General features: G+C 36.7%; 10 protein-coding genes and 2 long non-coding RNA genes across 29 annotated transcripts in view; 4 read left to right on the top strand and 8 right to left on the bottom strand.

Annotated features, from left to right (window-relative positions):
• Positions 1-279: 279 nt before the first annotated feature.
• LOC109061702 (AMP deaminase 3-like) lies at positions 280-1,213 on the bottom strand. The gene is made up of 3 exons (XM_042728611.1): positions 853-1,213; positions 607-736; positions 280-527 (listed from the first exon to the last, which is right to left on the bottom strand). Exons 1-3 carry the CDS (start codon positions 1,029-1,031, stop codon positions 390-392), a joined length of 447 nt encoding a protein of 148 aa, XP_042584545.1. The 5' UTR covers positions 1,032-1,213; the 3' UTR covers positions 280-389.
• Positions 1,214-11,006: 9,793 nt separating this feature from the next.
• Positions 11,007-13,435, bottom strand: LOC109061745 (pro-adrenomedullin-like). The gene is made up of 4 exons (XM_019078840.2): positions 13,279-13,435; positions 12,657-12,760; positions 12,444-12,557; positions 11,007-12,257 (listed from the first exon to the last, which is right to left on the bottom strand). The coding sequence occupies exons 2-4, from the start codon at positions 12,746-12,748 to the stop codon at positions 11,948-11,950; spliced, it is 516 nt and encodes a 171-aa protein (XP_018934385.2). The 5' UTR covers positions 12,749-12,760; positions 13,279-13,435; the 3' UTR covers positions 11,007-11,947.
• A 2,389-nt stretch (positions 13,436-15,824) lies between these two features.
• Positions 15,825-148,307, top strand: LOC109061746 (myotubularin-related protein 13-like). Of its 2 annotated transcripts, XM_042728612.1 has the most exons (42): positions 15,825-16,005; positions 32,195-32,280; positions 60,052-60,189; positions 71,331-71,477; positions 73,477-73,587; positions 76,295-76,400; positions 83,103-83,235; positions 83,583-83,691; positions 83,816-83,929; positions 84,895-84,972; positions 85,242-85,355; positions 86,684-86,812; positions 89,243-89,341; positions 89,854-90,058; positions 91,300-91,409; positions 92,155-92,304; positions 104,455-104,523; positions 117,358-117,528; positions 118,289-118,560; positions 121,150-121,322; positions 121,522-121,595; positions 123,926-124,121; positions 125,039-125,166; positions 126,138-126,313; positions 128,058-128,185; positions 128,264-128,465; positions 128,841-129,037; positions 130,014-130,151; positions 131,193-131,276; positions 134,935-135,009; positions 136,242-136,420; positions 137,162-137,338; positions 137,743-137,844; positions 140,687-140,872; positions 142,089-142,215; positions 142,568-142,695; positions 143,875-144,099; positions 144,550-144,657; positions 145,215-145,405; positions 145,492-145,579; positions 145,664-145,795; positions 147,037-148,307. In XM_042728612.1, the coding sequence occupies exons 1-42, from the start codon at positions 15,951-15,953 to the stop codon at positions 147,133-147,135; spliced, it is 5,709 nt and encodes a 1,902-aa protein (XP_042584546.1). In that variant the 5' UTR covers positions 15,825-15,950; the 3' UTR covers positions 147,136-148,307. The 2 variants fall into 2 exon arrangements, with proteins under 2 accessions (XP_042584546.1, XP_042584547.1); XM_042728613.1 differs by lacking the exon at positions 134,935-135,009.
• LOC109061750 lies at positions 143,446-160,263 on the bottom strand. Its single transcript, XR_002012966.2, has 4 exons — positions 160,145-160,263; positions 159,329-159,394; positions 144,289-144,404; positions 143,446-144,152 (listed from the first exon to the last, which is right to left on the bottom strand). It is a non-coding gene; the product is annotated as an uncharacterized LOC109061750 (long non-coding RNA).
• Positions 160,264-160,856: 593 nt separating this feature from the next.
• LOC109064271 (switch-associated protein 70-like) lies at positions 160,857-172,467 on the bottom strand. The gene is made up of 12 exons (XM_042728614.1): positions 171,921-172,467; positions 170,871-171,011; positions 168,319-168,492; positions 168,002-168,229; positions 167,750-167,896; positions 166,666-166,774; positions 166,390-166,571; positions 163,624-163,731; positions 162,950-163,116; positions 162,661-162,859; positions 161,628-161,724; positions 160,857-161,548 (listed from the first exon to the last, which is right to left on the bottom strand). The coding sequence occupies exons 1-12, from the start codon at positions 172,014-172,016 to the stop codon at positions 161,448-161,450; spliced, it is 1,749 nt and encodes a 582-aa protein (XP_042584548.1). The 5' UTR covers positions 172,017-172,467; the 3' UTR covers positions 160,857-161,447.
• Positions 172,468-173,738: 1,271 nt separating this feature from the next.
• LOC109083284 (zinc finger protein 143-like) lies at positions 173,739-185,795 on the bottom strand. 3 transcript variants are annotated; one of them, XM_042728616.1, is made up of 16 exons: positions 185,639-185,795; positions 183,940-184,042; positions 183,392-183,478; positions 181,296-181,379; positions 181,052-181,180; positions 180,760-180,956; positions 180,282-180,353; positions 180,082-180,195; positions 179,909-179,984; positions 179,270-179,395; positions 178,873-179,052; positions 178,034-178,261; positions 177,822-177,952; positions 176,887-177,018; positions 174,421-174,531; positions 173,739-174,023 (listed from the first exon to the last, which is right to left on the bottom strand). In XM_042728616.1, exons 2-16 carry the CDS (start codon positions 184,034-184,036, stop codon positions 173,940-173,942), a joined length of 1,848 nt encoding a protein of 615 aa, XP_042584550.1. In that variant the 5' UTR covers positions 184,037-184,042; positions 185,639-185,795; the 3' UTR covers positions 173,739-173,939. The 3 variants fall into 3 exon arrangements, with proteins under 3 accessions (XP_042584550.1, XP_042584551.1, XP_042584552.1); XM_042728617.1 differs by having other exon boundaries at positions 180,760-180,953; positions 185,639-185,794; XM_042728618.1 differs by lacking the exons at positions 173,739-174,023; positions 174,421-174,531 and adding an exon at positions 174,570-175,171 and having other exon boundaries at positions 176,764-177,018.
• Positions 185,796-186,544: 749 nt separating this feature from the next.
• Positions 186,545-188,530, bottom strand: LOC109088207 (serine/threonine-protein kinase pim-1-like). Its single transcript, XM_019102383.2, has 7 exons — positions 188,260-188,530; positions 188,077-188,171; positions 187,897-187,947; positions 187,419-187,797; positions 187,106-187,282; positions 186,812-186,900; positions 186,545-186,623 (listed from the first exon to the last, which is right to left on the bottom strand). Exons 1-7 carry the CDS (start codon positions 188,498-188,500, stop codon positions 186,594-186,596), a joined length of 1,062 nt encoding a protein of 353 aa, XP_018957928.2. The 5' UTR covers positions 188,501-188,530; the 3' UTR covers positions 186,545-186,593.
• A 170-nt stretch (positions 188,531-188,700) lies between these two features.
• On the bottom strand, positions 188,701-190,494 carry LOC122137833. The gene is made up of 4 exons (XM_042726850.1): positions 190,226-190,494; positions 189,550-189,742; positions 189,239-189,383; positions 188,701-189,026 (listed from the first exon to the last, which is right to left on the bottom strand). Exons 1-4 carry the CDS (start codon positions 190,492-190,494, stop codon positions 188,701-188,703), a joined length of 933 nt encoding a protein of 310 aa, XP_042582784.1.
• Positions 190,495-194,361: 3,867 nt separating this feature from the next.
• On the bottom strand, positions 194,362-198,128 carry LOC122138039 (26S proteasome non-ATPase regulatory subunit 7-like). The gene is made up of 7 exons (XM_042728619.1): positions 197,942-198,128; positions 196,841-196,932; positions 196,668-196,760; positions 196,440-196,537; positions 195,991-196,071; positions 195,815-195,906; positions 194,362-195,198 (listed from the first exon to the last, which is right to left on the bottom strand). Exons 1-7 carry the CDS (start codon positions 198,013-198,015, stop codon positions 194,742-194,744), a joined length of 987 nt encoding a protein of 328 aa, XP_042584553.1. The 5' UTR covers positions 198,016-198,128; the 3' UTR covers positions 194,362-194,741.
• Positions 198,129-200,083: 1,955 nt separating this feature from the next.
• On the top strand, positions 200,084-237,636 carry LOC109061710 (nuclear factor of activated T-cells 5-like). Of its 15 annotated transcripts, none has more exons than XM_042728626.1 (14): positions 200,085-200,396; positions 220,904-222,352; positions 226,161-226,223; positions 226,811-227,360; positions 228,659-228,845; positions 229,473-229,663; positions 229,788-229,960; positions 231,315-231,449; positions 231,534-231,589; positions 231,982-232,114; positions 232,381-232,467; positions 232,567-232,661; positions 232,762-234,523; positions 235,852-237,636. In XM_042728626.1, the coding sequence occupies exons 4-14, from the start codon at positions 226,834-226,836 to the stop codon at positions 236,088-236,090; spliced, it is 3,585 nt and encodes a 1,194-aa protein (XP_042584560.1). In that variant the 5' UTR covers positions 200,085-200,396; positions 220,904-222,352; positions 226,161-226,223; positions 226,811-226,833; the 3' UTR covers positions 236,091-237,636. The 15 variants fall into 15 exon arrangements, with proteins under 15 accessions (XP_042584554.1, XP_042584555.1, XP_042584557.1 ...); XM_042728628.1 differs by having other exon boundaries at positions 220,904-221,206; positions 222,231-226,223; XM_042728631.1 differs by lacking the exon at positions 226,161-226,223 and having other exon boundaries at positions 220,904-221,206; positions 222,231-222,352.
• A 15,172-nt stretch (positions 237,637-252,808) lies between these two features.
• LOC109102979 (lysine--tRNA ligase-like) lies at positions 252,809-271,491 on the top strand. The gene is given in 16 exon segments (XM_042728636.1): positions 252,809-252,985; positions 263,792-263,922; positions 264,069-264,195; positions 264,197-264,211; positions 264,891-265,056; positions 265,772-265,865; positions 265,954-266,140; positions 267,574-267,699; positions 267,817-267,936; positions 268,020-268,182; positions 268,508-268,681; positions 268,862-268,947; positions 269,398-269,483; positions 270,024-270,150; positions 270,756-270,899; positions 271,041-271,491. Coding segments are annotated over 16 exon segments (1,983 nt in total). The 5' UTR covers positions 252,809-252,823; the 3' UTR covers positions 271,116-271,491.
• A 15,771-nt stretch (positions 271,492-287,262) lies between these two features.
• Positions 287,263-288,358, top strand: part of LOC109088794 — a 2,451-nt gene continuing 1,355 nt past the window's right edge. Inside the window, exons 1-3 of the long non-coding RNA XR_006155112.1 lie at positions 287,263-287,639; positions 287,775-287,862; positions 288,304-288,358. The exon at positions 288,304-288,358 is cut by the window's right edge and continues 41 nt beyond it. This is a non-coding gene — a long non-coding RNA (uncharacterized LOC109088794). The remainder of the gene's footprint in view (positions 287,640-287,774; positions 287,863-288,303) is intronic.

Raw genomic sequence — 288,358 nt, forward strand, 5'->3', positions numbered from 1 at the left:
TTTATGAAATTAACACAAATAAACGCAAATAAAATTTATATTTGTACTAATATATTCTGTGTAGATGAAAACAAGGTGCATCTCTATAGACAAAATTACTGTACCTTGATCAAGCGGGCAAAATACTCCCCTTCAATGTAATTGTCAGTCTTCAAGTAGATTTCCCGTAGCTCACTTGCTCCTACTGGATTGTACTTGGAGTTGAATTTGTCAAAGCGATGAAAGGTTTGTCTGCCCTGTACATAGACTAAACCTGAAGCATACTGTACAAGCCACCAGCATATCATTGGGCTGTAACATATACAACATATACTGTAAATAAGATGCTACTTAGGGCATGAACATCTAAGGAGTCTACAGTAAGATCATAAGGGTCCATATTCAGGTTGTTAAACACCTGTTTGAGTTAGCTTAAGCCCCACCTTCTCAAGGACAACTCCCTCTGCATCAGTTTTATAGGTAGTTTGGATGAAATCAAGCAGGTGTTTTTGGTTCATACATGCTGCTGCATGGATATGTGTGTCTACCTGTAAGTTAGCATTTGTGTACATTTAGACAGCAGGGGAAATCACAATTGCATATACCAATGTGTGTGTAAAATTATACCTTTCTGACATTGTACAAATCTCTATGAGGAACACCCTTGAGTTCTTTTAGTTCCGCCATTTCGTTGAGCATTTCATGTAGGTAAAACTTTGACACAAGGAAATTTAGTCGTCTATGACAATAGGTCTTACTGTTGAAAGAAAAAAATACCGTTTTAGATCTCAAAATTCTCGGATATGCAGATAAGGAGAATTGATTGAGAATTGAATTGTTGACTATTAAGGATGAAATTGGGTGGAGACCTACATAGGCACATCAGCAATCATGGCGAGGACATGACTCATGTCAATGGCAAATGTTTCCAGGTCTGGATAAGGCAGACAACGTGGTTTGTTCATACTCAGAGCTTCAGTGTTTTCATATACATAAATAATGCCATCCTTCATTTTCATCCAATAAATGAGGTTGTCTGGAATGTTCTCCATGCTGTAAGGGTCCTCTCCCTCACCAGGGCAAGGACAGATAACTGTGAAGAAAAAAAAACTGTAAGCAAACCATAGTTCTGTTTAAGTTAGTAAGAAGACAGCAGTATACCATACACTATCCCTTGGTGGTGACCAGCATAAAAAAGTTTGGTTTTCCCATCAGAGGAGAGAGAATCATTCCTTTTTTACCACAGAATTTTCAAATGTTCTTAGTTGAGCCACACATAACAAGCTTTTATGTCTTCTAAAATTAGTTCAAAGTTGATGTCTTGGCAAGGGACTTTAGGCAAGAACTAAAGAGGAACATTGGGCAAACATAGTCTGATTTTTTTGTAAACAAAAATTTCTCTGAAATGTTTATAGAGCCTAAAATAAACCTAGAAAAATAATGTTTCCTTCATGTCGTGTCTGATTATGAACCCTTAAGCAAATACAGATGTACCTGGAAGGATTTCATCTTCTTCTGTCCACCTTTCATTTGCTGCATTACGTAGAAACTGTGCAGTTGTCCGTGGGAATCTATGATATGCCAGTTTTGAGTATTTTTTTATTTTATTTTTTTAAGAAAGAGAGCTTTTAGAAGACTTTTAGCTGCTTGCTCATAGTCCTCAACTGTAATCTGAAGTACATAGTTATTGTAAGACAAAAGACAATTGTTTAAACATGATCAGCTATTAAAAGCACCTTTGGTGGTTAAACGTTCAACAAATTATGGCAGAAAGTAGAGAAAGTTGTTTGTTTGTAAATTCTAATAATACACACCCCAGCACAGTAGTCTCCACTTATGATGACTCTTTGATACTCCGGGAAATTTTGTGAGATGGAAGAACATGTAGATGAAGGAGAAATGAGGGGTGTCACCACACCCCAGACACTATCTGTACTTAAGGGGATTTGTAGTGACATGGATTGGGATCGAATCATCTTAAAACTCTTCTTCCTATAAAGGATTAAAGCAAATAGCTAAAAAATAAATAATAAATGTATTAAAGGGATAGTTCACCCAAAAATGAAAATTATGTCATTAATGACTCACCCTCATGTCGTTCCAAACCCGTGAGACCTCCGTTCATCTTCGGAACACAGTATAAGATATTTTAGATTTAGTCCGAGAGCTTTCTGTCCCTCCATTGAGAATGTATGTACGGTATACTGTCCACGTCCAGAAAGGTAATAAAAACATCTTCAAAGTAGTCCATGTGACATCAGAGGGTCCGTTAGAATTTTTTGAAGCATCGAAAATACATTTTGGTCCAAAAATATCAAAAAACTACGACTTTATTCAGCATTGACTTCTCTCCCGGGTCTGTTATGAGAGCGCCGTTCACAGCACATGCGGTTCGCGAACGAATCACTCGATGTAACCGGATCTTCTTGAACCAGTTCACCAAATCGAACTGAATCGTTTGAAACGGTTCACGTCAACAATAAGCATTAATCCACAAATGACTTAAGCTGTTAACTTTTTTAACATGGCTGACACTCCCTTTGAGTTCAAATAAACCAATATCCCGGAGTAATTCATTTACTCAAACAGTACACTGACTGAACCGATCCAGATAACGAACGAAACATTGACTCGTTCTCGAGTCAAGAACCGTTTCTGTCGGACGCGTGCGATTCGAGAACCGAGGAGCTGATGAAACTGCGCATGCGTGATTCAGACTGACACACAGCGCGTCTGAACCGAACTGGTTCTTTTGGTGATTGATTCTGAACCGATTCTGTGCTAATGTTATGAGCGCGGGTAAACCGAAGGCTTGAATCAAGGGCAATCATCGCCAATGAAGTCATTACGTCGAGTGCAAAATAACTGGTGAACCGTTTTCGGCAACCGGTTTATTGAATCAAACTGTCCGAAAGAACCGGTTCGCGGAGAAGAACAGAACTTCCCATCACTACCGGTGATCCGAAAAACCGATGCAAACGGTTCTTGACTCGAGAACGAGTCAATGTTTCGTTCGTTATCTGGCTCGGTTCAGTCAGTGTACTGTTTGAGTAAATGAATTACTCCGGGATATTGGTTTATTTGAACTCAGAGGGAGTGTCAGCCATGTTAAAAAAAGTTAACAGCTTAAGTCATTTGTGGATTAATGCTTATTGTTGACGCGAACCGTTTCAAAGCGATTCAGTTCGATTTGGTGAACTGGTTCAAGAAGATCCGGTTACATCGAGTGATTCGTTCGCGAACCGGATGTGCTGTGAACGGCGCGCTCATAACAGACCCCGGGAGAGAAGTCAATGCTGAATAAAGTCGTAGTTTTTGATATTTTTGGACCAAAATGTATTTTCGATGCTTCAAAAAATTCTAACGGACCCTCTGATGTCACATGGACTACTTTGATGATGTTTTTATTACCTTTTTCTGGACGTGGACAGTATACCGTACATACATTCTCAATGGAGGGACAGAAAGCTCTCGGACTAAATCTAAAATATCTTATACTGTGTTCCGAAGATGAACGGAGGTCTCACGGGTTTGGAACGACATGAGGGTGAGTCATTAATGACATAATTTTAATTTTTGGGTGAACTATCCCTTTAAGCATGTGTGTCAAATCATTAATTGCCCTGCTGGAAAATCCAATAAAATCCAGCTCTTGATGGTAGCTGGTTTGACATATTTTCAAGATGGTCCAAAGTGGTCATTAAGGCTGCATGTCCACCAAAGCATTTTTAGCCAGCAGAAAACTTAAGGTGCTCTGCTGAAAACGCCTAGCTGTGAGCGCTTGAGAGTGCTTATGCAGTGCAGCATTTTTTTTTTCTTTTTTCAGGTGAGACTCTTTGGCTACTATATGGAATATCCGTGGAAGTGTAACTAGAATCTGATTTCGCAGATAGTTTATTTATAAATATAAAAATCTTGACAAAATATAAAGTACTTGATCTGGCTCTTGTTTAAAATGATTTTATCTTCCGTTGTTTGTCTTGTCATCTGTCGCTGTTGTACAAGTATGATGTGGCTGTTGGTCGGTGTGGAATTTGTCTTACCCATCCTCCACTGTGATTGGTTTGCTGACTAAAAAGTGACAGAGATGAACACTGGGTTTTACTCAAAGTCTTTAACTCTCGGCAGCAAGAAAAAAGTGCTCACTGCACGGTACGCTCCTGGCGTTTTAAAAAATTTGGCGATCCCATTGAAAACAATTGAAAACATATGTTAGCCTTGGGAAAAACGCTTTGGTGGACATATGGCCTGAGGCCATTAACAGTTCCAAGCTGGTCTAGAACAGGAATTTCCAGTCCTGTAGGGCCACTGTTCTACAAAGGTCAGCTTCAACCCTGATTAAACGTGCTTGAACCAGCTAATTAAGGTCTTCAGGATCACTACAAACTGGGGCAGGTTATAATAAATTTTGCATGATGTTGACTCTCCAAAAGCAAGATTGGAAACACTTGGTCTACATGGTTGATCAGTCGGTGGACCTGGTTTCAGTTGTGAAGACCATATTAATCAAGCTGGTGCAAAACCACTTTGGGCCAGCAGCTAACCAGCTATCATGTTCCAAAGACCAGTTTGTCCACCATAGTCTGGTACAGCCTGGTGTTTCAAGCAGGGCAAAGCTACTGATAGTAATCTAAACTGAAGACTGATGCTGACCATTTGGCACTTTCCTCTGACTGTTACTCAACCAGTTCTCTGAGTAGCTCCCTCTGTTTGGCTTCCTGCAAGCCTATGGGACAGTCCTCAGGGACAGTGTACATGGACAGGGCATCTTTTGTGTCCTCTTCCTTCAGTGCCGAGGCATACACCTTCTCCGCCAGCAGACGAACTTCCTCATCCACATCACATAGAAAAATCTTTGGGAACTGCCGTGGCATATCTGTATGGGGCACATTTAAACACACCTCAGTAACATTAAGCTGTGAAATTCATGAAGTCATCTCCCAAGGCCTATGTCCACCAATTCCATGAACATGATCTAATTTTTCAGTCATGATGAATCCAAACAAGCATTTATAGAAATGCTGTACTAGTTTGTAAGTTCCTGTCACTGCTCAAAACAACAGGGTTGATGTATGTTTCATGGCTCATATCAACACGCTTGCTGTAAATAATCCTGGGATGCCATGTGCATTCCCAGGCCATGATTCAGGCCTGCAAAGTCAGTCACTAGGCCAGGGGACAGCTGCAGACACACTGCCCTATAAAACAGTTATGTCTGTGTGAGGACAGATCAAGTGTCTGAGCCCTGGGTGTGAATTCTCCCTGAACAGTTAGGAACATGGTCCACAGTGGCCACATCAGATGCTATCCTTGGCAAGAACCAGATCCATTTGTCAGTGATTCCATTCTTCTAAGCCATTCTGAGAAACTTCCATATCAATTAGAGATTGTGCCCGTCATACTGATTGTTGCCAGCTGCGTAACCATAGGTACTGTAGACATCTGAGAACAAACCAAAGGATATCTGGCACAAAACTAGAGCATATTTCATCTAGCTTTGTTGATTGAGAAATAAAATTACCATAAATATTTAATCATAATCACTCTTCCCATAAGATCACAAGCTTCAGTATTTTCTACATAACACACAAATCAAAGTCTGTCCGAAAATGATGCTGACTCAAGGCCATGACCTTAGCTTCCCTAAACTGTTTTTGTTTTGATAGACTATTGCATCTGTTTCCGCCCAAAACTTTGCTTTGATCACTGCACTTAAAACATTTCAGGGACAACAAGGAAGTCCTCCTACACTGCCACTGTACCTACAAGACCTGTCAGAAAATAGTTAATGGTTCTGAAATGAGTATACTCTACTTCTGTCTGTTGTGACCTGACATGCACAGCTGTGTGACTGTTGCTATTCTTACCTTCATCCCCCGTCACCGCCATCTCGGCTTCGGCTGATTTTAGCGGCCACACTTCAAATGTTTTAATATAGCGTTCAGCGTCAGTTCAGGCAGGCCGCGTAGTCAAGCTCCGCTATCAGCTGATACCCAGACCTAACAGCTGATCCGATTGCTAAGCACTCAATTGGTCCCTTTCAAACAGGGTGCACTATTTAAATGCATTCTCAGTCTGCTGCTTGGCTGCTTCCACTGCACTGCTTGCAACCCACCTCCTCCCCTAACTCCTCCTTAACTTTCGTTTAACTTAATCAGTGACATTCTGTTTTCATTGATGCATGCTCTGTTCTCAATGGGGAATTTATTTGCTGATTTCCCAGTTAAATGGGAGATTGTCCCCAGAAGCTGCTGCTGTTCCCTGACTAGCTTTCATGGAGCTCATGAAAAGGATGGGTAACTCAGAACAGAGCCATACCGCCAAATGTAACTTAAACAATCATGCAAATAAAAATATGAATATTGACTAAAAGAATTGTCTATGGTATTTTTGGCTCAAGTGGTCCTGACTGAACTGGGTTTATGTTTGCGTGTGCATGTGTTTGTTGTGGGCCTTGTCCAGTCGCACTCTGAAAAACTGCTGTTGTCTGACTACCGTTTTGTTTTCTTGAGTCTCTCTCTCTCTCTCTCTCTCTCTCTCTCTCTCTCTTTCTCTATTTTAAGAAGTTGAAAGCTTCATGTCCACAGAGATACTAATCCTTTGAATATGTCACCACCGCCTGTCAACAAAAAGTGACCCTGAATCCTACTGATAACCGCTTACAAACAGGACCTTGGTCAATGCTCCCAGCCCATCTCATGCGTACATACAAACACGGGTTTCCCAACTCTTTGGGATTTACTCCCTCACTACCCCCTAAAATTCAGCCCATAAATACCCGAGCTGATCTCCAAAATTCAAATGTTCATGTGAACAGAATCTGTGGCCAAAAGAGCATCTCCTTTGACAAGTTCAGCTATCCCTCACCCCCCAAAACAGCCTCTAATCCAAGCTCTGACCTTGCTTTAGACACGTATCATTTCAGCCCCAGATAAACAGTCCTGCTGGCCATTATTATGGGTCTGCATGGGGCTTCATGTCACTAAAAGTCCAGCGGTAATCACCCCTGAAACTGACACCTCTTGGTTGCTTCAGAGCTTAAACTGGGTGTTGACAGAAAGGGTGCTGTTCATGTTGTTCCAGAGCATGGGAGCATGCCCAACATCTATTTGTATCACATCCATTTGAAACCATAGAATAAACAAACCATCTTACCCTTTGTCTTTTTAGACACAGTGATTGTTTGAAGCACACAGCATGATCCACTTATGCACAAACACACATACTGAGATATGGAAAACAGACTGTAAAATCTTAGTGTGAGGGCACAAAGGGTAAAGTAGGTTTACCTGGTCTGACTTTTGTCCTTTATGTTCCTGTAACAGCTGCTTTTATCTCATATCTTATCCAACTGGAGCTCCAACAGCAAAACCTACCCAACTTTCTCTGTCAGACCAAGTGCGCCTTTCAGCCTGACCTGAAACTTGGAGACAGGTCACGTAGACGCCTTACAATCCAAGTGATGTGCTGGGTATTATTACAGGCTGCTTGGACAGGGCTGGGGGAGGAACTGGAAGTGGATTTGTCAGGCTGGAATTAAGGTGCAGCTTAAAAATCTCCCCATCCCATTCTCTCTCCCTCTGATCGATCAGAGGGAGTTCAGGATCATGTGACTAAGGGATGATTTGAGGGTCTGTGTGGTGCAAAGGTTTATAAGAGATTAATGTAGTACTGGCAGGTCTTAACGGCTTCAGCTCAGAGTTGATGAGTATAGAAAGCTAAGCTAAAGCTACTGAGCCATGATCTGTAATATAAGCTTTTTTTACATTGAGGCTGTAAATGCTTGGGTAAATAATGAATGACTGCCACTCTGTTTTCTTGTACCTATGGGTCTATTTGATGGCTCTGAGGTGCTTTGCTATCAAGAGGCCCCGTGTACACTGTAACTGCAAACAATGTATTAGGTTATAGTCAGTAGTATAGTCAATGAAACATAATTGACTTAAACATTAAATAAAAAAGACACCATAACCATCAATAATAGCACTTCATAAAAAATAAATCTCTATTTTTGCTACTTTTCCACAGGTATATTTCTTCTCCATATTTTGTGCTACTCTTGTTTTACTCTTGAAATACTGCTGATAGTGTTGCCTCCCATTTGAGAAATTGCTTGGGTTATCCTCATTTTTAAGTCCCGTTAGCTTACAGTATATGCGAATGTAAATATGTATATGTAATTGTATATAAAATAGATGTATATATGTATATTTAATGACATTTTCTATTGCTTGATTGAGTTTGTAAGACCACTGTGAGAACATTGTGCAATACAAGCTTCTGTGCAAATCACACATTTTCTTAGGAAATGAGCACGAGATTATAAGTTTAAGGACAGGCTATGACAGAGATACAGATATGAATTGCAGGACCTATGTTTATACCCCTCTTTCTATTTACTGTATCATACATCTTCTGCTTTTACTAGAAATGGTATTTGTATTGCAGCACTTCTCATGTTACTGTCTCCTTAGGATGGATAGTTTTGTTCCCTAGCATTCATTTGGTTAAGGCATTTGCTAAATTAGTAAATATAAATGTTTCTGGAATGTCTCCTTTTAGAGCCCAGGATAACATTTCTGGTTGGAATCAGAATCCGTTCCTGCAGTAAATAATTCAATGATGGAATAAATAACTGCTGCAATAAAAAAAATATAAAATTTTTTAAAACGACTGTTGTTAAAAATACTAATGTTAGTTTGTTTCTTGCTGCAGGATAGGGAGAGACAGATCGTAAGCCCTGACCCTTTCCCAAACATTTGCTGAAAAGTTGCTTCACTATGGGCGTCTCCGCATCATTTCCTGTGTGCTCAGGCCTGGAGAGTGAGAAGACAGAGCAGCATGTGCAGTAGCAGGAAAAGACTAGAAATGAATCGGCGGGTTTCTTACATAACATTATTGCAACAGATTTGATGTCATGTTGAATAAGTGGCATCTATTTGTAACTGTTAATTATAATAGGGTAAAGGGTAATATTAAACAGACACAAAACTACTAAATGTATCATAATAAAAAAAAAAAAAAAAACTGTTAAGGTCTTTGAAAATCGCATATTAATGTGGTTATGTGCTGCATTAAGAGAAAGAAAAGTCAGTTCATTTATTGATAATGTTCTAAATGTAAAGTAATCTTATTGAAGCACTTACCCAGCGTTAGATCTTAAAGAACTCCACGTCTTCTCTGCAGCTGCACTGCAATTATAAACCCATGATGTTCTCCCAGAAAAGAAATGAAAGAAAAACCCACTCAGTTCTGCCCCCCAGTGATGTATGAGATATGGCACATGGAATTCACTTAGCAAAGAAAGAGCAGCAGAGTCAGTTTGCCACCTTATGCCTAAAATCAAAACACAGGGCTAAACTTACAAAGTCACTTGCCTTTCACAGATGTTTAGCATTATATAAGTTGACAGGTTTAGGAGGGTTTAAAAATATATTTTCTTTCTTTCTCTGTCATTATTCATTATTGCCCCCTTGTGGAGATGTGCATGTGTCCTTGAACAAGACGGTTCTGTGGCCACAAAAAGTATTTGGAAACACAAAAATGTATGGACGTCTTTATACCGGATAACATAATATCAAACTAAGGTATTTAAACAACACGTTTTCAAAAAAGAAAAAAAGAAAGGAAATGAAAATAAAGGGAAAAAATTCTTGGTAGAACTAACTAAATGCTGGCATTAGCATTTGTAGGAGGTAGGTGACTATTTCAATCATATGGATTTAATTTAATACAAGGTACACCAAAACTGACTTGAAACAGTTTTGGTTACCAAAATCGGTCAAAAAAAAAAATCGAATCTGAATATATGTAGGCCCCGAAGTATAAATGAGTCGTTGTGTTGATCCCTGGTCAATATTCACTGACAGGGGTGAATATTTATGAGGTGTCAGTGAGTGAGGCATATGGCATCAGTCCCAGAACACATTTGGAAATTCTTGGCAAAAGAATGATAACTCCAATAATTGTTACCACAAGATGGAGCCATAGCCTTAAAATACGATAAGAGGAGGGCGCTTGACTGAATGAATACATTATTTTTAGCTGCAAGGTGCAAATTTTGGTTGAGAGCATCTGACCACTCTGAAAAAAGCTTAATTCCTTATTCAAATGCACATTCAAAAAACATTATTTTATTTGCTTTGCTTGGGGTTTCTCCACCAAAATTAGTTTACAAGTTAGTCAAAGTGCCTATTTTGAACTGGTAGTAAACAGACTCTGCAAGCAGAAATTGTGTTTGTCTGGTAAGGTAACCATAGTAACAGTGCACTTTTCTTTCAAATAATCCAATGGAACATTGAGAAAACATAAAAACTGTCATACTGTCTGTAAGTTTCTGTTGCGGATATTGACTCTGTTTATTTAAACTTTCTGGAATTTTCAGAATGTGTTAAACTTTCCAGCCATATTGAGTGCTCTAGATAATTAAAATTATTTGCTTCTTGAACATAAAGAACAAAGCTGCTTTGGAGGAAATAGTTTACTAATGGAAGGCTACAGCAGAAACATCTACCTTTTCATCTTGTATTCAATGGACAATTCTTAAAGGAAGATTTTTGGTGTTTTTCTGACACTTGTATGTGTTTATTTGTGATTCGCTTCATGTGGTGTTTTTATATTAGGTTTATATGAGTGCAACAGTAAAAAGTGCATTTCCATCTCATTAAGACAGGAATGAAAATGATGTGTTTAAGTGGAATGTCCTATGGAGTGCCTCTCACCTCTGCTCTACATCCCGCAAACCCACCCCCTGCAGAGGTCCCATTAAACACAGTCCTGGCCCATTCCCCCTTCAAATACAGATAACCCACTTTGTATGATGTGAGTGGGTATGGAAAACAGAAAGAAGGAATGCACTTTGCACCCCATTTGCTAGGCACCCCAGGGTCTTTAACATGTAATAACCCAGACAAGGTGCTAATCATCTGTCCACTCGGCAATCCGGACGAGGAACAATGGCAAGACACTTTCCTTTTACTACCTTCACTTCCTGTGGAACAAACAGACGAGGTCTAGAAGATGTCAGCTTTAATTGTATGCAAGTTTTATTGAATGACAACATTAATCCATTTCACACACAAACACACAAATAAAATAGATCCCATTTACAAATATATAATTGCATAAAAAGTTATCCTTTACCACAGCTTGAGACATCCTTGACATAAATGAATAATAGATATGATGCTACCTTCAATGCCCTTATTTTTTCCCTGTACAAAAATAGCTCTATCTCTGTAAGTAGTATAAAGCAATATAAAACAATTAAATAGTAATATCTTTGACCATTTTTTTTCAAATATACATATACTTGCAATAAAAATGAAATAGATTGCACATATCTCTATAGCAATAATAACAACAACAATGTTCAAGTAAGTTAGAATACAATCCTTGTGGACTGGCACAGACAGTTCATATAATCAAAAGCATTCATCCTGCTTACAGTGTCCAAAAATGTGATTCCAAATTAGAAACACCTTCATTGGCATTTTAAAAGTCTCTCTGTGTATTCCTTTCCAGATTCATGAATCTATCCCTGTTGAATCGAATTGAAGTCCAAAGACTTTCTGACACAGTCACTGGACAGGAACAGCTAGGGGCTGTAATCCCACCGACTGGTTCACCAGGAGGGCAGTCCATTTGTCCCAGGAGAGGTGGTTCTGCTTTTCCCTGAGGCCAGTCCACTTCAGTGCAACAATATCTTGCTCATATCCAAGGCACACTAATTCAGTTTCTCCATCTGTGTCCCCACTCGTTTTCAACAGCTGCTGTTGTTTCTGCGCTTCACTTTGCTGATTTCTCTTCCGAGGACAGCCTTCAGAAAGCAAGATTGCTCTTCCAGCCCCTGTGCTTGGAAAAGAATGCGCTGGAGAACTCTTGGCAGGAGTCTGAGGCATTTCTAGAATTTCATAGTTGGCCGGCGAGCCTCTGTCGCCGCGTCCCCGAGCGCTCCCACCCCGTGCGCTCACGTCCGTCTGAGCAGCGCTTCCAGCTTGTGCAGCCGTGATTGAGAGCTTGAGCTGCTCCACACCGTCCGCAGCCTGCTGCCCTCCTGTCGCAGTGTCATTACTTTCTCTGGAACGGACCTTCGCCGCCGGCCGTACCCGAAGGGATTGATCTTGTCAGCGGGTGCATTCCCGATCTTCAGCTTGTTGTTGAGGTCATGGAGACGGTGTGCCAGCACATGCACCGTGCAGGTGCCAAGCGAGCAGCCTGCTCTCCTGGATTGGTTGATGGAGTTCTTGGAGCGTTTTGTCCTTATGCTGATGTCAGTGCTGGAAAGGCAGACAAGGGAAGAGGACATTAATGCCTGCCCGGAGTTCCTGAGCAATTGCTTTTGGCTTACAGCCTTAGTTTAATGTTCCTGGGCTGACAAGTTTGTACTTCATCATGTGAAACCACACTTAACTTAGAGAAAACAATGACATAATTTACAGCTGGTAATGCTTGCTAATTCTTACCTGGAATGTGGCCTTAAGTTGTCTTTGACATCGTCCGGTCTGACAATCTGGCTGTTGCCTAAAGTCCTCAGTGCAGCAAGGCTCAAATCCCTTTTCGATCTCTGCAGCCGGACACTAAGTATCAAGAAGAGAACAGAGAGTGTTCCTTAGAAACTTTCCAACCAATTCCAAACATGACTAAAAGTCTGAAATCAAATCAACACATCAGCTTACCTTCTTTTCAGGTCATGTTTTGCACTGTCCACACCGGGTGCAACGGTGGCCAGCAGGCAGCAGCAGAAGATTGACTGCAGTATCAGCTGCATCGTGACTGAAATCTTGAAGGAAAAAGCAAATGAATCATCTGTTAGATATCCGCTTTGAAAGAAAGCAGCTGAAACCTCCAATCACCTGCATGCAACTCCCCTACTCTGTGCCAACCATGCTTTGCTCACGCTTGCACAAGAGTCCAAAATCCAAGCTATTTACATTCATCATGCATTTATTTACAATGTCAGGCTGAGGTCGCACTTTCTTTGAATAAGTAAACTTGCAACTATGCTTCAGGTCCCTGATAAGCAGTAAAAGGGACAATGATGTATATGATACAGTGGATTTTTACAAAACAGGGTGTCCTTAACTCCATCAGTACCTAATTTAAAAAATCAATCAAATTCCTTTCAAATCAGATTATGTTTTTGCCTGACAGACAGAAGCAAGTTCCCTGGCTAATAGATGCTGATCTAGGGCTCAATTTATATAACTATAGACAACCTGTGCATATGAGCCTTGACCCTAAAAGAAAATACACTGAGCAGCTAACAGATACATATAAGCTTCCTTTAAAAATGCATACCTGTGTTGAAGTACTCTTGGGTTGGCTTCAGAAGTCTGTGTAGAAAGTAATCCAGAGGTGTTTCACTTGCTCTTAGTGCTGTGGCAGCGGTGATACTCTGCTAATAGTCTGAGTCTCCACAGCAGGCGTAAGTGCATTTATAGCCTACTGCAGGGAGATGGGAGGAGCATATCTAACACGCTCTCTCATCCCAGCTCTTCATTTCTGTAGTTCAGGGTGGCCACCTCAATTAGAGCATGAAAGAGAATAAGAAAATGAAACTGGGGATACTGATGGGTTATTGCTAAAATAACTTAATGGATTGTTAGAGTTCCTGGGAATAATAAGCAACCGCCAAACTGGGGAATTCTTTGACAAATCCCAACGTAACAATGAATTTAGTTTCTTCTATTACATTGTTCATGATTTTTCAATCTGGATGTTGGCTGGGGGTACAACTGTTATCTGTGTGTCAGACAAAGACAAAAAGACAAATCTTTAACTTATTTGAAATGAATATTCTGCATAAAAAATAATGGCCAATGCAATTAATTTGGATTTACACAAAAGTATATAATATAATATATAATTTTTAAAAGTCCAAAAAGATCAAATAAGACTGGTATGATAGATATTTTTTTTATCGATATTGAAAGAAAAAAATATAATGATTGTAACAGTATTAGAAAGGGCTGTTAAGCTTACATTGATTAAGCTAATTCTGATAGTGTTTATTTTCTAATTGACAGTTGATCTATGACTACTGAAGTACCTTTGAGTTACACCAGTCAGATTTTCTATGTAAGAGGTGAGACTATCTATTTCTGGATATGTAAACACAGATAACGGTACATTTAAATTTTTGGGAGAATGCCTACTGACCTTCACCTAGTTTTTGAATGTTTTTCCCCTCACTTCAGACTAAATCAAATTAAATTATTCTGATTAAATAATTACTAAAATTAATTTGTATAATTCTCCATAGAACAACCAACATGTATTTCCCAAAAATGTAATTAGCTCATGTCAATTGCTGTGTTTATCCTTATATGGGAAGTGAAAGATTGCACAACATTCACTCACGGACAACATCCAGTTGTTTGCCTCTCAGCCCATATATGGTAAATAATGTTTGCTAGATCGATATGTCATAGCCATCACAAGGGTTGTTGATATTTGATGAGGTATGATGAGGGAATCCACAGATGCAGGTAGGAAATAGGTCTACCTGTGTGTTATTTGCTCAGGAATTCTACAGTTAACAGTGAGTCACTGAACACCCTGATGTCATGATGAGTTTTCATCTCTATATTGGCAGCTTCATACTGTTGTTGGTTTGGAGTGATCATGTGTAAACAGACGAAAAATAGTCAGAAATTTGAAAACACATTCCTTGAGAATATCATTTAGTTCACTAACAAAAATTACCATTAAATTACCATGGTATTTTTGGTGGTGCCTTATTAAATACAATATTACATGAAAATGGTAATCATTCAGTAACACTGTATCAAAGTATCATTCATATAACAAAGTATCATCAGCATTATTTTGTTGTACAGATAAGCTAAAGACCTATATTAGAATAGTTTATTCTGCTTATCATTATTTTTTAATTATAAATGTAACTAACTTGCAACTTTGTATATTTTACCAAGATGAATTGGCTTTTGGGCACTATATATATATATATATATATATATATATATATATATATATATATATATATATATATATATATATATCTAGATATATATTTTTTTATTTTTTTTTTTTTATGAGAATAAAGAATATAAATAAACAATTTTATGTTTATTTAAACTTTTCAGTGACGAATGGATGATCAATTACAAAAACATACACTGAATTGAAATTTCATTAAATTATTTGTGAGGGTCTGTTGTAACAAATATTTAGTGTTTAAAAAATTTCTAGTGGATTATGGACTTTTTCCCCCTGTTATGAGCTAATATGAACAGTGCCATATTCAACAGTTAGTCTACATATTTCCTAATATACACTTTCCTGTTTTATTCTGCATAAATGAGATTACATATGGTCCATGTGTTACCCTTTTAATGATGGCTGGTATTACTTGTTTATTAACTGAGTGATGTATGGTCATTAGCTGGAATACATCTCTCCTACCTGAGAAAAAAAAAGTAGTGACCAGCTGTTTATCATTACCACATATTGTATGAAATATTTTAAAACTTTTATATTTACATTTGAAACACTGTGGCATCACAAAAACAAATTCAAATTCTGAAGGCATATTTTATATTTAAATTTGAAACACTGTGGACGCTTTTTATCCAAAGCGACTACAAATGAGATGCACAAAAACAAATTCAAATTCTGAAGGCACTATGCTTATCTGTGCTCCATCACGAATCTATTAACTATTCGTACTTTTGCATAGTCCACAGTAAGATTAACTAACTATATTAATGCACTAATACATTTTGCATTACTATAACATTACATGGCATTATTCACGCCAAGGAAAATCCTTTCACTGATCGTGTAGTATGTATTATAGCTGGTGTCAGTGAATGCAGGACCCACGCCCATGAACGGACAAGCGCCAGTCCACGCAGGCGCACTGGCTCCCTCTGTGTCAAACATGGCTGTGCTTTTGAAGAAAGAAAAATGCTGAATTGTGTTGCAGAATTTCGCCAAAAGAGGAAACCATGGCTAGACTGGCTGATTATTTCATAGTGGTGGGATACGACCAGGATAAAGCTGGTAAGCTGCTGTGTTTGTGAGTGGAGGAGCTGTATGATTTATTTAGGCCGTTAGCAACAACTGCAATACTGCTGCGCTTCAAAAGATTAATAGATGGATTTCACTTTCTTTGATGTGTTATTATCGGTACGTGTCGGTTTTTACCAGGGAACAACTCTGGTTGTTTCTGTTTGTGTTTTGAATTAAGTAGCTAGTACGTGTTTGTCTAAATTTTAAAAGAAAGCTGGCTAGGATGGTGTGGTCCTTTTGCTATTGTTTAATATGCATGCACAACACCGCTCAAGCGAATGTTTTCATAATAGCATGCATTAAATTGTGTTTTTGTTTGATATATGAGTGTTTTAGCACTATTCACGGAGTAAATCTCAGCACACACCTACTGTATTTGTCGCGTGTGCATGTAAACAGCGCGCGGTGACTCATGCGGTTGCTTGTTACTATGTTTCCAAGCCACACGCATTGATCTCTAAATGGAGATTTAAGCGCACTACGTTGCATTGATTTCCACATTTAGCCGCGAGGTTTGGGTCAGTAGAGAGCGATCCGGTGCTCTCTGTATGTGTGTGCGCGCTTTCATGAGGATATGGCGTAGTGTTCTTCCTGTGTTGTGGAAAGCGGATGCAGAGGAAACAGGACTTTACGTGTCTCGAGCTATGCGTAATCGTGTGGCGTCTACAGGTGCTCCACGCTGCTCTCATTTACAGCACATGATCGTGTTTACATACGCAAATGCCGAAGGAAGCAGCAGGTCATCTGGAAAGCGCACGTCTGCACACTCAAAGATGCTGTAAAGTGATGTTCAGTATCCCTTATTACACTCATTTAACTCTTTACCTGTCCAAAGAAAATTCATTTCTTCAAAATCTTGTAGTGAGGGAAATCAATTCTTGCACGTCTGCAATTCAACAAAGAAATGCCAAAGTGCTGAAAAACCCTAACCCTATAAAGCCTAGTGTATGATATTTGATACATCAATTTCTGTGGCATCTAAACTGTCAACATGATCAAAACTTTGCTGAAAAACCTGTTTGTACTTATTCCACTACATGCTTTCTGTCCTCTAATTGGTTCATACCTTTTAACAAGTAAAATTAATTTGATTCTAAAAATGTCTGCCTGCAGGTCATGGTACGCTTGTCTTTTTGCTGTGAAATATTTCATGATTTTTATAAAGTAAATTAACGACTAGTGGTCGACCGACATGTAACTTTTATATTGTAAGAGTGTCATGATGAACATGAAGCCTTCTGAACTGAAGTAACTAAAGTGATTGTGAATTTTAATATGGTCCACTAGGCTTTTGAGGAACAATAGTTTGTTCTTCTCTCTTTTCATTGAAAGATATATTTTGCCCTTCACATTCGAAACCACAAAGCTTTGATAATAAAACATCTACATAGCTTACTAATGCTGTGCAATTTGTGTTAGTTGTTAAAGAGATCTAATTAATTTACAGTATAAGCTATCAGAATTTTGTCTTACATTATGGACATATAAATAACAAAAGTCATGCACCAAACTCTATATTTTTCTCAAGTGAATTCCATATTCAGAGACCGAATGATCTTATATTTATCTCCATCAGTGGGCGGTGGAGGAGCTGACTAAATTCTGGTGCATATGGTTTTCCCCTTGCCTTTATGTGATTATTGTTTGTCAGATTGTAAGGTGTTACTTAAAAACAGAGGCAGACTTTGCAACATCAGCATTCTTTTGTGTCCGACCATAGTACACTGTCGCTGAGACTGTGGTCATGATTGACTGCATTTGTTTTTGGAGTTAAGTGGCTGTGCAAAATAGGTCATGAACCTGTTTCAGCAGGAGCAAACACTAATGAGGCATTTATTCTGTGTATACATAAGCCCCTTGAACACTGCATGTTGGACCCGGAAAATTGCCGGAACTGTGTGAATGCAAACACGTCCCGGGATTGATTTCGGGATTGATCCCGGGTCATGGACCTAGTAACATTGCCAGGTTCAGTCCCGGAACGAGCGCTGTGTGAACAAAAGCCAGAACTAATGCCGTAAAGGGTGTGTCGTAGTGATGACGCACGTTATCACGCGATTCTTTTACCGGGTGTTTTGAAGGCAGATCAACTTTCGCGTTGAAATAAATATGTGCAAACTGTAATGAAGCAGAGATCAGTTAGCTCCTCACTATCCGCACTGAAGCTGAGATCGTTCGCCAGCTTGAGTGAAAGTTAAGGTGCCTAGCGTTTTCGACTCGTACATTACACGTAACATCCTGATGTCACATGTCTTTACGGGACCTTTACGGGTTGTGTGTGAACGCAAGCAAATATTCCGGGTAATCACTGGCAGTGTGAAAGTGCAAAATCTAGCTACCCGGGAACAATTGCCGGGACACATTACCCGTGTATTTTCTGGAATTGCAGTGTGAAAGGGGCTATAGACAAGCATTTATCCATAATATTACCAGAACCCATCTCTCTCAGAGACTCAGAAACACTACAATAATTTAAAACTGAAAGTTGTCATATTGCTGATGCTTTCCATTCCATGCTTTTAAGGCCAGAGAAAACTAGTGATGTACCAACATTCTGGCAGACTAAAATATTTTGTAGAAACAGTTTTGGACAGCCAAAATCATTGATTGAAACTCTGATGTTTAGGCTAGTTAGCGTTTCTCCAATGGCACGTTTTGACTGTGTCAATGTTTGTTTTAGGCTGATATATCGGCTGATATTTGGCATTTTGCAAATATCGGCATTGGCCGATAAGTTTTTCTGCTTGGCCGATGTGTTCGAGACAGGACTTTTATTTTGACTCCGTGTTCTGCTTTTGACACAGTGCTCTTATTCTCCCTCTTGTTCGCTGTCGTTGTTAACAGTTTTGTCTAATATGGATAGAAATCTGTATTATAATCAGTTAGAACGGTTAAACAAAGGAAAATAATGTATACAAAAAGTATTATAACGATTGCTTTTATATTATTAATAATAGGCAAACATTATAATACTTTCTCGTTTGCCATCAGCATTAAGTAAATACACATTTATATCATTTAAACAAATCTCTGAATGACTAATGAACATTTAATATCACAAACCTTGCAAACTTAGTTGAATCCAGCTGTGAGATCTTGTGAAGTGTGCATCTTTATAAACTTTAAACTCGTGCTTTCAAATTATTTTAGTTAATGAGTGTTATCCTGGCTTTATTTGAAAAATATGATTCCCAATGCACACAAACTTCCCAGAATACTGAGTGCGCTGTTGGTTACAGTGTTTACTTCCTTTTTAATTATATTTGTATTAAATATTTATTTATTTGTGAAAAATACTTTGTCATCTAAAGTATAAGTATGTTTATTTGACAGATTTATTTTTTTAATCCTTTTTCAAATTATTTAAAATTTCTTAAATATTAATTGAAAATTAAAAAAATCATATTGGCTTTATATCTGCCATCGGCCCCCCTGCATTCCAAGATATCTGCATTGGCTGTCAAAAAACCAATATCGGTCAACCACTACACAACGTGGATAAACTACAACAGGTAAACATACCAATCTTTTAAAGCCTTCTTTTTATCATGTAGAATCATTTATAGTGATGATTCAATCAAGATTAATTCAGGGCCTGAATTTCATTTTTGAAAATCAATTCCCCTCTTAGGTGACTCTTGTGAGAGGGGATTTTTTTAATTTGAGGGGTGGAGGGGGGCATTTTTTAGGCATTTTTTTTTTTTCAAAAACATATATTTATATCACCTAAATGTTGGATCATGCCATGTGTGCACAATAGCTTACACACAGCACAAGCCTGATTTTGTGAGCTGTACGTGAGGCTGCCTTTTACACCAGGTTCACACATACTCTGTCTGCAGTGTGTATGCAGTCCATGTGCGGTATGTAAGTAGTGCAGAAGCAGCACTGACTGTGCGTCCACTAATGATCAGTGGCTGTTTACTACAAACATAACATTTATCCATTATCTGGATTTCAAATCCAAACATTGTTACTTAAAATGCTTTTTCAGCATTGTGATTTTTTTTTTTTGCACAGTACAGTAATGCAGTCTTTCATAGACATGTTTAAATGCAATAAATATAAGAAACACATTATTCAATGCTTTTTATTTTTTGATTTACTTCTAGATTTCTATATTAAGTTGCTCACATTTACATTATCACAATTTAACATTCTAAATTAAAACTTACCATTGACAGAATCCATCAGCTCTGCTGCCTTTTCTTTTGCATTTAAATCTTTATTACAAGCAATCCTGCATTTCATAAAGAACTTTGTTTTCCTACCTCCACAAGTGCAATCTATTTTTGCCTAGTTTATATAAAAATGCTCTTTTCCTTTAAACCTAGCCAAAAAGCCATAGCCTATGTTGACTGTGAAACACAGTAGACTTTAATTATATGCATTTATGGTGTAATTACTAGATTTTCATGTCAATCCATGTTCATATTTACTGCAAACAATGAGCTGTCACTTTAATTCAGCCTTTGCAGCGCAGCAAAAATAGACTTGTGTGAAAACGATCGCTGCACTGCTACAGATGCACCACTCCTGGAACGCACTGTCGGACTGCAACCATGTGCAGTGTGAACGCTTTAATCCATTAACATCAGCACGGGAAAAAATATGCACCACATACGCACTGCAAACAGAGTAATGTGAATCTGGCATTACGTGTGTGCGCTGCAAGTATGCATGAGTGCACGGTCTACAGGAGAACACGTGAGTGCTGAATGGTTTAAACACTGGCAAGAATTAAAAAGAAATGCAATTTCTAAACTTTAGTGATGATGTGACACTGCCTCGATTGTGCAAGTGACAATTCCTGTGTGCTTTGTGCAGTGTGAATATTTATTATGATGTGACCAATTTGATTTGAAGCCATTTGTGCATTTTAAGAGAGAAAGAGAGAGCGAGCACGCTCGGTGATTCACTCACACTGTTTTTGAAATTGTCACATAGAAAGTTTTCTAATTACTTTAGAAATTAAGTAATGACGAATTATGAATTGTACCTCACCTTCAGCATGATTATTTCACCCGCACCGGACAGAGACTAAGACGGTGCCGCTGCATGTCATGCCAAACCTCTAACGGCAGGTGCGTTAATGTCATGCCAAACCTCTAACGGCAGGTGCGTTAGGTTTATGAGATGCTGATCAGTCAATCCAAAGCGATTATCGGCCGATCAATCGGAGCATCCCATGTATCAATAATGGAAACATACTTATTAGTCCACTTAAATCTAAGTGTTTAAAAATAAATAAAAAAAAGACCATGACACAAGTACGAAAACACCCATAGCCATAAATTATTTAATTGTGTGCTGAACTCCAGCCTGTGTCTTCTCTGAATAGACAAATGTTTATGTTTATGCTGTGTCTTTCTCAGTAGTGATAAGCGTCCATAGAGTTCAAATGAGTGAGGCCTTTCTTTCACTAGCTCAAAGACACTGACTAGCCTTTAATGAGGGCATCAGATAAGCTGGCTTTCCTCCAGGCTTCAGTCTTTAAGGGCTGCTCTAGTTGAATCGTCTCTGTCACTTTTGGCATATGAATAGGTGAGCAGTTTCCTTTGTTTTGGCTCATACAGATATCCAGTGCATAAATGGCTGTGTTGTGCTGGGAAACTCAGTGATCCTGACGTCTGTGGAGGATTGTCGTGAATTCACGAATCATCCTCACTGGAACAGCTGGAATTTTTATCCCCTTTAGATAAAGATAATAAATGAGAAGGCATTGCACATTCCTAATTTAGAAGAACTGCTCAGAGATGCCTTTCTCATGTTATTGAAGTGAATGATGACATCAGCTGTCGCAAATCATTTGTATGTTTTTCTGACATATGCTAAAATGTATTAAAGTAAAATATGTTTTTGTTCTGTGTCCAGTGAAACTGGCAGTGGGACAACTAAAGATCTACCTGGCAGCAGAAAAAATTCTTGTTGAATCTTGATTTTTTAAAATACTTAATTTGGTTTTATAAAGATAATTCACCCCAAAATAAAAATTCTGTCACCGTTTACTCACCCTCATGTTGTTTTGAACCTGTATGACTTTCTGTATGCTCTAGGGAATGTGTCAGTGGAGTTCAGTGTTGTTTTGGACCACACTGACCATTGTTGTATGGACAAAAACATTGTTCAGAAGATATTCTTTAGTGTTCCACAGAAGAAGCCCAAATTCCAAGTTGTTTAGAGAGAGTTCTGAGGTATTTGTCTCATTGTTGAGTGTGTTTTTGGTTGAACGTGATTCAATCATGGACCGTGGCTCCACGTGATTTATTCAAGTTATTTGGACACGTCTAATTTTAATTAAGTTTAATTAGTTTGCTTTAGTTATTAAGTATTTTCCATGCAAGGTCATCCAAAGTGTTATAAAAACATACTAGCATAACTTTTCTTTATTAGATATTTTGTAAAGTCTAAAGATGGCACTGTTTATATACCTAGCACTCCCATTGGAGTTGCTTTTTTATTAAAGCAACTTGAATTCTTTATAATAGGTCCTTAATCCAAGCTAGAGCTGGGCGATTTTTTTCAGATTTTTTCGATTAATTCGAATTTATTGTTTTGCCATGATTTTATTTTTTAGAAATCGAGGAATCACGAACGATCCAACCGCATGTCGGCACACGTGATTAACCGCACGTAAGGACCATAAGTATAGCGCTAAGTCCCATTCACACAAAATGCGCTTTTGTGTTGACAAAGATGTGATGCGGGCAGTGGAATAAGTAAAATATGGAAGAAGATAGGAGTGAACTACTTTTAACTTGAGTGCCGTGTTTTTAGACTGTCGTTTCATGCATGAGACACTGCAAGAGACGCGAGCGCAACAGTCAAACACATCCATGTTTACACAGAAAAAAAAACAATGGAAAAGCAAAAAAAAACCTGTAAAGAACTACTACTGTATGTCTGATATTTCATGTTTGCATCATGGTGACAGGCTGAAAGCTGCTGTTGTTTTTAAAGAACATTTATAGTTAATAAAAGTCTACTGGTGTCATACCTTCAATCATTTTGAATTTGAATTACCTTGACTTTTGAGATTTTCTAAAATAATTCTCCTCATAATTTCTGAACACAATATGTATAAGACAAGTTTGTACAATATGTAGTTATAGGTTTTGCATCTTTTCTGCAAAGATATTTAACAAGTGATTTGTTTAACATTTACATCATGTGTTCTGCATTGGAATAGAACTTTCTTTATCTAAAGGGTTAATAAAGAAAACGTAACTTGAATCATGTTGTACTTACATTTTTAAGTTGACTAGTTAAAAATCGTTAAAAAAAAATAGAGAATCGGTTGAGCATTCTGGAAAAATCGAGATTAAACTTTTTTGCAAAATCGCCCAGCCCTAACCCAAGCACACGCTCCACTTCATCACCACAATGCAACTCACCCCAAAACACCAACATAACAGAAAGTCTTTTAAAATACAGTACCAACATAATTGAATATTAGACATGGACAAATACCCTATTTTCTCATCTTGTTTAAAAAATTTGAGCTACTTGATTGAAAAATGTTCTTTCAAACAAGTCAGTTTAACATGATGCAATCATGTTTAAATGAAAAACCTGATACAGTGGTGTTAAATCAAAATGAATTGTTTAAATAAAGTGGACAGCATCAAATAAGTAATTGTTTAAGTGTAATCTCATAATGGGTGACCATTTTGTTGGCTGTAAATAATGCTGCTGTATAAAGGACAGTAAATAGTCATTGGCAAAAAAAAATAAAAATATATATATAGTATATATATATATATATATATATATATATATATATATATATATATATATATATTATATATCATATATAAATTGAGTGGCCGCATCATCATAAATTGAGTGGTATCTTGCAGATTTTTTTTCTTTACAAGATCCTGTATTGATTGAACCTGCATGCTGAAAAATGGATTACATAATGTAAGTAAAGTCTGGTGTGGGACACTAAATATATCATGAACAAAACAGGGTGTTTTTAAGCATTTCCATGTGCAGATGTTTGTGTGATCTCTCTTTTTATACATGACAGATGTGAACCATTGGGAGTAGAGGCATGTGGTATGGACCTTCATTTTGGAGATTTCTTCAGTTTCTGATGAGCTGGTCCATGTATTGGAGTTTTGCAACAATTAGCTGTTGGTGTTAGTGGCAGAGGTGGTAACAAGTCACATTTACTTTGTTACATTTACTTGAGTGAATTTTTTGGGTTACTAATACTTTTAGAGTATATTTAAAGATGGGTACTTATACTCTTACTCAAGTACATTTTTAGTGAAAAAACTGTACTTTTACTTTGTTACCGTGGGCTACCCTCCTCTTGTTACTTTATCTTAATGCAGTACAAGTTTAAAATGTTTCAATTTATTCCAAACATGGTGTCTACTTTTCTCTGGGCAATGAGCAATGCCCATTTGCGAATGATTCATTCTTTTGAGTCAATTCTATTTGAAGGTGTGATCAAACCAGTTAGCAAACCAGTGAATTGGTTCGCAAATCAGTTTAAATGATTCGTTCAGTTTCCTGCCACACGCGCTGAGTCATCTGAAGTTGTAACAGAAAATGTAAGTAGGTAAGTTTTTGACTCTACTGAAGGATAAAAATGCCATAATATGTTTGCAGATATTTAAGAAACATGCTAAGTTAACATTAGCATTAAACACTTGTTGCAGTCAGTTATTCTCCTTTGAAAATGTGCGTTCCGGGCCGGAATGTCGATCTTTATTTTGGTTTGTGAAACCCGCCCACTGCCACTTTACCCAGTTGTATTTCGGCACCACGGTTGCCAGTTGGCAGGAAAACACAGTTCATTTCATTTCATTCATCATCAAGTGCGCTCTTTCCTGTTGGTGTCCTCAATCTGGCAACCTGTGTGTGCTACATGTCTGAGGAGGAGGGGCAGGCGAAATAAACCCTCTACAATATTTAGAATTTGGACTGCAATATCTAGTTCAGCCACTCGGTGTCAATCCTACATACAGCACCTTTAAGAACATCAGGAGCGTTTAAGACGTGGCTTTTGGATCAAGTCAATTGAAAGCAAATCTGCCAAGGCTGTTGTTTGCTAGCTATGAAGATCTTTACTAGATGAACACCGCGTGTGCTGTCTACGGTTCCAGAGGTATATATATATATATATATATAGTAACTAACTACTTGAGTAGTTTTTTTTATCCAATACTTTTTTACTCTTACTCAAGTAACTGTTCAGACTATTTTACTTTTACTTGAGTACAGTTTTTAGGTACTCTACCCACCTCTGGTTAGTGGATGAGTAGTGTTTTCTTGGCGTTTTCAGTCAGTTTATTTTAATGAATGTCTGTTATGTCTAAAGATTAGTCTTTATAAGAAGTAGGCTACTTTCCAAAATGGTCCACACAAATGTGATTATGCATTAGCAAGATTCTGACTCATGTTCAGTGTCAATTATGAAACATTCTAAGTGTTCAGTTTTTCAACACAATATGTCTTTTGTTTAAAAGGTTTCAGTTTGATATTGTGTAAATATACAAAATTAAGCATTGGCATAAATTCAGTAGGCATACAGTACAGTACAACAAAAAACCTGTTTAGACATGTTAGCTAAGAACATTTTTTTTTTCTCCAAACGTTTGTTTTACCGCTATTCACAATATGTTACAATGTTTTATGTATTTGCTCTTAAATGGCAAAAAAAGGAGAAAAAAAATAAATAAAAAAGGTTCTGTCATCATTTAGTGAGTAAATGACTGGATTTAATTTTTTTTTTGTAGAACTATCACTTTAAATCAGCTGTGTAAATACTTTACATTGTTTATATTTTTTACCAAAACTTAACAAATGACAAATGCTGCATGAGGACACTGAAGGTGCAAATGAATCATTAGCCCCTTTCACACATACAGACTTTACCGGTAAATTACCGTAAAGTGATCATGTGAATAGACCCTTTTTAAAAATAGTAAATTGCAGGAATTCTGTTGTATGTGAACGCAGAATGAAGATTACCGGTATGAGCATGTACGAGTTCAGAACGCGCTGATGTAAGACGTCTACTCAGTGCTGTTGAAATTCAAAATTCAATGGCTCACGGTCAATCATAACATTCTGTGCAGATGACGCATTTACTCCTTGCTGTGTAGTTCAGTTTGAAGTGAGTGAGTGAGTGACATGTGGCCAAGTATGGTGACCCATACTCGGAATAAGTGCTCTGCATTTATCCCTTCCTAGGTGCACACACACAGAGGTGAACACACACACACCGTGAACACACACCTGGAGCAGTGGGCAGCCATTTTTTGCTGCGGCGCCCGGGGAGCAGTTGGGGGTTCGGTGCCTTGCTCAAGGGCACCTCAGTCGTGGTATTGAAGGTGGGAGAAAGCACTGTACATTCACTCCCCCCACCTACAATCCCAGCCGGTACGAGACTCGAACCCGCACCCTTTGAGTCCGACTCTCTAACCATTATGCCACAACTTCTCCAGTTATGTAATGTGTAATGCGGAAGTTGTGTAATGTCAAAAAAACTGATTGTGTATACCCCTTCATGTTTACAAAAACAACACCGGGAGGCACAGCCGTTAACAGGTCATTTCTGATTAATGATGTCACACAATTTACCAGTATTTTGAAATGGATGTGTGAATGGTGCTTTACCTGAAAAATGGAACGTCGTTGCCTTTGTGAACAGTGCATCTTTGAAATAACCGGTAATGTCATTCCGATAATTTTACGGCAGTTTAGTGGTATTTCTGTGTGAAAGTTTTTGATATATAAAAAACATGCTTTCAGTGAACTTCATTTTTGTAAGTTACCTGTATTTTTAAAGTTATTTTTTTTTTCTGTTTAAATAAACAGTGATTTAGTCCTAAATGTTTTAGTGTTAAGTGTTAATTTAGTTTTAAAACATTTATGTTCTAAGATCTATATTGCATTTTCCATAAAAATTTGATTATGAATCATTTATATTTGTCATTACTCACCGAATCAGAATCTGTGTTTGAAGGATGATGGCTTCATGACTGGATATTTGTCATCAAAAGATGCTTCCTGCTTTGATATCCTTTTAAACGAAAAAGTCAGTTCCTGACAAAATCACAAATATGTGCGAAGTCTATGCTAACGTTACTAGCATAAATGAGTGCCTTGTGGTTAGAGATGACACTTCTGATGTAGAGAGGAAATGTTTTGCTGCCACTGGACAGTGGGAAACCCAATTGGCAGGCCATATAAATCTTTGAAGTTTATTACGACTGATCTCATTTTAACACCTCTATTAAGATTTTATGGATAATAGGATGTTGAGTTCAGGACTGATTGTTTCATGGAAAGATAAGGTGATGATATTGACTGGAATTGTGTCACGGAAGTGACACTTTGTTTTGGTCTCTTCAACTAGGCTGTTTTGCAATAGAAGATTGCAGTTTTGGCCTAGATCTTTCAGATTCTCCATTAAGATATTTATTATAGCAGACAAAATGTTCTTGACAGAAAAACATGAATGCAAGTATATTCAAAGCTCTTTGAAAATGGACAAACAAAGATGATTGAATTTGTCAAATGATTTGCCTGCTTTAAACGGCTCTTTGTTTCTCACTGAAGCTGGTGAAAGGTTACACTGATGAACTGTTGATGAACTTGGATTGATCACTTTCAGTTTCCTGATAAGTGATAATATGGAAATATCCAAAGCGGTTTGGATTGGATGACCTCTACCCCAGCTCTCTGACATTGTTAACCATTTCATTCTATGCAGTTTTGTTTAACCAATTGTAATAAGAAGTCACAATACGATCTTCAACAACAGCTTGAGGATCTTTGATGCTGAACTGCTTTGCACCTTTGTTCAGAGCACCCTGTGGTGTGGTTGACTTCAGACAGCCAGAATAAATTACACTTATGTCATTTTGCTATTTGTTGTATTCGGTTCTGGCGCGTCAACTCTTTGGAAAACCATATGAGTTACATTTTGCTCAGGACATTAATTTTTCAGTTACACAGCTGCTCTTGTCTACTGGCGTACTTCCTGGAATCTGGATGTTTTGACATCACAAATTTGCTAATCTTTCATACGCTTTACCATGCAAATGATAGCGTATTCCTTTGCATATCTTGTTTTTTGGACAGCATTGTGAAGGCCGATTGTGGGATGGCTCTGGGATTTCTGGAAAAAACTCACTTGTTTTATGAAGCAAAATATTTGCTTTACGTAACTGATATAGTGCAGAACTGGGGCATCAGAATTTTTCCAAAGCCCAGCACAGATGGGATGTGTTTTGTCTCCCCGCACACCTGTGTGATGAGCCAGTTCAGGTTAGATGTTAACGTGGTGGTGACGCAAAGAGAAGCCAGCTCCCTACTTTTCAGCCGTCTGTACTGTCTGATCTAGATCAGAATGCCTGAAGATGGATTAAAATTTTCCAGTGAATAAGAAACGTAGCAATAAATCAGGAGTTTTGATAATGCAAATGTTTGAATATGAAAATGATTTCTTTTTGGACAACGTCTTTGGATTTCTTTAATTTTCTCGAGTTGAACTTGAACAAACCCTTAACCCAAAGTGTGCCATATAACTCCACAAAAAAAGCAAGGTTTTGAGGTGAGGTGTGTCTTTTTTCAATTATCAAGCTTGTTTTTTCTCTGGGTGGATGAAAAAACAAGCCAAAATATCATAGAATTGCATTGTAGGAGGTACCCTGGTGGTTTGCATTTCTGGTATGCGAGTGCAACTGGGAAACTGGGTAACAAATGGCATATATAAGGGATAATGCATGGCTAGCTGTGCGGTGTATTAAATGATTTTAATGCACGACATGGAGGCCAAGAAGTGCCTCTGCTAAGTGCATTAAAATCGTTAAATGCACAGCTAGTCATGCATTATCCCACTTATACCATGGTCATTAGATAAAGCTGTTAATGATGTTTGTAGTGCAATTTTTGACTGGAAGGGTAAAAATTATGGTTATTTTCGTCAGTTATGGCTCGTTAGCGCTATCATTCTGTCCATTTCAAATCAGACACAGAGATGAAATAGTGCGGTAAGATCAAATTTATTTGAATGTACTATATAATTTTTTTCTATAATGTGTCTGCGTCTGCGCGTCTCTCTAAACAAGTTGTACTTCAAAAACAGCAATTTTACCACCTCGTTGCTGAGGAATATAATGTAGCGATCCAGTATTTAGGCTATTTTTTCAATAAAAGTCAAGGGGCATACTTATATATGTAAAATATATAAAATAAATTCTTAAATAATTTAATTATTATTTTATATTTTCTCAAATAACATGCAAGGCACTAGACAAAATAATACCACATCAGGTTTGTCTGCAATAATGATTGGCTGACTGTAATTTTTTCTTTTTTTTTCAACAAAACTGCTTACCTTCTATATTATTACAAGTCATATGCGAGCTGAAACTTGCACAATGTAGTAGGAGCTGCCAGAGGTCAAATATACAGTTTAGGCTAACTTCATTATACTCAAGTATTTGACAACATAATGACATAATTGACCAATCACAATGAAGTTTTCTGATAAGCAAAGAATTAATAATAATAATAATAAAAAAAAACGCTATTGCAAAGCCTTGTCTGCTTTCCCTCAGCAACAGCTAGCAGCAGCCATCTAGAACACCCTAGCAATAACATAACATTATGCTAAAAATTGCTACAAATGATGTTGAAATTACATAGCAATGGCCTTGAAGCCATCTACAGCACCTCGGCGTTGTGGCGGCATGTGCTGCATGTTCAAGCAACACTCAAGTTTTGTTCAGTATATTTTAGTTGTTTGTGTAAATGTCAGACTCCAGTTTTGGATACTGATTCATTGTTTTCTTTCCTCCAACGCGAAGTAGAACCACACCTCACGACAAGATTTGGATGTGTTGTTCTTTGCTGTATGATGTGTTTTCAGGTCATAGTGCAGATACGCACATGTCAGGACCAGATTTTACTCCGTTAGCTGAGTTTGATGTTTGTGTCATGACTGTTGCTTAAGACTTCAGTTGTTTGAAATGTTCTTTAAACAAGTTTTCAACATGAGATATGGAGTGGAAAATACCGTTTGACAGTGTTTCTCACAGGACATTTTTGAGAGTGGATACTTACTATCGTGTGTTGTGTTGTGGGGTTCAGGATCAGGACACGGCCGTTACGTTTAATGTTAAAGTCATGCAGTGATGAACGGTGAGGGAAATTTGAACTAATTAGAGTAAAATGTTGTGGAATGTGAGGATTTCTCAAGTGCTGATTGGCTGAAACCTGCCAGTTCAGAGATTGATAGCTTTTCTATGCCGGTAAACACAGCATCAAAGCTACTGTTCTGCCCTAGGGATCTCTGTGGATAGTGGACTTCACAGGGTATTCAGTACGATTCAAATTATATAGAGTGTGTACATGATAATACACAAAGCTTGGGTAACAAACATGAAAAGGAGTCGAGAAACCAGCATTTTATTCAGATTAATTCAACCTCAAGTGATTCCTAGGCTGTTGCGTGCAAATATAAAATACACAAGATGTACGCCCGATTGTCATTATCATGTCTATGGATTACAAACAGTTGAAGGGATAGTTCACCCAAAACTGAACATTATGTCATCATTTACTCACCCTCATGTTGTTTCAAATAAATTAGTTTTTTCTGTGTAAAACAAAAGTAGCTATTTCAAAACTAAATGGTGTCCGAACAACATTGGACCCCTTTGACTTTCATTGGATGAAAAAGATACTGATAAATAGATAAATATGCTAAGGTTTATTATAGTCGTGTTATATTCATAAATGTGTAGATTAAGGTATATCCCTAACCCATAATCTGAATAACCTTGATCTCTTTGGCAGATCAAGTGTTTGATGACATTGCGGAGTATTACACTGGGAATTAGAGACCCTGCGAATCAAAACAGCTTGTATCTTTCTGCACGGTCCACATAAACCCATGAGAGGTGCTTAGTGTGTTTAGTGTAGCTCAAGCCCATGTTTTGACTTTTAAAGTTGTGATTTTATCTAGATGCAGGTTGACTGTCAGCACTACTGTTTTCAAAGAAAAAAGCGAAACGTCTGTGTAAAATAAATATATGATTGTATCAATGAGAAGATTTTATTTTTATTTTTAAACAGTTTACGCAAAAGTGACGATTTACTCACCCTCATTGGACCACACTGACTATCGCTGTATAAACAAAAAACAGTGAGACGTTTTCCAAAATATCTTTTGCGTTTCACAGAATGAAATTCATACAGGAGTAAATGATGACTGAATTTTCATTTTTGGGTGAACTATCCATTAAATGTCATTTCACATTAGGATTCACTATTTCTACTATACACACATTTGCACACCTTGGCAAACATTTTCCCAAAAAGTCAAAATGTATTTTCTCAAATTTTAACAGCCCAATTCCAAGAGCAATATCTTTATGAAGTTGTCTGTCATCTGATCAGTCATTTACTCCAAAAATGTGACAGTCCAGCAATGCGTTCGTCCAGTACATATCTGGCCTGTTTTGTCTATCTGTAATAACATACTGTCAATGGTCTTTCCAAACTCACATTCTGATAAACTGTAAAGATCCCCAACGTCCCCTGACCCAGTATATATTCCAGGTTCCAATTCCCTGTACCAGATATTATCAAAAACACAGGCAGTAATGTATTACCCAGATAAGCAAATGAAAAATGATATCTAGTACTTACTTCATTTTTCTAACTGAGTATTTGATAATGTCTTAACTCCACATCTGTGTTAAGACATGAAGCCTTAAAATTTGCTGTTAAAGGCCCGGTCGCTTTGACCACTTAGAAACTATTCCATTAAAATGTGCTGCATTCTCTAGTTTTGGTTGTGTTCATGAGGACTGCTATTGTCACATTACAATGTTTACACTAGTAAACGCTAATTGACGAAACCCTCTTGGCCCTGTGCATACAATGCTTTCTTTGTCATCAAAAGAAAAAAAAACCAATGGGCCAGGAAAGATGGTTTTTGATGCCAAAAAGACCAAAAGGAATGCATGAGTAATTGTGCCAGTTAGGAAACCTGGAATTGTGATCACGTTTAACAATTTTTTTTTTTATGTTCAGGATTGTCCTGATATGCCCCATACTACCTACCGTTCATGCTGTTTTGAAAATGTAATAATAAAATTGAACATTTCAGTTAATGCTCTGTCATTTTTTTCTATATAAATTTTAGGATCTGGTGAAGGATGTGGCAAGATCATTCAACGCTTCCCCAAAAAGGACTGGGATGGCACGGCATTTCCCCAGGGTGTGGAGATGGTAAGGAGTCGTTTTTGTTCTGTTTTCTGAAAACAGAAACCCAAAAGTAGACTCAAGTCATTTATTCATAAACAGCTGCCTTCTGGAAGTAGCTGGATGGAAAAAAACTGTGTATATTCTACGTCTCTGTTTTTCCCAGTTGTTCTCTGTGATGGATTTTCAGTTTTTGCCATTGGTCAGCTGTGCCCACTTGATTTATACAATCATTCTAAATAGAATAAATGTGACATTGCTGGAGAATATGAATTTGTTTTTTTAACTTTTTTGTTTTCCTCAAAGTTCCTGAAATCTGTGAATACATCTGCCCACATCCTCGGAAACTCATGTGGTTCTGGTATCAGCCTTTCCATTTGTCAACAAATGCATAATCATTGTTTACTTAAAGGTTTATCCCAGTCGCCTCCATTTGCTCTAATTGGAGAATTCCAAGCCCATGTCCTGTCAATTTCTTAAATGGACAGAGGCTCATTGCTTTGCTGTGCCTCTGTCCGATCTAGCACTCTACACACTCTGGCCCAAATAACAGACACAAATCATCTTAACTCTGGACCAAATATTTGCTTATCTGAGCTGAAGAAGAACATGTTGTACATCTAAGTGGCAGTGGCTTTAAAGTTGTCCTGGTTCTTGAGTTAAGAAGCTACAAATGTCTAGCTTAAGCTGGTGGGTTGTGGCCTGGTTGATTGTTTGTTTACTTGTTTATCAAGACGTAATGCATAAATCTTGACCTTTGCATGAAATCTTAGGACTAAAGATTCAGTTGTAATATAAAATACACATCTTCTGATGAGCTTGCTTTTTTATTTCTGAATAAAGATTCATATTGATATTTTCAAATTTTGAGACACTGATGTCTCAAAAAGGTGATGTATCCATCCTCATAATGAAAAAGAGCAATTAGATTCTTGAAGATATATGAAAATATGTTATTACCCATAAATCGATGGTTGCACTACATGACATTTTTAGAGTCTTTAAAAAACCTTTTATGAACCAACATGAATACAAAGAGGACATTTCTGAGAACTTGGCACATGCGTTTTGGCACGTCGTAGACACTCTTATTTGTCTTTGAGCCAAACACAGGCTGTTCTCCCTCTGCTTTCTTGTTTTATTAGTCATTTAAGTGTACGTGAAGCAAAGAAATATGCTTGGTTACACAATATCCTTGGATAATGACTGTATTTATGATACGTGGCTTCGTATTTGCTTTTAGAAAAAGTCTGTATCAGATTAATGAATGACATTGGCTATTTTAATGTGAGAAGAGGCTCATTGTTCACAGCGAGGACTGATTTTGAGTCGGTCATTTACTCATTTTGGCTGTTTACACTCACCTGCTGCGATATGGCCGCGAGCACTGTCTCCCACTGATTCTGAATCTGCAGAGACTGTAATCTAGACAGTCATCTAGAAATCGGCTAATGAAATGCAGGTTCACTATCTTCCAGCAGGTGGTTGAGTCTCTGGTCAGCCAACAGGTTACACAATCTGGGTCAGTCCCGGGCTCAGATGTTGTTTTTATCATTATGAATTCTTACTGATTTATGTTTGTGATTCTAAGAGGACATGATCTTTTCCCCTCTCCAGGAATGGTGATTGTTTCGTCTGTCGGAGACAGTGGAATTGGATTTTACTCCATTTCCGTGGTTTGAGCAGTCACATTATTTGGTGTAATACAATGAAGGTCCTTTTCCTCAAGAACTGCTTGTATATCTGAAGGCTTGTATTGAGAAGCACTGGAAACATTCCATAGGGGTTTTATTCAATACAGACTCAATGACTTCATACAGTTCCTGCAAGTATACGGAATGTCCTTCAGCAGTTGTAAAGTGTTTATATTGAGTATCAGTGTTCTTTGTGTCAACTGGGGCAGCTTGTCATTCACTGGATTTTTCTGTTTATTTGATGCACCATTTTTTTGTAGTGATTGTTGTAGATGTTGGAACCACCAAGTCTGGCACCAATAATCATGGTCAAAGGGTCAGAGTTACATGTCATATTGAAATCACAAACCAAAGTTTGCTTTTAAAAGTCACATTGTCCCTCATTAGTTACATTTATGTTCCTGGTTTATCAGCTTATCTCATTGCTAGACACTAACAGGGATATTGGTTGGTTCTTTGGTCAACTACAGGATAGATTGTAGGGCTTGGTTGACAATATTGATTAAACATTTTGATGAACCCAAATCCCAAGATAGATCTTTCAGTCTGTGCTGTTGTTAGCTGATGTGTGTTTCAACTTATACAGTACTAAACTCCAGATTACATTTTGCCAGTGTTTTTTTTTTAGCTCATTAGCACATTATGTAGACAGAGCATGTGTGCATGGTTGCCAGGTTGGGAAGATTAAGTAAAACCACTTGGCAGAAAATTTAAGAGAAAAAAAAATAATCGATTTAAGAGAAAATCTCTGACAGGCAGGATTTAAACTGTGTTGACATTTGGTCACCACAACCATGAAAGCTTGTGGAGGCTTGTTACTAATGCAAACAAATAAAAATAAATAAAATTTAACAATCTTAGGATTTATAACCAGTGGGCAAATATTGTAGACGATTATGCTTAAATCGAGAAAAGCAGAAATCATGATCACAATTAAAATATTTATTGTGCATGATTTATTGTGCAGCCCTACCTTATAGTATTATAGTAATGTATCAGCTGACAGGTTAGCTTACTGTACCTGATATATATCCAAATGAACTGATATTAAATTAAACCGAATCAAGAGCTTGTGAATTGGAATCAAATTGAATCATAAAATATGTCAATACCTAGAACTATTAGAATGTATTCTCAGCAAAAGCATTCCAGAATCTGCTTGAACTCAAACTGTTTATTTTTGTGGGCATCTCTAAGTGAACTAGATGTGAATAACCAGGTTTGAGTACCAATTTCCATTAGTTAAGCAGTACTATAATTGCAATACATATTAAATATATTTTGAACATCTTTAGCACTTGCACATGTTGTTATTTTTATAGTTTGCACTGTAGTGAATTATTCACATTGAAAGGTTATTAGTGGTTTTATGTAAGATTAATTGCGATGCTGTTTTTCCATTTTCTCATCTCGTGTGTGTTTTTGAGTAAGCGCTCTAGAACAACATTCATCAAACACATTCACGTCTCTTTGAACACTGCAGGGACAGCACAGTACATAGGGTGGGCGATTTATCGTATAAAAATAGACCAGAGCTGTATGTATGTCATTTCTTGTTAGTCATTGGGTGTGCCAGTACTCCCAGCGGACTGCAGAATCGAACCAGAAGAGGGTTTTATTTGGTTTCAGGAAACATGGCTTGAGTTCGTCTACACCGCATCATCTCGGAAGCATTCATTACATTTACATTTATGCATTTAGCAGACGCTTTTATCCAAAGCGACTTACAGTGCATTCAGGTTGACATTTTTTTACTTAACATGTGTTCCCTGGGAATCGAACCCACAACCTTTTGCGCTGCTAACACAATGCTCTACCACTGAGCCACAGGAACACTCATTAAATAAAATAGTCACAGGAACAGTCTCAGGAACACTGAGCATTCAGCAACATATAGAGGACCCCCTCAGCATAGTTTCTGCTCCTTCAGTTTACTCAAACCTATCAGTATGTGCACATGTTTCTACTGATCTCCCTGCCCAATGTGTTTCTTATGCTCTGACCGGACCTTGTGTAATTTTTGGCTCATTCATGTGGTCTAAGATTCTTTCACGGTACTCACGTACACTTTTATCTAGTCTTTAGATGCATACATGCAGTCACCATTAAGCATCTGTAACTGTTAATAGCAGAGCACACAAATATGTTGACCGTAATCCTATATAGCGTTACAGATGTTCGTCTTATTTTGGATAAATTTGCATTTCCGTCAAATTGTATGGAGGATCCGTTTGGTCTGTTTGTGTGGGTTTTATACTCAGCCGTTTATTTTGGACTGATTGTTAAATAATGAAAATAACAAACTCATAAAAGCGCATTGCTGGGGTTAAGTGTCCCCAACATCCCCAGCACACGAAAATGAAATGGCTTCAGTCCCATCTTTGTAGTTTTATTGAATATTGTTTTTAATATACCAGCCGGGGAATTTGGATTTTCGTCTTGGTATGCAAATTGTTATTATTTGCAGATTTCTACAGATTTTCTGTTTTTAGTTTCGGAACAGCAGAAATTCTTTCTTTACCACAACAACCCCCAGCAAACTAAATAGCCACAGATGAGGAATGTTCCAAGTATAAAAGGATAGAAAAACACCCCATCGTGTTTACAGCTCTCGTTCCAAAGGTGTTTTCAATCTTGGAGGAAGTTCTCCAGCTATTCTCCTTGCGTGCTGTTTTTAACCCTGCCTCACATGAAGGTTCAGCTCGCTTTATGCAAATTCACTCGTTGCTTGCTGCTTAGATCACACTGGAAAGACCGTACAGAACAGTTTGAGGGGACTTTAAACAGCTTGTCTAAAGATGGTCCACAACTAGAGCAATGCTATCAACAAATAAGAGTCAGGCAACCCATAAATAACAATGACTGGTTGGGTTAGTTACAGGTCTCACACAGTTAAGACACAGATGTTCTCCGATTGCCTCAAAGAGATTAAGAAATTAATTAGGACCCACAAAGAGTGTAACTGGGTTGAAAACATGATGGATTAATCAGTAATATATGTACACTAAAAGGTAAAAGGAAAGGTCCTCGGGCCGGGATTTGAATTCGGGTCAGCATGCTGCCCACAAGGCTATCGGCGCCGACCCAATTGACACAATTTTGTCGAAATTTAGTGTCTTCATAAATCCACTTAAATTGACCTTTTGGTTAGTTGGCTAAGAGTCATACATTTGCAAAAGTGATGTTTATTGTTTTTTTTTTTTTTAGGTCTGCCATTTATTTTATTTTATTTTATTTACTGAAGTTTTTTTTTAACTGCCTTAAAATTCTCCTGCACTGGCCATTTGTTTGCAGATGCATCTTGCATTGATATTCTATTACTGTATACACCAGTTATAGCCCTTTATTCTGATCTGATTGGCTGGAGTGAGGAACATGGTTTTGAATGTCGGAGTGTCAGTGTTTTCTCACTCAGAGTGGGGTTTCTCTCTCTAGTGGACAGATAATGGAAACCCAGAGTGATTACAGAACGCTTTGAGCAGGAAAAACATTGTGATGTTTAACATGAAACAATTTTGCAAGTACACACTGTGCTTTGCTTGTACTGTAGTAGGAGTGTGATAACATGCACCTGAATCACAGCCAGGATGATATTCAGTATACAAGCACTCTTGCTAATGTAATATTTCTTACTGTCGCATTCATAACAAACATGGATTCCGTTACAGAAAAAGTGTCTGTTTTAATCCTCTTTTGTTCATGCTCTGTGATTTATGGAAAAAAAGGTGTTACACAATTATATTGTGTTTTGACTGTGATCATGGTAATTTTTTGTTTATAAGTTGGAATGTGATGGAACATGAATTTACTCTCAGAGCCTCAACCAGAGGAAAGATGAGGTGCTTCACAGATAGCGAAGGAATGACTGGCATTGTTTCATGGTTTTCTTCTTTGATCTCGGTAGGCTGCAGATTTTGTAGTAGCTGAATGCGTTTGGAGTTTCTAGATTATTTACTGTCATTCTTATCAAAATGTTGCAGTAATAAACCAGCCAAAATCATAATTTTAGTATGTCGATTCACAGATGTTCGTCTCACACACAACCATGCACTTACTCAGAGTCTGCAGCTATATTAGTCACATTATAAGAGCTGAAGAGTCCCGTACATTCCTCTGTGCTTCAGGTTCAATGCTGAATGTCAGGGTCATTCGAATGCAGTGTGTGCTCATGTAAAACGACTCATTTAACTCATTTTCGACTCATTTATCTTGAAAATAAAATGTTATCGGAAATGCATTGATAGAGAACATATAATGATGTTGCTTTTGTTTTGCTCTTTTATTTTTAGGCTTTTTACCCTTTCTAGGAAATAAGAATGTAAACTGAGCAGCTCGTACTTAGACCTGGGTCCTCATGGTCCAAACTTTCAAAGCGTAAGCTCTTATAAGTCCAGAGCGTGTGCAGAGTCCACTGCCGCAGCTGCATTTTCATATGGGCTCAAGAAAAAATGCATTTTGTCTGTAATAGGTCAATTTGATTGATTTCTGAAGGTGCTGTGAGTTTATTGTGTGTTTTAAAATGTCAAATCAGATTGGTCTTTCACGTGGCATGCTTTAGATGAGACCTCTCTGCTGCCAAACGAGCTCAGTTTATGATTGTATATGTGCCAATGCTGATGGCGTGTGGTCAGGTGCATCCCAGAAAGCTTCCATGTCGGAGATGACCTTTAATAGTCATTCAACTGGAATAAATTGTAGATGATGTATTGCGGTAGTCATATGGAGCCTTCTGTTCATTCATTTTCTTTTTTGCTTGAGGGCTTAAAATAAACAGTAGAAACATTTCCAGACCTTTGGTTCCAGATATTTATGATGAGATTTAAGGATGAGTACAGAAGTAGAGTTAGGGGATTATGTTAAATATTTAGGATTTATCCAGTATTAGTTTTGTTAACATCACACTGCTTTTATTATGCATTTTATTTAGCCATTAAGTTTCTAAAGACTGTGCCTGAGGATGGTTTCCTGCCTGTTCCTCATGTCACGACTTGCGAATATGAAAGCAGTAAGTAAGATATATTTAGCAGTGTCTCTGTTTTAAATTTCATTAGCAAAACAAAACAATTGAAAGAAGAAGGCTGATTCAGCAAAACAGTTTTTAAACTGTCCAATGAATTAGTTCAAAACAATAATTTGCTTCCATAAATAAAAAAATGTTCATGGAAATCCCCACATGGCAAAATATACTAAGCTGGGGGCAGCTGTGGCCTAATGGTTAGAGAGTTGCACTTGTAACCTGAAGGTCGCAGGTTCCAGTCTCGGTGCTGGCAGGAGTTGTAGGTGGAGTGAATGAACAGCGCTCTCTTCCACCCTCAATACCCATGGCTGAAGTGCCCTTGAGCAAGGCATTGAACCCCCAGTTGCTCCCCGGGTGCTGGATATAGCTGCCCACTGCTCCTGGTGTGTGTTCACGGTGTGTTCACTTCTCACTTCTGTGGGTGCACTTGGATGGGTTAAATGCAGAGCACCAATTCCAATTCGAGTATGGGTTACCATACTTGGCAAATGTCACGACTTTCACTAATATCATGATATTATTCTTGCTATTTTAATAAAAATACTGTGAAAAGTATACATGGATTTTCTCAGTGATACCTAGAATTTTGCTGTATTTTACTTATTTAAAAAAGTTTTAATCTACTTGACAAGCATAGTTTTTTTTTTCCTAGGGTGCTTTTCCCAACAATGTAACTTGATGCTTAAAGGAATATTTAAACCAAAAATGAAAATTTGCTGAAAATGTACTCACCCTCAGGCTATCCAAGATAAGTTCTTCATCAGAACAGATTTGGAGATATTTAGCATTCCATCACTTGCTCATCAATGGATCCTTTGCAGTGAATGGGTGCTGTCAGAATGAGATTCCAAACAGCTGATGAAAACATCACAACAATCTATCAGCCTGCAAGTCTTTGATTTGAAAAGCATTAAGATGCTTTTAACTTCAAACTGTTGCTTCCAATGAAAAAGGACAACAGCGAATGGACTTTTATTTCCTTTCTTTCTTTCTTTTTTTTTTTTTTTACTCTATAAATTGTTATTATGCATTATGGACATATCATGTTTTGGCCAGAAGGGATGGTTTAAAATTAAAATGCCTTAATGATATGAATTTGTTTCTTACAAACACGCAGTGTTTACTTCACAAGACATGAATTATTGGACTGTGGATTATTTGTGGATTATTGTGATGTTTTTATCAACGGTTTGGACTCTCATTCTGACGGCACCCATTCACTGCAGAGGATCCACTAGTGAGCAAGTGGAATATTTTTTGTCGTCGTCTTTAACGAAATTAACACTGCTTGGTAGTCATTACAGTTTCCTGAAACCATAGTAACTTTGTGACATATCTGTAGTTTGAACCACATGGTGCAACAATATAACACTGTGGTTAATGAAGTCGTGTAGGTGGTGAAATACTAAATTCTGGTAAGGAATCAATACAAGATCACCATTATTGTCAGATGTCAGATTATATAGTCAATATACACAAACAACAGCAAGCCATTCATTTAAAATCATATTTGCATGTAAAGTACTATTTAAATAGTGTATGCTTTACTCCTGTAAAGATCATTCAGTAAGCAGCTTTTTCCACAACAAAGTAACCAAAAATATATCAGTGTATGTAGTGAATAATGTCAAAAGGCTGAATCATATTGCGATATGTACTTTGAAAAAAATACAAACAAACAAAAAAATCTAAGTGAAAACCCCAAACCTTTAGCCTGTTTTCAGAGGATGTATTTTATCTAGACTCCTGAACTGGCTGAGGCTGAGCATTACTTTTTCAAGTGGCCGATAAACATTGACGTTAGTCAGAATGCTTGAACATCTCAAGGCTGTGCATGGGTTCCTTCTTCTGATAGCGTTACCCTTTTACCTGTTTGTCACTGTCACCATGATCACTTGCCATTAACCTCTGTCTCTGGAGATATTTGCTCTTCATTCTCTGGCACGCTTGGAGGCTTTTGCATTATGTCCAGAATGATGGACTAAAATGTTCTTGTTAAACTAACAACAAGGCCCATTCATCTAACCTCCCACAAAAGCACGAGCCACTTGGCAGTGCTGACTGCATGAGCATTGCCTTCCCCAGCATGCTGGGACTGAGGCGGACATAGACCCTTGGCACCTCCTGAAGCCAGTTGGCCCTATTGCTGCTGGCTGCAATGTGTGTTTTATGTCTCCAGCAAATAAACCCAGAATCCTCTGCTTTATTTCTACTGACTGCATCAAATGGATTATGTCTGTAATCTTGTAACCCTGAAGAAAAACATACTTCCTCTACTCCTCTATATAGTTGAGAGGGTGGGAGAAAATGTTTTTTTTTAACATGTTTGCATTTTAAAAAGGAAATCTGCTTATATACACCATAAGTCTTTAGATCATTTTAGTTAATAGCCTGATTTATTTAGCAGTGGTGACTTGATCAGAAATATTATATTTTAGTATACAGTATATGCACACACTACCTTTGAAATTATTTTGTGTTTTTGAAAGATGGCTTTTCTAGACTGCATTTATTTGATCCAGGAAGTAAAAACTGTAATATTTAGAATTATTATTTTTTATTTTTATTTTAAATATATCTGTCTGTTTTGTGTGTGTGTTTAAATACACCCCCCCCCCACACACACACATACATATATAGAGAGAAAGAGAGATAAATGAAAACCTTTTTCATAAAAACTATGGCCACTAACAGTCAGAGCATCTTAATGTTTGTGTGTTTGCTTTATTTTGAGAGAGCTGTGTACTGATGAAATAAAAAAATTCCTCATCGGAGCCTGACATCCTATAATGAAGGAATGTGGCCTCCCAAGATGGGGGCGGGGGGGGTGGGGGTCGTAACCATTCGTGTCATCTATCTCATCTGTTGCTCTGACTTTTTGAACTTATCTTCCCTTTCCTCCAAATCCCTGTTGTAATCTGGAATGTGCTTCGTACTTCCGGGAAGGACGCATAAAGTATTCAGAAAATGTGTAAATAGCTACAGTCTGGTCTGTTGTCTGTCTAGGCACTTTTGGAGCATGAATATTGTGTATTATGTATAACTGCATATCTTTGACTGTTTTATTAATAAAACAATAGATGTGACGTGGCATGTGGCTTTAAGGGTTAAGGGGTTAGTTCACCCAAAAAATAAAATTAAGTCATTATATAGGCCTACTCTTCCTCTTTTTTTCTTCTTTTTATTTTGTGATGACAAAGGGAGAATTTGAAAAAATGTTCTGCTCACACTTTTCCGTATAAATAGCAACCAGCATCAAGCTTTTAAAAAGGATGCAAAAGTATCACAGGTATATAGTAGGATTTTGCGAAGAACAAACTGAAATGTAATGCATTTAATATGTAGGCCTATTAATGAAAATCCTGACATGGCAGTTGGTTTTGTGGATAGTTGCGCATTCGTGACACTCTGTTGGCACCGCAGTTGAGTTCACTCCTACTTGACCAAGAAAAGCACATCAGTAGTGAGAAATCAAGATAAATAAAACACAACACAAAATATAGCCAAGTCCTTTCTTCTCTGAGGTGAATATATCTGTTGTTTTTGTTGCAACATTAAGTTGTCACATTCAAATCTGTCAACTGTTATTCTGTTTGACAACTGGAGTTCCGGTCCAGAGATATTCAACTCAGTGAAGAAGGCCTTTTATTTCATGTTGCATTTTTATTAATCTTCTTTTCTAACAACTTGTTTGTTTTTACTGAGTAAGTTGGATTGAATTGTGGTGCTAATAGTGTCTCATTAACATGCAGTCATGCACAGGAACCAACGGTCAAGGTCAGGATTTTTGTTAAATAATACTTTAAATGTTATTTTTATTATTTATGTATTTATTGTTACAAATTCTATCATATAGCCTACCTCCAGAACATTTGGAGTATACGACATGTTGCATGTTACCATTCTGTGATACTTTTGCATTTTTTAAAAAAGCTTATATGCACAAGTGCGAGCAGGACATTTTTTAAAAACCTCTTCTTTTGTGACCCGAAAAAGAAAGAATGGCATACAGCATTAGAACAACTCCAGGGTGAGTAAATGATGTTTTAAGTTTCATTTTTGGGTCACTATCCTTTAAGGATTTAAAGTGATTAATGATTTCACCTACTCAGTTTGCTTTGCTGGTTTCGGTTGTGTCACCAGGGGCAAATGCACGAATGGCTGAAGCTCACGTCTCACAGTATTTTTTTTTAGTCAGTGTTTGTAAAACAAAGAGAAAAAGAAAACAAATTGAAAACAAAACATTCCGAATCCCAGCATGCATCCAGATTTTGGAAAAAAAAAAATTATGTGTTTATCAGGACAATCTTTTCATGACTAATCATCTTGTGGACTGCTTGGGAGTCATAGGAAACGCATCACCAAGAGCTAGTCAGAGGTGAGCTTTGCCCTACAATGGGTCCAGCGCTATCCAGATCTTTCCTTTTGGGTCTTTGTTTAGAAGGAAACTGAGAGCCAGGAAGAAAATTTGTAGTATTTTTTTAAAGAAAATTTGTGAGATTGCCAGAATATTTGGGTGCTGATTTAATGGAAACATTTAGACTTGTTTTGACTAATAAATATGAAAAGGAAATGTATGACAGTGTACAGTGCACACAGGACCTCTGTGAGCTACGTGGCCCCTTGAATTGATTAGTATCTGTAGTTCCTGGCAGAAGGCAGGCAAAGCATAATGAAACAAAGGACCAGGGAGCTGAGCCATACTCCGAGAGCTTTGTTATTTCCTGCTGTCTCTGTTCATCTCGGCTACCAAAGGAAAACCTGTTAACAAAGGACCCATACCAGTCCCACAAATTCAAAACCAGCCAATGAGGTCCCAGGATTTAACAAGATAAAGATACACACAAACAAAAAAGTACTTTGGCTCTGCAGCTTGAGTGCTCCGGATTGTCTGGCGAGCCCGTAATGTCTCATTCTCACTGGGGGACCAACTTGGTTGACATCATTCAGACAGAACAGGAAAAATTGCTGACTTCTACCCAGACAATTCCTGGTTATTCAAGTTTCTGGCTGAGGGCAGGTAATTAAGGGTCTGAGCTAGATACAAAGGTTACAGATCCCAGGTATGGACCACATGTGGATTGGTGGGAAAACACAAGGGGTTGGAGGGTCTTACCCTGATAATTAAGTCCTCCAAATGAAGTCAAAACAAGAGGTTGGGGTTCCAAAAATCTTATACTAAACCTGTTTAATTATATGTATGCAAGGAATGTTTCAACAACATTTTTAAATGTTTTGGTAACCATAAATGTTTACATCAACTACTTAGTCAGACTTAGTCATTTTTGCCTGACACAGAATAGATGCTTGTCAACAGCATTCACCTAAGGAACTTTGACAAAACATTGCTGCAATTTATATCATGTTTTTATAGAAAGATATATTGCAAGTACACTAGAAACACATTAGTCCATCAATCCATCCATGATCCAAAATACTTGTCCTATGTAAGGTTGCCTATTCCAGCATCTTGGGTCATAGGCAAGGAAACACTGTGGATGACTGCCCTCTCCATTTGTGTTTTGAATAAAATGTCTTTAAGATAGTGGATGCTTTGGATAACTGGGGACGCCAGTTGGGTTGTGTGGCAATTGGTCTTTGTACCACAATGTGTGAACAGGATAACTACCATGATCTATATATATTTCATAAGCAAATGCTAAAGCTGCCCCAAGCTGCTCTAATGGGACTGTTTTTAGTGTGATTTGGGAACCTTGAGTGGCTTGAGATAAAAAGCATCCATAAAAACCAAGTAATCAGGTAACCATGACATACTTTTTTACTGTATATGTACACTTCTGATGAAGACTGTTTGCTCCCTTAACTCTGTAAATGTATTCCCCTTGAGAGTTGGTCTCTCCGCACACAGTACTGAAGTGCCTTAGTGAACATTATTGGCATGTGGTTAAGTGGCCACCAATTATGTTGGCCCACTCACTGCTGGGTGTGCCATATACTCCTCTCCATATGAGCAGACATGGGAAACAGTGTTGTAACCCCTGAATTAATTTGAAAGCAAATAAATTTGGCAAAATGCATTATGATGAATAAAACACAAACGAAAACAATTAGGTTAAAAAAAAAACAAATCAAAACAAAAAATAAGGAAACACACACACAAAAAAAAACTGCCAGCACAAAACAAAACTGAGATAGTAATCAGATGTCTGTCTATACCTGTACTGCATCACAAACAAAACATCACAGAATAAAACGAAATAAAAACAGCGAAACAGAACAAAACCAAACTCAAAACTAAACAAAACAACAAAATAAAACTTAGAAGTCAATCATATGTCTGCCTATACCTGCACTACAACACAAACAAAACACAACAGAAGAAAACAGAACAAAAGCAGCAAAACGGAACAAAACTAATCTCTGTACAAAACTAAAAACTAAACAGAAGTGAACAAAACAATGTGAAGTCAAACAACAAAACAAAACACCACAAAAAACAACAAACAGAACAAAATTTAAAAAACAAAACTGACCCAAACAAAATGAAAACCAAAAAAGCAATCAGAACACCACAGAACTAAACAAAACAGAAAACAATAAAACGGAACAAAAGAAAACAAAACAGAGATAGCAATCTGTGCCCATATTCACAAAAATAAGCAGGGTTTTTCCTGGCTCAAAATGAGGCGGAGGTGGTACCATCCTGATCTTTGCACAATGTACCCACCCTTCAACTGGCTGAATCAAACAGTTTTTACACGCAACATATTTTAGGTGCTATAATAATTATATGATTGATGAAAATGACAATTATAAAGTTACATTTTACAAAAACAAACCTGTTGAATATAAAATTAAATAAAACATACCAGCTAAAAGGGGCACTTTTGTAGTATAGGTGAACATATAACATTAGGTTTTTAAACATTTCATGAAATTGAAAATCTTTTTCCACTCCTTATAGTCTCCTGGTCCACATTGCATTGATCCAGTATGCATTTATCCACTTAAAGTGTCTTTCTAGAAAGTGAAATATTTTCTTACAACCATGAAATGCAATTGCAGCAGGTAACAGGTGCATTAGAGCTAACATTAGCACCAAGCTAAGACTTTTTATAAAATGAATAGTAAGCTTTTACTCATATCACACTTCAAACCAGTATTGAGTGTTTATAATAACTTATTTGTAGTTTTTTATACTAAGCTACCAGCTTGGCATTTCTCATGTAAACATTTTTTATTGTTCTGTTCAAATTCTTTTTTGTAGCATGTCTAATTATTTGAATGCATAAAAACAACTTAATTTATTCACATTTATTCTTAAAATAGCCTTATGAAATCTTTTCTTTTTCCTCAAAAATTCTGTGTTGTGTATCTGGTTATCAAATGAAGGTATAAAACATTAATTTAATTTATCTTTAAATTAAAAATTTAACTTTTTTGCAAACAAAGGGGATTTACTATTAAAATTAAAACATGGAAGAAATGTTGTGTGATCATTCCTTAAAAATTAGCAGTTTTTTTAGCAGTAGTAGTGTACATTCTGCTGAACAAAAGTAATATATTTCTGCTGCAATGTATTCAAGTTAAAGCAGACTTATTTTGACGGGTTGCCTTGAATACCTTTATATTTCTGTGTGTATATCTAAGTTAGTTTTAGACGCTAGTTTTACTCAAATGAAATGGTAAAATACTCATGAAGTGACTCTCAGAGCTGTTCTGGAGATGTTATTTGTGTATTTATGTCCTCGTTTCATGAGAAGACAGATGCTGAATTCACCGCGAGCATCGCGCACGCTTCAGTGTGTGTGTAGTTAACGAAGCGTCATTCATTCATTCAGACAATTGATCGCGTAAGATGAGTTAATGCTCATCAGATCATGTAAATCAGTGTTAAATTAATAGAAATTATGATTTTGTGTAAATAAATATCAAGTAAACTTGTATAAAAATATCAGTATTTTTCCAAATATGAACTAAAAGCTCTAATAGAAGCAGTTCAGTGACGCTTGCGACCGCCTCATAATTCTCTATGCAGGAAAAACCCTGATCTTAAGGCTAAAAGTAGCTCATAACTTTCACAGAGACTATCAGCCAATCACTGTGTGCACAGTTAGTAAGTATGCTGACATCATCCATAGCAACGTGGTCAACCCCGCCCTTACTCTTAGCCTAAGACTTCTCTCTACTCCTTAGAAAAAGTTTGTTTTAGCAGCTTTGTGAATAGGTTTTAAGAGAAAACTTTTATATCTATTTAATCAGCGGTAAATCTCTACATGTGCGTGCTTTCACGTGGAGCAGCATTTGCTACACAGAGCAATTGTTCACTGACAAGCTGCGCAAAACATGAGCAAAATATGATTGTGGTTTTGAGCAGCTTGTCAGTGAACAACGGCTCTGTGTAGTAAATGCTGCTCCGCGTGAAAGCACGCACGTGTAGAGATTTACCGCTGATTACAGGACCGGCTTTACTCATGAAATGCTCATTAATATCATGCCGATATTTATCGTGCATCCCTACTTAGTGGTAAGATAAAATGTTTTGTGAATACGGGCCCAGATGTCTGCCTATACTGTACAATGGAAATAAAACAAACAAAAACAATTAAGCTGAACAACAAAACAAAACATCACAGAAAAAAACAAAATCCAACAACAGAACAGAATCAAACAAAATTAAACTAAGATGGTAATCAGATGTCTGCCTATACCTGCACTACTAGTGTCACGTAACACAGCCTGGCACTGCAGTGCAACATCAAGGTATTCTTGTGCGGCCAGTTGCTTCTTGAAAAATCCTTGTCATCAGCATCAGTGCGACACCTATAGTAAGTGTAAGTCCATAAGTCCTGTGTTATGAACAACCATTGTGTTGAGAAAAAAGGAAACCCTCCCTTAATTGAAAAGCAGGGCCATTTTCTCCTTCCTGCTGAGAGAGAAGAGTGGCCAACTCACATGACTGTCCAAACCTGAAGCATGGAGCTGTTGTTTAGTCAGCTGAAAAACATAAACAGAAGATGGATAGCTGATTGGAAGGAGGAAAATGTGGGTGGTGATGGACTCTCTGAAAACCACAGGAAACACCTGTGCCCACTTCACTATCGCTGCGCTCACAGGCAGGGGTCTGCAGTGTGACGTAGACCTGTATTGTGCCTCAGTCCAGTCCTGGGACAAAGGTGTTTACACTCAGTTAGTCAAAGCACACGGCAATGGAACTGCTGTTTGTTGTTTAGCTTGTGAAGTTCAACAGTCATGATGTTATTGTTGATGGTTAGTTGTTTGCATGTGATATGGTAATTCATAAAGGGGTTTATTCGCAATGAATGGACTGCCAAGTCCATGGAGGAATCATTGCAATTTCCAGGAGACTCAGTGCCTTAAAAAGAGGTGTAATTTTTTTAAACTAGCTGAATGAGTGAGAGTGAGAGTGAGAGTGAGAGTGAAAGTGACTCAGAATTCGTGCTCTGCATTTGTTTGAAATGATTGGTTTCGATTTTGACTGTGTAACATCATTAAATGTGTGATCACCATTGCTCACGTGAGGGCAAAGAAGTTCTCCACAGAGATTTTACTCATGTTCAAGTTGGTCACGCAAATGTGCAGCGTTTTATAACATCATACAAACAATACCATACCAACCACATACCAACATGTTAAAAATCTCAGAACACCATATCAACTTACTAAAAAACGTTATAAACACACTTTTAGAACATCATAGTAATATACTTAAAACAAAAAAAAAAACACTTAAAACTCCATGGCAACCACATAGCACGAACGTGAAAAGAAGCTAGTAAACATCCCAACAGACCTCAGCTGACCTTTTGTATTTCTAAAGATCATGCTAACACCTGCCCTATCATTTTTTTTTACATGACTTAAATTCATTGCCATATTCTGAGCACTGCTGGGAAGTTCCGAGGGTGTCTAAATTGTTTCCCCCAATTCTGGTCTGGGAATACAAACTAAAGCAAAATGTTTAGAGTGAAACATCACTCAACTCTCTTAGGACAGCTGCATGTTTGTGTCATTAGGATCGAAATATTGCAGGCTAAAATTCACCCGTTAAAATGTCAGTGTGTTTTCAATTTATACTGTTTTAAAAAAGAAAGCAGAAAAATTCATCTCAAGTGAGGAAATCTCCCCAGAGAAGCACGCTAGCGAAGAGCACGACAGATCCAGCTGTATGAGCCATTCGCAGGAAATGTGCGGCTGAAGTAATTGACACGTTACAGATTGAGGACATGCCATTTGCCTTTTCCTCAGCGTTTCTGACATGCATGAATTGTCATCATCTCAATTAATTAGAGGTTATGAAATTACGATGCTGTCAATATGTTGCTCGTTTGGCATTTTTTAGCGACTCCACATTACTCACCCTCCACCCACTTTGCTAAATTATAAGCATCCCTGGTGACCAACTAAAAATATCTGTCCCTAAAGTGAACCATATGTGCGGTATTGCATAACTCACCATATGAAATATCCTGACCATCACTGATTTTAGAACAATGTCGTATTGGTAATGTGAACACTGCATGTGTTACCTCAGTTTTGTGGATCATTAAGATCTGTTAGTGTCCATAAAAACACTTTTTTTAAATTTCCTTTGACCCTGAAGATGTTCTCAGGAAGTGTTTTCATCACAGGTTATTCCATGTTTCCTTCTGTTTAACACATTCAGAAGAATGGGGTCTCCATCTTGACCCAGCTGAGCATTTCCTACCCTTGGTCTGTGGCTGACAGAAATAGACTGTCCCATATTTGGATTCTGCATTAGCTGCTGTCCGTTCTGATAAAACTGTATAGTTTTGATGGAGGACAACCAGTGCTGACACCTCTTTCCCCTGTGTTATTGTTCTTCTTCCTGAGAGATTTTCAGCTGTTGTCCATCAAGACCTAAAGGTTATGATGGCCAAGAAGTGTGTATTCCATTTACAGTGCCTTGCGAAAGTATTCATACCCCTTCATTTTTTCATTTTATTATGTTGCTGCCTTATGATAAACTTTTTTAAATTACTTCTTTCCCCACATCAATCTACCCTCCATACACCATACTGACAAAGCAAAAACAGAATTGTCACAACTTCAATAGTTTATTAAAAATAAAAAAACTGAAATAAGTACATTGCATAAGTATTCGTACCCTTAATTAAATATTTAGCTGAAGCACCTTTACAGTCTCAAGTATTTTTTGTTTGATGCAACAAGCTTTGCTCATCGGCATTTGGCAATTATCTGCCATTCTTCTCCTCATCTCTTCACCTCTTAAGCTCTGTCAGGTTGGATGGGGGCAGATGCACATTTTCAGGTTTCTCCAGAAATATTTGATTGGGTTCAAGCTCAGGCTGTGGCTGGGCCACTCAAGGACATTCACAGAGTTGTCTTGCTGTGTGCTTAGGGTCACTGTCCTTTTGGAAGATGAACCTTCTGCCCAGTCTGAGATTCTGAATGCTCTGGACTGGGTTTTCATCAAGGCTATCTCTATATCTCGGCGGAGTGTTGGAGTGATGCTTCAGATCCCTGTTCTGAAAGATAAATCTCAATAAAACTTTAGTATAGGGACCAATTATCTGTATTAGTGCTGTCAAACGAATAATCGCATCCAAAATAAGTTTTTGTTTACACAGTATATGTGTGTGTACTGTGTATATTATATAAATAGAAGTAGTAGTAGTAGTAGTAGTAGTAGTAGTAGTACTTTATTGTTCAGCCTAAGATGAAAATTGATCTTTGGTCTCACCATACAATCACAGAACAATTAACAATACACAACATCCAATAAATACATCTAACCATACACAACATCCACAATGACAAAATTAAAATATACATTTCCTACCTCTTATTCAAAAGACTTATTGCATTTGGTATGAAGGTTTATTTATATATTGCTTTCATTGCTTTTGGTGTTCTGTAATGACGACGTGATGGTAATAATTCAAAAACATGATTCAAGGGGGTTTGTTGTGTCTCTCGTTATAATCAAAGCTTTTCTCTGAACAGCAATTTGGTATAACTGAGCGACTGACTTTTGCTTTAATCCTATAATTTTTCCAGCTACTCTTATAATTCTGTCTAATTTAAATTTATTCGCAGAAGTAACTTGTCCGAACCACACAGTTATATTATACCCTAAAACACTCTCAATTAACCCTCTGGAGTCTAAGGGTATTTTTGGGGCCTGGAGAAGTTTGTCATGCCCTGACATTTGTGCTTTTTTGAGTTTCTTATAAATATCTAAATGGCTAAAGTCTAATCTCACTGTAATCAGCACAAACTGGGCTATAATAATATGTGAGCAGCATGTATGTACATGATTGTGTTTTGAGAAAAAAAAATGTATGCGTTGTTAGTGAAAAACTAAAAATGTTAAATCACTTGAATAAGGCAATAAAACACATACAGAACATTGGTTCCCGGGACTTTTGAGAACTGAATCTTGTAGCCTAGAATTTTTTTTTCTAAATGATGTGAAAATCATCTTGTTTACTCACTTACAGAAAACAATATATTGATTTAAATTTTCTAAGACACTTTTTGTTGGTAAAAGTCATATGCGAGTAGGCGTCAACTATCATGAATATCATTGTGATTCTCACCTGAGAAGACAAAGGCCTGCATAATGAGCTGCATAATGAGCCATTCAGTCAGCTGTGTCACTGAGAGGGATGAGTTACAAGAAAGAATGTGAGGACAAAATAAATGTATATAATTTTATGTTTGTAGTTTATTTAGAATATATTTAATTATCCCACAACCTGTATAAACTCTTTGCAACACAGCTTTGCTCACACAAAATTCTTTCAGTTTCCTTAGCAAGAATAGCCAAATTTGATTTGCTTTCTTACAAATAAGAGCCACATTATCAGAGAAGTTCAATTTACATTCAATCATGATTCCTAAATACTTAAAAGTCTTTACAATTTCAACAGTTTGATCACATAACATTATTTCTGTTAGAGGCTCTGAATGATTTAAAATCAACTCTTTTGTTTTACTTACATTTCTCAATAAAGAACTTTCTTCACACCTTTTTTCTAGTTTCAAAACCTGCTCCTTGTACTCAAAATGTACATAGTCTTTCCATAAAAGTACCATGTGCCATATCGTCTGCATATTTATATAGTTTGTAATTCTCATGCTGCACTCTTATACCACTTGTATAAACAGAAAATAAAAGAGGTGACAGGATGCATCCTTGGGGTGCCCCAGTGTTTAAAGATATAATATCTGATTTGAACCCCCGAGCACAAACTCGCTGTGGTCGATTTTTTTTAGAAAATACTTTATCCAGTGAACTATTCCCCCATTCACACCTAGAACCAGGAGACATTCCAAGAGTAAATGTATCTGCATAGTATTAAAGGCAGAGGTGTAATCAATAAAAAGAACACGCACATAAGCCTTTGCTTGTTGTAAATGGCTAGCAATTTTATCGACCATAGTGAGAGTTGCATCCTCTGTTCCTCTTTGCGATTTATATGCAAATTGCAGTACATCTAATTGTTCTGATATATATGGTTTTAGATGATAACTAACTACTCTTTCCATGCATTTAGCTAGTATTGAGGTTAACGCCACAGGACGAAAGTCCTCTAGATCTTTTGCTCTCACTTTTTTCAGAAGGGGTCGTATAAATGATAACTTCCACGTACTTGGTATCGTCTGTAAGTCTAATAAAACCTGAAATAATTTTGTTAGGGGGTCAGTTAGTTCATTTACACATATCTTTAAAACTCTGCCCTTAAGGCCATCTGGACCCGGCGCTTTATAGGGCTTAATGCATTTAAGGGACCTTCTAATTTGGTCCCCTGACAACCAACTGGTTGGTCCCACTGGAATCTTATCACTTATTTCTTCAATCTTATTCCAGTTGTCGACTGCATCATATCTTCCATAAAACAAATTCAAATCATTAACCCATTTAAAAACATCTGTCCCTATAGTGATATCATTATTTACATTTCTTGAGTCACGCCCCATCATCTTATTCAAGCCTTGCCAAGCACTTCTTACATCTTGATTCGCTAACTGATCCTCTACCTTATGTTTGAAATCAATTTTTGCTTTCTGTATCATAGCTCTCAGTTCCTTCCTTTTAATTTTAAACCCCTCATGATTATTTTCACGAAATGCCCAATTCTTTTCATTAAGGAGTTTCTTTAAATCTTTAGAGAGCCATGGCTTACTATTTGAGTAGATTTCAACCATTTTAGTGTCAGTAACTGTTTCTTCACAAATTGAATATAAGAGGTAATACAGTCAGTTAGTTTGTGAGGATCTCTGCATGAATCAAAAAAGACATCCCAGTTTATAGTGGAAAAACAGTCCTTTAACATGTCTTCTTTGTCCTTACTCCAAACCTGAATTCTCTTTTCCACTGGTTTATCCCTTCTAACAAGTTGTCTGTATTTTGGCAGTAGATGGATAACATTGTGATCAGATCTGCCAATCGGTGATCGACATACTGCCTTGTATGCCTCGTCAATGTTGCCATAACACAAATCCAGTGTGCGTGAGAAACGGGTTGGACAATCAATACATTGTTGCAAATGTGGAAGAGTCTCTGTTAATGAAAGTGTATTAAAATCCCCTAGTATGAAGACTGGTTGATCTGCCGACTTTGTTAGGATCCTAGTAAAGCACTCTGCAATATGCTCCGCTGCCTCATTATTATTAGGACCTGGTACATATACTAGGAATATGGTTATTCGACCAAATTCCCACGGCAGATAGAAGGGTCTAAAAAATACAACCAAAGTCTCATAGTCCGGGGTACAAGTCTGTTCAATTATAGTATACTGTGATGACCAGTTCATATCAACATACATGCAGAGTCCCCCGCCAACAGATTTCCGTGATTTTAGCTTGTCTCTGTCGGCTCGTATAGTGGTACATCCCTTGATGTCCACACTATGATCATCATTTAATCATGTTTCTGTAAAACAGATGAGATTACTGCTCCTAAATTCCTCCTCTTGTTTAACTCGAAGCACGACCTCATCCATCTTGTTATTAGGAGATCTCACGTTAGACAGCGTGATCACTGGAAGGGGGTGACGGCTTCCTCGCCTCCGCAATCTGTTGCGAATTCCTCCTCTCGACCCTCGCTTCTTAATTCTTGATCTCCTTCTTTTACGCAAACATTCACTTGTTGGAATCTGTAAATCGACGGCGTGGTTATCATATCGTAACGATAGCAAGAAGTCTCTTGAATAAGTCCGGCTCGACACCATAGAAGCCAGTTGATCGTCAGAGGCTTCGCCCGGCAGCACCAATCCAACCAGTGCCAAGGCCATGCTGATCATAAACACATTCATACTGCTCCCAATTTATGAAACCAAAATTAAAAAAGAAAAAAATAACAACTTAGATCCACAAACAAACAAATACCACAAGACAGCGAGACACAGGGTCAGCAGCAGGCCGCGCCCCCAGAAGTGTCTTATGTAATTTCCTTTTCCTGTGGCTCAGTGTTAGAGCATTGCGTTAACAGCGCAAAGGTTGTGGGTTCGATTCCCGGGGGAACACATGTTAGGTAAATAAATTGTTAGCCTGAATGCACTCTAAGTCACTTTGGATAAAAGCATCTGCTAAATGCATAAAATGTAAAATGAATATAAATATATACATGTAAATATTTTAAAATCATATGCTGTTTGTGTGTCTTTATATAGACGGTTTCATTGGGCGCATGCGCCTGGCCCGAAGTAAACTTCCATTCTGTGTTTGCTTTTCAGTCTGGCTAGTGGCACCGGCTACAAACGCAGTTAAAGTTAAAGTGATGAGTAATAAAGTTGGGCTCAGGTTGTTGTGCTGTGGGATGTGTTTCCCATACATTTATTTATTTGTGGCGACCCGCCACGATATCAAGACTGACTGAATTTTCAAAAGGCTTTGTTGAATAAACATGAGCACATACTGCACATTTTAAAACCAAAACACAAACACTTATTACTTAAAACTTATTATTTTGGATGTGATTAATCACGATTAATCATTTGACAGCACTACTCTGTATTAATAAGTTGCTTATTAGCATGCCTATTATTAATATATTGGCTGTTTATTAGTACTTATAAACCACATATTAATGCCTTGTTCTGCATGACCATATTCTACATCCCTAATCCTACCAATACCTAAACTTAACAGCTACCTTACTAATTATTAATAAGCAGCTAATTAGGAGTTTGAGGCAAAAGTCATAGTTAATAGCGAGAATTGAATCTTAAAATAAAGTGTGACCTAATTCTCTTATTTACAATATTTACCTTGTTGATTAGAATGGGAGGCTTCAACTGAGCCTAAATTAAACTGTGTAATTAACAGTTTTAAGGATTTAGTCCTAATTAAATTATGTTGTTCCAAACCTATTTGATTTTCTTCTGCATAACACAAAAGTAAATAATTTTGATTGATATCTGGTTTAGTGTCTGGTTTTGCTGCAGTCTATGCAGCTTGTTAATTGTTTCCTGAGTGCTCTGGCTGGGTTTGGTGAAATTCAACACAATATCTAAGCAGTTACAAAGTAAATTTGTGGCCGGCAAAAGGAGTGCTGCAGATTGATGGCCAAAACCTGAAAACAATTCAGCAATGTAGCACTTTAAGTTCCATCGTGAAATAAGGGTATGGTTAACACAAGTTCAAAATATTTTATTCTACAACATAAAAGAAAAAAATCACAAGGGGGTATTACTTTTTCAGTAATATCCACTTCTGATTACTTCTCTTAAAAAAGAAGCGGTTAAATCGGAATGCAGAGTTTTCTCCAAAAGCCAATGGGAAAATCCTGTTGCATTTTTATCAAGGAACCAGGGTGATGCAAACTTCCGGATTGGCCTAAAAAAACTAGCCATCACTGTAGTACTCGATTGCTGTCCTGTGCACCATCCGGTGCTTCACACTTCAGTCCAGAATGTTGATTGGCCAACTGCCATTAAAACACCAGAAGAGGAAGAAGAATCTGCCACCTACTGGAAAGGAGTATGAAGGAGAGCAGTGGCGGCCACCATGATTTTAAAATAGATTTGTCTTTTCTGGCTGAACTACTTCTTTAATTGAGGCAGCTCTAATCGTAATCTTCAATATTTGATTTATTGTATAGCCTTACTATGTAGCCCATAGAAATCAGGTCAGTTTGAATCTCAAGGAATACATTTCTGCTGTGACAGCTTATGCACTGTACTGTACCTTATGAACCAGCCTGGCACTGTTACGCAACCCAAAGCAATCAGAGTGGCGGCTCTTTCTTTGTCCTCTAACTGGGGCAGCGGTCCTCTGCCTTTTATGGCAGTCATTAAACAGAGATGCAAGTAACGGAACACAGCACAAGGCAGGCGAGGATCTAATATGGTTGTTCTGTCCTCCATGCTTTCAGCCACTGAACTGATTCTTAAGAGGTCAAGCTGCAGATCTTGTGTCTTGTTTGCAGAGTGGACGTGCCACTCATTTCTCACATGATGAGGAACTTTTGATGACAGGCCAGCAGTGTAACCGAAAGCCCTCTGACATCACGGCTGCTAGAACACTATGGAATGCCATGGTCACTTGACTGAGAGCTAATTTAAGGAAAAGGTTTGTCTTCTCTGATATGACTCAGCTGTTTCACAGTTGCAAGAGTGCACACACAGTTTTGAGAACATTTGAGACACTTTCACATGACTTGTGCCTCCATTGGAGCGAAGCGGCAAGCTAACTTGTTGTCAGCAGGTGAAGCACAGTAATGTGAAGCTCAAAGGTCAGATAGTTTCAACTCTGAGTCTGTTTTCACTGACGTTTCAAAGTACAGCCATGATTGTTTTCTACTGTATGTGTATCATTAATGCTGCATTTCAGACAGCTCCAAACTTGGAAATCTCCCAACTCCTACGTGAAAATATCCACTGGAACCACTGACTGGATCAACCTTGAATACAGTGAGAAGCATCAATTGAGGTCATTTCCAAAATGGCGGTAAATAAAGTGACATTACATTAGTTATCTTCAGGTTGATGTAGAAGATTTCCTTTGAGGTTGGAAGAGGAAAATTTCAATTTGTTGGTGCCAGTCCAAATGTGAAAAGATGGAAGAGGTAGATACATATAAGCTGTATTTTGAAAACTTATTGTGGCTTCAGAGAATTATCATAGAATAATCTGGATATTACATGTTGGATATTCTATGCAAATTATTAAATATTACAATAGTATTATCAGTATACTACATTTGAAATGCTCCGTATTTGCATTTTTGAGTTCAAAAGATGTAGAATACTTTTTTTTTTTCTTTTTCAGTAAATCAAAACCATACAGCGTGACCAGTGATGATTCCTGAACAAATTATTATTTATCTTTTTTTCTGAATCAAAAACAAACAGTACTTTGCAACCAATGTAGGTGATTCCCTAAAATATAACATATAACTATTGACATGCATACAACCAGTGGCTCAAGAGATTTAAATCTTGCACAATAGGAGTTTTGTGGGTAATATTAATGGAAAAAAAAAAAGAATAAAAATGTTACGTTTGTGTAGTGTTATTGTTTGTTATTTTAATTTCTGGTTTGCATTTAATGTCTTTTGCAAGAATTGATTACTTTTTTAATGATCAAAATCAAATTTGGCAGTTATTCACAATACTGTTTTAAAATATTTTTTCCTTGACAGTACAGAAAGTGTCAATGAAACCATTGCGAATGGCAAATATGAATCGGAATATTGTTAATTCTCAAAAGTTTGGCCTCTTGTACTTGCGGTCTGTTTGGAGCATACAGAAGCAAAGACATCTTATCACAGTCATGGTTAAAGAATTGATCCCTTGTTTGGGCTCCATAGTGTTTAATTTTTATTTTTGTCACCAGATAACAGAATCCAATAACTATTCAATGTAACACTTGCCACAGTTCTTGTATGTCTGGATGTTCTGTCTTGTGAACTTAACCAAGCACGTGCAGAACACTTCAGACTGAGGCTTGGTTTTTGTAGTATTTGACTGAATGCCAGACCTAAGAGCCTTTGGCCACTCAAATAATAACAGCCTCAGGAATGAAGAGTATTGATTCAGCTTAAGTGTAATAATACACAACCTATTTTCCACAATTATAGACCTAGTCACATTCAATTTAAGGGGAATAAAAATGAAAATTTGAGGGATGTTCACTGTGGGTTGCTCGTAGGTTGTCATTTGCATCAAATGTACCTCATCGTTTTGGGTGTGTGTGGCACTGCCGTCCCACATCATTAACCCCACGTACGCACTCTCATTATTTGTTTATCTGGATTTGGCTGGGAATTTATCGCATACTTTGAATATTTTCATATTTTTCTTTAATTTTCCTGGAACCTGTCCCAATCTCACAAGGGAAAGGAGCGTCCCACTCTTCCGTCTTCGCCTGCCAGTGCTTCAGATTTCCTGCCTTCTATTGTGGCTGCAGCGGGATGCTAACATCCTGGTTCAAGCCCTGAGGTCAATCCAACACACTCTGTATAGCTCTGTCTTTCATTTGCGCTGTCCCTCTGGCACTCATTCCTTCTCCCTTCACTCTTTATCATCTATTTCCACCCACTCACCTTATCGCTTTTGCCTAGCCGTGAGTCAAAAGCTGTCTAGTCTTTGTGCAGTAGTTTCCCAACTCTTTCTTTCATCTCTGTTCTTGACTTTCCTTTGTTGCTCTTCCTCGTCTATCTCCCACCAGGCCACCATTTGTGATCCCGCCTCACTGTGCCTGCCAAACCACTTTGAACTTGAGCACCAACACAGCAGATTTACTCACAGTCTGATGTCTCATTCTCTCCTATATTATTACCACTAGCCAGAAGAACAGCATCTTTAGCAGCGTCTATCCATTGCATGCACTTTCATTTTCATTTACATTTAGACATTTTTATTCATTGCATTCAAGGTGCACATTTACATTTTTTCAGTTCTTGCTTTCCCTGGGAATCGAACCCATGACCATGCATCGCTAGAACCTGGCTCTACCATTTCTTGCAAAGTGCAAAAGAGCTGCCACTTTCTGTTTTTCATTTGATATTTTCAATGCAATGTTTGCATACCTGAACAATATTTGAAGCCTACATTCTGTTTTATTCTATTATTTATTTAAAATTAATAACCAATATAACATTTTTTTAAGGTGTCCTTGGTACACATCTTACATGTACTTACTATTATAATAACAGTAAATTATGCACAATTACATGCAAGTAACCCTAAGCCAAACCCTAATCCTAACCCTAACCATATAGTAAGTGCATGTACTGTAGTTAATTAATATTACTCTGTACTTAAATGTATAATTACATTGTAACAAGGACACCGTACAATAAAGTGTAACCTTATTATATTATGTATAATTAACTGATTTAATTTATTTAATGCTTGTATTTTCAAACAGGTAAATGATAACTGTTAAAATAGTTTTATAATAATTTTTGGCACCAACTGCTGAAATTGGGTACTGTGGCAATAGTTTGAGCTACAGGAAAGCCACTGTGCTTCTGAAATCTTGGTTATTTTGCTGTGCAGGAGCACACATTTTCAAATTGATTTAATTCAAACACTTGATTCGATTCAAATGCTTTGGCTTTTTTTTTTTTTTTTGTTTTTTTTTGCATCACATTCAGTACAGATTCAAACTTACAACTGATTGTAAATCATTTCTTTGCTGTGGCACTTAATTTGTGGAAGCATGGATTCAGCAGCAGGACAGTTAGTCAGCTACAGGATGTTATCCAGGTTTATTTGTTAAGAAATTTTTTGTAACAGAATGGATGTGGAGGGGCTTTTGGAAGGGCACTGAGGCAGTCAGTGGCGTTTCCTGCCTTCTTATGAGAGGATGTACTCTCTGAAGTGGCACATCCTGCATATGATCACACTATCCCATTTGCACAATGACGAACCATGACAGCCTCGTATTGCATTCCAGTAAGCCCTGTCAAAACAATGAAAAGTGTTTGAAATGAATTTCAGCAACCCTAAATTCAATTCTTGTGATTTTCTCTGTGCATATGATGTCATCTCTTATGGTAACCAGAATTTACTGGTTGTTTTTGTGCTGACTGCATGTTCTGGTAATTTCAGGCTCTTGTAGAGTCAAGTCTGACAGCGTTTGTTTTTTTTTTTCTTTGCTTTTACAGTTCTGCCAGCCTGGTGGATGGAGACTGTCCCGTGAGAGGAAACTCCCAACATTCTTCACAGTGGTGCTGACAGACATAGACTCAGAACGACACTTCTGCTCCTGTCTGACCTTCTTTGAGGCAGAGGTCAACCTGCAGGTGAGATTAAGGCCATGTTTTTATTACAAGGTCTAGTTAAGGGTCCAAGCATCTCTGCTTTTGTATTTTATATTTTGTATTTAACTTAAAGGGGTCATATGATGCTGCTAAAAAGAACATTATTTTGTGTATTTGGTGTAATGAAATGTTTATGCAGTTTAAGGTAAAAAAAAAAAACATTTTCCACATACTGTACATTATTGTTTCTCCTCTATGCCCCGCCTTCTGAAACGCATCGATTTTTATAAGGCTCATCGCTCTGAAAAGCGAGGTTTGCTGTGATTGGCCAACTATCCTGCGCATTATGATTGGCCGAATGCCTCAAGCATGTGATGGAAATGTTACGCCTCTTAACATATTGTGATGCCATGTCCAGCTGGAGCGACGAGACATAAACATAAAACCCATTATAAACGTGATATAAACATGATTTCTAGTGGTGTCTTCTTTTGGAAGGCCAAACAAAGTAGTTTCACTTACTCAACGAAACAGCATCACACACTTGAGTGAGCCGCGGCCGGTTTGAATGAGCAGAGCCGGGCGGTTGAGGGGGATTCTACAGCAACCACATGTGACGACCCCAGGCTTGACTCCACTTCATCCACGGTGAATGCCGATTCGGCGATCCACAGTGCAAAGCTGATGTATTTCCTTAGTGACCAGCACGGATCAGCTCCAGGCATGACGAAGCGGATATTATCCTTTTTTGGAAGGCCAAACAAAGTAGTTTCGCTTTCACAGTGAAACACACAGTGTCTTTACGAGATGGCAGCGGCTGCAAAAACAATACTACAATGAGAATAAAAGGTACGCCTTCTTTCTTTGCGTGAACATCTGGGCGGCGTTATGCAAATCTTCCCACATAGTGATGTATAGATGTGGGGGCGTGTTTGAACGAGCCATTTCAGGGGGGTGTGGACGAGTCCTAACTTTTATAAAGAATATCTCTTTGGGTTTGAGACTTTAGCAACTTCACAGATCTTTTTTATTCACCAAGAGCTTGTAACACTCCAAAGAGAAAGGAAAATTTGAAATCGCATCATATGACCCCTTTAAAAAAAAGTCCAGGTGTCAGAGACCATAAACACAACATACCAACATTTATTTTTTCCAGAACCATTTTGCAATTATTATTATTTATTTTTTTGGTCTATCATTTGTCCATATCACACAGAATTTGAAATGCACCATCATTTAGCAGACATAGGCCAAAACATTTTTAGACTGTTCAGGCATTGTAACCAATCACAGATATTTCCACTGCACACTTGAAGGAAATAGTGAATCAGAGGAGCATTAAATTGTCAATAAAATGCTCACAGTTGCATGGCAAAGCAAAACTTTGCACAGGTCTTTATGGTCTCTGAAAGACCAGAGTACTTTTAACATAAAATAAGATATTTGGGACAAGAATGTACGTATCTCAATCAGTCAACCATATTGAGAACCTTTTAGTAATGGCTGCTGCCATCAGGATGGGGCAAAATTTACTGCTGCATCCTAAAGTTCACTATCCAGTGGAGAAGGAAAGAAGAGGAGCTGGGGTTGGAGGACAGCTATGTAAAGAATGCAGCTGTAATGTCTGACTATTGCCCAGCGCCCATCAGGGTTCCAGCCTTAGTCCCTTCCAGTGATAATGAGGCTAGAGGAACAGCTCCTGTAGAACATTTTCAGTTGTCCCACATTGTGGGAGGAAAAACATTGAGCATCCACATTTCTTCCCATGTTGAGTTGTTTCAGCACTAAGTGGAAGTCCTGGAGTGCAAGAAACCAGTGCACCAGTGCCTTTGACTGAGATAAGTTTTGACAGCCTCAGGCTGTTAAAGGCACGCTGATGCCTGTTTCTGATGAAGCCTATCCATTTTCTAAATAAATACCAAAATATAGTCTCAAGCGTAAATTAAGGTTATTCAAGTTCATTGATTGTTCTGCAGAAACAAGCCAATAAAGTTTTGCCAATAGGCCTATATTGACTAATGGACCTACATCTTCTGAATGTCCAAATAAGTTACACATGGACACCAGGTTGTTAGGAGAATGCATGCCAAGTTTCACCCATAGAGGGAGGCTGTAACAAGGGGAATCTCGTAAAAACCGTTGGAGTAAGGAAGTTAAAATTTGACACGCTTTTTCTTTGCTTCAAGTGCTAATATACTGCAATATCAGTTGGACAGATGAGCCTATTAAATTTTATCAGCCATGTGTATTTCTTGCAGACCTCACTACAGATCAGTAAAACCGGCTTCAAACTTCTCAGAATTTTTTGAGATTAACTGTTGGACAACAACTGGATCAACAGCATCTGTTCTGCCAGTTTGCCAGTTTGTAGTCTTATTCCAGCTGGATGGACTGTTTTTATTGTCATGTTTGGCTATATTTATATTTATAAGTCTTTGCAAGTCATTTACTTCTGCAGTCACAGAGTATGAAGTGTAACAGTCATTAATTACACTGCATCCTGCTTACCAGGTCTACAGGATGCTGCATTGTTATGAGTATATCATCATATCAACAATCATTCTGATAGCACACATAGATTTTAATGAGCACAGCTGTGCGACCCTACTGTTATCCAAAAGCACTTTTTTGGATTTTATTAGGAGTGTGTAGCCCCTGTTGTTTAAATTGGCGTATTGTTCTGCTTCCTCTGGCTGGGAGTCTATGCCAGCACCTAGATCTGTTTGGAGGAAAGTTATAATTTCAGCATATTAATATTGATCTTTTTTGCTGCTACTACTGTTACAATGTTTGTCTAATGTAGTGCAGTGATGTGGCACAGGTTTGGTCTAGTATCCCAAAGGTTGTAGGTTTAAATCCCACTTAAGGTCATTTCAGGGTTGTGTCTCTGTTGTCCTTTGGCTCTTGGCATCATACTTACGTTGCATATATTGCTGCCTCCATCTATATTTCTCCTCAATGCTTTGCACTTCATTAGTTTTTGTGTGTCATATCAATAAACTTTGCTACATTCATGCTTAATGTGCCTAAAAGGTTTTTCATTAGATGATGGTGAGATTCCGAGCACCTTCACGATGTGCATTAGTCAAGCTACTCAGTTCAAGTTCATTCCACTGTAGACAAATTCAATGCTGCTGTTGTTCTTAAGGAAAAAAATTCAGGGATGCTTTCAAAAGAGCGGTGAATGCTCAAGGAAATTGGCTCCACAGCTTTGAATCATTTAGAATGTCGCAACAGGCTCTTGTTCCCCAAAAAGCAGGTCAGATGGGAACCATCACTCTTGTAGAGACCACTGAATGACATTTGGCTTTTTTTGAGAGTTTAATTATCAGCCAGTTCCAAGTGTCACCAAAACACTCTAGAGAATTCAGGGCCTGAATGTCATTTTGGAAAATGGGGGGAATTCCTCCATATTAGTGATGTGACTCCTTTTAGTCCAGTATGTTAAGAAAAACACACATACTATTTGTGAAATTACAGTGTGGCAGAAAGATTTTAAATGACTGATTCATCTGTTCATCTGTGTTGATTAATTTACTCATTCAACCTTCATAGTGAATAAATGTTTGTGGGATTTCCCTGCATTATAAGCGGGAAAATTGTTTGCAATAATCGCAATCCTGTGCTGAAATTGAGGCCCTGGAATTTTTTTAACCTGTGGAAATTATGATGTAATCAGGATGAGAACCAGTTCATCACATCCCGACATTCCACATCTATTGAGAGCGGCATCCTAGTACCAGCAATGTGGCATTTTGTGTAAGTAACTTAATTCAGTTTTCAGGATGTGGTGGTCATCTTGACCCAAACGAAGCATTTCAATGCTGTGAGTCACATTAATTTGTTAAGCAGGCCACTTACCATTCAAATGCCTAGAAGGTTAATTCTGCAGATTCACTATGAATCAGTTCATTTACCACAAGAATCTACTCGGATGCCAGCATGCAGACTTACTGTCAACTTCCTGTTGCTTTCCTGGCTGAGTACAAATAAACCAAATCATGACAAGGATAAAGAATGTGTAATTAAATGGCCGATAAAAGCAGAAATTCTTTCCCTCTAGATGCTGGTGGTTCCAGAAGGTTACAAAACTGTTTGGCATGCCATGTCTTTGAGCTTTGATGACCCCCAGCTGTCAGCTGGCGCTGTTCTCCTCTATGGAGTCGACTGTACTGTATGTCCACTGTCTCTCTATTGCTTTCGGTCTCTCAATTTCACAGTGAGACTGTTAATCTTCTTTATTTATGTTGCGTCCTTTACTACTGAGCCTCGTGGGAGATTAAGAGAGAAGGCCACCCATGAAGAGTACTTCACAGTGTCATCAGGCACATTAAGACTGAAGCATCGTTCTTAATCACAGGCTCAGTGTCTTAAGGTCTCCAGAAAGGTCCTTTCAATTTGTCTGCTTTTCTCATCCTCACTGTTTTTCTTTGATATGCTTATCCAGAGGTTCTTAATGCAGGGTGGCTTCTTTCACGTAATGACCATGATAGCCCTACTGTTTGGAATTTTTTATATTATGTCCCTAAAATGTTATTTTTTTATTTAGTTATTTGTTACTATTTTTGATGTGAGTTGGTGTATACCTACTAGAAGTATTTTAAAGTGCTTAAAAAAATCTACACATAACTATACAACATTGTGCTTCATTGAAAATGCAATTATGACAAAAAGAGTACTATTGGTCTGTTTAGTACAGTTAAAGGGTTAGTTCACCCAAAAATGAAAGCCATTCAGGTTAATTAAAGATTAATTTTTGTCTGTTTGGTTATTTTTGGTGTTTTTTTTACTTTGGATAGTTTTAAACATATTTTAAAAGAAATCATTCAAAAATTGTCAAACGTTTTCATGAGTAAAAATTGGTACCTTTCACACAGTAATACCAGTAAATTACCATAAAATTACCAGAACAACTTTACTGGTAAATACAAAAATACGCTGTTCACACAAGCAATGGTGTTCCGTCTTTTTTCCGGTAAAGCACCATTCACACAGAAATGACCTCTAAATGGCTGTGCCTCCCAGTGTTGTGTTTGTAAACATGGAGGGGTGAATTCAGTCATTGTTTTTGTTAATGTTTTCATTTTTGCATGAAACGTTCACATCCAGGCTCTGGATTGGCCCAGAGTAGATGTCTAATGTCAGGTCTTCTGAACTCGTACATGCTCATACTGGTAATCTTCATTCTGCATTCACACACAGCGGAATTCCTGCAACTTAATTAACTTCACAAAACGGTAAATTGCCGGAATGAATTAACTGGTATTTTAAAAAAAGGGCCTGTTCACAAATGATCTCTTTACGGCAATTTACCGGTAATTTTACGGTAAAGTCTATATGTGTGAAAGGGGCTGTACACAAATGTAAATTGGCAAAAAAAATTCACCAGTATTTTTGAAAAGGTCCTTTTCACACATGATCTCTTAACAGTAATTTATCGGTAATTTACCAGTAAAGTAAATGGGGGTATGTCAAAACAATCCACATTTAAAAGTGAATCCAAAATATTTTGATCACCATCTGGTGGCTGGCTGTAATATAGGTCATAATCCCTGCCCTTGCCTTGTAAACAAATAGGAAACAAGCCAAATAATTTTTTTCCCAAAGATCATTTCCATCACTTCAGGTATTTTTTATCATGCTGATCAAATGTTTTTTGTTTTTAATAATTTTGCTTTTAATTAGTTATTTGATGCTATAAAACGGAGTGTGGCATATATGATTGTGAGTTTGTGATTGGGTCTCACGGAGTTTGGGTGGAGCTTTAATACCGTGGCTTCATGTCATGATAACTACTGCACAGACCTGGGCTCCAAATGACATCATTGGGATGTTTTGACTTCACTTTTCTATTGTAGATGGAAGTGGTGTTACATTGTCCATCTTTATTTCCTTTTTTTTTTTTTACAGTCTATGGTTATGCTATGTCAGAGGACATCACAAATCCATTGATGTCAATGGGAATTGTACCCCATAGGAAGAAAAATGCAAGCATTTGCATATAAGCACCCTGAACTGCATGTGCTAGTCTTGGAATAAAGTCATTGAAAGTACAAAATTCTCTCCATTCCATTTCACACTATTTAATAGGCTTGTTTTTATATGTTCATTGTTTTTAACGCATCTGCAGGGACCCAGCATTTCAGGTGTTGTGTACTTGCCTAAAGCTACGCCATTAACCCACTTAATGTAAAAATCGTGACACACTAAAAGATATTTTTCTTTTATCAGATTGGAAGAGGCAGCACTGGAATGTATTTTTCTTCGTAATTGAACCAAATCCTCCCAATAAGGTTGAAATGTGTTTCCCATCTGTGGGGGTATTTTAATCCTGTGCTCCCACTGATAAGATGTGGTGGATCTTGTGGCATGTTTTCACTGTCTGAGCAAATCAAATGGGCTCCAGCACAGGGGGTTAGACGGCAGAGTTTGAGAGGTGGGCATCGTTATAAGCTTGCATGTCTGACGCAGACTCAAACGAGACAATTAGAAGCAGATTGTGAGCAGTGGTACGTGACCTGAGCAAAACCTCTCCTTCTTATTTTTGTAAGATGATGAAGTCCCTATGTTGTTATGAATGGTTCACCCAAAAATTTAAATTTGCAGAAAATTTACTCTTCTTCTTGCTTTCTTCTTCAGAACAAATTAGCATTACATCAATTGCTCACCAATGAATCCTCTGCTGTGAATGGGTGCCGTCAGAATGAGAGTCCAAACAGCTGATTAAAAACATCTCTATGATCCACAAGTAATCTGCATGTCTAAAGTGTATCATTTAATGTGTTATGAAGTGTAAAACTGTGTGCTTTTATGAAACAAATTCATCATTAAAGCGTTTTATCTTTAAACTGTTGCTTCTGGCCAGAATGATGGTCCATAATCCATAATAATGCTTCTTCCAGTGAAAAAGTCCATCCCCTGTTGTCCTCTCACATCAAAGTCCACCTACATATTTGTATACAACTGTTTTCATCTGAATCAGGAGAGAAATATGCTCAGATCAAGCAAAGCTTTTACAAACAAAAACAGTCCAAAGCAATTCTTAACAAATATGTTAGATTTTGGTGTGAGAAGACAACAGGGGACAGACTTTTTCACTGTTGGAAGTGTTATTATGGACTATAATGGTGTTGGTTTAAAGTTAAAAAGGTCTTTGTATTTGTTTCTTACAAGCACACAGCTTTTCACTTCACATTTCACTTTCACAAGACATTAATTGATGGACTGGAGCTGTGTGAATTGTGGATTATTGCGTTATAAATTATGTTGTTATTGGTACAATCAACACAGGAAAAACCTGCAAACCCTTATGACTTTCAAAAGTAGCAGTAGCCTTCATAAAGTAACAGGTAATTTGATTTTTTTTAACCAAGCAAATTAGTTTATGTTGTAAATTTTTGTAATGTGACTCCCCAAAATCTTTTAATGCTTTTCTCTTTATTATAACACCACATAATATTATGTCATTTTATGTAATCTTGTTGAAAATGGTTCTTGTGGAAAATGAAGTCTAAACCAAATGAATCCCAAACAAATACAAAGAGTACATTTCTAATAACCCTTAAACTGATTTAATTTTGATATGTACTTTGTGACCTACTATGTTTCTGCCTAAATAGTTTATCATTGACTTAATCCTCCCATTGTCCCATAAACTCAGTTTGGGTTGTACATGTTGTAATTACTGTGATTTGTGTTTTTTTTTTGTTTTTTTTTTTGGCTGTTTGCATCATTTTAAGTGATTATTTAGGATATAGAATTTTTCCCAATACTCACATGGAGACAATTTACACACATTTAATTCATACACTAAAGCAGGGCTTGTAATGTAAGCCTAAAAGATTTCTAATAGCATCTCAGCAATTGGTACAAGACCCCTGCACAAAACAAACCCAAAACCCAGCCAGTTTCCAAAAGCAAAACCTATAAATAGACCAGCACCTCAGTTTTACTCCAGGTTCCCTTTGTGGTTTCGTAACAGCCAGCATGGGTCACTCCTTTATTCATCATGCGAGCCTATCTTAACTTTCTCCATCCTTTGCGACACTAACTCTGTCAACGCGCTGTCACGGTTTCATCTGATAGATATACAGGACCCCCTAACTTAATTTGCTCCTGTTATCATTTTCTCTTGCTTGTTGAAAAAAACGCAGCGCTGTTCGGCTGACCTCATGACATTATCACATTTGATGTATTGAAGTGCAGTGCTGTTTTTAGTTTCTTTGAGGAAACTGGATTGAGCCTGAATACTGATTATGTTTTGATGTGTAGTGCTGTTTTTGTTATTTGATGAGATTTGTTTGTGGTTGGGTGATGATGTAATCGTGTGATCTTGATGCATTATTTTCTAGTGCTCTCTCAACTCCTCAACTCAGATATTTATCAGTGGTGAATAACAAAGAATTAGGAAACCGAGCCCTGCAATCCCCCATCAGACACTCTGTCCATCTCCGCTGAGGACACAGAGGATTTTCGGTGTTAGCTCTTAGCTGTTCTTTTTCCACTGGTCAGGCAGTAAACAACTCATCTGCTCGGAGAGCACTACTTTTGGTCACAAATCTAAATAATCTTGAAATTATGCTCTGTGAGTGAAGCGTTTTAAAGTCTGCTAATGTTATAATAAGTTATAATCTTAATTAGAAATTCATTGTTGAGCAGTTGTTGGCATGATGTGCCGATTAGTTAACCGTATTAATCACAAATTAATCACACATCAATTTTAGCTGATAAATTACTCCCCAAAGATCATTTGAAGCCATTATTGTGCTAGATGAAAAAAGCATTGAATAGCTATTACAAAAAGATTCAACAATGATTGAGTGTTGCATGATAATAATAATAATAAATGGGTTAATTAATATTTAATATTTAAGTTTTTTAATGTTTTTTTTTAAAATGATATGAAGTAATTTAAATGAAATTATACTCTACATATAAAACTAAAACCACCTGTTGGTGGCAGCAAGTCACTTGCTGCGTCCGAAATTGAATGCTTCGCAAAGTTAATTCTAATTCAAATGTAGTACATATTTAGACAGTATGCGATTCGGATGCATCAACTACCTTCAATCAGTCAATCAGTCATTCATTCCACCGATTCTTTCAAACTACTGATGAATTAATGATCACTTCCATTTGGAATTTGCCCCGTGAACTGTACGTACACAATACGCATACCGCTACACCCCTAGTCTTTATGAATGTGTAATTGAATCATTGACTCACTAGATTTGTTTAAAAATGCAGTTTATTCATAAACGAAACAGCGCTGTGTTTGAATGGAGATGTGCAGTGGCTCAGCTTTTACTATTCAGGGGACAAACACACTCTTGCACATGTGATATTGCTAAACTGTATCATATGATATAAATATGTAAGACAGCTTTATAATATATAAGCAAAAACCCATTCAGTGTAGGGCTGCAACAACTAATCGATAAAATCGATTATTATCGATAATGAATATCATCGACAACGATTCTCATCATCGATTAGTCGGGTCTGCCCACAGTGTACATCCAACTTCAGCCAGTCGCATCAAATTACAGCACTAAATAATGCATTTCTATGGACAAAAATGCATCTAAAAATAGTGGAGCTCCTGCAGGAAAAGTACGTGATCCAGGCTGCCCAAAACATGAGAAATCTTTATTTTATGCTTCAAGCTGATGCATTAGTGTAATGGCTTGCCCTGTCAGTCACTTTGACAGATACTTTCAGTTAACAGTCATATCTTATCTGTAAATGTCACAAATTCACGTGAGCCTTTCCATTTTTGCATAAAGGCCCATCCTGACAGTCTGCGTTGTTGAAATCTTTACTGAAAGAGCACCGGTCTGCGGCAGGCACGCACGTTAAACAGACGGAACACAGTAGAGAGGGAGACACTGTTCAGTGCAAAAAACATTCACTGTGCTGAAATATCTGTTTTTGAACATTAAATTTATGTTTAAAGGTCAACATGTGGTGCAAGTAATTTATGAGAGTACTAGAAACTGAAGAGACAGCAGTGTGTAATTGTCTGAAAATAAATGTCAGACACTTTTACAGGATAAAGAAGTGACAGTAAGAGGAGACTGACTGTGATCAAAGTGCACGCGTCGCGTGTGATTTTATTCATCTTAATTATCTTTATTTTAATTTTTTATCTAGAGATTTAAATTATATTGCCTACAGTGAGTAACAAATTTATTAAAACAAAGTTATGTAAGGTTTTTAACCAATTTTGTAAGGTTTGTGCCACTGCTGCTCTTAACTAACTAAAGTGAATGCCTTTAAAGTGCTCCTATTATGGGTAATGAAAGGTCCATATTTTGGTTTTGGGAGTCTCCAACAACAGGTTGACATGCATGGAAGGTCAAAAATACTTTTATTGTCTTATAATATGCATTTATTTTTACCTTACTTGCTCAATGACTCCCAAACAATTCACTCAACCCCTAAAATCTGCGGTGATTGCTCCGATTGTTCTCATTTTCATTCCATCATGCCTGTAATGCCTGATAAAGCAGTTTGTGAGCACATTTTTACCACAGCTATTTTGCTCCAAAAGCAGCCCTTAGTGGCAAACAATGAATTTGCATTTTCATTCAGACTAAAGTGGAAAGACCAACAAGTGGGCGGGCACTATGCTAATGTTGACCTCAACATGAAACGGCTTGGGATTCGTTCTAAAAATGACTTGTTTCAATGAATCAGAGTCAACTCTTTCTTTTGAGAGACAATGACTTTATACTCGGTGCACTTTCAGATTTAAAACTTTGCAGGATGTTTTCATTCACTTAGAGCTGAGTTACACCGTGCATGAAAGGTAATTTTCAAAAATCTATAATTGGGGCACTTTAACCCAAAATCTGTGTAAATATAAACCTGATATAACATATTTAATATTTTACACTGTCCATGAAAAATCTCAAACTCCTAATGTCAGAAGCCCACCACACATCCCTGTTGTTAGGGGTTTGTTATAAAGACTGATTACAAACAAGCTGATTAGAGTCTGTTTTAATTCAAATACATCATGACTGAATCTGACCCAGATGCTGGTTCTTCCAGAATCACATCCAGGCTTTATCTCATATGATTGCGCTGTACTTGTCCACCAATTTGAAGAGTACCTCAGCCGCATGGAATTTGATTTATTCCAGACTTTTAAAATTATTTTTGATTGTTTTCTGTTTTAGGGCTCAAAGACGCTGGAGACAGATGGTGATGGAGCTGAGGATGTGGATGAGGAAGAGGAGGAGGATGGTTTGATTCAGCCAGCTCAAATCTTTGCACCCAAAAGTTTGATTCTCGTCTCAAGGCTGGATTACCCGGAAATATTTAGAGTAATCAAAAATCTGTCTCTCTGTCCATCTGTTTGTCCATTGCATTTTATGTAGTCTCTCTGTAAAACTCTCAAAAAAAAAAAAAAATGTTCCTAATATATTTTAGTGATGTAAGGAATGTGTAATTAAAACACATTAAAACTTAAGATACAGAAGAGAGCAGCCAGCTAGTGACTGAGCTGTTATTTAGCATATCATGCAGTATCATCCATTTTCTAAGTGACCAGTAGCTTTAGTTTTTAAGCAAAATCCAATTTTACTCACATTTTTGATGTGAATCACCTGTACGTAACTAGGAATTTTCATGCATGAGCTGTAGTTGGATTTAGGATAATTAAAACCATCACTGGGTTGAGAATGATATTGATCGTCAGCTTTTAAATAATTAAGGTCACAGATTTATGTCTGCTAATGGAATAAAAACAGGGATTACAGAGACAGAGAGGAATATCACAGGAGCTCAAAAGCAGGAAATCCTCTCATTTAAAGTTTTATGCAGACTCCCTGTCTCAGTGTTTTGTACTTTTGGCCTACATTCATGAATTTGGCATGAGCTATGCCTGGGAATAAGTTAGTTGAGCTGTATTGCTTGGTGAAAAAACAAATGTTTATGGTCACAGACCATATCCCTTAGTTTATCATTGTACCCATTTAAGAGGGCACATTTATGCCCTGCCAGATAGATAGATAGATCAAGCAACACCCTAGCAACCACCCTCAACACTAGCAGCACCATAGCAACCACACATAAAACTAGCAACACCCTAGAAACCACTTAAAAACCTTAAAAATCACATAGAACACTATAAAATCTTTAAAAATCACATAGAACACTATAGCAACACCCTAGCAACCATACAGAACACTGTAGCAACACCATAGAAACCACTCAGAAAAAAAAGCTAACACCATAGCCAACAACACACCACCCACCACAACTAACAACACCCTAGAAACCACTCATAACACTTGCAACACCCTAAAAAACACTTCAGAAATCCTTAGAAATCACATAGAATAAACTGTAAGCAACACATAGAACCTAGCAACCATACATATAGAACACTGTAGCAACACCCTAGAAATCACTCACAAAACCTTAAAAACATCACACTACAACACCTTAGAAACCACTCATAACACTTGCAACAACCTAAAAACACTCAGAAATCCCACATAGAACACTAGCAACACCATAGCAACATATAGAACACAGCAACACTAGCAACACTCCAAAACCAAACCATAGCCACAACATCACACTAACAAAGCCTTAGAAAAACTCATAACATTGAACACTATAAAATCTTTAAAAATCACATAGAACACTATAGCAACACCCTAGCAACCATATAGAACACTGTAGCAACACCCTAGAGATCACTCACAAAACCAGCAACACCATAGCCACAACACATCACACTAACAACACCTTAGAAACCACTCATAACACTTGCAACACCCTAAAAACACTCAGAAATCCTTAAAAATCACATAGAACACTGTAGCAACACCCTAGCAACCATACAGAACACTGTAGCAACACCCTAGAAACCACTCAGAAAACCTTAAAAATCACCTATGACACTATAGCAACAACCGAGCAACCACCCACAACACTAGCAGCACCATAGCAACCACACATACTGTAACATTTGCAACACCCTAGCAAGCACACATAACACTAGCAACACTCTAGGAAACACTCAGAAAACCTTAATATCACCCAGAACATTGTAGCAACACCCCAACAACACTAGCAACACCCTAGAAACCACCTAGAAAACCCTAAATCACCCAGAACAGTATAGCAACACCACAACATTCACCCAGAACATTCTAGCAACTACTGTATAGCAGTGGAAACAAGTTGTTAGGTCAACACCAGTATTGTTGCACCTCTCACATTGACTCTGATTTTGTGTCCAGAAGTGTTTTACATGTGTTTGTTTGTCATGGGCTAGCTTATTGTTTTTTTCTTTTTTTTCTTCTCTCTTAGGGCTGCTTGGGTCTGATCTACACCGTGTACATTGACAGTCTGAGCTTCCCTCTGGAAGGGCTGGTGGCAAACCTCTTCACATGCTTGGTCCCATTGGGTGGAGGTTCCCAGGTCAGACATTACTTAACCAAAGAATTCCTCATCTGTCTCGAACCCTGACCCCTGTGGATACTCGAGCACACAGAGGGTTAGCCAGGGTTCATATGTGTACCTGTGTACCTTGAGGAAAGCAGGGTGTCTCATATTGCGTTATGTTTTCTTCTGGAGACTCCCGAGAGGTAGAAAGGGCTTTAGGGGTCAGTGAGAGAAGCCCGTTGTTTTGTTTAGAGCCAAAATATTACTAAATGTAGCTCTCATGTTTTGGTTTGAGCACCGCAGTTCTTCACCTTTGTGTCTCGTTTTTCTTTTTGGTATCTGATTCTCCTAAAACAGCAGATTTATCCCTAAAATGTATGTTTACTCTTTAAACACAGTTTCTAAATCCACTCTTTATTGTACACTGCTCTCATATAAATCAAGCTAAATGAATAAATCAACAGATAGATGTTGTTAAACGATCTAGAAATTGGTTTCAAGGGAAATACATTAATGCAGACTGCAGAGTTTTGCAGGCTCTCGTGTTGAAATCATGTTGTTTTTGATGTAATTCACCAATACATTTAAACATTCCTCCAGAAACCATTATTTTTCCCAGCTGGATTGTGGCATCATGGTGATCAAACAGGGTGTGAGTTATAAACAGACCTCAGGAGAGGTATATATTCATCTTTCAGTGTGAGTCTAACTCCATCCGCTTGGAATGTGTCATGAGACTCCAGCGAGCAAATGTTCATGAAACAGTCCATGTGCATCTTATTGGCTCTGTTTAATGCACGTCTGCTGTTTCTTACAATACAAGAGCCAAGATCTAAAAAAAAAACTAAACCTGCTAAAATATAGAGAGCTGTCCACTTGTTCTATCACTTCCAGAGGGTGTATGTATATACTGTATAACATGAAAGCATATTATGTAAAATTCAAATGTACTGTTTATATAAAATATATAAAATTAGTCATTTAACTGATCATTTAACTTCTCAGTTCACCCAATTTTGGAGACTGAGCAGCAAGAACAGGTTATTTAAGAGCTCATTACAGTTACCAGCACATTAAGATTTGAGTGCCCATAATTCGCAAATCAAACTTTATTTAGTGCTCAGCCTCATTAAATTTTCCAGGTTAATGAGTTTTGAGTGTCATTTATTTGGAGTGTTTTTACAAATAAATTTTTTTTTAGTGTCACTCTTTTTTTAACGGTCACACTTTAGTTCAGGGATCAGTTTTCAATATTAGCTAACATTCAATCATGACTTTTGCCCCAATAAACTTCTAATTTGCTACTTATTAATAGTTAGTAAGATGGATGTTAGGTTAGGTTTAGGAATGGGGTATGTGCTTTATAAGTACTAATAAACAGCCAATATGCGAGGAATATGCATTCTAGTAAGCGACTAGTTAATAGTAAGAATTGGGCCTTAAAGGGGTCATGTGATGTGATTTCAGTTTTTCCTTTCTCTTTGGAGAGTTACAAGCTGTTGGTGCATAAAGAAGATCTGTTAAGACTAAAGTCTCAAATCCAAAGAGATATTCTTTATAAAAGTCAAGAGTCATACACTCCTACCTAAAATGGCTCATTCTAACACACCCCCACATGTCTACGTCACTATGTGGGAAGATTTGCATAACGCCGCCCAAATGTTCACGCAAAGAAAGAAGGCATAACTTTTATTCTCGCTGTTGCTGCCGCTGCCATGTCGTGGAGACGCTGTGTGTTTCGTTGTGAAAGCGAAGCTACTTTGTTTGGCCTTCCAAAAGACTACATGACTAGAAATCAGTGGTTAAGTTGTATTTACAACACTGTTCCAGAACAGCTCAACCCAAATATTCAGATGAGTGCAGCGCATTTTGCGGAGGACGAGGACTGTTTCCTGTAAGAATAGCCTACAATTTCGTTGTCTGTTTCTATAAAGTGGGGCACTTCCAACTTTGCAAGGACAGTCTGGCACTTCTGATTCACAGTCTGTAAGTACTGTACGTTTACATATTTAAAGAATTTGCCACTGATGATTCAAACGCGAGTTTTGAGCAGTGTAGAGTAGAGCTTGTTGTTTGTCGTTTCTCCAGACATGGTGTTATGTTTACGCGGCGCGATACGCAAAGAAACGCATAAAAAGACAGTTTAAGTCATTATAATCAGTAATTATGTCCCCGCTGGATACAACAAATGCCTCGTTTATAATGGGTTTCATTGGTTTTGTCTCATCACGCCGGGACACACGGCATCACAGTATGTTAAGGGGATGTAACATTTCCGTCACACGCTTGAGGTATTCGGCCAATCAAACGCACTGAATAGCTGGCCAATCAGCATACACCTCGCTACAATGAGCTTTGTAAAAATCGACGCATTTCAGAAAGCGGGGCATAAAGGAGCAACAATAATGTACAGTATGTGGAAAATAATGTTTTTGGGACCTTAAACCACAAACACATTTAATTGCACCAACTACACAAAATAATGTTCTTTTAGCAACATCATATGACCCCTTTAAAATAAAGTGTTAATGTAGAAACATAAAACCTTAATAACATTTTAAGTGATTGTCAGTGAAACATGATCAAATTAATTAAAAAAATTAAAATTTTTTTTAGAATGCTTCAGCCTCAGTTGTGAGTTGTGCTTTTTGTGTAGTTCCGAGCTATTATTTTGTATTCACTGTTAATGTATTGATCTTATGCACATTTGTCCAAACCTGAAAGTTTGTGTTGATGTTTTCAGAAGCTCTTTTCACTGGGAGCGGGGGACCGGCAGCTCATCCAGACCCCACTCAATGACACTCTGCCAGTCAGCGGTAAAAGTGTAGCGCTCCTCTTCCAGCAGTTAGGTGGGTGTCTTTGACTTTTATTAGGGCTCGGCCAGTAGTCAACTGTATACAGTGAATATTGTGCAGTATTCTTCTTCCATGCCAGCTCTTAACTAGACTTTTTTTTTTTTATCTTTTCCATATTTATGCAGACATCTCCTGTCCTTTATAGTTCAGTTTAATGTCATTTCCTGTAAACATGTTTTTGTAAAGAGGACTCGTATGAGAATAATAGATGAGAACAGGGGCAATTGTAACATTTTTCTGTAAAATTTCTAGACAACTCAATTACAACTACAAACCTGCCTGATGTTATATATATGCTGTTACATATATATTAACAGTGGACTGTTTGTATGTATGTGTGTGTGTGTGTGTGTGTGTGTGTGTGTGTATATATATATATATATATATATATATATATATATATATATATATATATATATATATATATATATATATATATATATATATGTGTGTGTGTATATATATATATATACACACACACACACACACTCTCACACACACACACAAAATGGGATAACAGGGTACAAAAAAGGTAATTGTGACTAGCGATTTTGAGAAGAAATGTCAGAATTGAGATAAAATGTTGCAATACCTTTTTTATTGTTGTTTATTTTGTGGGGGGGGGGAAACAGCATTGTGAGAAGTAAACACGTGAGAAATAATTGTAGAATTCTAAGTTTATATCTCAATTTTGAGAAAAAAAGCCTGAATTACAGAATAAAAGTGCCAATATATATATTTTTTATTCTTCATGTTCCATAAAACTACACCACAAAAACCTGATGTTGTTGTAAAATCAAGTAATTTTGTGAAGTTGTGAACTCTTTGTACAGACCGTCAGATATTTTTGCTTCCATTAAAAACAACCTGCATTTTAGATCATTCTCAAATCATGCTGGAGAACATGATCACCAGCATTACACAAACGTGTGCAGTTTATTTCAATCATAAAATCAAACATGAGACACGCCAAATACAAAAATAAAAAATAAATCTGACATTCGTGTTCCTTTTTCAGTTCAACTCTTTGACTTAAATTGATATGCTGATAATATAATCGCTAATTGAAACATTTGTATTCAGTTAAAAGTATGAAGTATGTGACGACATGTTAATAGATTTGTTTTTTGTTCTTGTATGAAAAATGTCAATTTTCCTGCATATTACTTGATGTAGCTGTGCTCTGATTGAGTCACATTGGCTGCACTTTTCGTTCTGTATGCAGAAGTACACCAAAACTACTCTTTCCACTCAGCAGGCTTTCACAACCTACAACGCACAGATGGTTTTGAAAGGGTAGAGTGATCAGTCAAATGTGTCAGATTTTGAAACACAAAGACAAAAAGTTTCAAGACATATACAGTTTTTATTTAGCGAGATGAAAATAATTTGCTTATTATGAATGGTGTTGCATGGCAACCTTAAGTAGTGACCTGCAGAGGAATGTGCTAATGGTGCGCGTGTTCAGCTGGAGCACAACACAAAGCATTTGGACAGATGTGCACGCACCATTTTGTAACAGATGCATTATGTCGTACTACCGTCCAGCTGCAAATCAGTCTTAGACTAATTAACACCACATTAATGTCCTTAAGGCCTTTTGTCAGAATGTAAGATTAGATTTTTCAAATTGAACAAACAGAGCACATGTTCTAAATCTGTCAAATCAAGTCAGAGTATTTGATTCGGCATTCAGTGTTTTCTTCACCTTGTATTGTGCAACTTGTGAAAGTAGTTTCACCTTTTTCCCCGTTTCACCCGTTTCATGTCATATAATATTATCTGTGTTGTAATTATACTGTGCACTATTTTTAAGACTGTTCATGATTTATTTTGGCCAGAATTTGACTTGAACTATTCAACTTAGATGTGGGCTAATGTGGAGTTTTTCATTACAGTTCACTGAGGTTTTTCTTTTTTTTACGGATTTATGTAGATCTCTGATTAATGACACTCTTGCTAAACAAAGCCTTCAGCGTCTCTTTATGAACCTGATGACCCTTAAAGCAGTGTGGGCTTTTTCCTTGATCACATGGCCGTCTCTCTGAGAGCTTTGATATGAGCAACGGTCGCCTTGTCATCTTAAAGGGTGAATCTTACTAAGCCTGTCAAGATCATATTTCACTACAAAATCTGCCCCAAACAGGAAAAAGGAATCAAGTGAAGAAAATTAAGAAAGATCCTTTTTTGGGCCATTAAGAATTTTTTTTGCATTTTGACATTTTTTTTTTTTTCATTTGCGATAATTAAGAAAAATTCCAATCTGTCAATTCTCATAGCCTTAATATACTGTATATATATATATATATATATATAGAGAGAGAGAGAGAGAGAGAGAGAGAGAGAGAGAGAGAGAGCTTATTAGCTATATATATATATATATATATATATATATATATATATATATATATATATATATATATATATATATATATATATATATATATATATATATTATATATATATATATTACATATTGTACATGCACCACCATTCAAACATTTGTGGTCATTAAGATTTTTATACCAAAATACTGTAAAATAGTAATATTGTGAAATATTATTACTGTTTAAAATAACTTTTTCTGTTTTAATATTTTTATTAAATTTATTCTTGTGATGCAAAGCTGAGGTTTCAGCATCATTACTTCAGTGCCACATGATCCTTCAGAAATCAGTCTAAAATGCTGATTTGCTGCTCAAAAATCATTTCTTATTATTATCAATGTTGATAACAGTTTTGCTGCTTAATTTTTTGTAGAAACAGTGATTTTCAGGATTCTTCTGTGAGTAGAAAGTTCACAAGAACACCATTTGTTTGAAATAAAAATTAGAAAAACAGATGTCTTTACTGTCACTTTTGATCAATTTAATGCATCTTTGCTGAATAAAAGTATTCATTTATTTAAAAAAACAAAAACTTAATGATCTCAAACTTTCAAATGACACTGTATGTTTAATATTTAAATATATACTTATGTATATAATAAACGATTATCAGTTTTACTGGAAATTCAGCTTTTTCTCAAATTACATTCAAGCAAAAAAAACTCTTGCTTTCCAAGATGTCTCAAGAGGTTCAGTGAGAAACAAACCAATCTTCCTGGATGCCTGTCAAGATCATTAGTACCTGCTCTTTGTCCTGCACTGGAAAGTTCACAAGTGGGTTTGTAAGGCAACCATAGTCTTTGACCCAACAGAGGAAAAAACCCCATCCCAAATACCACTCTGTGTGCATGGTCTCTGATAAGAGCATCATGTCAGTGTCTCATCCTCCCAGATACATGGTACTGCTGGGACTGATCTTAAGATTACCCAAGCCTGTAATATCCCAGCAACATGCCGACCTACATGAGCTAATAAAAATGTCCTCTTGAACTTCTTTGTATAATTTACGCTCTCCCTCCTCTCCATTGTTCTCCTCTGTGAATCAGCAACAGATTTATCAATCATCAGGCCTATCTGGCTCAGAGCTCATCCTTGGTTAGACTGTACTTTCAGATGGGTTACGTCAACATTAGTGACCTGTAAAAAGCTGTGTTCTCAAATGCTGTTCCTGAGTGCCATTCACTTGTTTCATCCATTATGTGGCAATAAGATCTTGAACATCACACTCAGCTTCAGGTGCTCTACAGAAGCATCAAAAGAAAACAGGAACACTTGTCTGTCAACATATAGTTGCTTGTTTCCTCTTGCAGCCTGTAAATGGACATCATCGTCACATTTCCTTTGTCTCAGAGTGAGGCCTGAAGATAGGGCCTGTCTCTATGACCATCTGTGTTGTTTTAATCTATTTATTTATTTTATTCATACCTTTGTATAAAGTACAAAATAGAAATTATAGGTAAACAAATGAGCTTCTGACTCAAGGCTGCAGCGGTTTCATGGACATGTTATTTAAAGGGAAAGTACACCCAAAAAATTCAAATTTTATCATCATTTATTCACCATTAAGTTCAAATTCAAAAAGAATGTTGGTAACTAAACGTTTGACGGTAACCATTGACTTCCATAGTATGGAGAGAAAAAAAAAGTGTAAGTCAATGGCTACCGTCAACTGTTTGGTTACCATCGTTCCTCAAAATATCAACAGCTGAAAGAAATTCATACAGATTTAGACGCTAAGTAAATGATAGTAGTAAATGGTGACCAAATGTTTATTTTTGGGTGAACTATCCCTTTAAATAACATTTCCATTAAGCCAGATGCTCATTTGTCTACATTTTAAGATCATATTTTATACTTTATCCACAGACATATAATTAAAAAAATTAATTGTTGATCTCTGATCAACACAGTGGTCTTTCGTTCTTGAATAATTCTGTATTTTTTAATGAATCAAGTCACTGATACAGTGTCAGCCATTTTGAACAAATTGGTTGAATGAATGAATGAATGAATCAATCAATCAATCAATCAATGATTCATTCAGTAGGACAGTGACTTGTTGCCACCTACTGGCGGTTTTAGTTTCCTGTTTTAAAATATAATTTCATTTCTTCCAACCTTTCATATTTTTGCACTGTAAAACTGTTACCCAGTGTATATTCAATATATATATATATATATATATATATATATTATAACATTATATATGCAGTTGTTTACAGTCTGTATAACTATATCTAAATGCCACTTCACATGCAGTTTTTGTGCCACCTCTGCAGTGCAAAGATGGATTTAGCTGATTTCATTTGATGGGTAACAGCCCTATATTAAATAAATAGAAAAAAAATCAATGAAAGGGAATAGAGGTTAGAAAGTTGCCTTTGTGAAGGTAAAAAAAAAAAAGATTGATTTAAATATCACCACTTGATGCAAACGTTCTGGAAAAGTTTCTGTCACAGCTTTTTCTGTCCCTTTCTGTGCATGGGTCAGAAATGTGTAGCCGTTCCAAAAGATAAGTGAATGTCACAAGGTCAGGAAGAGTTTTACTGGATGCCTCGCAAACAAGATTATGGAATGTGTTATTTTATTTTGGGGGCAGAAGACAACACTGAGGTTCCAAGGAACGTTTATGAGCACCTTGTCATTCCTGTAGGACCCTGGCAAATGCTAGAAACCACTCAGACCGTGATGATTCATGTCACACATTTACAATGACTTACTGCATTTCTATCATGGGTCGAATGGAATGACAAGTATGCAATTGACTTCAAGTTCCTAAACATTTCATCCTCTCTTTGCTCATTGTTTTCAGGTATTTGGTCAACAGGACAGTCAGTGTGAATTTTCATATCTTGTTCCTGTTTATTGGTACATATCAGAGTTTGACACGGACATAATGGAAACATTGACCCCAGCAGCGCTGCGGATACGTCTGTTAATAGCTGGCTGTCTCTGTTTCTGCCGAGCGCGTGATTAATAGCCTCAGTGGTATGTTGACGACAAACAAAAACAGGAACTGTAAACTTTTATCTCTCGCTCTCTTCTCTGACTCCCGTTGAGGAGTTTGCTGTATAATTTATGTCCCCATTACATATTTGCCATTCTTTAGGCTTTTTTGCATCATCGTGATAAAGACAGATATGCAAATGAATCACACCGGCTGATAGTGTTGTTTATTTGCATGCATTCTTGGTGTTGATTTAGCACCAGATGCACTGATGGAATTACGTAAAAGAGCAGAAACAAATCCGGATTGTTCCAGATCCCAGTTTGAGCATCGATAAGAACCAGCAGCTTCTAAACTATGTTGGTTATTTTACAGCTGTTTGCCAAATAAGAATATTGGTTTTATTATTTTACTTGTAGATTAGTTTAAAAATCCTCCTAAACACAGTCCATTATAGCAGAAGGCCATAAAACAAGATTAAGAGTGCAGCAATATAATAATAAGAAATGATTATTATTAACCTGCAACATTTTTAATGGACTAGTTAGCAAACATGTTTGGAAGGAACATCTATGCTATGGTGGAGCGACTATTTTATTCCAATTATTTGGAGGAAAAAAAGAGAGAGAGAAATATATATATATATATATATATATATATATATATATATATATATATATATATATATATATATATATATATATATATGTATGTATATGTTGAGAATTATTTGGCTTTTGGGTTTCAATATTGTTTCATTAAATTTGTTCATTTATTACATTTCAACAGTTAAAAAAAAAATCTTTATTTGTTTATTTAGTAAAGTGGTAACAATAAAGATCTGTTACTTTTCTCTTCTCCAGCTCTTTTTTTTTTACTCACTATAAAATTAATCTTTAATTTTGTTTAGTAAAAATTATTGCCTTTTGCTTGTCCTCAATATGTGTCATATTTTTTATTTCGTTAAATGTGTACGTTTATTAAATTTAAACAGTAAAAAATAAGTTTTTTAAACATTAACAGTCAAGATTTTTATATTAATTATAAAATGAATCAAAAATTTTATTTAGTAATTTTTATTTATTTATTTTTTTGTTTGAATGTATGATACAAAAAAATTAAGCAATGACAGTCGAAATCTAATAATGTAAATATGATGGTTTACGATATATCACAGTGTAAGAGTATTGTGATATGTGAATTGTGATAAATATCATATTGTGACGTTGTAGACAATAACTAAACCTAGTTATAACCTCTCATCTTTTTTCAGAAAAGGTGTTTGAATGTATTTGAACAAAATTTTGCAGAACAAAAATTTCATGAGTAATTGTGTGTTTGTGTCATTTTCATGTGTTCCAGGAATCCAGAATGTTCTTGGTCTCTTCTGTGCGGTTCTGACAGAGCACAAGGTTTTGTTCCACTCTTCCAGCTATCAGAGACTAGGAGAGGCCTGCCGTGCCTTAGAGTCCCTCATGTTTCCTCTTAAGTACAGGTGGGTCAACGTCGACTGTTACTGATATTCCCAGAATAACTGACCTTCAGTTGCCTTGATAACAGCATCTTATTTCATTAGCTACATTATTAGCAAATCTAGTTCAATCTAAGTGCATTGCATAAAAACTAGGACAACTCAAATGTACCAAAATAAACTTGAATTAATGTGTCCATTATAGAAATGATAAGTGTATAATTTTGCAAATCGTTCTATTTTTAGAGTCTTTTCAACAGTATGCACTATTTTTGTGCTTGGTATGTAATGAGAACAGTCTGATGTTAACATCTGCTGTTTGCTTGACATGATGATGGTTGGTGGTTTCCTAACTCTGATTTGGACCACAGCTACCCCTACATTCCCATCCTCCCATCTCGACTGCTGGAGGTGTTGAGCTCGCCTACGCCCTTTATCATCGGAGTGCACTCCATGTTCCAGAGCGAGATCCAAGAGCTGGTGAGCCCAAGGCTTTACAGAAAGACATTTTTCTATCTGCTGTAAAACAGGTGGTCAGATTCTGGTGACGTTGCTCCATGACTCATTCGGTAATTTCTGATTGGGTTTTGGTTTCTGTTTACAGCTCGATGTGATCATTGCTGACCTTGACGGAGGAACAATTAAAATACCGGAGTGTATACACCTCTCCCAGCTCCCTGAACCCCTGTTGCACAATACTCAAAAAGCACTGTCCATGGTAAAAAAAATAAAAAAATAAAAAATACACACACATTATAGTCATGTAATTTATTTAGTGTGCAACTTGGGTTGCATTTAAGTAGGCATTGCATGCATATGTTTATTTTAATTATTATTTTAAACATTTGAAAAAAAAAAAATTATATATATATATATATAGATATATATATATATATATATATATATATATATATGGTAAAATACTTCTTTATCATTTGAGGAAACTCCTAACCATAAATATATATTAAAAGCTCCTTAGCTGTCGGGCTGTCTAAACTATAGACTGTAGTTCATGCACTGCACCCAGAACCCATATCTCAAACTGATTTTGAGCTAAAATAGTAAGAGAAAGATCAGATTGTATTCAAAAATAAACTCTCAAACAATCATTAGTCGAATTAAAATGTCTAACAGATGTGCAATAATAGAATTGTATTATTCCAAAAGGGACTAATTATATTATTTTTATTCATTTGGTAAGGTTGTTTATGAGAAATATAAAACTTTTCCATGCTCTTGAGAATTTTTTTTTTTTCTGGAGATATGTGTTTTTCTCCTGACAGCAATGATATGAGTCAGATCATAGATACTTGAGACTGGGGTCTTTTGATTTGGGTCAATAAACAATCATGATCTCTAGTAAGCACATGTCAATGGCCTGCTAACAACCCACAACACCAGGTTTCCAGAGGAATTGGCATTTAAATTTTATTGAAAAATATAAGCTATTTCAATTTGCTTTCACTAGTGATGTAGAAATTCTTCACACTTCGCCTTTAATCGTAGCTAATCTGCACTTTCAACATATACATAACCTCTTGCACCGTGATAAAGTGATGTTTTTACATAGCATTGAAAGATGATTCTGACTGGAGACATTCCGTAAGCTATATATGCACCATTTGTCTCATTCCCTCAGATAGCAGGATATTTCCTCACTGTAAATACCTTCTTTGTCTGCAGGTTTTGCACCCAGATCTGGAAGGAGCAGATAATGCATTCCCACCCCCACGTTCTGCTCCATCCAACCTCAAACTGCTGGTAAGAGCCCGGTTTGTCCATTTTCGCTTTTACAATCTTGCAAGGTTACATGTGAATTTTGTGGAATGTGTGGCTGACACTCATGCGGTCGACATGGGAGTCTCTTACTGGGTCTTCAGGGGGCTGAAAAATCTGTTCATTTCGAACTCCCTTCACGAACACGGTTTATTTTGAGGCGAGAAAATTTTCACTCTGACTCATTCCATCCTCATACATTTATCTGGAATGTGTCTCAGTCGCTTCTATTCTGGCTTTCTTGTTTTTGACAGGATAAGGAGGTGAGGGCGGTCTTCCTGCGCTTGTTTGCACAACTCTTCCAGGGCTACAGGTCCTGTCTGCAACTCATTCGCATCCATTCCGAACCTGTGATTCACTTTCATAAGGTGAGAGCGGGGCGCTGATCTGCAGCTTTTTAATGTTAAACCTTATTTGCAAAGTAATCAGGCCCATCAGCCCACGAGCGATTAGGAGCAATTACTGTCATCATGCCAGATCAGTCCAGTAAACTCAAGTGCTTGCATAATGACTGTTCGAGAAGGATCTTCTTGCTAATTATGTCCAGGGTTTTCAGTGAGAGGCCTGTAACAGTTCAGCAGGGGTCTGTAGGCAGAAATACAGTATGATACTAATATTTTATGTATTTGAACATGTATTTCTAAATGTGGTAGATTAATGACCTTTTCTCTCAAAAATCATTACTTACCCTCATGTTATTTCAAGGCCTGTATGAATTTATTCAAAAAAGGAAATACACATTAGTCACTCAGTGAATAGGAACTAGCGCTTTCAAGCATAGGGATAGAAAAACCATGAAAATACCAAAATGTAAACATACAATGTATCTGCTATTTGTCTTATGAAGTTGTATACTATGGCCAAAATTAAAAAGCAAGACATTACAGGCAAATCCATATTTTATTTTTTTCCTTTTCCATTTCCTTCAGGCACTGTTAAATTTTAATTATTAAGAAATATTAATCTCATGTAATGTTATATAGACTGCCAGACGGTACAAACAACTCTGACTGGTTTGAAATACAGCATCTTTTATCTTACCTTAACCCAAGGCAGCTTGCACTTGTACAAACACCTGCCTTTTCATAAACACCTTGGGTTTGGGTCAGAGCCAGAGAATGAAAGAATAATCTCAATGAACTCGCTAGATAAGCACTGAGCTTTGCCTCATCCACGCTTCACTTTGAAGTGCCTCGGTGCAAACGTAAGTGCTCATGCCGATGGTATCACGGTTATTTTGTTTAAAACACTTTGGTCCGTCAGATTGTCCTCACACTGAGCCATATGAAAAGTATCAAACTTGTATTTGCAAGTGTTATTTCACCCCCCAACCTGTTTTTGTTTGTGTCGGCCGATGTCTCTGTGGCAACGTCTCAATACGACCCTCATAAAGCACCCCACATGGCTCAGATTATAGCACAAGAATGCTTAACATCTTGAAACTGAGCAACTTCTGCCAAATGCTCTTTTATTTACTGGCTGATCCTGCAGGGGATCTGTTTAAAATACACTTATGCCCATCTCATTTGATGTATCTGGTGATGCAGATAACAGACGTCTGACTTTGTTTCTTCTGGAAGTTGTTTTGTTCAGAAAAATCTCTCTGCAACATTTGAAACTTGGCTGCTGGTCTGAAGTGGAATTTTAGCAGATGCCGTGATTTTTCTTTGATCGTTGACCTTCTTTTCCCTGATAGGCTGCCTTCCTGGGCCAGCGGGGCCTGATAGAAAATGACTTCCTGACCAAGGTGTTGGATGGCATGGCCTTCGCGGGATTCGTTTCTGAACGGGGACCTCCATATAGAGCCTGTGATCTGTTTGATGAGGTGCGGTACTTCTTTATCAGACCCCACTAAGCAACACGGGGTGTAGAAAGGGATAATTCATGGGCGCACTCCAAATGCAAGGGCTGTTTGTGAACATAGGAAACATTTGGCTACTTGCAGTGAGGAAGGCAATCCCAGAATACAATGCAACAAACTTGTTAAAAAACAGTCTGTCCAAGATGGTGGAGAAAGCAGGAAAAAAAAACATCAAACCTGGAAAAATAATCCCAAACCTACAAGCAGTGACATAAATTAATTTTTCCATTACAGTAGAATATTTGGCCCCCTTTAAATTGATGTCCAAATTAAACATCAAATTAAACAAATTTTTATTACCTTTATAAGGGCACATTTTCCAGCCCTTTGAATGTATGATATTACACATTTAAATTTATAAGTTCATCTCACCTTTTCTGTGAGTGGCTGCATATCCACACTATCCAAAGTATAAGAATTTTTGTTGTTACAGTGACAAAAAAGGTAGCCATTTCAGGTTATGTCATCATTCTTTCAAAAAGATCTAGTCTTGGTCATAAATAAGGACAACACTTAAATAAAAAAAGAAATAGTATGCTACTGTATATAAGACTACTTATTACAGATACTATATACCTTAAAATAATATACTTATGTGCAAAAATTAATTTGTTTTAGTTTAAATGTATATTTAATTCAGTCTGTTGAACTTAAGAGTGTTTTTTGTAAAAAACAAAAAAACAAAAAAAAACTTATGATTAAAGTGTACTGCTGAATGTACTGAGATGAATTTCTGCAGTGCTACAAATTGTAGTCCGTTGTTGATACAAAATGACATCACAAATATTGTAGTTAGTAACATAATCCATTACTTTACACTTTTAAGGCAATATGATCATTGTTAAATGTTATGAGATTGTTTTAAATAGAATATAGAAGCATGAAATGTTGGAAAAAATGTTTTAAGTATGCAACTCAAAATGCCAGTAGGTGGAGGAAAGTCATTACCTTAAAGGGTTACCCCACCGCAAAATGAAAATTTTGTCATTAATCACTTACCCCCATGTTGTTCCAAACCTGTAAAAGCTTTGTTCATCTTTGGAACACAATTTAAGATATTTTGGATGAAAACAGGGAGGCTTGAGACTGTCCCATAGACTGACAAGTAAATAACAGTGTCAAGGTACCATTGAATCACTGATGGCAGATGGAGTATTCTGATGATGCGTTTCATACTTTCCTGGACCTTGACACTGTTATTTATTTGGCAGTCTATGGGAGAGTCTCAAGCCTCCTGGTTTTCATCCAAAATATCTTAAATTGTGTTCCGAAGACACAATTTTGTGTTCCATTTTGGGATGGAGTATCCCTTTAATTAATGCATCATTGATTCATTCATTCAGCCGTTTTGTTCAAAACAACTGATTCATTCAGGAATCAAACAAATGACTTTATAAACCGTTCTTTATAAACGGATCACTGAATCATGGAAGATGCAACAGTTCTGCTGTGACTCTTTTTGGAACTAATTTTGTTGGAGGAATAGAGAAAAATGGTCAAAATTTTATTTTTTATTATACACCATTGGATAAAGTATTAAATAGTGATGATCTCAAAAGGAGGACAAATGACTGTGCGGCTCAAGGCTGCGCTGGTAGGTTGACAGAGTGTTTCAAAACCAGGCTGTTCGACCTAAAACTGGACAAATGCCCATCCTAACTGAGTATTGCAGTGTTAGCATAGCAACATGCTAACACCATAAATAAGTTGTGTCGCAAATGACGCACTATATACTATGCACTATTTACTAATATGTAGGTTATTTTGGCATCTAACACTGGTGCCATTCCTCTAATATTACAAACTTCACTTCTTCTGGGTATTTGAGTCTATTTATCTACAAAATGGCATAGAGTAGTGCATGAGTAAGCGAAGTGAGATGCCTCTATAATCCTCAGTGATTCATGTCTCCTCTGCTCTTCATGTTGCTGCCTATAAAGGGCGTTCCAAATCAGTGTCTTATATGATTTATTTCAGTTAGGATGCAGCCCATGTAGACAGTAGACAGCAAGAAAATTGGCTAGTCGCTAAAACAGAGCCCTTTTTTTGTGTCTTCAGAATATTTGTAAAAATAATTATGAATTGTACCAAAACAATCTGATGGAATCAGAATGAAATGTGTGACTATTTCATCATGTACTGTATGGCACGATTCAGTAAACAACTGTAATCGGATCGAATCATTGTTAGAGCAAATATTTACTCTCCTACTAAGTAACATCATTCCACAAGAAGAAGATAATACATGCGTGACTCAGTGTAGCTGAGTGAAATTCCAGCTATTGTTCTGGGTAGTGTTAAATCAATTACAGGTGGAAAAGCTGATTTCGTGTGCACATTGTAACCACAGATTCATGGGTTCCTTCATTGAACTGATCTCTTTCTGTTCTGTAGCTGGTGGCCTTAGATGTAGACTGCTTTAAGGAGGAAGAGGAGAACCTGGTCAAATTCCAGAAGTGCTTGCGAGAGCTGTCCGAGCAACTTTACAAAAACGTAAGCACATGATGCCCTCCCTAATGTCAGTTCCTTCAGGTGCTTGAACTCTTGTGGCCGCCGCTTGATGCATGTTTTCTCTGTCCTCCTGGTTGACCTTCTGTTTTTGCCAAGAGTTCTCCCCTGTCACATTTGATGGATTTTATTAAGAACTTAGGCTTCTTGAAAGGTGAACTCTGTAATTTTCCCCTCATTATTAAAAGTTTTACACTTAAAGACTGAATAGTACTTTTGATGAATGTTTTGTAAGTGAGGTACACTCACGTGAAAGCAGGTCACCATTTTGGATCAAATACTGCTCAGTTTATCCCTGGTATTGGAAATTTTCACTCACAGTATACAAAAGCATGAATGACTGTGAAAAGCACATTTTCACAGCGGAGGTTGTAGTGCTCATAGAGTTATGCTCTTGATGACTGATGGTGAACTTTTTCCTGTTTTTACAAGGAAAACCATTAAGCTGTGGCTCTTAATGCTGAATTTAGACAGTTGTTTTGACATGCTTTCTGTAGGAGAACCCAAACCCCCACATGGCCTTCCAGAAAGTGCCTCGGCCCACCGAGGGATCACACCTGCGGGTGCATGTGGTGCCCTTTCCCTTGTTGGAGGAGGAGAGGGTGGAGGAGTTGATACGGGAAGGCCTGGCCAAGCAGCACGCCGCCCCTATTAGTACCCGTCCAGAGAGGAAGTGTGTGGTGCCTGCTGGACCACCTGTGGGTGAGTGCGAAAAATATTATTATATAGTGGTGCATATACTACTGATCAGAAGTTTGCAGTAATTAAGATTTTTTTGTTTTTGAATGAAACCTCTTATGCACACTAATGCTGCATTTATTTGATAAAATATAGTGTAAAACTGTAATTTTGTAAAATTGTTATTAATTAAACTGTTCTTTTTAAATATATTTTAAAATCTAATTTATTCCTGTGATGCAAAGCTAAATTTTCAGCATCATTACTCCAATCTTCAGTGTCACATAGTCTAATATGCTGATTTGGTGCTCAGTTATGATCAATTATTTGTGCTCAGTTACTAATAATGGTTCTTATTGTTTTTGTTTTTTTTTTGATTCTTTGATGAATCAAATGATCGGGAGAACAGCGTGTATTTGAAATAGAAATATTAAACAGTAGAAACATTATATATGTGTTTACTGTTACTTTAGTGTATTTTAATGCATTCCTGCTAAATAAAATTATTCATTTCTATTTTAAACTGTAATAATATTTCACAATATTACTATTTTTAACCAATAAAATGCAGACTTTCAAAAACATAGACAAAAAAAAAAATCTTAATATTTCAAACTTTTGACTAGCAGTGTGTGAGCAGTACTAAAATGATTTAAATTTATTACATTTAATTTTTTTTAAAACATATAAAAAGGTTATCATAATGCCATTTAACAAATTACTTTCATTTTATCAAAATGAATAAATGCGTTGTTCTAATTATTATCAGATAACATGTAAAGATATTTTAAAACTTCACTTACAGACAGGGTAACATTGGCTAAGGTCAGCATGATACAGAAGTTAAGTTTAATTTTGTTCAAGACAGATAATTATTAAAAAATATGTGATTGGCAGACAAAAAAGGTTGTAAACCTCAGATTTACTTATTTGTTAAGCTATTTAAAAAAATATAGAACTGTTGATGATTAATGCAGAATAAACCTTGACAAGGGTGATCAGGATCCTGGTGTGAAGCACAGGGGTCTTGTATTATCCTGAAGGGGGCTATTTGATTATTTTTTGAAAGGGGTTACTTATTGACACTGGTGTCTTGTCCTGTTATAATTGCAATAAGCCACTTGAGATTGTGTGTAATAGTGATTTTCATCACAGTTAAGAGGTTTACAGTATAAACACTTCTCTTTGTGTTGTGCATAACAATACTGCTTAACCACAGTTAAGTCACTGTAATGCATTGTTAACTGTTCTTGTCTTTTATGCAGTGTCTATCATGGGCAAGGCCAGCTCGGTTTTTAACAGCGCTCGTAGACTGGAGGTGGTCCGGACGTGCATCGGTTTCATCTTCGACAACAAGACTCTGGAGACAGAGAAGGTGATGCAATCATTTCTGTGATGACAGAAGGATTAAACTCACACATTCACTTGCACATCTGGAAAAAGAGAGCATGCAGATTAGCATGCGTTAGTGATGGCATTCACAGCACGATAAGCAAAGCTCTCCAGCTGCAAGTCGTACAAACGTAAGAGGAAAGGGGTGAACAAACAGTCACACATATTCTTCTAATTTCCCTGCCCTTATCACTAATACTAATATTATTCTAACATTAACCGTGACTGCTGTTTGTCTAAAACATTTTTTAGGCTAAATAACTCCGTGCAGATTACCTGTAGCAAAGGAAATCTGTTCACAGAGGATGATTGGAGCCTGCTATCACATGCGTGTGTTTGCATTGGAATGGTAGCCAGCTACCTGCACACATTTGAGTTTAAATTGTAGGTTATACAATGCAAGCTTGCATCCCTTTACAGTTGTAAAAATGTTGTGCTTGCAGCTTAATGGTTTCTCTGAGCCAGTAAAGACATCACCTCCACACAACCTCTACTCCATCAGCCCGAGTAAACCTGAGCGGAGGGTGCTGCCTCTGTCTAGACTTAAAATCTCATCAATAACAACCGTTCTGGAATTTTAACTATAGGTCAGAGGTCAACTGGCTGGATTTAGCTGGAGCGATTGCACCCTTTGCATGCTCGTATACAAGCGAAACACTTTAGGTGGATGGTGAGCACTTAAAAAGCGTATGTTTTAGTAATGTCTTTTTGGCTGCTGTTTCTTTCAGGCACTCCCTGCGGCTCTTCGGGCCCTGAAAGGCAAAGCAGCACGCCAGTGCCTGACCGAAGAGCTCAGCCACCACGTGCAGCAGAACCGCGCTATCCTGGACCACCAGCAGTTTGATCATATCGTTCGCATGATGAACTGCGCTCTACAGGTGGGCATCAGTATTACCAGAATTTATTACCACAGCGACCTAAAAGCATAAGCCCCAGAGCAGTTAGTCAAGATATACGATTACTCCTGCCAGAGTTCCAGATCACAAAATACAGGAATGCTGCAGCACTAAAAACACTTGATTTTACTTTTCCAGTGCAGAGTTTCCTACAGTGTTATTCAGTGGTTGCCATTGCGCAAAAAAACAAAAAAAAAAACAAAAAAAAGTTTTCTTTAATATTTAAATATTGTATAATTGCAAAATACTGATTCTTTTAAACTGTAGTATTTAGGAGAAATACTCCCTTTAAAGTACTGCCGATGGGACCTCCTGATAGGATCCGTGACGTAAAGTAGCTTATTAATTAAACGCAAAGCCTGGAGTCGTTTTAGAGAGGGAACAGCAGATTTAGTGTTAAACAAACATCTCTGACAAGGCGAATCGAAATGAACCTTTTAGTTTCGAAGTTCCAGATTTTTCCAGAATTCTTCAGCCAGCACTGAGCCTGCATTGAGCCAGCATGACTTATTGCACTACTGATTTATTACACTATAGGATATAATACTGTTTTAATTCAGAAAAGTATTATTTATTGTGACAGTCTGGTACAGCTTACTGATCTATAAGATTTGTGCTTTCTGTAAGAGGGATGTTTGATGTATGTTAAGTTGTTTAGGTTTTGCATAACTTTGTATTTCGTGTCATAGCACCTCATGACTTATTTTGTGTCACATTCCTTTATAAGCGCTCACATTGCTATTAATCTCAGAGTAGGGTCCCACTGGTAGTCCCTCGTGTTTTACTACTTCACTACGTCGGTGTGGCTGAGAGGGGTTAATGATGCTGTGCAGTTTAAACAGCTAGCGACTTTTATAGAGTCACTGAACATTCCGAACATACTTTCGTCAAAATAATACAGACCAGCCTGGGCCGTGGATGTCAACATCTGCAGCCGAGCAGAGCAGGGTTGTCAGATCAGAAAGTTTTGAAAACAAAATTTAAAGAATCTACATTTATACATAAAAAAAATCAAACCCAGTACAGATTAAATGGTTTCATATAGTTGTGTCATCTGATAACTAAGCTGTATGTAGGTCTGTAATGTATTGTTTTCATTGGGAGATGAGAGACGTATGTGGAGGCGCTTTTAAAAGATGAAATGCATGTGCTATCAGTTATCAGAGTCTGTAAATCAAGACTGAAATGAGGCTGAGCAAGAGTGATTTCATGCAGATCTCCAGAGACTGTGTCAAGGACAAAGGTTTTTTGGCACAAAAAGGCAACAACATGACATGGAACAGGGCTGAAGATGCCAAGCTATATGAAGAGCATATGGACAGCCAATTTGTCTGATAATCATCAACCTAATAGAAAAAAACAAGCATGGAGCACAGCACTAACCTAAATATACCAATAACAATGAATACAGTTTTAAAAGTCATTCTTAATATAACCGTGATGTTCTGATCCTCATATTTTTTTCCTGAAAGTACACGGGGTACAACGAAAAAAAAAAGTAATTTTGGGGATTTTTATTACCTTGGTGTTCCCAGTCAAAAGTGACCGGCCTACAACTTATATATATATATATATATATATATATATATATATATGTATATATATATATATATATATGTATATAAATGTATCAACTTTTTGTTTTATTTCAGCACAGGTTATCAGTTTCATAGGCTTCATTGATATGAGCTTATGCGCCACACTTTTTGATGAAACTTTGCCAGAATTATCTACTAATAATGCTATTTCACTCGAAAACTGAGACGCATAAGATCAGATCATTGAGGCTTATGATCAAACAGTTACAAAATGTAATGGAAAATCTGTGCTAATCGAATGAAAACAAGTTGACAAAAAGATTGAGACCAAGATTTGGAGAAAATATAGCATAACAAGAGATCTACAAACTATTTTTAAAAGGTCAGTCATGTTTATTAGGAACACCAAATTAGGTAAAGGATTTTCAGCAGAGCACAACAAGGGTTAAATAGATAGCAAAGACCACAACTATAAGCATCATGGCATCATGGAATTAAAACAACAGCCAATCAAAATCCATCCTGCTTTAAAGAGTTGATCACCACATAACTGTGATGAACACTTGTAATTATGAGAATGTTATCATCCTTTGGTGTGGACACTAATAAAGTTGTCATTAAAGTTATTTTATAGTTATAGTTCTAGTGGTGAACATGCCTTTACAGCAGTTTTTAGAAGGAATATTCTCCTCCTCATTGAATGTAACAGAGATCATTGCATCAGACTGATGCTGTTACTACCGGACCTGTCGGAAACTTTTTGTTTTTGTTTTATGTAGGACATAAATCTTCCCCCTCAGATATGGCTGCTGAGCTGACGTTTAGGCTTCGTCAGTGGAAAGATTAATTCTGCTCGGAGCGTTTGGTATTTCAGATTTATCGGGGAGCTCATACATATTTTAGGTTCCTGACAGGTATGTGCTGTTTTCGAAGAACAAAACTTGAATAACAGAGCAAATAATGTGAGTTCATAGCCTTAATATTGGATCATCTTGCTCACAAGATGAGCATCACAAGAATTTTTTAATCATTTTGCTCTGGTAATGTAGCACCGCTGTATGGTGTGTTTTAAAAGCTCTTCACATTTTCGGGATAGTTTGTCATGACTTGGTCTCATGTGTGGCGCGAGGTCAGATGAGCTGTAAGACAAACAAAAATAGATTGCCTGGACACTCTAATTGCTTTCATATTACTTTGTGGGTGCTTTCAACGCCTTCAACGAAGAGCTGCGACAGACAGCAGAGACGCCAGTTATTACTCAAGCTATGTTTTTTGTTATCTTGTCTACACTAAGAATAGCTGGAGATATAATTGCACAGACACAGACATTTTTACCATAAATCTGTTCTTGTTTTTGATTTCTTTTTTTCTGACTCAGTGAATTTCTCACATTGTTGCTGTGTGTTTGATTTTTCTCAACGGCAAATGATGCAACAAACTAGAATGTTCCCTTTATGAACTAAATGTATTACACTGCAAAGTGAACACAGCAATAATAAAGTTGTCTAGTCGTTCACCACATTACGCAACCTAGTTTCATCTAGCTGTGCATGTTACTCTCTTACAATGTAGATTTGGTGTAAAATTTATATGTAATTACATTTATTTAGGGCTATTATTGTCTTTGTGATGAGGGTTTTACTAAGGTCCTTCATGCCAAGGGTTTTCAAACTTTCTTACAATTTTTCTGTAAACTGCGAGTGCTAAGGGCTTCATGGAAACATTCATGAAAAACAGTGTAAAAAATGTAAAAATAAATAATTAAAATGATTATAATATAAATAAAAATGTGATAAGATTAAAATTAGATTAAAGTTATGAGCAAGTACATAACAGTATAATATTATAAGTAGAAAAGTAATGTAATTTAATATTAATATTAGTTAACATAATATTTTTACAAATATTATCCATATTGCATTTTAGACATATTTATAATATAATTTTTTAACAGTATAAATTGGGTGTATATACAACTATATAGATACCCTACGAATCTGCATTTATTTGATAAATTAAGTAAAAAATGTAATTAATTAGATCATGTTTTCTTATAATAATCAAGAATGAAAGCTTCAGAATTTACAAATATTTATTTGGTAAATTAATCCAATTAATTCACCAAAGGTACTAATAAAGAAGTAATATATGAATCATGAAGAAGAGCATCAGAATAAGCAAATATTTATTTGATAAATGAATCAGATTCGTTCACAAAAGGTGTTAACAAAGAAGTAGTAGTTTTTTATTAATCATGAAGAAGAACATTAGGATAAGCAGATATTTATTTAATAAATGAGTCAGATTAATTCCCAAAAAGAAAGAAAAACACTAAGATATGCAAATACTTAAACCTGAGTGCGTTCCATTTGTATTTCTGATAGCAGCAAGCGTCATTGGAATAAATCACACACACCGGCACTGACAAACATTTGTAACATCCGTTCCTGCTTCCTTGAATCATCACATTGCTTTTGTTTAAAAGCTAGATGACATTTATTGTTTTTTTCCCAACTGTTTGTTATAATATGTAGACAATATAATTGTCATCCAAACATGTGCATGACCTCAGGCGTCTGGACTCTGGATCCATCAGTTTGAGGTCGGCAGTTTTGCGTACTCAGTGTGCGACAGATGTAGAAGACGGAGCCGTGGTACCACATCCCTTCTTCACAACGCTGCCGATCCCAGCGGAGCAAGCCTGACTTTACGCAACTTCTCAGAAAATCGGAGAGCTGTTAACACATATTTGTTGTGCATTCTTCGGGTGTTTACTGTTGACGACCGTTGACATAAAGGACACCTCCCGGTTTGATTTCAGACGTAAGAATGGAGCCCGAGTCAGTGCTCTTGAACTGTACTTATCTGGCCAGACAAAAAATCTGAAAGACCTTATCGTTTTTAAAACAAACTCATAACAAGCTCATTAATAAGGCTAATTTACAGAGTCTTGTTTTCTTCTGTGTGCGGTATGTCCAGCTGCGGCAGGTTCTGGAGCTGAATGTTGTGCAAGCCCAGCAGAGCTCTGGCATGCGATGAAGTGGAGATGCACTATGGCATCCCAGTCATTTCCTGTGCCGCAGGGTTACGGGCCAGCTCTGGCCTGCTTTATCGGCGGGGGGCCCTTGCAAACACTTACTCAGCCTGTCAGTCACACGCACATTTGTTTTAGGGAAGCAATCAGAGCTTTGCACATCTGTTCTGCAGACTGCAGGAACAGTACAGTACAGCAGGCGTTTGCTGAAGGTGCTCTGTCATTCATCAGGGATGTGATTTTTCCGTATAAATATGGATTTCCGTGTTTTCCGACCTCTGAGGGACGACCCATGTGATTCGCGTTTAGAGTTTTTTCTTCTTTTTTTTGAGGGGTGGGGGGGCTGGGGGGTAGGTTGGTAACTGCATGATGATTGAAATCGTGCAAATGGCCTCAAGCTATTACCTAAATAAACTGCGAAAAGAAACATCACGGATGGATTGGTCCTGAGAGCACTGCACACTCGTGGCGCCATCTGCAGGACAGTTAAAAGCGTTCAAATGATTCAAAGCACCAAACGCAAGCAGAATCAGTGCTGAAACCTGTTACTCGACCTGATGAGAATTTGAGATTGCTAATGCTGTTATAAAATTCACAACGGTTATGCTGTAATTATATAATAGGCTGTAGTGTGACGCGCTACATGTTTGCTGTTACAGTACTGTTTTTGGTTTCGACTCACTGTAAAGTGCCGGTTCTTGGTTTGAGCTGCTTTCGTTTGCATTTGAGAACGCAACATTCATCAATAGAAACGTTTATAAATCTGTTGTTGTTTACAAAGCAGTTTCAGTGTCACATGATCCTTCAGAAATCATTCACACACATATGCTCATTTGCTGCCCAAGAAACATTTCTCATTATAAATGTTAAAAACAGTTTTGCTGCTTAATATTTTTGTGGAAACAATGATACCACTTAAACATTTGTATAAGATTTAAAAAAGAGAGAGAAATTAATAGTTTTATTCATCATGCATGAAAGTGGCAAAAAGTGAATGAAGACATTTAAAATGATTTCTATTTGATAAAGGCATTAACAAATATAATTAATATATTTGATAAATGCAAATAAATGCTGTTCATTAAACTTTACATTTATCAACCATTCCTGAAAAATAATCATAATTTCCACACAAAATATGAAGCAGCAAAAAATGTTTTCAACATTGATAATAAACAGAAATGTTTATTGAGAGTCAAATAAATTGTAATGATTTCTAAAAGATCATGTGACACTGAAAACTGGAGTAATGATGAAGAAAATTCTGTATAATTAACATTTTAATAAATTAACATTTTATAATGTATTAAAAATGAAAACTTTTTTTGTATTTGTAATAATATTTCACAATATTTCTGTTTTTTTTTTTTTGTTTGTTTTTTAACTTTATTTTGATCAAATAAATTCAGCCTTGATGAGCAGAAGATAGTTATTTCAAAATCATTAATAACTGTAATGTTTGTAAACTTTTGGCAGGTACTTTAATAATAACAACAATTCTGTATACTTTACTATAATATATTATATATTATTATATTGTTGTCATGATTATTTAATGCTGCTTTTTATTTTTTTTACAATATAAGATTATATATTTTAATGTGCTAATGTGCAATATGAGATTATATTATTAAAAATATAATCTTTTTTTATATAATTTTATTATTATTAAAAAGATTATTAAAAATATATATTTTACCACATTAAAATATTATTTTAATGTGCTAAAATATATATTTTTAATAATGAATGCTGGGCGTGGTCAGATTTTTTTTTTTTAATTTTGTCACTAGCTGATCACATGCCTGATTCATTTACATTAATAGTTCCCACTGCGTCAAATACACACTGAACAGAACGTTAAAATTTCCATCCACTGTAAACAAGCTTTTTGCTCTTGCACTGCACACGTACTACACATTAAGAAATCTGAAAAGTTTTTGTTTCATATGTTCTTTGGTGTGCATAATTTTTTAATTTATATAAACTTCTTATTAGGTTCTTTGCTGTTTATTTAGGTCCTTTTTGTTTTTTTGGAAAGTATCTAAATTTTTCTTGACAAAAACTTGCTGAAAATACAGACTTGTAACCCGTTGAACTTTGGAAATAGCAAATGATGACAAGATGAACTTGTTAAACAAGATAAACGGTATATGCTTAATTTCATGGTAAGTGTGCGATTAATCTGGATAATTTGCACAAAAAGTGTTTTAATCTATTGACAGCCCTAATTCTAAGTACTAAAGTTTATCAAAATAAATATTTGAATATTTAAAATGCTTTTTTGTCAAAGCCAATTATTATTTTGACTTTATAATATTTATAATACTTTTTACAATTATATTATATTTTGAAGTTTATTGAAAAGAGAAACATTATTGTAAATATTTGAATATTTATTTTTATTATACCAAATTCCATTATTATATTATATTATATTATATTATATTATATTATATTATATTAAACAACTAGTTCCATTAAAAAGAGAAATATTTAAAATAATTGTAACTCTTTGAAATAATTCAAATGTTATTACTATTATGGACTTCACGATATAAACAATTATATTATATATTATATTAACTACTAAAGTTGATCAAAGAGAGAATCTTTTTAAATAATTGTAAATATTTGAATAATCATAATATTTAAAATAAGTTCACAGTCTTCTCAGGAAATGACCTAGCCCTATTTTACTATATGATTCCAAGCTAAATATGAATAATTTAGGTTTATGTGTATTAGTGTTACACTAGGTTAACTAAAAAGTTTAAGTTAATTGCAGCATTTAGAAAAATCATCAGCCAAAATTTGTAATCATGGCAGCCCTAATCATGCATGCGCATTGACAGCATGACACAAAACTGCTTTAATTCTTATGTGATTATAAGAACTAAAAACTAAAATGATAGGGGAAATAACATGAAGATTTCATTTCAGGGTGAAATATCCCTTTAAAGTAAACTTGTTATCTGCACATTCAGATAAGTTCTGTAACTGACAGATAATCGTTTGCGAGGCATACTGGGATCTCACATTATTTTTTATTTAAAGTCTAGGTCTAGGTGAGCCACCTGCTGATTTCATTTCTTTTCCTCATTTGTCTGCAGTTGTTTTGCCACCGCTGCTTGTGAACTCTAGAGCAGAGATCCATTGTGCTCAATTCTTTTTCTTGGAAAAAGAGCATTCAGTGGATGATATCTGACTTGCGGTCAGATGAACTTACGCAATGCTCTGTGAAAGCTGCAGAAATAAATGTGCTGGGAAGTTGTGAAGAGCATCATTCCCATGTTGAACAAGTGCAGCTTCCCCAGGATGCCTTCCCATGAGGCCAGGTAAAAAAGAGGAGGATTTCTGTTTGGCTCAGCCTCACTGACTTAACAAACGTCTAAGATAGGATATGTTTTTGCAATAAAAGTAGTTCGATTTTTTTAATCTTTGCAGAAAATGTGTAATGCTTGCTTGCCCGTATAAAAGCAATCACACTTTTAGGTTGTTGATGGTTGCTGTGTGGTTGCTAAGGTTTTCTGGGTGGTTGCTAGGGTGCTGCTTAGGTGTTCTGGCTGATTGTTAGGTGGTTCTGTACTGTATCGATTCAAAAGTGTATGGCTCTTGTCTTTCTTTAAGCATCAGTGTGTGGGATTTGTTTTATCACTTGGCAAGCATAAATTGTAAATTTTATTGCTTGCGGAAAAAACAATTAATAATTATGATTGTTTAATGTTTTTGAAAAATGTCTATTTTATTATTTTACTGTTATTTTATCAAAAATACAGTAAAACAGTAATATTGTTAAATATTATTTCAATTAAAAATATATATATTAAATATATATTAATATAAATATATTAAAAAATTTCTATTTTAATATATTTTATTTTTGAATGTAATTCATTCTTGTCATGGTAAAGCTGTATTTTCAGCATCATTACTGCAGTCTCTAGTGCTACATGATCCTTAAGAAATTATTATAATATGCTGATTTGATGCAGAATTATTGTTGGTGCTCAGTTATTAATAATTGTGGAGAACAGTTTTTTTGTGGATTTTTTTTTAGTTGAACCATGGATTTAGTTTGTGCTTGCTAATTACAGGTATTAATCTCTCTCCGTTTTTTTATTTTTTATCTTATGTTACTTATAACATTTTCAGTGGTAAAAAATATTAAGCACAAGATATGTTTCTCGAGCATAAAATCAGCATATTAGAATGATTTCTGAAGGATCGTGTTACACTGAAGACTGCAGTAATTCAATTTGCCGTCACAGGGATAAATCACACTTTAAAATGGATTAAAATAAAAAACAGTTCTTTTAAATTTATATAATATTTCACAATATATAGTAATACATTTTTACTGTATCTTTGATAATATAAATACAGCCTTTGTAAGCCTTTGTGTTTCAAAAACATTAAAAAAAAAATTCTTTATTACTCCTAACTTTTGAACAGTAGTGTATCATTCATGTACGTATCTCAAGTTCAACTTTGAAACCATGAAGAATAGAATGAGGAATAGTAGTAGCATGTTTTTATACATTTAAATTGATCACAACTTCTGTTTTAGAGAAGCATTCCTAGAAAGCGATTAAAATAAAGCTTTTGGTTTAGAGGAAGTTGACTTGTTCCCTTTCCTGCCTCACAGCGAACAGTGTGCGAGTGCAACTATTTGAGTGAAACAGGATGCAAATGAGTCACATCATGTGACTGCAGATCCCATAGCAGACTGAATTATAGGGAACGACGTGTCACATTACACGTGCATTTCCATAGACACCATTCAGACCACTCGCACTTGTGCAGCAGCACGTATAGTTTGTGATGAGTCACAGTCACTCAAAATCCTCCCTCCTTTCTGGATGTGCTGTCCTGCAGCAGACAAACTACACTCTACTGACCAGTCTTGACCTCTTGGTAATTTACATCATGAGTGACATGTCTCATTACTGGCATTTAAGTGTATGTGTGTGATTATTGTACGTACTGAGCTGAATATGTAATAACTTGAAGGATGTCTCATATGGGTCATTAAAAAAAATAGTAAGAGTCTCCAGAATTAAAATTGGTTTCATGTGGTCTTGAAAAGCTTTTAATTAAATTATTAAAAAAAAAAAGTTTACATTTATTTTACATTTGAAATTTACATTTCCACTTGCTCTGTTTTTTGTTGTTTTGGTGATTAAATCAACTATTTTAGATCACCGCTCGAGTTGAACGTGACGCATCCAGTGTGTGTGTAAAACCTGTTGTAGATGCCACACTGTGCTTTTGCCCGGTTTGTCACTGCCATATTTTGCTATTTTGATGAGATAATCATCAAGTATTCTAAAACAAACGCAAGTAAAGAAAATTACCTTTAAAGTTGTCCAAATGAAGTTATTAGAAATGCGTATTACTAATCAAAAATTCCGTTTGGATATGTTTATGATAGGCAATTTACAAAATATCATCATGAAACATGATCTTTACTTACTATCCTAATGATTTTTGACATAAAAGAAAAATTTATAATTTTGACCCATACAATGTATTGTTGGTTATTGCTACAAATATACTTGTGCTACTTATGGCTGGTTTTGTGCTCCAGGGTCACAAATGGTAACACTTAACCATTTGTAACTTTAAGAATAATGTTTATATCAACATTTACTATTACAAATACCTTTTTAAATTTTAAAGTTTCTTTTTGTTAACATTAGTTAATAAATTATAAACTAACTTTTAATGAGCAATATAATAATTAATATTAATATTTTTGTTCATTTGCAAAGTATGGTTCAGTACTGTGTGTGTGTGTGTGTGTGTGTGTGTGTGTGTGTGTGTGTGTGTGTGTGTGTGTGTTTAATGGTAATGCATTATTTTAGTTTTCATTCAGTATCCATTTTAATAGCTATCGGTTGATTAATCGGTATCGACCAGTGTGGTCCAACCTAGCTATTGGTATCTGTAAAATTGGTCGACCTCTATCTAACATGTTTGTTTCTTCATTGGAACGGATTTGCTTACCAGTGGATCCTCTGCAGTGAATGGGTGCCATCAGAAGAGTCCAAATATTAATTGATGGACTGGAGTCATGTGGATTACTTGTGGATTATCGTGATGTTTTTATCAGCTGTTTGGACTCTCATTCTGTCCACTGGTGAGCAAGTGATGTGATTTAACATATTATCTGATATTTTAAGAGATATAGTGACTTCTCTGTGATACCATGTCCAGTTTTCCTGTGTTTTTTTCTAGCTGCGTGTTGCGCAACATTAATTTTTGGCTAACCAAAGTTTTTAATAAAAGCAGTAGAGCTGTTTTCTTAAAAATTATAGTGAAAGATTTTCAAGAATTTCATTCATGGTAGACATCCCTTAGACCTGGGTGATCCTGGGACATATCTGGGGACCAGAATATCTTCGACCTGTAAACAACAAATAAGCAACCACTTAGCATCATGTTGGGTTTTGCACAGACAAACACCACTAACATTGTCTTCAGGAAAATCTAGTCTGAGCAGGATAAGGTCTCCCCGCAGAATAATTGGGATCTTTTATGGTAAAGGATTACAGACTTTGCTCCGAGTTCATTTCCAGTGATTTAATTGTGTACAGAAGCTTAGAATGATGGAACGTTCCAGCTCCTCTGGCAAACAACACAATTTATTCCAAACCTGAGAAAGAGAAATAGCGCATGCTGCACGATACATGGGGGGTCAGACACGCAAGATCTGTGCAGGAACTGATGTTTTAGATTTGCCTCTGTCTTTACATTCAGATGTTTATGCCAGGATGGAGAAGAGAGATGGTGACTGGGTTTTGTATAGAAATATAATCCTGGTGTTGCTTCCAGCAGCTTATATAAGACAATATAAAATGTATAAAAGTGACAAATTGTTTAAAAATAAACATGCTTTTATTGTAGATAAAGATTTTGTTTAACAGAGTGCCACATCATACACTACAAATCGTGAATCAGGAACTTTTCATAAAGCTATAAAACCAAGAACTATTTTTTCATTAAAAAGCAGTCATCTGGATTTGAGTATTTCCAAGATCCTATTAAAATATAATGTCAGTCCCAGACCAGTTGATCTTTTTATGCAACAACTTTTGATTTAATAGCTTTGTCCAGTTTAAATATGACAGTGTCATGTCAGTTAAGAATTTAAAATATGCAACTTCTAAATTCATAATTGGAACAGCATGAAAACTGGCTTTTCCAATTTACATGATTATATAAAATATTAAAAGCATAAGCATTAAAACAGCTCCAAAGCATTGGAAACCAACTGAATGGAGCCCAAGCCAAAAATAAGCACAACTTCTTTGTTTTTCCATATACAGTATGTTTATCTATATTCATAAAAAAAAAAAAAAAAAAAAATGTGATGCCTGGACATGCAACCAATAGTATGACGTATTGTCATGCCTTGGTAATGACACTTATATAACATAAAGGGAAAATAGCAAGTGATGTCATGTTTTGTGCACAATTGGCCAAAGCTCTTTTTATCATCAGTTTATATACTTCAGTGATATCGTCTAACATCTCTCTGTCTCTGTTTACTCGCAGGACTGCTCCAGCTCAGAGGAATACACTGTAGCCGCCGCCTTGCTGCCCCTGACAACGGCCTTCTATCGGGTAAGTAAGAGTTGAGGTCAGGCTAACAGCAGGCATACTGGCAGCTCTAGTTACTGGATCTTAATCACAGCACATCAACACTGGCATCAACGTTCACTAAAGCTGGAAGAAGGGAACAATTTCCACCTGTCTCCATCTGCTCAGTTTAACTCTTAAGGCCCCGATATACTTCAAGAATGAACTGTGTAATCCAGCCAAAACAAAGTTTGTTTGGAGTTCATTACGAGAGTTTGAAACAGCTTGTCAGTGCAAACTTTCCAAAACACCTTCAAACTACCATTGATCCATGGCTATTATGCAATATATTCTCTGGTTCATTTCTTCTGTTCATTCCGTCGAGATCAGACGTTCACGAGTGAAAACATGAGCATGCTGCAGAGCTGCTTTATAGTAGGGATTGAAGTTGTAATTCCAATTGAAAGCGACGCTGACACTGTTTTTCATGTTTATTTTGTAAAGCTTCTTGCTTTGAAGCAATCTATCTGTAAAGTGCTATAGACAGTAAATGAACATGACTTGTCTGGAGCGCAGAATTGCATAACTGGTTCATCCATATCAACATCGTTATGATCAGATGCTTTCTTAACTGCTGTTTTCTCACCACAGTCATTTTTAAAATGTATTTTGATATTGAGAGAAAAACGCACAGCACATATTTACATGTTCATATAAATGCCACTCTTAGAAGCGTGGCATTGCTTGTGTGTAGGTTGCAAATTTTGGCCAAATATTTTTGTTATTATATATCAATATGACTATAATAATGGTACAACTAATAATAATAATAACTATTAGTATTAGATAAAATACAAAAATTAAACAAAATCAGAAATATTGCTATGTAATATTTCACTGTAGAAAATGTATTTAGGAAAAATAATAAAATACATTTATTTTCAGAGTACATCTGTAAAATTACAATACCATTGAATTCACTTTCAAATAATTTTCAGTCAGAAATTGCAGCATCAAGATGTTCACTAAAAGTATATCACTGCTCAGGTATTCCTGAGTAAAACTTCCTTTTACTCCTCTAAGTGTAGAAGGGAAAAAACTTTGCTGTGAGTACATTTCGGCTTTGTGATCCACTCAATTCAGCCCATCGCTGAAGAAAACCACTAAGAAGCGTGACAGTCACTCTAGCCCAGTTTGGTTTTGCTGTGGTACAGTGGGAAAAGGGGGAAGTACGGGTGCAGGATTTGGAGAGTGTCTGGCTTTCAACACCAGTCCACCACGTACCCACATTATTGTTGTCATAGAGACAGACACAACTGACTCTGTTGCTTTTTAATTGTGGGCTGCTCTGTGATCCGTCTGCAGTGACTCACACTATGCACAGAAGACGTGATGTAATCAAATATCACGTTGGGGACCCTCATGTTCGTTTGTGGGACAATAGCACTTGAAAAAAGCCTTAGACACCTAAATGTAACACTATACATTATATATTTTCATGATCATCGTAAGCCAAAATCTTACGATAACATTGTTTCTTCCATCCAGGAATGGTTTTAAATTCCTTTGGGTTTGGAATGACCTGCAGGAAACTATAACTCTAAAATTAACGGTTTGCAGTTAATCAGAAAGTACTGTTGGAAAGATTGTACTTGAAAAGAACTTGAATTTCATACCTTGAAGAGGTTAGAAAGAGCTTCAGATCTTGATGTCAGGACATTGCAGGTACTGTAGTTGCCCAGGAGTTGCAAGCACTTGCTATGCACCTGCTAGGGCACTACAGCATATTGTTGCATATTGGATAGGGCTACATGATTTGGGAGAAAAATCTAATTGGAATTTATTTTCTTTTTTTTTTTCTGGAATTTATTTTTTTTTTTAATTAAAAATTTTAATTTTTTTAAGTTCCAGGTTTGCTTTTATTATTTGTAGGGCTGTACAATTTGTCCAAATGTTGTGATTATATATCAATAATGATAATAATAATTATTATTATTATTGTTGTTGTTACTAATAAATATTAAGCAAAATTGTACACTATTGTAATATTTCACTCCAAAAAATGTAATATTTAGAAAGATTAATATAATAATACATTTATTTTACAGTACAACTGTTAAAAAAATAATAAATACACACACACACGACACACACACATCTATATATATATATATATATATATATATATATACATATATATATATATATATATATATATATATATGTGTGTAGTATTTACTTGAAACAGTTTCCACTCAGAAATTGCAAGCAAATTTCACAAATCATTACAAAAAGAAACAGCAAGTAATGTGAAATTCTTAAGTAAAAAGACTGAAATAGTATATTCTTGTAAAAACCTACTCCAATATTTTAAATAACTAGTACGGTGTATTTATGTCTGTCTTAATTTCTTTCTTTCTTTTTTTTATTTACTTCTATCTGCACATGTGTAAAAGAACAAAAATCTTGTGCTTCTCTGTTCAACACACAGTTCATATACAAGGAATAATTTATGACAGGCCTTTTAATTATTAGAAAAATAACACACACCCAAATTATCTCAGATGTACTTTTACTGTGAACTGTGAACTTTTACACGTGTGTTAAAGAACAGAATGTTGTGTAACAGTGCTGGATAGTTACGTGTTAAGTTTAATCCTCAGGGCTAGTAGTTTGTTCACATGCAACTGAGCACCACTAATTAGTTATAGAGATACATAATCCGAAATGTTTCCACAGTCATTGTTCATTCATTTTAATTGATGAGATGCACCTGCCACAAACCGTTTTGGAGAGCTGCAGATTTCGTGCAGAGGCAAACGATTCAAGTCTTTCATTAAGACATCTGAAAGCTATTTCTTCAAACCTTGAATTTCCTGTTTTTCAGTTTTCCTGTTTCACATTTGCCATTTTTATGTAAGAGCCCATCCTGATTAAAGCATTACACTCAAAAGAGCTGACGGATTCGTGAAGCCCTCATGACAGAGACAAACAGCACATTCAACAAGAGAGATACATGAAACCTTGTTTGTTTTGCAGCGCTCCAGAAGGATTCATACCACTGATATCACACAAACCGAAGGCTAAATTATTAAAATCAACTCAAATATATTTTACGTATTACCTGAAATCAATTCTAATCCTAGCAAGATGCACTAAAATGCTGTGCAGTGGCTCTAATCTGTGTTCTGGCTATCCTTAGATGATCTCAGTGTCGCACAACAATTAAACCCTCATGCATTTTTCCGTGAGTCTGAGATCCACATGCCCTCCCCTTCACTCCCAGTAGCCTTGTACTAAACCACACTGCGTGTTATTGAGGTTCTCAGTGCATGCTTGGCAGGAGATAAAGGCTTCCCGCCACTGGATGACCCAACTGAAGTATGGACATTACCACAGACACACTAGAGCTCAGTGTTGCATTTGCATTCTTGAAGCGCAAGTGTGATCTCTCAATAAGAACACAAGAATTTTCATGATTCAAGGTATCATTCATAGCACAAATGGCTGAATATGAATGATCAATGAGTTATGCGTCTGGGATAAGGGTTTGTTTGAATCCCTAACTCTAAGTATGAGTAACTGCAATGCTTGTCTTAGCAAACACCTTTTTTTTAACCTCTGGGCCAAAGAGACTCAAAGGCTCGACCACAAAGTCAACAAAACAATTCCCACAAAGATCCGCTCCGTTTACAACTACCTCTTTGCCTTGATTTACAGCCTAAACCTTTTTCAGCATTGTAAATGAGGGCTTTTACGTAACCTGAATAACTCTTAACTCATTGTTTCTTGGCTTGGGAATGATTTTATGCCATGGATACCTCAAAGTCACCTAAAATGGAGATTTGTAGGATGAAAAACAACGTCATTGCTTTCTTTGTGAGAAATCACGCGCTCTCACACACGGTCAGGTTTGACGTAGCAGGTTAAAAGGTTTCTCGCAAGTGATCGGCACGCATCTCATTTAGCCTTTGAGCTCTGATTCATTCTCTTTCTTCTGGGAAATGCTGGGCCTCAGGGCAGTTAATTGATTTTAGTAACATACTGGGCTGTCATTCACAGATCATCACTCAAATAAAGCCTTCCTGCTCATTGAACAGTTAAAGATGGCATATAAAACTGTTTACAAGTGTTATAGTAGGCGATACTAGGTATGGAAAAAATTAGGTCAGAGTCTGGTTTTTGATATTGCATTTTAGGCTCATTTGCTCTTTGTATAAACAGGTTTTGAGCGTAAAATAATTTGTTTGCGACGTGACACAATCACAGTCATTCCAAACATATTTTATGTTTAATAACATTAATTTGGGGCAGGATTTTAGGTCAGTGAGATTTCAATGTGGGTCGGGACCCTGTAAAATGCCACAGTAGTCCAGTTAGTTCAACTGTCAAAACATCCTGTTGCTCAACACTTGACACTGCATTTGCATCCAATAAATCCAGTCATAAAAATAGAGTTTTTACAGAATAATGCAGAATGTCAAGGAATTTGGTGAATTTTGGATGAACAAATCAAAAGATGAGCTATAAACTTAATCAAATCGTGATGTGGTCTGTGAATATTAAAGAGCAAAAATAATTCTGCTTAATATGAAAAATATGAAGTCTGCTTGTTCTGTGTGTCTCTGTGTCAGTGATTGGCACAGTTGTCTGCTACACACTTACTGAAGCACATGTATTGCTTACTGTGTTTTCAGCATCTGCCATCTCACTATATGAGGACATGAAAACACACTTCATCTCCAGAGCTGCCCCAAGGCCATGTGTCCACCAAAGTGCTTTTTTAGCCAACTGAGAATGCCTGGTTGAAATGTGACAGTGATGAGCGCTGGGTTTTACCCCAGATTTGAACTTTCTTCAACTCTTACCACTGAGAAAAAACACAGAGCACGCAACACTCAGCGTAAAATACACATTCAGTGCCATGTCACACTCCTGCCGTCTTAGAAATGAAAACATTTGAAAGCCTTTGGTGGGCACACGGCCTAAGAGTCACTTCATCAGAATTTTTCCCCATTTCATTTGATAAAAACTATAAAGGGTTAGGGTTTCATTACAACCTTTCAAAATAAAAGTTTGGTTTAACTTGAACTTAAAGAAATTATATATTACTATTGCACAATAGAATGTGATTCTCAAAGTAATAATAATAATAAAACTATTAAAACTTAATTTTTTAAGAATTTAATTTTAACAGCTAACCTGTCATGCTGCACTTTGTTTGCAAAAAGGGGTTATTCAATTTTAATTTGATTTACATTTTAACCCTTAAAGACCTGGAACATTTTTGGGGCACCTGACATGCCTGCACTTTTGTTTTTTAAGACCTATTCTAGCAGTCAGCATCAATTCTCATATATTATTATAAATAGGAGAACTTGAAGTTTCAGTCTAGCTAATTTAAAGTTGCAGTTTTCCTTTTGTTTTCTCTAAAAATTAATGAATTTTCAGAATTTTAAGAAAAACGCAAGCAACAGTTGGGTGGTTTTTACTGTGTACTCAAACAGGAACTCCTGAATTTTGGATTTTTTTCTTTCTAAAGTTGTATCTGGGTGTTTTACACTTCCAAATAAATGTTTGTCTACATATAACATTCCCCAAGCAAGTTATAGCCATTTATTACAATATTGTAATAGGTGCTTTTCTGTGAAAAAAAGGTCTATTTAGTTTACTAACAATATAGATGTGTCCACAAACATTTAGAGAGTAAAGAAAACGGAATCAGTGTTATATAATAACAAAACAGACTCTTTTTTTTTTTTCAGGGAAATATATTTTCAATCCGAGTATGACCAACAACAAACACAAACTGTGCTGCTATTTAATGAAAACAATTGCACAATTTTTCCTGCAACAAAAATACAAACAGTGCAGATGATTCACAAAAAATAGTGAAAATTATCTTTATGAACTATATAAGAATGATTTACATAATATACATAATATAAATAATCAGTCCGCTGGCTGTACTCTGTGTTGGAATCGATTTTACCGGGGCATCACCAGCGACGCGAAGACATAAATTCCAGTGCATTATCCGATATGTACTGCTATTTCATCCTTTTTTGGTTTGTTTTATGTCAAAGTACTGAGCTGTGTGTGTTTCTGGGCTTTTTCAGAGAGGTCTCTCATGCAAATGTGTTATTTTGTGTTTGTTTTCATGCACACATGACAGACTTTACTTTCACTTTGGTTTATTAAAATTTCCACTGAAAATCCTAAATGGTGGTTCGAAAGACCAAAACCTATGTTTACTTGTTAAATATGAGACAGTTTGAACCAATTTGGGCCCGGGGGTGGGACCAAACATCTACAATCATTCCTGAAATGCATTGGTTTCTTCTGACGGATCAATGTTGTCCCTGCTTTACAACACTTTTTAAAGCATTCAGATAGAATTAGCGGTTCAAAAGTTATTAAACATTTAAGAACAATAGGTATTTTTAGCCGCGGGCGGCTGTCTCAGTCTTTGAGGGTTAAAAGATTAATAAAAATGCTGGTGTTTTATGTCTTTTACTAATTATCACCACTAATAATTATATATATATTTACATTTATTCATTTAGCAGACACTTTTATCCAAAGTGACATACAAATGAGGACAATGGAAGCAATAAAAATCAACAAAAGAGCAATGAAATGCAAGTGCTATAACAAGTCTCAGTTAGTCTGAGAATTATTATTATTATTATTATTATTATTATTATTATATTGAATCATAAATCCAGAAAAAATGTGAGACAACAGAATTTCTGAAAAAAATAAACATTTCATAGGGCCCTGTTATTCATGAATATAAGTTTTATGAATATAACTGATTGGACAGGCTTTTTAATTATTGCAATTTAATTAAAACATAAAATGCAGAATTTGGAAAATTTAGGATTATATAAAATTTTATGGATGGATGGAGTGGTTGGATTTTTCAGCCGTTTTGTTATGATGTATGTTCTTGTATTTGTGAGAATATGAGAGTTGTTCTTCGCACTTTCACTTGGTTAGCTGGCTCATTGTGGCGTCTTTCCCAGAGGGCTAAACTGTTCTATAGTCAAGGTCTGCATGCCATCGGACATGGGAACATGCTCAACATGCTCTCTTTCAGTGAGCAGCCTGTTTGTATTTGAGTGAATATTCAATCTCAAAACATTACCCCACTCTGGACCGAGATCATCAGGTGTCATTGCTGCTGCACTGTGAAGTTATGTCTGCGGTGACGACTGGGAAGGTTGTAGATCTCTCAGCTTATGTGTGTGCAGCTGAAGCATGTTTATGAGTGTACATCACTGGTGTAGTCTGTCTTGAGATGTTGATAGGAGTGTTTAAAACTGCTCTTCTCACACTCACAATGCTGTGCTACGTGGTCATGAAAACTTATGGTTGATTATTTTATACAGTGTATGTAGCATTTCGGATTTATTTGTTCTTCTGTATTTTTTGTCCTTTTAATTGGAATTTAATCGCTGCTTTTTACTTGACAAAAATTAGCTATAAAATTTCTATTGTATCAAAAATTTTGATATCATAAAGACCTTATTTAAAGCAAAATTATCTATATTGTGAAATATCGTAAAATAAAATTACTCATATCGCTGCATAAATATGTTAATTGTGAAAAATGCAATTTGTTAAAAATGGAATATGATTTAAATATACTGTAAAATCAGCAAAATTCACTTAGTTAATGTGTATGAGATTGGTATGAGTACAAGTTTTCTGCAAATGAGGAGTTTTCTAATTAAATATGCACTAATTTGCATACAAAGAACAAAAATCTGAACATTGGATGAGGCCAGGCTATTTATTTATTTATTTTTTCATTTTGTTGACATGTTAGAGTCAAAAGTGTTTACAGAGAGGATCTTGGATATGATTAGCCAGGAAAATATAAACAATCACCATTTTTAAGGAATGCAATTCTAAGAAATGAAAATGAAATTTTAAGAAATAATAAAAAAAAACGGCAAAGTTTTTAAAGTTTGGTTTGTGCAAGTGCTGCTGAAGTCAAGATTTTTTTAGCTTAGTGTGGGAGAAAAATCCTATTTTGAGAAAACGGCCTTTAAAGGTATGTGTTGTAATTGAAATCTACTGACACAAATCTAAAAAGTCCTTTAAAAGAAACACTTAACGGTGTATTTTGAATGTTTTCTTTCCACTAGCCTGAAAAATACTGTTTGTAAAGCCAAAAAAGCCCAAAATTTCAAGGTGTTTTTGCTTGTAGTCTCTCACCTTAAAACCTTGTCATCCAAATGAATGAAAATTTTATATACAATTGAAATATAGAAATTTAAACATAGGCCTTAATATGCCATATTAATATGATAATAGGAATGGTCCAGTTTTGACTATCGTACCACTTGCACTGACTGTCACGTGCTGCATAGAGCCACGTGACTGTATTATGGGAAAGGGAGAGATTTTCCATTGTGTTTGTCAGTAAATAATGTCATCTCTGTATTTGTTATGTAAAGTATCGGGTATCTGTCTTACAATAATAAATGAATGTCATTTGTGCATACAATTGTGGTTTGAATGTGCCACGAATGTCTCTGGCACTGTCTGCAGCAGGCAAGTGTTTCAGCCACAGTTCAGCAGAAATGGTTTTGGGGTGTTTGTTGTCGTTGAGGCGTTACATTAATTTCTTGTCAGTTCACGAGCTGGCATAACCCTGTCATAGCTCTGACGCTGACCATAGCTTGACCTTCTCCTGTTTACTTTGCATTGTGGGACATGATTACAGCATGTCCTGCATACCTATGGGCTCTGTTTGTTCAACCATTTAACATTTTGCCCTGATGTTCTTTGTTGCTCTTCTTGTTTGACATAAATCATAATTGTAAATGTGCTGTTTAAGCCTAAATGTCTTTTAGCTCACATAGACGTGCATATTTTTTGAGACAATGCATTTAAAATTGGACTGTTTTGATTCCTTCCTGGCTCTGCAAATGGAATGTTTCTTAGTATTAAGTAAGCAGGGATTTGTTCCATAATGTTGGTAAATCATTACCCTGTGCTGTTCATGGATCACAGTGAGATCTTCTTTTTTTCTGACACGGTTAAGCATTTGCTTTTTATCCCTATTGGGAAATTCAACCAAAACACTGGCAGAAGCGCCCAAGGTCAAAATCAAGGTCAACACCTTCTTGGTCAAGGTGGCTGGAGCTTGGACCAAAAACAAACCGGCCATCATGTTCTTAAACCATCTTTATCTCAAGGGTTCAGAATGGAAGAAATATGCAGTAGAAAAGAATCATAAAGTCTCTTTTTAGAAGAAGGTTGCTGATTTGGTGTGACATGAGCAAAAACTCCTACTTACAACCAACAGTTGAGACCTCTATTATTTAGAAGAAAGACCATCAAAATGTCTTGTACTCATTCAAGGGCATCAGATTTAACTCCACATCTCCTGCCCGCCATTAAACACTTTCATGAAGTCTGAACAAATAAATTCCTCCTTGGAATGCAACATCTTGACATGTGCTCTGTTGTAAAGGCTGTACAGTTGGACGAGGTCAAAATGACCCCCTCACATCTGCTGTTGGAGAACCGGCAAATCTGCACACATCCACCTCCATCTGCTGCCAGTCACAACAGTGTTGAAGACAAATAATACTACTCTGGCAGTGCGTTCCAACTGCACTGATTCTCCTGCTGCATTTCTTGCCACTTTTTCACTCAGCTCCATCTGTATGTCAGCCTTGAGGAAATGGGGTCTAGACAGCCTCAGAATATCTGCAAGTTCTCAAAGCTTCAACCTGGCCAGCTTTAGCTATATCTGCTAGAATTATGGATGAGTAGGATTTTATCAGCACAGCTTGACGTGGACAAATTGGTATTATAGGGTCTCCTGGTGTTGAAATGCATATTAGACATTCCAGACTACATACACTGTCCAAACAAACCTTCACATTAATGTCTTTGCTGGTACTTTCCTGGTGATAGAGATTAGGAAAATTCATATATGTCAAAGTGAAACAGTCTTTAGATATACAGGGTTTATACATGATTAGGCATGGGCTGGTATGAGATTTTGACGGTATGATAACCTTAAGCAAAAAGCACGGTATCACGGTATCACAGTATTGTTGTTACAGCTCTGAAATGTGTTATTTTTAAATGACTGGGTTAAAAGATAATATTTTTTTCCGCTGGACACAATACATACAGAATATTAGAAACATCTTATAAATATAAGTATATAAATATAAGACTGACATCTTTATTTAACCTAAATCACTAATTACAGTTATTTAATTTTAGTTATATAATTCATATACATATCATTTATATCATTTAGTTATATAATAATAATCATACACATAATTTGATTTAATAATAACCCAATTTGAAGCAAAAACAGAATGTTCTGACAAGCTTTGTGAAATTGCAGAAGCTCTGAATGAGATGCAGATTCACTCGAGGCACCTCTGGAACACCAGATACAGCGTTTCTTTAGTTACTGCTGTAAACAAAGCTGCGCTGTGCTGAAACACTGCTTTAATATGAACTATACAGAGACGAGATGAAAAGAAAATACCACGTAAACTTTAAAGAAGACAGTCAGCTCCCCTCAGAAACACATTCATATAAACCCCCCAAATCAATATTGAGGAGTTTCTTCTAATAGTTCGTGCATCATGAACAGTGAGTGATCTGCCTGCTACAGTATTTTTCTCTGTGCGTCCATCTTCAGCGTCTCTGGCCTGTGTTAACGGGGATTAACAGACTTCATATTTTCACACAAATGACATTTTGGAAAATGATTGCATTGCAACACAGTTTGTGCAAGTCCAGAACAGAGAGTTCCAATAAGGCAAAAAGCGGCCAGTTGCCGATCGCGTAATGGCCAAAGTATACTTCGGCCATCAGTGCACCATCGGCATTACGTTATTTTTGTCATCAAGAGATACTGTGCATGTGTCGAGCATGTCTGTATACTTTTGAAAGCTGTGCGGAAGCGGCTGTGCGCGAGACAGAAAGGAACACTGAATGTGAAGTGTACCCGGGCCTTAAGTTCCTGGGGCAGCTCCTTAAGTTCAGCCATCCTACATACACATGACTGACCGCTCGCTCACACCAACATGAGGAGGAGGGATCAGTGTTACTCTCTACACTGCACTCAGCCTGAGGGAATCCTACTCTTTCAGTCTTTGATCAAGATCGGCCGATCATTAATGCGCATCTCGTCAGTAAAGTCGGTTCTCTAATCAGCGATAAATTCCATCAGGTGCGTGATTTCATATAGAGCAGCTGTTACTACACAGAGCCATTGTTAACTGACAAGCTGCGCAAATCCACGTACATTTTCAGGGTTTATTTGCGCAGCTTGGAATTTATCGCTGATTAGAGAACTGGCTTTACTGACGAGATGCGCATTAATTATCGGCCGATCTTGATCTGTGCACCCCTAGTCTTTGAGGAGAAATGGAAAACGGCACACACCGCAGGAACGGTATAATGGAAAATATTAGTGGTTTTGAAACCGTGAAATTTTGAAATCGTGGTATACCTTGAAACCGGTAATCGGCCCATACCTATATTGGGTTTGGATTTATTTAAACAGCAAAAGGGGCTTCCCAAGTGCCTCTGCTGATGTAATCTTGAAGCCATTCACTTTCAGAGGTTGTGTCCCAGTTTGCATGCTATTGTAAATAGCATGCACTGGTTTGAGCTGATACACGACCACCATAAACAAAACAGCTGCCATCATCCTGAACCATCTTTATCTCAAGGGTTCAGAATAGCAGTGATTTGCAGTAAAGATGCTTTAAGAAGTCTTGATTTGAGGTGGCCTGAATGACCTGAGGTAATGCTGGACAGGGATGCAACAAGTTTGCATTTAGTACACCTCTCTTCATGTAATGTAAAATCTGTAAGTTTAGATGGTGTACTATTTCAGATGCATCCATGCATTCTTGTTCATATATCATTACCTACAACCTTTTGTGATATAGAAGAGGAGTTTGATGGTTCTCTTACGATACTGTTTATTAATAGTTTTGTGTTGTAGAAGAGGGTTTTGATGGTTATATTAGGCCCCAGCAGTTTTTAATGCAGGAAAAATTTAAAAGGAGTTGCATCAAACACATCTACATCCTCAAATGTACAGGTATGTACTTTTTATAACCAGTGAAGCACATACTTTTAGTGCCTAGTAAAGTATGCTAATTGGGACACAGCCAGAATCTGTTCTTGCTTATTACGATGTTTGCCTCCGTCTTTCCATTGCTGCTGATTTTTCTCTTTCCCTCTTTCCATCTGCCGTTTCACTTGTGATTGTGGTTTGGTTAGCTGTAAGGAAACTAAGTAGCAAAGACAATTTGTCGTAACGCATGTTTAGGGGTTTTGGGAAGAAGACATTAGATGGTAATTTAATCGGAGGTGTGAGCTGTACAGACCAATGGAAGGTGAGAAAGACATCATGCATGGTGTGCAATCCACTAAATTATACATCCGTATGTGCAAATACAATAAATACAGCCTTCATAGCTTTAGCAGATGTCCTTTAGAGTCAGTAAGCAGCCCACAGGTGATCTGGTTTGCGTTGGAAAGCACAGGAAAACACTAGGGTCATGTTTTTGAATTTTTGATTTCTTGATTTTCTATCTATGTGTATTAGTGTTTGTGTTTGTAGTTTTGTGAATTGTTTGATATTGATACTATTGGCATTGTTGTGTTAGTTGTGTTACTTTCCTGTTTTCAGCATGCTTTTTAATGGACTCCTTTACAAGTGCTGTACAGCCCAGTTGGTTTCATGAGCTGTGAGGACCCCAGCTCGGCTGATTTGACCTGTTATATAGACAGTAGCAGGCACTGTGTTTATCTTAGCAGGCTGCCAGAGTTCACATTGTGCTGGCCACTGATCCATCTTCTTGCTTGCAGAAACTGGCAGCTGGCGTGGACCAGTTCGCCTACACCTGCATACAAGACCATCCCATCTGGACCAATCAGCAATTCTGGGAGGCCACCTTCTACTCTGAGGTGCAAAACCAGATCAGAGCGCTTTACCTCACTGCCCCTGAGGAGAAACAACTCATCACTGCCAAGATCAAGGTAAAGTCTTGAAATCCACTTTTTTGTTTGACTAATACCTACATTTTTTTAAATTTAAAATGCAGTTAATTTAATTCAATGATATGAATACACATTCTATGATGTTTTTAATTTCTGAACTAAATTTGATTTTAAATAGTATTTTTAAATGTATATTTTAAATTAGCATTTTGTCTTAAAATCTCAGATAATTTCACTTTTCATGACAAGACAAGGCATATGATGCAACCCTGATATTTCTGAATTATAATTTGTAGGTTTACTTAAAATAAAAAAAATTAAGAACATCAAAAACAATTTTGAAAACAATTAAGATGCGTACATTCACAAGTATTTAAGTATTTTTATTTGACGGTTACGCCACATGACCACAAGTGTTCTTAAATTAAAACTTTTGCCAAAAAAAGCCAACATGAACACTTTTCATTTGTAAAAATTTGGCACACATTTTCAAATTAGATTTTCCCTTAACTCTATTTTGGATGAGTATATTTTTAACTGACCAACTTAACATTGTAGTTATGTTTATGATTGATTTATGGTTGCAGTTATGTTTATAAGCGATAAAAGGATAATAAAACAAGAACTCTTACTTGGTGTAAGGTTTGTAAACTTGTTTGTTTATGAGTACATGTTGTAGTAACGAGCTTAGTTGTTGTCCAAGTCAGACAAAACGTGGTTGGTTTTGATGATAAAGATCAAAACCAGCCACAATTTCAGTAGAAAAGAGATATCATTTAACCCGGTTTCTCATCATCAGGAACAGAGTACACTGTCCACAGCATCCAGTGAGTCAGAACGAACTGCTATGGACCTCGCAGCAGAGCAGTTACGTGCTTGGCCCAGTCTCAGCAAAGAGAAGCAGCAGGAGCTGGTGAAGAACGAGGAGAGCACAGTGTTCAGCCAGGCCATCCACTATGCCAGCCTGATGGTCTACCTGCTCGTACCGCTGGACACCAGCAAAAACAAGCTGCTGCGCTCCACACCTGCAGCCGACTGGGAGAGCGGCAGCAACAGCATCCTCACAAACAGGCAAGAAACGTCCTTCTACAATGCCTTGCAGAATATATGTTATTTACTGTACAGTGACATTCATGCATTTGTCACGTTTTTATCCGAAGCAACTTACATTTTATTCAAGACACACATTTCTGCTTTCCTTGAGAATCGAACCCATGACATTGGCATTGCTACTGTTTGAATTACTGGTTATCTCTGCTGTTTCACTTCACTGAATGCAGTTTTCCAACCACTTAAACTCGAAATAAAACATTTAATTAGCTCAGAACATGCAAATAAAATAAAACATTTAAAAGCCTTATGATTGACCTCTACCTGCAAATGATTAAAATATCTTCCACGTGTTTTCCGCAAAGTTTAATGGATCATTATGTAAGTTGTGAATGTGAAGTTAGAGTGAAGGGAAGAAAGTGAAATGTGTGTCCAATTCGAGAAGTCCAAATCACTACAACAAACCTCCCACACACTGATTAATAAAGCCCTTCACTCAGAATCCTCTGAGCAATCAGTGTCTGGAGGATCTGGAGATAAACCACTGAAATCAATTACAGCTTTAATAATGAAGTTTGTGAAGAAGAACATTTTGTGGCACTATTTGAAAATTGTTGAACCAGTTTCATTTGACTAACTTGGAGCTAATCTGAGCAGAAGAGTCGGCCAAAGTGTTCAAATCAGAGATCATTTTGCCAAAGGTGGTTCTTAAAACTATAAAAATGCTTATGCAAACAGCATATTTTAAGCACAATTTGCTTTATACCATTACATAATCATTTGAAAATAATTCAAATCAGTTTCATTGCTTTGAAATAAAAATGTCACAGAGAAGCAAAATTTCAATGTGTCATTTGTAGTCCCGTAAAGTAAGAGAACTGCTTATGGCTCTAAACACTTTTGCAGGTCAGTGGTGCTCCAGTACGTCTGGCATACATCAGATCAGTTAAAATGGAAAAGACGCACAGCAGGGGCTTGGTTACGAAACACACATGCTAATATGAATCAGCTTGTTTCTCAGCGTCTTCAGCAGAAAACTATACAGTATGAATGTATGTAAAAATGTAAATAGAAGTAGCCCAGTGTAGTTCCTCAAGAGTCCTATCCAGTTATACACCACATTCAACTCAGCCACTTCGGTAGCCCGAGTGCTGCTCTGCTTCAGCAGAATGATGAAGTGGAGGGAGCACTCAGCCATAACCAAAAAAAGATAGAGGGATCGGGATGTAGAGCTTTGTAATAATAATATGTGTGAGTTTTGGGAAGCTTCATAGTCAAAACAGGTGATGTTTGGCCAAATGCATGTCTCTAGAGTTGATCTTTCCCTCCTTCTGTCCTTTTCTCTTCCTCTCAGAAAATTTTCAAGGCCAATAACTACATACTGAGAGTTGTAAGTGTTAGTCTCAGATGTCACATGTTTTCTTTCTTGTCTTTATTTTTAATTAGTGGTGTTTGATATGGCAAGCATATCATTTTAGTTTCACTTGCACCTAGGATTAGGGAATATTGTAAATGACTCGTCAAATTATGTCTTTTGTTGAAAAGTATGCTATTACTATAAAATAGGAAAAAATCCTTTAAGGCAGGAATTCACAAACTTTTTTTTTTTTTGTCAGCTGCTGAGCCATAAAATATTTATTTGAAATAAGATATTTGAATTTATTATTTCAAAACACAGGCATTATCACTGTTCTCTGATGTTGATCATATAAAAAAAAATATTATTCATTTATTTATTAGAAGTAGAAGTAGTGTTTTAACTGTAATAATAACATAAAGACAAATATATAAAAAGTACTGTAAAATAAAAAAGTTTATATATGATTATAATAAGACTGTACAGTTATTTGACTAAAATGAAGCATTTGATTTGACAACCATTTGACAAGCTTTTCATCACCTTAAACCTCTGTTTGAAAAACCCTGCTTTAAGGTCCTAATATATTAAAATTTCTGTGTCCACACCGTCTCACACACACAGTTATGTGTGCATTCTTTTAGAAAATAATATACTCCACTGATCATGATCGCATGAATGCATTCAGTATCACTGTGCTGATAATGAAAACTGCATCACGCTCATTGTACGAGAGCTGGGGCTGAAAACACAACGGATGTATACTTTTGGCTTTTGGAAGAACCTGAGATTTGGGGTTTTCACTCAGATAAATGTACGGTTCTGCAAGAGTGAACACAACTCATAGAAGATTTGTTAATGAAAAGTTTTTCTGCAAAAGTTGCATTGATTGGGGAAAATCCGTATTGCCTAGTTTTACTTTAGACTTGATTTATTTTCTGAAATATCAGGAACTGCTCTATCTCTATTTGTAAACAGAGTTAGGGAATAACATCAGTTTTCCACCAGAACAATGTGCACTATAACCAGGAGATATCAGAGCCGTCCATTCATAAACATGGTATTTCAGACCAATTGTGTGCAACAGACTAAACAGACATTGAATTGTGATGGGTCAGTAAACTAAAGTAGCAGTTACATCAAAGCTTCTTTAAACAGTTGTGTATTATTTTAAGAATATTGAAAGTAACATTGCTGTTGTTGGTTGTGTTGTGTTTAAGTCTGCAATATAACTAGTATCGTGCAATAAACAGTATTGCAGGGAGTGTGGCTGAGAGCTTTGACACTGAGAGCGGATTTGAAGACTCTGAGACCAGTGATGTTGCCAACTCTGTTGGGAGATTCATCTCTCGTTTCATTGACAAAGTGTGCACAGAGAGTGGAGTGACACAGGATCATATCAAGAGTCTGCATAGTATGATTCCAGGTAAAACACTGTGTGCACACTCACTCAACACAGAGCGTTTATACTTATTACACCTATCTAAGAACTGAAACATTTTGACAGCTGTACACAGACATGAACTTGCATAACATTTGTAGGAAAATGAAACTGAATTGGATAGTACTGTGACCCTAACCTGTCCACAAAGTTTCCTGAATCAGGTATTTATCTGTTTCTTCAGGACTTGTGGCAATGCAGATGGAGACTTTAGAGGCGGTTCACAGAGAAAGCAGAAGACTGCCTCCCATTCAGAAGGTAAGAACTTGCTCTCCACTAGTCAAAGCTATTTCAAAGCTTGTATGTCATTGGGTTTGTTGTGCTACCATTTTGGCAGAATTATTAAAGTAGCGGTACTCACTTAAGAGTTTGTTCTTTAATGAATTGGTCAAAATGACTCCAGAGTGAAAAGCTAATGTATTAAATCATTCTAACGACTCTTCAACTGAAAGGAACAGTTCACACAAAAATTTAAATTTGCTGAAACTTTACTCACCCTCAGGCCATTCAAGATGTAGATGAGCTTGTTTCTTTATCACAACAAGTTTTGAGAAATTTAATATAACCGAAGTCCTTCTAAGTCAAGTCGTGTCACTCTGTGGCCAGCTTTGGAACACCTCTCAGGCATGCAATTGCAGCTCCTATCTCTTTGAATGGGGAAACATCAAGTTCTCCAAAACTGTTCGTCAAGCTTACGTTAAATTTTCAGATTTGAAATCACCAATGAAATCTGACAACAACTGTATCATAAACATTGTTCATTTTTTTCAAATAGCGTTATTTTTCAGGCTAAACCAGCCAGTTTGCATGTGCAGTCCTAGGCGCACGTCTCAGACTGCTTACTGTTTCTATAGCAACCAGGACTTCTACAGTGACGCTCTTTTGCTCAGAAGGTTGGGCTTCGTTTGATAAAGCAGCCATATTGAGTGTTGCATTTTCCATTCAAAACTGTACGAGTGACACGTCTTGGGTATTCTATATTCATTGGTATAACATCACTTGTTCACTAATATATCCCCTGCAGTGAATGGGTGCCATCAGAATGTGAGTCCAAATAGCTGATAAAATAATCCAAGAGCCTGTACACACGGAGATGCATTTAGACTGAATACGACACCCTTGCTTTTCGTGTGTACAGCCAATCCGTATATTTTGTGAAATGATGATGTCATCACCCCACAGGTATAGAGCACGCAAAGTTTATGCGCATGCTCCAAGTCTTGTTCTCCATTTTTAGTGTATAACTGTGGCAGAATTATAGCACCACATACTGGTCTGGCATGTATACTACATTGTTTTGAGTCCGTTTCAGTGGTTTTGTGTGTATGCAGATATTTTTTGAGCAGATGCCGTGTTTATGGATTTCTTTTTAGAACGCGTTAAAAAAGATTGGATTGGGAAAGCTCTGGCTTCGTGTGGATGAGCCCCAAGTAACTGCTGTCTGTCAATTAACCTTCTTGGGTCCGAGGGTGTTTTGGGGCCCTGGAGAAGTTTTGTGAAGTGAAAAGCTGCATGTTTGTGTGAAATCAGTCCATCAAGAGTTTTTTTTTTTTTTTTTTTTTTTAACTTCAAACTGTTGATTCCAGCTAAAATAGGAGTCCCCTATACATAATATTGCTTTTCCCAGTTATCTGGTATGAATCAGGAGAGAAATATACGCAGATCAAGTATTCCTTACAAGGAAAAACAGTCCAAATCAGTTCTAAACAAATATGAACAACAGGGGATGTGTACAAGGTTTGTGAAACTTACTGACTTAGTTCTTCATGAGATGATGTGTAGTTGAAGATACACATTTTTGCAAAAGTTTTATTTATTTTTTTTTTTATCATAAGATATAATCTATTATTTAAAACATTAAAATGCATCAGAATTTAACCAATATAGTATTGTTTATAAAAACTCTGCAGTAAATACTGAAAAACCTAAAATCGTGTGGAGTCGAAGCTGATGATAAATGGAGACACTTCTGAGATGCTTTGGTTGAAGAGGGAATTCTAGTCTGGATAAAGTCCTGGTTTCTGTACAGGACCAAGTTTGTTTTTTGGAAGAAAAATCAACCACGGTAGATTGTTTATTAGTGTGTAAATCCAGGGAAGTAACTGATGGAGATCCCAACTGTTCTTCTAATACCGCAGATTTCCACATAACAAATACTTGCTGTAGTTCCCAATTTTTTTTTTTTTTTAATCGGCTCTGTTTCAGTTCTTGTCACCCTTCTGAATCCAACTAATGAGCTAGATAATGACACCAGGACGGGCCAGGACAGAACATGCATTCTGGACAATGTAAAAATGATGTTGAAACAATTGATGGGTTGTGTCTCCGGTGGTGAACAGACAAGGCTTGAGTGTGATTACTGTGCCTGGAACTAAACCTTATAAATTATGCTTACTCCATCATAAAGAGAATCGTTTGTTGACTGTCAAAAAGCAGACCACAAAGACTTGGCTTTTTTTCTGGTCCAAACTGAATAACAGTGTAATCTTATATTTCTGTTAAGGAGAAAAGTAGTGAACATAATCATCTCCGTACCAAAGCATTTGCTCCTGGTCTTCAGCAGACACTAATGACAATGATTTTCCCAGCCCAAGATCCTGCGGCCTGCCCTGCTACCCGGAGAGGAGCTGGTGTCCGAGGGGCTACGAGTGGTCTTAGACCCTGATGGTAGAGAAGAGGCCACCGGCGGGCTTCTGGGAGGGCCACACATACTGCCAGCAGAGGGAGCACTCTTCCTCACCACTTACCGTATCGTTTTCAAAGGCACTCCTCATGACCCACTAGGTAAAGATAATTTTTTGACTTTCCGGAATTCTTTCTTGAATTTTGTGGTCTGTTTTCCCGAATATCAGAATGATTGCAAAAGACTTAAGATGCATAAAATATGTTGCTAAATAAATACACAATTGTGATAGAGAATGAGAAGCTGATGTCTGATTTTTTTCAAGCGGTCGTATTTACCATGTCTACTATGGTAACGTTAATGGCTAGTGTACGTAGTCTTTTGCATTGCTTATAAATATTTCTGCCTTGACAGTGGAAACGCAGCTATTGTCTGACTTAAGACAGTCACTTGCCACCACCTACTGGTGGTGTAGTTTCATATGTAAAAGTATCATTGCTTTTACCAACATTCCATATTCGTAATTGAAAAAAATATTAATTGAAACATGAATCTTGTAACTTTATGTATGCAATGTAAATGCATTCATGTTACCTCAGAGCTTCATAGAGTGCATCTCATACATTTAATGTGTGCATGTTCTGGTTATCTGGACTTTCCATGGAGGAACAGAAACCTCAGGTTTCCTTAAAAATATCTTAGTTTTTGTTAGATTAGGTTGTTAGACTTAAAAGGAAAGTATTTTGGGTTTTGGAACATCATGAGTGTAAGTAAATTATAAAAGAATTACAATTTTGGGATGAACTATCCTTTTAACAATGGCCAGGCCATATATGCATTTATGCACATTCAAACTTGCCGCCACAAGCCGCATCACACCAGGTTTGACATCAAACAAAGTCTGTTCTAAATGCATTTGAATCTTTTTAATTGAATTCATATGGGATCGCAACAACAAATCGTGAGTAGGTTGTGAAAGAACTTTGTTTAAAAGAGGTTAGAGAGTTTACTGTTCTATATTTAGATAGTTTTACTCTGCTGTAATGATGTGTTTATGTTTGTGTCTGTGTGTGCGTAGTTGGCGAACAGGCCGTGATCAGGAGTTTTCCAGTATCCACTTTAACCAAGGAGAAAAAAATCACCATTCAGAACCAGCTACAGCAAAACATGCAGGAGGGGCTTCAACTAAGATCCGCCTCCTTCCAGGTATTGACGCACAGAATATGCAGCCAGTAAATAGAGAGTGTTTTTGTTCATGTATTTTTATTTGAAATACAGAAAGTTTGCATATTTTCCAATAGTTCTTCTTAACCCTTGACATGACAAACCTTACCCCTAACATGGGGCATGTTCATTTTAAGTGGTTAGCTTTCCTTATTGCCTGTATTTTGGTTTTGAACCTACAACTTCTCTGTTGTGCTTCACTGTCTCTGTTTTTATTAGAAAGTCTTTCCAATTTCAGAGAACCAGATGAAATCTGTTGTAAAGCCCTTTTTTATTAGAGCACTTATTTAGAAAAGCCTCTTTAGGAATAATTTGATTAAACTGATGTTTGCTGAAGAGGAATGTGCACGTTTCAGACATTTCTCTCTCTGTTTGACTCATTATCACAAAGTCTCTTCATGGATGAGGACAGAGCAAGAGAACCACATGTTGTGTTCTTCACTATGCATGGACTATAGGGCCATAAAGATTTTATGGCTCATTCCTATCGTTTTACTAACTTAAGCTATAAAATCAGGCCCTGTATGGAAGCGAGGGTCATTTGTGCTGGTCTGCCCACGTGTGGCTGCCAACAGTTGGTGTCTGGGGTACATTATCAGGCGCTCATTAATACCTGCAGTCCACGCGAGAGTTAAGGTCAGACCCCTGAGGAGCAGAGATAGAGAAGTGGCGGGGAGGTGGAGAGGGGATATGGGGTCACACAGACAAGCGTTTGCGCAGCCAAACCTCTTTTTGGAATGTTCTCCCCAGAAAAGTGGGAAAAGATCTTGTTCCATACTGCTATCCAGCTCAGAGCACTTCTGCAAGTTATTTCTCTTGCCCCCCAAAAATTTCAAATGATTATTTGCTGATTTTCTTGCTTTGTGAAGGTGTGGCAGCTCTATTAGTTACATCACTCTATATAATATGGTAGCTGGGCAACTGGTCTGACTGTATGTCCTGCTTTGTTTTAGCTAATTAAGGTGGCGTTTGATGAGGAGGTGAGCTCTGAGATGGTAGAGATCTTCAGGAAACACCTGCAACGGATCCGCTACCCACCATCCATCTTCAGCACCTTTGCCTTTGCAGCAGGACAGACGGCACCACAGCTCATATTACCCAAGCAGAAAGAGAGAAACACGGGCTTCCGGTCAGTGCGATATATGTTTTACAGAGCGGCCATAATGGAAATTTAGGATTCAGTGTTGAGTTTGCTTGTTCCTTTTATTGCTGTTGTTTAGGCTGCAACAACAACATTCCAGCAATGCTTCACCCAAAACCTTTGATTGTATCATTATTTACCTACCCTCATGTCATTTCAAACTCATATGATTTTCTTTCTTCAGTGGAAATGGAGGTGAAAGAGGACTGAGGTTATCAAGCTTTAAAAAGGATGCACCATAAAATTAGTCCATGCTAACCTGCACTATATTCCAAGTCTACAGAAGACGCACACAAAACTTATGATCTTCTTTCCGTCATCCCAATATCTTGAGTCAAACTGAATTTGAGAACTGGATCAGTCCAATTCATAAACAAACCATTCAGACTAATTTTGCAAACTGTATAATAACAGATTCACTGATTTCAGAATCAGACTCAAAAGAATGTCACATTAATTAATTAGACATCACTACTTATTTAATGAATTCTTTTGAAAACAACAAGGAGAGATAAAGTGCATATCAAAATTTTGAGTATACAACAACTTAAAAGGCTAGTTCACCCAAAAATGAAAATAAGCCTTTTATTTACTCACCCTCAAGCCATCCTAGGTGTATATGACTTTCTTCTTTCAGGCGTATGCAATAGGATTGCAAGCTTTTTAATGGCAGTGAATGGTGGTCGAGATTTTGAAACCCAAAAAGTACACCCATCTACCATAAAAAGTGCTACACACGACTCCGGGGGGTGAATAAAGGCCTTTTGAAGCGATGCATTTGCACAAGTAAAATATTCATATATAAACTGTAAACTCTAGCTTCCGTTAACTGTCATACGTGCGTTCACGAGAGAGTGGCTCTCCAGCAGATGATGTAGGAAGCAGGCATAGCACAAGCTCCAGTGAGAAGTGACGAACATGGAAGCGCAGAGGGCTGAGCAAAACAAAACACTGCTCGTGAATTAGAACTACAAAATGAGGATTTGTAAAGAAAAATGTAGGAGGAATTTTGATATTTGCCAAAAGGAGACTGGTTTTCCTTTGCTGTAAACAAAACTTGGTTCTCACGTGACTACCATATTCTCACCGGAGCTTACGCTACGCCTGCATCATCTTCTGGATGCCACTCTCTTATGAACCTACAACAGTTAGCGGAAGCTAAAGATTACGGTTTATAAAGTTTCAAATATAGATGTTTTCTTAATTTATTAACCCCCGGAGCCATGTGGAGCACTTTTTATGATGGATGGATGCACTTTTTGCCTTCAAAATCTCAACCACCATTCATTTCCATTATAAAGCTTGGAAGACCCAGGATATTTATTTTAATATAACTCTGATTGTTTTCGTCTGAAAGATGAAAGTCATGTCCACCTAGGATGGCTTGAGAGTGAGTAAATCAAGGGATCATTTTCCTCTTTGGGTGAACAATCTCTTTAATTTTCCGTCAGTTCTTCACAGAAAGCTGTTGTATGGCTTTAGCAGACTCAGAATATAGCACACACGTCATATGGACTACTTTAATGATATTTTTCTGTCATTTTTGGAGCTTGACCCCAGTGCTTATTCCCTTTCATTATATTTAAAAGAGTGGCCAAGATGTTGTTAAATTGTCCTTTTGTGTTCCATGGAAGAAAATAAGTCATAAAGCTTTGGAACAAAATGAGGGTGAGCAAATAATGACAGAATTTTGGATGTATTGTTCAATTAAATGAAAATCTGTTTCTTGTAGAACACTATCGAAGACCATTGTGAAAGGGGCTAAAAGGGCAGGAAAGATCACAATGGGCCGCCAGTCCACTATGAAGAAAAACGAAAAGGGCAGTCGCATGACGTGGCATGAGGATGATGACATCTCCAGTAAGTATATTTCACAATGTCAGAAAAATATTCTGTCAGCAGTCATGGCCCTTCAGCTCTGGGATGTTTATGTTTCAGTCTCAGATGATGGTGAGCCCCCCGCCAGCAGCACACTGAAGGCCTCAGAGAAGTCCACTATGGAGCAGTTAGTGGAGCGAGCCTGTTTCCGTGACTATCAGAGGCTGGGATTGGGTACCATTAGTGCTAGTTCCACCCGGTCTAAAAGCGGAGAACAGTTCCGTGTTACGGCAGTCAACAGGCTCTATTCATTGTGTCGCAGGCAAGTTGCATCCCAATACTTTGACTTTGTTCAAAAATCTAATGAGCAGAATTGCTGCCTACAACTCTGCAAACTGCATAAATAGTGCTATTCACTCCACTTTTGTGTGCAATGCTCATATCTGAAAATTAGAGCAACAGCCAGCTGTTTTTCTCTATGTGCGTCTCAGTACGAAAGAAAGGCTCTGTTGAAACTTCCATTTCATTTCAACTTTTAAGTGCTCTCAATGTATAGGTGGGTAGCTCACTAGGTTTTAGAATAGAGTCCCTATGAAAAACAATGACGGAAATTGAAATCCTTTTTCTAAGGAATCTCCCCACTACAACTGCTGAATCATGAGTGTTTTTCTAAATGGTGATAATATTCGGTTTACAGTTACCCGGGTCTCCTGGTGGTGCCTCAAACCGTTCAGGACAGCAGCCTCCATAAGGTGTCCCGCTGCTACCGGCACAACCGCCTGCCAGTGGTGTGTTGGAAACACCCTCACACCAAAACGGTTTTACTTCGTTCGGGTGGTTTTCACAGCAAGAGTGTGGTTGGACTTTTCAAGTCTCAGAACCCTTCTTCAGCAGGTATGTTTGTGCAGTTAAATATGCATATTACATCAAGCAACCTCAGGGGTGGTTTACAATCAGACAGGGCTGTAAATATTTGCTCAAAGATTATAATTCTGATAAAAGATTTGTCTCAGCCCGAGACAACTTGCTATTCACTGACTATCAAATGCATGTTGCAAACACTGGACAGTGATTCCTTAATCTGGCATGCTCTAATCTTGATTGGATGACTTCATGCAACTTTCGGGAATATAAGAACACAAGGTTTTTGTTTATAAAGTACCAGTTTGATACAACAAGCACTTTTGAAGATGAAATAATCACTTGATTTGACAAAGCTAGCCAGGCTTCTCATAGGAACTACCACAGCATTAGTTAAATATTTTTCATGGCTGTCTATAATTTTCAGAAAAACTCGCTCCTAAACGAAATGTAAAGAAAACAAACTGTGGTGGGTCATTTTGTAATGTCTGAGTCAGTGTCTTCCTGTCGTAGATGGTTTTTGGCCAGAATAAGCTGCAAAGTGGTCCAGACCTTTGGCTATTTAGTCCTGTTCTCAACGTTTTTGACACAATGCCCCTGACTGTTCAACATAATATTCTAAATATTGGTGCCATAAGATAGTTCCTCTAGGAATTCTGCTGTAATTATGACACATCTGCTTGTTTTCAAAACACGTTTTTATTAACAGAATCTAGGAGTATTGATGTATTTGTTTAAACGTGATCCGTTTTGTGATTCTGTTTGTTTTGTGTTTTCCAATAAAAAATAAGTTATTGAAGGGGAAAAAATATTTGTTTACATCTTGATTTTGCATGTACATCTGTGTATGTTTTAATTATTTTAAAATAGAATTAATTTTAATACATACAGTGATAATCTTGGACATTTTCTTTGGCCCCATAGTTGACTAATTTACTCAAAGGTCTGGCTATGTCAGATTGTCAGGAGAGAAACGATTGTTCTGATCATGCTCTCTTGATGTTACCAGCTCCGACTTCCTCAGAGACCTCCAGCAGTCTGGAACAGGAGAAATACCTGCAGGCCATCCTCAGCTCCATCCCCATCTACTTCAAAACCAACGGCAACAGCACCCTCACCAACCGTTCCCTCATCGGCATGTCCCCAGGTATTGCAAAGATATCAGGTGCATCCTTCACTAAACGTGTGATTCTTCACTTTCTTGTTTAGACTTGTTTTTACCCCTTTTTGTGTTCTCCAAGGCTCTTATCTTCTCCTGGTTTCCTCTTGGTTGCACAAAATGTTATTTATGTTTTGGACTGATTTCCAAAGGAACTGGAGCACAATTGTGTGGTTATGTAAGGAGAGCAGGACATGACGAGGTCACCTCCCATCCATCTCTCTCCTTGCACTCACTGCTCTCCACAGCCATATTGCATATGGCTCAGACCACACAGATCCTGCCCCGTCAGCTATGCATTATCACCACCATAATGTTCCATTTATCCCCACCTGCTGAGTAAAAAGCAGACTCATCTCACCAGCAAATGGCTCATCCTAGTTCTGATGATAGTGCCCCATGGCAGCTTTAAGTTCTCTCAATTCAAAACAGACCTTCAGACTTGATACCCGAGATGGGTAACAACAAGACACCAGACCAGAATCTGACTTAAGCAAAGTTGTGTCCTTAAAACATTTACTGTGTAATTAGACCCTGAAATGGATCTTTCACAGCATGCGAGCCGCACCAGCATCCATAAACTATATTAATCCATAATAATCCATGTTTGTTATAGCCTGCAGAACTGGATTTTAGAGATGTTTACTAAATACAAGCATTAATGTCTTATGTGTTTGGTTTCAAAGCCTAATGAGCTGCCTATCTAGAGAGCATTTAGGCGTCATAGCCATGCTCAAATGCAAAGACTTTTCCAAACAGCAAATCAGCCTTCATATCCAACTTTGGATGAGGCCATTGCAGAATACATTGCACTGTTGATTTATGTATTACGCAATATAAGTCTGTGAATCAGGTGAGGACTGATAAGTAAGTGACTTAACAAACCCACAAAGAGTGTTTCATATCAGTGTTTGGTTCCATTATGTTAGGATGTTATCTGTATTGGTAGTTGGCAGCTCACTAGGGTTCGGAAAGGCCTATGATGTCTTGTCTGTATGTGATACATCATGTTTGTTTTTATCTCTTTAGCAAGCGAAAGAAGAGCATCAAGAATACCAAAAATGGCCCCTGTCCATTTAGACATTTCCTTCACCAATAGCTTCGCCAGAGGAGGTGAGAGGGCCTCTATTCTTCATTTCTATCAACTCCAAGGAGATATTTAGCATCAAACCAATTCCCCATCTTTCATCTGATATCGTTAGTCAACTGTCTTCTGTCTTGATATCTCGTTATTTGTGTTGTCACAGATCACAACTCTTCCCACACACATACACACACCCAAGCTGCTTTGACTTTGGCCTGCTCTTTCATTTTTTGTGGTAATGGTTCTCCTGAACTTGCAGATATTTGTCACCACAATTCTCCAAAGTGCAGTGTTTCAAAAAATCCAAACTGCTAGCCATGTAGATACATTCAGAACACCCACTGTGAATGATTTTTTTTAACCTGAAGTGGTGTAGAAGTATTCACCGTTATCTGCACACTATCTTTGAATATGATATAATATTCAGGAAGTTGAAAGGTCTCTGCTGTGTTAACAGCTTGTGCTTTATTGTACATCACAGGAAGGCTATTACATAGATCCAGTTTAGATTCAGATTTTCACATCTTCTGAATTCAGGCTTCCCCATTACTATAACCTCGCCTCAGATCAAAGAGGCATGTAGGGTTATGTACATTTATGACAGGATTTTATGTTAAGTGACATTCTGTCATTTATTCACCCTCAGATAGAGAGTCATAAGGGTTTGAAACAACATGAGTGTGTGTAATTGAAGAATTTTCAGTGTTGGTCGAACTAGTCTTTTTTTTTTTTTTTTACCCCATTATATAATCTTGTTATTGTATTCGTCTATTATGTCTCGTTTTGAACATCATGTCTCAGTATAAAACATGTTATGCCAGGTCATGATGGGTTGAGTTCTTGGAAAAGGGCTCATGGTTTTAACAGGGATTGGTTAAAAGATGCAGTCCCAGTTGATGGGGCTATGTGACTTCATGATTTAGTGATGTTTCTCGTCATATTTCTCGAAATCTGGGTTATAGATAGCAGCTGCTGCTGAAGACTCATGTCTTTGCTGTTTTGCACTGAAATAAGACATTTCTCTGTCTCACCACAGCCAAATATACTCTCAGCAGGTGCAGGCTAAGACATTTCCCATCATGTGCTCTTCACAGAAATGTGGAACTAATTTTTACTTCCTCATTTTTAGTAACGTTATTTTTGTCATTAGTAGTATTAACAGTAACATTAATATTGCTCAAACTTACGGTAAGGGATTTGAAAAAACACCTAATCGATTTTAATCCATCTTTATTTCGGTGAAGTGATATCAATTCTTAAATACCAAAATCGATAGACTATACTGTTTTTTATCGATCTGTGAACAGTAAGCTTTGTGTTCTGTTACTTTTGATATGAAACAAAGCTTCAGCTTTCAAATTCTGTCCATTTTATCATGTAATTCAAACAGTAAACACCAGTTTGATGCTCTTTAATGTGTTGTGACAGACTGCATTAGACACTTCAGTTCAAATGACAGTTTGGAGTGCCTTTAAACCGATCGTCTCTTACTCTTTACAACTAGTTATAGCACGAAATGTTTACTTGAATGAATGTTAGAAGTTACGTTGAAAGAAACAGTTCAACTTACTGAAATGTCTCCTATAATCACTGTGTTCGCTTTGTACTTGTAAATTAGATGTTAATTTCGACCTTTAAAATTATAGTTATGCACCAACTGATAGAGTTCTCTGTATAGTTTACAACATAAGTTGAAAGATTATTTTCCTTAAGAGAAAACAGACTATACTGTACCTGATATATATGTAAGGGATAATGTACATCCAGCCGGATGTAATCTCAGTATAAACCCCGACAGGGTGATCCGGATCTTGTATCAGCCTGAAGGGGTTTATTCTGAGATAACAACCGAATGGAGGTACATTATCCCGCTTATTACATGGCTACTTGCCACATAAGTAAATAATTAGTCACAAAATACTGATCTGAGTTGAAATATTTGAACGCAAAGCTTCCGCGAAGACAGCAGTTGCGAGCAAGTGGCAAGTTCAAACTAGACGGACATGTAAGGGAAACGGTGCAGTCAAACCACTTATTACATAACATTTCACCACATAAATAATTAAGGCAATAAATGATTTAAGACGAAAATGTTTTAAAATCTTACCAGTTTGTTAGTTCTCTTATAATCCATTACAGCTTACAAAACAATCGTAGCAAAATGGCAGGAGCTGCATTTGTATGAAATGAGAGAGCAAGTCCGCAATACCAGGATGACGTAATTAAATAGTTGTACATCATTTTGAATCGAGTTTTAATATTTTATTAGCTAAACAAATGCAAAGCTTCCACCAAGAAAAACTGTTCCTAGCAAGAGAATAGCGCAGACTTCAGTTACACAGATGAGCCTGTGTTCTCAGCTTTAACCGGTTGTTATTGAGGAATAACAGACCTTGGAATGGCGCGACTGACCAATCAGAATCAAGTATTCCACAGAGCCATGTAATATATATTTATATATATATATATATATATATATATATTTATATATATATTATATCCAAACTAACTGATTTAAATCCAAATCTGATCAAATCAAGAAGTGAATCAGAATCAAATCAATTTATTAAATCAATACCCAGGCATATTAACTTGTTTGAATCATTCCACACCTTGTATGTATCTTGTGCTACATGAATCATATCTCAATCTTGCCACTTCGGTTTAGAGACTTGACAGTGACATCTGTTGACTTGGACATGTAAATAACCAACCGGAAAACCCTGTGATCCGCATATTGATGCCCTGGCCAACACCTTCCTATTGTATAAATCAAGCACCACTCACATTTTCATCACAAAACATAAAAATCTAGTTTTCCATATATACTACTTCTATTTTTCTGTATTCATTGAACTCCTCTTATTTATATACTCATCTCATTGACGTAATGTTCCTGTCATTCATGTAAACCTTTTGTTTGTTCACTGAACCAACTTATTTTCTTCACTGATGCCCCATCTTTGCATACTTCATGTCACGTCTAAAAAAAATCCAGGTAACCAAATAGAGGTTGACAAATATTGGATTTTGCCAGTATGATAACCTATATGGGGGGGCAGGGGGATTGACTTCCTAATTAATCCCTCGCAGATAGCTTTTAAAAGGATGCAAGTCATCAAAGCTACAGGAGTTCAATATACAGTATATGAAATCCTGTGTGCAGTCTATTGTGCAACTAAAAGTCACAATAATATGTATAAAAAAGATCATATTGTACATAATTATTGTGGCCAATAAGATCTGCAGTCAACATTTGCCCACCTCCAGTAATCTGGTATTATATTAAAACAAACATTTTCCCCTTTTCAGTCAGAGTTAGCAGAACTCAATTCATTATTTATCTATTTAAATAATTATTACTATTTATTGAAATCAAAATAATTATATAAATGAAATCAATATTGAAACTGCCATTTTTTCCTAATATCAACGAGTTCTGAAAAAGCCATTACTGATACTGATTATTTGGCAAAAACGATAAATCAGTGAACCTCTAAACTTAAGGTCCTAATGTTATACAGGCCTGCAGCATTTCTATCTCATCTGTCTCAGTAAGCTGAGCTGCTAATGACTGTCCTGTCTGTCTTCAAAGGGGGTGATTGTTGCATGTGTGTGAATTTTGTTTTCTGTTTTATTTCCTGTTTCTCTGTGCCACCACCAACTCCTGCACCTTTAATCTACCAGTACTTGGGTACAGGGATAAACTATTCACTCACTCAAACCAAAAAGCTTCAGCTAAGGGAAGAATTCACAATCAAGGTATAGTTTCTGTTTTACTCATTCTTACTAACCTAATCTATACTTGACTTAATCCATGTTCTCAGCCTCTCTTTGACCTCTATCCATGCCTCTGTAGTGTCTGAAAGTCATACCACCATGAGGTTACCTCTGACTTTTCTGGTTTCCTGAAGTAAACTTTACTGTGGCAAGACCTCTTCTGTAGTAGTTTGTTCGGGTAGGTCTGTAGTGACTGCAGTTTTGAGGTTCAGTGGTATGTTAGTGAATGTTTAATGTGTTGAAGATAATGACAGAGCACTGAATCATCACAGCATTGACCCCGTTTACTAAGAGAGCTATCGTTCACATAGTCTGGCAAAATTCAACTCTCCAGGACAAGGAAAGTGGTCAGTGAACTATATGATAATGTGATTCCATAGAAACATGGCAGTTTGTTGCATACTGTTGAGATTATTAGTTTGGGTTTTGGCCAATATATATTACCAGTCAATATATATTGCATGGAATAAATGAGATTTCCTGCATTTATTTGATCAAAAATACAGGAAAAAAACAGTAATATTGTGAAATATTATTACAATTTATTTCTTTTAAATTATTATTTATTATCAATTTTAATATATTTTAAAATGTAATTTATTCTTGTGATAAAAAAGCATCACTACTCCAGTCTTCAGTGTCACGTGATCCTTCAGAAATAATTCTAATATGCTGATTTGCTCAAGAATTATTTCTTATCAATGTTGAAAACCATTATTAACTATTATTAATTGAGCACCGAAATCATAATAGAATTATTTCTGAAGGATCATGTGATGGCTGGAGTAATGATGCTGAAAATTCAGCTATGAATGTATGATTAATTTTCATAGGAATAAATTTCATTTTAAAATATATATATATATATATATATATATATATATATATATATATATATATATATATATATATATATATATATATATATATATATAAGCCATCATTTAGAGTTCTTCACATCCCCTTCCCCTTACTTTTTTACCCCCACCCCTTACTTACGTTTTTACCCCCCCCCCCCTTTTTATGTGGCTAATTTGAAGATGATTTTATGCTACCAATAAGTGTATAGTACTCTAAGCAGCTTTTAGCACATTAAGCAGTGCTGAGTTTGTCCGTCCTTCATATATGTTACGATGGTTTGTTTTTACAAAGCAATTTTTGTAATCCTGCCTAACTTGTTCACATACATCTGCTGTATCCCCTTTCTCTGAAAGGTGTGTGGGCTAGTCTGCGCTCTAGCAGCAGATTCATCCAGCATCCCGCTGCTGCCGACGTGGGCGCGCGGTTAGCTGGCAAGGATCTGGCGCCCCCTACAGGCATTGAGAACCTCCAGGCCCAACTCCTCAAGCATCAAGCTGCTCTCTACATCTTTGGCGAAAAGTCTCATCTCAGGGTAAAGATGTTACACTTACTATGAGTTATTTGAGAGAAGAAGCTAAGGATTTGATGGTGACCTTGTGTGATGAACCTTTTATGGGGAAGGAGGCCAAAAGGAAGTGTTCATTTCTAAATAGCCTTTTTTCATTTTTGTGTTGAAGTGTACCAGGTCATATCACCCTGAAATACTTGGACAGTGTTCTCCCCAGTGCATGATAAATTCATGACTAGATAAGGACCTTGTAATAGCCATTTATAAAAGCTCTGATTTATTGACACAATTTGTCTGTTTTGGCTGAAATCATATTACATTTGGATGCCTGCAGGAACTTTGTGTTCCATTTTACCTTTCTGATAATGTGTTCCTTTAACATTCAATGTAAAAAAAAAAAATAAAAAAAAAAGAAATTAATAGTTGGATTAAATCAGCCCTGAGGTTGACAGTTAAGTAAACTCTAAGATATTTGGCGGGTCCTACTCAGTACATTAACTGTCTGTTTTGAATTTTTGTTGTTGCCTGTGAAGTGGAAATTTAATTTCATCCACATTAGTAAAATAGTTGGTCTGCTCAAATTTATAGTCTTGGATAGAATATAATAAAAGCTTATTGAAATACAAATTTGTGACTCAGGTCTGGAAGTAAGCAAAACTTCTACACAACGTTCTACCCAGAGGCATAATCCAAATGTTTGTTTCTATGTGTTCTGTCATTTCCAGAAATGAAACAAAACAAAATTAAAATGCTTTTCCATGACAGGGCTTAAGACTGGACTCTGCACTGAACTGTGAACTGGTGCCGGTAGAGTTTGCAGACACAAGGCAGGTGAAGGGCTCCTTCAAGAAGCTTCTAAGAGCATGTGCACCCAGTTCCATGTCCTCAGACACAGAGGACTCTTTCGTTAAGGCTCTGGAAGAGAGCGAATGGATGCTACAGGTTAGCATGAACTCTGAACACACATTCCCTTAGTATTTAAACTATCCCTGCACCTTCCTCTTATTGTGACTCACAGTGACCTATATCTTAAGAAAATCAGAAACAGGTTAGCCTGTGTGACTCTGACCTTGTTTTTCTTCAGTCTTTCCTGAAAACTAGTCACCCATGGGAAACTATACAACACAAACATGGGAAAATTGCATGACACAATTAAAGCAAAACAAAGTTGCTTACCACTCTAAAACCCATGTCTCAGGCACTAAAACAATATTATCTGTAAGGATCTCTGCCAAGACACTCTCACAGCTCTTAGTCAGCAGTGTGCACAGCAGTGTTACAATAAATGCACAGAAATTGCTAAACGGAATGTGTTGTTTTGTACTCTATATCTGTGTTTTCAACAGCTGCACAAGCTTCTGCAGCTGGCTCTTGTTGTGGTGGAGTTGCTGGACAGCGGATCATCTGTACTAGTTAGTCTTGAGGATGGCTGGGACATTACCACTCAGGTGAGCATCGCCTCACAAATGTGAGCTATAGCATGTGACAATTTAACAGTCCTATTCCTTCTGCTTATTAGATGCTTGTTTTAGAGCCTTGCCTTTGCCTATTATCGGATTCAAATATTATTCACATGTTCAATACATGGAATTGCCAACACAATTTTGAAACAAGATTCCCAATGCACCTTCAATCATATTTCATTGTTCAAAAAATAATGATATCCAGTTTCCTTCAAATCAGCTTATACCAGGTAGTTCCACCCCAAACTTTGGCCATTGGTTGGACCAAAAGTTCACATGTCAGTCAATAAAAACAGTAATGGGAATGTCAAACTACAAATGCCTAACAGTCATCCTTGCACTTTAAAGTTTTTTTTTTTTTGTCTATTTTAAAATGAAACTTTAATTTTGTGAGACATTTTTGCGGTCACAGCTCAGATTTTCCATGTCCACTTGATCAGTTAACTGTCATTAGAAACAGAATTGTGTTCAACTGAATGTCAGCTGGGGTTGTTAAATGTAGCTGTGGTCAGAATCATGCACGTGTCTGAACAAGTCTATCCCTGTTAATTTCCCTGCTTCTTGACCATTTTGCCATTCTCTCTGTAGGCCTGATCTGATGTACTCATCTAAATAGGCTCCATATGTCTGGCTTTGTACGAGAGAACAGAATCACATTGTTGTCACATGGCCATGTTTTTTTAGTCTTGGAAGGTGTTGTGATATTGCTTATTGCTTTTTGAAATTGCTTACAATAATTATATTTCTATAACGCACAGAAATTCTGCCTTTGGTTATAGCAAAGCTTCACATGTAACATTTACATGTTATTGTCTGGCAGACAGATTTTTGAAGTGGTATTCACAATGCATTTTTGATTATAAATATTTTTTTCCCACATAAACTGGAAGTTGCAACAGATTTTTACTTCAGTATTTTGATGTATTTTAGAATACAACGGAAAATGAATAATAGAAGGAACCTCCTCACCATATGTAGCTTGCAGAAGACTGATGTTTGCTGGGGAGTTGTTAAAGGGATAGTTTACCAAAATTGAAAATTCTGTCATTAATTACTCACCCTTATGTCGTTCCAAACCTGTAAGACCTTTGTTCATCTTCAAAACACAAATTAAGATATTTTTGATGAAATCTGAGAGCTTTCTGACACTGCAGACAGCAACAGTACTAAGACGATCAAGGAACAGAAAGGTAGTAAGAACATGTTAAAACAGTCCATGTGACATCAGTGGTTAAACTGTAATTTAATGAAGCTATGAGAAAATATTTTTTCTGAAAAAAAAAGTAAAATAAATGAATAAATAACAACATAATTCAACTATTTCTTCTCTTCTGTGTCTTCGATGCGCTTTCACGAGAGTACCCATGAAACTAGGTTGCTGCTGAAAAATGCAAACTTTTTTTTTTTCCCTGTGAATTAATTGTTAACCATACAATTATTAATGTGGCAAGTAAATAGGGTCAATTACTATTTTCATGCAGACCTTAAATAATTGTGACAAATAGTGTTGATGAGTCAGTCTTTATGAAACAACACCTATCACAAAAATGTGAAGACAAAAAACAAGTTTTTTTTTCTTCTATTTTGCTGCTGGAAGAGGTGTTAGTGAGGCCAGCAGGGGGTGCTCACCCTGTGGTCTGTGTGGGTTCTAACACCCCAACGTAGTGACGGGGACTCTATACTGACAAAAAGCACCGTCTTTCGGATGAGACGTTAAACTGAGGTCCTGACTCTCTGTGGTCATTAAAAATCCCAGGATGTCCTTCGAAAAAGAGTAGGGGTGTAACCTCGGCATCCTGGCCAAATTCGCACACTGGCAGAATATGACTGCCATCGCATCATCCAGGTGGATGCTGCACACTGCTGGTGGTTGAGGAGATCCCCCCTTTCTATGTAAAGTGCTTAGAGTGCCCAGAAAAGCGCTATATAAATGTAAGGCACAGCACATCTGGGTTCTGCGTCAGAACGCCGGCTCTTGCATCAGCAGCACCACACACGTGTCGTGTTACTCTCGTGAACACACGTCGAAGACTGACATGGAAGAGAAAAAATTGTTGAATAAAGTCATTATTTTTGTTTTCTTTGCACACAAAGTATTCTTGTAAATTACAGCTGAACATGGATTTTATCGATGTCCTTGCAACATTTCTGGGCCTTCAATGTGGTAGTTGTGTTGCTGTCTATGCAGGGTCAGAAAGCTCTTGGATTTCATCAAAAATATCTTAATTTATGTTCCGAAGATGAACAAAGGTTTTACAGGTTTGGATCAACATGAGGGTAATTCATGACAGAATTTTCATTTTTGAGTGAATTATCCCTGTAAGGATATTCTGCCCAGACTGTCAAAATGTCGTCTTTAGAGAAGTAATGCCATTACAGAGTGAAAGCAAATTTTCAGGTTTTGCCTAATGAGTGTGAAAACTTTTTTTTTCCTGTGAATTAATTGTTAACCATATAATTTAATAAAATAAGTGTTGATGAGTCAGTCTTTATGAAACAACACCTATCACAAAAATGTGAAGACAAAAAAAAAAGTTTTTTTTCTAATATTTTCATTTTGGAAGATTAATGTACAGAATATTGCAGTTTAAGAGGTTGCCACATGGGGAAGAAAAAGAAAACTCCTAGGCGGAGTTCTGATGGTAAATGTTTTTGTCAGGTAAAAGCTGTTGGGATGTGTGAGTTGTGACTGTCACTGATACACGCATTGGGTCAGCAAGGGTTAAATCCAATAGGGCCAGCATTTACTTACACTGGGTACTTCTCAAGTATCGGCCCGTGTTTGTAACTCATTACATTCCTCTCTTCCTCTCTGTTGTTTCTGTAGGTGGTTTCCCTTGTGCAGGTGCTCAGTGATCCATTCTACAGGACCTTAGAGGGCTTTCAGGTGCTTTTGGAGAAAGAGTGGCTGTCTTTTGGCCACAAATTCAGCCAACGTGGCAACCTGACCCCCAGCAGCCAGGGCAGTGGCTTTACTCCCATCTTCCTGCAGTTTCTTGACTGTGTCCATCAGGCAAGTTGGCTATATAAGCAGTCGTGTAACAGACATCTTTATCCAAAGTAACCAGGGGTTATTTGTCTTGCTGAAGGAGATAATGATCTTGCTTCTTGAACCAGCAATCTTCTGATGTTTCCATTATCTGGGATGGTGGAATCATAGTGGTTAAAGGTCTGGGCTGGAAACCCAAAGACTGTAGGTTCAAACCACAGATGGAATAACTCATGAACCACATGACCATTTTGCATTTGAGCAAGACACCTTAACCCCAGGCTGCACCAAATGAGACTGTCCATGTTAATTTTGGATAAGTGTCTGCTAAATAACAAATAACCAATTGCTCCATCTCTCTTTTTCACACACTGCCCAGAATCACTTCATAACTCCCAATCTCTGCCTCACACACCAACCCTTCGCTTGTTCCCACCGTGCTTCGTCCATGAGCTCACAGCATTCCTGCAGCATCCAGCCAGAAGGAGGAGGACGAGAAAGACTCAGCTGTCAGAATGCATGCTCTAGCTTTCCTTTTGCAATCCCCATGGTGGGCAAGTAATTTAGACAGAGTTGCTCCTTCGGCGCATTTACCTACCCCCACCCCCCTTTGAAATGATTGTACACAGATGGTGTTTAACCTGCGGCCAGCATTGTCCTGGCTGGAGTGTTTCGCCATCAGCTCCCAACATCGGCAAGTTTAGCACAAATGGTGGAAAACTGTAATTTTGGGGTTTCTGTTCAGTCTGTGCTACATTAAGTAAAGGGCAGGAAGAGTTTTTCTCTCTCCAGAGACAATGCGCACCACTCCCATGCGTTTACAGACATGTATTGTTTTTAGGCATATGTGATGAAATCAAGGCGTAGAGCATTTGAATGACCCAGCGGAGGTCCTGCAATGTCACAGACCGCAGAAATATAGTGAAAGCATCTGAAAATAGAAGTGTCTCATCTTAGAGGCAGCTGTTGTTTTTGCCAGGAAGTCCAGGTGGCCTCGAGTGTGAGAACTTTGCAAGCTCTTCTGTCTAGATCCTGTTGGCTATACATTATTATGTCCCTCCTGCTGCTGTTATTTTTGTATTTTTAAATTCCCTTCAACTAATAATTTCTTGGGCGTTTACTAATCATTTTCTTGAACTGTAGTCTCAATGGTATCCTGCTCATATTTGTTGAATCACTGTGGCCGTGCAATACGGCCAAACAGCTTCTCTAGTGTGACGCGTTGACTTTCTTATTCCAGGTTCATAACCAGTACCCCCTTGAGTTTGAGTTTAATCAATACTATCTGAAGTTTCTGGCATACCACTACATCTCCAATCGCTTCAAAAACTTCCTTCTGGATTCAGACTACGAGCGCCTGGAGCACGGTGTGTATGCACAAATTCTCATGTCATTTTTTAAGAAGAAACACACATTCCACCACAAAACAGTATTTGTCTTTTTGTTTTGCCATAATTACATTATTGTGCAAATGTTTTTCAGCTGTGTTCTTCAAATAAACATGGCTTTGAATGCCTGTATAGTATTACAACAGACACGTGCAGTCTTGCTCAGAAAAGTTTTACCTACCTGTAGCAGCCCTGATGACCTTTGGAAGCACTTCTTTTAAGTGCTGCTAGTCTTGTCAGACTTGGCTTCTGATATTTTGTTTCACACCTTATCACATTACTCTGAGTAATGTGTAATTCACAAGTTCTTTTTTGTGTCTCCTCACTAAAGGCACATTGTTTGAGGACAAAGGAGAAAAGCAGTCCAAGAGAGGAATCTGTGTCTGGGAGTGTATCAACCGAATGCACCGCAAGAGCCCTCTCTTCTTCAACTACCTGTACAGTCCCTCAGAGACGGAGGTAAAGAGTCTATCTGGGTGTGTGCAGAGGTACCAGACAGCTCTAATGGCCTTTACCCTAGAGCCCTCTGCTTAGAGGTTATGTTGACTAACAGTCCCAAACATGCTGACGTCTTTTGCCAGATCGCATTCACAGCGAATAATAGTTCCCCACAATTGCAAAACAGCCTCTTTGACCTTATAAAGACCTTATAAAGTCTTGTTACATGTAAATCAGGTGGTGACAGTCTAAAAAAAAACAAAGCTTGAATGGGAAAGTGCCCTATCTTCAAATCCAGGCTTAAGGGAAAGTTGTTTTTAAACATAGGTATCTTCTCACTGGCAGTCATCCCCTGACACAGTTTCAAAATGAGTGAATAAGTTCAGCGAGTCACCCATAGCCCAACAAAAACATGTTTTATGAAGTTTAGTGAGAGCAAAGGGCCCTGTGGGCTGTTTCTCTTTCTTCCCCCCATTCCTTTCTTACAACCAAACACTGGAGAGAGGGTCACACGTTGTAATCTTGAAACTGTGAGATTTTAAGGTTGGGAAAGAACAAGCATCATGCTTCTTCAAAGTTCTGTAAGTGTGTTAGAGCTGAAATAATCCAATCAACAGAAAAAAAATTAAGCATGTAAATACTTAATTCCATATGTTTTATGTTTTGCGTATGTTTTCAGTTTTTTAAACGTGCGTATGTATATTTACATTTTCCGGACTGTTCAGTAAAGGAGACTGAATATTTACTAAACATTTGCTAAACAAGCTCTTCTGATAATATGGCAGCTTTTTTTTTGTTTTTTAGCGCAGATGACATTATCATGGTGGCTTTCTCTGGTTCTGAACATGGTGCCTGGGCACTGCGTATATGTTAAAGTTTTCTTCAGAATGCTTGTTATGAACATGTAAATGACTAAATGTGAATTAGATTGTAAAATTTATATAAACTGAACTTTCATAATTTGAAATCCGATCGGATTCATCCATTTGACAAAATTGACTCAGAAAATGAGTGCATGTAAACATGCATAATGGTAGACCAATACCTTCATAGGATAAGATTTTGGAAAGAGGGAGGGCCATTAATTCAGTGGTTAATTCTGGCAGAAATTCTACGGTGACTAATATTACTTACAGCACCTTTATGTAAAGTCAGAACTGAAAAATCCAACAAATAATGATTCCTTTGTTTTCCCTTTAGGCAGTGTTGAAACCGCTGATTTCGATCCCCAATCTGACGACATGGGAGTTCTACACTGGGGAGACGCTATCCACAGGCCCCTCTTATGACTGGTGTATGCTTGCGGTGCGCTCACAGAGCACAGAAGAGTCAGGCACCATTGCCACCACCAAGAGGAGGATCGTCTGGCCATGTTACAGCAGTGTCAGCCGTGCCCAGCCTGATGCCATCACCAAACTCTTGGCTGTGAGTCCATATGTCTTTGTCCTTTAATAGTTTCTCACCAAGTCCTTATCCTCCTGCAATCAAAGTGAAAATGTTACACGATGCAGTAAAATTGCAGCCGATCTGAGGAGTGAAAGGATGCATCTATCAGAAGAATGAGTAGAAGTTTCTTCTGCTTGCACCACGCAGCTGAAAAAATTCAGAGCATACCTTGTATTTTCCACGCCATGCTTTTTCATGATTTTCCTTTTGGATGTGTCCATTATTCAGTGTTTCTGAACTTCTCAAAGCACAATCTGTATCTCCTCATCCATTTTTGACGTTATCTGTGAATAGCAGGAATTATACTAGCTACTATAAAGCAAGCAACCATCAAAATACATGGACAAAAATAAGCAGAACCCAAAGATTTCCTGGTTGATCAAAGGCACCAGTAAAGGAAAGCCTTAAAATGGATTTGTGTGGTTGCAGGACATTGAGAGGCTGGAGGGAGAACTGGGGCAGCAGTCTGAGCCCTGGTACACCACGCTGGAGAAGGTGCTAGACAGCATCCAAGAAGACCTCAAACAGGAGGGCAATGTGAGTGCTGCTTCTCTGTCCGGCTAATTTAGTTCCACTTTGCTTCACAAATGTAGTTTCAACTGGCATTTCTTACGTACCTGCTTTGTTTTCCAAATTGTACATTTGACATCACACATCACACATGTATGCAACATGTATCTATTTCAAGCGCATATTAACCTTTAAGCATTGATACTGACCCTTAAATCCAGACAATTTAAGTAGTTTATAGCTGCTCTTTTGGGGTTTGGATTCTTCTGTGTAAATTACAATTTGAATATCGACTTAAAATTACATTTTTATAACAAATCTGTAATGATTTTTAGTGACCAACTCTCAAAAGTCACTTATTGATGGGGATTCTTAATAGAAACCCCAATATCACATCACCATCAAGAGCCGCAGCTTTAAGCAGTAGAAACAAAGCTGCTTATGTACGGCTTGGGGATGCAGTGGTAAAAAGGCCTTAGGAAAGCAAAAAGGAAGCATCCTTATTTGTGTACATTATGTGAGCAAGTAGCAAAGTGTCTTCTCCAGATATACTGGCCTCATTTCTTGCCCTTTTAATTTCATAGCTGCGGAAACAGTCAGTGTCCATCTCTGGTTTGGTCCCCACCTCCAACCTGCAGGCCTATCAGCGACACTCCATGTTGCAACTACCTGACAGCGGCCTCGGAGAAGACAGCAGCCCCACTGCAGTCAATGGGGTTAATCGCAGGGCAGCAACGCTCTACAATCAGTTTACCCCAAAGAATGAAGACAATAGGTAACAATGACAGACGACACTTTTGATTCCACTTAATCTAACTTTATAGAGAAAGCCAACAAGCCATCATTTCTTTGTTTATACAGATCATTTGAGGGAATCCTGTACAAGCGAGGGGCATTACTTAAAGCTTGGAAAGCTAGGTGGTTTGTACTTGACGTAACAAAACATCAGGTGAGTCGTTTATTACATTTTTGTATTTTGGTCTGTACCTTAATTTATTTATTTATTTGTCATGCATTTTGACACACCCTATAGCTGAGGTATTATGAGACGGATGAGGATACAAGCTGTCGTGGCTATATTGACCTGGCTGAAGTGGAATCTGTTCTGATTGCCACACCAACTATTGGAGCCCCCAAACACATCAGTGAAAAGGCTTTCTTTGATGTAAGTATTCCACCAGTTAATGAAGCAATGCAGTGCCTGAGACTGTGCTTTATCCAAGACATTTAGATACACCTAGTCTTGCGTTGCCAGACCTTCAGACTGACAGCAGAAGCAGCTTTGGCTGGCCAAGAACCACTCAAGAGGCCATCTGACAGGCAAATAATGCAACCTAATATAGTTCGCTTTATTCAGCATCACATTTGGAGCATAAAAATTGGTGTAAAGTCTATGCCCCTACAATAATTCACCACCATGCAACCAATAAATCATTCATTCAAGAGCGTTGTTCAGAGTCTATGCTGTGAACTTCACATACTTCTGAAAATTCAGCATTTAGTTGATCCTGATATGCGATCATTGTCACTGTTGTAAACAAAATGGTTTTCTTCTTCCATAAGGGAGTTTTGCATCACAACAGCTTTGTTTCTAGGTGAACCATTAAAGGATATGACTCATGAAAGAATGCATTCCCCGAAAATCCTGTAGAATTTAACTAATCAGGTGATAACGACTTCAAGATTCCTAAATACTTTCCCATTTTGTGTGCCTTGTGACATCTGAGGCTGAGACTGTATAGATGTAAAAAGACGGTGCATTCATACTACTCTAAATGGGAGAAAGTGCAGTGCAAAATATGGCAGAATAACTCCCACCTTCTAAAGAAAAGAGCCAGTCAGTAGTCATTGTGTCACTGCTGCTGCTCCGGTTGCGATGGAAATGCCGTTTCCAGACACTTGTTTAGGACTGCACGTGTGAATTGACTGGTCCAGCCTGAATTATAAGCTTTTGTTAATGTGAGCACAAGAGACAACATTCACGGGGCAGTCCATTTTAGATTTTGTTGCTGGTTTGAAATGTGTTGTTCAGATGTGACCATGGCAAGCTATTTTTGAGATTTAAGGATTTTCCCATTCAAGTAGATAGGATATGGCCTTGGATGCCTGAAATAGCTGCCTGGAGGCGCTGCAAACATGGCCACAGAGTAAACAGACTTCCCTTGAAAGGGAATTTGCTGTACTCCCTCAGCCGTGACTACACTAACAATAGAAGCACATGGCTGTTGTACCTGTAATATTCTGATAAAAAAAAACCTATCCTTAATATTTATAGTAGGTGCCATCCTTATGCTAGAAAAGCTGGTACTTACCATGTAAAATAAGGTTAATAGTAATATTATATGTTTGTCCTTGCTTAATAGAAGTACATTAAAATCTCTTCTCTCTTTTTCTTTGTCCCTGCAGCTGAAGACCACTAAACGAGTATACAACTTCTGTGCAGCAGATGCTCAGAATGCCCAGCTATGGATTGATAAAATCCAGAGCTGCATCTCAGATGCATGAAGCCTTTTTCTTCTACATGACTCATCAGCACCACCTCTCACTGCAGGGAGACTCACTGTGCAATTAGTAGGACCATAGTAAATCCTCCAGTGCCTGTTGAAAATCCAAAAGACTCCTGAGAAACTGCACCTGAGCAGTGACGTACAAAAACACTGCCCTGAATTTCCTGCATCCCACTACCTGCGCTCAAAAACTTGATCCTGAGTTTCTGTTTCAGGTGATTGGTAATATGATGCAATGCACTACTCTGATATTTGCGGAACAAACTGCTACATGCAACTAAGACAAAGCAATAGCACTAAACATAAGCTCGGGGTCAAAATAGCAGTGAAAAGAGGTGTGTTCTCCAAAACAAAAATACTGTTGCTGCTGTTAAAATGCAAAACAAGCACCAAAATCTGACAAATGTTTAGAAAGATGCACAATGTGTAAAAGGCAAATAATTTGCACTTACTGATATGCACTCCGTACAAACAGATTTTTAAACAACTAGGCTAAAGGCATTATGTTTTAACGACACATAAAAGCTTGGAGCAGACAACCTTATGCTCTAGTGTGCAAAGTATTTTTTATATATATTTGCAAAAACTTTTTTTTTCCAATTATGAATGTTATACTCATGTGTAACAGAGTTGTTGTTCTGTAAATTATTTTTTAAGCATCAAAAGTGTCACCTGTGTGTTTTTGTTGAATGGAGAGTCTTATGTACATATATTACAATTCCAGCTTTTTATATTCTGCTGAATATGCTGTTAAATATGTTTTTCTAACCTTTTATTCTAACTTGAAATAAACACTCATATTTATACTTAATTACAGACAATTTACCGACCAAGCAAAGCACTTCCTGCCAGAGATGGTTATCAGTAATCCGTTTGTTTGAAATGAAGGGAAGAACACTATATTACTCCATTCTCTGTGAGGTTATGTGTGATTTTGATGGCTTTTTGAGGCACTAAGGTTTTATCCATTTGTTTTGGTAGCATATCTGTAAAGTTTTATGAAACACGAAAAAATATCAGGCAAGATGTCTGTTACTGAATCTAAAATGATGTTACTGTATGTACAATACTTTGTGGTGCCACTAATGTTTCTGGTTTGTTTACTGTTTTTGGTTATATCTTGTTTTGGATTTTGCTGTTATTTGAAATAAATATAGAGAAGATTAATTACTTTTTGTGACTGCATGACTATATATCCTAAATTCTGCATGAACAATAAGACCTATAAAGTATGTTATGAAAGTATGTAAGAATGCAAACACTAAATTTCATATGCTGATGCATCCATAAAGTGTAAAAATCCTCAAAACAACATTTTTACTGGACATGAGGCAAAAATGCAGATATTTCAGCAATATTGGTTTTTAAATTGGGTCAGAAGAAAACGCTATAGTTTATAACATTTAGATTTTGATAGAACATGCATTTACAATGATCTGTAAAGGATAAGTGACATGCATAGAAAGTTGGCTTTGCAGACTGTCACACAGAAAACAAAAACTAGTCACCCACTTTGGACACTGCATGTGGCATGAACAATGTGACATTAAGATAGAATATTAAGATATATGTTTTCTATTACATTCTAGTTTGCATTCTATTCAATCAGGGCTCCAAACTGCGACTAACAGTCGCATTTGCGACCATAAATATTAATTTGCGAGTGACGTTTTTGCTGAGGTCGCCACTGGCGAACTACCCGCCGAAAAGCTCCTAGGAAACCGCTAAAAAAGTTTTCTCCGGCGGTGATTTGCTTCCATTCTAGCAGCGCCCCGTCTGTGATAAAAAGAACTCGGGCCGAAGGTTAATACACACAACTACACCGAGTGTCGACCTGCCGCGTGTACAACAGCTTTCAGCCGAGATCGGCACATGTATAGTGTGCCGTCTGTCAGCCAGAAGTGTTTTGTAGAGTCGGCGTGGCTCTGGCCCATTATCTTCTCACCGATGCCGAGACTGAACCGACAGAGACGCATTTCAGCCAGAATCAAGCCCGAGTGTTATTGCTATCTGGGTATATATTTTACATGTTATAACTTAAAAAATTGAATGTAATGCCTTTTTTTTCCTAATTGTTTTGCGATCAATCTTTTGTTATGTTCACGTATTAAACTGAGACGATGCGCATTAAAGTTTTAGTGGAAAAAGAGAGTTTCAAACAGTCCTCATCTCTGCCGCACATCAGTGCTGACGCACACAGTCTGATAAACGCAGCTCCGCTGTGCAGCGAGAGAGACATGACGGAGACGGAAGAAGGGAAACTGTAGAAAATACAGCACAACTTGAACAAACTAGAACAGGTAAAGCTGTCAGCTGTGTGAATACTGGCAACATCGTTAACAATTCTCGTTTATAATAATTACTAATATGGCTTCTTCTAAACAAGATCTTGGTCTGTGTTCTTTTAATTCTTTTAATAACTTCATTATTTGAAGTGCAACTGCCGTCCAGTAATCGCAAAAAGGTCTGTGCTTTGTCAATTCTTAATAAAAAGTACCAGCTTTAAAATTATTCCGAATTCATAACGAAATTCAAACAATACAGTTTTGGCGCGCCTTAATGCGGCAGGCGCGGTCGCTTTATTAAGCGCCTAGGGCAAGTGAAACCATTTAATCTTTCTCTTTACTAATATAGTACATAGTGAACATAAATTAACATCAAAATATAGGCTATTTTATAAGAGATCCTACAGTACACTTACTGAAATGTCTCATGTAAAAGCTCATTCAGTGTTTCAAACTGCGGAAAACCTGTAAAGCTTGTAAACACTGCAACGTAATATACAGTTTACCTTAGAATAACCATTAAGTGTCCATAAGCTCATCAGTCAGCTAAAAAATAAAGGTGCTTAAAAGGTTCTTCACAGAACCATTTTTGGTTCCACAAAGAAGCATTCAGTCAAAGGCTCTTTAAAGAACCATCTCTTTCTTTATAATCTGGAGATCCTTCTTTCGCCACAAAGAATCTTTTGTGAAACAGAAAGGTTCTTCAGATGTTAAAGGTTCTTTATGAAACCATTTAGACAAAAAAGGTTCTTCTATGTTATCGTCGGATAGAAGAACATGACAGTATGATTGAAATGTTAAAATGTAAATAAATAAATAAATAATAATCATAAAATAAACACGTTTATTCTGTGGCACCTAAAAAAAATTATTTGGCTCCTAAGTTTTTTTGTTATAGGAGCCAGTGTCACCTTACTCGATTTTTTTGTTTGGAGCCCTGTATTCCATAACGTTTAGTGTAATAGAATCTATTCATACAGACTGACGGCACAAATGCATCAATAAAAAAGTATCTGTTCCATTTACTAGCCCAATCTCATTCATCTTTATAAATTAAGCCCTGCCATTTATTCTTAGCACTGCCATAAGGGGTTCTGTAATGGCCATTAGAGTAAACTTTTTTCTTTCAGGTCAACAGCTGCCATGGCAGAGCAGCAGTTCAGTAAAAACAACACTCACTCCTCAACTGTCAGTATGCTTTTAGTTAACCACCTTAATAACAACACCTTAGGTTAAACAGCACTGACACGTGGAAGTAACTCTATCAGCCCCTTGAGTACTGTGGATCGTCACAGCCACAGTAATGCAAGCACACATAAGTGCCATGAGACAGGACAGCATGCTTGCAAATGTGCTGACCAAACTGTGGGGTTTATCTGGCTTGCCCTGACGTACCAAAATGTAATTTTGGTTTACATTGTCAAAGTCATTTTACAGCCTGGACCATATATAGACTTGAAACTAGAGGCCATAAATATAGCTCCTCTGCAGATATGTAAGAACATTGTTGCTCTGACTAGCACCTGTCATCAAGCACCATGAAATGCTGTATAACCCTCATGCAAGTTGCATAAACGTCTTAATTCATGAATTCAACCTAAAGCTTCTCATGAATGATATCCACTAGTCTTTAAAAGCTATTTAATCCAGTCAGGGTGTAACGGTATGAAATGAAAATTCATCCACGCCTATGTTTCTTTCTGTATAAAATGTTCAAATTTTAAATTAAGTTTCGTTACCATATAACAAATATATAAAACATTTATAATTAGCTTGATTTTATTTATTTTTTTGATGCGTAGAAGACTACATCAGTAGACTACATCAAGAACATAGCATGCAGCTGCCCTACATATTTGTAAATGTTATTTTGACACTAAAAATACAGTATTTTAACGAAATCTATTAATCAAAATTCATCAGAAAACAACAAATGGTTTTAAAAAATCTTGCCCTTAAAAAAAGAGCAAATTCTAATATATTATTTTAATCAAAATTCATCAGAAAACAACAAATGGTTTTAAAAAATCTTGCCCTTAAAATATTAATCATTAATAAACCACTGCTCACTCAATCATTTAATAGGAAATTCTATTCATGACAGGACATCCCAGAAGAGATCAGCTTTAAAGATTAACATTGAAATATTAAACCTTGAAAATAAATTTTGTGCCACAAACAGATGTTATAGTAAAGAAATGCTAAGTGGCAATAATTGGTTCTCTCTTCAGACCTCAATAGACAGATATGTCACTGTAGAGGCCAGGGCAGTTCAAGTTCGTCATCATTTGGCTTTGCCTTCAGCATGTCAGCTTGTATAATTTGATACACTGTGTGATTCCGCCAATTCATATGTAATACATGCCTTCCATTGAGAAAAAAAAATGGGGAAACAAGAAGTCTCGCCTTTCTTCCGGGGTTCTGAACAGGATATCTCAACTTAATAAACAGTAAGATGAAACAGCTACAAATCCTTGTTGGATACACCTACCAGGTCTCATCTAACGATCACAGCCAAGTGGTCTCATTTGCTGTAATGTATAAGTAAAAGAGGCCACAGGCGCCTTTGAGGCGAGACACTGCAGTGCCTCTCCGCTCCTAGAAAAAAAAAAAAAGCTGATGGGACTGAGGTTTGCAAGAGCATTGAGGACGTGCATGATGTGGGCTAGTTGTTCCCTGCTGACTTGTATTGAGAGCAGGTGTTGGCCTGGCAAAACATCTGGACTGGGGCTCTCACAATTTTCTCCAAATATAGATGCCTCCTGGAGTGGAGGATTAGAGAGGGAAGCAGCGGAAGAGGGAATCCCTCCAGAATGCTTGGAATGGGACAAATGGGATGCTCTAGAGGAATGGAAGTTAACTGGCCGTCACAGGAGACTTATGAATCTGTTGGATGTCTCAGTGACTGAAGTCATAACAGTTCATCTTCATAAATGGTTTAAATGTGAGCTTTTCCATGCAGATTAAGCTCATATAAAAAGTAAACATTTTCCATAAAACATTTTATTTAAAGGATTACACATTAAACTGTTTACTCTTTCAGAGTTTTATGTAGCTTTATCACAAGAGGTTGTTGTTTATTCCGGGCGCTAATACTTGCTGGTCATAGTTTAACTTGAATTTCAGAGCAAATCCGACTGTCTGACATATTTCAGATTCTTGTTGGCAGCCGCCACACATGGCAGATGTTCTTGTCTAAACACTAAAGTGTTTGACTGCTCACAAATCAGCAATGTGAACAATGCAAGTGTGGCAAAAGCGTGCAGAATGGGGATTACATGTAGGCTGAATGCAGGTGGCACTGGCGTGCAGAACACACCTGTCCCAAAGATAGGTCACGTCATTCCACTTCCTGTTACCAAAAAAGAATCAACATCACATTATACGCTCAATGCCATCATGTCAGCACCCTATCTAGCTAGCTGGTAAATAGCTGTGGTTTGGTAAGGTTGGCTGTAGCAATGACGTATTTTTGTAGGCCTACCCTGAAGTTAGCCTCACCTTGGTTCCCTCAACAAAAACCCAGAAGGATTTTTCTATGGGTTATTGCAGAAAATGTAGAGCTCTGTGACCAACAAAAGTAATTTTTACACATTATTCATCATGATAATCTTCACAAATCAACACAACTTTTATGAATTTTAAAGCCTAAATACGATCGCCAGAAGTAAAAAAGCGAAACAAACTACACCACCTTCAACATCACAACCATTAAGCTTCAAACAACTCTTTCAGTCTTTTCCCCCAAAATTTCAGCCAGATTAGTTTGCAAGAGCACACTAGAGTAAATGCAGCAGACTAGAGTAAATTACTTTACCTGGTAAACATGATGACATTTATTGTCCCGGACAACCTATTCTAGCAACTATTGCTAACTAATGTTGATTAAAAGCTTTTGCTAAATAAAAGCTTTTTGATGTATTTTTTTGTTTTTTTGTAGATTAAAACATGAAAATATCTTGAGCTTTTGTAAACATCCGACCTTGTTTTACCAAAAATTGAGCTTTTGTAAACATCCAACCTTGTTTTACCAAAAACGTCCTACAAAAACGGCACTCTACTGTAGCTCACCATGATGTAAACTTTACTACTGTAGTTACTAGTTAGGGGAATGATCAAAATTCATTAACAAAACAAGATTAATATCAGGTTGGGTTACGCTTGAATGGGTCACACCAGCAAAACTAGAAAAGGTTGGAATCACCAATGTTGGGGAATGCTAAATTCATATGAAAGGGCCTTAACGGAGTCCCACAAAGACCCCCAAAGTTAATTTACTATGGAAGAGTTATTACCTCTGCGAGAGGTAGTTAGAGCAGATGCACTGTTGGCTTTCACTTGGTGTCAATCATCTGTGAAGCCCCATGTGTTGATATTATTTAGTCAGCATGGCTGTGGACTGTAAAATCTACCACCCATCCAGACCATAATGAGCACTAAACAATGAAGTCATCAAGAAAAACAAAAAAAGCCTTTGCCTGAAAATATGTTCATGAATCTACTTTTGCATTATATGAAAGTAAGTCAAACTGTGCTTTCAAAACCCAACATGTGAAGTAATTTCAAACGTGTCTTGTCAGTTTATCTGTGTGCTTTCAATTACAGTGATGTCTTCTATTAGTCATCACGTTTCTGAGTAGAAAAACAGAATGATAGTTTATGGAAAACTTGAGAGCCACCAGCACGCAGCTATCAGATTCATTCATCTGTTATTGAGTAAGACTAGGCCTAGAGGTATATCATTTGAATGACAGCCAGTCATGCAAACAAACAAGCCCTTTAAAGGAGCTATTGCCGCAATGTTTTCTGATGCCCTTGGAGAACAAGTACTTGAAGGAGCTTCAATTTGTTTTGTGCATAAAGTGGCGAAATAAACATGAACTAAATAATAAAGGACATAAAGTTTCCCACTTCTTTAGATGTTGCCGTCCAATGTGTCCAAACAATGGATCTCGTTCACATAGTGTGTGTATGCTTAAATTTGTGTGTGAATTCTGTGCATGGATGTTTCCACAAACAAATCATTTAATTTTTTTTTTTTCAATTTGTTTCAATTTTTTAAATTTTTTGTTATTTATTACTTCACAAGTTCACACTAACATATAATTAGCTGAAGTATATAATGCATATTTGGCGTGCTGTCTGGGGAAGGGCTCCGAGCTCGGGAATGGCCCGAACCTAGAGTACCCCCCCCACATAAGTGTAAAATGAACTCTAAGTGGAGGAGATGCTGATAAACCGTCAATGGATAGGGGTAAGTCTGTAAAGCTGTATTTATACCCTAGTGTTGATTATCTTAAGTGAGCTCCACCTGTGCTAATTAGGCTAAGTATCTGACGTGCTCCTTCCGAACCTTGTTAATAAAACATCATTAAAAAAAAATTCTAAATTTAAAAAAAAAAAAAAAGTAGGAACCCACACATACACAAAAATGACCTACTCTGGGTGGACGTTCTGTATAATAATGCTAAGAACTTCTATACATAGATATTTCAAATTAAATATATTTAATCATACACAGTTAAAGTGTAAACTTGAGCTGCAAGGTTCCTCTGTATAACAACACAACACAGGAATGTGAATGTACAACTGGCTAATGAGAGGCGTGTAATCTAGTTCTGTATAAAAGGTGTTTACTGTGTATGACAGTGACTCCTGGCATTGCTCGAGGATCGTTTACTGAGAGCGACGAAAGGCTGTAATCAAAAAGATTGCACAGAAAGCCCTTATATGAGATGGTTTGGGCAATGTTTTACCTCAGGCACGCAGTCGCTCATTTAAAACACTCCAAATTCATTACCACTAAAATTAGGTAGAATTTTTTGTGAGGAATTTTCGTGCATACAAATACGAGATAATCCATGCAATTATTTGTCAATAAGAACCACTGTATTTTGCAGCACATTAATCTATCACTTTAAGCAGCCAAATGAGACTGCATACTTGTTATTCCAACATAGATTGTATAGCATGCATTCATCTGCGAAAATTATTAGCAACTATTATGGTAAAAAAAATAGACTTTAAGATATAGACTACATTAAATGTTACTTGCACTAATCTAAATAAATGACTAAAGTGCACATTGTTTTCTAGACATTTGCAGTAAGCCTATTTTACTAATAAAAAACAATATTACAACAAAGTGGCTTCACTTTTTATGATGTCATGAGCAATCCATTTCTCTATTATAGATCAGTAGTTACTGGTTTTACAAAATTACAAAAGCATTTTTAATATATTTGGTCACACTTTATTTTAAGGTCTAATTCTCACTATTAACAAACCATTAACTACAACTTTTTCCTCAAAAAACTCCTAATTTGCTGCTTATTAATAGTAAGATAGTTGTTAAGTTTAGATGTTGAGTAGGATTAGGGATGTAGAATATAGTCATGCAGATTAAGTGCTTTATAAGTACTAAAAAAACAGCTAAAATGTTATTAATAGGCATGGTAATAAGCAACTAGTTAATAGTGAGAATTGGTGCCTATACTAAAGTAATACCATACATTTATATTTCTGTTAATATATTGGATTTTAAGAACATTTCAGTTTACTTTTGACTTTGATCCTCGATGTCCAGTGTAAAGTCTTGAAACAAAACCAGCTGAGAACCACTGACTGCTCAATACTCAAAAACAATGTGTGCTTGTAATTCGTGTTTGTCCAAAGCCTTTATAATGGCAATGACCGCAGCGCAAGTTCAGTTGACATGTCAAGGCCTGTTATCCATACCAGCTATGGCCTAAGAATGAACTGTTCCCTTTCATTTGCATCATTGCAGTTCTGAGTGTGACTTTAGTGTCACGGCTCCAATGTCTAACATTTGTTTTGTTAAAACCCACAGATGAGCTCAGCTAATGCCACAAGCTCTGCAGGTATTAGACGTTAGAAATTGCACGTGGGCTCTATTTTCCTGCCCAGTGCCAGAAATAAAGACACAGCGTAACAGTCCTGTTTGTTTTGACACTCACTTGTGAAGACTAGTGTCTATTCAATGTCTTATGTTGCATTGTAAGGACATGTTTTCGGGAATCTGGTTTCCTAAGTGTTCTAATTTGTCAGCATTTATGGAATGAGTTTCAGTTTCTTTTCTGGAACAAAGTTCAAAGGAAGTTCAGCACATTGCCTTGATTAATTAACTTAAATCTGAATCTGCAGATTTGTCAGTTGCTTGAGAGTAGTTTGAGTATTTTTAACTATTATGTGTGACCCTGGACCACAAAACCAGTCATAAGTGGCACAAGTATATTTGTAGCAATAGCCAGCAATACATTGCATGGGTCAAAATGATAGATTTTTCTTTTATGCCAAAAATCAATAGGATATTAAGTAAAAATCATGTTCCATTAAGACTTTTTGTAAATTTGCCTACCATAAATATATCAAAACTTAATTTTTGATTAGTAATATGCATTGATAAGATCTTAATTTGCACACCTTAAAGGCTATTTTCTCTATATTTAGATTTTTTGCACCCTCAGATTCCAGATTTTCAAATCGTTGTATCTCAGCCAAATATTTTCCTATAACATATTTCAATGGAAAGCTTATTTACTCAGCTTTCAGCTGACGCAGAAATCTCAATTTCAAAATATTGACCCTTATGACTGGTTTTGTGACAGGGTCAGATATATAGTTAATAATGCATTAACTTCTAATATAGCACATTTAATTATGCCTCTGCTAGGCTTCATTCCCAAAAAGTATACATTCCCAGACTCTATTACTAGAATAATGGCTTAATCCAGAATAGAAGGACCTATACAAACCTTCTGGACAAATACAGCCTTAAAAGGATTGTTTACTAAGTATATATATATATAAAAAAAAAAAAAAACACACAGGAAGCCAAACAACATTTGATGCCCATTTACATTCAAAAAGATTTCCCAGAAGTAGATTCCACAGAAGGAAGTCATGCAGGTTTGGAACGACATGAGGGTGTGTAAATGGCAAAATTGTCATTTTGGTGTGAACAATTCCATTAAATGCTGTTCATTGGAATCAGTGTGGTTGCAAGTCATTTCAGTTGTTAACAGGTGTACCTACCTTATAGTACCCAATTGTATCATGAGGCGACATGTGAACTTCACTGTCTGCACTCACTGGCAGTCGCCGCAGTGTGATTGATATTTCAATTATTAAAAAAAAAGAAAAAAAAAGGCATGTATAATTATGGAATAACCACTGAAGAACTACTTATTGGCTTATACCTCTTCCTCTTGAGTGGGACATAAGGCATCAGTGATATGTTTCCACTTGGCTCGATCATTTGCAGCACGCTGTATGTATTGATGTTCAGGCCCACCTGCATGGCAAATCTGTTCAGTCTGTCTGTCTTTTCTTGGAGATGTTTGAATTTTGTGGAGAATACAGCAAGGTCACTGGCAAAGTCAAGTTCTTCAAGCTGTGAGAAGGGGGTCTATTGGATGCCTCTGGGTCTGTCAGCTGTTGTTTTCCACATTATCCAGTCGTTTGTGACCACAAAGAGGATTGGAGAGACGATACAGCCCTGCGGCACACCAGACTTTACAGGGAACCATTCTGACAAGTGTCCGTCTACAATGACGCTGCATTTGTAGGGGGAACCATTCTGACAAGTGTCCGTCTACAATGACGCTGCATTTGATTTTCCTGTGGAACACCCTCATCAGCGAAACTTTGGTGAAACTCCAAAGTTCCACTTGATGCATTGTTCAGTGATGTAAAGATCTGGTCTATGCACCTCTTCCACTTCTGAATCCTGCTAGTTTAAAGTCATAATTTGGTCAATTCTGTATAGAAGAACTCTACAGAAAACTTTTGATGGGACTGAGAGCAACTGTGATGCCACGCCAGTTGTCACAGCTCTGAAGATCACCCTTCTTGGGAAGTTTCACAGTAAGGTCTTTATTCCAGTCATCTGGGATGGTCTCTTGTTCTCAGATATTTCTAAAGAGGTCTGTGAGAACCTTGCATGAGGTATCGAGGTCTGCCTTAAGCATTTCTGCACGGATGGAATCAATTCCTGCAGTGTTTCCATTTTTCATGGCTTTCCTGGGGTACTAGTATGGCTATCGAGAATGTCACCTGTTGCAGAGGGATTAGCAGGGTCATCTGGCTCTGGGTGGTTGAGTACTTCATGGAAGTATTGTACCCATTTGCTTTTTCTTGGTCGGTAGTGAGGTTGTTGCCATTTTTGTCTTTAACAGGCATGACTGGTTTGCCATTTTTGGCACTTCACTTCTTGTATGCTTCCTGTGCCCTTTTAAGAAGTTTTGGGGATTTAATGGCCAGCATCTTGACTTTAATACAAAAAGACTGTTGTATTTGTATTAAATATATTTTTATACTTTCAATAAATTTTAATCTATAATATATTTCACGTCAAGTTCACCCAAAAATGGCAAAATGGCACCAGTGTGATGACAAATTGTTGAATAAAGTCGTTATTTTTTTTTTAAACATTTTTTTGGGAACCTCAGTTGTGTTGCTGTCTATGCAGGGTCAGACAGTTCTCAGATTCCATCGAAAATATCTTAATTTGTGTTCCGAAGATGAACGAAGGTCTTACGGGTTTGAAACGACATGAGGGTGAGTAATTATGACAGAATTTTCATTTTTTGATGAACTAACCCTTTAAATCTGCGTACTGTGTCATGGATTAACACTTAATTTAATCAAAAGTTTAAGTACTCAGTCTTGTCTTATGTTTTCATTAATTTTAATTCATTTCTGAGCTGGCTGATTTAGTAATTAAAGGGTTTAATAAAAGGGTTTTGTTGAAAGGAAAAAATGAATGGGGTCTGTACTTAGGTTGCTGAAAGTGAGTGGTCTCTGAATTCTACAGAAGTGTAAATAAATAAATAAATGAAAAGCCATGTGTACCATTTTTCTGATCTTTGCTTGTATGTCACTCACCTCCACATCACCGGTGCCTCCTGGACTTCTCCCATCCTCCTGCTCTCCCTCAGGTACAACTCCTTACTGTGGAGAACGTTAAAATAGATATATCTCTTAACAAGTCTGGTATAAAAATATATTAAGCCTTTCCAAATATATAGAAAAGTCTTTTCTAGAAATTCAAAGCATACTGCTTGTACCTGTATACTTTGCATATTTAGAACAATAGTGAGTTTTTTGTGAGATATTTTGGGACTTGGCTCAAAATAAAATATGAATATTTTTGCACATTCGTTCCCTTCACTCCATCAATATGTTGTTCACATAATCGCAATGCATTTAGCAAACATCTGGCCTCTGTAAAAATTGCTCAGGGAATTTCGCGCGCTTCGACTAATGTCTTTGAACGTTTTAGTGGGTGGCACGATGATTTTTTTTCTTATTAATACTGCTTTTTACACGTTATATGTTTAATATATACTGCAATAAGCTTACTTGTAGTTTTAAATTTGATCTTACTGAGTGTGGGGATTTGATTTGTAATGGTCTACTGCATTCGCGCTTAACTAACGTTAAATCTCTAAGCCAATGTCAGCTTTTATGTCCAAAATAAAGTTATTAAAACGCAAGTATTCAAGGGATAAGTCACACTAAAAGCATTGGTAAAAAGAAAACTGCTGATGTTGTTCTTATTAGTAGGCCTAACGTTATACGGCCAAGCCGAAGTCAACACAGAGGCGATATTCAGTTATCAAATATTATATGATATTCAGTAAATAAAAGACATCATATTGAGTAGGCCTAACGTACATTTTAGACAATATTACCACTTACATTGTCTATTTTTACTTCGCCAACGAAAACAATTTCAAAAGCAGTATAAACCGTCGCACTGTCTCCGAGCGTTCAAACACACACAAATGGAACTTTTTTCGCGAATGAATCAGTTCAAATGTACCGGTTGAATAAATGATTCAATGATTCACTTATAAAGAAAGTCCCTACTGGTGGATTGATGTAACCTGCAAAAAGAACCACTGAAAAATATGTGGGACTGTAACTGTTTTTTGCAAGTTACAGTGCATAGTCTGTCTGTCTGGAACTAAAAAGCAAAGTGATCAATTTTGATTTATTAAGGCGCCATCAGGCTACTTTGACAGTTTGATATCTAACTTAAAAAACGATCAAACCACTGGTAACAACTCCAGTTGTTGTGATTGTATGGTTACTTTTTGGCGTCCTGCCTAACAACACCCAGCACAGTAAAATAAAATAAAGATGCAAAAGCACTGTAATTATTTTATAACAGTAATAATAACAAAGATAACAAAACTCAAACATTACAGTATGGCATTATGCTAAGGTCATAAGTTTGATTCCTAGAAAATGCATGAACTAATTAAATGCATACCTTGAATGCAATGAATTGTATGCTGCTTTGGATTACAGCATATGTCATATGCATACATGCAAAATTAAATCAATATATTAAATTCATCATGGTTGAAAAAAAGAGATGGAAGACCAAATAAACCACATCAACCCATCATGAACAGCATGATTTATTCTTGTATATATTTTCAAACAAGGTGAAGTTAAAAAGCAAATTTTGAGCTGAATGGATTATACAGTACATGCACTGCTAAGAGTAACACAGTATCACAGTTATGTATCTTTTGTCAATCAGTGACTCTAGTCTACAGAAACTGTATGAATTGGTCTTATCATTGGTTTATCTATGTATCAATAAGGACATCTAGTGGATACGGTAGGAATCTGGTGCTTTGATAGCACTAGCACATCCAAACTGCCTCTGAACAGCTGTTTTTCACATTAAAAAATGAATACGCTTGAAATTACTAAAGCTGAATGATAATACTTCTACATTTTCTAAGTGTGTTTAAAAACAACAACATTAATTTGATAACTCATAAACAAAATCAACACCATCAACTGCACATCATTTAGCTGCTAATGTTCCAATATAAGAGCACGTGATTAATAAATGGTTGAATAAAAAGACATCTTAGTAACAACAGATTTAATGATGATTTAATGATAATTGATGACTACCTGGAAAATAAATACACACAAATAAAAGAAATGGATGTTTTAGATGTTACTGTCCATCATATGATCAATTCTTGTTCTCCTGCCAAATCCTCTCCAGCTCATTCAGCTCTGTTTCAGTGAACGCTGCCGGTCCCCAGTTGGTAATTTTAGCGGGGGACTTGGTGCCTGAGAAATACACGAAAAACATTAATCTGGTTCTTTTGGAAATGGTATCTGCCACCTGAGAAAGTTTACACTCGGTCACCTGGTGAAATGATTCGAAGTAGGCCCTCTTGTTTAGAGACTCTGTGCTTCCAGTTCTTGGTTTTGTTAGCTGCCCGTTCCAGTTTCTTTGTAATGGCCTGAAAAACAATAAAAGTCACTGAAATTCTGATCATTTACCTTAAAGGAACAGTACACCCAAAAATGCAAACTCGCTGAAAATGTACTCATCCTCAGACCATCCGAGATTTACATGAGTTTGTTTGTTCATCAGAACAGATTTGGAGAACTGTAACATAACATCACTTGCTCACCAGTGGATCCTCTGCAGTGAATGGGTGCCGTCGAAATGAGAGTCCAAACAGCTGATAAAAACATCACAATAATTCACAAGTAATCCTCATGAATACAGTGAAGTGAGAAGCTGTATGTTTGTAATAAACAACTTCATGATTAAGGCATCTTTAACTTCAAATCATTGATTCTGGCTAAAATTAAAAAAAAGTCTGCTATCCATAATATTGCTTCAGGAGAGAAATCTGCACAGATCAAGCGCTGTTTAAAAGTGTGAGAGGACAACAAAAGATGGAAGCATTTTTATGCATTATGGACATGCATTTTGGCCAGAAGTGATTATTTTAAAATTAAAATGTCTTGAATGGATTTCTTTCTTACAAACATGCAGCTTTTCACTTCACAAGATGTTAACTGATGGAGTTGTGTGGGTCACTTGTGGATGATTATGATGTTTTTATCAACTCTCACGGCACCCATTCACTGCAGAGGATTCATTATTGAGCAAGTGATCTGATGAGGAAACAAACTCATCTACATCTTGGATGACCTGAAGGTGAATACATTTTCAGCAGTTGGATGAACTATTCCTTTAAGTTAAAAATTAAAGGTGTACTTTTTTGCATTTAAACCAACAAAACTTTTAATGTCTGTTCTATCTAATGAGATGGACATCTGTGCTACAGAGTAAAAGAAGCAAAATTAAATATGTTGGAAATCAAAATATACTAGAAAAGGATCATGTTGATTTGACACAGCAAACATTATTAAAAAAACCCTACCATGTATTCCTCTTGTGCCCCCTCTCTCTGTCTTCTAAGGCTCTCCAGCTGCTCCTGTGCAGCCTGCAGGGCACTTTCCTTCTCTCTCCGCTCCCTTTCCAGCTCTTCTTTCTCTTTCTGAGACTGGGATAAGATTTCTTGCTGCTGCTGGTGAATTTTCTCCAATTCAAGCCTCTTGTTTGCCTCCTCTTGTAGCAGCCTGCAAATAAAACACACAAATGTTCTGCACAATGTGGTGGCCCGAAACTTTGAATACTGGATGTGTACACTGAATGTTGTATTTGTGCACCTGGCCTGCAGTATGCGAAGGGCTTCTTCATCCTCTTTGGCCTGCCTCTCATCATCTAGTGCCTTTTTCAGTTGACTGTACATTTCTTCCAGCTCCTGCGTACGCTGCCAGTACTGCTCCACTTCACTGGCCTTTTCGACCACCTTCTCTTCCATCTGCATTCGAGCCTAAGAAGCAGTTTTACATTTCTTTATTACATCAGACCTGCATGTCAGCTGACAACTTGTGACTGAATACCCAGAATTGTACTTTAATACCCAGGAAACAGGGCCCCTCTCTTTCTCTCTCTCAATTTAAGGGATTGCATATAATTTGCGGGTGTCAGGAATTTGCTATCAATATGCAACAGACTCCTGCACTCTTAAAAATAATGGTGCTTCACAATGCCATAGAAGAACCTTTTTGTCTAAATGGTTCCATAAAGAACCTTTAACATCTGAAGAACCTTTCTGGTTCTTTGTGGCGAAAGAAGGCTCTTCAGATTTTAAAATGGTAAGAAAGAGATGGTTCTTTAAAGAACCTTTGACTTGAATGGTTCTTTGTGGAACCAGTAATGGTTCTTCTATGGCATTACTTGAAGAACCTTTTGAAGCACCTTTATTTTTAAGAGTGTGGTCCTTTTAGGAGAGGTGAGATGTCTGCTAGTGGGACATTAACGTTATTGTTGCTTTTACCATTTTCTCTTGCTCCAGGTCTCGTCTATATTGGTCCAGTAGTTCATTTTGGGTCTGAAGTCGTCTCTGTTCCTCCAAATCACCCCTCATTGATGCTTCCTCCAGGTTCTGCCACATCCAGACAAAATTAAAGCATGAAAGGCTTCTGTGAGCCTGATTAAATCCCAAAGTACAGGCGGTAAAACATAAAATAACAACTAGACTTCATTCACTGTTTAATGTTAAAAGCATGTTCCAGATCATGTCATGCTATTGATTCCAACAAAAGCATTTCAACTCTTCCCTCAGTTTGTAAAAAACAAATACATATTTACAATAATGCACTTACAGTAGAAGTATATGAGGCAAGGCATACAGGATTTTTCTCAAAGTGCATAATGTTATTTGGAAAATGTTTTAAAGTTGACAGGCAATAAAGTACAGCTTAATGAAAGAACTATCCCTTGAGATTGAAGATATCAAACAGGAACTAGTGACTGTCAAAACCGCCTGTACACAGGAAGTGTGGCTTCATTGCTCAGGAGTGCTCTTTTGCAGGTGCCCTAAAATAAAGAATTTGCATAAGCAATGCTGTTTTTTTAAGTTATATTTTTGGGCTTGTTTTTTTTTTTTTTTTTTTTTGACAGGACAGTTGAGGGCAGTCACTTGAAAACACAAGGCTATGGTTTCAATGGCAGTTTTAACATATTTTAACAGAAAAAAAATTTTTTCTAAAAATATCTACACATTTATCAGTCTCAGAGCTTCGGTAGGTTCTGTAGCTTTCTTATCATTGTCGAATAAGATTGTCAAAAATGTAACATGAAAACGAATTAAAGGTTTAACATGGGAGAAAATAAATAGACAAGGAAGTGAAAGTTTCTAATTACTAATAGTGTGCTATAAAAAATGTAAGTGAATGAAAATGAGCCAAAAGGGGAACTAACAGCGAAAAGAGAACAAAACGAAAACGATATTGTAACAGAAGAGGTACTGCAAGTTTCATACCTTTAAAGGTAACTCCCCAGTTTAAAATATGAGTTTTTGTTTCCACCCTTCTGAAACATACCCCACCACATGCCCCTAAATGTGTATATATAAGTCAAGTTGTTCTCTTAACAACTCATGTCTGTCCATCAGTCACAAGAGTGATTCTGCTATTCAGTAAGACCTTTTAACAGTCCAAACTGCACCTCCAAAACCTGTGCATCCCTAGTAAAAAAGTAATATATTTAAAATACATTTATTTCATACTAAGTATAGTTCAAATCTATCAGCATATACAGATAACTCGAGACTTACTGATATAAAAAAATTATAATTAAACTTTACTTTGCATATTATTTGTGCACAATGCACTTTTCTTAATATTAAGTATAAAATGTGTTTTAATGTCACTTTTGATGAGGATTGTATGATTTTTGAATTATATCAGACTTTAAATGCAAAATATTTAAAGTGTACCTCAAGTACACTTACAATAGTTCCACTTTAGCACAATAAAATATGCTAAGTATATATTTAATTGTACTTCAGCACTACTTCTGCACAATTAAAGTGCATTAAGTACAACATTAGTTTACATTTATGCATTTGGCAGACGCTTTTATCCAAAGTGACTTAAAGTGCATTCAGGCTATACATTTTTTAGCCATGTGTGTTCCCTGGGAATTGAACTCACCACCTTTTGCGCTGCTAACGCAATGCTCTACCACTGAGCCACAGGAAGTTGTTTCAATTTATTGAGTACATAAATATAAAAATGTATTTGTAGAATACAAATTGCTTGAAATGTATTTCAAATACATTTAAGTATATTTATTTTTTACTAGGGATGTCGTTCTAAAAGATCAACTAGAAATGCATGGCTTAAGTTTATTTTTACCGACATGCCAGGTGTGAACAAGAATGTTTTGTATATCTTGTTTTACATGAAATATCTTGTATTGAAAGCTATAGCACTGCCAAGTATTGTGTCCTTGGAGGCGATTGTTGTGTTAGCACTAGTTAATTTTAATCTGACTAGCTAGCTTTAAAACATGCGTTCACCAGTCACAGCAGTGGCCATCTACTCTAGATTTATGAAAGAGGTAGCATCACTTGAAATTAAGCATTTGTGACAGAGATTGAAGATAAGAATGGAAATTTATAATTTTTACAAAAATGCAATGTATTGTATTTTTTTATGCAATAAACTTTGCTAAATTCATAAGCTAACCTCCAGAAAGATCTAAATATGCATTTCCTGACCCATTTGAAGGCGTTCAGTCTGGAGCTAATTTATGATATATGTTTTGCACAAGAAATAAATTGTGTTTTTGAGAAGAGTCATCAGAATGGGGTATGCTTGCATATGTATGTAGTGTTGTTTGGTGATACAAAAAGCGAAAATTTAGACAGTGGAATGCACGTATTGTAATGCTTCACCAGCAGAGACAATGGTAAAGTAAGTACTTGTGTGGCATGAAAGACCAACAAAGGCAAAAAGTTAACATCGGTACGGAGAACACAATGTGGAAAGATTTAATGACCAAGAAAATATGAAAGAAGTGATGCACAAGTTGCTTCTTTTTTGTTAGACAGGACTTTTTGTGTCATTTACATCAAATTTAGAGATGATCATTCTGATTCACGTTGACAGATGGCAGTGCATCAGCACCACTGTGGTTTCAGAACTTCAAGTTAGGGTTAGGCTTAGGTATAGATATAGAACTATATAGAGATACTACTAAAATAGCTTGAAACAAGACGTTTTAGCAGGTAACTTGTATTTGTATCTTTCAATACCTTGGTCATGGCCTCCAGCTGGGCCTGCTTTCTCTCGTTGGCCAACTGCAGCTTTCTCATTCTGTTCTCCATCATCTCCTGTTCAGCTTTCAGCCTGTTTCTCATCTCCCTGCGTTTCTGTCTGGATTCTCGGTGTGGGGAGGAAAGGCCCTGCCTTATGCGGACAATGCAGTCCTGGATGGCTGAATACACATGAACACATGACATTGTGGAGGGACAAATATTTCACAGTCAAAAGTGTAAACTCTATGTGTAACCAGCACAGACATGCAATACCTTGAATCCACTCTTGTTTTGTCTTTTTATCCGATGCACTGATCTCAAAACTTTTCTCAACACATTTTATAATAAAGAGGTTTTTCTTTCCATCCTTGTCTGGTAAGGACTGCAAATACAGAGCAATTTAGATATTTAAAGGGACAGTACACCCAAAAATCTAAATTCTGTCAACATATTTAGTTTTTTCAATCCTGTATGCTTTTCCGCTGTAGCTTTCATTTCTATTAGGGCTTTCATTTAATTCAAAATATTTAAATGTAACATTGTGTGATCAGTCGTGAAACATGAAAGAATTTATAATGTTGTTGTACATGCATCTTTAAGTGCCAAGTCTGAATAAATATATTTTTGGTGGATAACAACTTAAAGCGATAGTTCACCCAAAAATGGAAATTCTGCCATCATTTACTCACCCTCAAGACTGTATTGAGTGTGAGTCTTTCTTCTGTTGAATACAAAAGATATCTTGAAGAATGTTTGTAACCAAACAGTTGACTATGTTACTATGGAAGTCATTGGCTACCTTCAACTGTTTGGTTGCCAACATTCTTCAAAATATCTTATTTTGTGCTCAGCAGAAGAATTAAAACTCATACAGGTTTGGAACAACATGAGGGCAAATGAATGATAGATGACAAAATTTTCATTTTTGGGTGAACTATCCCTTTAAATTTTGGTCTTTTCCTTACACGACACTTTCCAAACAAACAGACTTGCAATATAGTGTATAAGTCATATGGGCTGCTTGTTTTCAGTTGACTACCCTAATACCCATTGACTTTCATTGTATGGAAAAGATCAGCTTGGACATTCTTCCAAACGTCTGCTTTCATAAGAAATCATACAGGGTTGGATCTCATACATGATATGAAAGCTTAATTTTGCCATAGAATAAAAAAAAATAAAAAAAAAGTCATTGCAACTTTTTATCTCGCAATTATGACTTTTTTTCTCACAATTATGATTAGAAATAAGCTTCCATAAGATGAGGATGTGTAAATGATGACAAAGTTCTTGTTTGTGTGAACTTGAAAAGATCTTTTAATCACAACAAATACTGTAACAAATGTTCTGATTTTACCTCAACACAGCAGTTGCGATCAAGAGAAATGCATCCCTTCTGCTCTATGAGGTCTTCACTCACATAATAGGACATGTAATTGAGATGGAGCTCAAACCACCGCTCTGTCCAGTTCTTCCTCTTATGGCCTTTTTTCATCATGTAGCCCTTTGTGAATAAAAAACAGCAAGTTAATCACTTGTAAGGAACCTCTGTTTATTTCTCCAGTTTTGGAGAGTGGATATTTACATTGGCTTTAACACAGACTCCCACCTGCTTAATAACATCCATCACAAGTTCCTGAAAGACCACATTGATGCCCATGGAGAGAGTCTGAGTGTTTATGCCCTTGGTGAAATGGCCCAAGCCAATAAGCTCAATCAGTTCCCAAGCATTCAGATTTTTTTTCTTTACACTGAGCTGCATTTTGTAGTCTTCAAACCTGTCCTCATTCCAGCTGCAACCCACTGCTGCAAACAGCCTGCGCAGGAAATACTCGAGCTGTTACAATACAAAATACAGCGTTATTACCATTTGATATCATGCAATTAGAAAAAGATATAAAAACTACTAAAAGCACTAGAACCAACCTCTTCTGTGACAATGTGCAGTGGATATTTATCTTCAGACAGGAAGTTGAAGATGCACCAGACCTTGAAGGTATCAGCCCCTGAGATGAGCAGATGTTTGCTACTGATGCGCTTTGGTGCAGATAAAGTCCAGCACATCTTATTCAGCTCGTTGAAGTCAAAGTTGGCCTGGATCTGCCATTAAAATATTCAAAATGAACCTAATTTGGAACTAGAATTTCAAATCTTTTTGCAGAATTCATAAGCAGAGGCATAACGTTTATCTTGTGTTGACTTACTGAAAGGGACTTGATTTCAGAAATTTCATACCAGGCTGAAAGTAAGGAAATCAGTGAAACGTGGGCAATTAAAAAAAAATGTATATATCTATATCAATGCTTAAAAGCATGCAGACATGGACAAAATGTTCAGTTCTTGTTCTTGAAGAAATGTGGTCTACTGTAAGCGAGTGTGTCAGAAACTGTTGATCTTGTGAGGTTTTCACACATGAGAGTCTCTAGAGTTTACAGAGAATGGTGTAAACAACCAAAAGCAGTAAGTAGCAGTTTCTCAGGGAGAAAAACGCCTTGGAGACAAGTAAAAGAAGAATGGTCAAACAGGTTTGAGCTGACAGAATGGCAACAGAAACTTTTACAGAAGTCATAACCACACGTTACAGTAGTGCTACAATGAAAAGCATTTCTGAATGCACAACATGTCAAACTGTGAAGTCGAAAGGAAGCCGAAGAGATGCTGTTAGTTAAGAACAGGACATCGGACTGAATGTTGGGGGAAAGCAAATCATACTTCCAAGAAGAAAATATATCGAAACTTCTGATAAATTTGGGTGTTTTTCTTAAGAAAAACTCTTTTTTGTTTGTTTGCTTTCTTTTTGCACTTTATTTAAGAAAAATAACTGAGAAAAATAAGCAGAAATCTTTAACTAAACCGAATTCACAATTAAACTATGATGAATTATGTTGAGAATATTACACTAGAGGACAATGCATGATACCTGGCAAAACTGTTAATGAAGTGACCACTGAGAGTATTTTGAGAGTTTAAATCAGCATGAAATTTCACACGGAATTTAAAAGTAAAATTTGTACTATATTTTTTTTTATGGCAGAATACATTCTCTTAACCCAGTTTACGGTTTGCTCATCAGTATGCCATTCATGGGTTTATTTCCCCAAAAATTGCAACTGAGCGTCCCAGTACCATCAAAACATTTAGAGCTGTCAGCTAATATCTGTCAATCTCTTTCCAGCTTAACCAGTACTGAGAGTTTGGGGCGTGGCTACTGTAGCAGGCTGAGCCAGAAGGTGTTTAACTGATGTGGAACCATGGCTGATGCTTTACATGGCAAAAAGAAATTGCGATTTAGATACAGATACAGTTTTTGGAAGCTAAAATGTGAAAATTAGGCAAAATGCACAGAGAAAGACAATGGAATGAAACAGGGCTAAACACATTGGCGGTACGTTTACAGGATATTAGGTTTCCATCAAGACGTCAAACTTGTGCAGTTTCTTCTCAAAATGTATAAGCTAAATTTACATTTTGTCTCACATTTCAGCCCCAGATAAAATAGTAAGATATTGTAGGGATAAGAATAACTTAAAATAAGACATTTGAAAATATGCTTTACTTTTGTAATTCTACACTAAGTGACACAAGTAGCACCGAAACTTCATACTTCATCTTAAACGGTAGGAAATTTTAAACAGTCACTTATTAAATGTTTATTTTCATTTTCAGCAAGAGACATAAAAAAATGGATATGTGAGTAACAAGTCTCATGCCCCATGAATCATAAGTGACGGCCCATGGATATGAACTTCCTTACAGTTGTCTTAGCATTTTAGGTCTCATCTTCTTACAAGCTTTGTTTTTTTGGACAATTTTCTAATTTAAAATGTGCTGAAAACTTTAATGAATCGCTGGAATACTACAGTGGGCTCCAAAAGTGTGAGTCCACTGAATATATTTTATATTGCAAATTATGCAATTTGCAAATTATGCAATTTGAGTTAAACTAAAAATGCACATGAATTTCAAAGCTTGAAAGTTTTATGCATTGACCTTTTGCTTTAATGACAGGATCATATTATGCAGCAGGATGTTTAAATGTTTAAAGAGCATCTTACATCATATGAAGAGTGTTAAAAAATTACTTATTTGAGTAGTACTGTATATATAAACAGCATACATAAAGTTTTCACGTGTTGTGTGTGATGAAATTATTCATTTATTTATTTTCTTCCCAATTTAAATCCGAGTTTGAATCCTAGATTTTGGACCCCACTGAATGTCTTAGTACAGAAAAACAGACAGACACACACACAAAAAAAAAATATGCTGATGTGAGTCACGAGATATAATGTGCAACCTTATTCCAGAGGAAATGATAAACATCTATTCTTAAACAAAAACCTGTGCTGGTGATGGTGGGAGGTATACAGTAATTCATTCTGTGACAAGAACATCATGCTATTATTGTCATCATAGTACTGCAGGAGTGAAATACAGCAATAAGGCTGCTCTTTGATAAGAGACAGTGTATTTATTACCTTATCAAGTATGAACATGTTCAGGTAGGGCATGTATCCTTGTGTTGACACTGGTCCTTCATCGTCATCCTTAAAGTGCTCCTCCAGGGCTGAAGTGTTATGAGGGATTTTCAGGATGGTGCACAGGTTGTGAGACAGCACCTACAGAGAGACAGACAGCAACTCTAGGCCACTTGTGTTCAATCATCATGCAGAATAAAATAGATCAAGCATGGTCAAAAGTTTTGACACGTTACACTGAATTTATGGTCATTACACTTAAATGCCTGAAATTAGTTTTGTAGACATGCAAATGACATCTGAATACTAATCTTGGCAATGAAAAAAGTAAATACTGAAAATTTAGTCAGAGCGGCTAGTGATGAAAAAGCATTCTGCTTTGTATAGAAGAAAATGTTCATCATTTTGATTGTATTATTATCGTAAAATATGGAAAACATAATAAAGATAAAGCAGCTTTCGATGGTTACTGTATCTTTTAGGTTGATACAATATCCAACTTTTCATTTAGTGCTAAAATACTAAGGATAAAGCAGCTTTCGATGGTTACTGTGTGGTTAACTTTGCAAAAAAAAATGCTAACCTAACATCTAAGTTGATTTCATCTTCAGTGCACATACTGTACACCTGCATACATACACCCATGAGAAAGTCTTGCAAGACTGATCAAGCGTTGAGTAAACATTTAGTCTGTGCCTCTCTCTCTCATTATAGCCTATTATTTTCTTTAAATATCTGTTGAAAAAAAGGCCTAATGTTCAGCCGTCAGTACTTTGTAGACCGGTATCAAAAGGAGATAATCTAAGCTGCAGAGAGAAACAAAGTTATTAAATGTATAACTGAAAATTTACTTCACTTTATCTAGATTATAATGCATGTATGAATAAATATGTCTAAAAGAGACTTCTCGTACGAGCAAAGTTGATATTATGGACAAAACTTCATTTTTTTAAGTGGATAAAGACGGTGCACAACTCTTCAGACCCAATACACGTAAACTAGAGCTCAAACAGGTGATTTCTAAAGTTGACGGTAGAGTACTTTGCTTACCTTTAACTGGGATTTGGATACTTTACCGTTTCGGTCCACATCCAGAGCAGTAAATGCGTACCAGATGGGTTTGAGTATCTCGTCCCGGGACAGCATTGTAAATACAGTTAGAGATGTCAGAGCGCCTGTAAAACTGATCCTCTTCCCTCAGTGCGCGCAGCATGAGCACTGCGAGTCACGTGACACACTTTACATAAATCTCACATATTTACTTTTAATTTAATAAAACCATAACGTGCCACGAACGCACCAGAACCTAATATGTTCCTTTTATCCGCGCATTCAGTTTTGGCGTCGTCCAGTTTAGTGTTGTTGACTACAGCCGGTGAAGCGTTTTCTCCATTTGAGCATTACTCAGCCATAAACAGCACGTATGAAAAATAATAAACCACAGGAAACCCTTATATTCAGTTTGTGCGAATTATTATTGTCAGAGGAGTCGACCTGTTAAAGTAAATGTATTTCCACACAAGATCGCCACTTATCTTAAAATATGACCCTTTTGTTAGTTTGTAATATATTTGCAATGTGTAAATTAATAATAAAGTGATAAATAACCACAGCACTTGTTTAGCACGATAGCCATCGTATGATAAGCGCTAAGGTTTCCTCCTCAGCACACTTTTCCGCTTTCTGACGAACTAACTTTTGTGCTTGCTTAGGCCTACTACTGAACTGAAACGCACACTTACTACATGTGTAAAAAAAACCTTAGATTAAGTATTTTCTAATAATTGATAAAAAGCGGTTTAATAACGTGCAGTACTGTATGTCACGCGCCTCAGGACATACCACCAACACGTGCTTATTTAAATGCAATAATTAAATTGTGCTCCCTAAAACAATGTTCAACCAAACAAGAGCATTGTGTGCAGGTACAACATACATCTTTGGCCACATGCAGCACATATTATGAATCTGCAAGTCTTTGTTAAAACAATAGCAGTCTTAATCTATCAAATAGAAATGAATGTAGAAATACTTGCCAGATGGCATCTATCAGGCCATGTGTAGATGCAGGAGGCATTAAAAACATTAAAAAAAAAAAAAAACAAAAAAAAAAACCGGCAACATCAAATCCTGAAATACAGGTCTGGTAAATGACCCACAACAAACAATTATTGGTATGAAGTCAGAGGAGGAAGTTCAAAAGTTCCACAAAAATGATATCAAATACTAAGAATCTCTGAAAGTCTTTGGGCCTTAAGTCATCTTACAAACAAGTTCTAGACAGTGCATTGTTTTTCAGTGATTTCCTTTTCATATTCTTGAGTATTGCAGTACTGAATACAATATAATTTCAAGCATGCTGACCATTTCTTCATGAGCCAATTTATGAATAATAACCGCAAGTAAACAGTATATTAAATAAAGCTACATGAACATATATTGAAGGCATTTTTATAGAAAATAATCTTTTTTATTTGATCTATTTCAACTTGACATTATAAAGAGATCCTCATAATAAACATTCATGATGTATGCATACTCTTATTTCTCAACTTGACTGCTGTTTTCACTTTTTATAACTATTTTCACCTAAAATTATTTTATTTTTGACTCAAAATTAATGTAGCCTATACATATCCAAACATCCGAGACCACTAGTGAAAATGCAATTCATATTATCAGCATAACGATGTATATTATAAAAATTTAACTTAAAAAAATATATATTTGTAAATATATAAATATATATATTGTTTTGTATTTTGTATGTTGCTTCAATATCAGCAGCACTTGATCTGACTTTGACCTGCGCTTCTTGTGCTTCAACGCAATCGAAAACACTGGGAAAGCATCACGACACACCAAACATCCCGTTCATCTCTTTTTATTCAAAAATTGCAAACAGGTTTCTGCCTTTTAGATATCTATATCGTAATGAACAAAATCTGTTAGAAATGCTATCATAGTGCACAGCTCAACCTCTGTACAATTGTGGCGAAAGGGTAATTACAAAAGTTCATAATTTGCTCATGTAATCACTGGTCATACTTCATCAGGAGGTGAAGGTAGTTAATCTGCCAGTTCTGCTGTTTCACTTCCCTGTAATGATGAAGCTATTCTCAGAGCCTCTTCCAGTGAAGTCTGTTCATTGAGCTGCAAAAGCAAATACAACATCTGTGTTCAATAACACACACACACACACACACAGGCCCAGCTAGACAGATACAGGTCAATGAGTGACTGAAGGCTGGAATAAATTACATGACTTTGCTCAGATTTTTTGCAGTCTGAATGAGTCGATGTCAGTTGCAGTTCGGCAAGTTTCAAGCAAATTCCACAAAATATAGTGTAGTGTATGATGGGCACAGGATACGATTTTTTTTAGCTTCAGACTCCTGGAAGTTGCTCAAAAACATACATTTATATGCACAAACCAACTGACCAAAATCTGGCTTTGACTTTAAGCAACGAGCGCTGAATTCCTACAGATGGCCAATCAAAGAAAAATCAGGTCAAAATTGTGATGCATTCCAGCCTCAGTGAACTATACCTGAACAGCAATCTGAGTGCCATTAGAAGTAGCCAGAAGTGTAATCGGATGTGCTGATAACTCATGCTGCATGCTCCTGGAAGATGATAATTCTGGAATCATAGCAGTCATCTGGAGAAAACAGAAAAAAACAAACAAACACAAGTGCGTGTGACCACTTTATAGACTGCTGTAGACATGTGTTTTTTTTTTTTTTTTGTAGGCCAAAACCCAGAAATGTGTTAGCATTTTAAAACTTCCAGTTCCATCGTCCTGAAGTCGATGGATATTTTGAATGGGTTTTTGGTTAAATGCATGAAATAAAGTTGTTAATAGCTGTAACGTTATTAATATGTGGTTAATAAAGATATTTTCAGGTTTTATTCTATGACATAAAAATACATCAGTTACACCCTCTTTTGATTGTTTTTTTTTAAAGCTTTTACTTGACTTGAAAAATGCAGTTGCTATCAAATTGCTTTATATTTTATTGCTTTTTTAAATAATGGCAGAAAGAACTGTCAGAAAATTAATGATGGTGACGTTGAAGTCGTGAAGTTTATTCATAGCCTATGTTTAGCTTTTTACTTTTTGCGATTGCATTAGACTTCTGATGCATTCATTAGTGAAGATTATCATGATGAACAAAATGTGTAAGAATCATAAACTTTTGTTGGTCACAGAGCTTATTTTCTGCAATAATCCAAAGGCCAGTGGTAAAATCCTATTGGTTTTTTGTCCAGGGAACCAAACTACAAACATACGTCATCACCTGGGGCGCTGTAAAGGGGGGGTAAACGATGACGATTCTCGGGGCCCATGACTAAGAGGGGGCCCAGAGAAGCCCCCAATAAAATTGTGGTGCTAAAAAAAAAATTGATAGTAAAAATTATTAACTTTAAATTATTCTATTTGCTGTTTCCTGGTGTCAAAAAAAATTATTTGTTTAGGAAACACAAACGTCCGTGGGCCCCTCTCCCCCTCTCGATTATCATAAAATGGTTCAGTCCACCCAAATTGTATCCAGTAACCACGGCAACAAAAACAGCTTGACTTCACTTATAGCGCCGCCAGATTCAACTTGACAGAGGATGTGAAAATGCCTCAAAATCTGGAAGTAAAAAACGGAAAAGAGAAAAAAAAATAAGAGAAGTGAAGTGAAATGTTACCCAATATTTCACAAGAAAAGGTGGGTTTGTTAGTAGGCCTAAATTGTTAGTGGACCGCCCGTGACAATGATCGTAGCCTACGGCACTTTTCTGTGCGTACGCACGCTTTGTACATGAGGCCCTAGGTCTCTACGGTAGCATTTTTTCGATAAGTTAGCACGTTTCGATAGAGCAGGGTGCAGCGGGTGCACGGCTTTGCCTCACATGCAGCCGGTGTCGGCATCTTCGTACGAGGCGGCGCCCACTTTCAGCACCCTGCTGCGGTCCACGCTGTTGCACCTGTCTTGCAAGCAGTCTAACTTCATGAACTCTGATAAAAATCCTCTGCCAGCTACTGTACAAACTACTATCAGCTGTTTGTGAGGTTTCAGTGCATCTCTTGAAGATGATGTGGAGTTGTATTACTACAATGTCCCCTATATTGTCAAATACAGCATGATTCATATCTGCCAACCATCTTCACATAATACTTTCACATTATCTGATCCAGACCGTCGGCAAAACTCAATTTAAACAGCTCAAAATGACTGCCTGTGGACGTTATAGGTAGAAATGATTATATTTCTGTTTTTATTCACACAATAAATATTTAAACTAGTTTTAATGAAAATTCATGTAGTTTTAGGAAAAGTCAGGGAACACCAAGGCTTTGTGATTTATTTAGACAAAGTTATTGACTATGCAAATTTCAAAACGGTCAAAATGATGCCTTGTTCATTCTAGTGTTAAAGATAATTACCATAAGTTTAAATGTTGCGGTATAAATATAAATACATTTCATTGTATTAAGAGTGATCAGTGTTTCCATTACATTTCAACTGTCATGTTAAAAATATTAGGTTAGATTAGATTAACTTTATTGTCATTGCCAGTGTACAGTACAAATATGTACAGTACATTCATACAAATATAAATATATGTGAATACACTATATGACACATGTACAGCTATGCACAGTATATACATTATACAGTACTGAAGTAGTGCAGTATTACAGAGGACAAATTACTGGTGTGGACATGGGATGGAGTTCAATTGTCTGATTGACTTAAATATATGAGAATGATAGTCAAAATACCATAAAAGCGCATGATTTTATGTAAATTAATATGAAAAAACTCTCAGCTGTGTTGGGGGCCCTGTCAAGATTCTTTTCATGGGGCCCAAAATCCTTAGCAGCACCCCTGGTCATCACTACAGCGTTTTTAAACCCACACAATATAGTTATGTGATAATTAAGAAGAGAAAGTTTGATGTATTTGCTGGAAATAAAAACCACACACATAAATATACTTGTTTGGTTCCCAAATTTACTCACCTGTCCTTCAGTCCCGTCCTCTGAGAGCACAGTCACTGAATGAGCCTCCGCTGATGACAGCAAAGACTCAGTGGGTGGGATGGTGATCACACTGCCATCTTGTGTTACCATCGTGATTACATTCCCAATAGCCTGTCAGAAATCACAGAATTGCCCATTCAGCACATGAATTATGATTAGCATCTGGATTTTCTGTAGAAGTCTATGGCTGCAGCACATATAAACTAATGGCAATGTCATAGGATTTTTGTTACAGGGTGTTTTTTTTTTTCTTTTAAACATTTAATTAATGAACATGCAGTCTTCTCACAAATTGTATAGATGCAAATCAGTGTTAAGTTTTAGTATAATTGATATAATATGTTTATTAAAATTTTAAATTAGATTTTATTTTTGTACATTTTCTCTAACTTTCATTTTAGTTACAATTTTAGTCATTTTTATTAGTGTTTTTTAACATATCTATATAGTTTTTTTTTTATTATTATCAGAAATGTTGAAATAAAATTTGTTTAAGCTTTTTATATTTTATTCGATTTCAGTTACCATTTATTTTCTGTAGCGAGAATGTTTTTATGGTTATAGTTTTAGTTAACAACACTGTAAATTGTTTCCAAGTTGTACATAAAACAAAGATAATTGGAACATATTTTACATGAAAATACTACACTGTAAAAAAAAATTATTTTAAAACACTATTTCAGTTTTTCTACTGCAAAATGTGTTTAATTCAATGTGTTACTTTCCTAATATCCTTGTGAAATTTCCTAGCAATTTATTGTTTTTTGTGCAAATTGTTTCTACACCAATTCTTTAGTGTATTTCAGTTTTTCTACTTCAAACTTTCATGTTTAATTAAACTGAAAGAAATTCACTTCTGTGAACGTCTGAGTGAAAACTATTTAACCTGTGTGTATAATAACCCTGATGCAAACCTGTGATGCTCCATCTTGTGTGATAAACGTTACATGTTGTTCTGTGACATCAGAGATCTCCGGATCCATCTCTGGACAAGAGTCTTCACACTTCACAGGGCTAACAGTCAGGGAGGGGTCATCTATAGCCTCTGAATACAAAACACAGCCCAGTTTCACTCAGAAAATATCATCTTATGTCTAGAATCAAGATGTTTTTTTTTAAAACCAACCTGAAGGGGGCTCAAAGTAGCCCTCCGACTCCTCTTCTATAGGCTCAGAGTCATTGTGCGCTGTACGTTTGTGCATGACCAGTGTGGAAATCTGCTTGTACGCCTTTCCACAGTGGTTGCACTTGTAGGGTTTGCAGGGAGTGTGCACTACATTATGTTTGTATAGACTCGAGTACTCTGTGAATCGCTTGTCACAACCAGGAACTGTGCAAACATACGGCCTCTCTCCTGCATGCAATAAAGACACAGATTAAGACATTTCACAGAGTTACATTCACAGTTACATTTAGGTTAGATTAAAAATTATGATGCAAGAATATTAAATAAATAGCTACATGTTACACATCTTTTCAAATCGACATGACTTTCTTTTCTTTCATGAAAACACAAGGTCAGTTTTTGAATAACTTGGATACTTAAAGGGACAGTTCACCTAAAAATGACAGTTCTGTCACTATTTACCCACTCATGTCGATGCAAACCTGTAATATTTTTTATTTTTTTGGAATATAAAAGGAGATATTGTGAAGAAAATTGGTAACCAATTAATTGTGAAGTGACTTTTGACGTTGTATTTACAAAAAGACACTTTACAATAAGGTTAGAGGTTAGCTACAAAATGACAAGAAGCACCATAAAAGTATAAAAATGGCCATGATGTATATGCAAACAGAATTTGTTATTTACTTAAAATCTCGACATCTCACCAGATCAGCACATTATTCAAAATTCGTCCTTTTGAGTTGCACTTAAAGGTTTGGAGCAATATGAGGGTGAGTAAAGGATGACATCTTCAATTTCTGGGTGAACTATCCCTTTAAGGCTAAAGAGCAGCACACCTGTATGGATCCGTATGTGGTTCTTGTAATTGGTTGCGCTGGCAAATGCCCGATTGCATCCTGGCTCTGGACAGTGATACGGTTTCTCTCCTGTGTGCGTGCGAACGTGCACCTTACAGATGTTTGAGGTAGTAAAGGACCGCCCACAGCCCGGGAATGGACATAGAAATGGTTTCTCTCCTTAAAAGAACAGAGAACAAATAGATCAGAGGTAGGAGCCACTGTGGTGGCATGACAGTGTAATAGGACAGATAGTAGGACAAATCTTCATATGAATCTATTTTAAACAGCTTCTCAGATTCTTATGCATGCAGCCTTTTGTTTACTTTTCAGTTCCATGATAGTTCGTATTTTCATGATATTCCAATAAATAGATGGAAGAGTTGAAGACATGTACCTGTGTGGATTCTGGTGTGCTTTTGAAGGTCCCCTGAGGTCTTGAAAGATTTCTTACAGTCCATCTCCTGACAGCGGTATGGTTTTTCTCCAGTGTGCGTCCTGATGTGACTTTTTAAACCGTAACCTAAAAGGAAATTAATTATACGTGAGTCATATATATCGATCCAAAAATGTCAGAAATACACAGTTCAAAAGTTCAAGTAAGATTTTTTTGAAATGTTGTAATGCATTTATTTGATCAAAAAATTCAGTAAAAACAGTTATATTGTGAACAAATATTACAAGTGGCTACTACTGCAATACATTTTAAAATGTAATTTATTCTTCAAAGCTGTACCAAAGCTGAATTTTCAGCATCATTGCTCTTCAGTGTCACACGATACTTCAGAAATCATTCTGATATGATGATTTGCTGCTCAAGAAACATTTGTTATACTATTGTAATATATGATTGTTGTAATATTGAAAAAAGTTGTGCTGCTTCATATTTTTGTGGATACCACAATACACTTTTTTCCAGGACTCTTTGATGAATAGACAGCATTTACTTGAAATAGAAATCTTTTGTAACATTATAAATGTCACTTATAATCAATGTAAGTGTATTGTACCCTTGCTGTGCATTACAAAGTGTTACCTGTTGCAAACCTTTTTCCACAGCCTGGTAGATCACAACAGTACGGCTTGTCACCTGTATGTGCTCTTTCATGTACCTGAAAAATAAAATATAATCATAATGCACTGCATTTGTAATGTCATCTATGATGAACTGCTTTTATTTACGAGCTCAAATATAAAAGCCATAATAACCTTAAGATGATTTGCAGTGGTGTAAAGCTTTCCACATCCGTCATAATTACACCGAAAACACTTCTCTCCCGGCTGCTGCGCATTACGCCGAATTCCTTGACCCTGAAGAACGATCTAGAGAGAGAAAGGATAAACATTTTGGAGCAAATCCGAGTTTGGCTAATGACATTTTTATGCTGCATGGAAAATCACATTCTCACCTGCATCTCCACAACACTGTGAGGATCACTGGTGATCAGCTCAGAGTTTGTGTAGGAGTCCATTTCTTCGATCTGCAGGAAAGAATTCAAGGTTTATAATTACACTTTACATATTTATTTATTTTACCAACTTTGACAAGTGAGGCCGATTGTGCTAAACATAATTGGTAACACTTTATTTTAGGGTCTCTTAACTAGTTGCTTATTATTAGATAGAATATTAGCCATTTTTTAGTACCAATTAAGCACATATTAATGTCTTATTCTACATCTCTAATCCTACCCAATACCTAAACTTAAATTAGAAATTTATTGAGGGAAAATTCGTAGTTAATAGTGAATAAGTGTTCTCTATTTTAAAGTGTTACCAAATAATTTATAACATATGATATATATCAATGCGCCCTAATTTTGATATTTCCCCATAGCAAACATATTGTGAATATCTTTGCATTAGCCCTAGTTATACTGGTTGTACCTTGGTTGTGTACTGCTCCAAAGCATTGATTGTTTCTTGGTCAATAGTCGCATCGGTGTGCAAATCTGCTACTGTGCTATTCGTCTGGATGGCTAGAATGGTGTTTGGTTGTGACATCTGAACAGCATGATGAATGTAAGCGGTAGAGCCGTCCTCTAACTGCACCGCCTGCAGGGTACTGGGTTCATATGTATCTGCCAATGCAATATTAAAATAAATATATTAAAAAGCATGTTCATCCGAATCCCATTTAACATATTGCTGCACAGTAAAAACAGAAGAAAGCAAAAACCTTTCCCAGTGTGGTGGATGTAAGCAGTAGTTCCATCCTCCAACTGCACTGTCTGAGCATCCTCCAGTCTTAAGCTCTCATTACCAACAACATCACACACAGATGAGCCCGTCCAGTTATTTGACTCATCTAGTGTGAATATAAAAAAATAAATAACATCCTAAACCTGTTCCTAAATGTAAAAAATCCAGATCATGTCTAGTGAATCTAATATAAAGATTTGCTGCATAACAGAGTAAAATACCTGCTTTTGGAACATCGATGTGTTGCACATAAGCAGAAGACCCATCTTCTAACTGGATCACCTGTCCTTCTACTATATTGCTTTCTGGGGAAAAACAACCAGCACTCAGTTAATGCCTCATTTAGAATATCATGTCAACTGTGTTTAAAATAAATCTTTCATTGCATTATTTTATGGAAAAGCAAAAAATCATGCAACTATTTTAAAAACAGGAAATATAGGAGTTAAAGATTATATAGGGCCCTAAGAAATCTGTGTTATTTTTTCCCAAATTCCATTTTATTTTTTTTCCAAATTCTGTTTTTTTTTCCGTTTTCATTTTTTTTGCATTTAAATTTTTCTGGTTTTAATTTTTTTTTTGTTTACTTTTTAATGGTTAAATTAAATTTTATTAATAAAAAGCATGTCTAATTAATTAAAATAATGAAACATACATTTTCACATCCATTTATTAAAAGTTTAAAAATAATTACACCTTTAGGGCCCTATGAAATGTTTTATTTTTTCTTCACGTTTCTTCATGTTTTATTGTTACCTAATTCTGTTTTAGCATGTTTAATTATTTAAATCCATAAAAACAACTTAATTTATTAAATTTTTTCTTAAAATAGCCATATGAAAAAAAAAAAATCCCCTCAGAAATTCTGTTGTATATTTACATTTTTCTGGTTACCAAATGAAGGCATAAAACATTAATTTATCTTTTAATTATTGAAAATTAAGCAAACTTTATTTTTTGGTAAACAAGGGGGATTTACTATTTAAATTAAAACATGAAAGAAATGTTGTGTGATTATTCCTTAAAAAATTAAGTTTGTTTCTTTTTAGTAGTAGTAGTAGGCTATGTACATTCTGCTGAACAATAGTAATACATTTCTGGCAAATACTTGTCTTTAAATATAACCAGACTTTTATTTTGACAGGTTGCCGTGAATATCTTTACAGTTCTAGTTTTACTCAAATCAAACGGTCAAATGCTCATGAAGTGACTCTCAGAGCAGTTCTGGAGATGTTGTTCATGTGTTTACGTCCTCATTTAGTGAGACCGTAGACACTGAAATTACCGCGAGCGTCACACGCGCTTCCATATATGTGTAATAAATGAAACCACACTTCTGCGCCATTCATTAACAGAGACGCGCAGAACATGCAGGATTCATATTTAAATCAACTTTTCCGGCTTAATATTTACAGATACTAGTCCATAACGTGATTTGATTTAAGTGTAATGACCTACTTTTGATTAATTAATTCAAAATTTGACAAATTCCATGACATTCCGTGTTAAACTGTGAATTCTGTTTTTATGACTGGATTCCACGTTTTCCGCATCGCAGAAATCATAGGGCCCTAATTATAGATGCTTCATGATCATTTTAATTTCATGTTTTAATTGTCTTAGCTGTCTTATGTTTGGCTAATAGATATGAAAGTTTGTTTCCACGATATAAAAAATAAGAAGGTAATTGCAACTTTTTGTCTCACAGTTCTGGGTTTACATCTCACTTTGTTTCACACAAATCTGATAAAAAAAAAAAAATTATAATAATAACCAGAAGATAGAAACTTAGAGTTCTGATGTTTTCTCTCAATTCAAGTTTACATCTCACAATTTTGTTTCTATGATTTGCAAGATATAAACTCTGAATTGCCAGATGTAAAGTAAATGAACTCGCAATTCTGAGATTATATCTCACAATTCAGTTTATTTTATCGCAAATCTTAGAAACAAAGTCTGAATTGTGAGATAAAATTTCACAATTACAGTACCTTTTTTTGTTACATGACTGAATGAATCTTCCTTGAAAATATATTTAAAATAAATACGAAAATCAAACTAATAAACAAGTAATCCTGAGATCCTGCAGCTAACTAGTTGACAATGTCATAGATTTGAATCACATGAGAATGCATTACCATTAAAGTAAATGCAAATGTTTGATGGAAAGTGTGGAAAGGTAACCAACAAATTTGCTATTTTATATGTATTTTATATGAATTTATCTCCTATAGATGAGGCTGAGTTTTGTTATTTTGTTACATCTTAAAATGTTTCTGCTCAAATTGTTGTTCAGTGGGCACAGTAATAAACATACCTTGAGTGTTGTGAGGTATATATGCAGTGGAGCCATCCGCTAAAGTCACAGCCTGCAGACTGACTGTGTCCATGCTCTGATCGCCATCTGAATCATTAACAGGACAGTTAGAGACCGGCATTGATCATCAAGACTGTAATACTGGAGTACACTGCCATTCAAATGTCACTTATGTTCACCAAGGCTGCATTTACTTGATATAAACACAGCAAAAAGAACCAATACTGTTAAATATTTTTACAGTTTCATATAAGAAAGTTAGTCAGTCTCCAGTCTTCAGTGTCAGAAATCATTCTTATACTGTACTTTTCTTGGTGCTCAAGAAATTATTCACATCAACGATGAAAACAGTTGTACTGCTTAATATTTCTGTTTAAAATGTGACATTCTGATCAATTTAATGCATCCTTTCTGAATAAAAGTATTCATTTATTTTAAAAAAATAAATAAATCTTACTGAAATGGTAGCGTATGCACACCTTCCCCTTTAATAAAATGCTAATGTTTGAGGGGGGAAAAAAACTGTTTATAAAGTGTGCAGCTCTGACCTGCAATCCCCACAGTCTCAGTTAAGCAGAGAGTGACCTCCTGAGCATCTCCCTCATGCTGGAAATCTGCTGACTGATTTATCTGAGCCAGCAGCATTATAACCTAGAAGAAATCAAATGTTATAAATCAAACACTATAACTCTATGATCACATTCAATAAGAGTTATGGAACCGCGGTCTCAGATTGTATATATCGTTGAATGCATATGGTTATTAAAGATTCCTGTATTCCATCAAATTTGTCAACAAAAACATGGTATTGCCATGATACATGTCCAAAAAATGAGTATAGCGGTACACTTTCCATAGGGGTTGAGAAAGTTGATTGCACTGAACGCTGTTAGCTGCTAAATGTCATTCTGCAAATTTGTGTCTTTCTTTTTATTATTACTATTTTACACATACATAGGCCCAAACTAAATAAAAATATGCAAATTGCTGCACGTTGTTATTTATACAACCAAACAGACTACTTACACTAAAGTGCATATAATCTATATATCCTAAAAATACATCTTGGTATTTAAATGCTTAGTTTCATTATGAATAAAAAAAAAGCAAAGTAATGATGACTGAGAGATGGACAAATGAATTTCCTCAAATGCAAAAATGTATCATATATACTTGCGTTTTAACATGTTTTGTCTAAAAAAAATGGATGTGTCATTCCTCTAAATAAATGTTTATTTTATAGAATCGTTAAAGATTTCACAGCAAATAGAGCAACCTAAAGATGACAGAAGGCATGTAGAAGATTATGCATAATCGGGTTTCCGCAGGTTTTTGGATATTAACAAATCGAATATGACACAGTAGGTTTTACATGCATTTACAGTGTTGTCAAACGATTAATCGCGATAAATCACATCCAAAATAAAAGTTTTTATTTACATAATATATGTATACTGTATTTATTTATTATGTATATATAAATATTCACACATCCAGTATACATCTTGAAAATATTTACATGTATATACATATATTATATATAATACATTATATTTGATATTCTATATAAATATATTTAGTATATAAACATAACATATTTGTCTTAAATATATACATGCATGTGTTTGTGTATATATATATATATATATATATATATATATATAATGTACACATGTACACACTCATATATTATGTAAACAAAAGCGTTTATTTTGGATGCGAATAATCGCGATTAATCGTTTGACAGCGCTACTTTATATAGGATTTATAGGGACTTAGATTATACCATTAATTTTTTTTTTTTTTACAAAATATTATAAATCAGACGTGAGGTTTTACTTCCTAGTCTCGAGAAAGCTTTTAAACCTTCAAATATTTTAAACCTTCAAAACTCAGGCTGCTGGTGCTCATGTATGATAGTGATTCTTCATGCCTCCTTTAGCTTGTATCATTTGTAAAAGATAAAAACGAGTGTTGTCAGGATTTTTAATGAAACCAGTGACACTTGAGACTACAGGATGTGAAGTCAAGGCAGAGACACATGCTGTGAACTGCGGCGCTATCTAGTATCAGACGTAAACAACATATCGAGACAATTACAGTAACGTTATACAGTCTTTAGTATATTCTGTATAAACATGGTTTATTACTGCTGCTCCAAATGTGATTTTCAGCAGCTGCAATGCACTGAAGATCGTCTTATCTAGCACAATAATAAGATATGTGTTCAGTGTTTCAGACACTCACCTCTCTGAAGAGCCTAAACTACCAGAAACAACGCACCGGATCAAATTATATGTATAATATTTCCATATATGTAGGTCCCTAACATAGCGAAATAAAACTGGTGTGTTTTGAGTCGGTGTTTTTCTTCTCTGGTTTTAATGTTAGATATTCAGCGAAGAGGTCTACTGTGCCCCTGCTGTTCAGGAGTGAAAAACACTTCCAGTCAAAAAAAAAAAAAAATAAACCTTTTTTTTTTTTACTTCATAAAACTATTCTAAAAAAATTATTCCAGAACTCCACAGGATCCGTCTACCTTCTAATGTAATAAAATGATTTATTTTCTAAAGCCTTTGTGAGTGTGAGAGCTCATTTGACTTGGCCGTGCTACTCAACCTTCATGGGTTAAAATATATGTATCTGTAACAGCTCAAGCTAATTATAGTTTCTTATAGATTTCCCAGTGGCTTAATTGTGTTATATCACAATTTAGGACTCTACCATATAAACGAGTGACTTAAAACAGCAGTTTTGAATAGGGATTGACACAACTGTATTAGAAAGAAAAGAAAATATTACATCACTTTTAATATGCCCCTAAACCCATAGATTTTGAAAAAGCTCTGGATCTTAAAAAGTTCAATTTGTAAATTATTAGTCTCCTCATAAACATGCAAATTTCACTCGCCATTTAGGCCCATAAACCTTTTTCTTATATTTTCCCACTTGAAAACACTCTCACAAGATTGAAAAACAAAACATTTTAGTATAATATAAATTAGCATAGTATAATTTTCTGAATAAAGGTGGGAACTGAAAATTAAAAAGTCAGGCAAAAATGTTTTTAATGTATTTTTATTTTTTTATAATTATAATTTGATAACTATAACAGTAACAACAACAATAATAATAATAGTTATTAATAAAAACGGTAGGAGCGGCTTTCACAGGAACCTCTCGTTACTCTGTTTACCACTATTTACAATTTCCTCCTTGTTGGTTTGGTGATCTGGAACAAAAAAGAAAGAAAAAAAGAAAGAAAGAATACAGAGATCGGGGTTATTGTCCACAAACGTTATAATTAGACTTTAGATAAAAACAATTGCACCAAAATACAGAGTCATTATTCTTAAAGAACAGCTTTTTTTAGGGAGAAAAATTACTGATTTATCTTCAAAATCATTTGTAGTTCAGTACCTTAAACCAATCATGTAGAAGGATTTCCCCAAAACCAATCCGCTGGCTTGGGCTTTCATTCAGCAGGGAGCGAATCAGGTGCCTGCATTCTGGAACAGAGGAAGAGATGAGAGAGTCAGATTACCTTACCTTAAACTTTACATGTGCTCTTTTTGTATTAAGCTGTAAGATTTGACTATTCTATACTGTACCATCAGAAAATCAGGTGTAAATTCTGTCATTTTAAAAAGCCACTTGGCTCAGATGTTACTTTTCCCTTCTTGTTTTGTATGATTTAATTACAGTTGGTCTTACCATTCGACAAGTCAGGCTCAAACCAGACGCCGTAGTCAATCAGCTCTACATCTCTGGGCTCTGGGTAGCGTCCACACACCAGCATGAACAAGAGCACTCCCAGAGACCATACAGTTGTTGGTTTCCCATGATACTTGTGGTCCATATAGTACTCAGGAGGGCAGTACTCTGGTGTTCCTGAAGGAAAGAGATTAGCTTGAAATACAACAGCATATTTTCTTATCTGTGTTAGTAGATTAAAACAAATCATGCTGTGAGATAGACTAATTTAACTTGTCCCAAGTAAGTCCCAAACTACAAGTGCGATACACACCACAAAATCGTTCATAGCCGGAGTCTTGCAGGAGATCCCCACAGCCGAAGTCAATCAGTTTGACCTCAAGTGTTTCTGGGTTGATCAGCAGGTTCTCCAGCTTGATGTCCCTGTGAAATACTCCTCGCTGACAGCACGTGTGAGCGGCCTTTGTTGCCTGCGCCATGATAAACCGTGCTATGTCCTCGCTTAGGAAGCCGCCCTGAAGCATCACATAATCCCATAGATCTTTGCAGGGCGACGGCCGTTCCATGACCATGATGTAACGTTCAGGCTGGTCCTGCCAGTCCAGCAGCTGAATGATCTCTGGAACTCTGGGCTCTTTGTTAACAAGGAGCAAAAGGCCGATCTCTAACGGAAGGGGTGCAGGATGACTTGGCTAGAAGAAAGATCAAAGTTAGATGGCGCTGCTTCACCAAACAGACTTTTTGGACAAATTGTTGTCGGTATGTTTGCACAGTGAGCGTAGCCTACTTACGACGTAGATGTATTTCATGTTCCTTGGCTTGCTGGCTATTTTCACTGCCACCTGGATAACAAAACAAAGATTTATTACATTTACAACATGGCAAGTGCGCTAAATAAGGGACTTAATATACACTACGGTGGACATAATGAGAGAACACAATGTAGTTAAATATTGTAAGAATATGAATACCTCAAGGCCATCCTCTAAGCGTTTCCCTTCATAGACGCAGCCGAATCCTCCCTCACCAAGCATTTTGCCGATTTCATACCGGCTCAGAATGTCATCTGTTAAAAGATGAATAATTGTAGATGACATGAAATGCCAAACAGTAGTCGATAGTGTTGTGTGTAATGTTTAGGGCAGTAAACTCACCCTCAGTTGTCAAGTCCACTCTGTTGTTGTGAGCTGAGGCTGGACTGACTGGACTGTGGTGGACTGGAGCTGGAGGGCTTTGAACCTGCTGATCTACAGGAGCAAGGTCTTCAAGATCACTGGACAGAGGTTCCTCTAGAGGATCCTCTACGGAACAGGCAATGGACTGCAAAGAAATATGATCTAAAGAGGGGAATAACAAATGAAAAGGTGTTTTAAACAAATGACTTATTATGACCATTCTTCAGTTACTGCATGAAAGCAAACTTCTTTAAACCACTTTTCATCTTTTCAATGAAGATTTACATCAGGTCCTGCAATAAAAATCTTATCATACCGTAATTTTGGATTTTCATAAAAAGTATGACTGCAGATAACATACAGTATGGCAACTAAGGACACGCCATCTTTGTGAACAGAAACATTCCCCTGATTCATGAATTAGATTTCCATTAATGGATACTCATTTGCAATGATCAATTGGTCATTTGGTTTACCATCAACTTGTCTCTCATATATCATCGCCTGGTCTGAACCGCAGCTCAATTTAATGGATTTAAGAGACAGCAGCTTCTCAAAACTCTCTGTCCTCCTTTTCTTTCTCATTGGCATCTCATGTTCTTCAGTAGCACCAACAGGCAGATGGTTCTCAGCCACATTAGTGCTGGATGTTGGTGATGTACTCTGATGGGAGTCGTACACCTGATCACTGAAAGAGCTTCTTTTTCTTTTTGCGTCAGTGATAAAAGATGTCTGCTTGGTTGCATCTGTGTTTAAACATAAAATATCCTGGAATAAAAATCTGATTGTGGTCTTGATCAAACTTCAGTGGAATTTTGATCTAGTGTGTGATATTGTGGATTTTTCCTATATTTTGATGAATATGATGTAGAGTTCATGATGCACAAAGCTCTAGTAAACAGAAAACTGGTGCACATTGTCAAATGGTTGCTTGATCTACCCTCAGCTTGTCTCTCACCGATGGCTGCAGTAATCTGGACCTCCACTTTCTGGCCCTGATCTAAACTGCCTCTCCAGTTAAACAAATGAAGAGAGGGCAGCTTCTCAAAGCTACTCTTTCTCCTCCTCTGTCTCTCCTGACTAACATTTTCTTCACTAACAGGCTAATGAAAAAAACACAAATCAGGGTTAGTGTCTATGAACATTACTCATAAAAAGACTGGACTTAAAAAAAGCATTAGTGAGCATAATACACTCTAAGATGTTTTGAAATGGATATAGTGAGACAAAACAATTTGCCAGTTAAATAATGTAAGAAAATGACAATACCTCAAGGTCACCCTCCAAATGCTTCCCTTCTTTAGCTGGAGTTGGAGGGGTCTGAGCCTGCTGATCTTCAGGAAGAAGGACTTCAAGACTTCTGAAAAGAGGCTCCTGAAGACCATGATGCTCTAGAGACCAGCCAATGGACTGCAGAGAACTATGATCTAAAGAGGGGAATAACAAACAAAAGGATATTTTACTCAATAATAATTAAACACTGCATACTCATATTATGGCAGTTCTTCAGTTACTACATGAAATCATATTTCATCTGTTTATGACATGACCTGGAATAAAAAATCTGATCGTGACTTTTGCAATCTCATATGGTGTGAAGGTGTAGATTTTAGCAAATGGTAATTAATGACTCTTTATCCTAGAGAACAAAAAAATCCTTTAATCTATTTATTCCATGAATTGATAGGGTGGGTCATAATTTTTGAAATTCATAATTATTGAATATATTCTTTTTCATTTTAAGCATCCATAGGTGGGTATAAAACGCCCCCTTGGTACAAATGTAATTTGTCATTGTGACTAAAACTTTGATAACTTTTCTTAACACATTGAACTTTTGTTCACAGAAAAAGAAAAAAAAAAATACAGTCCTTAAGGGGGCGTTTTCCCCCACTCTACTCTGCTTATTTTTAGCTAAAAATTACGTAGGTTTTATGATTAACACATTCTCAAAGGGTCACTGGATGTACCCTCAGCTCGTGTCTCATTTATCGGTGCAGTAGTCTGATCTGAGCTGCCGCTCCAGTCACAGAAGTGAAGAGAGAGCAGCTTCTTGAAACTATCCGTCCTCCTCCTCTTCCTCATCCTCTCATTTTCATCACCAGCACTAACGGGCAGATAGTTTTCAGACGCATTAGTGCTGGATGTTGGTGGTGTACTCTGATGGAAGTCGTACAACCAAGCGCTAGAACTGTGTTTTCTCTTCAGTGCCATGATAACAGCTGGAAAGTAACTCTGTATCAGAAACTTCAGAATGGCAAAACTGCGAATGTTTTCTAACACAAGTGACGCTGTTAATTTAACTGCGCGCACGAACGTTCCATTTCTTTATGATGTCATCAAGTCCGAATGCTTCAGCTGCGCTTTGGAATGCGCGTAACCTATCACCAAATTAAAAAATAAATAAATACTGGAATGCGCGTAACACTGAAATATATACATTTCAAAATACAACATAAGATAAATTAACTTACCACTATTATCCACTGACAAAAGTTACATAATTGGTTGATAAAAAAGGGTCAAATAATGAAATATTAAGATTTATAAGAGAATTACCATTCAAAAATGCGTCTCTGGTCGAGAACAAAAATTCATGTAAATCTTGTATGAATCAAATATATTTGCTTACAACCGTCAAATTTCAATATATTGTTCTATTCTTGTTAAATTCTAACTATCATTCTAAATTAGTAAAAATATGCTCGTTATCATGTAATGTTTTCTGAAACTGACATACATGTTTCCATGTAAACACCAGATAAATATAACTGGATGACATCCGACAACAACATAATAACCAAGCAAAGTCATATTTCTAAGTAGGAAGCTCAGAATTAAGAGATTTGAAGTTGAAGATGGTTTTGAAGGATAAGGAGTACAAATAACTGTGTTATGTGTGGGTTAAATTATTATTATTATTATTATTATTATTTTTATCACTAGGACCCGTTTCCCAGTCATTGTGGATCAAACTGTGGATCATTTATCATGGCTTTGGCAGAATATGCATTCAGTGACTATATCTATCAAATGACATGAAATATTCTCTCACTCAGACACAACTGTCACCTGCAGGCCAATTTGCACGTTTACATACTTAAAAAAAAAATGTTAAACTTGAGTTTAAAACCTAACGTTATGCAATCCTGATAAAGACAGCAATTTTCTACAACAATACTATATTGAAGTATATTCTGAATCTAAACAATTAAATGCTATCAAATTAAACATTTGAAATATATCAGTCTGTGTGTAATGAATGAATATAATATACAATTTTCACTTTTTAAATGGAATTAGTAAAATAAATCAACTTTTTAATGATATTCTAATTATATGACCAGCACCTGTATTTGAAATGTTTATTTCTTTCAATTTTGATGATTATAACTGACAACTAAGGAAAATCCCAAATTCAGTATCTCAGAAAATTAGAATATTACTTAAGGCCAATACAAAGAAAGGATTTTTAGAAATCTTGGCCAACTGAAAAGTATGAACATGAAAAGTATGAGCATGTACAGCACTCAATACTTAGTTGGGGCTTCTTTTGCCTGAATTACTACTGCAGCAATGCGGCGTGGCATGGAGTCGATCAGTCTGTGGCACTGCTCAGGTGTTATGAGAACCCAGGTTGCTCTGATAGTGGCCTTCAGTTCTTCTGCATTCTTGGGTCTGGCATATCGCATCTTCCTCTTCACAATGCCGCATAGATTTTCAGTGGGGTTAAGGTCAGGCGAGTTTGCTGGCCAATTAAGAACAGGGATACCATGGTCCTTAAACCAGGTACTGGAAGCTTTGGCACTGTGTGCAGGTGCCAAGTCCTGTTGGAAAATGAAATCTGCATCTCCATAAAGTTGGTCAGCAGCAGGAAGCATGAAGTGCTTTAAAACTTCCTGGTATATGGCTGCGTTGACCTTGGACCTCAGAAAACACAGTGGACCAACACCAGCAGATGACATGGCACCACAAACCATCACTGACTGTGGAAACTTTACACTGGACCTCAAGCAACGTGGATTGTGTGCCTCTCCTCTCTTCCTCCAGACTCTGGGACCCTGATTTCAAAAGGAAATGCAAAATTTACTTTCATCAGAGAACATAACTTTGGACTACTCAGCAGCAGTCCAGTCCTTTTTGAATCGAGATGCTTCTGACGCTGTCTGTTGTTCAAGAGTGGCTTGGTACAAGGAATGCGACAGCTGAAACCCATGTCTTGCATATGTCTGTGCGTAGTGGTTCTTGAAGCACTGACTCCAGCTGCAGTCCACTCTTTGTGAATATCCCCCACATTTTTTAATGGGTTTTCTGTCACAATCTTCTCCAGGGTGCGGTTATCCCTATTGCTTGTACACTTTTTTTTACCACATCTTTTCCTTCCCTTAGCCTCTCTATTAATGTGCTTGGACACAGAGCTCTGTGAACAGCCAGCCTCTTTTGCAATGACCTTTTGTGTCTTGCCCTCCTTGTGCAAGGTGTCAATGGTCATCTTTTGGACAACTGTCAAGTCAGCAGTCTTCCCCATGATTGTGTAGCCTACAGAGCTAGACTGAGAGACCATTTAAAGGCCTTTGCAGGTGTTTTGAGTTAATTAGCTGATAAGAGTATGGCACCAGGTGTCTTCAATATTGAACCTTTTCACAATATTCAAATTTTCTGAGATACTGAATTTGGGATTTTCCTTAGTTGTCAGTTATAATCATCAAAATTAAAAGAAATAAACATTTGAAATATGTGTCTGTGTGTAATGAATGAATATAATCTACAAGTTTCACTTTTTGAATGGAATTAGTGAAATAAATCAACTTGATGATATTCTAATTATATGACCAGCACTTGTAATGTACAAGAGACTGAACGCAATTCAGTGTCCCGCGCTATACTCACGGCAAAGTTCTTTTTCATTTTTTGATTAAAAGTAAAAAGCAGTTGGAAATACTGATGCCATCCACGCTGCTGAGAAGGACGTTTAGATGAAAGTCCTGGGCGCTTTCATCTCAATAACAAAACAATGAGAAAGCAGAAATTAAGAAAGCATCCGATCATTGCGAAGTGGATATGTTTCCACCACCATCTCTGAAATTCACTGGCATCATGTCACTAATGCGGTAATTAAAATTACACTGTTACGATCATTTGATTATAAAGTATATTTGATACTATAGATTGTATAGATCTGGCTATGTGAGACGATGGTTTGAATTCATCCCTTTTCTTTGCATGATACATTAACATTACAGTATGGCCCTCCAGGAATTGAGTTTGACACCCCGTCTTACGGCATTATCCTGAACATAAGCATTCGTTTCATGTGTTGAATAAAGGAAGAGGAAATCATTGACCTGATGTTGGTGAAGATCCTCAGTCTTTTGGGCATTAAAGGGGTCATTGGATGCCCATCTTCAGCAAGTTGATATGATTCTTTAGGGTCTTAATGAAAAGTCTGTAACATAATTTGGTTAAAAACAGCTCTTTTCAATGCAAGCAGTTTTATAGCATTTTCCTTAAAATTCAAATGAGCTCTGATGACCCCGCCCCTTTCTTCCAAGCCTCTCTCAGAGGGACTGTGAGGGACTTAGAGAAAGGTGAAATGGGATGATTTAAAAAAAAAAAAACGCTGGGTGGATTTTTATCATTATAGGGTGGTTGTGTACACACGCTGCCAACACATATTTCAGTTCTAAGTTTGTTAAAGTGTATGTAGCATCCGATAACCTCTTTAAATGGAAGAAGAAAGAAGAAACTCATAGTGACAAAACTACTTAGTCCTCATCAAGAGGATCACTGATTGCTCTATCTGCTATCTTGTCTTCAAATACTTAATCAGCACAAAGAAATTTAATATCTGCATCTCTGCCAAAGTTGAACTTAAAAATGGTTTCTACAGTTAACGTGGTTTTGGTTAAACTTGAATTTTCTTTTCAGAAAAAGTGAAATGTACCATTTAGTTATTGAGCAGGTTTTTTTCTGAAACATATTGTTTTATAAACTAGCAAGAAAAAACATGTTTAAATGAACACTACAATAAATAAGGTTTGCATGTTGTGAACAAAATAAAAAGAGATTAGGCTGGAGAAGCTTGTTTGACAGCTTTTTATGATAAAAAAAAAACCTCAGTGTAAATACAATGAAACAATGCAATGACATGTCTGCAGATGAACTTTGCTGTAACACTGGACACCTGTCTTGATATTCTGATGGTCTAATAATGGTACTATAAATGTAAGTGAAAATAGGTCAACCTTGATAACGACCAAAACATCAAAAAAAGGGAAAAAAACATTTGAAACAAATTCCTGTCTCTTTTAATCAAAACCAAAAGTAAACCCTTTATATCAAAAAAGACAGAAAAATGCCCAATTTAAACTGCAGATTGTTACAAGAGGAGGCAAAGAAACATTGAATTCCTCTCTTATACAGCCAAGATTGTGTAAGACCAAGTTCATGCCAGTTCAGGTTCATTTCTTTTCTTTTTTGTCATCTTTCTTGGCTGTAGCATCTCCCTTCTCCTTGTCTTTGTCCTTATCTTTATCCTTCTCGTCCTTCTTTTCTTTCTTGCTGTCATCTTTCTCTTGGCCCTCTTTCTTTTCTGCATCACGGTTAGCGATTTTGTTGTTGATGAGATTGTGGAGCGCCACTACAGAGCGGATGAGCGAGGCCAGATAGACCACAAGCATCTGATCGTTGGTCTTAAGGTAGAAGGCCTTGACAAACTCCTGCAGGTTGACATCGGGCAGCAGATTGAACACGTCCTGCAGCTGATAAATGATCTGGTGGTTGATGGGCAGTTTGCCGGTTGCAACCTTCTCCAGATAGCTCTTGATATCCAGCAGCTTGGAGTTGAGACCTTTCAGGCCATGAACCTGATTAGTGATGCGCTGCGACAAAGTGCCAACTGTTGTGTCCTTGATATCACTGCAAAAATCATCATGAGAATTACAGATATTTTAATTAGTGCTGTCAAAAAAAATAAAATCAGTAATTGATCACTTGCATCTAGTATTAAAACTTAATATATATTAAAATATTCACAATTAATATCCAGATTAATGTAAAACAACAAAGACAGCATATTTTGAATATTTGTAAATTTGTGGAGTAATTATAGCCATTCAACACTACAGTATAACTGAAAGCCACCATTTTTACAATTTAATAGGCTTAAAAATATAATTTTATATTAACTTAAAACAGCTGTGCCTATAATATAGTGTTGTTTCTGCCTCCGTCAATATCAACTCTCTCTGTTTGAATGAGAGCTGCCCCCCCCCCAATAATGTTCACAATATGTAAGAAAAATACTAGTTAAAATATTTGGTCTCAATATTTTACGTGAGGATTCTCTCGATACAACATCAGTATCAGAAGAATTTTGCCAAAATGGATTTTATTTGGCTGCTCGATTGAATGCTTCTTAAATAGAAAATATTAAATCACAGAAGCTAACTGGTTATTTTTGACAACCCTCATTTTAATACATCTAAAATGAATCAAATAAACAGAAATGTACATGTTTTCATCCCCATCTTACCGCAACAAATGCTCCACGCCAACTTCCTCTGCCTCCTCTGCTCCGATCTCACTGGTCACGTGTTCAAACGTCTTAGATGTGGGCGTTCCATCCTTCAGTGAAGAATAAATGTCCACAATTAGCATGTAAGAAATCTAATATATTAACATGGCTTAATAACTTCAACAAGAACTCACATCATGCACTTCCTCCACTGAGATGTAAGCTTCAGTTGGCAACCCCAGGTCCTTGGGTTTCACATCAATGATGACTAAAACCTTTAGGAAACACAAAATCAAAAGGAAAAAAAAGAACTTTATTTTTTGCATTAAGAAAACATAGCAAAAAAACAAATGTTGTCAGGAAAATTGTGCCATTATTTTTTATTAAATTAAACACTCCTGCCAATTCTCATAAATTTTCAAAAATAATATGTAAATGTATATATATATATATATATATATATATATATATATATATATATATATATATATATATATATAAACTTGCATAATTTTTCATAATACTACCACTAATAAGAAATTTATAAGTAAAGATAAATCTTATTTCAGTCTAAAACATGACTTGCTTGGTACATATAGTGTAAAATAAACTAAGCAGTAGTAAAACAAAGTGTATCACATACCGAATTAGTGCAGTACTGTTTCATGAGTTCATTTATGGCAATATCATTTTTGTGCAGCTTTGGGCCTGTGTGATACCAGCCGACTATTCGCTCCCTTGCTAGAATTGAAAGAAATAAAACCATGAGCTTGGACATGAGGTCATGTTTTATAACAATGACATGACAAAAATTCAATAACGCATATGTATGATATCTATTCTTCACATGGGCATAATAAAGCAATCTTACCATTAACTTTCTTGAACATGCCGTACATATTCTCCAGGTAGTCATGATCCAGGAACCAAACTGAATCATCCTTGTCATCCTCATCAAAAGGCACTGCCACACAGTTAAAATATTACTTCAACTATATTTCAGCTGGAAAGAAGTGCATCTTGCACCAAGAGCTGCAAACATACCAGCAAAGCTGTTGGACACATCAAGCACTTTCTTATGCCACGAACCCAGCAGAACACCCACAACTCGCTTCTGACTGCCAACCTTGCCAATCCTATGAAACAAAGATATGGTTTGCAAGGAACACAAAACATAGACAAATGCAACGCTGTTTTTGAGTGTATTTTCTTTGAATATGAGTGGTGTCAGATCATGTCTGAAACCTCGTCTGAAAGTGTCTGTTCCAAAAGCTAAGCATGTAACGTTAATAACTTGACATATGCAATAAATGTGTGTGTGTGTGTGTGTGTGTGTATATATACAGTAAGTTACTTAGTTATCACAGTAGGTTCAGTATCAAGAAGAGGATTTAACATAAGAAATGTAAAGTACATATGTAACCCTGGACCACAAAACCAGTCATAAGGGTCAGTTTTGTGAAACTGTGATTTATACACCATCTGAAAGCTGAATAAATAAGCTTCCCATTGATGTTTGGTTTGTTACGATAGAACAATATTTGTCCGAGATGCAACTATTTGAAAATCTGGATTCTGAAGGTGCAAAAAATCTAAATATTGAGAAAATCGTCTTAAAGTTGTCCAAATGTATTTCTTAGCAATGCATATTAATAATCAAAAATAAAGTTTTGATATATTTACAGTAGGAAATTTACGTAATATATTCAAGGAACAGATCTTTACTTAATGATTTCTGGCGTAAAAGAATAATAATATAATTTTGACCGTATTATGTATTGTTGGCTATTACTACAAATATAGCCGTGCTACTTATGACTGGCACCAGGGCCACATAAATATAACAGACTATAAAATTCAGGAGTTTGTGTGTTGATTTTTAATTGTCGGAGAGTTTACATGTCTACTAGTGAGAAAAACGATCAGTTATATAATGACAAACTTTACATGCTATAAAGCTAAGCCGGTATGCATCACCATAATATAACATTTTCAACCTTAGCATTCTTAAAATATTGTTTATTTGCATAATTAGACTGTGACTGCCTCCAGTTAGCCTTTAGCTTGTAGCGGCTGCTTTCATTGACACTTAATGACAGTGAGTTAACAGTTTTAACACAGGACCTTCACAACGCTCAGATTTACCTGTTAAAATGGTCAACGACACTCAATAACACCAAGGGATGAACGACGACCCTCTCTACCGCTAAGTCCGGCATTTTTACACAATAAATCCGAGTATTTCAAGACAAAAATAATGATTTTCTGTTGTTCAGCACGCTAGTCTGATGGACGCTGCGCTGCTGCTTCCGCTTCTGCTTCGTGTGTTACCCACAGGGGCGCTTCAGCGAGACGCACACGAGCGCCCAGCGGCCTGGAGGAGGAATTACACCCTGACAATCTTTAATTGAAGTCAGCGTTGTTTTTAATACGTCAAATGCATAGTAACAATATTAATTTAGATATAATTAATGCACAATAGCGAAAATATTCAATATCCTTTTATCTGTGAATGCAGAAACATTATAATCGTTTTGATTATAACGCTAATTTATACACAAGATGGTGCTGTTTATCCTGTTTCTGTGGCAATTTTTTAGTGTTACGTTCATGCACAGGCAGTATTTATTTATTCAGTTAGTTAGTTAAATAGAAGTCCCAGTTATTATAGTAAGTTGATATCTACTGACAAAATTAAAAAACAAAGGGCCAATTATTCCAGCATAATCTGTTTGTAAACAGAGGCAAATAATTAACTGTTGTGATTAATCATCTTAGAATGACCTTAATGTCTAGTCGGTATGTGTATTGCAGGGTAATAAAGTTATAAATTTAGTATAGATAAAATAATACAGATAAAATGATGGTCCTTGACCTTTTGAAAATTTGTCAGATTTTATTCTAAAGTAATTATGATACACAAATTGTGTGGACTTTGTGAGCATGATTGAAATGGCAGGGCTGAATTATTAACGTTCATTGTGTGAGGACAATAGTGAGTCTATGCTGAACATGAATCATGTGTCAGACGGTCCTCACAGCTCGCGTGGTCTCTGACAATAATGGTTTAATTTTTCCCAGGAACAGCACTGACATGATGACGTGGCTCCTAACACTGATTGCTTTGTTAAACACAAACACACAGGTTTGTTTTTTCACAAAGATCCTAAACATCTTCCACTTATATAGAGTATAGGGTTTTGAGACAACTGAGGGACTTACATGCAACTATTACAAAAGGTTCAAATGGTCACTGATGCTCCAGAAGGAAAAACAATGCATTAAGAGCCTGGAGAAGATCCTTTGAAGATCAGGGTAAACTGGAAACATGCAAGTATCTTCTTTAGCTTCTGAAGAGCATGTACTAAATGAAAGAAATGTGATATTTAGGCAAAGTAAGAATATAAACATTTTCATTCTGTTCAAAAGTTTACACCCCTGGATCTTAATGCACCGTGCTTCCGTCTCGAGCATCAGTGACCATTTGAACTTTTTGTAATAGTTGCATGTAAGTCCCTCAGTTATTTATTAATTATTTTTTTTTTTACAACTTTATTTGTGCAGACGTTCAATAATAAATTCCTTTTAACAAAAGTCTACCCAAATCACTTTGCAGTCAACTCTATTACAAAATAAGTAGGTATTATATAATTATTATTATTATAAATTATAATAATAATTTATTATTCTTTATTATTCAAAAACTAATCAAGGCAGGTACCGTAAAGTGATCTGAGTTCTATTATTTAATCTAGTTTATTAACCTCAGTGTTTTTATCTATTTTTTAATTAGAAACTACAACAAAACAGAAGCATATACAGTTCTAAAAAGTCATTCGAATACATAATTAGGAAAAAAAAATCGGGTTTACAATTTACATTTCAGATATAAATATACAAAAATACAATTTGACAAGAATACTGAAAAAAAATGTCAATATTCCAATTAACTTTAACTCTTTGGCAAACTGAATAATGAATTGAAATAAAACTGTACCAGATAAAATGACAAGATTCGGCATTAAGTTAACAGATATACTTTTTGATTTAAAATATATCAAAACATCTTTTGAGGTCAGATCACAACTATAACCAGTTTTCTCTTGGACCTACAAGGATAAATCTCCCCAAAACTTTTCTGAATGGTAACAATCATAAAAAAAACAACAAAAAAAATCTAAACAAAATGAGCGGTTTTTATCAATATTCATATATTTTGACAGAGTAGGCTCAGTGTTGTGAGGTGATGACGCGTGGAGTGGGCGGGGCCGCAGAGGAAACGGACAAACTCGCGCTCGCTGGCGGAGTGTTTACACACACACACACACACACTACGGAGAGCGCGGAACGACGCAGACGCTTTATTTATGATATCCAGAAGTGTCACTGCCTGCTCTCTCTGCACCTGGCTTTCGTTTGTTTTGGTTTTTCGTTTCGTCCAAACCAAACAATGTTAGTTTGTTAGGAGCTGTTCCGTTTGTTAAGCGCAGGTCCGTGTCAGTTTCTTGGCGGATCGGAGGCACTGCGATGCCCTCTGATTTCACGTCGCTCTTTAGCGCGGATATCGACCTCGATTCGCCCAAGTCCCTCTACTCCAAAGGTAACTCACTTTCTGCGCACTTTTCCAGCACGCTACTCACACTGGACATATGCTGCCTCGTGCACGCGCACGCTGTGTTCCAAAACCTAGTGCGCTGCCTACCTACACAAAATGCTGCCTAGGTAGTGCTCACTAGAAGTTGGGACCCAGCCCCTCTGCACTGTCAAGCAGTTTTGTTGTTAGTTTACATAGTGACTAATGGTTTAAATGGTGACCAAATAAATGAGCTTGTGAGAGATGATACACACACATTGCATGAGTGTGTGTGTGTGTGTGTGTGTGTGTGTGTGTGTGTGTGTGTGTGTGTGTGTGTGTGTGTTTGAGGGGGCGGGGTGTGTATTGTAACCTACATCAACATATCACTCTTTATTTGGAGTATAAATATCTCTGATGGAGTGAATGGCTCATAGAGTCATATTTAATTTGATTAGACATTCAGACATAGTTAATGGACCACATGGACCCATCTGCTGTGCGCCAAACTCTTTGTAATAAGAAAGTCTAATTGTGTAGAATATATAATCAGTCTGTTCTTTTAGAAAAATGAGAGCAAACTTTGATCCCCATTTTGTCTTACTGTCCTCGATGTTTCAGGGCATGTTGTGTCTCCTTTGGTTATAGGGAAATGAACTTGGACATCGGAGAACTTCTGTTGTTTCACAGAGATTTATACAGTGGTTGAAGAAAGCGAACATAGAAAGGTGTTTATGAGAAAAGCCAGTGCTTGTGAAAGTAAATGTTCTTTATTGGCGTTGATGGTTTCATGAAGAACCTTTAACATCCGTGGAATCTGTCCAGTGCAGGTCATTTATAGTCTAATTTTTTTATTTAATTTTTTAAAAATGTTTTTTTTATTGATAATTTATGAATAGTGTTTTTATGTACTTTTTACTTTGAAATTTTGGGAGAAAGTGGTATATTTAGAGGGTTTTTCCATGCTGTCATCGCAGAGATAAACCCCTTTTGGAACTATTATTTTTAAGTGAGTATATGTTAATGTCTAAATCAGTCTAATAAGTATACAAACATATTATGCTTTTGCGCGCGCGCTTGTGTGTATATATATATGTAAATGTATATATTATATTTACATTTATGCATTTAGCAGACGCTTTTATCCAAAGTGACTTACAGTGCATTCAGGCTATACAATTTATTTTAATTTTTTTTTTACCTAACATGTGTTCCTTGGGAATTGACGCAATGCTCTACCACTGAGCCACAGGAACATATTAGTATTTATGAGTTTTATGTGTGCATATTTTATTTAAGTTTATATATATAGCAGTATATATGAGTTTTTATTCCAGTTTTCCTTCAAGTACATTGGTCCTTCATCTTATTTAGCTCAGTTATTTCTAATTTTAATTTAAGTGTTTCTTTTTATGTTTTTCATTTAATATTAATTGTCTCAGATTTATTCCACTCAACTGAAATAGTTTTTTTTGTTTAAATCAAATGTAATAGTTTTAGGTTTAAGTTAACAATAAGAACAATATTAAAAAGCAGCATTTTCTATTAACACAGACTTGGAGCAGCTCAGAGTCCGGCTGAAGCCATCGATGTGGTGGCTCAAACATTGTTCTCATACTTAGAGAGTTTTTATGGGCAGCTTTCTCGTGAAATACACCCCTCTCTCTGAGATCCTCTGCTGGTGCATGTTTAATTTCCTGCGCATTAGATGTTCTTTATGTTGTTTGCATTGGACATGTCAGCCTTACAGTGAGGCGGCAGTCTTAGATTTTAATTTGCTCAGTGATTTGATGTGGATTCTCATCTTATTAGATGTTTTGGTCAATGACGAGTGTGACTGCTAGGTGTGTAGTGTTGTATCCTGAATCTGGGCTTTAGTCGCACATGTTATGTAAGACGAAGCCTAATCTCATTTGCAATTCTTGGGAATAGTCTGCTGGCCTCTGCTGTTGTTATTGTTATTGTTTCATAGTCAAAGCATTGAATGAGTATTTAGCTATTCTTGACCATATTTTTCAGCTATACTTAGACGTTGATTTCAGTTTTCCAAGTAATGATGTGTTACCCGTTTTCTTAATAGTAGTTATACAGTTAATGTATTCTGCAGGAAGTCAATACTTCAACAAAAGTTAAGAAGCTCAAATTCAGCTCCATTGTCAATAAAATGTATTTATTCCGATGAAAACGTATGTACTGCATATGACTCTGTACATCAATAATGGCAAATGGCTTTGCTTTTTAAAGCATCATAACAAATATATGAATACAGCACTCCATTTTATATAATATGTAACACCTGTTGCATCTCTGTAGCCAAGAAAAAGGTCTTTAGCCTGAATGAGGTTGAAGACCTCTGGCCTAGAGTATTAAATAAACAACCTCCATATCCACTTCCTCTGGCCAGATATCAGAGGTGAGCTCAAAGTTACACAGTAACAGGGTTAAAATCCAGGTTACAAATACATGAATAGTCGCAAGACTTTTTCCTTTCCACTATTTATTTCACTTTTAAATGAGATGATGTCTGTGAATAATAATTGTCAAGTTAGGTTTCGGAGGAGATCTCAGGAGTGTGACGGTCCAATGGTGGAAGCTGCTCATTTTGCAAGGAAAGCATAGGGACTATTTGTATAGTTTATATACTGTATGTTTGTTTTTATTTTAGGTTAAAGTTTATATGTGTAAAAAAAAACTTTTCACCATTTTCTTTTAAATTAATTAAATTTATTTTAGATTTTTCCATGTCTTTTTTATGTCTATTGTTATTTTAAAATCTGTTATACGATTATAGTTTTTGTTGATATTTTGAATTAGGATTTATTTTTACATTTTCTGATTTCCTTTTAATTGTGTGTTTTTGTCATTTTTATTAGTTTTTTTATATAGTTTTTATTTAATTTCAAAGGTTTAGTTTTTAGTTTTACATTTTTTAATTTCATTTTAAATTTGCTGTGTGTTTTGGCATTTTCTATTTTTATTTATTTATTTTTAAATAATAATAATAATAATAATTCTTATTTTGTTTAGTTAATGAAAATAACCCTGCTATTGACTTATGGTTACTGGATAAGGATTTTTAAAGAAACATTTGACATTTTACACATTTTAACAAATAATTATAGTTTTACATTCAGCACACAATGAGCAATTTCTATCTGACAAATTTTTTTAGATGAATATTAATAGAAAAGTTGATAATCACTTTAGAAATTCAGTAACTTTTTAAAGATATTAATGTCTATAATTTTTTTCAGGCCTGTACATCACAGTTTTTTTTTCTGATATTTCTAGATTTTTCATGATTGTGAGATCATTGTAATCGTCTTTCAAAACTTCTGTAGTGTGACATCAATTATTCCATGTAGAAATATTTAATATAGTCTCTCAGTTATTATAAGGTCATGAAACTGCTTGTAGAGTTATTGTACAAGCATTAGAAAAAAGATGAAGTATAGCAGTACTGGCGTGAGAGTTAAAAAAGTGGAAGGGGGCTTTGGAAAACAGGCAATCTGTCTAATGAGCTTATTTAGAGTTGTGGATAGATTAGGCCTTTTCTCATAGACCTGGGCCAGTTTTGTTCCTTCATTTCACGTCTTCGCTCCTTCAGTATTCCTGTCACTCTCTGACATCTGCAGTTGACCTTTTCACATTGTTGTTTGCCCTGCTGTGTGGACTGGCTAATGAGCTTGTGTGTCATGTGACAGGGACGACAGTGAGGATGAGATGGAGCTAAGCATATGGATGCGCATTTCCAGAATGATGGCAAAACGCCCTGGAGATGTGGCTGATAAATTTATTTTTAGCGAGCTGTTGTTTGGTATGTGAGCAGAGGGGGCACTGCTTTGAAAACACATTGTCCAGCTTGAGAGGCTACGCGATGTGGGGTTGAATTCCAGCCAAGAGTCTGATTATTTCCATGCAGCTGATCACTGTTTTCTACTGAGGCAAATCCTGTTTTCATTCACTGGATTAGCGCCCTGCGTTCCCTACATATATGCTATAGAGTCAGTGACATAGACTATAAACTTCTCTAGATGTGTTCAGTAAAGTCGTGTTATAATGAATCTCAAACTATTTTAATACACCATTAAGTAGAGTATGTGATTTTCTAGATGTGTTCAGTAAAGTCGATTATTCCCTTGAAATTGTAATTGCAATTATTAATTACGATTATCACAGTTTACACTGAATGATGATTACACCATTGCTCGATGCAACTGCATGCAGTATTTTTATATGAAATGATATATTTAAACGATTAATTGCCGTTTCGAACGATTACGTAATTGTGGCATCCATAATTGTAATCGAAATTTGATTAATTGTGCAGCCCTACCATTAAGTATTTTGAGATATTACTTGGAACATTTTTCTTTTCAAAAATATATTTGTCACACTAGGACTACTATAAAATAGCTCAAATCTATTTTAGTTAAGGTTTTAGTCATTTTTAAAAATATGTCTATAGTTTTTAATTTGATTTTATAAGTTTTAGTTTATTTAGTTTTAGTTATTTTAGTACTTCAACTTAAACTAAAAGAAAATGAGATACGTTGCCTTGGCAACTAGCTGAAATAAAAAAAAGTAAAAAAAAAAATATTTTAAAGATTTTATTTCAGTTTATGTTTATCTTATTTTATGTTAAGTAATTAAGCTAGGGCTGTGCAAAAAATCACTCCTGTGATTAATAGTTTATCTCCAGCATGTGCGTTCAGATGGAGCAGCATTTACTACACAGCAGTGTTGCCAAGTCTGCGGTTTTCCCGCGGAATTGGGCTACTTTATCACTGTTGCCGCAGGTTGTTTTGAGTAGCAATTAGGCAGGTTTTGTTGTGAAAAAAAACAACAACCTGGCAACCCTGCGACACAGAGCCGAAGTTCACTGAAAGCTACACAAAATCGCGTTCAAAATTGCAGGCGATTCATTGCCGATTTTTGTTATTGGGGTTGCTTAAACCTGTGGACATGAAAAACAACCTGCGGCAACAGTGTTAAACTACTCACAGAAGCGGCTTTACTGACGAGATGCGCATGAAAATCGCATTCAATTTTTTGCACAGCCCTAGATTAAGCATTTTTAATGGTTTTAGTTTCAATTAATGATAATATCCTTGCTATTCACTTATGACAACTAGATAAGGATTTAAAATAAAAAGATAAAAATTTTAAAAGTTAAAGCTATTTTAGAACCTGAGATGAATAAAAATTGTAAAAACAAAAACAAACAACAACAACAAAGAAGGTCCCACTTACAGTTTAGAACAATTTACAAAGACAGTAAAAGGAATTGAATTCACTTTTTATAGCCATTTCAGTATTTGGAGCAGATATGTTTGGAATGGCAAATATGCTTCATTTGCTTTGTCAACTGTGTCTCTGTTCCAAAACCTCATGAGCTGTTTACAGACAGCATTTTGAGTTGTCCGAGGTGCCTTCCTTGAAGAAAACAAGAAGAGGTGAATATTTTGTCATCATTTAATCACCCTCAAGTTTGTTCCGGACCTGTATGAGTTTCTTTCTTCTGTTGAACACAAAAGATTTATTTTTCTTAATACTTTTTCTTACTTATAGTAGTAAAGTAGTAATAAGGTAAGAAAATAAATGAATTCGCTGTCTGTATAGACAGACGAGAGCAAATTGTTTTGAGACTGAGCTTGTTTTCTAATATTTGCCCTTATTGGTTATTTATTTTTCATGATTATATTCTCCAGAGCCAATGCATGTTTTCTGAATAAACAAAATACAAAGGCTCATACAGAGCAAAATTAGGCCCGAGTGGTTTGGCCGTAAAGCTTAGCGAACGGCTAATGTACATTTCACAACCTGCTGAAATGTACCAGTCAAATTTGTGCCAACCTCACAAGTGCTACCAACCTAAATTGGTCAATGTGTGTGCTAAATGGAGCTTATCTGTTAAGAAACTGAATATCTTTTTGCTAGTTTTATATGCATTGTTTACAGTTGTTGGAAAATAGCTCCACACGAAAGGTCATCATCACACATCTTAGGAAAAGTTCATCCAAAAATGGAAAGATGCTGAAATGTGTTCTCCCTAAGCCCATCCTAGATGTAGATGAGTTTGTTTCGTCATCATAACAGATTTGGAGAAATTTAGCATTATATCACTTGCTCACCAGTGGTTGGTTTGAGGTGTTTGTGTGCATTATAAGTCAGAGTCCAAACAGCTGATAAAAACATCATAATAATCCACACCACTCCAGTCTTGTGAAGTGAAAACCTGCGTGTTTGTAAAGTGAAAGTGACGTGACGTGACATACTGCCAAGTATGGTGACCCATACTCAGATTTCGCGCTCTGCATTTAACCCATCCAAAGTGCACACACACAGCAGTGAACACACACACACCCAGAGCAGTGGGCAGCCATTTATGCTGTGGCGCCCGGGGAGCAGTTGGGGGTTTGGTGCCTTGCTCAAGGGCACCTCAGTCGTGGTATTGTCGGCCCGAGACTCGAACCCACAACCTTAAGGTTAGGAGTCAAACTCTCTAACCATTAGGCCATGACTTCCCCAGAGAAACAAATCCATCATGAAGATGCTTTTAACTTTAACAAACCTTTATTTCAATTGTGAGAGGACAACAGAACTTTTTCACTGGAGGATTCATTATTATTATAGATCATAGACAAATATTTTGGCCAGAAGTGATGGTTTTAAAATGAAAACGCCTTAATGATGAATTGATTAATCTGTTAATTTATTTCATTGATGCACTTTATATACATATAGTAACTTGAAAACAATTCTTATAAAAAATGAACAGGAAAGTTGATGTTAATGACAAGGCAGGGTTAGTTAATGGTGTAAAATGTAATGTGGTGCAACTCCCCAAAAACCTGATCTCAGATTGATGACAGCATGATATTACCAAAAACCTGATCTCAGACCACAATGTGTGCACTCAGATGTTTTTCAGGTGTATATTTAAAATATTCATTCATTACCATTTTCAAGCCCATATGAAACCAACATAAAATACAAAGGGTTTAGCCTATATTTCTTAAAACCTAAATATAGAGAGATTTTTGGGATTGAACTGATTTTATGGTCAGTAAAACTGATAATTGTTGTGGCACCTCTCCGGGCAATACTGTGTAACCATGAAACACATATAACATGCCTAACAAGCCTGAAAATTGTGTATGTGACTTCTTTTGTCTTTTCACATTTTGTATCAGGCATATATGGAAAGTGCCTGAAGCTCTTGAACTCTGATCTCTTGTCTATGCTGCCCTGACCCAGACACAAACCGGGTGTTAAATATGCAGGAAGTTAATCAAGGATCCAAGGACTAGGCTTTCCATTGGCTGATGAGAAACACTCAGGTTACTGGATCGACTTTCTTCTTCCGTTTCATCCGCCCCTTGGCCGAGTTTACCGCTGGACAGTGCGGTCTGACCCTAACCTTAAAGCCAGATCCAGATTTGTGAGATTGTAAAAGGTTTTTCATTTAAGTCACACATCATGTGTCACTCTGTCACACACAACTCGTGGTCAGAGTTCAAAAGCTTTGTCACTGACACATGATCCGTGATTTTTATCTCCAGTAGGTTTAAAACCAAAACCCTGGAAACAAGTTAGCATTTTAGCACTTCTGTTTATGACATCCTGAAGTCAATGGGTTTTTTGAATGGGTTTTTTGGTTAAATGCCTGAAATAAGATCTATGGTGGTCATCACAAGCTCAAAATATTTTTTACATTGATTCAATGACATATCAGTAACACCCCCTTTTGATATCTAAAGCTTTTACTAATCTTGAAAAGGGCAGATGCTGACGTGGCTACAGAGGTTAAATGTCATTATGTTGCATTTTGTAAATTCACAGCCTCATTGTGTTTATAATCGCACTCTTGCAAAATATTCGAACTCAAATTTTTAGAGAAAACGTTTTTAAATAAAGACTGAAAGAGTTGTTGGAAGCTTAATGATAGTGATGTGATTGTAGTTTGTTCATAGGAGATGTTTAGCTTTTACTTATGGCAATTGTATTTAGGCTTCAGAGTTCATAAAGGTTGTGCTTCTTTGTGAATATTATCATTATGAACAAAATGTGTAAGAATCATAAACGTTTGGTGATCACAGAGCTTATTTTCTGCAATAACGCAAAAGCCAGTGGCAAAACCCTATTGCGTTTTTTTTGTGAAGTGAACCAGGGTGATGCTAACTTTACAGAAATATGTCATCACTGCAGTGCACTATTACAATTTTTGTAGTATGGAAATAACCCATAATATTCCCATAATGTCTGCGGGCCTTTGTTTATTTGACTTTATTTAAACTCAGTATGTAACTTTGTTTTCATAAATCTCTTTAATAATCCAGTGTTTGTGCTTTTTATCAATAGTATTTTTTTTTAAATCAGTCCAACTTGTGGGACACTTGCTGCTGCTGCATTAAGATTGAATCCAAAAATATCCAAGAAATTTTCAAGATAAACAGGCAGAGACCGTGTGAAGCCGCAGCATTTAATAAAAATTCCTGAGTAGCTTTACATAATGCACTTGTATTTTGAATTGATTGTTTTCCCTGCTGCTCTCCACTTACTGTGTGCTCTAGCATTTTATTATTCTTGAGCACTGTGCTGCTGTTTTCTTCTCTAAACGTATCATTTGTTTGTATTATTCTCATTTGTAAGTTGATTTGGATAAAATGCAATTTAGGCTGTGATTTCAGCACTAAGAGAGATTCATGCATGTCTGTCTGGGAATGTAAAATCTTTCAGCAGCTGAACATGAGTTGATACTCGCCTTCACAAAACCAGCTTAACTTGCAGTAAACTAATTCTACCATGAGCTTTAAGGGATAGTTCAACCAAACATCAAAATTCTGTCATATTTTTTTCTCCCTCATATTGTCCCAAACTTCTCAAAGTATCTTCATATATGTTTCACAGAATAAAGAAATTCATATAAGTTTGGAGCAAAATGAAGGTAAGTAAGCGATGAGAGCATTTTTAGTTTTTTTTTGTTTTTTGCTTTTATCTTAATTTAGTTTGTTGTGTTTTTGTTGTGTTCTTTTTCAAACCTGTGTCTGTTTATTATTTTGAAATTGTGAGATGCTTTTGTTTCATTTTTCTGTTAACTTCAACTCTTGCCCAGTTGCAGTACTGTTCCCCTTGTCCGTCTAATGAATCAGCAGACACTCTACAGCCTTAATTAGATTGCCAGCCGAATCCTCTTATGTTATTAAAGTTCTCAAGGTGTGGATTTAGTCTGAGTCCAAAGGACAAACGCACAGAGCTGAGGACTCTCTCTTACAAGATGACAGGGAAGAACTGTGGGCTCTATAAATCTGAGGCTACAACGAATATCTGGGAATTTTTAGTTTTTTGGGGTGGAAAATAAAAATGTTTTGAAAAGCAAATACCCCAGTTTTAGGATTTTTGAAATCTAAATGAAGAAATATGTAAAAATCTGCACTGTTTATATGTCCCTAATTTCTGTCTGTGGGCTTTTGGACCTCACTCTAAAAAAAAAAAAAAAAATCCAAATGTTTTATCAGATTTTTCCATTGCTTTACATGCTTTCAGAAGTAACTTACAGAGGGATATTGTTCCTTGCTATGATTTGTTTCAGTACGTGATCCTGATCTTACAATACAAGACTCTCACAAAGCCAAAATACAAGTTAAAATGGAAACTTTTTTAAAATGTATTGTTATTTCTAAGACATGATAAACAGTTAACAAACAATACTCTTTCTTTAAAAAATAAATAAATAAATAAATAAAATTTGGTATTACATGATGATCTGGATTTGGTCTTGACCTCCATTGCTTGGTGGCACCAGAATATAAACATTCATGAATTTGCTTAGCTAACACAGAATTATATTAGACACGTATGCTTTGTCACATTTAAAAAGTTTTAAACATTGAACACTTACTTTTACATATTTTAAACATTTCTTTAAACATTTAATATTTTATAAATATAAAATATTTTAATATTTTCCAGTGGTGCAATGCAGGCCCTGTTTTAATGGTAAAATCCAAAAATTTAGCATTATCAGGGCCAATAAATCAAATTCACACATATCTTTGATTATATTATTATTATATATATATATATATATATATATATATATATATTATATATATATATATATATATATATATATATATATATATATATATACATATAGATATATATATATATACATATATATATATATAGTAGTGTAATAGTTTACACCTGTTATCAACATGCATTTCTTTGTAATCGGATCACAGGTGATAAACATAAAATACAGGTGTAAACAGGAAACCACATTTGGAGGTATAGCTAGAAACACTTGACCATGTCACATTTGTAAACACTCATCAATTCTGATTTCTCACAGCTGCAGTAAATCAACACCTATTGGCCTTATATTGCAAGTATTTATTTTTACATTAACAATGCATGTTTTGTCACATTTTTGTAATGAGAAATATCATGCCATGTCAGGCATTTTGACCTTTACCAGGTTGATTTGACATATTCAGATTTTTTAAATATTTAGTTTTGCACATAGCTATGATGTGGATGGTTGAACTTGGTACTTTGTAATGGCTGTTAATGTGGGTCTCTTAGTTAGCTTTCTCTATTGCATTGAAATGCGTATGTGTTGCATTGTTTAACGTGATTTAAATGTGGAGTGTCACTCTTTCAGCGAGGGTTGGATGGCTTTGTGTTTGTGTGCATGTGAGGCTGTCAGTGGCCATGCTTGTGTAAACAGCATGAATTCCTCACTGTGCTGAGGCCCTGCTTTCATCTGAGCCCAATGTCTGTTTCTTCCCCTGCTCCACCGTCCTGTGAAGCTGCTGGTAAACACAGCAGACATAGACTTGTTTCTGTGCTAAAAATGCTCTCCTGAGATCCAGCTAGAGCGAGCTTCTCACGAATGTCACCTCAGGTGAATTCACACTTCATGCTGCAGTTTATGTACTTCCCCTTTGGTTCTTAAAACAAATATGCAGCATTAAATACAGAGCAGGAAGTGTTTGCATTATATTTTATCATGAATTCAGTACAAAGTATACCATGTTTCTAAGATTCAAGAGGTCAAAGGTCATGCTCAGATAGTATAGCATGCTTTTAAAGGGGTCATATGATCCGATTTCAAATTTTCCTTTCTCTTTGGAGTGTTACAAGCTCTTGGTGAATAAAGAAGATGTGCGAAGTTGCAAAGACTGAAGTCTCAAATCCAAAGAGATATTCTTTAAAAAAGTTAACACTCGTCCACGCCCCCCTGAAACGGCTCGTTCTAACATGCCCCCACATATCTACGTCAGTATGTGGGAAGATTTGCATAACGCTGCACAGATGTTCACGCAAAGAAAGAAGGCGTACTTTTGATTCTTGTTGTAGTATTGTTGTAGCCACTCACTCTAGGCCTCCGGCCTCTGCTCACTCAAGGCCGCGGACGCTGTGTGTGACGCTGTTTCGTTGAGAAAGCGAAACTGCTTTGTTTTTGCCTTCCAAAAGAAGACACCACTAGAAATCATGTTTATATCACGTTTATAAAGGGTTTTATGTTTCTGTCTCGTCGCTCCAGCCACACAATATGTTAAGAGGCGTAACATTTCCGTTACACACTTGAGGCATTTGGCCAATCACAACCCGCTGGATAGCTGGCCAATCACAGCACACCTCGCTTTTCTGAGCAATCAGTTTTGTAAAAATCAATGCGTTTAAGAAAGGCGGGGCATAGAGGAGAAACAATAATGTACAGTATGTGGAAAATAATGTGTTTTTTTGGAAATTAATTTGGATAATAATATTTAATTTTAAAATGTATAAAAAATAATGTTCTTTTTAGCAGCATCATATGACCCCTTTAAAGAGAGTATTTATTTAGGAAACAGTATACTTAAATGTGAAATGATTATAAAATTTTCAGAAATGTAATTGCATGTTAATTGAATATAAATGTACAAAATTGCACCTTCACCATTACAATTGAAATGCATGATATATAAGTTTTAATAGAAATGTTTTAAGTTTGTCATAAATGCTTGTCGGTACACACAGAATTATGAAATTACACAAAAAGATTTACTTAAGTCCTACTTAAACACTCAAGCTGCATTTAATGTAAATGCAAACAAATAAGTTTTCATTTAATCCCAATTAAGTCTCTAAAAACAATAATTTCACTCTTTTTCAATTTCCACTTTTTTTTAAGTATGTTATTTCCGTAGCCTAATAAGTACTCTTAAAAAGAATGTGTATACTTCTTTCAGAGATACCCAAGGCACCCAAGTGACTCCAGAACTGTGCACTGATATAGAATCAAAATTCTTTTGTTTTTTGAATCCTTCACTGCTCTGACATCAATTTAGCATATGCATTTCCATTGAGTTTAAATTTTATTGTCATGTTTGCATAATCTTTAGTACTGTGTAGTACACCTCCTGAAAAAAAACATTTTGCTGACAAAACTTGACAGACTGCAGGTCCATGGGGAGGACATTCTGAAGACACATTTCAAATTTGTGTGTTTCCTTTTTTGCCAGATATGAGTGGCCTATATAAACAGAAACAGACAAAAAGTGGAAACTTGGCAAACTTCATCCACTTATGATGATAGGAGGTGCTTTTATTCTTTCCTCTAGTCTCTGTGTCTGTGGAAAGCTGAATAGAGGTTGGTATAAAAGGCCACTGAGAACCATCCTCATTCCCACATTCAGTTAACTCCTATGGCAACGTCCCTTGGATCCAAAACAACACAGAAATATACAGTACAGTAAAGGTTCTTTATTGGAATGGATGGTTCCATGAAGAACCTTTAACATCCATGGAATCTTTCCATTGCACAAAAGGTTCTTCATAGTGGAAAAAGGTTCTTTAGATTATGCTCTTCACACTAAAAAAATGGTTCTTTAATGGCATTGCTTTGAAAACCCCTTTTGGAACCTTAATTTTTAAGAGTGTATGGAGTGGAATAATGGGAAGCATGTGGTGGCACGCAGAATGAAACAAACATCCTCCTTACGGTACACTCCGTTCCTCCACCCTGTCCCAGGTTGGTCTGTAAAGTCCCCCTTCGTGCCTGCCTCAAGGTTAGGCCATTGTTTAGGCCAGAGCAATTGACACTAGACTAATAATGTAGCTGGTTTGATAGTGTTCTTCTGGCTTTTTCTTGGCCATGTTTTTTGTTGCCCTTGGATGTTCTCATTATCTATTGCCCTCGTGGGACAGGGCAGATCCTACCACAGCAGTCCAGAGGTTAAACGGATGAAGTGGACGCTGGCTGTGCTATCACTTAATGAAACAGCATTCGCTCTCTCTGATTGGACCCATGTTAAAGCACAATGTGACATTTGTTGTCTGACTTTAATAACTTTTTTTTCTGAATGTGTGAGTACAGATTTTGCTTGCATCTATCGGTGTTCTTGTGCTCTGACCTCGAATATTGCTTCTGTTAGCATTTGTTAAAAAGATTGTTTTGACTGAAGCATGAAACATGGAAATTAACTCTTAAAATCTCTTTATTGTAAAAACCCCGTGTTCATTTCATCGTGACAATGAGTTTATATTAATGGTATCACAATCTAGGACAAAGGTAAAAAGTAAAGATGTACTGCAAGGTGTGATGTGACTGAGATATCATCATTTTCCTAGCAAAAATTTAAGTACTTAAATGACAAAAATTATGTGCTTAAAATTTAAATACTTAAATGAAGTACTGAGAAATGATAACATTGATTGATCATGAAAACAAATTGCATGGCATGACTTTTTTAAAATTCCAAACATTTTGCACTGATTTAAAGGGATAGTTCACCCAAAAATGAAAATTCTGTCATCATTTACTCACCTTCATGTCCTTCCAAGCCTGTATGAGTTGCTTTCTTATGTTGAAGATTGCTGGTAATCAAGCAGTTGGTGGTTCCCATTGACTTCCATAGTAGGAAAAAAATATAAAAGTCAGTGGCAGCCACCAACTATTTGATTACCAGCTAACCTCTGGACCGCTGTGGTATCTATCCCTTTAAGGTTTAGTAAACTATACTCAAAAAGAGCCCTCATTTTCGTGTAGTTATTTATCTGCTTACAATTACAGTCTCAATATAATTTAATCTGTGGCCTAAATGAAATTATCTCACATACTGTAGGAAATCTGCTTCAGTGACTGTAAGGTGGTGGTTTTCAACCAGAGGACCAGTGGTCACAAAATTATTTATATTTTAAAAATTTTTTTAATTTAATTGATAATTGAATGATAAAAGAAATAACAAAAATAAAAATAAAAAAAAATAAATGTCTTTTTTTTTTTTTTTTTGTTGTTGCAAAAAACAAATCAGTCTTTAATCTTACAGAATCACACAATACATTCTTTAACTAATTTCTTATTTACATTTACAGTTTTTCTAAATAAAAAAGTTTGCAAACAAGCAGCATTATCATAACTACAGTAATTCCGTCAGAGTTTGGGTGACACTTGATTAGTTTCATAACTGATCACAAGTATTTTGGCTTGTAATCTCAGATTGTTTAGCTTATGACTTTGTGTTGCAGAATGCAGCGATTTGATGTTAAAAACATCTTTGTGATGGATTTGTCTCTTACAAATCCGTAGCTTTTCACTTCACAAGATGTTAATTGATGGACTGGAGTGGCGTGGATTATTTGTGGATTATTGTAGGTTTTTATCAGCTGTTTGGACTCTTATTCTGACGGCACCCATTCACTGCAGAGGATTCATTGGTGAGCAAGTGATATAATGCTAAATTTCTCCAAATCTGTTCTGATGAAGAAACAAACTCTACATCTTGGGTGACCTGAAGGTGAGTACATTTTAAAATTGAATTTTTGAGTGAACTATTCCTTTAAGCACTGATTTTTGCATCCATATGAAAAATATATACTATATACAAGACAGTTAACTTTATTTTATCTATAGGACATGTTAACACAGTTTGATTAACAATATAAATATACATCTTTAGACAGGTTCTGTGTTATCTCTCTCTCTGACTGGCTTGGTAGTCCTTGCTTTAGCGCAGCAACAGTTCCTTTGTTTTTGCCTCATATAGAGCACCAATTTAAATGTCCCTTTACCACCTACTTAATGCTCAGAATACTTGGAGATGAAGGCTGCGCTTTGCTCCTGGTTGCTATGGTGCCATCGGCAGCAGGCTGGAATAGGTAATAAACATCTGTGGAGTGTTATAAATGATTCCCAGCTTAAATCCCTCTTGTCCTTTGAATGGAGATTTTCACCTTGTAAACCTTCAAAGGCACCGTCTGTATCAGGCACCAGGACTATTTAAATACTGTACATTGCTCACCTCTGTTGACTTGCAGTAAAATTAAATTTTTGATCATTTAATGTCTCGTAAGGTTTTGCAAATGACCAAATGCGGTGATCTGATTCATGCAAAGCCCATCAATTCAGAAATAATATCAAGTTTGGTCCTCCTGAATATTAGATAGGTAGCATGACTGGATGACTGAGTCTGAGCATTAATATTCATAGGCTCAGTCTTCCTATATACTGTACATAGAGTTGTCACATACTCCTTTGTAATCTGTTTCCAACCTCTGTTTCCTCTGTGATTTGACAGTTCACATTTCTGCTTGACAAGCCTCGCAGCCACTTCACAAAACCTGTTTAGCTATGTTAAATTAAGCAAGAAGATCAAGCCAAAAAGCTAACAAGAGGAGAAGCACAAGGGGCTAAAGGTGGAAGGGGTAACGGGGGACTTGAAGGGCTAACAGCCAAAATCACTGGCACTCTCGTGTAACCCAGGGCTAATTAGAACAAGTGCCAAGAATCTGCAAGAGTGAATGAAAGTGTGAATGAACTTGCAGAATGTGTTTTTTCCTTTCTTTTCTTTTCCCCTCTAATGCACAGAACAAATAAGTTGAGCTTTATGGTTAGAAAGCATGAATTAAAATTATTTTTCCATCTCCCTTGTGTGGCCAGACTTCTGTATTATGAAGATTAGCACCACAGACCATAATTTTATTTAGGGCTCCATGAATGAATGAATGAATGAATGATTTTTCTGATAAAATGTGTGACTTGAGATTTAAACAATTTTGCCAAAATATTTGTGATTATATATAAATACCTACCAACCAACCAAACAAACAATAAACAAGCATAATATTGAATTAAATGTCGTTTGTATCTTTAAAATATAACATTTACGCATAATATTGAAATAAATGTCGTTTGTCAAATAAAAAATTTAGTATTTAAGAAAAATATTTTCGAGTACTGTAAAATGTAAATACAGTATGTGACCCTGGACCACAAAACCAGTCTTAAGTCGCTGGGATATATTTGTAGCAATAGCCAAAAATACACTGTATGGGTCAAAATTATAGTTTTTTTTTTTTATGCCAAAAATCATTGGGATATTAAGTAAAGATCATGTTCCATGAAAATATTTAGTAAATTTCCTACAGTAAATATATCAAAACTTAATTTTTGATTAGTAATATGCATTGCTAAGGACTTCATTTAGACGACAATTTTTTTTTTCAACATTTTGATTTTTTGCACCCTCAGATGCAAGATTTTCAAATAGTTGTATCTCGGCCGAATATTGTCCTATCCTAACAAACCATACATCAATGAAAATCTTATTTATTCAGCTTTCACATGATGTATAAATCTCAATTTTGAAAAAATTTACACTTAAGACTGGTTTTGTGGTCCAGGATCACGAATACATTTCTATGTCTTAATTTGTTCATTTTTCAGCTTTTATTTTAGTGGAAAATAGCTTCTCTTATGTTTACAGCCGCTGATTTATTAGCACTTATAATTAAAAGGTTGGGAAGATGGTTGGTACATTATATTATCACACTTGATAATGAATTACAAATTAATTACAGTGATATTTAACCCAAATATTGTATGAAAAGAGCAACATGAAGATTCTGCTGAATTTTTTTTTTTTTTTGGGTTACATGGAAAAAAGGAAATCTTCTGCATTTAAAACAACACAAGGAAGAGTAAATGACTGTGAACTGTCCCTTTAATTCAGTGCAAGTGTGTTTTGGCTTCAGATCTAGTCTGAACAAGAAAGCAGCTGGAAAGTGAGAAATTGCTTTGCAGAAGCAATGAAATCATAATGTTGACCAAGTTAATGATATTGCTCTTTGTTTTTCTTTTCCCCAAGTGAAAGAAAAAACTGTGTTTTGGGACATGAACGGCAACCACTGTGTCCTGTTTGTGTGGGAAGAAACTATGCAGCAAAATAGGAATTCTCTCTCTTAAAAATGAGTGGAAACACTTTGAAACAGTCCAGGTACTGATTCTGCAGCCGCAGTCTTAGCGCATATTTTCTGTCTATGTGGTTGGCACTCTGTTTACTTGAAGGGCCCTGTGCACACGACACATGTTCCTGGATGTGCAGACCAGCCGAAGACAGAAATTGGTGATGGTTAAGCAGGGAAAGAGCAGGATTTGGGCACTATCATGTCTTATAAGTGATTAATGTGTTTTTGTGCATTAGAAAAACCTATTGATGTTAATCAGTACCAGATGCAGTTACTCAATATACAAGTAAGAGCAAGAGTTGTGAGGATTCAGAGGCGAATTCCATACAGTGCTATTGATCTGTAAGTTCAAAGCAACATGCCATGACAGGTCTGTAAAATATCACTAAACCTTCATTATTAAATCCATTGGATTTCCATGTTGAAGCTCCAGAAAGATGCAAGCTCCAGAATTGAAATAAGCCTACAGTATATCAAAAGTGTATGTCAAAGTAACATGGTACTGCCTTCTGATACCATACATTTTGAGACATGCTGTAAATTATAAAAGGGAAAAATCAAGGTACATTAGTGTTTTCCTCCAGACAATGATTGTAAACGATTTGGAAAAAGTAATGGTGGTTGCATAAGAACTGTGATGTTTTTGGTCTCAAGGCCTTTAAAATCCACTTTCCTAGGCTTGAGTTAGAAACAGAGAGTGTCTGTTCCCATCTCGCCTCTGTAAACTGTGTTCACGGCCATACTGAGAATTTGCCTTTACCTGCCCCCATGTTTGCATCTATTTCAGGCCGCATAAGAGATGAATTTGTTCTCAGAATTTAAGAGACCTCTAAACACACCGGCGCTTTTCACACTTTATTTTGTACGGGACTGCTTGACATCTTCTGAGCACGAGGTATTATAATATACATGCAGATGGAAAAAGTCTGAACATAATATGCAGATATACTCAGATCTGGAAAATATATATATTTTTTCTCCTGTGTGCAGAGGCTGCTATAAGTAAATCATATGTAGATAATAAACACTGTGGCGTTCCACAAACATGCTTGCTTGGTTGGAGCGGTTTAACATGTCAACTTTGTTCAGCCAATGGCGTGACTTGGGGGTGTGGTTACCTGTTTGTCTGTGTTTGGAAAACCTTTTTGTAAGCCATTACGTTTTGCGATTCCATTTGATGCCACTAATGTTCAATAGGTCAAACCTTTATACCAGTGTGCCTTTATACCAATCATTCAGCTGATGGAGAAAAGTCTTTCAAAAAATGTTTATGAGGGAACTGCAGGGGCTTTGTGAGTTGATGAAAATCTAACCAAAATTAAATAAAAAATGCAATATCATGCAAATTGCAATTATCAAATCGCAAAAGGCTGCAATTTAGTTTTTCCTCAATAAATTTGCTGCTTTATTATATTTAATAAAGTAGTTTAGGTATGAGGATGAAGGGTTGTAAAATATGGTCATGCAGAATAAGGCATTAATATGTGCTTTATAAGTACTAATAAACAGCCAATATGCTTGTAATATCCATGCTATTGAGCAACTAGTTAATAGTGAGAATTGGTCTTTAAAATAAAGTTTTCAACCTTTTATCAGTTCATTTGTAAACCTGTTGTCAATTAAACAGTCTAAAGGTCTCCCCTGCAGATTTCTGCCAAAATAAAAGCTTGAAGGTTTAAGATTTGAAAGTGAAGCATTATAACTTGTGATGTGGAATGTCAAATGACATTTTATTTTAAAATACAATAAAAATTTAATAATATTTTATTAGGATTATTATTAAAATAGACTGCATTCCTAAAAACAACAGAGTCTGATTTAAAGTCCTGCTACAAAGTCAATGCAAAGATGTATTTTTTTTAAACACTGTTCAGTCTTATTTGGTTCAAATTTAAGCCAAATGTGAACAGCCTTAAAAAGCAACTATTTCTATTGGTATCAAAGTGTGGCATTCTTTATGCCTGATATTTCAGCAGCAGCAATATGAGAGGTTTAAGTGTTTATCACATTGCAGTTCAAATTGCAATTTCAAAATATAACAAAAAAATGACAATGTAAGTTTTTTTTTAAACAAATTCTGCCCCCTAATGCTTTAAATCAGTAAATAAAAAATAAAAACGATAAAAAAAAATTAAAATTAATTTTTTTATTGATATTTAACTGACATCAGAGAACTGTGAACATGCAAATATGTTGTTACATTATTAAATTAATAATAATAAATAATAAAATTAATAATAATTAAATAATAAAACAAAATATTTTTTTATTTAAAAAATTAATAAAATATAAATAATAAAATATAGAATAATTATTATATATTTATTATATTATAATTATTACAATAATAATAAATAATAATAAATTAACTTAATTAACAATAATAATTAATTATTAACTTTATAATAATAATAATAATGATAATAATAATCTCAGGGGGTACTTTGAGAAAACATTTTTTGTTGAAGGTGTTTGAATGACAAAGAAAATTGGTAAATCCCTGACCTGTAACATTAAGACAGTACAACCTACTGATCACATTGTATTTGTGTCTTTCACAGCCGAAGTTTTATTCACATTTAATTAAATATGGCATCGTCTCACTTCAAATTTTCTCCATTCGCATGCCGTTGGCAGGTTTGATAATTAATCTCTGAGAGTGATGTGAGAGACGATCTGTTCTGAAACATTATAATCTCATTCAGACCCAGTGATAAATGACAAGGTACAGAATGATTCGAGGAGCTTGTCTGTGACGGTTATATTCATTTATTTCATCCATTTTTTTGTGCTCGATATGGCCTAACTGCTGGGATCAGTGAAAATCACCCCTTAACTTCTCAAATCCCTTGTAGCAGCCTGTTTTCAAAGTTGCACTCATCAGAATAGCGAGCAAGGTTTAAAGGCATTGTGTTCTTGTTCTGTTAAAATAACCCACTACAATCACAGAGCAGTGACTAAGGCCTCTGGCATGCCAAAAATGGTATTTATCACTTACTATTGGTGTAAAATAAGCAGTCAGGACTCTTTCCATGTTGATGGCCAGGCCGTGTGGGGTTGTTTAGACACTGTATACCTGGAATTGGACTGACAGATGTAGACGACTTTTATGGTCATGGAAAAGTACTGAAATGAATGTTGTGCTGATTATCACCCCTGCCTGGCGATAATCCACTTGAAATGAGATATTGGAAATTCGCTGCATATATCAGTTGCCACAAAGAAATCTGTGCAAGGCTATTTTGACTTGCTGCGTTTTACTGTCTGAGATTTCTCTGTCTGATTCCCTCTAGAATCGGTATATGATCTTCTCCCGAAAGAGCTGCAGCTGCCGTCTTCTAGAGAGCAGAACGCAGCCGCTATGAGTCAGAAAAGTGGTGGAGAGGCAGGACCTCCGCCGTCGATGGCTCTCGCCACAGGTAAGCTTTGTTTTCGTATTTTAAACCATCTTTTCTCTCAGATGCTGAAGACTGGAGCTAAGGCTTGCATCGTGATGCATATTCACCTGCCCACATATTTTGTGGTTGATTAATTTGGTCTTTGACAGGTGGTTTGAGGGAAGGGTGTGGTGACATCGGAGGAAACTCGTTTCAGAGGTGGACCAAGCTTTTGATAAAAGATAACAAACAACTAACATTTATTTTTATTTTTTTGAAGTAACATGCACCGAATGCAATGAATTGTTCACAATGGGACCAGAAAATAGGGACATTTACGCACAGAAAGCTGTTTTAATGGTAAATATCAAAATAATACTCTGTTATTTAATCAGGAAAATATATCTGATTGCATATACGGGTTTGTGGTCTAAACATAATCTTGTTACTTTGTGAATGTTGGGCCTTGCTGAATTTTTTATATTTTAAAATTTTTTTAAGGAAAACCGGCAAAAATAAATAAAATAAATAAATAAATAAATAAAATTTAAAGTGGGGGAAAAAGATATTTCAGAGAAAACAAAACTTTTATTGGGGCATCAGAGTAGCAAATATTTTTTTGCAAATAATAATTAAATATCAATATTTAATTACATTTAAATCAAAAGCATTTTTTTAACTTGGTATTTAACATACTCAACATTAATAATAATAATAATAAACACATAAAAATAATTTTGCAAGTCTTGCTTTATGAATTTCCATTTGGCCTGCCGGCATTATTCTAGCTTTGTGAATGAACATAATTGGCTCTGTGCCTCTTAAGTCCCAATTTTGCTCAGAAAAAGCAAAAACAAAACAAACAAACAAACCCTGAAATTAATTTAAACAAACAAACAAACAAACATGCATACAGTACAATCATACATACATTAAAATAAAGAAATAAATAAATCTGTTCAGTATAAAATCTGTTTGGTATAAAATTACAGTAAGAATATTTGAATTTTTTTTTTTGGGGTATGAAATTCCAGTCTGCATTAACATTCTATATACAAAACATATTCATGTATAATGCATGTATAATTGGCAATTATTACAATTTCTCCTGACTTGCATTGAACACTGAGGAAAGAATCTGTCCACAGTGAAAACACTCCTCAGAACTTTTCTTTTGAGTTCCTATTTGTACATTCAAAATGCAATTCACTTTAGTTTCTTTTACTCTGCCCCTTTATCAAAGTGCCCAGGTTTAGGGTGAGTTTCTGTAAACCAGAAGTCTGTTGCCTTTGGACATCTGTACCTAACTGCAGCCAAATGCATCCCTCTGACGAGGCAGGACATGCTGGCTGCAGCTGAAGGAAGGTGACGTATTTTCCAGCTTAAATGAATTTCATTGTGGGATTTTAGGTTTCACTGCAAATTGGACTTGCTTCTTCTGGCTATTTTGTCTTCTAGTTTAATTCATATTTTATTTGTGTATAATTTTATTGTTTATTTGTGTATATAAGCAATTAAACAAGTGCTCTGGTATTTTCTGTTTGTTTGACCTGTTTGACATTTGTTTTTCTTTGTTTGCTTGTAGTTTTGTGGTTTTGTTTTGTTCATTGTTTTGTTTTTGGTCGTTTTGTTTTGTTTATTTATTTATTTCTTTGTGTTTATTGTTTTGTTTTGTTCTTTTGTGTTTTGATGTGTCATGTTTTGTTTTGTATCTACCTTTTTGTTTAGTGAGGGACGACTCTTTTGCCACATTCATGTCCCTTCAAATATTGTCTTCCCGCTGTTGAGTGTGTATATTTTGGGTTCATGTGTGTATCATCGTCTCTAACCCTAGCCTTTTATTACCTTTATTATCTTCTCTTTTACACTCAATAATAGCAAAACATACATGCAAGGTATTGTTCCTTTCTCAAGATAACCTTTCATGTGGTTTTCATTCTACTTGTTAAAAATAATGGGCCAGTAAATAATTTTTTTTTAATTATAATGTAAAGTAAGGTTTTTAATTTAGTTTGTCCATGTGTTTTAACGAAGCATTCTAGATGCTTATCTGTTCATCAAAATTGATATTTTGAGGCTCAACATATAAATTAACTGGAATATACACTAATGGTTAAAAGTTTGGAATAATTAAGATTTTTCATGTTTTTGAAAAGAAGCATTTTCAAAAGTATCAAAAATACAGTAAAAAAGTAATATTAATAATATTAATTTTCCCTTGTAGAATAAAAGTATTTATTTACTTTTTTCCTGTCTAATTAAATGTAAATGTTTATTTTTCTTCTGAGAGGGAATCAACTGCAAGAATTCTTCTGCCTAAATCAATAAAAGTGTAATTCTCTCACTGCTCGCCTGCAGGAATGTGTGTCCTCCATTGGTGAATTCAGATTACATTTTCGTTTGGCCCCTCGGGGCCCCTGTTGGCTTGTGTAACAGTTTCTATCAAAACTGAAAGCTCTGAGGGCTCAGTATAACTCAACACACTCAGGTTGCTGTGTTAAGTTGGCCATTTGCTGAGTAAAGAGTACAGTGCAGGCCAGACTTATGAATCAGAGGGGTTCTTGTAACTCTGACACAGATTGTCCAAAGTTGAATATACTGTCTGTTATTTAATTTCGGTTTATCATCTTATGAATATGAATCTTTTTTGACTCTGCTGAGTTTGTCTAACCTGCAATTTTCCATATTAACATTCTCAAATTCCTATCAAAGGTTGATTTGCAGCCACTTTCAGCCAACTTAAAAAAAGAGATAGACGCTGTGTGTTTCAGTGTCTGTATTGTTGCACGCCTGCCAAGAGGTTGCAGCATAATGCATAATGAAAAACTCTGGCTTTGTAGTCCTCCGCCAGAACAGGGTTTCAATTAATAAATAATAATTTCAATTAATTAACAGTTCTGCACAAACATAGGAGCAGATGACTCAAATGTCACTGTATCAGATGTCAAACTGGCAAATCGTTTCTCCCTCATCTTGATGTGACAGAGAATGAAAATAAGAATGGGAAAATAATCAGTTTTTTTTTTTGACGCATATGACTCTAGCCTTCAGAAACATAATATAAAGATATGAAAAATACATTTTATGCCTTTGACTCAAAATCAAATGGTTGAAACTCATACATGTCACACCTACAGTTGATTCGGTTCAGGAAGGACGATTTCAGTATATTGAATACACAATGGTTTGTGGTTACTATTGTTGTCACATGTCAGACAGTATTTCGCACATGGAAAGAGTTCTTCCTGATTTAATTATGTACGGCTTGACCACACTTCCTGTGCATGCAGGTGTCTTCATGTTTATCATGCCACATTTGTGCAGCAGTTTGATCAATCCCATTAAACTAATTCATTTAAACTGTTTATGCTGTGAGACAGAACAACAAATCTTATAAATGAGGATAAGGCATAAATAGCAAGGAAAGTTTAAATAAAGCATGTTTTGGGATAAATGCTGAATGTGGCTGCAAATCATTCTCTCTGATTAATGTGTGAGTATTATTGTTTCACTGGGTGTTAACAAGGTTTTGTTACTGTTGCTGTAGAATCGTTGTTGTTATTTGAATCAATTCTGTCTTGTTTTTAGACCAGCGGTATAGTGTAGAAACTAAGCTATTGTGGATGCATCCTCTACCATTATGATTTGCATATGAGCCATCAAATGGTAAAAACATGGGAAGTCACATTATATAGTGCTTTATACGTATAAGCTTCACATTAATGAAAAGGAAATCATGAGGTTTTTTAAAGAGCACATTCTGAGATAGCAACATACAGAATTTGAGTTTGTTTTATAGGGAGGGGCGTCAAGCTCACCCCATTGTTATTGTTATTCAGTTGACTCAATGTCTCATTCAAATTACATCATCCATATTGTATTGGTTCATAGGCTTTTTTTCAAACAAAGGAGCCAAGCTCCAACGGTAGACATGATAAACAAAAGCTATCTTTTTTTATTTTTGTATTCAACCCATCTGGCTGTTTCTCGTGTTGTTGAGTCTTGGCAGCTGTCAGAGTTTGGCAGCATGGTTTGGTGGTTGAAGGTCTAGATTACTCAAATGTTGGTTGGTACCACCCATGATGCAACTCGTGAACCATCCTAGTTTTGCAATGTACATCAGATCCTTTTGGTGCTTGGCCTCAAAGCACTTTCATTTCATCATCTTGCAGTACAACAGATGAATGTCAAAGAAAAATTGTCATTGTATAAGGTTTAAAGAGTTAGTGGATATTCAACAACATCATTTTTGAAACACAAATGAGGATACTTTTAAAATTCTCTCATTTTTGCCCATCATTTTGTAATCCATATGAGTCAAGCGGTTTAATCTTCAAAGTCATGAAAAAAGACATGATCGCGTATGATGTACAGATTTAAGTTAGGCTTTTATATAAACATTTATCAGTGCACGTGCAAAAAGCTCATCAAATATGGTCAATAGAAGCTAAACGTGCTTGCTTAACATGAAAAAAAGCATACATTTGTTTATGGAATTCTAAATTAAATTTGTTCATTATATGAAGCAATCATGTTTCTTCAGAGGACTTTGATTCATAACAGCTCTATTCATATGCTTTAAAATATTGCGTTACTCCATAAAAAAGTAATTGTGTACTTTTCATAGAAAATAATGCTTTGCATTACTTCTGCATTACTTTTTGTTACCTGAGCTGGGCTTCCTTATTTATTTTAATAACAAAGAACCCAAAAGTAATATTTTTGGAAACTGAACTTTTTAGAACAAATAAAAAATTTTGGTTGTGTGGGCTTTCAAAGGATGGACAAAAAATTATGTAAATAAACGTAAGTCTTATATGGGTTTTGAACAATATGAGGATGAGTAAAATTATGATTTTTTGGGGGGGCAGAATTGTTTTTCAATTTCGTTTTATTCTCTAATATGCACATTTATGCGAAACAAACAATTATTGAATAGGTCTTATACCACAGACAGGATTCATGTACCCTTTTTAAAACTACTGTATATGAATGCTTTACCTCATCCATTTGTTTAAATGAGGTGTGGATGTTGTGTAGCTTGATTTTCAAGGCAAATTAATACGGAAAGGCTATTAGATGCACTAAAAAAAATTGAACAAAGCCTTCTTCATTTTAATATATTTTAATGGTCAGCTTTTATTACTCATTGGTTGTCTCATTTTCATTCCAGGAATTTCTCTCTGAAGCAGGGAGTGTCTGCATACAAAATGCTCTGCAGTTTTCTGCTTCATAGGTCAGACACTGGTTTATGTTGTTTATGTGGCTATGCGGCTATGCTCACTCCCATCAAAATTTGTGCAAATTTGTATAAGAATTTGCTTGCATCATTTGACACATCTGGATGAGAGATGTAGACCCTCAACTGGAATAAATATTGAAACATATGCCATGTAAGAATTTTTTAAAAAGCATCAAATGCAAGAGCTCACTTACTGTAGATTTCCAATGTATGCTTAAATAAAACCCAAGAAATGAGAGGATATTATGGCTAGCGGGCTGTGCGTAATGTCTTGGAGAGTGATGTCATGCCCTGCTCTGCAGTAACTCTACATGAAATGCTTGTTTTTCTTTTTTCACAGATGTTATTCAGCATGATCATTTTGCTCCCGTTGTTTGTTGATTCATTTCCACAGCATTTCAACTGCTTTTTGTCGTTTGCCCTAATGATAGATAGTGCTCTGTGAAAGATTAAAAACAGGAACTATTGGAAAGAAAAGATAAAAAGCAATCATGAGAAATGTCTTGACTTGACTGGGACTGTTGGCTCATGATGATACCTTGTCAATGCCTTTATTTACTGTCTAATTGTACACACTGCAGATGCATCGTCCGCCTCTTCTGCTATGAGCATGGGAAGTCCTCGCAGGGCTTTTCCCACCTCAGCTTCAGAGCGCATCGCCGTGCATGAAAGCAGCACCCCGGGAGATGTTAGCAGTCGAAGAAAAGCTGAGGTTCTGGCTGCAGAAAACAAGCTTTCCGGTCGAGAAAAAGGTGGCCAGCAGACCCAGCAGCAGCACCAGATGACACCCTCAAAACGGCCTGTCCTCAACATCTCGCCTCCACCCGAGGACCTGTTCGATGAGAGCAACATGTCCTGCCAGGATGAGATCCTTCTCGACTCAGAGCAGAGTAGCAGCATCTGGATAGAAAACTCGGTGTCCAACTTCAGTATTGTGAGCTCCAGCTCCTACAATGACAACACTGAAGTGCCCCGCAAGGCCCGTAAGTGCACCCCGCGACAGAAGCCCGGGCCAAAGCCGGTGCCTCCTGAAGAGGCCAGCATGGATGTCTTTGATGCAGATAGTGCCAAAGGTCCACACTTTGTGCTCTCGCAACTTGGCCCAGACAGCAAGACCTGTTCCAAAGCAAGGTGAGTCATTTAGTATCATAGTACACTTTGGGCCTTATGGCATTATAAAAACATCGGTGTCTCTTTGTTGGAGATTAATGTGAAGGAAACATCATTTACTCACCCTCATGCCTTTAGAAACATTTCCCACCTGAGAACATTCTTAAAACGGTATTTCTGAAGGTCCTCTAAACACTGAAAATATTTTTTTAAACAATTTTTCTTAGTTATGTGAACATTAGAGACAACATTAAGGGAATGTTCCATTTTTAGAATTATAGGAATGTTACATTTGAATGTTCTCAGAACCAACTGAAACTAAGTTGTAACATTTAAAAATGTTAAAAGAAATGTTTTTACATTGTACTTATAATTTAAAAAATGCCTACATGTAATTACATCTGTAGTTAATTTCTGTAATTACATGTATAAGTACACTGTTGACCCATCCCTTACACCTTAACCTTATAAAGTGGGACAGAATGTCCAAATAAAATTATTCAGAAGAACGTTCCATACACGTATGGTTTTCTGCTAACGTTTTGAGAACGTTATTAAAAAATAGATAACACTGAATAAACATTCTGTTAATGTACTGAAAGAATATTTGTTCCTAACTTTGCTAATGCTCCCATTAAGTTATGAAAAGCTTATGTCTTAATGTTATATGAATGTTGATTAAAAAAAGGACTTTTTTTAAAAATGTTTTCAAAACAATATGTTCCCTGTTATCTTGGTTCGTGCAAGGGTTCACACATCAAATAGATGTCTCTGAGATGTACATGTGGTATCAGGGATGGTCAAGTTTTGCCTTTATGTTCTGAGATAGAAAGTAAAAACGGGATTAAATGACATGACTTTAAAAATCTGAATAGATTTAAAAAAAACACGGGGTATTGTACACCTTTGGCAACTTTGTAAATAGCTGCAAAAACTGGGTATCGTGCACTAAATTGTACACTACTGAGGATCACACACTAGCAGATATTCAAGTTTTTCTAAAACACTACAAACTCATGCAGAAACATTGCTAAGGAGGCTCAAAATAGCATATATTTGAGCTCCTCCGACTGGATTAACTGAAATTTTCTGTACAAGTCTCTCAACTCCGATGGCTGAAAATCTGCAATCTGGCTCTGACTTTTAGTAACTAATTTGGGCAAGAATTATGTAGTTTTTTCCAGCCTTAAGTCAAACAATTATATGAATGACAAGAGAGAGAGTTAATGGTGACAGAATTTTATTTCTGGAAAAATTAAAGGGCCATAAACCGCCATTAAAGTAGCTTTTAACTGATGTTCACCATCTTTGTTTCATAGCTCTGATGGACCACAAGCTTCTGGCCTTAAAGGTGGGATACTGTCTCGTCAGTATCCTCAGAAAAGTGAAGGGAAAGAACTGAAGATTGTGGTGCAGCCTGAGACTCAGCATAGAGCGCGGTACCTGACTGAAGGCAGCCGTGGGTCTGTGAAAGACCGAACACAGCAGGGTTTCCCTACTATCAAGGTGGGTAACACACAGTTATTTAAACCAGAATAACCTACAGCAGGTTTTAGAAGAGTACTATTCATCCCTAGAAAAAACATAATATATTTAAAATACATTTATTTCATACTAAGCATAGTAACATATTTACTAACATATCACTTGAGACTTACTGATATAAAAATTATAATAAAATTTTATTTGGAGTATCACTTGTGCACAATGCACGTTTCTTAATAATAAACCTAAAATGTGTTTTAATGTCACTATTGATGAGGATTGTATGATCTTTGAATAAGCAAGAAATTTAAAGTGCATCTAAAGTATACTTGCAATAGTTCCACATAACACAATAAAATATACTTCAGTGCATTAAAGTGCATTAAAGTACAGTATTAGCTGTTCAAATTTAGCAGGCTTTAAGTATACCAGTTTAGGATACCAAAAGTATAATTGCAAGGTATTTTTATTAAGTACATAATATCATGTAGATGTATTTGCAGTATACTTACATTGAAATAAATGTATTTCAAATACCTTTCAATGTGGAGGAAAAAACTCAGTGCCGAGTCTTATGGTTCTTACTTTTCACTATTGATAAATGGATGCATGTTACTCTGTTAAGCCCAAGTTTCTTGATCCTTGCAGCTCGAGGGTGTGAAGGAGTCAGTGGTCCTGCAGATTTTTGTAGGCAATGATGCTGGACGTGTGAAGCCCCATGGCTTCTACCAGGCTTGCAGAGTTACAGGCCGTAACACAACCGTCTGCAGGGAGGTGGACATCGAAGGCACCACTGTCATCGAAGTGCCTCTGGATCCCAGCAGCAATATGACTCTGGCGTATGTAAAGACATGTCAGCTTCATCAGACTTTCAAGCTTTGCATTCAGAGGCTGTAGTGATCAAATATGGTTGGAATTATTGATATTGACAAATGACCAGCTGATGTTCGGGTATCTGTACAGTGTAGACTGCGTGGGGATCCTAAAGCTCAGGAATGCTGATGTGGAGGCCCGTATTGGGGTGGCTGGATCTAAAAAGAAAAGCACCCGTGCCAGACTGGTGTTTCGAGTCAACATCCCACGCCCGGATGGCTCTGTGCTCACGTTACAGACCTCTTCATCTCCCATATTGTGCAGTGAGTGGCTTTGGGTTATTCATAGCATCTCCCTGCTGGCGAGCCCAGCTGGAGCTCTCATCACATAGGAGAGGTAGGGATTAGAAGGGGGTTCAATGAATGTTTATATTATTAAGGCCATAGAGCCAAAAAAAAAAAAAATGAATCCAAGGCAGAACATCAGGTGCCTACTGAAGAGAGCTACTAGGTGTGTGGTGAATTGCACTACTTTGTTTTGAAATTGAATTTCAGTGTCACCAGCAAGTAGAGGAGTATTTCAGGTTGATTGTAATTTAAGTTCTGCTGACACCATCTGTAGCATTCTGCTGATTATCACAAGAAATGATTTGGATTGTGTTAATAAGGACAGAAAACACATTTGCATTAGGATTCTGAAGGAATAGTTCATCTGAAAATTAATACTTGTTGAAAATTTACTCATCCTTTCAGGCATCCAAGCCTAGATGTAGATTGGTTTGTTTCATCATCTGAACAGATTTGGAGAAATATAGCAATACATCACTTGTTCAGCAATGCAGTGAATGGGTGCCGTCAGAATGAGAGTCCAAACTAGCTGTTTCGTCTGAATCAGGAGAAAAAAAATGCACAGATCAAGCACTGCTTACAAGTGAAAACTGTTCTAAACCAATATGTTGGCGGATTTTGGTAGGGGTTGAATGTTTTCACTAAATGAAGGGTTATTGTGGATATTTTGGGCCAAAATGATGATTTAAATAATAAAAAAAAAAAGTCATAATGATTAATTTGCTTTTTACAAACATGCAGCTTTTCACTTCACAAGACGTTAAATGATGAAATTGAGTAATGTGGATTACTTGTGGATTATTGTTATGTTTTTGTCAGCTTTTTGGACACTCATTCTGACGGCACCCATTCACTGCAGTGGATCCATTAGTCTTAAAGATGTGGAACTCTTGGTGTAAAATGCTGAAGAACAGTTAATACTTAAGTAAAAAATGCAGACACCGTTCAGCAATGTGTTTGTTCACGATTAATTGCAATTAATTTGATTATCATGTAATTAATTTTTGATTCAGGTATTCACTTATAATAAATGAAGCAATTGTACCACAGCATCAAATAGCAAAAATGCGAAGCTTGCCTACTTACCATGCATTACCAACATAATACCTATGTTCCTTCATGGTTTCCATGTGTGGATACAAAGCCAAAAGAACCAGATTTTTCACTAGTCACAAGCTGATTTGACTATATGGCTTTGTTGACCTGCACATAATGTCAGATGTGCAGAAACTAAGTATTTAATCATGGTCTACTGCACAGAAACATTGTTACCTGGCTGTTTATACTAATGGTCGCTTTCTCTCTTTCTCCGATTGGTTCTGTTTTATAGCACAGCCTGCAGGAGTACCTGAGATTCTCAAGAAGAGTTTGCACAGCTGTTCGGTTAAAGGGGGGAGTGAAGTCTTTATTATTGGAAAAAACTTTCTCAAAGGAACCAAGGTCATATTTCAGGAGAGTGCTTCAGGTATCTATACATGTTAAAAAAGTGTCATGCCCTGTTCTGTGCAGATTTCCTTGCACTGTTTAACCTCTGCCTCATTGACTACAGCAGATGATAAATCCTGGAAGGCAGAGGCTGACATTGACATGGAGTTTTTCCATCAGGTAAGCTATAGCATCTGCTGCGTCTATTATTTGACTGTGTGGGCTGATCAAGCACTGCAAAAATAGAGGGAGCTTTGCACAGGTCTGACAAGGTTCTTTTTGAGTAAGTGTTTTGAATATATCTGCTTTGATTGAGTGCTGCCACAGCTAGCTCTATTATACTTATGCATAGGGTCCATTTACACAAATGTATGTAAAAAGGGCTAAAATAAATAAATGTAAAAAAATAAATCTCCTTACACTTCATATATGTTTTCAGTGTGACTTAAACCAGACACCAGTAATTGTTCCTCACTGATGATGTTATGAGAAACATAGTCAGATTCAGCTGCAATAAGTAAATACATAAATAAACTATGCCATTTTTAAATTTTTGACTTTTTCCCTTTTAGAATCACCTTATTGTTAAAGTCCCTCCATATCAAAATCCAGCTATCACATCTCCTGTATCTGTTGGTATCTATGTTGTTACGAATGCTGGACGTTCCCATGATGTTCAAACATTTACATACACTCCAGAGCCAGGTCAGTTTAATCTCCACTGTAAACATGACTCTTAATCACGACAGGTTTGCTAAAAAAGAGTGTTTCCCAACCCCGTTCCTGGAGGCACACAAACAGTACACATTTTGGCAGTCTCCCTTATCAAACCCATCCATATCAGGACTTGGAGTCTCTACTAATGAAGAGTTGAATCGGGTGTGTTTCTTTTGGTAGAGTTTGAAAATGTATACTGTGGGTGTGCCTCCAGGAACAGGATTGGGAACAATTCATGAAAATCACTGATCTAGAAACATGCTTGTTTGCAGTTGTCGATTCTTCTGTGAAAAAGGAAATCTTGCCTCCAGTGACACCTTGTTGTTTTGAACAAATGAAAGGTGAGCAAACATCTATGATTATTAGCGTTACGTAATATTGCTCAATGACAGCCATGGTTATGTAAATGTCACTGGCCCCCTGTCTTTTGTTTCATATAGTAATAGATACTGCCTTGATGACGCCAGTTTTGCCTCTTGTTAAACGAGAAGAGGTCACTCCAATGGAGGTCTCCAGTAACCCCTCTGCCTTCAAGGTTTGTATAAATCATGAGACAGAAACCACCACAATAAATCAGTCCCTTTTTCCGTATATTTTGATAAATGCCTATGTTTATCATGTTTGCAACCCAACAGACCTCTGAAGTCATCAGTTCAGCTCAGCAAGCCTTAGATATGAGTGCTGAGATCTCCACCAATAACTGCAAATTTTCCAGTTCGCTGGCACACCAAACAAGAGAACAGGATCAATCTCAGAGCTCTGTCTTTTCCAACAAAGAACCATTCAGCACCATCCAGGAACAGAGTCTTGCACCCAGTGGCTCTTTCCATGTGCCTAATAAATCTCTCCTCCAGCAAGGAGTACAGCCATTCCTCTTGGAACACAGAGAGAGTCTCGGACAGGAGAGGACAGGCATCAGTGGCGGTTCAGTGGTGGGGCTCTCCCAGATTGACGACAACTCGCAGCAGCAGCTCTCACTTCTACCTCCAGATGAGGTGGCACAGCTGGAGCAGGCCGTGCGGCAGCTGCAAGCGAAGGGATTCTGCAACATCCATCTCCAGAGTGAGAATTCACTGTCAAAACAAAGACAACATCAACTTCAACAGCAGCAGCAGCAACAATTCCAACAACAGCAGCAGCAAATCCAGCAGCAGCAACAGCAAATCCAGCAACAGCAGCAGCACATCCAGCAACAAGAGCAGCAAATCCAGTTGCAGCAGCAGCAACACCAGCAACAGCAGGCTTTGGAGAGCTTTCAACATCAGCTCTTTCAGCCCCAGGTTCAAATACATTGTACTTCAGAGCAGCAGAGCTCTTCCCAAGGTATGGTTCAGAATGGAAGCTCTCTCTTCCAGCAAACCCCAACACAACAGCAGCAGCAGCAGCAACAAGCATCCTTGTTTCAACAAGCAACTGGCTTTCTTCAGCAGCAGCCCAGTCATTCCTCGCCTTCTCTGTTTCACAACCCTACAGCCATGACCGAAACCCAAAGCCCAACGGAGGCTCTTTTCCACACACAGAAGACCTCACCCAATCAGGATCAGGTCCAAGCTTCCCTTTTCCAAAGCAATCTCACGGTTCTCGGTGGGTCCAACATGTCAGCGGAAGCTCAGCCCTCTGCGACCAGTATGTTTCTTTCCCAAAATGCCATACCAAGTCAACTTGCTGTTAACGCCGGCCAGCCACAGCAACTGCCCTTTCTCACTTCTATGCAGACATCTTCTCTTGAGGCACCATCTGTATTTCAGACTCCACCCCAACTGTCCCCCATTCAGCAAGGCACTCCGATGGAGCAGCAACAATCACCACAGCGAGCCATGTTCCAGAGCATCTCCCAGTCACCAAGCAAACTCCCCCCTGGTCAGCAGCAGCAGGCTAATCTACTCCTTGGATCCTTAAGTTCTCCAGTGACACAAGAGCAAACCTCCAACCTGCTATTCGTTGGCCAAGTCCAGATAGGATCGATGAACAACAACAGCCTAGCTTCTCCAGACCAACAGAACACTTCCCTTCCCTTCTCTCAGGCCGGCATGGTTACAGTCAGGCAGCAGGAGTCGTCTGAACCCATGACATTTCAGGATCAGACTACTATGGTGGTCAACCCGTCCTCGAATAAGCCCATCTTCCAAGACCAGCAACCAATGCAGTTGGCACCAAGTTCTGGTACAGCCCCTTCACAGTCTGTAAACCTCTTCATGGGCCAATCCAGCATGCAAGGGGGTATGGCTTCTCAAGAAACCCTTTTTGGACCACAAAGTGATGTAACCAGAATTCAGACTAGCACTTCCTCTCCAGTACAACAGCCTGGTCAACTCTTTCAGACCACAATGAGTGGAAGCCTCAACCAGCCCAATCAGAATCAGCAGCCAGACCTGTTCCTCTTTGAGATTCAGAATGGTTAGTCAGTACTTTTGAACATACTTGCCTGTTTGACTCATAATTCAGATCTGTAACTCATTTTAACGTAGGGCTGGACGTAAGGCTGAGCAAAAAAATCAAATGAAATTTTCATGCGCATCTCGTCAGTAAAGCTGCTTCTGTGATTAGTAGTTAATCTCCAGCACGTGCTTTCAGATGGAGCGGCATTTACTACACTGCAGTTTTGCCAAGTCCGCCATTTTCCCGTGGAACTGGGCTACTTTAACACTGTTGCCACAGGTTGTTTTTCATGTCCGCGGGTTTAAGCGACCCCAATAATGTGATATTTAGCCCCTAAAATGCTGATTTTACCAGGGGAACCCCTCCAAAAATGTGTATTTTACCCATAGACTGTATAAAAACATGGACGTATTGTTTGCAGTTTTAGTCACTTCCTTGTTGGCTTCACGAGAGAGAGCGGGAGGTTGCCGCTTGATTTTACCCCACCAGAATGCGATTTTTACAGGGGGATCGCCCTTGAAAAGCCGTTGGGCTAGTTTTGAGTAGCAATTGGAAGGGTTTTGCTGTTAAACCTGGCAACCCTGCTTCGGATAGTCTAGTTTTTAGTTTTGATTCGCATAATCGCGTTTTTAATCTTTAATGATGTACAGCTCTGTGTCGTAGGGTTGCCAGGTTTTCACAACAAAACCCGCCCAATCGCTACTCAAAACAACCTGCGGCTACAGTGTTAAAGAAGCCCAGTTCCGAAAACTGCAGACTTGGCAACACTGCTGTGTAGTAAATGTCGCTCCATCTGAATGCATTTGCTGGAGATTAACTACAAATCACAGAAGTGGCTTTACCATCAGTATGCGCATGAAAATCGCATTCAATTTTTTGCACAGCCCTAACTGGACTGTATGCCCAAAATTTATATCATTAAATATTCAGTTGATACAATAGAATTCCAATATCAATATGAACATAAAAAAGCCTCAGAAAAACTGCTAAGAATGCCCTATAAACTTCTAAAACATTTTATTTGCCAAGTCTATGAAACCTCCTTCTACAAAAGTATAATATTTTAGAAATAAAAACGGTGCAAATAAATTAATGTTAACCTTTTTTTTGTATTTAGCCTTCATACAAACTAGAAATGTGAAATCTCCATCAAATAAACGTACTGTAAGATTCTCAGACTCACCTATTGATATTAATATCTTTAACTTTAAACTAGAACATTGGCTGATTATTCTTATAGATTGAAACAAAAGCCAGGATAAAAAATATGAAAAGTGCTCAGAGTTGCGATATATATTGATATTGAATTATTGTCTAGCCCTATTCAAACGATTTCTTTCCTGCAGAGTGCCGTCAGCTAATGAACAGCCAAGGATCTACACTGTCTGACCAGATCATTGCCATCAATCAGTCTGGACAGAGTCAGCAAGAGAGCGAAGGGCAAATCCAGTCTTTACTTGGGCAGTCTATAGCAGATCCAGGAACTGTGCAGACCACCTTGACAACCTCTCAGAACATGGAGAAGATTGACCACCTTCTGGTGAGCCTTCAGGAGCAAGGCAATAACATCTCCCACTCCTATTAGGGCCTTCAAGGTGTGGCTGCCCATTCCATTCCATACATGATTGTAGATATTTCTTGCAGACATATTGGATAGTTTGGTATCCTCTATCTTGGATATTTGAAGAATACATGATGTTGAAGATAATTTGAAAAAAATAGAGTTTTCAGAGCAGGCCATTCACTCTATATATTGACACTGAGAAAGTAGAGTCGTCTGTTGAAAGATCTGGCAGAATCAGCTTCTGTTTTGATCTGCAATTCTCCAGAACCCTCTGGAGAACCTCAATGCAAGAGCATTTCTCTGAGGAACTTACATATGTTCCTGCTATAAAGACTGTCATTAGTTCCGCAGCAACCCCACCATAAATAAAGGCTTTGAGGCGTCTGAGATATATATTGAAGTTCCTTGAGTACACAGTAGGATATTTGAGGCACCTGGAAACCTAGAGATTCTGCCTCAAGTATCTCTTTATTTTTACAGTGACAGAAAGAGAAGATCAGGACACATGGGACGACTGCAGTTATGCCCGAACATGATTTGTAGACACCCCACTTTCTCAGTGAGCCTCGGATAACTTTGTAATTTCTATTTTTAACTGTTTAACATAATCAAGAACGCTTGATAGAAGCAGTGTGCAGTAAGATTTTTATTTTCAACACTTTTTGCAAACAGCCGTTAATACCTTTCTGTCTCGGTACACTTGAGTATCTATAAGCTATTTTGCTTTTGTAAAACTATTTTATGCAGTCAATTGGGGAAAGAAGATATCTAAGTGAAAAATCTATCTTCCTAGCACTTTATATATACATATATGTTTTCAGTGTGACTCGTCGACATTTCATCAAGATGTCTATCTCAAACCATGTTTACTGTATTAATAATTCTAGTGTCTTTCATCTCTTTAGACTAATCCGTATAATACTATACCAATTAGAAATGCTCATTCCTGCTTTAAAAAAGCAGTTATCCGTAATCTGAAAAACAAATTGCTTCTGATATTTATGTTTGATTATTGTTTACGTTAGTACATTTAGTTGGTGTCTGCTTTGTTTAGCATGTCTGAGTGTCCTATATTACATGTGTATGTGTGACATATTATTTATATGTCTTTTACTGATTTTAAAATATTGATAGTATATGCTTGTATCATGCTGTGTCATTGTGATGGGTTGGGTTGTTTTATTTGCCAGTGTCTGGTATGCTGGAACAAAGCAGATTGTTTTTATTGGCAAATCAGAAGGGAGTGTCCAACCAATATTTTCGACAAGGCATACAGTAAATACAAATGCTGAATATGCTGGGGAAGCAACCCTTGGTCCCACTTTATATTAAGTGGGCTTAACTACTATGTACTTGCATCAAAAAATAAGTACAATGTACTTATTGTGTTCATACTGTATTGCAAAACACTTTTCCTGCTATTGAGGTGGAATATGGGTAAAGTTAGGGACAGGTTTGGTGGTATGGGTAGGTTTAAGGGTGGGTTAAGGTGTAAGGGATGGGTCGACAGTGTAATTATAAATGTAATTACAGAAATTAATTACAGATGTAATTACATGCAGGCATTTTTAAAATATAAGTACAATGTAAAAACATGTATGTACACAATACGTACATTGTACCAAATAATTAATTAAAATGTAAGTACATAGTAATTAAGGTCACTTAATATAAAGTGGGACCCAACCCTTTATCTTTTGTAATGGAAACAGTTTTTTTTTATCAATTTTCAAATTTTATAGCCAATAAATAGCCATCAGCATGTCAAAACTGAAGACCATGTTTAACCTTTGATCTAAAATGTCCATTTTTGTTGCTCAGGTGGTTTGTATATTCGGCTATGAAGTGAGTTTGTGTTGAATGTACTGTAGAGAAACATCACGTGAGCTGTACATTTAAAGCTCATGAATGTGAAGCTGCCAAACTAGTTTGTGGTCTCAGAATATTAGGCTGATGTGAAGTTAGTTGGCAGATTGTCTTGTTGTTAGCATCAGGATGAATATATACATTATGAGGGAGCTGTTCTCTGTAATGTCACAGAAATGGCTCATTTGAGCCTGCTATGGTATTTTTTCTTTGCTCAGAACCTTGGGTGATTTTTATGCCTACTTTTTAGTAGAGACTATTTTATCCTCTTCTTTAGAGAAGTTTTGCTTGAAGGGTGCTCTCATATATCTCTGCATGGGGAAGAACTGTGAATGGGAACTGGAAGAAGCATTTTATTGTGATTTAACTGTTATCAGTTCTCCATATTTATGTGAATATTTTCTTTTTCACCATACCTGTTTTTTTTTAGAAAATATTTATTTTTATCTCAAGAATTTCCAGAATTAGAATCAATGCCCAGATTTCAATTAAATTGCATAATTCCGACATATTTCTTATGTATTTTTTGTTTCTTTTTTTCATACAGAATGTCATCTTTTAAAGAAAATAATCTGTGTAACCTGTGTACTATTGTTACATCATGATTAGGCTGCACAGATATTGTTGAGAGTCATTATCATAATGCACAGTGATTCAGTTTCACTATTGCAAAAGGATATCATGTTTTTTTTAGGGGATTTAATAACTGGCTGGTCAGAACTGGACTTCCTGTAACGATTTCATTAATCTTTTGGGAAATACAAGCCATTAAAACAATCATTCCCCCTAAAAATTCTATTTTGTATGATTCTTGGGACCAATTATAAATTATTTATAGTTCAATTAAGAAATCTAAACATCTGTTTCAGGTGAAATAACATTTATAAATTTATATATATATATATATATATATATATATATATATATATATATATATATATATATATATATATATCTATATATATATATAAATGTATAAATGTAAGAAATCTAAACATCATATTTATAAATTTATATATATATATATATATATATATATATATATATATATATATAAATGTAATAGGTAAAGTGTGCAAGTGCAGTGTATGTCTGTCCTTTGGTAGTCTTTTTCTTAAAAAAAGAATAAAAGTCACAGTTCAATATTGCAAATGAGGCTTTGCATATCAAAAATTGTTTGATTTATTTGTAAACTGAGACACATTCTTCCTACTCATCCCAGTCACAAAATCTATACTAAACAATATGCCTCTAAAATCAGTTAATCTTTTAGTAATTAGTAGCTGTGCCTTCTGATTTGTACGTGACAGCAGATCATTTTCTGGCAATTGCCTGTTTTGACTGGTCATGAAACCAACACCCCTTTAAAATATGTTCCAATAAATATACATGTAAGTATCACTTTAAATGTGACTAGATGATATGCAATATTACTTTTCAATCTGTTTAATACAATATACGCTTCTGTTTAATTTTTGTGAGGCAGGTAATTTATTGCTTTAAACAGTTAAGCGGTTAGAACGACTGCAAGAAAAAACAGCTTTTCATATTCAGTTGGACTTCTTTGATCCACCAACAAAGAGGAACTTAAACTGTTATGGTTCTGTTGCTTATTAATATATGATAAATCCTAATGTGCCATAATGATGTGTACAGTAGGTATTATATCAGTCTTTTGTGTGTCAGTTTGCTATAATGTGTCGTCAGGTTCTGAAAGTCTCTGTTGGATGTGATGATAAAATATATGAGCTACTTTTGACATATTTGTGACAATTTATTACAAAAATCATATATAAGTATTTTGCTTTTGTTGGGGCATTTTTACTCTCACAGCTATTTTTTCTATAAATGTGCTGCTGTGAATCAATAAAAATAGGTTAAAGAAAAATAACTCCAGGCTTGTTTTTTTTATTATTTTTATTATGCAACAAAGTCATTTTAAAGTTAGGCTTAAATGACTAATTGACCAGTAATAATAATTACAATGGTTATACTGTATTATTTAGTTAGAGTTATTTCCAGTTTGCGATTAATGAAGAGAACTGCAGTTACTTTTTTTGAGCAATAGAGGTCCCTGCTCTCAGACTAACAAAAAGAAGAAGAGAGATCACATAGGCCTATGTTTTAAACCGTTTAACTATGCATTTTGTATCAATCAAGTACACATTACAAATATTCAGAAAATATAGAATCTGCCTTGTATATTGTGGACAACATATAGACAGGAACGTAGAGGTAAAATAAAAATTAAATTGAGAACTAGGCCTACTTCAAAAGACAAAACTTAAAATTAGGTTCATGTGTAGGCATATTTTAATTCATAGAATTAAATAAATGCTAATAAATATATTTAAACACCGTTACATTCCACATATTTAAGACAGAAACAAAAAAAAAATAGAATGACCAGAACTGATGCAACATGACACAAAATTTCATACATTTTGTGAAAGTGATGGCCCTATAATCACACAAAAACACACACACACACACACATTTAATGCTGTCAAGCGATTAATCTCATCCAAAATAAACGTTGTTTACATAATATATTTGTGTGTACTGTGTTTATTTATTATGTATATATAAATACACACACATTCAGTATATATTTTGAAAAAAAAAAATACATGTATATACATTTATATTGTTATAGTGTTAGTTAATTAAATATAAGTAGTTACAGTTATTTTATATATAATAATGAGTTCTGTATTGTCTAATTAGATGCTGTTACGTCATTACACGGGGACTAGTTCACTGATTGTTATGTTCAGAGTTAGTATGCTCGCAGGTTCTGGTGCAGATGGTTGTAGTCAAACCCATCAGCACTGGGCAAGAGCATGAACCCCATTGTTGTAAAGTTATGCTTTACTAAGTAAAGTTCCTGCAACGGATTATCTTTGTTGTGTGCTTCTCTCCACGCCTCAACGGACACTGATAGACTAACATTACAGACGAGAGCACAACAAGTGGCATCAGAAGTTGAGCGTGACAGAAAATCATCCGCAAATTGTGGGTGTTATGAACTGCTGGGACATCCGATGTGATTCTATGGACATTATAATCTGCAAAACGCAGTTGTTGAAGTAGTATTAAAGACTGATTGACACGTTTATTCAACACATTAACCAATCTTTCACGGAGATAAAAGCAGGAAGGAATTCCCCTCCCCCAGCAGAAAGACGTGGCACTGGAAGTCTGCCAAATCAATAGCTGCCATAGTGCCTGCCAAGTTTCACAGGCACTATGAAATAGCCTTGAACAGTCACATTGCAACTCACAGAGCAGAATATACTTCCATATTAATAAATAAATATTATAAATAAAACATTGACTCAACAGAAAATACGATGGATTCAACTGATCCGGAAGTCTCACTTGGAGCTTCAGCTGCCCCAGACCCCCACACTGGCTAGAGGCTGTGCTGTCACAACAAAATAAGCAACTTTGAAATGCCATTTCACCTCTGCTCCATAGACTGGAAGCAACAAAGACTTGTTTGTTAACTCTCACGCAGCAGCCCCATGCCAAAAAGGTGATGTGGTCCACACCCACAAGATGAAAGTGAAAGTCATGACATTTGCCAAGTAACCCATACTCGGAACTGGTGCTCTGCATTTAACCCATCCAAGTGCACACACACAGAGGTAAGAGGTGAACACAGCGTGAACACACACCCGGAGCAGTGGGCAGCTATATCGAGCACCCGGGGAGCAACTGGGGGTTCAGTGCCTTGCTAAAGGGCACTTCAGCCATGGGTATTTAGGTTGGAAGAGAGTGCTGTTCATTCACTCCCCACCCACCTACAACTCCTGCCATCACCAAGACTCAAGCCTGCGACCTTCTGGTTACAATTCTCTAACCGTTAGGCCACAAATGCCCCCATGATGACACTACCACACTTTCATCTGCCCCGGATAGAACACTTGTAACAAACAGAGATGCAACAGTGCCTTCAGATGCTGAACTTTTTGCTGCTGAGCTCGCTGTCATTGATAGACATGTACGGACCCCAGCTAGTCCAAATTCCTCAACAACTGGCCCTGATGTGAGACCCAGAAGCCGTGCACAGGGACCCAGCCATTATAATGGCTCATTCAACTTGGGCCCACACATGCACGCACCTTCCACTGCTTCAACGCCCACCCATCATCTCACAGCCCCTTATGGTAGAGCTCCAGATGGACCTAAAGCTAAACTTGACACTTACGATGGTAAGGATGACTGGGACTCTTTTATCATTCCTTTTGAGTGCAGAGCTGTCATTTACAGATGGAGTTTTCATGGGCTCAGAACTCATCCCAGCCTATATATCTGAAGGCAAGGGGCCAGACTAAGCCATTCTGAGGGTGAGGTTAGAAAGTGATTTCACTGTGCGGCTAGAATGTGAATGTTTAGTTTGGGGTGTGGTAGACAACCCAAAACCAGAAATTCCTGCTGTTCTAGAGCCTGTTAGCCTGGCTGATGGAGTGTCTTCAGGCAGTATCATGATTAACATGGAACATAGGCTTCCGGTCAGGCTATGCAACATCACAGCTTCCAGTAGACCCTTATCAAGGGGAGTCTGTTAGGGGGCGCTCATTGAAGCATATCCTGATGCTCAAGAGGAGGGATAGAGAGCCTATACAGTTCCAGTCGAGGCACAGTTTTATGCAAAAGGTGGGGACTCAGTGCTACAAGATCCTAACAGTGAGCCTCTGGATGAGCACCATGTAAGAAGAGTGTCGTCACCAAACCCCCTTTACCTTACAGAGCACCTCAGACAGTTCTTCTCTTCTGCAAGCGAAACGCTCACAGAACATCAGCAAGAGATGTTAATAGCTCTACTGAAAACTTCAAATAAGTTTTTGCAGCAACTGATGGTTATCTGGGGAAGTTCTCTGCTCTGCAGCACAGCATTGATACAGGAATGGCTATGTCTGTTCGACAGCCAGTGCCACATACCCCTTTAGGATTCTGGAATGAGGAGGAAACACATCTAAAAAAAAATGGTGGAAGCAGGTATTGTGATCCACTCAAGCTCTGAATGGGCATCCCCTATCGTCCTCGTAAAGAAGAAAGATGGCGGGGTCCACTGGTGCATAGATTACCGCCAGCTTAATGATCTTACCATTAAAGAGGCATATCCCCTACCAAAAATAGAGGAATGCCTGGATGTGCTGGGTGGTGTGAAGACATTCTCGACACTTGACCTTCAGTCAGGATACTGGCAGATTGAAATGAATAAAAAAGACAGATCCAAGACTGCTTTTGTGACAAGGTATGGATTATATGAGTACACCAGAATGCCATTTGGGTTGTGTAACGCACCCAACACATTCCAGAGGGCCATGGAGTTGGTTCTACGAGGGTTGCAGTGGGACACGTTGCTAATATACCTGGATGACATAATCATCTTTGGTGAAGATGTGGAACAGTGTATTGAGTGCCTTGCAGAGGTTTTTCAAAGGTTGCAGAACTATGGACTCAAGCTAAAGCCCTCAAAATGCCAGCTGTTAAAGGACGAAGTCCTGTTTCTGGGTCACATTGTGAGCGTTGAAGGAATTAAGAACAATCCTTCCCTCATTAATGACATTAAGGGTTGGAAGACCCCAACCAGCATCCAGGAACTCCAGTCTTTCCTGGGTCTTTGCAATTATTACAGGAGGTTTGTAGCCAAATTTGGTGAAATAACTGCACCCTTGACAATGCTACTCAAAAAGGGGACTCCCTTCTCCTGGGAAGAGGAGCAGCAAAAGGCTTTCAAACATCTTAAAAGGAGTCTCACGACTGCACCCATCTTGGTTTTCCCAATTACATCAGGACAGTTTGTCTTAAACACTGATGCATCAAACCAGAGCATTGGAGCAGTGCTCTCACAGTTACAGTGGGGGGAAGAGAAGGTTATCTCATTCGCCAGCTGTCTCCTCACACCAGCACACCAGTGGTACTGTGTCACACGTAAAGAACTTCTAGCTGTTGTTAGCTTTACCAGACAGTTCTGCCACTATTTGCTGAGGTCTAACTTCATACTGAGGACGAATCACAGAAGTCTAACTTGGCTATACAGGTTTAAGAGACCAGAAGGCCAACTTGCTAGGTGGCTTAAAGAACTTAGCCAGTACAACCTTGTCATCGAGCATGGGGGGCACACACCACGCCAACGCTGATGCACTGTCCCGAGGGGCACTGGATGAGGGACCTTGTGACTGTTATCAAGCAGGAAAAGAGCTGGTTAGCTTGCCATGCAAGGGCTGTCCGTTCTGTCGAAAGCTGCACCATCAATGGGCCAGATTCGAGGAAGATGTTGATGATGTTATCCCCTTGGTGGTAAGATGCACACACTCCATTAATTGTCAGAATGAGAGCAGTTGCACTAACACATCCAGTCATGTTAATGAAGTAGGTGCTGACAACCCAGGTCCTTCCACAAACTGGCTACAACCACTGGACCTCAAAAGTCTCAAGAAAGATCTGTTAGCTGACCCAGACCTTTCAATTCTCCATAAATGGATGTCTGATGGTTATTTGACTGCAAAGGAAGAAGTCCTGATGCTGAGCCCAGCAGTTCGCAAGTACTGGCTATGTTGGTCCCAAGTCGAGTAGAGAGATGGGATCCTCTACTACCATTGGGACAGTTTCACTGGAGGAATGTCGTCTCTGCGCTTACTTGTTCCTGCTTCCCTGAAGAAGGAGGTTCTCCAAGCCTGTCATAATCCAGCACAAGCAGGTCATGCAGGGGAGGAAAAGACACTCATGCGCCTCCGCAGTCGTTACCACTGATACAATATGGGAAATGATGTACGCCTTTTGTCAATAAGTGTCCACAGTGTAGTTGTTGTAAGATCACCAGTCCAATTGGAAAGGCCAAGCTCCACAACTACCAGGCTGGAGCACCTATGGACCGACTCCATCTTGATGTCCTAGGACCATTTCAAGAATCTAAGTCAGGCAACCGTTACATTCTCGTTATAATTGACCAGTTTACCGCTGGGTAGAGGCATTCCCTATTCCCGAACAAGGAACGGAGACAACCGCAAAGAGGTTGGTGTTTGACTTTATTTCCCGCTTTGGAGTCCCCCTTTATATTCATACTGACCGAGGACGGAACTTTGAGAGCTCACTGTCACCCGGACCACACTATACCATCCAGCATCAAACGGACAAGTGGAAAGATTCAATAGAACATTATTGCAGATGAAACAGTGTTACGTGGATCAAAGTCAACGGAATTGGGATGAACATCTTCCCCTACTCACTGCGGCGTACAGGAGCACTGTGCATTCAGCGACAGGTTTCACAGCAAATCAGCTGATGCTGGGGCAAGAAGTTTTCCAGCCACATGACATCTGGTTAAGGACAGCTGAAGTTACCAGGGAAGCTAGAGAAACACCTGAATTTGTTCATGAACTGCAAGCTAACCTGCAAATTGCTCATCAAGTAGCGCGTCAGAACTTACACTCTGTTCAGATTCGCCAGATCTTGTTTTAGTGAGGGTCTGTAGCAGGAAAAAGGGATACAGTCCAAAACTTCAAGCTCCATGGCAGGGGCCATTTGTTGTCACAGAATGCCTTGGACCTGTGCTCTACCGAGTCAAAGACAGACGAGGTGAGAGAGTACTGCATCATGATCGTTTACAACCCTATCTAAGTGATCACATCCCTACCTGGATGCAGTGGATGCGACAAACATACACCGGCACTGAGGAAGGCTCGTTGGTTCCAAAAACTGCCCAGAAACCTGTAGTCACTGCGGCAGAGGCGTCAAATCCTTCTCCCTCAAACAACTCTTTGTCAAAAGAGCCTCAGACCCTTCTCACAATGGATTCCAACAGTGATCCAGATCACCGTGGAAAAGAGGGGACGAAGACAAAAAGGGTGTGACTTGCTCGGGCCCCAAGTCGTTATATGGACTAAAAAAAAAAAGAAGAAAAGTAACTATTCACCCTCAGTAGTGCAGAGGGGAGTCTGCCAAGCTAAAAAAAAAGGGCGAGGGGGGTGTTATAGTGTTAGTTAATTAAATATAAGTTGAGTTACAGTTATTTTATATATAATTATGAGTTCTGTATTGTCCAATTAGATGCTGTTACGTCATTACACAGGGACTAGTTCACTGATTGTTATGTTCAGAGTTAGTATGCTCGCAGGTTCTGGTGCAGATGGTTGTAGTCAAACCCATCAGCACTGGGCAAGAGCATGCACCCCGTTGTTGTAAAGTTATGCTTTACTAAGTAAAGTTCCTGCAACGTATTATCTTTGTTGTGTGCTTCTCTCCACGCCTCAACGGACACTGATAGACTAACATTACAGATAAGAGCACAACAATATATTTATATTATTATATCTTATATAATATATAAATATATAAACAAAATATTTTTCTTAAATATATACATGCATGTGTTTGTATTCATACATACATAAATATACACAGTACACACACATATATTATGTAAACAAAAACTTTTATTTTGGATGCGATTAATCATTTGACAGCACTAATACTTATATATACTTATATATAGATACATACATACAGTATATATGTGTGTGTGTTTATAATTTTGTTTTATACAGAATACTATAAAATAAAATTATATACAGTATATACACACACACACACATATATATATATATATATATGCGCATTTATATAATTTTATTTTATAGTATTCTGTATCAAACAAAATTGAAATGAAAATTGAAATGTGGTTGAATATTAGCGTGTTTATTGCTGCTGTGTAGTGTGTCTGGTGTTCTGAAATAATCGGTGTCTGAGATATTTGGTGTCACTGGGCGGAGTAAACATGAATATTCATGAGTTTCCTGTTTCGCGTTAAAGTGACTGAAAATATTAGTGCGTTAACTCTCGTTATGTATGGGAAAACATTTTTTCCTTTCTGCTGAAGCCTGATTTGTTCACATTTATGTACAGTAGCTGCACAAACCAATGGCGCTTCAGCCCGCCAAAAGGGGCAAGGCCGACAGCTATATAAGTCGGTCTGTAGTGCCATTCATCAGATTATTATTATTTTTATATGCCGAGGCCAAAGCCAGACACAGAGCTAATCCAAAGGCCATGGAGGATCTGGGCCTCGAGTGGGCGGCTCCGGACGAGCCCGCCCATGGCTTATTGGATCCCCCAGCGAATAGCGAGTCAGGCTTTTTCAGCCGCTATTTCCTCGTCCCAAAGAGAGACGGCGGGCTCGGACCCATTCTAGATCTCTGACATCTGAACAGCTCGCTTATGCGCTGGTCATTCAAGATGATGACGGTCAAGAAAATTCTCACACATATTTCCCCCCGAGGATTGGTTTTTGACCGTGGATTTGAAAGATGCTTACTTTCACATCCACATAGCCCCCCGTCAAAGACCGTTCTTGAGATTTGCGTTCGAGGGAGTGGCCATCAGTATGCAGTCCTTCCGTTTGGACTGTGCCTGTCCCCACACACTTTTACGAAGTGCATAGACATGGCTCTGTCCCCTCTCAGGCAGATGGGAATCGGCATATTGAACTACCTCGACGATTGGCTAGTTTTAGCCAGATCAGAACGGGAACTGAACGCTCACAAAGAGCTGCTGCTCATTGACTTAGAGCGCCTCGGGTAGGTCATCAACCCACGCAAGAGCCAGTTGTTGCCCAGACGACGAACTGCCTTTTTGGGAATGGTTCCAGACTCCGCCCTAATGCGGGCGTGGATTTCGCCAGATCGGTCCCTGACAATTCAGCGATTGACGGCTTACGTCAAACCGGGGACTACACGCTTCCTGAGGGTTTTTCAGAGGTTGCTCGGCCTCATGGCCACTGCTGCCTCTGTAACTCCACTGGGCCTGCTCCACATGCGGCCCCTCCAATTTTGGCTAAAAGCCCAAACGGCGGGCTTTTGGCGGGCTAAAGCGCCATTGGTTTGTGCAGCTATACAAACGTGAACAAATCAGGCTTCGGCAGAAAGGAAAAAAGGACTTTTCCCATACATAACGCCCATTCCTTTATCTCAGGGAACCGAGGTTACATTAAGTAACCGAAGCATTTTCACTGGATCAGAAACACTTTTCAACAAGGTAATTACATTTCAGCTTCGAACGAAGTTAAGCAATCTTAGAATATAATTGTTCGTTTATGCACAAAATGTTATAAATTATTTCCTGTTTTATATGTTTTTTCAGTGATTACAGCTACTGATTTGCCAGACGTAGCCTATCGTTAGAATACGCTACAAGTAAATGATCCAACAGCAGTTAAATATTTTCTTATATTTATCTGTTTTGCATTTAAGAGTATGTCGTATGAAGTGTGTAGCCTATATATGGTGGCATAATAAAAATTGCTCACTGTATTGTAAGACTGTAAGGTGAGAAATAAGGGACAATATAAAGACTGTTAGGAAGTAACAACTTTTTAACTTTTTTTTCTCCTTCAAAAAGTTGTCACATGGAAGTTCATGACAGCCTACAACAAGATTGCAGTTCATATGAAGCTGTTTGTTTGTAATTAATGTATCTGTTACACATCAGTAGAGTTTGCTACTTGCACTTTTGCCTGTTATTTTTTTCCTAGTTTGCAGAAGCATTTCTATTTTCTCTAGTTATATATGAGGCCACTATTGCACACATACATGAAGACATGGGTAAACGTTCTCAGAATTAATTTTTTTTATTTGTGTTAATCTTTTTTTTTTTTTTTTTTTTTTTAATCCAATGCAGTGGATGGTGGATGATGACCAATAGAATGTGTACTTTATCACTGTAACAAATCAAATGCAATATATATATATATATATATATATATATATATATATATATATATATATATATATATATATATATATATATATATATATATAAATAAATACAAATACAAATGTTGTATAATTTGACCAGTTTTAAAGTTTAACTGAAATCCACACTTTTGGAATCAAGATAATCAAAAGCAATCAATGATTTATACATTTCATGGATAAAGGGTTTTGGCAAAAAGAACATGTGGATCATTCTATGAGTATAAACAATCTGGTCCCATTGATTTGGAAGTATGTTTATTCATGGTGTATAAATCTCTATTTGCCAGTTGTTGTTCATATAGGAATTTATAACAGAAATCCTATAACAAGTGCTTGCTTGTGTTGATCAGTAGGCCTATCCCTAAACACCTATACAAAGTAGACACTTGTGTAGCTTTCACCGTTTTTCTTTTTTTTTTTCTTTTAAAAAGACCATGTATTTGATATTTATACAGGTGCCTTGTAAATGTCATTTATGTAATGCCTTCACAACATCTGTTAAGAAAACTTTTAACACTGAATCAGTTGCTGTCTTTATTATGCAAAAGGAATATACTTTTATCTTTGAAATGAAAATATACAAATTACTGCATGGTTTGATTTAGCCATTTGTTATTAAACTTTAAAACATTTGAATTGTTATAAGTTTGTAGAATGCCAGTCAAACATTGTTAAAGTACTGCAAGGTTGCTGATTTCACAACTTGACCAACACACATTTGAGTCAAAATGATTTTCATCTGAATCTCAAATTCATCTCAAAGTGCACCACAATGCAGTTCACAATCTTGCCCTTTTTTTCTTTAATTATGTAGTAGGCCTACATTTTGTCCACTAAATGTATCATTTTGGGCTGAAAAAAAAAAGATTATATTTAAGTTCATGTGTGTAAAAACATTCAGTTTTCGCTTTGTTATTAAAAACTGTATTGAATGATTGAGCAAACGATTAGGAATGCCACAGAATAATCACAGCAAATTTTATTATGGCACAACAGATACATTTTGGCAAATTTATTAAACAATACATTTTAGGGAGTCTCCAGGTAAAATAAGAATATTATAAAAATGGTTAATAGTTGTAGGTGTTACACCAAATTCTGTGACCATCGTATTCTGTGACCCTAGTAGGCGCTGTTGTCACTGTTTGGCTTGAACTCGATCAAACAGGAGAATTGGGAACGCAAACAGCGTACAGGTTCATGGCGCGCGTGCACATTCAATGAGGGCGTCTTTACAGTCTGGTCGCGTCAATTCAACGTGCAACCTCCTCTATTGTATAGCCTATCCAGGAAAGAATCTGGGTCTAATATGAACAGTACAGCTGTCACATTAAATTATTTGGATTTATTTATTCATTTTCTTATACTTTTAAATGGATCAAAACCAACTTTTTTAAAAAATTTTAATTAAAAAAAATCCTCTGCTTATGTTTTAGCCTTAAGTGTTATGTAAGCTAATGTAGATACTCCTGAATGTTTTTGAATATGTTTGTACAAATTTTTAACCGCTTCTTAAATAAATAAAAATTAAAGTGACTGTGTGGAATGTTTATTTAGAAATGCTCGTTATTCAACAGACTTATTAAACCAATTAAAATGTCATGAGAATAAACACAATCCTGTTGCTTGCAGAGTAGCCTATTTTTGCATTTTGTATGCAACTTAAATGTTTAACAAAGTTCATGAAGCTGATGTCACAAAACAGGCTACTAATGTATTTAAAGGGGGCATCAGAATATGTGACCCCATTGTTATGTACAGTTCCCACAGGTAAATTCCATTTCAGGTAAACTTATCTGTCCTTTCAAACTTATTGTATATATATATATATATATATATATATATATATATATATATATATATATATATATATATGTTTAACCACTGCTTTAATTTGCAATGAAATGCTTTATTTTTCAAACAATGTGAGGTAATATCAGGTTAATAGTACCTTTAATTAAACAAAAACTGAAACACTCATAATATTAAGGCAGGGGAGGTGGAGATTTAAATTGACACGCTGCACAGCTGTAGGCTTTCATGGGGTCAGGCTCTTGTAATAATGCTCCCAAGATATTTAGGGTGAATTTCTGAGATACAGTAAAACATATAGCTAGCTGTGATACATATACTGTGTATATCCTCTGAAGAAAGATGTACCATGCATGAATGGGGCCTCAGAATGATCATAGCACTGAGATGGACTGTCTTATTTTAAAATTAGCCAAGGTATCGATTGTCTTTATTTTTTCCCTGTCTAACCTGATTCCTCCATAGTATTCTTCTCCCCACAGTGTTGGCACAGCTCGCTAAGGTCAATTGGTCACCATTGGACCAAAAAATATACATATTGAAATACAACACTAAAATGTATCAAGAACAATATGAAGAGTTTATCATTTAAATAATGTCTCAGTCATGGGTAAAAAATAAGTGCTTCCCATGAAAATAGTCTATGAATTGGAACATTTTGGAGAAATTTGCATAGTTATACGACAAAAAAAAAGTCAATAAATGCTTCATCTGCATTTATTCTATTTATTCTCTGACTTGTAAGGCAAAGGCTTTAACTGCTTCTTGTGTGATGTTAGCTTCATGAACAATTATAATCGTTGTTGCATTTTGAAACAAAAATAGGCTATTCTGCAAACAACTGCATTGTTTATTCTCATGATATTTTTTCATTTTTTTAAGTTTAATAAGCCTCATGAGTAATCAGCATTTCAACAAAAACATTCCACACAGTCACCTTGTATTTTTTTAACAAACGGATAAGTAGCAAATTTGTAGGAGATGGATAGTTTTGTTTTGAAGAAATATTTTTTTTCTCCTGTTTTAGAACAGACAGGCAGACAGGGAAGATGTCTGCATTTTTGTTCACTTATTTTGTTAGGCTATGATAGTGTTTAAAGTCCGCACTGTTTTGTTTGTTGTTCATCTCTAAAGCTTGTGATATGGCATTTAGGTGAAAATGACCGGAACGCTCCCACAATAAATGAAAATGAATTGTACTTCTTGTTGCTGATATTCATCTGTTTCATGTTGCTTCTCTTTGCTCCTTCACTGGGCCGTAGCAAAACTGAACAAGAATATAGGTGTCATCCCTGTCTGTTCCAAAACAGGCGCCCATCTCATACAAAGCAATTTATGCATGCAATCAACACATTACCTTTAAAACTGATACTATAATAATAATAATAATAATAATAATAATAATAATAATAATAATAAAGAGAAAAAGGAATTCTACTACAAGCATTGTCTCTCTTTACAGTTTACCTTTTAATACTGATAAAATAATAATAATAATAGTAACAACAGGAAAAGGTAAAGAGACAAAAGCCAACAAAGTGTTGTGTGTAAAAGTATGTCGACTAGCTTTGAAACAACAACTGCGTCCTCTCAACACACACAGCCATAATCTCTCAGGATGAGACTTTTAAAAGATGTACACGTGCAGAGAAGCCAAACCACTTCTCCAGTCAATTATGAGCAGGAACCTGGAGTAAAGGAGAGAGAGCAACTGGACAGAGAGAAGAGAGACAATGCACAAAAAAACACAACTTCACACCATTATTTTTAAAATAGGAAGTACAAATATAAAAACTAAAAGTATTAGAAAATTAATAAATAAATGCCAGTTAAATATTGTAAAAGCTGTAGTTCGTATTAAAAGTTAGGGTTAGGTTTTTAGTGTGTATATATATATATATATATATATATATATATATATATATATTTTTTATAAAGTACACAGTGCATTTGGAGTACATCAAAGTCTTTCTGTGTGAAATTCCTTAGGCTATATATATATATATATATATATATATATATATATATATATATATATATATATATATATGCGCGACCAGACTGTACAGACGCGCTCATTGAATGTGCACGCGCGCCATGAACCTGTACGCTGTTTGCGTTCCAAATTCTCTTGTTTGATCGACTTTAAGCCAAACAGTGACAACAGCGCCTACTAGGGTCACAGAATACGATGGTCACAGAATTTGGTGTAACACCGGCTCATTTACTTGGAGCATAGCCTACCTCAGGTGAATCATTACAATCACTATAGTATTTACAGAGTCGCTTTAACGCGGAACAGGAAACTCATGAATGTTCGTGTATGCTCCGCCCAGTGACACCTTATATCTCAGACACCGAATGTTTCAGATTCAGAACACTGGCTTCACGGTCCGCGGCTGCTGCAATTTGACGGAGGATCACGGCGAAGATGGCAGACGGAGATGTCGTGGATGGAGAGAAACTCAGCAAAAAGTACATGCATTTATAACATTACAGCGCTTAAACTGATTCTGTACGAAATGACACTCAAGATAAGTTTGCCTATGTGTATTATGTGGCTTATCGCGTCCGTAGTGATAAATGAGATTGATAGAGTGTTTTTACTTTTCTCTTGCCAGTATTTTTTATGTATGTAACTATGCAAAAGATTCACGCGGTTGCGCTTAAGTTGTCCAAATGACAATTTAATTGCACATAATTCCGAGGCGGTCTACAGAAAGCTAATGGCCTGTTTGTTTATGAGAACCGTTCAAAAATAAGATTGAGCGATTATTGTACGTCGTGACTGCGTAGGCTTATCTTATTGTGACTTTTCTGCTATTAGGCTATTAAAGTAACTTATTTTTTCGGTATTTACTCGGTTCACTCTAAATACTTTCACTATCGGTTCTCGGGTCATTACAAAGCTGACGCAAGATGAATGCAGAATACCTTGCGAGCATAAGAGTTAACTACTATTTCAGTTTCTGCAGTTTCTTTATAGGCATATCACACAAGCAAATAACAGTATGCTCAAAGTATAAAGGGGCACATGGAGCACAGATTTTAATAAGGGCTGTGCTCCTTGCATATACGTGTATCGAAACTTATGCTTTTGTATTGATAGCAGCAATTATGCTGTGACGCAGTTTTGAAAAATAAACATGGAACAGAAAATAAAATTTTAAGTTTAAAAGTTAAAGTAGTTTTTTTTTCTTTGCAACTTTTAAATACTCTGGAATTAGACACTGAGTTATAGTATTGATATTATTATTATCATATCAATTCTATTTCAATCCTGTTCTGAATGTATTCATTTTTTTGAATGATAATGATAATAAAAACAGGATTAATGAGTATAATTCGGATAAAGTATAATTAGGGTTGTGACGTTGAGGAAATGTTCCAACTGGTTAATCGACGTGTGACAACAGGTAAAACCGGAATCACCGTGTGGGGCGTTCCGTCTTTTTTTTCTTTGCTTTTAAATAGCTTGGCATGCGCATTTTACTTTTACTTTCATATAGCGGCATTTCGGCATAAAGCAATTGTTTGTCTTTACTTTGTTTGAATTTTCCCGCTTTTTCTCGCTTTCCTTCGCTTTTAAACAGCCTAAATGCGCCGTGAGCATTTTACTTTTACTTTCGAATTAGCAGCAGTCAATTGCTTGAATGCAACAACAAAATACAACGTCAAACTCACTTTAGCCTATATATAAAACAAGTAAACATATATAATATATAACCAAATAAATAAGAAACGTAGAACGTTTATTAGCAAAACGAGTAAGAAAGCTTGGAGGCACGGCATACACCTTGATGTCAAATAAAATAAATAAATGAGACAAAGTTTAAATAAAGGACGACCCAGCCAACAATGTGGAACCAATTAAAAAAGAAACGAATAATTAAAAAAAACTTCCAAATTCACCTTAGATAAATGGCAAAAGTCAACAGGCTTTTCAAAATCCAAAATATTGCAAAACAGGCGCTTTTGTTTTTTGTTGCGGCTTAACACCGAGCGGCAACCTCCCGCTCTCTCTCGTGAAGCCAACAAGGAAGTGACTAAAATTGCAATTCATCGACTGGCCGCTTGAGGCTGGCTGCAAAAGGGAGTCAGTCCGCAAAAGGGAGTCAGTCTCATAGACTCCCCGTGTTAAAATGCCCAATTTTACAGCAGAAAAAAACGTTTACAGCCTGGTTCAAAACAATTATTTTGGTCTATATAGCTAATTTTGCCCTTCATGACAACTGTGAGGAGGGTGAATTTTTTTTATAACTCATCCGTTTAAATTATATTAAGCCTTAAAGTTTCGCATAATTAAGGGCGTGGCCACTTGAGTGACAGGTGGATTGCCGCTGCTGATAATGATGTTGAGCTAGGTGGGCGTGGCTTCAGCAACCAGCTCCCGCCTTTTTGCCCATTTTCAATTATCTGGGAGAGTTGCGCGGTGACGCACTGCCAAGATGGCGATGGCCCGCTCTGCACACTTTGGGGTTCAAAAACGCTCTTCAGGAGTCTATGGGTGACGTCACGGACACTACGTCCTTGTTTTTATACAGTCTATGCTTAACACCGGTATCACCGTCAGCACTGGCTATCACGCCAAGCCTAATTCGGAGGATGAGAAAATCAGTATAAGCCTATTTTACCAGTGTTGTGATAACGCTTCGGTTACTTGACGTAACCTCGGTTCCCTGAGATAAGGGAACGGGCGTTATGTATGGGAAAACTCCTTTTTACCTTTCTGCTGAAGCCTGATTTGTTCACTTTTGTGTAGCTGCAAAAACCAATGGCACTTCAGCCCGCCAAAAGAGGCGGGGCCGACAGCTATATAAGTATTTTATGAGTGTTTATGAGAAGTCCGAGTTATTTCCGTGACCCTGTTTGTTTATAAGAACCATTCAAAAATAAGATTGAGCGATTATTGTACGTCGTGACTGCGTAGGCTTATCTTATTGTGACTTTTCTGCTATTATCTCATTAAAGTAACTTTTTTTTCGGTATTTACTTGGTTCACTCTAAATACTTTCACTATCGGTTCTCGGGTCATTACAAAGCTGACGCAAGATGAATGCAGAATACCTTGCAAGCATAAGAGTTAACTACTATTTCAGTTTCTGCAATTTCTTTATAAGCATATCACACAAGCAAATAACAGTATGCTTATCAGGGCCGTGCGGAGACCTTTGGATGGGCAGATGCTCAAAGTACAAAGGGGCACATGGAGGACAGCTTTTAATAGGGCTGTGCTCCTTGCATATACGTGTATCAAAACTTATGCTTCTGTATTGATAGCAGCAAATGCTGTGACAGTTTTGAAAAAGAAACATGGAACAGAAAATACCATTTTAAGTTTAAAAGTTAAAGTAGTTTTTTTCTCTTTGCAACTTTTAAATACTCTGGAATTAGACACTGAATTATATTATTGATATTATTATTATCATAGCAATTCTATTCTAATCCTGTTCTGAATTTATTCATTTTTTGATTGATGATAATAAAAACAGGATTAATGAGTATAATTCGTATATAGTATAATTAGGGTTGTGACGTTGAGGAAATTTTCCAACTGGTTAATCGACATGTGACAACAGGTAATATCGGTATCACCGTGTGGGGCGTTCCCTCTTTTTTTCTTTGCTTTTAAATAGCTTGGCATGCGCATTTTACTTTTACTTTCAAATAGCGGCATTTTGGCATAAACCAATTGTTCGTTTTTACTTTGTTTGAATTTTCCCTCTTTTTCTCGCTTTCCTTCGCTTTTAAACAGCCTAAATGCGCCGTGAGCATTTTACTTTCACTTTCGAATTAGCAGCAGTCAATTGCTTGAATGCAACAACAAAATACAACGTCAAACTCACTTTAGCCTATATATAAAACATATAACTTTTATTGTTTGGAAAGATATGAGTGTGAGTTGTTATTGGGATGGTTTTGATTTTTGTATGATAACAAATAACTTACATAAAGTTTAAATAGGTATACAAAAATGGAAACAGGCAACAAGTAAACATGTATAATATATAACCAAATAAATAAGAAACATAGAACGTTTATTAGCAAAATGAGTAAGAAAGCTTGGAGGTACAGCATGCACCTTGATGTCAAATAAAATAAATAAATGAGACAAAGTTTAAATAAAGGACGACCCAGCAAACAATGTGGAACCAATTAAATAAGAACGTAGAATGTTTATTAGAATTATGAGTTAGAATTATTTGAGTGGCGAAAGTCAACAGGCTTTTCAAAATCCAAAATATTGCCAAACAGGCGCGTTTGTTTTTTGTTGCGGCTTAACACCGGTATCATCATCAGCACTGTCTATCACGCCAAGTCTAATTCGGAGAATGAGAAAATCAGTATAAGCCTATTTTACCAGTGTTGTGAAAACGCTTCAGTTACTTAATGTAACCTCGGTTCCCTGAGATAAGAGAGCAAGCTTTATGTATGGGAAAACTCCTTTTTTCCTTTCTGATGAAGCGTGATTTGTTCACGTTTGTGTAGCAGCACTAACCAGTGGTGCTTCAGCCCGCCAAAAGGGGCGGGGCCGACCGCCATAGAAGTCGGTCCGCAGCGCCATTCATCAGATCATTCGACTGAAGCAAGGATCATCGATTCATGCAGCTTATAGTGCGGCAAGTGAAATAACGCTCGTTCCCTTATCTCAGGGAACCGAGGTTACGTTAAATAACCGAAGCGTTCCCTTTCAAACATTCACTCTCGTTATGTATGGGAATAAATCCAATCATGCCGCATTACGAGCAACAGTTGTTCAGACTGCCTAAACAGTTTAGAACGTTCCACATAGACTCTCAGAGCCCTAAAAGGGCAGAGAGTGTTTGGTTCCTGCTCGCCGTCTGCAGCGGGGAGAGCCAATAGGGATATTACTTGCGCTCTAAAGGGAGTAGAGAGCACATTAGGAACATCAAAATGACCTTGCAGTCATTGAGCCCAAACTCAAGACACGAGGCGCTGAACGACAGCGCTTGTAAGTCACCCACATGCTTAACCAACGGCAAAGCAAGGAGAAGGGCCATTTTAAGCGATAAGGGCCGCAAGTTAGCCGAACTGATCGGCTCAATTGGGGGCCTTTTTATGGCCCCTATGACCATGGATAAGTCCCAACACAGCACAGTCTGAGGTTGAGGAGGATTCAGTCTCCTCATGCCCTTCAGAAATTTAACGACCAAGTCGTTTCTGCCTATTGAATGGCCGGCCTCGAGAGAATGATTCGCTGCGATGGCCACCACATATACTTTGAGTGTGGATGGGGCGTGCCTGTTATCCAGCAGAACTTGCAGAAAAGTCAGCACACAAAAACCGGGTCCACTTGCCGTGCAGAGCACCAATTGAGGAATACTGACCATTTCTGGCCATAGAGCCGTGATGTGGACGGTGCCCTTGCCTCAAGAATGGTGTTGCTTACTCTTGCTGGGAGCCTATCAGACTCCTGTCGAGGCACCAGACATGAAGGCTCCACAACTCTGGGTGGGGATGCCAAATCATGCCTTTCGTCTCCGATAGAAGGTCCCTCCTCAACGGGATGGGCCACGGGGCCATCGTTCCCTGCTGCATCAGCTCTGGAAACTAAGTCTGGTTCTTCCAGAGTGGAGCTACTAGGAGGAGGGAGCATTTGGTTTCCTTGACTCGCCTGATGATCTGGGGAATCAGGGCGATAGAAGGAAACGCATACAGTTGTTCTCCGTATCGAGAAAAATGTTGGGCAATGAGAGTTGTCTTCTGAGGGGAAGCTGACTTCTGCCTTCCCAAAGACCACCCAAAATCGCTGTAACGTCTAAGGATGCAGCGCCCAATCGCCCGGGGCTACCTTGCCTCTGGACAGCATGTCCACTCCCAGGTTCATCTTGCCCGGCACATGAACCGCCCTTAGTGAGAGGAGTTCTCTCTGTTCCCAGAGAAGGAGACGATGAACCAATCTGTATAAGGCGTGAGACCGCCTTGGTGATTGATGTAAGACACCACTGTCGTGCTGTCTGAATGGACCAGGACGTGGTGGTCTTTGATGGCTGGAAGGAAGGAATACAGGGCTAAGGAGACAGCCAACATTTCCAGGCAGTTGATATGGAGTCATCGCTGCTGAGTTGTCCAGGATCCAAATGGAGGATTGCCCTCCAACAGAGCGCCCCACCCAGAGTTGGAAGCGTCTGTTGTGATCACTTTCCTTCTGGAGGCCACGCCCATCCTCACTCCTGTCTGAAACAGGCGAGTGGTCCTCCAGGGGGCCACAACTTCGATACAGTGGCGGTCCACCCTGACCGGAAATCTCTTCAACCGCCAAAATTGGAGGTGCCGCATGTGGAGCAGGCCCAGTGGAGTTACAGAGGCGGCAGCGGCCATGAGCAGCCTCTGAAAAACCCTCAAGGGGCGTGTCATCCCCTGTTTGAGGGAAGCCGTCAATCGCTGAATTGTCAGGGACCGATCCGGCAAGTTCCATGCCCACATTAGTGTGGAGTCTAGACCCGTTCCCAGAAAGACAATTTGTCATCTGGGCAACAACTGGCTCTTGCTCTTTGTGAGCATTCAGTTCCTGTTCTGATCTGGCTAAAACCAGCCAATCGTCGAGGTGGTTCAATATGCGGATTCCCATCTGCCTGAGAGGGGACAGATCCGCGTCTATGCACTTCGTAAAAGTGCGTGGGACCAGGGACAGTCCAAACGGAAGGACTGCATACTAATAGGCCACTCCCTCGAACGTGAATTTCAAGAACGGTCTGTGCCGGGGGCTATGTGGATGTGAAAGTAAGCATCTTTCAAATCCACGGTCAAAAACCAATCCTCGGGGCAAATATGCACCAAAATTTTCTTGACCGGCATCATCTTGAACGACCGGTGCATAAGCGAGCTGTTCAGATGACTGAGATCTAGAATGGGTCTGAGCCTGTCGTCTCTCTTTGGGATGAGGAAATAGTGGCTGAAAAAGCCTGACTCACTGGGGGCACTATTTCCACAGTGCCTTTTGCAAGCAGTACTTGCACCTCCTGCTGGAGAACAATAGCTTCGTTGTCCGGGACAGAAGTTTAATCAATGCCTCTGAAGCGGGGCGGTCTGCGAGCGAACTGCAGCGAGTAGCCACGTCGAATTGTTTCCAAATCCCATCTCGAGATTCCTGGAATGGCTGCCCAGGCTGTATAATGGGAGGCGAGAGGACTTATTTTCTCAAACGAGAGCTCGCCTTGAAAAAGTGGGGAGTCTACATTCGTATAAGTGATTGAGAGAGGATGAGGAATTTTGCTCTTTAAAGCATGTAGGTCTGCTATTACAGCAGTAAAATATTCGAGCACGTGCTGCACCTGCAGGACGTGACCCGCTGAAAACGAAACTCCGTCTCTCAGAGGTGTTCGAAGTGGTGAGGAGTGAAGGCGAGCTGTTTTGGGGGCGTTCCGGCCAAGGTGAGAACGGGGCCCCTCCTTTTCCTCTCTAGCGCCTCAGGACAGCTTCGGCGGCTAAGTTTCCAGCACAACTCGTGGGCGGGGACCTTGACGCTTCGGGAAGTGGAAGCGTTTCGCCGGCCTGGATTGCTGTTTCAGCCGAGGCTCTGTCTTCCGCTGAGGCTGATGCTGCGCTGGCTTTGCAGGCTGAGCAGCGGGGCTCTTCTCACTCTTTTAGCGAGACCGGCGATTCGAGGAAGGCCATTTTCTCAGCATCCCTGATCTCTGTCAACGTTAGCCAGAGGAGGCGGTCCAGCTATGGTCTATGGTCTTGCTGATCGCTTACGCTGTGGCCTTTGTAGCACGCAGAGTGAGATCTATTGCTGTGCGTGGCTCCTTAAAGGCCTCCTGGTGCTCTTGGAGTTTGGTGTATCCCCTTTCATCAGCGCTGTCAATGTTGGTAGGGATGTGCAGTATACCGGAACTAGAAAAATACCGTTATCTATTATATTTCAAACGGTACAATATAATAATTCTGCTCAATCCGGTATTTCATGCTCTGCTGTTTCGAAGTTCACCTGTGGGTGGCAGTGCTTCCCAAATTGATGCAAAACTGGTAAATCAAGAGAATTAAGAGATCGACAGGTTAGTACATCATTCATAAATTCAGACTTAATTTGAACTTTTATTCACGACTGATCAACGCACAAACATAAGATGTGACGCAGTAAACACGAAAGCTCAAACATGTGACGCTAGAACTAGTGACATTTTAGTCACATTTTGGCAGTTTTGCTATATTAATTTTAGTATCAATAATATGAAGGGAATGTTTCTGCCACATTGTCGACCGCTAACATGAAGCAGCCGAGAGAGAGAGAGAGATTTATATTTAAAGCTTTTTCTTTGCCTATCTGAGTCTGAAATCTAAAAAACATTCTGAGGGAGAGAGAAATAATAACGTGATTTTGAATATTACTTTAACTGTTAGAATAACACTTGAAAAAAAAAATTGTTATAACTCATCAACAGCATTACAGCACTTATATATTTAGGTCAATGATTATTTATAAAAGATAAATGTAGGCTACTAATACATGTTTAGTATGTAAACATTACTTTATGCATTAAACACATACCTAACATTAACCAAGATTATTAAATACTATAAATGATGATAATTCACTTTTATTATCCTCCATTTTTTAATTTTTTTTTATTTTTAGTCTTCATTTCACTTATTTTTTCAGGCTGGTTATTTGCCACCTATGTTATTGATTTAGTATCGATACCGAGTAGGGGGCTCGCCACGTCTTGGTGAGCTTGTCATGGACGGCTGGCAAGAATGGGGCTGGGCGCTGGCAGGAGGATTGCTGGCAGGTCTCTGGCAGGAACCATTCATCCAATAAGCCATGGGCGGGCTCGTCCGGAGCCGACCACTTGAGGCCCTCGCCTTTGCGAGGATGCGGATTAGCTCTGCGTCTGGCTTTGGCCTCGGCACTTGAGGGGGAGGGGCTACTTCGGGCTCCTTGCCAGAATCACCCCATTCCTCCGTTTCTGACGCCGCCAAGGACACAAAGTCGTTGGCGGTGATGTCATCGATGACGATGTCCTCCTCGACATTTGAAGCAACACGCACTGAAATTTGCTCTAGGAAATTTGCTCTTTGCCCAGATGCCGGATGCCTGCAGTGATGCTTACGCGGCGGTGAGCAGAGCTGGAGCTTCTTTCTTGCAGAAGAGTCAGTGAAGAGATGATCATCGTCGCTGAAGGAGAATAATCTGATGAATGGCACTACGGACCGACTTATATAGAGGTTGGCCCCGCCCCACCCCGCCCCATTTGGCGGGCTGAAGCATCATTGGTTTGTGCAGCTACACAAATGTGAACAAATCAGGCTTCAGCAGAAAGGAAAAAAGGAGTTTTACCATACATAACGAGAGTGAACGTTCGAAATGGAACTATTTTAATGCACTCTACATTTTTTTTTTAAATAATGTAATAATAATAGTTCTACGTATGAATAGTTTTTAGTCAGATAACATAAAAAGACAAGATCCCTCGATGCGCTTTAAACTTTCCCAATCAAACAGTAAGAATGAAAGAGAACAGGCACCTTTGTTTATATTGCTGTTTGCCGCATTTTTAATATTTAATAAATATTTAATTTTAATAAAATGTAAATTTGTTCCCCGCATTTTATTCGGGCAGGTGTGTTGACGTAGAGGCTTGTAAATTTAAATCTAGATTTAAATTCAAAGAGACAGTATCGATAGTCTTTGCATGACCTGACATTTTATTCGTATCTAAAATGAGGAGAATATAATTATCAAGAATATGAAAAGTGAACACTTTCATGCAGTGTATGTTTCGTTCATACAGAAAGTCCAAAACAGACTCATAGAAGTAATAACTTATGACGTGCAGGAAATCCCTGATATGGACAAAAGCACCCAGCTATCGCTGTAGCTGAGCTGAATAAAAAGCAGAGATGTTACTGATAAACACAGGATTGTGAAAATATATGGTTAATGTGCGTTTTTCAAGTTTCCAGGTAGTTAAACTATATGAATAATCCCAGTACTGATTGACATATCATTTAGTATAGAAAACTATAAAATATATTTCCTGCCTTATTCTGTGATAAAAATGGGGGAAAGGTGTTTGTAGTAGACTTTAAAAACCAATCATAAAATTGTCATTAGGAAGATGTTGAACAAAAATATTATAGCTCCTTGCTGCAGCTACTTCCACAGACTACACACAACAATATAAACAACAGCTGTGCATGCTCTCTTCATGTCGTTCTTGTAAAATAATAATAATTTAATAATATAAGTTTACAAGCACACCGCTCCGCTAAGAACTCTACTTACTGGCAGCCGCGGACGTTATTGTAGGCAACCTGGTAGGACACTAAATTACTTTATTTTATTTTTTTTATTAATGCTATGTAACATAAGAACATTGTCAAGGAATGACATACAAATACATATAATAAAACACAGAGAAAAAACAAGGATTATACAAAAAACAAAAGATGACAAGACAAGGATGCATACACTACCATTATTAATACAATAACATACAAACATTAATATACAGGGAAAGCTTTTAAATACATGTATTTACATTTTCTTTAAACATTTCTTCATAATATTTAATAAATCTTAGGCATTTTTTGTTATTTATGTAACTAAGAGATTTAATAAGTGATATTAATTCAGTTTTAAAATGGGGATAGGATGGAATTATTATTTGCAAACCTTTGTTTACAGCGTGCTAAATTACTAAAGGTGTCTGAACGTGAGGGATCGTCTCTGATGAGATTGTCAGGTGAAATGTCATCATGTGGATCATTTAATTTACGGCTAAATTATTATTAGTTAATTTTACTGATAGTTAGATTGGGCAGGCCTTCACAAGAGGGTGTTTAATTACAAAAAAAAATAAAAAAATTGCCTTGACAAGAGGGCACACTGGGCATCAAGGGAAAAAAGGGGCAGCCACCCCCTCTGCATGTGCCTGATGCTTATGCTGTTCCGAATTCAACGAAAGGACTGCTTTTATTTGTGAACCGATAAAAGTGATTCATAGAATCGTTCTGACACAAAAAAAGAACGAATCATTCAGATTCCGCTGTGTTTGTCATGTTAAGGTAGCTGTTAGCACCTGCCAGGACGCAAATGTGTTATTATTCTAGAATGAGAAGCATAATACATACATCTGTCCCCATTCATTTGAAAAAAAAAAAAAAGAAAGAAACGGCGATACCAAAATATATTTATGATAGTGAATACTAATTCCGGAGTACCATATTAGGAACTCCATACAGTACCATCCGTAAAGTACGTTTTGCTAAGGGTGCAATGACTTTGACCCTGATTTTTCTTGATTCATCAAATAGGACGTTTGCATCATGTTGACTCTGGTCAGAATATGCAGGCTGCAAGCGTTCAGGCTGCAGACGTTTGCTCTTCCCAGCTCACAAAACCTGCATTTGCTTATTGAAGGAAGTCGCTGGAGAAGTGGCAAAAGGTTGGTGGTGTTTCCATTTAATGCAAAAAGCGACCAACCTTTTGTCACTAAAAAACTGTGCTTGCTTAAGGCTTCCAAAGCTAGATGTGTGCAACACCAATGCCTGTGTAGTGTTTCAAATCATTTTCTTTTTTATATGTCCTCAGTGAGCTGAAAAGGCGCATGAAAGCTGAGAAGAAAGCAACTGAGAAGGAAGCCAAGGACAAAGAACAGCAGGAACAGAAGGAGACCAATGAGAAGTCACAGCAAGATGCAAATGAGGCAGATGAGGAAAACTTTGGACCCAAATGTAAGTTGAGTATTGATTATAGAAGTCACATTTCTGGCACATAAATTCAGAATTAATTGTAACAAGGGTTGGGCATGGTTTGAATTTGCTCAATTCCAATTCTTATCGATTCCAAGTTTCAATTCCAATGTGTTATAAAAAAAGTAAAAACTTTAGATATCAAGCATATTTATTCTGTGTGTGTTTTTATTTATTTATTTTTTTTGGCAAACGTTTAATTGCTGCTGAATGCCATGAACAAAAATCAGCAGGCTGCATAAAAACCGGACTCTGTTAAGAGCTGTTTGTGTGCAAAATAGAGCTGCGTGATTCTGGATAAATTGAGACTGTAGTTCTCTCGCGATTCTGAAGAATAAATATTAGACAACTGAACAAAACCTCATGGAATTTATAAATGGAATGATTCAATGACTCAGTCAAGATTTGCTTGTTTCATTAGTGGATGAATCAGTGTTTTGGAATGAATCTCTTGAATGAATGAAGACAAATACATTTTTAACAGCCCCTTTTCGCCAACTAAAAAAAAGATGTGCACACAGGAATTGATATATGGTATTAAAATTAAAATTTAAAAGTATCCGATTCCTGACCTTAAGTATCTGATTCTGGAACTGGAATTGATTTTCGATTCCCAACCCTAATTGTAACAGTTTTTCATCCCTTTCTGTTTTCAATGCAGCAATACTTCAAGATTCGTTCACAAGCCATTCAAGCCTTGAAGGGAACAGCTGAAGACCCATACCCTCACAAATTCAACGTGGACTTATCGCTTACAGAGTTCATTGACCGATATAACAACCTTCAGCCAGGGGACCACTTGACAGATGTCGTCCTCAGTTTATCGGGTAAATGTTTTCTGCTTGTATTTTACATAATGGTGCACTGAACTGAACTAAACGGAATATACAAAACTGAAATTAAAGCCGAAAACCGAAGAAGTTTCATGTTAAATTTGGGAAACTTAACTTAGCATGCATCATAGTATTGAGTTAATGATGTAAATGTAAGGTAACGTGACATTTGACATGTTTTATTGATGTCTTTCCATGGTTAAAACACTGAATGATTACATGAGACATGATAGTAAAGCGGAAGTTAGTGAGGAGGAAGGATGATTGGTTTACGTGTACTGCGTGTTGCCGCTTGAACTGTTGCTGCTGCGATCTGTCATGACACATTAAAGAGCGTCAAAATGACATTTATTCATTTTGTGATAAAATTGACAAAGCTGAGACTTAGTAAAGTAAAAAATAACCAAGCAAAAAGCTTGTTGCGCTTAATATTGAAAGCCAAATCCGCTACAAATAACGTTTAGTTGAGTTTTGCTCATGCATCAACAGAAAACGGCATAGACTGAAAGAGCGATCTTGTGATTTAAGAATTGATATCGGTTCTTCAAAATGAAGATTCATCAATAATCAATATCTTCAACCTGTTTCCGTCAATGATTTTATGATTTTTTTATGATGAAATTTTTTTGCTGTTTGACATGGAACATACATTTAAAGACAGTTTGATCCTTTTCTAATTTAGTACCTTTGCGTTTTGCTTGATTGAAAGGTCGTATCCACGCCAAGAGGGCTTCAGGTGTCAAGCTGCTGTTCTATGATCTGCGAGGAGAGGGAGTCAAGCTGCAGGTCATGGCCAACTCCAGGTCTGATTTGCACTCTGCTCCATCACGTTTCAGTCATGTTTTTGTTTTATCGTAGTAGCATAACAAGTTGTTATTCTGCTATTTTTAGGAACTACAAATCAGAAGAAGATTTTGTGCACATCAACAACAAATTAAGGCGTGGGGACATCATTGGGGTCGGGGCAACCCTGGGCAAGACAAAGAAGGGCGAGCTGAGCATCATCCCGATCGAGATGACCTTGTTGTCTCCATGTCTTCACATGCTTCCCCACCTTCACTTTGGCCTGAAAGACAAGGTAAAGTTTAGTTGTTAAAAACTTTCCAAGGTGTTTCAACTTTTTAAGCTTTGCTCCTCATCAGCATCCTCTTTGACTCTTTTTTTACCAGTACAGAAGCACAGCACAAACACCTTGTGAAAAAGCAGTACACTTTAGCATACTTAAAAAAGTTACTTATTATGGAAAAAATTATACTTTATGAGAATATACTTAAGTGCAGACTGAATGTAATGTTTTTGAGCTCATAATTGCATTCTACATAGTTGCAATTAATTGAAAATGTTTTATAGTTGAAATTTATATTATTTTCAATTGACTGAAATTTAGAGTGCTCCTTTTGACCAGCTTAAGTAGGATTTAAGAAAATCTTTATATGTTATTTCTAGTGCAGTCAAACGATTAATCGTGATTAATCGCATCCAAAATAAAAGTCTTTGTTTACATAATATATGAGTGTGTAATGTGTATATTTATTATGTATATAAAAATACAAACGCATGCATGTATATATTTAAAAATATTTGTTTATTGTATTGTATATTAAATATATGTATATATAATATAATATCTAATAATATAAATATATTAATGTATATACAAGTATTTTGTTTTTCAAAATATATACTGTATGTGTGTGTATTTATATATACATAATAAACACAGTACACACACATATATTATATGTAAACGAAAATTTTAATTTTGGATGCGATTAATCCTTTGACTGCACTAGAAACATGGTTGAAGGGTTCTGCCGAATGCACAGACAAGCATTTATGGGAAACTAAAATATACTTTCATGTAATTTCTATTGAAATTTGTATGTTTTATATTGAAATATATTTGTAATTACACACATGTATTGAAGTTGCAATTTAGCACATTTAAATTAAGTAAGTAAGTGAACACAGTTCAGTGAGTGTTAGTTTGTAGTATTTTACATGTGCTTTACAATGTTGGTCAGCACATCTAAATAAGTACTATTTCAAAGCATGACAAAAGAATAAGACTTGATTTAAAATGCACTTTAAAACTTTTAATTTTAAATTATTCCAATGTGAACTTTTTAAAAATGTACTAAGTTATGAAAGTGGCCTTTTATTTCATTTAAGACTGTATTATCTGTAAGTACAGTTTTTTGAAAATATAAATGTAAGATTTGAAGTACACTACAAGTACACATCAAGTACACTTTTCACAGAGAATTTGAATGAGATTTACAAAAGGAATCAATATATAATATTTAGTATTTTTATGAATAGTGCATATTGTTCTATGCAACATTGACTTACACTCAGAGATTTAGAATTTACAGATTGTTAAGTAGATACTTCAGCGCCCATTAATGAATTTATCTGATGTGTTATGCAATGTAGTCAAGTTATTCTTCATTCATAATGTTGCATGTACTGATCTACAGTACATGATAAACTTTGTCATTTTTCCTTCAGGAAACCAGATTCCGACAGCGATATCTGGACCTGATTCTTAATGACTTTGTGAGACAGAAGTTTGTGACCCGCGCCAAGATTATCACCCATCTCCGCAGCTTTCTGGACCAGCTTGGGTTTCTTGAAGTAAGGATGTTGGTTTCTGCAAAGAAGAGCAGTGCACATTTAGGTTGCCTGTTGCTGAGAGGTTCCTTCAGTTCTTTCATCGTTTTAATGCTTGCCATTTGTGAATGTGTTTAACAGATCGAAACACCAATGATGAACCTGATACCCGGTGGTGCTGCAGCAAAACCATTTATTACTCACCACAATGAGCTCAATATGAAACTCTACATGAGAATTGCTCCTGAACTTTACCACAAGGTAAACGTGTCACTGCAGTAGTAGTTCAGTATTGAAATTCCTGAGTTATATTGTACAATATCTAACCTATATCAACATTTCAGATGTTAGTAGTCGGAGGACTGGACCGTGTGTATGAGATCGGCCGTCAGTTCCGTAACGAAGGCATCGATCTCACCCACAACCCAGAGTTCACCACATGCGAGTTTTACATGGCTTACGCCGACTATAATGACCTGATTGACATCACAGAGAAGCTGCTCTCAGGTTTGTTAAACCCCTGCTGTACCTTGTTCTTCTCATTTCGTGCTCTGGAATGTCTGCATCCTGTAACTGAAGAGGGTGAAGCATCGCAAGAAAATATGCAAAACACATAAGCTTGTTAAGAAACTGGAAAAATGAAGTAGAGTTGAAACAATTGTTTAGTTTCTTACTTCTCATTCCTAGTGCTTCTTAAAGCAAATGAAAATAAAATTCAGTCATAATTTACAATGTTTTCAGGAGAATAAGTTCAGCGTAAGAATTGCATTCATCTTCAAAACACTGTTTTTATATTCTCTCTCAAAGTGAAGTTTCTTGGTTGCTATCACAGGAATGGTGAAGCACATTACCGGAGGTTATAAGGTGATTTATCATCCTGATGGTCCAGAGGGACAAGCCTGTGAAATAGACTTCACTCCTCCCTTCAAACGGATCAGCATGACTCAAGGGCTGGAGAAGGAATTGGGGGTGAAGTTTCCAGATCCTGACACCTACGACAGTGATGGTAAGGGTTACAGTCCATAAGCCAAGCATAGAGAACATGTTCAACCACTTGGTTTTTACAAAGTATAAGTAGTTCCATGTAAAAATTAATTGACACATCCTAATGTAGGTGCTGGGGCTTTACTGTATTGTTAGAATGATTAAAGCTCATTATTTATTTAATTATTTTTGTTGTTTACAGAAACACGCAAGTTCTTAGATGACCTTTGTGTTCAGAAAAAAGTTGAATGCTCTCCTCCCAGGACTACTGCCCGTCTTCTGGACAAGGTATGAAGTACTGGACACTGTAATAAACCAGTTAAACCAGATACAATGAAAAAAAGTGCACTTATTAGTACAGAAATCTACATTAAAGCAAAGAAAGATGGTCTTTGTGTATGTGTATTTTTTTTTTTTTTTTTTTGAGAACATCTTTACAAAATTAAGATTTGGAACATTCCTTTGAAAATTCTTCTCATTAAATTACTTTCTCTTGAGATTTTCATGAATGCTGCCCCAGAAGCCTTAGTTTGGCCTTTTTAAATGGCAGATACGTGTTTGGCCACACAAAGCACACTAACAGACCAGTTTAATTATATGCAATACTTGTTTTTGACTCTCAAAAATATGCACTCAAGACACTTTAAAAAAAAAAAAACTAATTTATACTTTTCATATTCTTTGTGTTCTTCATCGTACACACATTTTAAACTAATTTTGGCACATTATTGTTGACAGTTAGTGGGAGACTTCCTGGAGGTGAAGTGCATCAATCCAACTTTCATCTGTGATCATCCACAGATCATGAGTCCTCTAGCAAAATGGTATGTGCTTAACTTCCAGTTATGACTTTTCACTGTAGTGTATGTTTGAATCACAAATGTGACCATGGACCACAAAACCAGTCTTAGGTGTCAATTTTACAAAATTGAGATTTATAAATCATCTGAAAGCTGAATAAATAAACTTTCCATTGATGTATGGTTTATTAGGATCGGATAATATTTGGCAGAGATACAACTATTTGAACATCTGGAATCTGAGGGTGTAAAAAAAATCAAAATACTGAGAAAATCACCTTTGAAGTTTTCCAAATAAATACTTAGCAATGCATATTACTAATCCAAAATTAAGTTTTGAGATATCTACGGTAGGAAATTTACAAAATATCTTCATGGAACATGATCTTTACTTAATATCCTAATGATTTTTGAAAAGAAAAATCGATAATTTTGACCCATACAATGTTTTTTTTTGGCTATTGCTACAAATATACCCCAGAGACTTAAGACTGGTTTCGTGGTCCAGGGTCACAAATGATCTAAAACATTCAACTGATGTATATACTGCTGTCTCCACCCCAGGCACAGATCCCAGAAAGGTCTAACTGAGCGATTTGAACTGTTTGTGATGAAGAAGGAGATCTGCAACGCCTACACTGAGTTGAACGATCCCATCAGACAACGAGAACTGTTTGAGCAGCAGGCTAAGGTGAAGATAAACTATTGAATACATAATTTTCTGTTAATCTTGCACAAATGTTGTTTTTTAGGGGACTATCTTAGTTTTCAAATGTTGTCCAAAGAAAAAAAAATTCTAGAGGATGGAATATATTGATCAAAAGTGAGAATAAAGACTTCTACATTGTTACAAAAAAATTATATTATAAATAAATCCTATTCTTTTGAACTTTCTGTTCGTCATAGAATCCTGAAAAGAAAAATGCATCAGTTTCCACAAAGCAGAAAAAACGGTTTTAAGCATTTATAATAAGAAATCATGTTGATGATTTCATGTGGAAAGATCATGTGACAATGCAGACCAGAATAATGATGCTGAAAATTCACAGGAATAAATTATATTATAAAAACGTAAAAAAAAAAAAAAATCATTTTGCCATATTACTGTTTTTACTGTATTTTTGGTCAAATAAATTAATAAGCATAAGAGACTTCTTTTTATTTTTTATTTATTTATTTTTTTTATGCTTGTAAGTCTTTGTTTGGTTTGTAATCTCATCTGCGATAGCTGCTCTGTTAAATGGCTATAAAGAGCGTGTCTCACCATACTTGGCTTTTTCTTTACTGTGTCCACAGGACAAGGCAGAGGGTGACGATGAGGCGATGTCTATTGATGAAACCTTCTGCACTGCCTTAGAGTATGGCCTTCCACCCACGGCAGGATGGGGCATGGGCATCGACCGCCTCACCATGTTCCTCACAGACTCCAACAACATCAAGGTACGACCCTTTTTTGGATTGTGAAACATTGTGTACTAATAAAACAATGGACATTGTGGCCCTGTAAATAGACTTGTCAAATCTCATTCTGTAAATACTTTGATATTAAAACTGCTTCTGACTTGATGTGCTTTACTTTAGGAGGTGCTTCTCTTCCCGGCCATGAAACCGGAAGACAATAAACCAGCTCCACCTGCAGATGGCACATCAGTGTAACGCCGTGAATGACTTTATAATAGGAGTGAAAAGTCACACCTGCGGATTTCGTCCATCTCTGGATTTCTTGATTCAGTCTGAACCGTCAAAAGTTACTGTCACTTTTGCGGGTTATAGCCTAAATTTTTAAGACCTATGCACTGTCCATAATGAAGGGAAATATTTAAGCATATCACATTTTAACATATAGCTCACAGTTTTATGGGGAATGGGAACACTGCTGTCCTTTCTTTGATATCCATTATCAATTATCTGTATTTTTGTGGTGTGGGGTGATTAAGGGTTTATCAGCCATGTTTGGATATTTTATGATCTTCTGTCCAACTGTGCTTTTTTAACAGTTCAATTGTATCACATTAAATAATGATTTGGCCAAGCCAAATGGTTTGTGTTTTTTTTTTTTTTTTTTTTTTCATATTGCATCTTGTGCTTTTGGTTTAAATAAGAGACATTCCCTTGCAAAAAATTAAAGCGCTCTTGTAAATGACAATTAAATTAATGGTAGTTGTCATAACAATGTGCAAGTTTTATTTTACAGTTTTAAGAACTCCAAATTTCTTCACACAAGTGAGCCTAAAATGTGTAATTGTGTTAGCGAAATGTATCAATTTTAAACAACACTAGTCAGCATTTGAAGTGGATCAAAACCTTGCATCAAAGTTGTCCTAAAATCAAAATGCGTTCTTGCCTTAAGACAACTTTGATTAACTTTTTTGATCCACTTCGAATGTTGACTACTGTATTTTTCATAGTGAGAATGTACAAGGTTTGATATATGTTAAAGATTGACAAAACATTAGACTGAAGTAGTGTGAGCTTATGTTTGTCAAATGTTACTGCAACCAGGTTAATGTGATTAATTACACCTGTTGTTATACTGCTATGACACCTGTGTGAACTTAAAAAATCACTAGTTAATTAAAAGTAATTGGTAAAATGTTTGGGTTCGTTTAATTGCAGGAACAATCTAGCCTTCTTAAACTTTATTCAGAGTGACAGTCTCAATCCGATTTTTGTGCTTATCTGATGGGAATCGGATAGTATTTAGCAAGTGTGAATGGCAAAAATCACATGAAATACGACTCGAGCTACATGCATATGTGGTTTGAAATCTTGTGTCATAATTATTATTATTAGCCTATGTATGGCTTAAAGTCCGCATGTGAAGAAACTTGCTTTGCTTTTCCACAGCTCTCAAAACCCGAATCTTTCAACATGAGAAGAAGAGAAAAAGAAACCGTGACAAGCCGCTGGTCTCGTTTAGTCTTTGATGGAGATGAGAAAAACCATGAGCTATGGGAGACAAAGTTTTTGGGCCATCTTTATTTGCAAGGACTGAAACGCAACATGCAGACGGGGAAAGCAGCGGGATAACGCACAAAAAGTTTCCGCCGAGCCAAGTGACAAGGAGTAGGCTTTCGGGCAAGCGACGCTGAAATGCGGGTACAAAATACCAAGAGGAAAGGCCTAATGGTGGATGCAGGTGCAACCTCACACATCATCACGGACATAGAGAAGTTTCTGAGTTTTGACAGCAGTTTCCAGGCCAACACACACTGCGTGGAATTGGCTGACGGCACTCGGTGCAACGGGGTCGCAAAGCACAGAGGGGACGCAGAGGTATATTTGGTGGACAGCACAGGACGGCGCGTCAAAGCAATGCTAAGAAACGCGCTGTACATCCCAACATATCCACAGGACATTTTCTCTGTGAAAGCAGCCACATCGAAGGGAGCGACGGTGATCTTCAAAGAAGGGAAGAACGTTCTGCTACATAAAGACGGTACCAAAAATGCATAAGCTCTGACAATGGTACAGAATTTACAGGAAGGGAGTACCAGGCATTATTAAGCAGAAACTGTATTAGACATGAGACCTCAGCGCCGTACTCTGCACACCAGAACGCCACGGCTGAGCGGAACTGGAGAACAGTTCGGTAAAATTGGCAAGATATTCACAGATTCGACTTTTCCGGATCAATAACTCGCTAGCAAAACATTTTTGGTACACGAAATATGCCTCTTTTTACTCGTAGTGATGTAGTAAACGAGCTACAAGCGAGTTTGTCTGAAAACAAGCTTTCCTCCGCTCTGTACAAAATAAGTTGCTCTCAATGCGCTGGCGTCTGAGAGACAAGTCCGAAGGGACCGTCTGCAAAGTGCGAAACGCGAAAAAGGTTACTAATAAAATACTCAATAACTTCACAGTAACACACTGTAGTGTCACCAAATTCAGTTCACACATCACTGCTCTCCTGATGGTTATACTACAACTTTCATTTTGAAAGTAATTGCTTTGGCACATTTATGATAATTTTTTATTATGAAAAATAGTTAATAACTTCACCATTATTAAACATAACAGTTAATAACTTTACTGTAACACACTGTACTTTCACCAAATTCAGTTCACACATCACTCCTCTCCTACTGGTTATACTACAACACTCATATTGAAATATTTTTTTTTTGCGATTTTTTTAATGATTTTTTATTATAATAGAACAGTTAATAACTTTACTGTAACAGACTGTACTTTCACAAAATTCAGTTCACAAATCACTGCTCTCCAGCTGGTTATACTACAACTTTCATCTTTGAAAGTAATTGCTTTGGCATATTTTTTTTTATAATTTTTTATTATGAAAACGTTAATAACTTTATTGTAACACACTGTACTTTCACCAAATTTAGTTCACACATCACTGCTCTCCTGCTGGTTATAATACAACACTCATTTTGAAATTAATTGCTTTTGCACATTTTTTTAGGATTTTTTATTATAAATAATAGTTAATAAAGTCACTGTTATTGAACATAATACTTAATAACTTTACTGTAGCACACAGTACTTCAACCAAATTCAGTTCACACATCACTGCTCTCCTGCTGGTTATACTCCAACTTTCTTTTTGAATGTAATTGCTTTGGCACATTTTTCATAATTTTTTATTATGAAAAATAGTTAATAACTTCACCGTTATTGAACACAATAGTTAATAAATTTACTGTAACACACTGTACTTTCACCAAATTCAGTTCACACATAACTGCTCTCCTGCTGGTTATACTACAACTTTCATTTTGAAAGTAATTGCTTTGGCACATTTATGATAATTTTTTATTATGAAAAATAGTTAATAACTTCACCATTATTAAACATAACAGTTAATAACTTTACTGTAACACACTGTACTTTCACCAAATTCAGTTCACACATCACTGCTCTCCTACTGGTTATACTACAACACTCATATTGAAATATTTTTTTTTTTGCGATTTTTTTAATGATTTTTTATTATAATAGAACAGTTAATAACTTTACTGTAACAGACTGTACTTTCACCAAATTCAGTTCACAAATCACTGCTCTCCAGCTGGTTATACTACAACTTTCATTTTGAAAGTAACTGCTTTGGCATATTTTTTTTTATAATTTTTTATTATGAAAACGTTAATAACTTTATTGTAACACACTGTACTTTCACCAAATTCAGTTCACACATCACTGCTCTCCTGCTGGTTATACTACAACTTTGATTTTAAAAGTAATTGCTTGGGCACATTTTTTTATGATTTTTTTATTATGATCAATAGTTAATAACTTTACTGTAACACACTGTGCTTTCACCAAATTCAGTTCACAAATCACTGCTCTCCAGCTGGTTATACTACAACTTTCATTTTGAAAGTAATTGCTTTGGCACATTTTTCAGAATTTTTTATTATGAAAAATAGTTAATAACTTCACCATTATTGCACATAATAGTTAATAAATTTACTGTAACACACTGTACTTTCACCAAATTCAGTTCACACATAACTGCTCTCCTGCTGGTTATACTACAACATTCATTTTGAAAGTAATTGCTTTTGCACATTTTTTAGAATTTTTTATTATTAAAAAAATAGTTAATAAAGTCACCGTTATTGAACATAATAGTTAATAACTTTACTGTAGCACACTGTACTTCAACCAAATTCAGTTCACACATAACTGCTCTCCTGCTGGTTATACTACAACTTTCATTTTGAAAGTAATTGCTTTGGCACATTTTTTATGATTTTTTATTATGAAAAATAGTCAATAACTTTATTGTAACACACTGTACTTTCACCAAATTCAGTTCACACATCACTGCTCTCCTGCTGGTTATACTACAACTTTCATTTTGAAAGTAATTGCTTTGGCACATTTTTTACGATTCTTTTGTTATGAAAAATAGTTAAGAACTTTACTGTAACACACTGTAATTACTTAAAATAATTTTAACAGATTAAATCACGACTGCATTTCTACCACACTTCACCAGCCAATCAGAGAAGCAACTTTCGTCTTTACTTGCAATGATGCAGGTAGAGATTAACTGAAAGTTGCTCCTGATTGGGTACTACTACAGTTACAGTTACGTCTATTTTAAATACACAGGTGCATCTCAGTAAATTAGAATGTCATGGAAAAGTTTATTTATTTCAGTAATTCAACTCAAATTGTGAAACTTGTCTATTAAATCAATGCACACAGACTAGTAGTTTAAGTCTTTGGTTCTTTTAATTGTGATGATTTTGGCTCACATTTAACAATAACCCACCAATTCTCTCTCTCAACAAATTAAAATATGGTGACATGCCAATCAGCTAATCAACTCAAAACACCTGCAAAGGTTTCCTGAGCCTTCAAAATGGTCTCTCGGTTCGGTTCACTAGGCTACACAATCATGGGGAAGACTGCTGATCTGACAGTTGTCCAGAAGACAATCATTGACACCCTTCACAAGGAGGGTAAGCCACAAACATTCATTGCCAAAGAAGCTGGCTGTTCACAGAGTGCTGTATCCAAGCATGTTAACAGAAAGTTGAGTGGAAGGAAAAAGTGTGGAGAAAAAGATGCACAACCAACCGAGAGAACCGCAGCCTTATGAGAATTGTCAAGCAAAATTGATTCAAGAATTTGAGTGAACTTCACAAGGAATGGACTGAGGCTGGGGTCAAGGCATCAAGAGCCACCACACAGACGTGTCAAGGAGTTTGGCTACAGTTGTCGTATTGCTCTTGTTAAGCCACTCCTGAAGCACAGACAACGTCAGAGGCGTCTTACCTGGGCTAAGGAGAAGAAGAATGGGACTGTTGCCCAGTGGTCCAAAGTCCTCTTTTCAGATGAGAGTATGTTTTGTATTTCGTTTGGAAACCAAGGTCCTAGAGTCTGGAGGAAGGGTGGAGAAGCTCATAGCCCAAGTTGCTTGAAGTCCAGTGTTAAGTTTCCACAGTCTGTGATGATTTTGGGTACAATGTCATCTTCTGGTGTTGGTCCAGTTTGTGTGTTTTTTTGAAACCAAAGTCACTGCACCCGTTTACCAAGAAATTTTGGAGCACTTCATGTCTCCTTCTGCTGACCAGCTTTTTTGAAGATGCTGATTTCATTTTCCAGCAGGATTTGGCACCTGCCCACGCTGCCAAAAGCACCAAAAGTTGGTTAAATGACCATGGTGTTGGTGTGCTTGACTGGCCAGCAAACTCACCATATCTGAACCCCAGAGAGAATCTATGGGGTATTGTCAAGAGGAAAATGAGAAACAAGAGACCAAAAATTGCAGATGAGCTGAAGGCCACTGTCAAAGAAACCTGCTTCCATACCACCTCAGCAGTGTCACAAACTGATCTCCTCCATGCCACGCCGAATTGAGGCAGTAATTAAAGTAAAATGAGCCCCTCCAAGTATTGTGTACATGTACAGTAAATGAACATACTTTCCAGAAGGCCAACAATTCACTAAAAATGTTTTATTATTATTATTATTATTATTATTATTGGTCTTATGAAGTATTCTAATTTGTTGAGATTTGGTGGGTTTTTGTTAAATGTGAGCCAAAATCATCACAATTAAAAGAACCAAAGATTTAAACTACTTTAGTCTGTATGCATTGAATTTATTTAATACACGAGTTCCACAATTTGAGTTAAATTACTTAACTAATTAACTTTTGCACGACATTCTAATTTATTGAGATGCACCTGAACATAAAAATAAAGTTTTATTCTCATATATTTACATAAAAAAGATAGTTTGCTCAGAATCGACATTACATTAATAAAAAGATTAAAGATAGACCTATTTCATCATTTAACAGCATTCCAATTATAATGTTTTTTTTTTGTTTTGTTTTTGTTTTTTTTTTTTTTTTTTGGAAAGTTTGTCAGGAAACTGTAGCTTTTTCCAAACAGTAACTGTATCTTACTCTCCAAATAAATAAATATGAATAAATGAATAATTTCTTTAATCATTGAAATGAAAAAAAAAAAAAAAACCTTGGTTGTGTGTATACAATTGACAGACAAAAAAAAATACATTGGTAAAATGAAAACAGTGTCTTAAAAGCAACCATGGACTCAAAAAAATAAATTTCAAATTTTAATTACTTAGAATTATCCCAAGCATTTAATGCACACACAAGAATTTTGTCTTGGTGACAGGTGCTTCCAGTGTTGCAAAAATAGAGACATAGGCAATGAAAAATGGAAAACAACAAACAAAGTACAAAATGTTGTGGTGTATATACAATAAAATATTGTACTTCAAACACACAAAAAACATAGATGTCTTGGTGCAGAAACCTGGACAAACATGGAGATGATCGTGGTCAGAAAAAACCCCCTGAAATCATGTGTCTGCAGTGGAGTAAAAATTCCTGGGAACCCACCATCTCTCATGGACCTGAAGGTGGGACAATCACATTGACTCCATTGTAAAAAAGGCCCAACAGATAACTTTCGCCAGCAGGAAGTTTTTGCCAATTAGCTTGAAAAGTTTTTGCCGTCATTGAATTATGTCCTTCAAGAATGGTTCAGCTACAAAATCAGCACAGAAGACACACGGTTCGGAGAAGGCATATTTGTATCCCCTGCCCACCCTTCAGGTGACAGGGTGCTCCCTCACACCCAAGTTACCCCAGAACTCTTGCCATTCTGTTGCAAATACCAGGAAATAGGAGAACATAGGCAACCTGAAACATGGAATGTTCCCCACTTACACAATAAAAATGTGCATACCTTATAATTTGTAAGCACATCCCTGCATCTTACTCAATCCAATTCCATTATCATTTATTTATACACTATTTACAAAGGGTTTTTAAAATACTGTGTGTTGTTGTCTTTTGGGTACTGGAAGCTTATGTCACTAAAACTTGTACAGATACTTGGCAATAAAGCTCTTTCTGATTCTGATTCTGATTCTGATTCTGATTCTAGATAGAGAGAGAGAGATGTACAGTTCTGTGCAAATGGATGTCTAGAGTGTGCTGTTATTGTAGTACTTATATAGTTCCATGTAAATAAATACAAGAAGGTCATACAACACAATTATTTTATGATGTTGGCACAACTTAATTTTAATCATGATAAATCGGTTTACTTTAATCCGTTTGAGCTTACACCACATGTATTTTTTGTTGTTTTACATTTTATTATAGAAGCAAATACAACGATTTACACTTCCAATCATTATCTGCTCAGGACTGCAAAGGAAGAGAAATTTAGAAATGTAGAATACAGAGAAGAAAAATTATTTTTGTGTAAAAGCTACAGTCACAATATGCTAAATATACAAAGATGCATGTTTCAAAAGTTTTTAATCCAACACACAGGCAATCCAAACTAGGTGATTAGTTGCACCACAGCTAAATGAAATGACAAAAATCAGTGACCATGGCAATTAACACAGGCAGGGAAAGGTGCACACACAAAACAAAGTCCAAACTTAATGACACTGTGAGAGTATCTATGTTAGGTGGGTAACAACATAATTTATGTTAAGAATTCTTATTTTCATTATGTGCTATTACTGTACATCCTACAGTTAACTGAAACGTAAACTGCATTAGGTATCTAAGTTGAGATACATGTTTGTATTGTGTGGAACCAAAGTCCATAAAATATGTAATTTTATTACATCATGAAGTTATGTAGTTACAAAGTTATTGCATATTTTTCCATACTGAACAATCATTAAAAAAATATGCAAAAGCAATTATATTTACAATATATGAAAATTGTAGTATAACCAGCAGGAGAGCAGTGATGTGTGAACTGAATTTGATGAAAAGTTATTAACTATTTATTAACTTTTTTTTTTAACTTATTTATTAAGTTATTAACTGGTGTGTGGAGATTCTAAGAAGAAGTCTACGTATTTAAATTAAACCCAAGTGTTGTTGAGAGATTCTGAGAAGTCACGTACTCAGAATGTGTTCTATTCATAATGATAAGTTTTATTTCAAAAGTTAAAAATTAATATTTCATGGTAAGGATCTGTCTCATATATATATATTAACAGGTTTCATTTTTATATTCAAAAAAATGTTTTTGGTAAACTTTATGGTATATTTCATATGTAATTTCACAGTATTTCTAACTGCGTAGTCAGCTGTACAACAATACAACAATGTATTGTTCTTTTGTATCAATATTTCTTAGAATTATCAGTATGATACTTTGAATCTAAAAGAGGAAGAAGTCCAAAATCGAGACATTGACTAGACTATTTTTAAAGGTCAGGTGTTATTAGTGATAGCCAGATGACGACTTATGTCTAGAACAACAGTATATAAGACTGCAAAATAGAATGGGTTTTTTTTTTTTGACTTTCTGAGACTCTGGTCTCTCTATCTTTTCAGCTCACTTTCTCTTCTTTGGCTTCACTCGACAACTCTTAGTCTCAGACTTAGAACTCTTACAGGTTTTTTATTCAAATTCAGATACCTTGAAACTCAGATACTTTGATACTCTGATACTTTGATATTTTAATATTTGAATACTTAATATTTTGGTACTTTTGATTCGAACAGAATAATTGTTTATGTTTTAATTACAATTGTATTAATGTTTGATTAATACTGGTTGGGTTCAATCCATCATAAATGGATTGTTATTAAAAATGTACTAACATTGGATTTACATTTTCTATATTTGAAGGTTGTTATTATTATCTAGAACTTCATTTCCAAGTTATGATTTGTGGTTTCTGTTCTCTATATTCTTTTTAATAAATTTACATATTATTACACCTTGACCGTCTGAATTGGATTAAATTTTGCATCATTAACTATTATGTCCAATAACGGTGAAGTTATTAACTATTTTTCACAATAAAAAATCATAACAAATGTACCAAAGCAATTACATTCAAAATGAAAGTTGTAGTATAACCAGCAGGAGAGCAGCGATGTGTGAACTGAATTTGGTGAAAGTACAGTGTGTTACAGTAAAAATATTAACTATTTTTCATAATAAAAAATCATAAAAATGTGCCAAAGCAATTATTTTCAAAACGAGTGCTGTAGTATAACCAGCAGGAGAGCAGTGATGTGTGAACTGAATTTGGTGAAAGTACAGTGTGTTACAGTAAACTTATTAGCTATTGTTCATAATAAAAAAAAATCATAAAAAATGTGCCAAAGCAATTACTTTCAAAATAAAAGTTGTAGTATAACCAGCAGGAGAGCAGTGATGTGTGAACAGTGAGTGTGTGTTACAGAATATTAGGTTCATAATAAAAAAAAATCATAAAAAGTGCCAAAGCAATTACTTTCAAAATAATAAAGTTGTAGTTACAGTAACAGTGATGTTAACTTGGTGAAAGTACATTCATAAGTAACGGTAAAAAAAATAAACAGTGTGTTACAGTAACGGTATTAACTTTTATTCATAATAAATGAAAGTTGTAGTATAACCAGCAGGAGAGCAGTGATGTGTGAACTGAATTTGGTGAAAGTACAGTGTGTTACAGTGAAATTATTAACAATTATGTTCAATAATGGTGAAGTTATTAACTATTTTTCATAATAAAAAAATCATAAAAATGTACCAAAGCAATTAATTTCAAAATGAGTGTTGTAGTTTAACCAGCAGGAGAGCAGTGATCTGTGAACAGAATTTGGTGAAAGTACAGTGTGTTACAGTAAAGTTATTAACTGTGTTTTCTAATTTAAAATTCATAAAAAAATGTGTAAAACCAATTATTTTCAAAACGAGTGCTGTAGTATAACCAACAGGAGAGCAGTGATGTGTGAACTGAATTTGGTGAAAGTACAGTCTGTAACAGTAAAGTTATTAACTATTTTTCATAATAAGAAATCATTAAAAATGTGCAAAATAAATTATTTTCAATTTGACTGTTGTATTATAACCAGAAGGAGAGCAGTGATGTGTGAACTGAATTTGGTGAAAGTACAGTCTGTAACAGTAAAGTTATTAACTATTTTTCATAATAAGAAATCATTAAAAATGTGCAAATGAAATTATTTTCAATTTGACTGTTGTAGTATAACCATAAGGAGAGCAGTGATGTGTGAACTGAATTTGGTGAATGTACAGTGTGTTACAGTGAATTTATTAACTATTATGTCCAGTAACTGTGAAGTTATTAACATTTTTTCATAATAAAATAATTCTAAAAAATGTGCCAAAGCAATTACTTGCAAAATGAAAGTTGTAGTATAACCAGCAGGAGAGCAGTAATGTGTGAACTGAATTTGGTGAAAGTACAGTGTGTTACAGTAAAGTTATTGACTATTTTTCATAATAAAAAAATCATAAAAAATGTGCCAAAGCAATTATTTTCAATATGAGTGTTGTAGTAAAACCAGCAGGAGAGCAGTGATGTGTGAACTGGATTTGGTGAAAGTACGGTTTGTTACAGTAAAGTAATTAACTATTATGTTCAATAACGGTGAAGTTATTAACTATTTTTCAAAATAAAAAAATCATTAAAAAATTTGCAAAAGCAATTACTTTCAAAATGAAAGTTGTAGTATAACCAGCAAGAGAGCAGTGATGTGTGAACTGAATTTGGTGAAAGTACAGTGTGTTACAGTAAAGTTATTAACTATTATGTCCAGTAACTGTGAAGTTATTAACAATTTTTCATAATAAAAAATTCTAAAAAATGTGGCAAAGCAATTACTTTCAAAATGAAAGTTGTAGTATAACCAGCAGGAGAGCAGTGATGTGTCAACTGAATTTGGTTTAAGTACAGTGAGTTACGGTAAAGTTATTAACTATTATGTCCAGTAACTGTGAAGTTATTAACAATTTTTCATAATAAAAAAATTCTAAAAAATGTGCCAAAGCAATTACTTGCAAAATGAAAGTTGTAGTATAACCAGCAGGAGAGCAGTGATGTGTGAACTGAATTTGGTGAAAGTACAGTCTGTTACAGTAAAGTTATTAACTATTATGTTCAATAACGGTGAAGTTATTAACGTTTTCATAATAAAAAATCATAAAAAATGTGCAAAAGCAATTACATTCTAAATGAAAGTTGTAGTATAAACAGCAGGAGAGCAGTGATGTGTGAACTGAATTTGGTTTAAATACAGTGTGTAACAGTAAAGTTATTAACTATTATGTTCAATAACGGTGAAGTTATTAACGTTTTCATAATAAAAAAACATAAATATTGTGCAAAAGCAATTACTTTCAAAATGAGTGTTGTAGTATAACCAGCAGGAGAGCAGTGATGTGTGAACTGGATTTGGTGAAAGTTCAGTCTGTTACAGTAAAGTTATTAACTGTTTTTCATAATAAAAAATTCAAAAAAATGTGCCAAAGCAATTACTTGCAAAATGAAAGTTGTAGTATAACCAGCAGGAGAGCAGTGATGTGTGAACTGAATTTGGTTGAAGTACAGTGTGTTACAGTAAAGTTAACTATTTTTCTTAATAAAAAATCATAACAAATGTGCCAAAGCAATTACTTTCAAAATGAAAGTTGTAGTATAACCAGCAGGAGAGCAGTGATGTGTGAACTGAATTTGATGAATGTACAGTGTGTTACAGTAAAGTTATTAACTATTATGTCCAATAATGGTGAATTTATTAACTATTTTTCATAATAAAAATTATAAAAAATGTGCCAAAGCAATTACTTTCAAAATGAGTGTTGTAGTATAACGAGCAGGAGAGCAGTGATGTGTGAACTGAATTTGGTGGAAATAAAGTGTGTTACATTAAAGTTATTAACTATTATGTTCTATTACGGTGAAGTTATTAACTATTTTTCATAATAGAACATGTGCAACATCAATTAATTTCAAAATGAGTGTTGTAGAATAACCAGCAGGACAGCAGTGATGTGTGAACTTAATTTGGTGAAAGTACAGTATGTTACAGTAAAGTTATTAACTATTTTTCATAATAAAAAAATCATAATAAATGTGCCAAAGCAATTATTTTCAATATGAGTGTTGTAGTATAACCAGCAGGAGAGCAGTGATGTGTGAACTGGATTTGGTGACACTACAGTGTGTTACTGTGAAGTTATTGAGTATTTTATTAGTAACCTTTTTCGCGTTTCGCACTTTGCAGACGGTCCCTTTGGACTTGTCTCTCAGACGCCAGCGCATTGAGAGCAACGTATTTTGTACAGAGCGGAGGAAAGCTTGTTTTCAGGCAAACTCGCTTGTAGCTCGTTTACTACATCACTACGAGTAAAAAGAGGCATAATTGGTGTACCAAAAATGTTTTGCTCGCGAGTTATTGATCCGGAAAAGTCGAATCTGTGAATATCTTGCCAATTTTACCGAACTCTGGAGAACTTTATTTGACATGGCTAGATGCATGTTAATAGAAAGTGGGTTACCAAGAACATTGTGGACATATGCAGTCCAGACAGCTGCTGTAGTGAGAAACCAATGTTTTAACAATCGCACTAAACAGACAGCTTACTTTATGTTGACAGGTAGACAGCCTAACATTTCAAGGATGCAGAAATTTGGAGTATGCTATGCTTACATACATGACAGAGGGAAGTTAGGAAAGTTGGATTCAAGGTGTGAGAAGGGTATTTTTGTTGGATACGAAAAGAATAGTCCGGCATACATGATTTACTATCCTAACAGCAAGAAGGTACAGAAATGCAGACTAGTGGAGTTTGTATCCAAAAGTACTGAGACTATACTGATAGATGATGATGATGATGGTTTTGAGACCAGAAACAATCCTCAGAGAATCTGTGAAATCAGAATCAGATGTTAGTTCACAAAGTACTCAAGAACCAGTAGTGTATAGTAACCAAACACAACAGGAAGAAGATCAACCTGAAAGGAGAAATCCTGCAAGAGACAGGAAAAAGCCAACTTATTTGAGTGACTGTTTGTGGTATTGAAGGTGATGTGACTAATATTGATTACTGTTACAGACTTGTGTGTAATGTACCCCAGACCTACAAAGAAGCTGTAACGTCAGTAAATGCAAATGAATGGGTTAAAGCTATGGATGAGGAAGTAGAAAGAAGTAGTGGGGGGTAAATGGGTCTATGCAATTAAGAAAAATAGTGATGGATCAGATAAGTACAAAGCACGATATGTTGCCAAAGGGTACAGTCAAGAGAAAGGTGTAAACTATGATGAGACTTTTTCTCCAACTGCTAGCATGACTAGTATCAGAGTGTTGATGCAAAAAGCAGTTCAAGAAAATTTGATTGTTCATCAGATGGATGTAAAAACAGCATATTTACATGCACCAATAGAATGTGAGATTTATATAGAACAGCCAGAGGGTTACAAGGTAAAATCTCAAGGCAATGAAAAATTGGTGTGTAAACTAGAAAAATCATTGTACGGGCTTAAACAGTCTGGCAGAAACTGGAACAGAATGTTACACGAATACCTATGTGAAAACCAGTTTGTTCAAAACCCAGCTGATCATTGTGTTTACACAAAAGTTACAAAAAGTGAGAAAGTTTTCATAATTATTTGGGTTGATGATTTGATTATTGCTGCCAGTGATCTGAGTGTGCTTAAAGATGTGAAAGAGATGCTCATGTTAAAGTTTAGAATGAAGGATTTAGGAAAACTGACACATTTTCTTGGCATTAACTTTGAGCAAGGTGTTGATTTTGTCAAAATGTCACAACACGGGTATGTTGAGAAACTACTTGGAAATTTTGACATGCAAAACTGTAAACCCAGAGCTGCCCTTTGTGAGCAGAAACTAAGTTACACTGAGAATGCTGATGTAACGGGTGATGTGAATAGAACAGTGGAGTACTGTAAAGCATGTTTTGAGATATTTGCAAGGCACCAAAGACAAAGAACTGTGTTACAGGAAAGGTGCAAATGAGAAAGTTATACATGCATACAGTGATGCAAATTGGGCAGCAGATGTCAATGATAGGCGGAGTACTACAGGTTACTGCATTAGCCTAAACAGAAATGGTCCATTGGTCTCATGGAAGACCAAAAGGCAGCCTACTGTTGCACTTTCCACATGTGAGGCTGAGTATATGGCGTTAGCTGCAACTATACAGGAGTGTTTATACTTGCAGCAATTGTTACAAAACATTGATGGTATGGTGTATGAGTCTATAGTCTACGAAGACAATCAGGGTGCTATAGCTTTAGCGAAAAATCCTGTGTATAGACAAAGATGTAACATTTTGACATTAAATACCATTTTGTGAGGTCCGTAATTAATGAAGGCAGAATTAGTCTGGAGTACTGTCCAACTGAAGATATGCTTGCAGATGTACTAACTAAACCAGCAACAAAGCTTAAGTTGATGAAATTTAATTTGTTTATGTTCGGTTTATGAAATTTGTATATATGAGCTGTGGACTGATGAAATAACAATGTGAGAGCAAGTGGGGGACTTTTAATAGCAATGGTTCTGGACTTCCAGAGACATTTAAGCCATTTGCCATTCATGTTAGCCAGAGAGATGATAAATTGACTTTTGCGGAATTTAAAACAAGGCTTCGAAGTTATGAAGACATTGAAAATATGCGGGCAACCGTATCCGAGGACAATGTTATGAAAACAGGAGCGCAGCCTGGCAGTAAAACCGCTTTAGCGAGTACAGCTGTTTGTGGTGCTGGAAGTACCGACATTGTCACAGGTGTGGTACAAAAGGCCACAAAGCAAGGACATGTCAGCGTAAACAGTGGTGTAGTCAGTGTAGAAGTACCACTCACCGATGAAATAACAATGTGAGAGCAAGTGGGGGTGTTGACATGTATAAATGGTATGCTCTCATTTGTATTTTTGTTGTTTTTTTTCTGTTTGGGACAGGCAATCCAGTCACACTGTGAAATGTCATGTGACCTAATCAGTGACTGAATGAATGCAGGTGTTTTTTCTGTTTTAATAAAAATGCACCAGTCAGAGAGACTGTGCGGTTGGTAAAGACGTATCTTCTCGTCTGTTATTTAGCGTACTCTGTTAACAGAAAGTTACTTTTCGGATTCGAATTTTCCGTTTAAATTGCCTCGTATTTTTGGAACTATTACATATGCTTCCTTTTATGTTAAGTGTTAAAATTGCACAATGTTCTTTAACTGGTCAGTGTGAATATTTTTTCTTTTTTTTGCTGACGCTTTCATCGGATCAAACTCTTGACTAGTTTTCTCGGTTCAGTATTATCATGTGGCTCTAATCATTTTGAGATCGAAGCTAATTAAAGTTAACGCGAAACGAGACCAGGGGGCAAGGAAGTCGACCGGAAGTTGAAGTCGGCCGCGTGCCGCCATCTTGTAGCAGAACTTCACTTGCGTTAGCATCCCATTGACTCCCATTCATTTTTGCGTCACTTTGACAGCGAATAACTTTACATCTGAGGCGTTTAAAGACTCCATTTGTCCATTATTTATTTCTAAAGATACACACGACAATGTATAAAGGGCTCCATTACCTTCTATGTTACATTATGGCCCCGTAGAAAACAGTTTTTTAAAAAATAGGCTAACGATTGCGTCATAACCACTAGACTCTCTGTCACACAGTAGAGAAATTACCGTACAGACAGGAGGAGAAGCTCGCAGGCAATCGGGGAGACGTCAAGAGATATGGCGTACTGGCGTTACATTTTAAAATACTATACAAAATAATTAATCAGAATACTTACTCCTGCTCACTCACGCCAAAAGAGAACTCCCCGCTCAAGCTCTCCGTCTCTGCAAGATTAACGATGGCAGTTTGCATGCACAGCTACTAGAAGGTTTACATCTGTCAGACAGGTTGCTGACGTCATCAAGCTTAGTTTGAGTCTGCGCGTCAGAAACGGAAGTTCTAAAAATCGCTAAAAACGGGCTTCACTTGTCTCAATTGAGTTCCAATGGGGTCGCTGTGTCCATTTCTTTTACTGTCTATGAACGAGACGGGTAGCTGCTGGAGCAATGGTACGGAAAGGTAGGGGCGTGCCGAAAGGTTTCTCATTGGTGAAAGGAGTTTTACTGTGTTGGCCAATCAGCGGTAATTATACGTTTACGTAATTTCCTTGAGATGAGAAGGTGACGGCGATAAGACGTGAGGAAATTATTCATCATACGTTTATCTATACTTCATATACCACAAATATGTATATTACGATAGCTTGTTACAATACGATCATAATTTTATCATAGTTTATTGTTGTTGACAGACATATGTACAGTGAGACAAAACGATGACCGCATCTGCATTGAAGGCGAAGCCTTCAGAGTTGATAGTTTGTATCGGCGTCCTTTTTGTGCAACACAGTACAGAATACATCATGTAAGTATAATAATTATTACCGCCTCTGGTATTACAACTGAACTAAGATCAATTCACAATCTATGAAGACGATTAGACAAAATAAAAAAATAAAAAAATAAACTAATTTAGAGTTTGTTTCTACGTTTCTGCTAGGTATCCAACTAATGTAGAGTATATTCAAGTTGCCAACACACTGGTTGTTTAGTACCCTTTCCAGAGAAATATAAAAGGAAATGACTGTGTAAGTTGCATTATTTTTAATCCATTGATTTATCTCTTTCAACATAACCACACACGATATAGTAACAATATATTGTAATCTTTTTATTTGCTGGAAAATGACAAACAGCCAAATCAGTGTTTTTAGCACACCTGACACATCCCTAAACGGAAATGTAAAGCAGAACGTGCACCACTTGCAGGTTTGTGTCAAAAGCCAGCTAGTGTAAGCATATGTAAGCACACTGCGTATGAATAATTTATTTTTGCACTGCTAATAAATTTTACATTTTCACTTAGTGCAGGTCAATGTAAGGAAATACTACAGACATTTAAATCTTTTTTGTATGTACTCTATTTCACTGCCTGACCATCATCTTAATGTTTATGCAGTTCAATGTTTTAGATGTTTTGCATATCTGTCACGGTCTAAGCATGATCTGTTTCTGTTGTTCTGATGAAGGAAACTTGTGTTGGGGAGGATTCAATGTCTGTTGAGGCTCATGTGAATTTGTTAA

Source organism: Cyprinus carpio, chromosome B7 (assembly GCF_018340385.1).
Source record: "Cyprinus carpio isolate SPL01 chromosome B7, ASM1834038v1, whole genome shotgun sequence".
Lineage (NCBI taxonomy): Eukaryota > Metazoa > Chordata > Actinopteri > Cypriniformes > Cyprinidae > Cyprinus > Cyprinus carpio.

Coding starts and splice junctions, on each gene's coding strand:
- LOC109061710 (XM_042728620.1), top strand. CDS start 200,324: ATGCCCTCTGATTTCACGTCGCTCTTTAGCGCGGATATCGACCTCGAT. Junction 231,450..231,533: donor ATTTCAGGAGAGTGCTTCAG/GTATCTATACAT, acceptor CATTGACTACAG/CAGATGATAAATCCTGGAAG. Junction 234,524..235,851: donor CCTCTTTGAGATTCAGAATG/GTTAGTCAGTAC, acceptor TCTTTCCTGCAG/AGTGCCGTCAGCTAATGAAC.
- LOC109061702 (XM_042728611.1), bottom strand. CDS start 1,031: ATGGAGAACATTCCAGACAACCTCATTTATTGGATGAAAATGAAGGAT. Junction 737..852: donor ATGATTGCTGATGTGCCTAT/GTAGGTCTCCAC, acceptor TTCTTTCAACAG/TAAGACCTATTGTCATAGAC. Junction 528..606: donor ATTTGTACAATGTCAGAAAG/GTATAATTTTAC, acceptor GCTAACTTACAG/GTAGACACACATATCCATGC.
- LOC109088207 (XM_019102383.2), bottom strand. CDS start 188,500: ATGGTCATAATAAGTCATTTGTTTAAAACACCTTTTCATTTGTTATTC. Junction 187,948..188,076: donor GCTTAGAGGATGGCCTTGAG/GTATTCATATTC, acceptor TTTGTTATCCAG/GTGGCAGTGAAAATAGCCAG. Junction 186,624..186,811: donor TTCTACATGATTGGTTTAAG/GTACTGAACTAC, acceptor TTTTTGTTCCAG/ATCACCAAACCAACAAGGAG.
- LOC109061746 (XM_042728612.1), top strand. CDS start 15,951: ATGGCTAGACTGGCTGATTATTTCATAGTGGTGGGATACGACCAGGAT. Junction 92,305..104,454: donor TGATGAACTGCGCTCTACAG/GTGGGCATCAGT, acceptor GTTTACTCGCAG/GACTGCTCCAGCTCAGAGGA. Junction 129,038..130,013: donor TCAGAACCCTTCTTCAGCAG/GTATGTTTGTGC, acceptor TGATGTTACCAG/CTCCGACTTCCTCAGAGACC.
- LOC109061745 (XM_019078840.2), bottom strand. CDS start 12,748: ATGCAGCTGATACTGCAGTCAATCTTCTGCTGCTGCCTGCTGGCCACC. Junction 12,558..12,656: donor AAACATGACCTGAAAAGAAG/GTAAGCTGATGT, acceptor CTTGATACTTAG/TGTCCGGCTGCAGAGATCGA. Junction 12,258..12,443: donor AACTTAAGGCCACATTCCAG/GTAAGAATTAGC, acceptor CTGCCTTTCCAG/CACTGACATCAGCATAAGGA.
- LOC122138039 (XM_042728619.1), bottom strand. CDS start 198,015: ATGCCGGACTTAGCGGTAGAGAGGGTCGTCGTTCATCCCTTGGTGTTA. Junction 196,933..197,941: donor GTCGTTGACCATTTTAACAG/GTAAATCTGAGC, acceptor TTTGTTTCATAG/GATTGGCAAGGTTGGCAGTC. Junction 195,907..195,990: donor CAGTGGAGGAAGTGCATGAT/GTGAGTTCTTGT, acceptor TCTTCACTGAAG/GATGGAACGCCCACATCTAA.
- LOC109064271 (XM_042728614.1), bottom strand. CDS start 172,016: ATGCTGTCCCGGGACGAGATACTCAAACCCATCTGGTACGCATTTACT. Junction 163,117..163,623: donor ACCTGGAGCAAGAGAAAATG/GTAAAAGCAACA, acceptor ACTGCTTCTTAG/GCTCGAATGCAGATGGAAGA. Junction 162,860..162,949: donor CTTCGCATACTGCAGGCCAG/GTGCACAAATAC, acceptor TTTTATTTGCAG/GCTGCTACAAGAGGAGGCAA.
- LOC122137833 (XM_042726850.1), bottom strand. CDS start 190,494: ATGGCACTGAAGAGAAAACACAGTTCTAGCGCTTGGTTGTACGACTTC. Junction 189,384..189,549: donor ATTTGGAGGGTGACCTTGAG/GTATTGTCATTT, acceptor TTTTTTCATTAG/CCTGTTAGTGAAGAAAATGT. Junction 189,027..189,238: donor CCAGATTACTGCAGCCATCG/GTGAGAGACAAG, acceptor GTTTAAACACAG/ATGCAACCAAGCAGACATCT.
- LOC109083284 (XM_042728616.1), bottom strand. CDS start 184,036: ATGCTGCTGGCTCAGATAAATCAGTCAGCAGATTTCCAGCATGAGGGA. Junction 179,985..180,081: donor CCACTGCAAATCATCTTAAG/GTTATTATGGCT, acceptor TTTATTTTTCAG/GTACATGAAAGAGCACATAC. Junction 179,053..179,269: donor GCACACCAGAATCCACACAG/GTACATGTCTTC, acceptor TGTTCTTTTAAG/GAGAGAAACCATTTCTATGT.